Source organism: Eubalaena glacialis, chromosome 4, assembly GCF_028564815.1.
Source record: "Eubalaena glacialis isolate mEubGla1 chromosome 4, mEubGla1.1.hap2.+ XY, whole genome shotgun sequence".
Taxonomy (NCBI): Eukaryota; Metazoa; Chordata; class Mammalia; order Artiodactyla; family Balaenidae; genus Eubalaena; species Eubalaena glacialis.
The window spans coordinates 28,582,353-28,870,710 of NC_083719.1; the positions used below are offsets into that span (position 1 = coordinate 28,582,353).

Consider the following 288,358-nt stretch of genomic DNA (forward strand, 5'->3'; position numbering starts at 1 on the left):
ATTCCTCCAGCTCCATTTTTTGTTCTCAAGATTGTTTTGGCTATTCGGGGTCTTTTGTGTTTCCATACAAATTGTGAAATTTTTTGTTCTAGTTCTGTGAAAAATGCCAGTGGTAGTTTGATAGGGATTGCATTGAATCTGTAGATTGCTTTGGGTAGTAGAGTCATTTTCACAATGTTGATTCTTCCAATCCAAGAACATGGTATATCTCTCCATCTATTTGTATCATCTTTGATCTCTTTCATTCGTGTCTTATAATTTTCTGCATACAGGTCTTTTGTCTCCTTAGGTAGGTTTATTCCTAGATATTTTATTCTTTTTGTTGCAATGGTAAACGGGAGTGTTTTCTTAATTTCACTTTCAGATTTTTCATCATTAGTGTATAGGAATGCAAGAGATTTCTCTGCATTAATTTTGTATCCTGCTACTTTACCAAATTCATTGATTAGCTCTAGTAGTTTTCTGGTAGCATCTTTTGGATTCTCTATGTATTAGTATCATGTCATCTGCAAACAGTGACAGCTTTACTTCTTCTTTTCCGATTTGGATTCCTTTTATTTCTTTTTCTTCTCTGATTGCTGTGGCTAACACTTCCAAAACTATGTTGAATAATAGTGGTGAGAGTGGGCAACCTTGTCTTATTCCTGATCTCAGTGGAAATGGTTTCAGTTTTTCACCATTGAGGACAATGTTGGCTGTGGGTTTGTCATATATGGCCTTTATTATGTTGAGGAAAGTTCCCTCTATGCCTACTTTCTGCAGGGTTTTTATCATAAGTGGGTGTTGAATTTTGTCAAAAGCTTTCTCTGCATCTATTGAGATGATCATATGGTTTTTCTCCTTCAGTTTGTTAATATGATGTATCACGTTGATTGATTTGCGCATATTGAAGAATCCTTGCATTCCTGGAATAAACCCCACTTGATCATGGTGTATGATCCTTTTAATGTGCTGTTGGATTCTGTTTGCTAGTATTTTGTTGAGGATTTTTGCATCTATGTTCATCAGTGATATTGGCCTGTAGTTTTCTTTTTTTGTGTGACATCTTTGTTTGGTTTTGGTATCAGGGTGATGGTGGCCTCATAGAATGAGTTGGGGAGTGTTCCTCCCTCTGCAATATTTTGGAAGAGTTTGAGAAGGATAGGTGTTAGCTCTTCTCTAAATGTTTGATAGAATTCGCCTGTGAAGCCATCTGGTCCTGGGCTTTTGTTTGTTGGAAGATTTTTAATCACAGTTTCAATTTCAGTGCTTGTGATTGGTCTGTTCATATTTTCTATTTCTTCCTGGTTCAGTCTCGGCAGGTTGTGCATTTCTAAGAATCTGTCCATTTCTTCCAGGTTGTTCAGGCTCATTCTTAAAGGAAGTTGGTTTGGGTAAAAACACTAAGATAGAAGGACATGAGCAGAAGTAACTGCTTTTAGAGTTGCTGGAACAAAAAGTGGAACCCAGGCATGGTAGAAGATGAGGCTGAAGAGATGTACAAAGGCCAGGCGTGGGGGGCCTCATGTTTCATGTTAGGAGGGGGAGTTGGGGTTAGTTCTACACGTGGCAGGGTTTCAAAGTCCAAAAGTATCCAGCCTGGGAGACCTGAAGTCTAGACAGTCCTGTAGGCATACAGAGTCCTGAGTGGCATCCAGCTCGTTGGTGGGAAGAGTATCGACAAGGCAGTGGAAAGCTGGAGCTGTAGATGTGTCCATTGACTGACACCTTCCATAGCTTGGGCAAGTCACTCATCCTTCCAAAGCCTCCTTTTCTTTATCTACAAAGTAGATGAAGATAAATAAACCTACCCTCTGACTACCTCAAAGGGTTGTTGGGAAGGCAAATGATACAACTATATGAAAACCCTCTTAGGACTGTAAAACAAGGTCCAAGCATATGGTATTTACTCATCTGTAAAATGAGGGGGTTGGCCTAGATGGGATCTAATGTTCTACTTTTAAAGTTCTACAACTCTGTTATTATCTTTATTATCTGACGGTTATGCTAAAATTATAGGTTTTATGGACATGAAACACCCTTCTCTCATCTTGCCAAGAAAACTTAAGGCGAAGCTCTTAGGCTGAGAAATACCACTTCCTAGGTGGTTGTTTCCACAGAAACACCAATAACCATAAACTTATGCAGGAATGTGAACTGTTTGGGTTTAAATAGGAAGAGGAAATTGATTTATAAATAGAACCAAACCCCTAAAAAAGAATAGAGTTTCTTTCTGTACATTATATGTAATTTAATCCCCCATTTTTAAAACACTGCTTTTTAAATATCTGCTTTTTAAAATATTACATATTACGCTACTACTGAAATGCCAAATGATTTAAAAGTGGTTTTAGAAAACTGTGGATAAAACTTAGAGGCTTAAAATGATGAGGTCTGGAGATTTTTTTCATTCCTGAATAGCCCTTCAGCCACAGTGTTTAGTGTTCAATAACTCTCTTGTGTTCTAGAAAGGAAGGAGGAAACATCGTCTTCTTTCTAGAAATATATCACCAAAAGTGGTGCAGTTAATGACCGATAATAGATTAGAACCACTGCTGACACTCACAGAGGGTTTCCTATGTGTCAGGCACTGGGCTGAACGATTTACTTGCATCTTCTTATTGAATCCTCACAAAATCTCTAGTGAGGCAGAAGCTCTTTTTAGTCCCATTATACAGATGAGAAACCAAGGCACAGGGAGACAAATTGCCTTGCTCAGGGTCCCACAGCCAGCAAGTGGTGGCACTGGGGTTCAAAGTCACAGACCCTAGCTCCAGCCCTTATCCTTGCTATTACCTGTGCTAGCTTGCTTCTGACTATGTAATATGATTTTTTTTTAATGGTTTTCCCAAAGCAAAAGATAGCCTCATGACATATATTGAGGGGTGATTAGAAAGGATCTCATCTGAAATAGAGGCTTGGTGATACTTCATTTACAAGAGTTAAGAATGAGTAGTATGAGGTCATAAAAAAAAGAACAAAATTTTGCCATTTGCAGCAACATGGATGGACTTGGAGGACATTATGCTGAGTGAAATAAGTCAGACAGAGAAAGATAATTTACTGCATGATACCACTTACATGTGGAATCTAAAAAATACAACAAACTAGTGAATATAACATAAAAGAAGCAGACTCACAGGGCTTCCCTAGTGGTGCAGCGGCTGAGAATCTGCCTGCCAGTGCGGGGGACACGGGTTCGAGCCCTGGTCCGGGAAGATCCCACATGCCGCGGAGCAGCTAAGCCTGTGTGCCACAACTACTGAGCCTGCGCTCTAGAGCCCACAAGCCACAACTACTGAGCCCACGTGCCACAACTACTGAAGCCCGCATGCCTAGAGTCCGTGCTCCGCAGCAAGAGAAGCCACCGCAATGAGAAGCTAGTGCACCACAACGAAGAGTAGCCCCCGCTCGCCGCCACAACTAGAGAGAAAGCCCATGCATAGCAACGAAGACCCAACGCAGCCAGAAACAATAAATAAATTAAATTAAATAATAAAATAAATAAATTTATTTAAAAAAAAAAGAAAAAGCAGACTCACAGATATAGAAAACAAACTAGTGGTTACCAGTTGGGAGGGAGGGGCACTTTTGGTGGGAGGAATGGGAGGTTCAAACTATTGGGTGTAAGATAGTCTCAGAGATGTATTATACAACATGGGGACTATAGCCAATATTTTGTAATACCTGTAAATGGAAAGTAACCTTTAATAATGTTATTAAAATTTTTTAATTTTTTTTAAAAGAATGAGTAGTATGTTCAGTGTTCTCAGCACATACAAACAGTCCATGTTTTCCAGAATGGCCAGCCGAAAACATTAGAGGCATCATGTCTCAGGAAAGGCTCAGACTTTCAAAATGCCTTTTGTCCCATAAATAAATGGGAGGATTCCTTATCTCAACCAACAGGGATTTGGAGAGAAGGCAGGAATTCTTCATCCAAAACTTGGCCTCTCCTTAGCAGTTGACCGAATCATCAATTGCAGCTCTTTCTTCCTATAGTTCGGAATTGGTAAAACTTGTTGAAAGTGAAGGAGACCCTGTGGAAAAGATTCTGTCCCCATTTTCCAAGCAAAATTCTTCAATCAAATATCTTTCTGCACATGCATTCAGACTTTAAAAATCCACTTAGAGAAAACCAAAAAATTACATTCCATTCTCCTTTTCTTAGGTTAACCATAAATGTTTGTGAGGCACAAAAGTGCATAGTGGGGAGGAATATAATAATCCAGATCAGTAATAGACTTTTATTTCTAGAACATAATTACCAAGGAGAGCGATCAAGGGGCAGGCATTTATTGAGCATTTACTAAGTGCCTCCATGCGTGGGATCGAAAATAAGAGCAGTAAGATCTTAATTAAAAGATCCCTGGGAACTAAACATTGTAAAAACTAAAAGCACACAAAGTTTCTATATAAACTGTGCAAGCAAAGTTGCCTAAGGGAAGGAAAAGACATTAAAGGGTTGAGGAATCATGAAGCTGATCTTTTTTGCCAAGTCTTTGGGGGTCCTTTCTCCCTCAGGGGAGAAATATCTTCTCTCAAATCTCTTCACATTCTCTTCCACTCAACACACTGGTGGGCACCCTGCATCTCTGGCCAGAAGCTAGGGATACAAAGAGGAACTAGATCCCACGAAGAAGTTACAATTCTAGCCAGGATTTACACAAAGCTTCTCACTCTCCTCCTCTCCCCACCTCTCTAGACAAAACAGAGTATGATCATCACTCACACTGATACTTGGAATGGCCAATGACAGTTCAAACAAAGCTCATTCACACTGAACTGTGACCTCCATCATGCTTTTGCATTTTAAGTCTGTTTCTTCCAATTGTGGATAAGGAGTTTCAGATACGACTACAGAGGTTTTAAGAGGAAGAAGGGAAACTACTTAAATGTCCATCGACAGATGAATGGATAAAGAGGATATGGTATATTTATACAAAGGAAGACTTATGGCTGCATCTTAATTCATCAGGGTGAGGATGTATAACCCTCTCAATATTTGTGGGAACTTTATAATTAACTATAATTATTCTGTAAGTACTTGTGTTAAGAGGAAAAGTAGTGGATTAGGATCAGGGCCATGGGTACTAATCCCAAGGAGAATTGGATCCACAGGAAGTAAAGCCAGAATGAGGGGCCTCTTTCCTGAGTTCTACCCCCTGAGGTACCCTGGGAAATGACAGGCTCCAAGTACCATTGTTTTTAGAAAACCAATGGAATCTGAGATAGGCTGCAATATTCTATCAGATATGTAACTAACTTTAACATTTAAAACTCTATTGAGACCAAAATAATCTAGCAAATGATATCAAAACAATACTCAGGAATTTAGAACTTTTTGAGTGGCTTAACATGGGTCTGTAGCTCTCAAGGATAAAAAAGCTCTCCCCAGGTCCGGCTGCAGCGGGAGTGCTCTGCATTCCTTCCCGGATGGCAGCAGGCCTCTGGTGCAGAGCAGAAGAAATGTTTGTCTCCCGAAGTTTCCATATCTGGGGTGGGGAATTGTCTGGCCTGGGCTTTCAACGTCTTATTCATCTCACTTCTAGAAATCAACGCAAGCCCTAGAGCCAACAAACTGAGCATCTGGGGTATAGTTGGGGCAGGGAGCAGCGTCATGGCACAGCTGGGGAAAATCAGTCTTTTGCTCTTTGGGGGTCCTGGGTGAGAAAAAGAGCACAAGGAGGAATTCTATGGAAAGAGAGGAGGAAGATCTTTAAGGATCTCCCTCGGGCCCAGGACTGAACTACTTGCTGGTGCAGAGCAGCGCATGGGCATCCTAGGGGAGAAAGAAGGGAGTATACTTTCTGTCACTTATCCAGAAGACGAATTTTGACCCAGAAAAGTGAAAACTTCATGTCCAGTGACAAAAAGCAGAGCCTGTTGATGAGTGTTACCAACGGAGGGAAGGCATGCACTGAAAAGAAAAAAGTGGGTTGTCTTAGTTTGCTAGGGTTGTCATAACAAAATACCATAGGCTGAGTGACTTAAACAACAGAAATTTATTTTCTTGTAGTTCTGGAGGCTGGAAGCCCAAGTTCAAGGTGTTGGCAGGATTGGTTTCCTCTGAGGCCTCTCTCCTTAGCATTCAGTTAGTCACCACCTTCCTGCCTCTTCACATGGTTGTCATGAAGTGCATACACACCCCTACTGTTACTCTGTGATGAGGGCCCACCCTAATGTCCTCATTTCAACTTAATTACCCATTTAAAGTCCCTTTCTCCAAAAATAGTCACATTTTGAAGTACTGGGAGTTTAAGGCTTCAACATATGAATTTAGAGGAGACAGTTCAGCCCACAATGTGGACTCTTAGCAGGTATATTAAAAATACCTGAAACTTCTCACCCTGCTCAGATCGATAATGGATATTCAGTATGACTGCCCTGAACTTCCTGCCTTTCACTAAATCTCCTCTGGCAGAACCTCCCCAACACTGTGTGTGTGTACATATGTGTGTATGTGTGTATCTGTGTGCAACACAGATGTATTCTCAAAAACAAAACAAAAAAGAGGGGTGTGCAGAATGAATGGCTAGAATCTCAAGATAAGCACAGTGTCATCTAACATAAGGAACCTATCAGCCTGAATACTTTTTAAAATGTTACCAATGTGATAAAATGTAGGTGCAGCACTGTCCATACTTTTTATGACCATGGAGATTTGGATGATATAGAGACAGGCATAGAGAATCCCCTGAAGAGGCTTAAGAGTTCCCAGCGTATGAGGCTATCCTCCCACATTCTTCTGAAAATGTCTTTTTTTCCCCCATGTCCTAGATGATAGTTTAGCAGGGTATACAATTCTAGGGACAATTATTTTCTTTCTGCACTTTGAATTGTCCCGCTGGACTCTGAATTCTCTTGTTGCTGTTGAGAAGACTGGTATCTAATTATCTTTCCTTTTTGGGTAATCTCTTCTTTATCTCTGGTTCTTTTGTATGATTTTTTCCTTCCTTTTTTCATTTTGTTTTGTTTTTAGTTTTCTAAAGCTTCATTATGATGTTTGTAGTAATGGGTTCATTTTTATTTATCTTGCTTCAGATTTGATGTATTTCTCCAATCTAAGAATTCAGGTCTCTCACCAATTCAGGCTTTTCATTATTGTTTTGAATATTGCCTTTCTTCCATTTGTCTATTGTCTCCTTCTGGAACTCCAGCTAGATATATTTTGAACATCATTTTTTTTCCTCCACATCTCTTAGCCTCAATTTCATAGTTTCCGTGTCTTTCTCTCTCTGTACAGCATTATGAAGTGATTCTTCATTCCTCTCTTCCAGTTTAGTAATTCTCTTTAGCTGTGATATACCTGTCATTTAATCTACCCATTACATTTTAAATTTCAATCATTATATTTTACATTTCTAGAAATTCTATTTGGCTCTTTTCAAAACTGCCCATTTATCCTTTTTTTTTAAATTTTAAATTAACATTAATTTACTTTTTATAAGCATTTTATTTTTTTTAATTTTTATTGGAATATAGTGGCTTTACAATGTTGTGTGTTAGTTTCTCCTGTACATCAAAATGAATCAGCTATATGTATACATATATGCCCTCTTTTTTGGACTTCCTTCCCATTTAGGTCACCACAGTGCCCATTTATTCTTGATGGTCTTTTGTTCACTTCTTATGGTTACAATTCCCTCTGTTTCTTCATAAATATGTTAAGCACACCTATTTTACATTTAGTATTAGATAATCCTATGCCCAACGTTCTTGCAGTCTAATTGTGTTCTCCATTGATCCTGCTGAGCCCAGTTTGTGGTGGCTCTTTTCTCATGTGTCTCTTATTTTTGCTGTCAGTTCAAATAAGGCTCCTCTTAAATGTAAGAATACTGAAAACTCTGGGTTGAAGCTGCATCCCTCCTAATACCAGGTGCCTTGGGGTGTTATGAACTAGATGTATTTTTAAAATAATTTTTCTACCTGGAGTTTCCTGGACCATGCAAGTAGAGTAAATACTAAATCACCATGATGTCAGGCTTGGGATTATAAATTCACAGGCGAGACCTACTTTGTTTTCATTTTTCATGCCTTTTACCAAGGCTGAAATAAAGACATTTCCTTGTTGGCTTTCTTTTTGCTAGAGGATGGATTTTTTTTTTCCTAACCCAACTTTTGACTTGAGAACGTAGATGTGTGAGACCCCTAGCTTTCTCCAGGGTCTCAGTTCCCATCCCAACAGGCCTGTAGTCCCCGCACAGAGAACCAAGCTCCCTGCATCAGCAGATGCCCCAAGCAGCCCCATTCTTCAGGGTCTGCTAGCCACTCTGGTTTCAACTTTTTTTCTTGCTGCCTGTGAATCTCACTTTCTTACAAGTTTAACTGTGCTTTTAAAACCAAATGCTTGGTGTATAGTACCCGGTGTTTCTACGTGTTTGTAGGGAAATTTTTTCAGAATTTCCAGTCAGCCATGTTGCTGGAGGCAAAAGTCCATTCCCCAGCTCTGTAAGCTGGGGTTTCTGCAACCACTTAGGCCTTTCTCAGTTATGCCTGAAGAAACTGTGCTCTTGCTTCAGTTTAGAGGGACAGAGTGCCCCTCTCCTTTGGGTGTCTATGAGATTCCAATAATCCATGGAAATATTGTAGTGTAGCAAACAGATCCAGGGGCCAGGGCTCAGAAAACTGGGGCTCTAGATTTTTTTTTTTTTTTTTTTTACTCCAAGGAAGGTTCAGTTTAATGGGAAACTGAAACATGGACAACATAATGCCTTCATGTACATATGCTACAGCTTTGTTCTCTTGCAGTTTAAAAGGACAGTGTAATTATCTTAAATTTACACAAAACATTATGAAACATGGTAGTTGTTCATGATTAAAATAAAACAGCAATGTCAATTAAGTTAACAGTGTTAAATATATTCACATGATCACCACCGTGATTCAAAGTGGCCACGAGTGAAGTTACACAGCGATCTATGCACACAACATCTGCCACAACGGTGCTTGCCAGGTTGACTGTTTTGCAGACCAGGTAATTTTACGAGACAAATAATCTTGCATTGATTCTTTCATATGACGAAAGGAATTAAATGTTGTAAGTAGTTTCATTCCTCTGGGGGAGGGGAGGGGACGGCCTCTAAAAAGTCAGTGCAAACTGAAGAGAGGTCTCCCTTCTTGAATACTGGAACTTGTTGACCAAGATACGATTCCTATAAGCTGAGGATAAACAAATCTTAAGATATCAAAGAATCTCATAACATTGTCATCGGCATTTAGCAGATATTTACCACAAAGAGGAATCCCAGTCCTATAGCAGGGCCTTCTGAGAGTATGGCTGCTGGGGCGGAGGTGGCTGATAGCTGCCTCCGGGCTGGGGCAGCGCTGATGTTAAAGTATAGTTCGGCACCTGGGACAGGCTGGTCCCTGCGTTCTGGCATATCATGACGACGGGGGCGGCAGCAGCGGCAGGGGGAGGACAGTACACTGAAGCCTGGCTGGGCTACGTGCTTCCTTGAACACAACTGCCCATTGTGTTGAGGTAGGAAGCCTGAGCCTGCTGACTAGGAAGGGCTGGGCTCGCGGGCAGTGGCACTGTTGCTTGGCTGAGAGAAGACAGCTGCTCCGGGGGAAGGCTGTAGCTCTGGAGGTGGCTCATCTGTGCGTTCCCTGCGACTGGGTGAGCACCACGCTGAGGAGGGCCTGGGTACACCTGAGAGCCAGAAACACCGGATGACTGAATATAATACTGCTGATTCTGTAATTTTGCATACATGGAATACATTGGATCGTCATTCATTAACTTGGCATACAAGGACAGGGCCTCCATCACTTAACATCGAGTTCTGAATGTTCTCTATCAATATCTTCCAGCTTCTCATCCATGAGAGGTCCCATGCGGTGACACACGGCTTCAAGATGAAGTAACTCTGGAAGATCTGGTTGATCGTCACTGGGATCCGTACTTTGCAACATCTGTAGCAATCAGTCCATTTTATCTTCATCTATGTAGGCTTGTTCCGGCTCTGGTTCTATCGTTTCTACCTGAATATCATCACTAAATTGTACCATCTTCTTCTCCGTTTTAATCATTTCTGGTTCAGCAGTGAGATCTGCAGTCACAAAATTAGAGGTGAATAACCCCAGACCTTGATGGGTTTCACCTTTCCACCAGTTGGGGTCCCTGTCATCAAGAACTGTAATAATCTCTCCCGCTTTAAAAGTAAGTTCATTATCTTCAGCAGCTTCCAAGTCGTATACAGCACGAACTTTTCGGCCTTCGTGTTGGTGGTTAGTTAAGTGATTAGATGTGCTTGGATACAAACTGGAAAGGGTGGTTGACTGCTGCCTTTGTTCCTTCAGTGACGACTCAATGGCTTTCGCTAAATCTTCTTCTTTTTGGTTAGCCGCAGTACCAGGATCTTTGGCTACCAGAGCTGGGCTTGCTTTTGCTTGTTCTGCAGCCTCAATAACAAAGGGAAGGCAGGATCAGTGTAGTGGAAGGAACACTGGACTGAGAGTCAGGAGGCCTGTGTCCTAGTTCCAGCTCTGTTAACTACTAGCTGTGGCCCTGGGCAAGTCACTTAACCATTCTGGGTCTCAGCATCCTCATCTGGGAGCCAATAGCTCGAAACGTAACACCTCGTTCCTTAAGGTTCTTAACCACTGCTGATATTAGACTAAGCTATGGATGATTCTTAAATTCATCCGTCCATTCAACCATAAGAGCCTTTAATTTTTCACACACTTTAGGATGACCCTTGCTTAATACGTTGCTTACTTCACTAGCAAAATCTCTTGAACATACTTCTAAGTGAAAAATTTTGCCACAATTTGATACACATGCTCCTAGAAAAGTCAGAGCCTGCATAGCAACATGAGGACCTTTATGGTTCACCCTCCTCATAATAGACCGAAGACGATCTTTAGGTCTGCATGGTGTCCACTGAGGTCTGCTGCCCCCAAGGCTGGACAAAAAGTGACTGAGAGCTCTACGTTGAAGGATTCCCAAAGCTCACACAGCTGTCAGAGCTCATACCAAGGTGGACAGTCCTTGCAGCAGAGCGTTTAGGCCTTGGTGATGGGGCTACACGATCCCAAAAGACTATTCTAAATCCATCCAATAACCACCAGTGCGAGACTGACCGGCTTTATCACGGCTATCCAAAATGAGGCCCCAGTCCTCAGCAGTCCTCATCTCACTGGTTGCTTTCTCGACATCCTGATCGGAGGGATTGGTGGCAAAGAGAGGCATCTCCACTGCGTGTTGAGGTGTCTGCAGGGACTCCCCGTCGACACCACGGGAGTCAGGGTGCGACCGAGGAAGGAAGGGTCCTCAGGCAAAAACAGCGACCCAGACGGACTCTGCGGGCTCCGCGACTCCTCTCCCCGACCCCCAGCTACCGCGGCGACGGCAAGAGCGGAGGAGCCGGGGCTCTAGCTTTGAGTCTGCTCCTTAGACAAATCCCTAAAACTCTGCGTAACTTAGTTTTTTTTATTGCACAATAGGACAGCAATTACTGACTTATTTTTTATAATGGGGGGGTAAACAATGTGACAGGTGGGTGTAAAACTCCTTTGTTAACTCTAAAGAGTGGTATCGATGCCAGCCACTGTGTAGCTAAGGTATATAGTATCGGGCTGCGCTTTGCAAAGAGAATGCACTTTGCTCTATACGCCTCCCGGGGCGGGGCGGCGGGGGGATCTGCCTGAGGAAGGTATCCAGATTCATTTGCAAGGACTAAAAATGTACTTTTCTGGGGAACTAGCACATAGCGTATACTACCAGTATCTTCCTTCTGCGTATAAACAACATAAAACCACAGCAAAAAGCAAGGGTTGAAAAAAAAACCACACACACACACTCTTAAAACACAAATTGTGTATTTTTGCACCTTAGGAGATCAGCCTGTCTAAATATTTGTGTTCATTCAGTTCCATTGATTTTGCACCATCTGACTCTTCTGAGTTTCTTCAAGCTCTTTAACGATGGTCTGAACTCCTCAGGCCAGATTCATCAGAAAAACACCTTCATCACTCTATCCTGTTGCACTTGCCCATCAGCCTCACCTTGACTGGGGAGCCTGCCCTGGATATCTCTAAGCTCCCTCTTTTGCTACTGCGTCTGTGTCTTTTATCAGTGACCTGTCCCTTTGGAAAGGGCAGTGACCTTCTGTCTCTCCCACAGATGCGCCGAGGGTACCCCCACCTCCACTTCCACTGTGTTTGTCTGCCTTCCTATGTTACAACCCAAAAGGGTTTGTTTTGGTTTTTTCCCTCCAAGGTTTTTAAAGCTTGGCTACAAGGTGTGGGGCTTGGTTCTTCAGACCAGCATCAGGGCTGGGAACTTGTTAAAAAGGCAGAATTTCAAACCTTTCTTCAGACCTACTGAATCAGAACCTACTTTTTCAAGAGATCTCAGGGGATTCAGATGCACATTAAAGTTTGAAAACCAGGGCTTCCCTGGTGGTGCAGTGGTTGAGAATCCGCCTGCCAATGCAGGGGACACGGGTTCGAGCCCTGGTCCAGGAAGATCCCACATGCCACGGAGCAACCAAGCCCCTGCACCACAACGACTGAGCCTGTGCTCTAGAGCCTGTGAGCCACGACTACTGAGCCCATGTGCTGCAAGTACTGAAGCCCACGCGCCTAGAGCCCGTGCTCCTCAACAAGAGAAGCCACCGCAATGAGAAACCCACGCACCGCAACAAAGAGCAGCCCCGGCTCACCGCAACTAGAGAAGGCCCACATGCAGCAATGAAGACCCAATGCAGCCAAAAAAATAAAATAAAATAAAAGAAAGAAAGAAAATAAATAAAGTTTTTTAAAAGTTTGAAAGCACTGTTTTAAAAATCATCATACTGAAAGAACATTTTTAAACCAATAATTTGCAAATGTATTGTGTATAAGAGTCCCTTGGGATGCTCCTTAAACATGCAGATTTTCTGATCCACCCAATGGAGAACCTGAGTCAGTATTTCTGTGGACAGACTAGTGCAGAGGCCACACTTGGAGAAACTCACTTTCAAACAGAAAAAGTAGAGCATCTTCACTGTGCTTTTCATCAATGGAAGGTGTTTCTAGCATGTTAGGGTGATTCGCTTCTGACACACTTGTCGAGGTATAAGGGCAGGAAATTTTGGGTTTTTTTCCCTTTCAGAAACCTCCTAGATTCCTTCATTGAGGCTCCTAGTTGTTCAGACTTCTTCCTCAAGTTTTCCCAGGGGCAACTGTAGCCATCCCAACTTTACCTGGCTCGTGTGTGCTTTCACCTCTGCTTTCCGCAGTGTGTACTTGGGGAAGAGGGGCCCAGCGTGCATTAGACCACCTGCCCAGAAAGCAAGTGAGCATCTCCTCAGGACAGTCCTTCTGCCTTGACTCTGATGGGCAGGGATACGTCACTCTTCTCTCTGTACCTGCTACCGGAGAGGATGAAAGATAATGGTGTTTAAAACATGGGGGAAATCTCTCTTAAATGGCTGTCTTATTAGATCCCTGTCACTTGATTTCCTCCCATCTTCCTGCAGCCAGAATGTGCTCACAAACCCCTGTCCAGGCTGAATATTCAGACTGCGTTCAAATTCTAGCCCTGGTGTTTTCTTACTATGTGACCTTCAGCAACTTTCTTAAGCTTCCCTGATCTATTTCCTCATCTCTAAATGGAAATAATAAGAGCATATACCCCAGAAGGTTGTTGTGAGGATTTTCAGAGTTAATGCTTGCCAAGTATCGTTCTACGTTTGCTGCAAAATAAGCATTGATAAATTTTAACGTATTATCAAAAAAGATGCTTTGGCAGAGATAGCTAGATGCCTACCTATGGTGGACTGATACTTTGCTGGTCCCCTGTGAACCCTGCTTCCTGGATTTTACGCCTTTGTGTAATTGCTTCCCACTTTGACTTTGGATTCGGCCAGGCCATGAGCTTTGGCCAGTGGGACCATGGCAAGCATGGTATAAGTGGAGGCTTGATAAGCACTTGCACACTGAGGTGCGTGCCCTCAGAACGTTCCTTCTTGGAACCCAGCCACCAGTCCGTGAGGAAGCCCAAGACACCACGTGACGGAGAACCAGTATCTCAGCCAACAATCCCTAGCTGACCTCCAGCCAGGGACCAACACTAACCACCGACTCTAGGAGTGAGACCATTTCAGGTTATTTGGCCATTCCAGAACCATCTGGTCAACCCACAGAATCATGAGAAATAATAGATAATATTGTTGTTGCTGTTTGAAGCCACTAAGTTTTGAGGTTGTTTGTTTCACAGCAATACATAAACCCAATATCCATTCTCCCCGTTTCCACATTAGCAGAACCCCAATTTTATTTCATGTACAATGTACCCAGCAAAAAAGTCTGTATTTCCTTCCCTTCCTTTCAGAGGGGGCTGGCCATGTGATACAGTTTTGACCAATAAAATTAAGAAGTTGGGTGGGGCTTTCAGAAGATCTCCCTAAGAGGGGCGGGCCACACTGGCTGTCCACTCTTCCCCTTCTGCCTGCCTGGAACACAGAATGGATGCTGTAGGCAGGTAAGCTGTCTTCTGACAATGAGGGGAAAATCTAGAGAATCACAGAGACCTCAGACCTGACAACCTTGAGCCACTGATCTAAATAAAGCAACTTTTCAGAATATGAGAAAAACACGCCCCTATTTTGTTAAAGCCACTGTTACCTCATAACAGGCACCGTTATCACTGTAACAGGCAGCTGATTCCAATGCTCATGATGTTTCAATCACATTATTTACTAGCGCGGAAGCTGCGTAGTATAGTCGTTTTCAACCCAGGCTGCACTCTAGAATTGGAATCTCTGTGGGTGGAGGTGGGTTTACTTATATTTTGGTTCCCATAGCACACTGCTTCATAATAGTTCAGCAGAATAGTACGCCTCGCATTTTCAAGGGCACAGCTTGCCTGGCAACATGGCTTGGCAAAGCCACAGAATAGTGCTAAAGAGCTAGAAAGCAACATGAAGGCATTTGCTGTTTTCTTTTGATGACTCTTTGTCCATGTACGCCTAAGGTCATCTCTTCAAATAGCTTGGAGGCCAAGGACATCGCATATTTCTTTTTACTATGTGTGTTCAACGCTGTACCTTACATATTAGCCAATAATTTTCCATAAAGATTTAGCAAATTGTGCCCTAGAAGTGTTTAAACTATATCCTATGACCTTTTTTATGTTAATTATTGATATTATCTATTTAGCTCTTAATCTGTGCCAGGGAACTATTGTACAAGCTTCATATGTATTAATTATTTAATTTCCAAAATATCTGAAAAGGCAGCCACTAATATTATCCCCACTTTGCAGATGAGGAAACTGAGGCCAAGAGACATTAAGTGATCTGCCCCAAATTGCACTAGTAAATGGAGAAGCCAGGGCTCAACCCACAACCTGACAGTATTTCTTCTTTTTTGTTTTTTCAAAAAAACCTCTCTCATTTCTCATCTTTACTCCATGTTTGAAAACGAAGAGAAAAGAAGAGGTCAATCATGATTGCTGCCCAGTAGCTGACAAATGCTTTGGGCTGAGAAGCCCACTCTCCGGGCCACGCGGGGAGGGCTCCTGCCCAGATACAGCTTCTCTGTTCTCACTGGTCTTCTGCAGGTCTGGCCTCACACACAATATTCTAAAATTTCCCCAAGATGCCTCTCCAACCTCGAATTGCTTTCCATCCCTCTGAACCGAACATGCAAATAAGAATGCGCAGACTTGAAACAGAAGGCAGTGTGGTCAGGGAGGTGAACTGGGATGAGAGGGAACACACTGAATGTTCTCATGATTTACGTTTCTTTTTTGTTTTTTTTTTAAATGGAACTCAGCTCATTCTAACTTGTATTAGAGTTATTTATACTCCCCAAAGCTTGTAAGCTCCTTAAGGGCAAGATTCCACTTTTTTTTCTTTTAATTTTTATTTATTTATTTATTTATTTATTTATTTATTTATGGCTGTGTTGGGTCTTTGTTTCTGTGCGAGGGCTTTCTCTAGATGCGGCAAGCGAGGGCCACTCTTCATCGCGGTGCGCGGGCCTCTCACTATCGCGGCCTCTCCTGTTGCAGAGCACAGGCTCCAGACGCGCAGGCTCGGTAGTTGTGGCTCACGGGCCTAGTTGCTCCGCGGCATGTGGGATCTTCCCAGACCAGGGCTCGAACCCGTGTCCCCTGCATTGGCAGGCAGATTCTCAACCACTGTGCCATCAGGGAAGCCCCTGATTTACGTTTCTTAATATGAGCGTGTTATGTTGGATGTGAATGGAGAGTCCTCTTACGGCACACAGTTTAAATGCAATGTTTTAAAATACTTGCTGGAAGCCCACAAAGCAAATATGAGACCCACTCAGACCTCCACCTCTTTGTGTCAGAGACTTGGGTGTTTTGGTGGCAAATTTCCCAGACTAACTCTATGCTGACCTGGTTTTCCCAAACGGCCTCCAAACCTCCCTTCCCTGTTACATTATTCAAAAGGACAAACTCCCCTCTACCTGGCCAGTGGTGACCTCGATATCCTTAACACCAGAACCCGGCCCTCCTCCCTTTTATTGGTCTATTATTGTGAAGTCAGTTTGTCATCTTGGCATTTGTGTCCTGAGGGTTGTGGGAACCCATGGCAGGCAGTCACCATGGCCTCTTTCCCTGCTTCTGCTGGCTTCTGTGCGCCTTCCCCATCCCGCATCAGCTCTGGGGAAGGACTCTTCACAGCCATCTTTCTGGCTCCCCTCTGGTTGTGCCTTTCTCTTCTGGCATGACATAGGATAGTCAGGAACATTTTCATGGCTTTTATCTTCCTGTTCTGAAACTCAAACAGGAAATCTAGAACAAAAAGTTACAGGACTCTCTTTGAAGAAGGTGAAGGAAGAATGATAACTTGACCTTAGAAGAACCTCCACCTTGAATGTGAGAAACCTGCTTACGGCACATATTTAAATCACTGAGGAATTTGTATTAAGGCAAAGCAAACAAGGGGTTTGTGGAATTTTGTTAAATTATCTTCACTGTAGTGTAGTTGTATATCTTAAGCACGAACAGTCTGCCGTGGAAAGTGTCTCTTAAAAATGTGTTCTCTCACAAAGTCAAAAGACAAATTTTGAAAACAAGAAGCAAACTACTTCACGTCATCTTCTAAGGATTTTAAAGAAAGCAATAAAAATGGAAACATGAAAATGAATAACAGAAGCCAACTGGCTACCAAGCCTTTGAAAAACATAAACAAGAAGCCATAACAGATGCGAAATAACTCATCAGCCAAAGTAGGACATAGATGTATTATGGGTGCACTATTTGGATAAGGAAGAAACAGGAATTAAAATACCTCATAAGCAGAAGTTCATCTCAACAAAGAGGACAAAACTCTGAAGCTCAGGTTTAATGCCATGACAGAAAACAAGTGGACCAGGCCAACAAAAACAGTGGCTTGTTTTAGAATCACTCTATCAGGAGATCATACTGGAGCATCAACTTTTGTAAGGTCCCTTGCAAGAACCGCCCCACCCTCTTCACCTAATCTCACTTTGCTTGCGATGCTAAATCAAGATCCAGATGCTGCAGGCACGGCTGGGACACCCAAGACAGCCAAGGTCCCACTTTTTGATAATCTAAGGAGAGAGTATAAAATACCAGTGCCTGGGCCCCATACCAGACCACTTTAACCAGTATTCTAAGGCATGAGGCCAAGGCAATTGGTGATTCTTAATGGCAGGTGATCCTAAGGGGCTGCTAAGATTGTGACGCATGGCAGAGGAAGCCAGAAAAGCTGCTACTGGCACATTTGTGGAAGGACATGCCATGTTATTGCTTCTGACTGTGGAGCTTTGTGAAAGCCCCTGCTCTTAGCCTTTTTTTAAATTTTATTTATTTATTTATTTATTTATTTATTTATTTATTTATTTATTTATTTATGGCTGTGTTGGGTCTTCGTTTCTGTGCGAGGGCTTTTTCTAGTTGCGGCAAGCGGGGGCCACTCTTCATTGCGGTGCGCGGGCCTCTCACTATCGCGGCCTCTCTTGTTGCGGAGCACAGGCTCCAGATGCGCAGGCTCAGTAATTGTGGCTCAAGGGCCCAGTTGCTCCGCGGCATGTGGGATCTTCCCGGACCAGGGTTCGAACCTGTGTCCCCTGCATTGGCAGGCAGATTCTCAACCACTACGCCACCAGGGAAGCCCTACTCTTAGCCTTTTGATAATCAACTGCCTCCTTGATGTTTGTGAACTCCTCACAATGCCCTCCTCCACGGCCTCAATGGCAGATATTTTCTGGAATTTCTGACGTGCACAGCAGAACAACCAATGTGGCACATGGGTGGCTCTTTGGATTATCTTAAAATGCTCCTTCCAAGAAAGGAGAGGCCAAGAAGATTGAGTTTTTGGTATTTGTTCCAAGGTGATGACACCTGGGTTCTCATCTTCTCTTATCCAGTCCTCTGCCAGAACGGGGAGAAGTAGTGAGATCAATATGAGAGTCGTTTATAAACAGAGGTGGCCTGAAAGCAATACGACATGGCGGTTAAGAGGACCTCTCTGGAGTTGGGCATCCCAAACCTTGATTCTTGGCTCCATTCTTTCTGGTTCTAGGATTTGGACAAGTTGCTGGATCTATTTAAAGCTCAGTTTCTGCACTGTAAAAACAGGATAATACTCTGTCCAAGTTGCTGTGAGAATTAAGGAAAACGGCATCTACTAAATCCTCTATCCATATTTAGCTCTTGAGCAGACAGTGGTGCACAGCAGTTAAGAGTGAAGGCTCGAGAGCTGGACTGCCCTGGTTTGAATCCCAACACTACTACTTCCCAGCTGTGTGACTTTGGGCAAGTTACTTAATCTCTCTGTGCCCCAGTTCCCTCATGTGCCCAACGGGGATGATAATGGTACTTATAGGTTTGACGTAAGGATTAACTTGACCTAACATTAGGTGGGCCTGACATCTCAGTTTGCTCAGGACAGTTCCAGTTTATGCCTTTTGTCCGGTATCCTGGCTGGTTTAGCATTTGCCTGCCCTACTTCACTCTCAGAAGTGTCACAGATTGTATAATTAAGTATATGACCACCATAGTTAATGTATATATCACTTAGAAGAGTGCCTGGCACACTATAGATGCTAAATGTGTGTTAGCTGCTAATATTAGCCCCCATAGCAGTGCTATCCAATAGAAATACAATGTAAGCCAGATAGTAATTTTTAAATTTTCTACTTAGCTACATTTTAAAAAGCAAAAAGAAATAACTGAAATTAGTGTCTATAATATATTTAACCTAATATATCCAAAATATCAGCATTTCAATGTGTAATCAATATAAAAATTATTTGTGAGATATTTTTCTTTTTTAGTCTTTGAAATTTGGTGTGTATTTTGCATTTACTGCCCATCTCAATGTGGACTAGTGACATTTCACATGCTCAGTAGCCTAGTAGAGTAGTGACATTTCAGGTGTTCACACGTGGCTAGTGGCTGCCATACTGGACAGCACAGTTCTGCAGACTTTCCATTCCTCATTGGAGATGATGGGCCAGACAGTCTTAAGACCTTCTCAGGTCTGTAGTGTCAAGGTTCAGATGCTTAGCTTCTCTGCCATACTCCTGCAATTGGGGCTCTGATGCAGGGCTGAGGAATGTATTTTTACCAAACATCTTAGCCTCCCTTCCCCATCAGGTGCCCAAGGTCACTGAGAAGGAAAGGGTAGTAACCTACCCTTGGAGAAATTTCTGCTGGCTTCCTGGCAATTGGAGAAACCATGGTCTAATTAGTGTTTGCACGCTACTTTATTACTATGGTCTTACTAAATTATGAAAAGCAATGCCACACGTATTAATTTCTCCCATGTCACAGTTTCCTCCTATTTGGAAACATCGTCAAGAAAACACAAAAGGTGGTTTTGCTATGAATATTTGGCCTTTTCCCCGTAGATGATCTCTCTCCAACCTTCTGATTGTGTTTTTGTTCCATTCTCTGGACTGGGTCCAATATCACCACATTCCTCTAAATTATGCTGCCTCTAACTAGACCCAGAAATGCAGTCAGATCCTGACCAAACACCAAAGAGCGGAGGGGTACTTTTTGACTCTGGTACTTTTCGGCTATCTCTATCTCCTCCTTCAGGGACAGTTTCTTTTTATCCCAACAAGTCTTAGCTTTGGTTTCTCAAACTTAAGAAGTTTTTAATCTGGGGAGAACTGATATGGGTGAGAGATGGAGCAAGAAAGAAGGAATGTAATATTATTTAATTTCAAAAATGAAAATTGAACCCTACCAATTGATGAATTTCATTTATGGATCCTGCTAAGTACTGGCTAGCAACACTATTAGGACCTCTTAGAACAGACCCTTTGCCATAACATGTGGGGACAACGTTGCTTGTGAAGGCTCTTCAAACTAAGAGAATGGTCTTAGGATGTTAGAGGCCATGTAATTCAAGGTTCTCGTTTACTGATTGGGAAAGTGGGCCAGGCGAGATTCAAACACGTGGTACAGTTCAAATGGCAAGTTAGTCAAACACCGGGGTCGGAAAACCTGGTCCCCTGGCTCTTATTACTCCTAGTATTGCACATCACACCACAGTTGCTTTGACTTGGGGGTACTTCTCCTATTGAAATTCAACATGCTGTTCATCCCCAAAAGGTTCTACCAACTTTATGCAGTTTATGTGGTCATTTTATCCTTGCTTCCATCTCTCAAACCCTTTCACGTGGGTCAGCTCTCCATCCAAGGGTGGTGTTCAATGTATCCTGAACCCAATTAGCACTTTCTAAAAGGCCTGGGCAATAAAACCACTTGGTGGTCAAGTATGGGTGTTCAATCCCATACTTGACCACCAATCTCCCTGCAGGTGGCAGAATGTCAGCTGTGGTCTGAAGCAGGTGGCTTGAGTTTCAATGGAGGGTGGGAGCTGGTAAAGGGTCTTGGCACGTGGATTAACTGTGAGTCCTTCCGTCCACAACAATCTCTCACCCAGACTAATGTAGATGGTGGGATTATAAATTAAGGAGAATAGTGGCGGGGTGGTGGTGGTGGTGTGATGAATTGGGAGATTGGGATTGACATATATACACTAATATGTATAAAATGGATAACTAATAAGAACCTGCTGTATAAAAAAATAAATAAAATTCTAAAATTTAAAATAAATAAATAAATTAAGGAGAATAAGTACACAAGCCACCTATGGGAGCCACAGGGCTGACAGGGGCCTACCGGCCCTCAAGCAGGTAGCTGGGACAGGGCCTGGCCATGTAGAAGAGAAAAAAAAAAAAAAGAAGAGGGACAGGGCTCCTATGAATAAAAGGCTGATGACCCTGCCTTACACAGTTTTGTTTGATATTTTAACTCCTTCAGCTACAGAATACACACGTTAACTTTCCAAAGCAGCACTGTACACCCTGTACCCCGTTCCAATGCCCACCTTGCCAACTGCCACCACTTGAATGAGACTGACCTGCTGAAAGGGGAACAGAAAACTCACACGTGGCAGTATTGTTCCCGATAAATACCCTACGCTACACCATTCATATGAACTGCAATGAAAAACTGTATTGTGGAAATTGCCAGCACTAAACCAAAAAGAAATTTACCAGTTCACGTGTCTTTTAGAGGGTGATTTGAGAGGGATAAAAGACGGGAAGAGGAGTGTACATCTTGCTTTAAACGTGCTCTTCATCACTTCTCTAAGGAATCTCTGACCTATGATTTAGGAAGGGAAGACCATGCAACTAGTTACACAGCTTTTGCTCTCTGTTTGATAAGTCACCTGTTAAAGCTAAGACAGGCTGTTCCCTTGGCTTGGCCGTGGGTGGGGGAGACAGGGGTACAGACGAAGTCTGACCTGGGGTCATGGAGATCTGACCAAGACATTATAAACTGAACTCAGGTTAATTTCAGTTTTTGTTGGAATTAAAAAAAAAATCAATTGATTGAGTCGATCTCACCAAAAAAAGGACTCATACCACTTATTTATTCTAGAAAACTTCCTGCCCTGTGCAAAGGACGTAGAGTTAACAGGGGGAACACAGGGGCTTTGGTGAATAAAGACTTTTCTTTTTTTAACATCTTTACTGGAGTATAATTGCTTTACAATGTTGTGTTAGTTTCTGCTGTATAACAACATGAATCAGCTGTATGTATACGTGTATCCCCATATCCCCTCCCTCTTTAGTCTCCCTCCCACCATCCCTATCCCACCCCTCTAGGTTGTCACAAAGCACCGAGCTGATCTCCCTGTGCTATGCGGCTGTTTCCAACTAGCTATCTATTTTACACTTGGGAGTGTATATATGTCCATGCCACTCTCTCACTTCGTCCCAGCTTACCCTTCCCCCTCCCCATGTCCTCAAGTCCATTCTCTACATCTGCGTCTTTATTCCTGTCCTGCCCCTAGGTTCATCAGAAAACTTTTTAAGCCACAGCTGGTTAACATGATCAAAATGAGTGGCAAAGCCGTCCCAAATTTAATGGGAGGTGGAGAGCTTTGAAATCCTTGTAACTACAGGAGGAGCCCATCACGATTCAAACGCCGGGCTCAGCGGGCTGGGGAAGGGAGAGGGGCTGTCGGCGCCTCCTTTGCATCCCAGACCCTGCAGGGAGGGCGTTCCCCATGGTGCCTCTCAGTTCAGACAGTAGGTTTCTCCTTCCTAACTCTCCGAGCAATACTTAACGCTGGTAGTTTTCTCCTGCCACCTGATGAGCGTTACCGAACATATTCCAACCAACTGGTTCAGTCCAGAGACTACGAGCATGTTCTAGTTTACTTTCTGTTCAGGAATTTTGGAAAACATGACCGATTTGATTCTGGTTAGAAAGCGCTTGGATCAGCGACTTTAAAACACCCCACGACCGCAAACGACTTTGGACGTTAACCAGAAATGCATACTATTCAGGATCTCATCCGTCCTAAACCCTGGGGTCAGAGCACCGGTGGTTTCCATTAACTTCAGGTGATGATGATGAAAGATCCACGGGGGAGAATCCCACGATCCGTGGAAAACTAAAAGCAAGCCGCGGACGCCCAGGGCGCGCGGGCCGGGAGTACCTCCCGCAGGTCCGGATCACCTGACTCGCGGAATTTGGGGCCGCGCGGGGTGGAAGGGGAGGGGAATGGTTAGCACCTCCCTTCCCGCTCCCGCGGGATCCGGGTCGGCGGGGGCCGGCGCCGGGCGGCCACGTGGTGGTGCTGCCCCCGCCCCGCCCCGCCGGCCCAGCCCGGGAGCCGCGGCGCCCACTGACCCCCGCAGCGGGGGAGGAGGAGGGACCGAGGCGCAGGAAGCGGAGCAGGAAGCGAGCCCGGCGGCCGCGTTTTCCTGGGGAAGCGGCGGGCGGGGTGGCGCAGCCTGCGGGGCCCGGGAGCCGCCGCCGCCGCCTAGATGGGGTGAGTGCGCGGCGCCGAGAGTCGGGAGGCTCCCCGGAGCGGGCTCCCGGCCTCCGGTCCCCGCCTTTGTGTCTGGGGTTCGGACGAGGGAGGCGGCCAGGAGGCGCGGACGGCGCGCCGGCGGAGTGGCTTGGCGGGGTGGCAGCGAGGGTCCCGCCACCAGTCCCTTGTCCCCGCCGGCCGCCCACTGTCTGCAGAGGGCAGACTGAGAAACACAGGAAGAGGAGGATGGTGGGCGTCAGAGCAGAAAGGGAGGACGAGCCAAGTTAGGAGCGGGGTTTTCTCCTCCCGGCCCCCGCGACTCGCAGGCCGGCTGGCGCAGTGGTGGGTGCGGCGGGAGCGCGGGTGGGAATGAATGACCAGTCCCCGGCAGGGCGTTCTGGGTGCCCCGCGTCGGCTCCCTGTCCCACCTGCCAGGCCCGCCTGCGTCTGGCTCCCCGCGATCCCCGCTTCAGGGCTCGACCCGCCTCCGCGCTAAACTTGGAGGAGCTGGGGAGGAAGGCGCGAGCGGGAGACTCGGAGGGCTCGGCGACCGAGCGTCCGCTATTGTTCTTTCTCTGACTCCGGGAGCCCTCCGCTGGCCCAGGGGTGCTGGCAGGGCCACTCCGGGCCTGCGACTGACCCCGCTCCCCGTCCTGCCTTGTCCTTTTCCCCACCGCAGCTCCGAGGAGGGCCGGGAGGAGAGATGCTGGAGTTCGGGCAGCCTTCGGGCAGCTGGGACTTTGGGAGGAGGGAGGATGTGGAGCCGCGCGCGAGAGGGGCGCCCGCCCGCCATCTACCCCAACCTCTGCCCAGGAGGGTGGGTACCCTCCCTAACCCACCCTCCCTTCGCTGCTGGCTCGGGAAGGTTTTTGTGCCCGCGGTTTAGTTTCTGCAGTTTGCAGAGTACATCTGCTAACCCCGGGCTCACGCTCTCCCTTGCGTTTGGACCTCGTCCCCCGCTTTTGTGGAGGGGGGTGGGCCTCAGAGCCGGGAGAGACAGCAGACGCGGCAGACGCAGCCCAGGGGAAAGTGGAGGCGCTGCAAGTGATCTCCCAGCGCCTGGGCTCTATAGCCAGGCTTGGGCTTCTCCAAGGAGCCCAGCTCAGCGCAACTTTGTTTCCAGTGATTGGGGCACATCTGCGGACTCAAGGCCGCTCACCTGAACCAGCGGCTTCCCTTGGCCACAGGCTCACAGGTGACTTAGATGGGTTTCTTTTTTCCTTCCGCGGGAGGAGACTACCGAGCGCCCTGCCAGTTCTCTGGAGAATGTCATCTCAAGACCGTCAGGGCCTGGCAGAGGGAGGAATTGGTTTTACTGATCAGTGAGACTTAAAAGAAGCTCATCTTAGCGAGGAGAGTCTCACCTCCTTGAGGTCTGAACAAAGTTGGAAAAGAGAGAGTGTATCACAAGGAGGCTGGATTTTGATTGCTGTGTCCCCAGCCTGCAGAGTCGTTGTTTACAGTGTGGCTGGGAATTTTATTGCTGATGGATGTAATCAGATCATCCTTTCTTAATGATGCTTACTTAACCAGTGTCATATTTTTTCCCTTCCGCTTGTAAGATAATAGATTTTATGTGAGGAAATTTATCCAGTTCTTGTAATTTTTAACCAGTGCTTGCAGAACTTGGATTGGGAGAGGTGCTCCCATTCTGGGCTGTCTCCATTCATTGAAATGCTTCAGTAATGAATGTATTGTATCATTTACACTCCTTAGATGTGTTTTTAAGGCTTTCTGGGGGGAGGGAGGGAGGGTTATAACCCTGTTGAAAAATCTTATTACTATTGTCTGTGAAATTGAAATAAAGTAATGGATGCTGGGCCCTGGAGATTCAATGGGGACGTGATGTAGTGCCCCTGTCTGCTAGTAGCGTATCTGACAACGAAGCTCTGTCTCCAGACTGCCACTTCCATAGCATCTTTGAGGCAGGCACACCTAGTATCACTCACCTTTTAAAGGTGAAGAACCTGAGCTTTGCAAGTTAGGGGAACTCGGCCTTGGAGTCACTGAAATGTGATGAAGGAGCTTTGTCTGTCTCTCTGTTCCTTCTAGCCTTACTTTTTTTCCAAATAAAAGTAGGAAAAATTTCAAACGTACCTAAACAGAACATAGTAAGGCTTCCATTTTTCCACTACTTATGTCTGAGTTGCTAATCTTTCCATATTTGCTTCCTATCCCCCCCCCCACCACACACACCTGGCCCTTAAAAATAAACTGTAACTGAAATATTTTATCCATCCTTCCTCCTCTGCCTCCATCCTCAGGTAACCACTAATGTGAAGTCAGTCTACAGAGTGCGCAAAGGTGTTTGGTACTTTGGTTTTACATATCCGCAAACTGTATCCGCGAGCTTGTGTGTTTAACATTTTACTTAAACGGCATGATTCTATATACACACGGCTTGCATTTTTAAATTTGTCATTATGTGTTTGAGGTACATGTAGATCTTATTTACTTTAGCTGCTACAGAGAATTCTAGTGTATGAATAAATTATAGCATACTCTTTTCCTCACCAAGAGAAAATTTGAGTTTCCAGTTTTTCACTGTTACACTTTTTCTGCAGAGGGCAGTTGATCTTTCCCACTTTTTTACTGTAACAGTGCTGCAGTCAACATCTGAGACACGTTTCCTTGAGTAGTTTCTTTGTTACACACCTATACATTTGATTGCTGGGTAGTGAGATCTAGGTAATGATGCATTTATTATTTCTTCCTCAGCAATATGTAGGGTGTATGTAGGGTCTCGGTTATTTGCTGAATGAAAAGTGAAATTGATCAAGTTTTAGCTCTAAGAGTGTTAGTTGGCTGGATTCTTTAGTTTTTTCAATTAAAAAAAAATAAGAGTGCCTCTTAATTATAAAGTTGGAGCATGAGACAGAAGTGTGGGGCTGAGTTTGGGATACTTGTGCTGAAGCCTTTTCTTGGCTAGTCACTGGTGGTGTAACCCTGGATTACTCACTCTACCTTCTCTTCCTCGTTTCTTCAGACTTGGAAAGATTAAGGGGCTTGAGTATGCATTTACAAAGGCACATTCCTGCTCTAAGTGTGTATGAAAATATGGCTGTGTTCATGACATTTTGCCCCGAATTGTAACCTCTTAATCTGGAAGCAGTTCAAGGCATTTAAACCCATTGGTTTCCTCATTATTCCTTCAAATTGCCAGGCACACTCCTGTCTCAGAGCCATTGCATTTACTGTTCCCACTCTCTGGACTGCTCTTCCCCTAGATGTCTCCAGGGCTGTGCCCCTCAACCCTAAGGCTGGGCCATGAGTTCCTCACCCCAGGAACAACATTTCAGCTCTTCACTTAGACATCACCTTCTCAGCCCATCTTCCCTGGCCGCCCCCTTCCAGCATGTCCTGCTGCTGTTTTCTCCTTTATTTGTTTATTTATTTATTCAGCCATTTATTTATTTATTTATTTATTTATTTTTGACCAGGGGTCGAACCCGGGCCCCCAACAGTGAAAGCACCAGTTCCTAACCACTGGACACAGAGAATTCCCTTTTCTCCTTTATTTTCTTCCATGGCACTTAATTGCCTTCAAACTTGCCAGAAGTTTGTATTAGTTTGGTTCATATTAGTAGTATGTCTGTCCTTACTAGAATATGTGCTCCAGGAAGACAGGGGTTTTGTCTCTTTTTGTTTACTGTTGAATCCCTAGCGTCTAGAACATTGTTGACGTACTGTAAGTACTCACATGTTTGTTGAACGAAAGAATTTCATGCTTTTTTGTTGTGATTTTTCTACTTAGAATTTCTCCTAGCACATATTGGATATCCTAAATGGTGCTGGCTCTTCTCCCAGCTGTAATTGAGTGCCCCAGATGTCATATTTACAGGTTCTGTCAGGATAAAAACACAGGTTCTTATACACAAAGCACTTTATTTAAATCTGTGTGATCTATCCCACAAAGCACTTGTGTCTTCATATTTTTCTGCAGCATTTACCTAAACCTGAATTCAGAAGAAAACATAAGTAACACGATGCTCAGAAGCACACCCATCTTTCCTTTCCTTGGTACCTTAGCTTTCCCACATTTTAAATGTGGAAGATGTATAACCAAGTGATGTTCACTCTCCATTCCATACCGGATCCAAACAGACTAGAAATGGTCTCGAGTAACACCCACCACACTGAATTTCTAAGAATAGAAAGTGCATTTCTCAGAATTGTTGCAGAGGGTTTACTCATCATTGCTCTGATTTTGTGCATTCATCCTGAGGTGTTGTTTTCTTTTTTCTGTGGTTGGGGGGAACGGTGACCTTAATCTGAAGATGCAGGAGAAACCAGTATATATAGTAGTGTACCCAGAAATACTTAAAAAACTGTCACATCATAAAATCCTTAACTCATGGTACTGAAAACATTCACTGTTAGTGCCGTGCATTATTTGCTAAAAGCCAACTGGATTTCCTCTATGTAGGAGAAATGATGAATATAGGAGTTGACAAAACAAAGCTAAATATATCAAAGGCCTCCTGGGTATGTTTTAAATAGGTGATAGGGAAAAGGATTCTAGATTTTTTTCCCCCATTATTTATTTATATAGGTATATGATACTGATGGTATCCTTTGAAAAAAATCATTTAGATGCTGCATGATTTAGAGATTATTTCTTTTTGTTTTAGTGCTACCCACGAGCTGAAAAGTGTTGGTTTAATGAAAGAGAAATGTTGTTAATCAAACCTCAGTTTCCCAACTCTAGCCATCTACAATGAACAGACTGCTCTAGCCTTTGATATCAGACTCACTGGTTATTAGTCAATTTAGTCAATATTTTAATAAGTAACTGTAACTGTACAGACTTAGCCATGTGTTTTAAAACAAAACATTTTTCTCTTTGAAGTGTACCTCATTCTTCAATCTTACATTGTGTCCAGTAGAGTATCTGTCACATAGTAGGTGGTTAACATTGAACTACACCACACACACACACACACACACACACACACACACACACACACACACAACACACACACCCCCAGGGCCATAAAGTCCTTCAGGGTGGTCATCAGATATTGAGCTTTCAGAGTCTAGAAGAGAATTTAAACAGTAATCAAAAGGCCGAGGAGTAGAGGTAGTTAGCAAAATGCTAAGGTTGAAGTTCAGAAGATGTAGTTCTCCTTTCTCAGGCAAGTCACATCACCTCTCTAAGCCTTGGTTCTCTTACCTATAGTTAAGAAACCCCTTTCTGCCCTATTCACCCTTTGGAGCAGATACTGTGTCTTAACTGCTTCACCAGCTGGTTTTGTGTGATGGGTCTCACCTCATTTAAACTTACCTGGGACCTAGTCCAGTTCTTTCTGTAGTAAATGGCATTCACTGGAAATAGTGTCTTGCCTTATAAATTCCACAACCACTGGTCACCCCTGGGTGGGGGGCAACCTTTGGGAGTTCATGGCTTATCCATCCCTGCTTCTAAATGCAGGGAATCCAGTTGTGGGAAAAGTTGATTGCAGTCCAAGAAGTGTATTCTACAGCGGAAGAAAATATATACTTTTTTCCTTTATTTTTTTCTTAAATTGACATTTAGGGAACACCAAAGTTTATCATCAAGGAACCAAACATAAGCAATTCATCCTCTACTATATCAATTTCCCTCAAAATCAATTACTACTTTTAAACCTCAAATCAACTTTTCTTATCCCTGTTAAGTATTGCAGTTGGTAAGAGCAGTATCAGTCTTTGTTTTTTTTTTTTTCTTTGCTTACTAGATGAATTCAGTTTGCTGAATCCAGAATGTTTTCTTTTTTTTTTTATTTTTTATTATTATTTATTTTTATTTTTGGCTGTGTTGGGTCTTCGTTTCTGTGTGAGGACTTTCTCTAGTTGTGGCGAGCGGGGGCCACTCTTCACCGCAGTGCGCAGGCCTCTCACTGTCACGGCCTCTCTTGTTGCGGAGCACAGGCTCCAGACACGCAGGCTCAGTAGTTGTGGCTCACGGGCCCAGTTGCTCCGCGGCATGTGGGATCTTCCCAGACCAGGGCTCGAACCCGTGTCCCCTGCATTGGCAGGCAGATTCTCAACCACTGCGCCACCAGGGAAGCCCAGAATGTTTTCTTTTTAAAGAGCTAAATGACTCTAGAATTAACAGCCCAGCAGCATCTCTCTCTTTTCACTTTCACTACGTCTGTCCAGTTTCCTTTGCTGGCTGAAGTGACAGAAACCCAGCCAGGAAAAAAAAGCTCTGGCAGAGCTCACTGGTGGGGAGTAAAAGGCTGAGCAGCTTCCTTTGCTCTAGGGCAGCACAGAGTCAAGTGTTTTCCTCCAAGAGGAGTTCATTTTGCAAACCGAGGCAGGCCATCTAGCAGTGATTCTTAAATATTTTTGAGTCAAAGATGGACACTTTTGCAAATTGGATGCAGGTGTTGGACCACTTTTCCTAGGGGGAAATTCACTTATATGAAATGATGCTGTACATTTGTAATCTTTGTCAGTTTCAAGAGGTTCATGGAAGTCCCTGTGTGAAGCCCAGTTATGAACCTCTTTGGAATCCCCGGGTTAACCCAAGATCTATTGAATGTACCTAGAAAATCTTGTTGCCTTTGTCCTGTTTACCTTTAACAACGACCTCATAAGGGTCAGGAGTACAATGACAGGGGGTCTGTTTTCTATCATGTGCCACTGTTCCCCAGACCTGATAACCTATCATACACGAGTGAAAAGTAATAATTGTGGGTTTTATACCCTCAGTAGGAAAACCAGTCTCTAGTTGCTCTACTAACCAGTCTACATACCACTGACCATTTTTAGGAACTATTTCTATTGGATGCAGTAAGATGCTATTTAGAAGTAATAAAAAGCAAACCTGTCGTATGACTATTTCACAGAGATGTGATGGATTCTAAGGCTGGGTCATGAGTTCCTCACCCCAGGGACAACATTTCTTGGTCTAGCATTGGACCTCTACTGTTTTCTGCTTTCCAGGTGGCAGCAGTTTCCTCCCTTTGCTGTTGCAGGAGGGAACTGAGATGTCCCTGGGTCCAGCCCACGACACTTCTAAGCTCACGGGGGTCGATCTCTGACTGCTCAGCCAGGTGGGGGGAACATCCTGACTGGCTGTCTGTTCTGTGCTTCTCATCTTGGCCTCCTAGCCTATGGGGCTGCCTCCGAAGGGACTCGAGGAAGACAGGGCCACGTTTCCTAGTTGGGCAGCTGGCCCTCAGCTGGAAGCCTGCTCTTCCAGAGGAACTCGCCCTTCTGTGGGAGGCAGCAGGTGCTGGGAGAAGGTACTGCCATCGTCGACCACGCTCAGGAGCTTGTTCTGTCCCTCCATCTTAGGCGACATTCTCCATCTCTTCAGCCAATAATTGGGCCAAGAGGGATGCGGGCCTACCTGTTACAGGGTGAATGATGCAGGTTCTTTCAACGAGTTGGTTTAATTGAACTGAGCGCTGTCTTGGCTCCAGTCACTTTGCTCCTAGGCTGGCAGCTTCCGGAGGTGCGGGCCGTCTCACGCGGTGTCCGATCCCCCTTGAGCAGCATGTGCTGGTGGAGGCATTGGGCAGTAGACAGAAGATCCAGGGATGAGCAGCCTGCCTGCCTTCATGGAGCTTCGACTTTTAAAGAGGTTAACACATTCTCACTCCACTGGAGCACAGGGCTCCAGTGGTTGGAATGGGATGGTGGTGGGAACTCATTTTACAGCGGAGACTGAGGTCTAGGGAAGAGAAATGACCCCTTGGAAAGTGGCACAGTCAATAAGAGACAAAGCTAGATGTGAACCTTAGTTCTGGCTGCTCTTGGCACAGGGCTTCTAGATGTTGTCCATTTCTGTTTCTCTCGGATGTAGACAGTGACCTTGGGAGCCCCACGTGGAGCTAATGATAATTGTTGTCAGTGAAGAAGACTGGTATAGACTTGGACAAGCTGTGTTGGAGACTAGTGGGGAGTCCTGGGTGGCGCAGATGGCATTGAACAGTGACATGAAGATTGGAAAAGGAACTGGAACCCAGGCCCCTAGCATCCTGCTGGGCGAGAACCACATAAACAAATCTATTTGTCAAGCTTTGTCAGTGAGTTAACAAGTTCTGTGCTGAGCCTCCGAGTTTGATGAGAATGCTCACATGACTTGACCATCGCCTCCTACGAGAGTTGACCTGGTGGTGACTGATCGCTTTTCAAAAGTGAACGGGAGTGCTAACTTTCGGTGCATGTTTTGACCCACAGTCATTTCACTGGTGGGAGAAGCAGCCTGTTCACAGTAGCCTCCTCCCAGCTACCCCAGAGGACGTGGGAACTGGTGAGCCACAAGGCTCATGGACTGATGGGTTGCTTTTTCTTTCTTCCTTGCCAAAGGCAGCCAGAAGGAAAACACAGTTGACCCCTGAACGGTGAGGGGGGGTTAGGGGGATTCCCCCTCCCACCAAGTTGAAAATCCATGTATCACTTCTGACTCCCCCAGAACTTAACTTCTAATAGCCTGCTGTTGACCAGAAGCCTTACTGATGAGGTAAACAGTCGATTAGCACATATTTTGTATGTTATGTATATTATGTATTGTAGTCTTACAATAAAGTTAGCTAGAAAAAAGAAATGTTAAGGAAATAGTGTAAGGAAAATACACTTACAATACTGTACTGTATGTATTGATACTGTAAGTTTACGTTGTCTGTTTATATGATGAATTGTTTGTCAGTATCTACATCGGTATTGTCTTATGATACAAAACCCTGTAGATGTTATACGTATTACTAACACTAGACATCAAAAATGAAAAGATGTGAAAAAATTCATATTTATAGGAAGAAGCAGCAATGTGATTGCTTTATGGTAGCCTAGTGTAGTCGATACAATTGCTTCATGGTAGCGTAGCCTATACACTAATGAATGAATCTTGATAAAATTTTATGACATATGGTATTACAGTCATATTAATAATACAGTATTGGAAACATCGTTCCATTTTTTAAAAAACCACTTACCTGTGATGATAGGCTGATATGCAGATCCTCCAGTTATGAGAGACAGAGGCATACTCTACAGTAATATAATTCTTTGACAGCAAAGTTACAAAACAGTAAGAAAACTAACACATTTATTTTATATTAAATATCACTCACGTTATGCCTATGTAAGGATGGACTTTATGCATTCATGACATAGCATTTAAAATTTTTTTTGTATTTCTAGGCTACACGGTTCATTGGTGGGTTTTTTCAAATTGTCGCAAATCTCCCCCAATTTTTACAATCTATTTATTGAAAAAATGTCACATATAAGTGGACTTGCACAGTTCAGACCTGTGTTGTTCAAGGGCCACAAACATATGTAGGGCCCTGAGGTCCCACATTGAACCATGTCAGGAAGGCCTCACCCAGGGCTGGGTGGGGAGTAGTCTACCATTCTCTGTCAAGCTGAATCTTATTTCAGGCCCAATCCACATTCATCATGGATGCAAGCTGCTTCGAATACTCTCAGAACCTTCTTGAATCTTTGTTTAAAAAAAAAAAAATCCTTAATTTTCTTTGGGGCTGTATCATTTTTCTCTTTTGAGAAAAAAGTTTCACATTTCTTTCCTATGAGCTTTTTTTAAATCGGGAAGAACTTGAAAATATAGGCATGGAAACCAACCAATATCTGTGTACCATCTGGGATTTCCTAGGAGTTTTTTTTTTTTTAAAGAAAAAACTCATTTCTGCCACTAACCTTCTGTATGCATCCAGTCAGCAATCTTGATCATCTCCTCAGTAATTAGATTCTTTCTGTGCTATACAACTTCACACCATGCTGGTGTGCTGTTTGTTGACTTTTTCTATTGCTTTTCTCTGGAGTCTCTCAAAGCTAGAACAAGATTTCTTCAGAATGACTCCTGTCCCAGCCTGTCTCCTGGCCAATCTGTTGACGGCTGTTACTGTTTGTGCCTTGTTTGGCAACAAGCTTGCTTTCTTCTTCTCCTTTAAAACAACCCCTGATTATTTTAAGTGCATACTGCTAGGAACAAAGCGCGTTTGATTCTCATTACATTGCTAGCGGGTGTTTATATCCACGGTGGCAAAAGAAACAGAAAGAGTAGCTCACCCTATCCTGGTGATATCTGAGGTGGCAGCCTGCCTGCTGTGGGTGCTTCTATGTGTGGCTTCCAGAACAAATGTCACCTGCCCCCCCCCCCCCCGCCCCATTACTGTCTCGCTGGTGATTGTTTTAAGATACACTTTTATTATGATATTGGTGCTTTTAATTGTCGTAGAGCATTGTAGTATTTCATTGTTTTATAGCTTGGAGAGAGGTGTTGTACAGGACATTAGAATAATTTCTTAAGGAACAGAAATGTCCTAATGATGGGGAAGCATCTAAATATCTCGAAGTTCTGCTCTTCCATATTGTTGCTAAACTATGGAAACCTCCGCCGTAATCTGTAGTTTGCCAGCTCAGCTGAGTATAAAAATAGCCACTTCACTTGTCTGTAATTATCTTTACATTTTCCGTTATTGACTCGGTATCTTTAGCAAAGCTATGTGGAAAAGGATTTTTCTGACTGGTGAGTTCATTAGATTTATTCATTATGTGTATGCTCCACATGTTAAAATGACAAAGAAATAAAAATGCCACCTTTCCCTGGAATGTTGTGAGGACAAACAGCCAGAAGGAATGCCTTTTTTCGTATTGGTCCATTCAGACTTCCTAGGGGGAGCTCTGTATGTGCCAGCGGCCGATCTGAGGACTGTTCCACCTTTAAGGACAACTAAATTTTTTTGAAGTTGTAAAACGGTTGGTTTGTTGGCCAGACTTTTTTTTTTTAATTACTAGTGTTGTCTAATATGCAGCCCAGTGTTGTATTTTGGGCTTGGGAGCTGAATCTGAATCCAGCCTTCTCCATTTTTAAATTGTGCCACTTTGGCTAAGTAAACTTTCTTGGCTGCAATTTCCTAATCTTGAAACTGAGAATAAAAGCAATAGCATCTAATTTCAAAGTGGTGTGAGCATTAAATGAGATAATACTCACTTATAATCAAATAGTAAAAAAAAAAAATAAAATTTTGTAAAATAAAGTTTTGCAAAGTAATCATTTAAATAAATGATAGCTATTGTGGCTGTTATTACTATTGCTAATGTTATCATGTTCCTTATCATCCTACCTCTGAAGAACTGCTGATAGTTCTTTATATCCTTGGGTAATGTGGACAATGTAAAGACACATTTCCTTTAATCGTGACCAGTCCTCTTCCCAACTGTATTAACAAATTCCTCAGTCTCACCAGACAACTTGCCTTGTTTCAGTCATCATCTAGGCACAGAGCAGTAACATTGTGGTTAAGATGAAGATGGTGATACTTAGAATGAAGGAGAAGTTAAATTCCCTGTTGAATCCTTTGGAAAATTGTCCAACTGTTGATAGAGAAAAATAGATATGTTTTCTGAACCATATATAACAGAGTAATAGTTTGCATAGAAGTCTGTCAGTTTTGAAATAAAATTGTTGATTAACCATTCCTTCTTCATGTGGCAGAGTGAATCTTTTTTTTTTAATTAATTAATTTATTTTTATTTTTTGGCTGTGTTGGGTCTTCGTTTCTGTGCGAGGGCCCTCTCCATTTGTGGCGAGCGGGGGCCACTCTTCATCGCGGTGCGCGGGCCTCTCACTGTCGCGGCCTCTCCCGTTGCGGAGCACAGGCTCCAGACGCGCAGACTCAGCGGTTGTGGCTCACAGGCCCAGCTGCTCCGCGGCATGTGGGATCCTCCCAGACCAGGGCTCGAACCCGTGTCCCCTGCATTGGCAGGCAGATTCCTAACCACTGTGCCACCAGGGAAGCCCCAGAGTGAATCTTTTAAACTAACTTTCAACCATTATCAGCTTGCAGGATTTACTAGATCTAAGTTTTATGATTTGGTAGTAAGTGAATATTAAACATGATAACATGTACATTTTTTCTTAATTTTGTGCCTGCCTTATAAGTAATAAGAAAATGCTGTTATTGTTAATTGGATGCTGTCATCAGTCTTTGAAAGGAAAATCTAAATCATCACTGTCTAATAGAATATAAGCAAGCCACAAAAACAAGCCACCGTAAGTCATTTAAAAGTTTCTAGGGCTTCCCTGGTGGCACAGTGGTTAAGAATCCGCCTGCCAATGCAGGGGACACGGGTTTGAGCCCTGGTCGGGGAAGATCCCACATGCCGCGGAGCAACTAAGCCCGTGCGCCACAACTACTGAGCCTGCGCTCTGGATCCCTTGAGCCACAACTATTGAGCCCACGTGCCACGACTTCTGGAGCCTCGCGCCTAGAGCCAGTGCTCCTCAACAAGAGAAGCCACCGCAATGAGAAGCCCGCGCACTGCAACGAAGAGTAGCCCACGCTCACCACAACTAGAGAAAGCCCGCGCACAGCAACGAAGACCCAACACAGCCAAAAATAAATAAATAAAATAAATAAATTTATAAAAAAAAAAATTTCTGGTAGGCACAAAAAGGAAAGTGAAGCAAATGAAATTAATCGTAATAATTTATTTTATCTAGGCTATCCAAAATACTATCAACATATATTCAGTCAACCTATTAATGATATAGTTGACATTCTTTTTTCATAGTAAGTCTTTGAAATCCGTTGTGTATTTTCCACTTACAGTGCATGTCAGCTTGCAGTAGCCACGTTCTAAATGCTCAGTGGCCACGTGTGATTAATGACTACAGTATTAGACAGCACTGGTCTAAGTACTATGTCATTTTGTAGGTCCCGTAACCCCAGTAACCACCTGACACGTAGAATGCCCTCAGTAGATGCATGCTTGATTAAGTTTCCCTGCATCTCTACCCAGTTATCTGGAATTTTGCCCTTAGCTTTCAGTGTTTCCTTAGAGAAGTACAGTAGCTCAAAAGCTTCATCGCAAACTGATTACACATGGAATAATGGATATTTGTGTTCTTGGTTTACAAGTCTGTCTCTCTCTGCTTTCATGCAAATGCATTCATCTACATGGGCCTATTTTTCTTTCTTGTAGGCAGGGATTGTGTATGGGCCACATTTCTGCATCCCCTATGTACTTGGCCCAGAGTTGGTATTCAGTGTATATGAGTAAATAAAACAGTATAGGTTTCTTATTTTTCCTCTTAAATTGCAAGTTCTTGAGTAGGCACGATATTTGTACTCTGTAGACCCTCGTAGGATCACGTGCAAGCTATGTGAGTTTGTGGATATGCGTGGCGCCCAGGGTGGAGGGGAGAGTGTTTTAAATCTTTGTAGCAGTTGATAGAAGCATTCCCCATCCTTTATGCTAATGCTGTTTTCTTCTTATCCCTAAACACAACAAAGCGTTGAAAATTGAAAGGTAGAAGGTCCAGGGTATCAAATTCAGTCAACAGGAGTTCGTGTTCACTGGGCAGGCGGTTCTAGGCCCCTCACAGAGCACAGGCATGGAGCAGTCTGGAGCTTCTAATGGAAGGGATCTGGAAGGCTTTTCCATTTGCGCTGCCAGGACAGTAGTGTGGCAAATCCAGGTTGGCATAGCCCCTGGGGAGTGATGCCATGGTGACTGAGCCACTGTGTTGGGCTTCTCTTCCAGGTGTCTTGTTTAGAATAAATTAGGGTGAGTGAGAGGGATATTCAAGGATTAACTGCTCCAAGAATTATCCTTGGGCTGCGAGGTCTCCTGGTCCAGCTGAACCCCAGCGTTGCAACCCCCTACTCCAGGCCAGCTTCCCCGCTGTCTGCCCCTCTCTCCTTGTCCCTAGCTGTCCTGAAGTTTCCTTCTTCATCCTTAGCCACAGCACTGGGTCCCTCCAGGACCCAGCTGTTCGGATGGCTTTTTATTTCGTGAGGGTTTTTAAAAGTCTAATGCTATTCATTTCCAGTTACTCATGATTGTTTTCCTTGTTGGCTGGTTCCTGTAGGAGAGCCAAAGAGCTATTCATATTTTCAGGATGGAAGTAGCCCAGAAGGTGGGGCTTGCTGGCCAGGTCTTCTGTGGTGAAGAAAGAACGGAGTGCTTGGAGGTGGAAGTGGGTAAGGCGGTGCTGCCAGATCAAGGAGCACCTAACAGCCAAACAAATGAGTGATCAATATGCCCTCCCTAACCTGTGGGTTCCAAGGGGACCTCATAGGTCCCCCCATTGTATTCAGCCCAGTTAAACCCTGGAGAGTGTGTATTTCAGTTCCATAGGTTCATGAAGTGAATTGAGCTACTGACTTCAGAAATGAGCCGAACAGACAGAAATGCAAGCTGTAGCAGTGCTGCTGAGGTTCTAGGCTCCTCTTTTATGTTGGCATCTGAGGTGGCATCTCAGGCATTTTGTGCCTGAGCAAGATCGACTAGGTGACAAGGCACCAAAGGATTTGTCAGTACTCTTAGATTGCAAGTGACGGAAACTCAACTTGAACTAGCTTAGGAAAGAAGGGGGAGTGCCTTGGCTCATGTGATGCCAAATCCTGTGCTAAAGGGGTGTCAGGGCCTCTGGGATCCCTGGAATCAGGGGCCTTCCTGGTTCCCTCCCTCAACAGCTCTCTGTGCTGGGTTAGGATTGAGTCTTGGACAGCCGCCAGGCTTACATTTTTCCAGTTTCTCCGCCAGAGAGGAAGGTCTTGTCTTCCCTTTTTCTTCCCCCTTCCACTCCCTTCTCTTTTCCCTTCCTCTTCTACTTCCCCCTTCTCTTTCCCCCTCCTCTTCCCCGCCCCACCCCCAGAAATCCCAGGGAGGGTGTCTGAATAGCCTTGCTAAGGACACATTCCCATCTCTAGGGAACAGCTACAGTCAGAACATAACCTGGTTGGAGTGGTGATGGGGAGGCAGGGGTAGGAGGACAGTTTTCTAGAAGAGGAGTGCAGTTGTCAGAAGAAGGCGGGCACAGGATCACAGGTCAGACAGCGTGCATGGTAACACATTATGTTACAGAAAATGCGGAGACCTGCCTTCAAGTGAGCAGGGACCCCGTCCCTGTTGGACTGGAGATGAGACTATATGATTTATGAATACATGATGTTCGAATGACATCCAAACATGGTAGCTGGGGCAGCAGAAATAATCATTGTGCTCTCCATCTACTCCCCGACTCCTGCTCCTAGGGTATCAGAGTTCACAGAATCCATGCTATTAACTTATTTATCCCTCATTCTCAAAAGTATTTGAGGCACTGGATGACTGGGTGGGGATTCATCAGAACCATTGTGATCATCGTAAATGACATTTCCTACATTCTAGAATGTGGAGAGTCCAAGTTATCCCATTTTAAAACTGAGTCGAAGAACCGATGACGTCACGGTAAGCCAACATTTGGGAATCAAATATAACCATCCAGGGAGCTACCCTTTCACTCTAAAGATGTTTCTCACTACCTAACAACTTTGCATATGGACCTCCTTTTGACTTTTTGTATTTCATCTTTTCAAAAGCAGCTTCATTGAGGTATGATTTACATTCCACAAAATTCACCATTTTTAGTATACAGTACTGTTTAATTTTTAGTAAATTTATAGAGTTGTGGAATCATCACCACCATTGAGGTTTTTTTTTTCACACACACACACTGTATTTTATTCTTACAAGAGATAAATAAACTGACACCAAGCATTGTAAATGGATGACCACAACAAAAGCAACAATGATTGCAATTACCAAACACGAAACACACTCATACTGTGTCATAATATTGACATTCAGTCCAGTAGTCCTCCACTGTAACAGCTCCTTTGCTTTGCAGTGAAAATTGATTTGTATATTTTTTTGCCTCTGAGTCCTTGTGGGATTTTTTTTTTTTTTATTCAAACAGAAAGTCACAAAAATGATAATCATCCTCATCAGTTCACTCAGTCCCATGTAATTAATTTTTTTTTATCTTGATCTTTTGTTAGCACTTTTATGAATTCATCAGTTTTCCATTAGAGTTCTGAAAATGCTTATTCATTCAGTTCAGCAGTATAGTCAGTTACCAGAAACCTGTACTTGTCAGAGTCTTTTCCATGAAATCCTTGAAGATGAAACCCTTTTACAGGAATATTTTTGCAAAAGCATCAGAGTACACCCAGAACTCTCTGTAAATAACAAAAGACTTAAAAATGACCATGGTTAAAGATTTGATGAAAGTTCATAATAATGCAATTGACAAGGAAATTTAGTTATTTCTGAGATATACATTTTAAAGTAATAACTAGAATTATGACATAACATTATACAAAAACATATAAGATTTTTAGAAATTTCATGTAATGTCTGAAACATTTATATTAACATATTTCCATACAAATAACCCAAAGAAAGTTTAGTATTAGTTTTTTTTGTTTGTTTTTTTTGTACTGCAGGTTCTTATTAGTCATCAATTTTATACACATCAGTGTATACATATCAATCCCAATCGCCCAATTCAGCACACCACCATCCCCACCCCACTGCGGTTTTCCCCCCTTGGTGTCCATACGTTTGTTCTCCACATCTGTGTCTCAACTTCTGCCCTGCAAACCGGTTCATCTGTACCACTTTTCTAGGTTCCACATACGTGCGTTAATATACAATATTTGTTTTTCTCTTTCTGACTTACTACACTCTGTATGACAGTCTCTAGATCCATCCACGTCTCAACAAATGACTCAATTTCGTTCCTTTTCATGGCTGAGTAATATTCCATTGTATATATGTACCACATCTTCTTTATCCATTTGTCTGTCGATGGGCATTTAGGTTGCTTCCATGACCTGGCTATTGTAAATAGTGCTGCAATGAACATTGGGGTGCATGTGTCTTTTTGAATTATGGTTTTCTCAGGGTATATGCCCAGTAGTGGGATTGCTGGATCATATGGTAATTCTATTTTTAGTTTTTTAAGGAACCTCCATACTGTTCTCCATAGTGGCTGTATCACTTTACATTCCCACCAACAGTGCAAGAGGGTTCCCTTTTCTCCACACCCTCTCCAGCATTTGTTGTTTGTAGATTTTCTGATGATGCCCATTCTGACTGGTGTGAGGTGATACCTCATTGTAATTTTGATTTGCATTTCTCTAATAATTAGTGATGTTGAGCAGGTTTTCATGTGCTTTTTGGCCATCTGTATGTCTTCTTTGGAGAAATGTCTATTTAGGTCTTCTGCCCATTTTTGGATTGGGTTGTTTCTTTAATATTGACCTGCATGAGCTGTTTATATATTTTGGAGATTAATCCTTTGTCCGTTGATTCGTTTGCAAATATTTTCTCCCATTCTGAGGGCTGTCTTTTCATCTTGTTTATGGTTTCCTTTGCTGTGCAAAAGCTTTGAAGTTTCATTAGGTCCCATTTGTTTATTTTTTTTTATTTCCATTACTCTAGGAGGTGGATCAAAAAAGATCTTGCTGTGATTTATGTCAAAGAGTGGTCTTCCTATGTTTTCCTCTAAGAGTTTTATAGTGTCCGGTCTTACATTTAGGTCTCTAATCCATTTTGAGTTTATTTTTGTGTATGGTGTTAGGGAGTGTTCTAATTTCATTCTTTTACATGTAGCTGTCCAGTTTTCCCAGCACCACTTATTGAAGAGACTGTCTTTTCTCCATTGTATATCTTTGCCTCCTTTGTCATAGATTAGTTGACCATAGGTGCGTGGGTTTATCTCTGGGCTTTCTATCTTGTTCCATTGATCTATGTTTCTGTTTTTGTGCCAGTACCATATTGTCTTGATTACTGTAGCTTTGTAGTATAGTCTGAAGTCAGGGAGTCTGATTCCTCCAGCTCCATTTTTTTCCCTCAAGACTGCTTTGGCTATTCGGGGTCTTTTGTGTCTCCATACAAATTTTAAGATGATGTGATCTAGTTCTGTAAAAAATGCCATTGGTAATTTGATAGGGATTGCATTGAATCTGTAGATTGCTTTGGGTAGTATAGTCATTTTCACAATATTGATTCTTCCAATCCAAGAACATGGTATATCTCTCCGTCTGTTGGTGCCATCTTTAATTTCTTTCATCAGTGTCTTATAGTTTTCTGAATACAGGTCTTTTGTCTCCCTAGGTAGGTATTCCTAGGTATTTTATTCTTTTTGTTGCAATGGTAAATGGGAGTGTTTCCATAATTTCTCTTTCAGAATTTTCATCATTAGTGTATAGGAATGCAAGAGATTTCTGTGCATTAATTTTGTATCCTGCAACTTTACCAAATTCATTGATTAGCTCTAGTAGTTTTCTGGTGGCATTTTTAGGATTCTGTATGTATAGTATCATGTCATCTGCAAACAGTGACAGTTTTACTTCTTCTTTTCCAATTTGTATTCCTTTTATTTCTTTTTCTTCTCTGATTGCCATGGCTAGGACTTCCAAAACCATGTTGAATAATAGCGGTGAGACTGGACATCCTTGTCTCGTTCCTGATCTTAGAGGAAATGCTTTCAGTTTTTCACCATTGAGAATGATGTTTGCTGTGAGTTTGTTGTATATGGCCTTTATTATGTTGAGGTAGGTTCTCTCTATGCCCACTTTCTGGAGAGTTTTTATCATAAATGGGTGTTGAATTTTGTCAAAAGCTTTTTCTGCATCTCTTGAGATGATCATATGGTTTTTATTCTTCAGTTTGTTAATACGGTGTATCACATTGATTGATTTGCATATATTGAAGAATCCTTGCATCCCTGAGATAAATCCCACTTGATCATGGTGTATGATCCTTTTAATGTGTTGTTGGATTCTGTTTGCTAGTATTTTGTTGAGGATTTTTGCATCTGTATTCATCAGTGATATTAGTCTGTAATTTTCTTTTTTTGTAGTATCTTTGTCTGGCTTTGGTATCAGGGTGGTGATGGCCTCATAGAATGAGTTTGGGAGTGTTCCTTCCTCTGCAATTTTTTGGAAGAGTTTGAGAAGGATGGGTGTTAGCTCTTCTCTAAATGTTTGATAGAATTCACGTGTGAAGCCATCTGGTCCTGGACTTTTGTTTGTTGGAAGAGTTTTAATCACAGTTTCAATTTCATTACTGGTGATTGGTCTGTTCATATTTTCTATTCCTGGTTCAGTCTTGGAAGGTTATACCTTTCTAAGAATTTGTCCATTTCTTCCAGGTTGTCCATTTTATTGGCATAGAGTTGCTTGTAGTAGTCTCTTAGGATGGTTTGTATTTCTGCGGTGTCTGTTGTAACTTCTCCTTTTTCATTTCTAATTTTATTGATTTGAGTCCTCTCCCTCTTTTTCTTGATGAGTCTGGCTAATGGTTTATCAATTTTGTTTATCTTCTCAAAGAACCAGCTTTTAGTTTTATTGATCTCTGCTATTGTTTTCTTTGTTTCTATTTCATTTATTTCTGCTCTGATCTTTATGATTTCTTTCCTTCTGCTAACTTTGGGTTTTGTTTGTTCTTCTTTCTCTAGTTCCTTTAGATGTAAGGTTAGATTGTTTACTTGAGATTTTTCTTGTTTCTTGAGGTAAGCTCGTATAGCTATAAACTTCCCTCTTAGAACTGCTTTTGCTGCATTCCAACAGTTTTGGATCGTCGTCTTTTCATTGTCATTTTTCTCTAGGTATTTTCTGATTTCCTCTTTGATTTCTTCACTGATCTCTTGGTTATTTAGTAACGTATTGTTTAGCCTCCATGTGTTTGTGTTTTTTACGTTTTTTTCCCCTGTAATTCATTTCTAATCTCATAGCGTTGTGGTCAGAAAAGATTCTTGATATGATTTCAATTTTCTTAAATTTACTGAGGCTTGATTTGTGACCCAAGATGTGATCTATCCTGGAGAATGTTCCGTGCACACTTGAGAAGAAAGTGTAATCTGCTGTTTTTGGATGGAATGTCCTATAAATATCAATTAAATCTATCTGGTCTATTGTGTCATGTAAAGCTTCTGTTTCCTTATTTATTTTCATTTTGGATGATCTGTCCATTGGTGTAAGTGAGGTGTTAAAGTCCCCCACTATTATTGTGTTACTATCGATTTCCTCTTTTATAGCTGTTAGTAGTTGCCTTATGTATTGAGGTGCTCCTATGTTGGGTGCATATATATTTATAATTGTTATGTCTTCTTCTTGGATTGATCCCTTGATCATTATGTAGTGTCCTTCCTTGTCTCTTGTAACATTCTTTATTTTAAAGTCTATTTTATCTGATATGAGTGTAGCTACTCCAGCTTTCTTTTTCTTTTTTTTTAATAAATTTATTTATTTATTTATTTATTTATGGCTGTGTTGGGTCTTCGTTTCTGTGCAAGGGCTTTCTCCAGTTGCGGCGAGCGGGCGCCACTCTTCATCGCGGTGCACGGGCCTCTCACTGTCGCGGCCTCTCCTGTTGCGGAGCACAGGCTCCAGCCGCGCAGGCTCAGTAGTTGTGGCTCACAGGCCTAGCCACTCCGCGGCATGTGGGATCTTCCCAGACTGGGGCATGAACCCGTGTCCCCTGCATTGGCAGGCGGATTCCTAACCACTGCGCCACCAGGGAAGCCCCCCCAGCTTTCTTTTGATTTCCATTTGCATGGAATATCTTTTTCCATCCCCTCACTTTCAGTCTGTATGTGTCCCTAGGTCTGAAGTGGGTCTCTTGTAGGCAGCATAAATATGGGTCTTGTTTTTGTATCCATTCAGCAAGCCTGTGTCTTTTGGTTGGAACATTTAATCCACGTTAAAGTAATTATCGATATGTATGTTCCTATTGCCATTTTCTTAATTGTTTTGGGTTTGTTTTTGTAGGTCCTTTTCTTCTCTTGTGTTTCCCACTTAGAGAAGTTCCTTTAGCATTTGTTGTAGAGCTGGTTTGGTGGTGCTGAATTCTCTTAGCTTTTGCTTGTCTGTAAAGCTTTTGATTTCTCCATCGAATCTGAATGAGATCCTTGCTGGGTAGAGTAATCTTGGTTGTAGGTTCTTCCCTTTCATCACTTTAAGTATATCATGCCACTCCCTTCTGGCTTGTAGAGTTTCTGCTGAGAAATCAGCTGTTAACCTTATGGGAGTTCCCTTGTATGTTACTTGTCGTTCTTCCCTTGCTGCTTTCAATAATTTTTCTTTGTCTTTAATTTTTGCCAATTTGATTACTATGTGTCTCAGCATGTTTCTCCTTGGCTTTATCCTGTATGGGACTCACTGCACTTCCTGGACTTGGGTGGCTATTTCCTTTCCCATGTTAGGGAAGTTTTCGACTATAATCTCTTCAAATATTTTCTCTGGTCCTTTCTCTCTCTCTTCTCCTTCTGGGACCCCTGTAATGCGAATGTTGTTGCGTTTAATGTTGTCCCAGAGGTCTCTTAGGCTGTCTTCATTTCTTTTCATTCTTTTTTCTTTATTCTGTTCTGCATCAGTGAATTCCACCATTCTGTCTTCCAGGTCACTTATCCGTTCTTCTGCCTCAGTTATTCTGCTATTGATTCCTTCTAGTGTAGTTTTCATTTCAGTTATTGTATTGTTCATCTCTGTTTGTTCTTTAATTCTTCTAGGTCTTTGTTAAACATTTCTTGCATCGTCTCGATTTTTGCCTCCATTCTTTTTCCGAGGTCCTGGATCATCTTCCCTATCATTATTCTGAATTCTTTTTCTGGAAGGTTGCCTATCTCCACTTCATTTGGTTGTTTTTCTGGGGTTTTATCTTGTTCCTTCATCTGGTACATAGCCCTCTGCCTTTTCATCTTGTCTATCTTTCTGTGAATGTGGTTTTTGTTCCACAGGCTGCAGGATTGTAGTTTTTCTTGCTTCTGCTGTCTGCCCTCTGGTGGATGAGGCTATCTAAGAGGCTTGATGGGAGGGAGTGGTGGTGGGTATAGCTGACTGTTGCTCTGGTGGGCAGAGCTCAGTAAAACTTTAATCCACTTGACTGTTGATGGTTGGGGCTGGGTTCCCTCCCTGTTGGTTGTTTTGCCTGAGGCAACCCAACACTGGAGCCTACCTGGGCTCTTTGGTGGGGCTAATGACATACTCTCGGAGGGCTCACACCAAGGAGTACTTCCGAGAACTTCTGCTGCCAGTGTCCTTGTCCCCACGGTGAGCCACAGCCACCCCCGCCTCTGCAGGAAACCCTCCGACACTAGCAGGTAGGTCTGGTTCAGTCTCCCCCGGTGTCACTGCTCCTTCCCCTGGGTCCCGATGCACACACTACTTTGTGTGTGCCCTCCAAGAGTGGAGTCTCTGTTTCCCCCAGTCCTGTCGAAGTCCTGCAATCAATTCCCACTAGCCTTCAAAGTCTGATTCTCTAGGAATTCCTCCTCCCGTTGCCGGACCTCCAGGTTGGGAAGCCTCACGTGGGGCTCAGAACCTTCACTCCAGTGGGTGGACTTCTGTGGTATAAGTGTTCACCAGTCTGTGAGTCACCCACCCACCAGTTATGGGATTTGATTTTACTGTGATTGCGCCCCTCCTACCATCTCATTGTGGCTTCTCCTTTGTCTTTGGATGTGGGGTATCTTTTTTGGCGAGTTCCAGTGTCTTCCTGTCGATGATTGTCCAGCAGTTAGTTGTGATTCTGGTGTTCTCACAAGAGAGAGTGAGAGCACGTCCTTCTACTCTGCCGTCTTGGTTCCTCCTCTCCCACCATTGAATTTTAAAACACCTCTCTCACCCCCGAAAAGAGCCCTCATGCTCATTTGCAGTCCCTCCTTGTTACCATTCCCAGCCCTAGACAACTGCTAATCTACTTCCTGTCTATAAATTTGCCAGTTCCGGACATGTCACACAGATGGAATCTTACAGTATGTGGCCTCTGTGTCTGACCTTCACTTAGCACAATGGTTTTGCGCCGCATGTATAAACACTTTGTTCCTTTTTGGTGCTGGAAAGTACTGCATTCCACTGTGTGGAAATGCCACATTTTGTGTACCTAATTGATGGATATTTCAGTTGTTTCCACTTTTTCACGATTATGAATACTGCTGCTATACATTCATGTACAAATCTCTGTGTGGACACGTGTTTTCATTTCCCTTGGCAAGATACACAGGAGTGTAATTGCCAGGTTGAATGGTAAATTTATATTTAACTTAAGAAGCTGCCAAACTGCTTGCCACAGTAACTGTTTGCTTTCCACATTTTGTATTTTAACTAGTAACGTTTGCGGGGTGGCCCTGTCTTTTATTTTTTTAATGTAAATTTATTTATTCATTTTTGGCTGTGTTGTGTCTGCGTTGCTGTGCGTGGCTTTCTCTAGTTGCGGCGAGCGGGGGCTACTCTTCATTGCAGTGCACGGGCTTCTCGTTGCGGAGCACAGGCTCTAGGCGCACGGGCTTCAGTAGTTGTGGGTCGCAGGCTCAGTAGTTGTGGCTCGTGGGCTCAGAAGTTGTGGCCCACAGGCTCTAGAGAGCAGGCTCAGTAGTTGTGGCGCACGGGCTTAGGCTTCACGGCATGTGGGATCTTCCCGGACCAGGGCTCGAACCCATGTCCCCTGCATTGGCAGGCGGATTCTTAACCACTGTGCCACCAGGGAAGTCCCATACCCTGTCTTTTTAAACTTGATTGGTTCTTTTGGATCTTAAGATGGGGGAAAGCCAAGGAATGGACTTGAGATGAAGAAGGTAAGGTGCTTAGCACATATGCTTGCCGTTTCAGGTTGATTACTAGGTGTGTGCAGGGCAGCTTTTTTGCTTGAGAGATGGACACGTGGTGTGTTTCGACAGAGCTGTTGACACCAGCATTAAAGATTTGGAAACGTACACTAGAAATGGCATTTTAGAGATCATCTTAAAAAATAACCTCAGGGACTTTCCTGGTGGCACAGTGGTTAAGAATCTGCCTGCTAATGCAGGGGACACGGGTTCGAGCTCTGGTCCGGAAAGATCCCACATGCTATGGAGCAACTAAGCCCGTGCGCCACAACTACTGAAACTGCGCTCTAGAACCCGTGCTCTGTAACAAGAGAAGCCACTGCACCGAAGAGTAGTCCCCGCTCGCCACAACTAGAGAAAGCCCGCGCGCAGCAACGAAGACCCAATGCAGCCAAAAAACAAATAAATAAATGAATTAATTAAAAAAAAACCTCAACATGAGGGATAATCACATGGAATTTCTTAGTCCTAGAGTGATTTTTATATTCCAGAGGTAGCTTGTTTTGATTAAGCCCATGCTTTTTAAATTGGATGGATTTAGGGCACGAGGTAACCTTGGGGCTTTCCTTTGGTAGGCTTATCAGAGCATGTGAGCAGCAGATTTGACAGCCCAGATAGTAGTGTTACCAGAGCCCCGGCCAATTTCGTATCAGTGCTGGTGGCTCTGACTGATTCATGGACCAAGATCGGTCCTGGTTGATGGCAGGTTTTACTTTTAAAGAAGAATGATGTATTTGTTTCTCAAAAGAAATGTCATCCCCGGATAAAGGCAAGTTGTGAATATAGGGAGGGAGATGAATGTTCTTAAGAGTTTTACTTCATGATTATTATGATACAATATCTGAATGGCATTTACAGTTTTAAAAGAACGTGATCATTTTTTGGAGGGAGGAAGTAAGATATTGGAGTATTTTAGAAAAGATTCATTGCCAATGAAACAATTGCTTATGTCTTTTTTTCCCCTCTTACCTTTCCCTCTTCCTTATCATCTGGGCAATCTTTTAACACACCTGCACCTTAGTGAATTCATAAAAGAGATGACATATGTGAAAGCATCTAGCCCATAATTAATGCTTAGTAAAGTTTGCGTGTGTGTTGACTCATTCATTCATTTATTTATATGTGTCTTTACTGAATAAATAAGACACCTAAGATGTGATCATAAAGCAGCTTTGTTTGTGTCCCACTGACACTTTAGAATTTATTCAGTGAAGTGAGTCTATCTCTTGCTTCTCGATGAAATCTATAAGTTTTCTGATTAGATTTTTAAAAAATTCTACAGTCAGTTTCAATTGCTAAATACTCTTAGTTTAGAACTTGGAATACCCGATTTCAAATAAAAATTAAAATTTCAAGTTTAATTTAAAAGAAAATATTTTTCCTTTTCTCTCTTTCCCTGCTTTCTCCTGCTCTTCTACTGCCTTCATCTAACGGTCATGTTTTGTCCCCACCACGCCCCCCCAGGGTTGCAGTGGTAAACCGGGGGTTGGAGTGGGGAGATGCGAAGTAAGAGGGATAAGAAAGTTCTTACTTGACGGTACATAGCAAGATAGTGCTGTCCTCTCTGAACCTGATAGATGTTTTGAGCTGACTCTCGCTCTTGGGGTCTTTTGGGGGGAATTATGGTTTGGATTGTGTCCTCCTAAAATTCATATGTTGAAGCCTTAACCCCTAGTACTGCGGAACGTGACTGTATTTGGATATAGGGTCTTTAAAGATGTGATTAAGGCAAATAGGGGTATATGGGTGTGACTGGTGTCCTCATAAGAAGACAGTAGGACACAGACACACAAAAAGGGAAGGCCATGTGAAAACAATGGGAGAAGAAAACCATCTACAATGAGGGAGCGAGGCTTCAGAATAAAATCAAAATCAGCCTTGCTATTACCCTGATTTTGGACTTCTGGCCTCCAGAACTGTGAGGATATAGATTTCTGTTGTGGAAGCCACCAGATTGTGATACTTTGTTATGGCAGCCCTAGCAAACCAGTAGAGGAGGGCTTTGGAGATCCCTCTCCCCTTCCTTGTTCCACTCCTGGACCATCACTGGGGACCCCTCTGATTCCCTCGATGCAGGTGATGTACTCACCTCTGCTTTGTTGCTTCTCTATCTGGGAATCAGCTTCTCCCTGCTCTCTTCACCCTCTAATCCACTCTGTTAGACAGGATCCACGACAGCTTACTACCGTCTCTCATGAATTGTCTACATCTGGTCTACAGGAGGCGTACATCTGTGCTCAGATAAACTCCAGCGTTCAGGCTGATCACAGCCCAGCAGCCGCCGCTCCTTTTTTTCCCATCCTCACAGCTTAGGCCAGTTTCTCTCCCACCTTTTAGATTTTCCGGGCAAGGATCAGACACCCCTGTCCAGTCTCTCCAAGGGGTCCTGTAGGCCTTTCTCTTGAGGTTGAGTAGGCGTGATGGGAATCATTGCATAGTTCTCTGAAGAAAGATCCTCCCCCATTCTCCGCGTACTCCAATCCTTTTAAACCCCGGATGTGAGTGAAGGTTTGAGAGTCCTGTTACCAGTTTTCAGCTAAATCCTTTGAAAATATGTGTCCTGGACTGGCCGCTTACTTTGGAATGAAATGTCTGTTCGATCTTTGTGCTTCCAATTTGACACTCAGTGCTTGGTCACTCATCCTTTCTCTCAGCCTCGGAGAACTTCTGCTGAGTGTGGACCGCGCAGAGAGCCCTGCTGAGGTTAGTGGTGAAGACTTGGGCGTGGCCAGGATGGACTTTTTCCTCGTTGAGAAGCTCCCTGACTGGAAGTGGTAGAATCTCATGCAATAATAATACACCGGGCATGTAGATTTGGGGTAGTCCTTGGCCTGCTTTGTATCAGGCTGATAAAATCTCTATCCTAAGCGCTTGCCCCCAGGATTCTAGTGGATGGTCCTTGCTCTCTGTTGACTCTTACATTCCATTACTGAAATGGTCAGCTCCCTTGGCTGAGCTCAGCATGTGGTTATGGAGATGCTGCCGGAGGAGCACAGCCATGAGAGAGGAGAGGCAGGCAGGACGGGAAAAGGAGGGGCAACCCGGTAAGATTCATAGGCCAGATGAGTTGGTGGTTTTGGTTTGTTTGTTTTTTTTTAACTTCTTAATGTTTTCACATGTAGATGTGAAAACTGATCACGGAGTTTACTCAAACCCCAGTACAGCTAACCCAGTCCATTTGGGACCAAAGAGAGCCTTGCTGAGGTCAAAGGCAAAGTCTAAAGGCTATGTCAAAAATTGGTATTGGGACTCTTGAACCCCTCGCTCACATCCAAGGTCTAAAAGGGTCAGGGTGTGTGGAGATTGGGGGAGGATCTTTGGAGAGAACTTTGCAATGCTTCCCACCATACCTACACAGCCTTCTGAGAGAAGCTGCTAGGACTGCTGGCAGAGCTTGGACAGGTGTCTGACCCTTGCCTGGGAAACCTCAGATGGGTGTGCCCGATCTTGCGGGAAAGACCTGACAAGGTGCCCTTTTCTCATCAGCTTGCCCAAATCCTGAGTTTCCTTTATAGCCACTTAGACCCTACCCCTATGGTGAAGACTTCTCTGATGCTGTGAAAGGTCTCTCCAGATAAAGATGTCCCTGACGAGAGAGCCTGTCATGCCATCCAAACTGCTCCTTGGAGAGTTACCTTTTATAGGATTTGTCTTGCCAGATTGGGAGCATTGAGCGTTCATAGCTTTTGGTTCAAATTCCATGTTTGTGGGAGAGAGATGATTGTCTGAGAAAACAGGTACTTGAGGGAGAAGAGGTAGTAGATGCTAGCAAGGAGAGAAGTATTTTAATTTTAGTTTCTTGCATTGGTTCAATGTCCTCTTCAGTGCTTTGGATTTTAAGTCTGATGTTCTTTTCACTTGGAAGAAAAAATCCTGAAGCCTGTCTGGGGTACACGTTAGTGTTCTGGTGTTACTGACGATTCCGTGGAGTTATCTCCACAATTCCACGACTGACGGATGAGTTAGAGTGAGAACACTTATTCACTCTGATCCTCTAATTCTGTGGTGATTCACAGGGAATTGTTTTAAACCACTGCCCTTGAATCCTGGGGTATGGCATCTTGGATGCTAATACATTCCTGTGATTCAGGAAAATGTACATGTGTGTACCACTGCCATCTGCCTTTGCGAGTTCATATCGTTTCTTAGTGGCCATGGGTAACCTGCTAGTTTCTCTCCTAGATTTTAGTGTAGAGGGCTCCCCTCTCACCCCACACAATATTTTGAAAGGTTCAGTCAGTGCTCGAAAATGTTGGTCTATTGTATCTACTTATACAATGTCTCTAGATTATCTTTAATGAAGGTGTCAATTATAGGTATGGTATCACTGAGTCTAGAACAGTGGTTCCCAATCTAATTGAGCATCCAAATCACCCGGCAAGTTTAAAAAAAGAAAAATTACAGATTTCTGAGCCTCACCTCTGATTACAGAGTCCAAATACCTGGCTGGAGCTCCTAGAGGACCCTTATGTGCTGACATAATTGCCAGCGTTGTCTTATGAAATAATCTTTGCGTCATACGTCGGGGTGGAAGCGGGGGCGGGCGGGAGAAGGAGTGGTTGGAAGATAGAAGACAGGAGCGTTTTTTTCTAACCATTTCAGCTGGGGGTGGCTTACGGTAGAGAAATGGCTAAACAGAATCTAGGAGCAACCACATGTTAGCACTAAGGGCACTGCTTGTTAGCCTTTGTTCCTTCAAAGTTCATTTTCAGTCAGTCCAGACGTTTCTAACCTGGAATTTTTTTAACTCTAAGGATCGGATAGGTAATGGAGATTATTAAACTTTAAAAAAAACAACAGCTTTGTTCAGTTGCATCCTCCTCAACTTGCCCATTTGAATTATACAATTGAATGGCTTTTGGTACGTTCACAGGTTGTACAGCTATCATGGCAGTAAATGGAGAACATTTTCGTCACCCCAAAAGGAAACTCTGTATCTATTGTAAGCCATTTTTAATACTCAAAGAAGTCTAACTTATTAGTTCATACTGTAGCCCTATAGGCTAATATCAAGCTTTTTTGATTCAGGCTAGAATTATATCAGATAAGGTAGCTCATGTTAAGCTTTGATTGAGAGTTACATTATTTTTAAAGGGAAAATGGATTAACAAACCCCGTTTGTTGGATCTAGTATTTCAGATGAGAGGGCAGCACGTTTGTGCATCTCTGCCCTACTCCATCCTCCGTGATGGAGTGACATCACATGATGACGGGTGACGAAGCTGTGTTTCAGTGACTTATTCTGGGTTTGCGCAGGGAGCAAACTGACTAACATTTCTGCTCAGTGGGTAGACATGCTTGAAAGGGGAGAATGTGATTCAAACACCTTTTCCCATATACGTGAAACATTTCATCCTCTTTTTGAACCATTCAAATGAGACTCCCGTGCAATTAATTTGGCTTCACCGCAGCTCTTTTGATCTAAGCATCTTGATTAAGTGACTTTTCCAAGGACTGCTATTAGTGTAGCCTGGCTAAATTGATAGATGTCACTTTATCCAGTCTGGCCTTTGGAAGTTTGAATTTGGGAATTAGAGCTGTAAGATTCCAGCTGACCCAGGGAAGGCAAGTCGCTGATTGACTCGTGGGTCCTCTTGGGGAAGAGGAGGAGGTATCGAGGCAGAGGGAGCCCAGCATCATTTCAGGGGCAGGTGACTTCCCCCTAGTCCTGGCTTCCAGGGGTTAGGTTCTTTTACCAATACTGGGAAAGCTGTGATCTGTTACTAACTTGAATTACCCCCAGCTACAGTTCTTGTTTCTGAAGGTACTATTCTGTGGGTTTCCAGAACTTTACCCTTGACCCCTATCTCTGTCATCCTGGAGTTATACTCTTGGACCACCCAGCTCTCACACACCCAGAGCCTTGATTCCAGGAAATCATTCACTTCACAGCTAATACCTCCCCCTGGGAATTTTTGGAATTACTTGCTTTATTTACTTAATCCTCTTAATTGTTCGTTTGCATACTTCTCACTGCCATGCTGGGGGTGGGTTGGGGGACACAAAGACAAACACCCAAAAAAACTAGCACCACACCCATGAACACCCCCCCCTCCCCAACGTGACCTCAAACAAAAATCCGACCCAACTTCGCCTAAGACATTGTGTTCTTGCCTGAAGGAATGCTTTGGGTGGTTCCACCTTGGTGGGCTACACAGTTTGTGGATTATCTAAGCCTGGGTTTCTCTTTGCTTCTTTTCCTGCTGCATGGATTTGGCCTCTTTTCTTGGTTATTAGCACTTCACCCAGAGGGTGGAAGGAATTGAACTTAAAGGGCGATTTCCATTTTCTAGCTACTTTTGATGGAGAACCATGAGCCAATGACAGGTTGGGAACATCTGATTATCATTATTTCTACTTGGATTCATCAAAGGTGGTTTGCTTTGACATGAAGAAGGGCTGTTTTATAAACCAGCGCAACTTTGATAAGGAGAGTTCCTGTTTCATGTACCTTATTTCTAGGTTCTCAACCTTGTATGCCAAATAAATATTCAACCAAGGAGGTTCCTGGGCCCTGCTCCTGAGATTCAATTTCCATTGACTTTTGCATTTAGCAAACTGTCCCCAGGTCCTTCTGATTCAGATTAAGGAGGGGGCCAACCTCCAGAAACACTGTCTCGGAGTCTGTACTTTGCTGTTCAGGTACCAGCCCAGCCTTCTCTATGGTTAAATACGTGGCAGTTAACAAGGTGTAATTACAGTGTGTGTGGTTTCCAAGGCAACACACATTCTGTCACCCCTGCTGAGGCTGGGAAGATTGAAAGGGACCACAGGGAGGCCACCTAATGGTGTGGCCTCCAGATTAATGTCATTGAGGTGCTTTATGATGACCGGGTTTTCATACCATTCACCCAAGGGCCCTGCTTAAGGGTAGCAGAATGAAAGTAAACAAATTAGAAGCCAGGGAGCTGCTGGACCACTTCTGGAGGTGTCGATGAAGACCTGAGGAGGGATGAGTCCAGACTTTCAGTTGCTTGCATTTCCCCTGCTCTACTTCCTCAAATCGGTTTAGTCCAGAATGATAAGGATGGTGGAGAAACATGATGACCTTGAAAAGCTTTTGAAAAATAATGGTCGACTGTGGTCAACATCCGACCACCCTTCCTTAGTCCTCAAATGGACAGGACTGTTGATGGTCCCCTGTTCTCACTTTGTCAACTGAGGCTTGAAGTTACATTTCTGGAGCGCTTACTAGGTGATGGGAACTTGCACATAGATTTTTCTGGCCTTTTTGACCTAAACGTGAGGGTTCCACACTGCACATTTTCCAGGTTTAAAGATGGAAAAGATCAAGTTCGTACCATATTTTAGCACAGGAGTTTACTTTTGGGTTTTAGTTTTAAAGCTGTAGGGCAGCGGAAAAGGCATTCAACCATCAGTCTGACTTTGGGGTCTGGTTTTGAATTTTATCATACAGAGGTTTTGGGAGTGCAGATAGGTTTCTTCACTTCTCTGAGAAGGCTCTGTCTCGACCTCTGGAAAATGAGGGGCTTAGACTAGATCAATTGTCTTACCTTTTGAAGGGTGACAACCCCCTTGCAGAATCTGATGAAAATAGGAACTTTCTTCTCTTAAAAAAAGTACATATATACTGTCATTCCAAAAATTACCTTCACTTTCTAAAGGGACCACAGACCCCTCCTAAATGAGGTGGTTTCTTAAATCTTTTCCAGCTCTGGCTCTGAATCACTGGGTCCCACGACGACCTGGGGGGAGTCTTTCACAGTTTTGAGTGGCTTCCTGAGGAATGAGGTATTCAGTGAGGGAGGTTTTGTTGTTTCTTGCATTTTTCACTCATTACCCTGTGCATCTAGGAGGGGGAAGAAAAGAAGCCACACTGAGAAAAATAAATAGGGAATGAATGACATCTGGAATATGAGCTGTTTTCCTATCATGCTTCACTACTGTGGCCCTTCCAGAGGAGGTTGAGGGTGTAACTATAATGTGAAGGGTGTGGAGAGGAGTGAGTTAGGCACACGGATACAGTATTTTGTGCAGTGACAGGTCAGCAGTCACTTAAGCTTTTCCTACTTTGAATGGGAAGTTGGGATAAAATTTAAAGTTTCGGTTAACTTGAAAATGTCAGAAGGTTCCAGGTAGTATCACGAATGGGAATAACATATGTTCTTTACCACTTCCCAGCCGTTAACCCTGACCACCTTCCTGACTCAACCCAAGTCACCTACCCATGGCCCGAAGTCCTAATCCATTCAGGAGGGAGTATCTATAGTGCTTGTTTGGGAAACTAGATACTTAATTTCTTCTTTTCTTCCTCTGGTTAGGTGCTGAAAGTCTCCTCTAGAGCTCTGGAAGGCTGAATGGACTAAACATGAAGAGCTTGAAAGCCAAGTTCAGGAAGAGTGACGTAAGTGGTCTGGCTGTTCCCCCCACGTTTCTGGGGCTGCAGCAAGCAACACCCTCCCTCGTACCGTGATAAGGTGCTGGGTTAATCAACTACAGAAGCCAGAAGTGGTCTGGGGCCCAGCTCAGGGTGGCTTTTGTGAACGGCGTGTTCTAGGTTCCTTGCTCTTTGTGTGTATAGCTTCCGAAAATGACTTTTTTTTTTACTCCTGGCATCTGTGCCTTGGAGAGAAAGGAACAGTCAAATTAAACATCTTTTTTTCCCCCCCTTGATTCTCGATAAAGTGCCAGAGTATTCCTTTTAAAATTCTAATGAGACTACTGCTCAAACCCTGCCCCCTCCACCCGCCAGCTCTGCATCTCACTTGGAATAAAAGCTGAAGTCCTTAAAACAGCCAACCAGTCCTTATACCGGCTGAAATTAAACATCTTAACAAAAAGAATCAGTCAAATACCTCAGCGTCGTTAAAGTCCCCCCAGACCTGATTCAGAATGTCATTTTTAGAGGAAGCTAGTCTCATGAAAGTGGTTAGGAATTACGTGTTAGCAAGGTTCGTCTTGGCGTTTAGAAAACTTTTAAATTCTGTTAGGCTCTTGTGGTGAAACAGCAATATCTATTGCTGCCTGCACCTTTATTCCCCCAGCATTCCTGGGGTTCTTCCTCATTCGTTATTCATCATAAAAGACTGGATTGGAGGAACCAGTTATGATGTCAGAATTACGAGACAAAGTCTCCCAGAGGAGAAAATGGAGAAAGACAACATAGCAGCGGGATTATACGTGATGCTATTGTAACAAAAGGTCACCTCATAAACCCTGCCGAGGTTCCAGTCTTGTACTAGCTGCACTCCAGATGCTTGGAGCAGAATGGTTGAATGGGAGAAATTCATGGAAGGGTGTGAGATGGAAGCTCAGATGTGTCACCCTCCTACTGGGTTTGCTTGGCTGTCATTTTACATTAGGTAATTAAAGGTGAACCTGGATTTTATTTCTGTGCCATGAATTATATGACAGCTTGGTACAGCCGCATTTTTGCAATAAGTGGAGGCCATGCCTTTTATGGCTAACATCACACACACACACACACACGCACACACACGCACACCCACACGCACCTCCTTTTGGCTGAAGCTTATCTCCTGAGGCTGCATCATGACATGTAACTTACTGCCCTGATAAGGCCCAGACCAGATGAGATGCTTGTGGGATGATTGCAGAATCTTGTCGTGCTGAAAGGAAGTTAGAGCTAGAAAGGGATTTTAGGAAAAAGCGGGCCTCACCTTCTCATTCTTCAGGTAAGTTAACTACAACTCAGAGAATGTGAAGAGACTTGGCTGAAGTCGTCCACCTAGCCTTTGGCCGGAGTGAGAGCCTTGGTCATCTGACTTCCTTCACCCCTTGCGCCTGCCACTCCCCAGAGAAACTCCCTTCAACCTCCTCATTTGCTGGCCCAGTGATGCTACAACCTGCAGACCTCATTGGACTTTCAGTTAAGAAGGGAAAGGCACTTAAATGGAAAATGTTGCCCAGTCGAGCAGATACGGGTTTGTAAATTGTGTGACCAGGTTAACAAATACCTTTTCCATTCCAAGGGAATTTGGGCAGCTTCCATTTGCACAAGTTGAGATTGTTTTAGCAAAATTTAATCAGTCTCGAATTCCATGATATATGAACAGGGGCAGGGGGAAATGATAGGAGCGTACACTTTTGGTTTAAAAATTAAAAACTGGTGGCCTTAAGGAGGGTGTTGCTGGAATCTAGTTTTTTAAATAAAAACTGAAATATTTCCATGATTTAGGGAAAAAAGTCACAGTAGTAACACTATTAAAAGCGTCTGAGATTTGGCCGCAGAAAGGCTGTGGTTTTGGCAGTTAGTACAAAGGGAAAAAACGTTAGAGGAGCACGCTTGGGGGAGGAGGGCAAAAGAAATTGGTATTATGGGGCCAGACAGTATCAGATGGCTCCCCAATTTCATCCCAAATTGCTTCCCCGAGTGCCCTCACTGTACTGTGAGATGGAGGGAATAAAAGCAAAAAAGAAAACCGTTTCAAACCCCAGCTTGAAGAGCTAACCATTATGAAGTATTTACTATATGTCAGGCACTATGCCAGGCTCATTACGTGAACTTCATTTAATCTTGCCACAGACCTGATGTGGTAGGTATTATTGTCAGGCTCATTTTCCAGATGAAGAAACTGAGACCCAGGGAGCTCCAGTCCCTTGCCGGGGCCTGGGTTCTTCTAGCTCAAAGTTGTATAGCCAGTTTTTGTGCCAAAGTAGCCTGATTCCAGAGCCCAGGTTTCCTGAAAGAGGAAATTTGGATGGAGGTTTGATTTTATGAAACAGAACAGTCCAGGCAGTAGCTTGGAAAAGCGACTTTGGACCTAGGTCTGTGGCCTTGGGCAAGTCTCTTCCCTTCCCTGAACCCCCAGGTTTCTCACCTGAAAAGCAGAGAAAATAGTATTAGCCTCACGAAGTTGTTGTGAAGGTTAATATGCTGATGCCTGTAAGGCACACATCTTAGGCCTGGCACTCAGGAGATGCTTGGTAAATCTTTCTTCCTCTTAATCAGAAACCCACGCTATAGTTCAGAGGACTTCAGCGCTGTGGTTGGCAGACAGGTTCAGACTCACTACAAGCTTTCCTTGGGAGGGTTCCTGCCTCCTGCTTGGGTATCGTGAGGGGTCTTCAGAGCTCAAGCCTGGGCAGTGAGGGCCTCCTCTCTCTCTTACAACACGTATTTCTCCATTTAAGCAGTAGATTTGAGATGAAAACAATACCAGAGTGATTGTAACATGAAAGAAGCAACTAGAGTTCTCTCAATTCTGTTATTCTACGTGACCATTAGGAATTCTTATTTGTGTCTAAAATTTAAAATAGTCAAATAGGGCAAACTGCAAAGTAATATTTTTGTTGGTGCCGACTTTATTTCATGTGTGAAATATTTTAGTGACTTTGAATATTTTTAAAATTGAAAATTATTTAAAAATTGCTAATTTAATTGCTAATTAAAAGTAAACAATGAGTCAATAGTATAATTATGGTTTTAAAAAAAGAAATCCACGATGAAAAAAATAGGCTGAAAAGTGTATGTGGTCTGGAGGACAGAATAATCTGCTAACACTTGCTGCCTCTGAGGAGGGATACAGAGCTAGGAGTGGGTGCGGGAGGGAGTTTTGCTTTTCACTGGGTGCCTTGGGGTTTGCATTTTTTGGTATATGTGTATGCACCCACATGTACCACTTATTACAAGAAAAACAAGTTTTAAACGGTTTATATTCAGTTCAATGAGCCAAACTATAATCTTCTTTACCTGAAGTGAGTGGTCTCTCTCAAAGAACAACCCTAAACCCTCAGCCATCAAATTTTCCTGTTTGTCTTTGTGTGAGGCTGAAAGGAGAATGGGAAAGAAAGGGCCCTTTGTGTTTCTGGGGGTGTAGGAAGAACAGGGACAGCAGATCATGTTTGGGCTCTCATAAAGAGAAGGCAGGTGACCCGCGGGCATGATCATGTTTCAGCCAGCCTGTGTCTGGGAGGTCTGCAGCCAGATGAGTTTGTGGCCATTGAGAGCAAATCCCAGGAGTGAGAAAGGACAAATGTGGCCCAAAGGAGCCCCCCGTGGATGGCCTGAAGGTCATTGTGCTGCACCAAGACCATCAGGCGGGTAGAGATTTCCTCCGAGTGTCCTTTTCTGGAACACTTGATTCAGACAGCTGCTAAGTCAAGGGTGGGTTTATGTGTGTGACCTAGGGGAATGAGGCCGATTCCCTGGGCTGTGGTTAGATACTGTCCTTGTCTCCTTGCTTTAATCCCTAAACATAATTGTGAGCCTGCAGATAATCCACAGAGGCCAAAGAAATCCTAATGTGGATGACATTTTCCAGTTCCCATTTCTAATTTGATTTTGGGCATCCTTGAACTTGGGTTAGATACTGGAAAGGATACAGGAGAAATGTGAGGGATGGTTCTTGTCTTGAAGAAGCTCATAAGCCGAGGTGGGAGGAGAAAAACTACACACAGGAAATAACTAAGGCAAAATACAGATCATGTATAATATAGATATTAAAAGGATCTCCAGGATGATATAACCACTTGTTGAATTGTGAGACCTGGATGATAAATGCTGTAGATTTTCAGAGAGGGGTAAATCACTGGAAATGGGAAAATTGGAGGGAGCTTTATGGAGGTGAAGCTTCTTCCAGGCCTTGGGGATGCATAGGATTTGCAACGATGATTAGGAGAGGAGGAAAGGAAAGGGTAATGCAGGGGAGCCAGCCGTAAAGCACAGTGGGTAGACTCAGTTTCCAAAAATTGCCCTTCATATACAGAACAGTGAAGCTTCAAAAGCCCAGGAAAGTGCCCATGGCATGGCTCTGAGTCTTTTAGTAAGAACGCTATAAATTTTTCATTCTAGTTTTAAAAATGGATGTACTTGACTTTTTACGCTTATAAAGAAAGCACAGAGTACTAAATCATCATTATTTATTTCTTTTATGACTAGTTTGAAAGTAGCTTCTTTACCTCTTTAAATATTTGCAGCAACTAGTACGTGGTTCCACATGGAAAAATGAGCTGTCATCATGAGAAATGAGGCCAAGAAGGTTGGGATTTCCCTTTGCTAATAAAATGCTTAGGCTTCTGGAATTTCTTTGTAAATGCCAATTTTTAGTGCCTGGAGTGAAATGGGTGGAGGCTGAGGGATGGGAAAAAGGGTTGAAAGATCTTTGTAACAAATCTTGAGAACTGCCTCTCAAACATGATCCAGGCCTTCAGAGTTTACTTTGTGGGTGTGTGTTTAATTTTATGAAAGATTTGTTCCCAATTCTGTTTTCCATTATAATAGGGAAGCAGTGGACGTTCCATTTAGGGAAACAAACAACAAAAAAAGGCAGCCAGTTGAAAATGGCTGGCTCCATGAGAGATTAAATTGATGGTATTTCTTTCTGTAGCAGCTACTAACGATTGCAGCTTTCAGCCAAAGAATGCACATACCCCGTGAATCTTGAGGAACCAGATACATCCTGCTCAGACAGGAGTTTGAATTTGTTGCCTGTTGAGAGAATAGCTCTCATAAAGGTCAATAATCGACATCTCTGCCAAGGTATTTTTTCAAGGAGTTTTTCGTCATTTATAATAAGTTTTTACAGACGCCCAAGACTCCCTCCCCCACCATACATGCAAAAAAATGAGAGTATTTAAAATCCGAGCCTCTTGACGGAGGAGCCTTGGCCAAATCTATTGTAAAGCTAAGCCTCTTTGTTTTCGTCGACATAATTTAAAAATACATCAGAGGTGACCTTTTGGGATGGAGGTCTGAGACTCTTGTAAACTTCTGCAGAGAATTTGGTCAGGTTCATGTCGTGCTATGTAGTTTCTCCAGGTCTTGTCAGCCCGTCTTAAGTGAGGAATCTGCTTGCTGCCTGATTTCACCTTGTATACGGCTTAAGCAGCCTTAGTGTATTGTCTCACAGTTCTGGGAACTAGAAGTTTGAGATCAAGGTGTTGGCAGGGCTGCTTCCTCGTGAGGGCGGTGAAGGTGAATGGGATCCATGCCTCTCTCAGCTTTGTCTGGTGGTTTGCTGGCAGTCATTGGCTTGGAGATACGTCACCCTGATCTCTGCCTTCATCTTCACATGGTGATCTCTGGGTGTGTGTCTGTCTCTCTTCAAATTTCTCCTTTTTCTATAAGGACACCAGTCATATTGGATTAGGACCCACCCTGAGGACGTCATTTTGATTTGATTATCTTTGTAAAGATCCCATCTCCAGATCAGGCCATATTCTGAGGTACTTAAGACTCCAACTTATCAATTTTGCAGGGTGTGTGTCAGGATGGGGCACACAGTTCAACCCAAAACATACCTCCATCCTTTTCTATCTAGAGCAGTTTCTCAGGAGCCCTGGCACTCCCCCACTGAGCATGCGTGCTCATAAATGTTAACTCCACAGTTTCTTCATCTTTTGGACTATTTTCAGTGTCTAATAGAGTGAGGCTAGATTATCACATTTTTTTTGGTGGGTGTCAGTGCCTAATACATAATATTAATCACAAGGGTAAACACATAATATTAATCACAAGAGTAAACACGTATTGATCGCTGACCTACTGCAACAGAAATTAGGAGAAGAGTTCTCATTGATTGAATGCTTACTGTGTGCCAGGCACTGTAGCAAACCCTTTACGTGTAATGCTTACAAAATTGTATCCAGTAAAGACCATTACTATAATAGCAATTTACAGAGGGAGAAGTTAAGGTTGAGGGAAGTTAAGTAACTTGGACAAAGTCGCACATTCGATAAATGGCAGAGAGATCTGAACCCCGGTTTATCATGATGCCAGAGCTTGTACTGGCAACAGCTATACAGACTTGTTGGCACAGGGCATTCCCTTTCCTAAGTTCCAAAGCTGAAAATTGCAGGAAGTGAATTCTGCTCTATTGCCCTAAGCAATAAAGACCCATAGAATGACCTTATTATTATCAGTGCTCTCCACAGTGGCAAAGCTCCCCAACATTAGTGTCATTACCCTGGGCAGGGGAGGATCTGGGAAAATCTTGGGTTGCTTCCTGAGAGCCAAATGCACTTCAGGCTGAACTTTTAAAGCAAGAGAGGACAGATGCTGCTACTTTCTGCTCTTCTGCTGCAGTTAGGAAAACTAATTCTAATTCTAAATGGAGCCCTATTGCTGGCTAACTGGACCACAGCCTCATTCTATTGTGTTGGCCAAAAAATTCATTTGGGCTTTTCCATAAGATGTTATGGAAAAAACCCGAACAAACTTTTGGGCCAACCCAAATAGTTACCCCAGACCATAATTGCAGGAATTGTTGGTTAAACCTGATACCATTCCAGCTGCAGCTGGAGACCAATATGAAACTCAGAACCTGGCCTCTAAACTTGGGGAAATCTGATCGTCTACATAAGCAGTGAATCATCTAGGTTATTACCTATTATCTCTTTATTCTGAATTAATTATGTAATCATTTCGAACTATTGCTGACCTCGATGTTTTTTGCTTGATAAATTCTTGTATGTAACTTTTCCTCTGGAGTGAAATAGGAATTGCTTCTGAATTCATTCCGTGGAGATTTTCAGTTGTGTTTCTATCCACAGATCTTTGCTGTAAGAGGTGGTTATTTTCATTTCTATGGCAGCAGGTGTTAGCATGAGTCGAAGGCCCAGTATCTATAAAGATGACATTAGTGGGACTTCCCCAGTGGTCCAGTGGTTAAGAATCTGCCTTCCAATGCAAGGGACTCGGGTTCCATCCCTGGTCAGGGAACTAAGATCCCACGTGCCGCAACTAAGACCCGATGCAGCCAAAAACATAAATAAAAAAATAAAAATAAATATTAAAAAGAAAAGATGAGGGCTTCCCTGGTGGTGCAGTGGTTGAGAACCTGCCTGCCAATGCAGGGGACACGGGTTCGAGCCCTGGTCTGGGAAGATCCCACATGCCGCGGAGCAACTAGGCCCGTGAGCCACAACTACTGAGCCTGCGTGTCTGGAGCCTGTGCTCCGCAACAAGAGAGGCCGCGATAGTGAGAGGCCCGCGCACTGCGATGAAGAGGGGCCCCCACTTGCCGCAACTAGAGAAAGCCCTAGCACAGAAACGAAGACCCAACACAGCCATAAATAAATAAATAAATAAAATGTTAAAAAAAAAAAAAAAAGATGACATTAGTGACGAGCCTTGACTTTCCTTTTGAGTCCCCACCTCCTTTTAAACAAGGAAAGTCAGTGTGTTCTGATTGACTTGGTTATCCAATTATTAGGTGTTATCATGTGAAAATTTTTTCACTTTTTGAAAAAGCACTGCCTGAAGGATTTCATTTTTGGTTTTCTCAGGAGGCTGAATGGTACGGTCTCTCCCTCCCTCCTTCCTCCTGGGCTGTCCAGTGGGCTGACTGACCAGGAGGTGTAGAGATTTATAATGTGGGAAAAGAACAAAAAGTCTGAGGAACCACATGTTCTCCTGGGAGGGGTTTATTTTGAAATGTATTTCTCAAAGCTGAGCATGTTTCCTTGGTAATTTTTCAAACTTGGGCTACAGTTTTGGAGGGTTTTTTTTCCCCCATGGGAGTCGGTGTCCATTCTTTGAAGGGTTGTTTCATAACTGAGAAGCTGCAGGGTCCTTCAGTGAGACCCCAGAGAATGTATTTATTATGATATGGGGTGAGCTGTGGTAACAAAATACCCTGAAATCGAATAAGATAGAACTGTTTCCTTAAGTGAAGGTTTCAAGCACTCCAGAGCCAGCAGGACAGGTCTGCTCCGTGGGCTCATCCAGGGCCCCAGGTTCTTTTACGATGTCCTGCTGCTGCCCTCCAGAGCTGCACTGCATTGCAGTAGCCAGTTGGCACACGTGGCTCTTGAGCATTTGAAATGTGGCTAGTCCAAACGGAGATGTTCCCTAAGTGTGAAATACACACCCGTTTCAAACACTTAGTACCAAATAAAGAATGTAAAATACCTTATTAATAATTTTTTATAGTTACATATTGAAGTGCTAATATTCTGGACATGATGGACTAAATAAATTTAAAATTCACTCCACCCGTTCCTTCTTATTTAATGTGGCTACTAGAAACTTTTAACTGACTTTTAGGTCTTGCATTGTAATTCTGCTTTCAAGTCTTACGGAATCAGAAAGAGGGAGAATGAACCCCAAGCATCTTCCTTTTTTAAAGCATGTAACCCTAAAGGTGTACAAATCATTGTTCCCTTGCGTGGAACTGACTGGAGCTTAGTCACATGCCCCTACCTAGCTGTAAGGGAAGCGGGAAGACACTTTCTCTAGCTGGCAGCCACGAAACCAGCTAAACCTCAAGGGGCAGGAGGAATGGGTCCTGGAGAAGATTAACTCAGTGTTATGGGTTGAATTGCTACCCATTCCCCAAAAGATATATTGAAGTCCTAGCCCCTACTACCTCAGCATGTGACCTTATTTGGAAGTTGAGTCTTTATAGAGGTAATCAAGTTAGAATGAGGTCATTAGGGTGAGCCCTAATCCAATATGACTGGTGTCCTTACGAAAAGTGGAAACTTGGACACAGACCTGCGCAGAGGAAAGACTACGTGAAGAGACACAGGGAGAAGAACACCACGCGAAGATGAAGGCAGAGAACCGGGTGATGCACCTGTAAGCCAAGGAAACACCAAAGATTGTCTTCAAACCACCAGAAGTGAGGAGAGAGGTGTGGGGCAGATTCACCCTTACAGCCCTCAGAAGCAACCAACACTGCTAACACATTGATCTTGAGCATCTAGCTGCCAGAACTGTGAGACAATACATTTCTGTTGTTTTAAGCCAGTTAGTGGTACTTTAGGGTGGCAGCCCTGGGAAACAAATACACGTGGCCACAGGCAATTTCCACAGTGAGCCTCAGCTGAAAGAGTTAGGTGATAAAGGTGTGCCAGATGTTCTATGTTTTGATTACTTTTACCCCAGAAGTGAACACTGGTTGCCATTTGCCCGATTTCCCATTGTTCTGTTGGTGGACATGCTGTTCACGTGAAGTTAAATGCCTTTTCCGTGTTTGAAATGGAAACTGCTCCTGAGTGTTGCCAGCTGGTGATATTAGGTTATCAATCAAGCTTTTCCTTTTAGTCCAGTAATATGTTGGGTTTGATAAGAAGTGGGATTAACAGGGCCTGTGTTAAGTATAGCATTTACGGTCATCATTTTGGGATTGCTTACATAGATGGGAACTGTGGCGACCTGATCCCACACCTTCACAGAAAAGTTTGGGAGTGATGTCAGGCCTACAATTATACATTATAAACTTAGTTTTAGGTTAGGCTAAAGTGCATACATTCATTCGGTCAGCATGCAATCTATGAAACTGTGAAATATGAGGATTCTTAATTATATCAATTTCATTTGAACATATATACCAGTTTGACTTACTTTCAAATTGGGACTTAGAATTCTGAGCAAAACATTAGATTTGTTGCAAAAGAACTTGAAATAGTGGCATTTCCATTTCCCAGACGTAGCTTTATTACTATAACCTGACATAATATTAATTTTTTTTAACCCACATTCCCCTCTTCACTCATACTCAGTGTACTGGTTTTTTTTTTTTAAGTTATTTTATGTGTTTATTTATTTTTTGCTGCACTGGGTCTTCATTGCTGCACGTGGGCTTTCTCTAGTTGCGGCGAGCGGGGGCTACTCTTCGTTGCGGTGCGCGGGCTTCTCATTGCGGTGGCTTCTCTTGTTGCGGAGCACGGGCTCTAGGCGCGCGGTCTCCAGTAGTTGTAGCACGCGGGCTTCAGTAGTTGTGGCTCACGGGCTTTAGAGCGCAGGCTCAGTAGTTGTGGCTCACGGGCTTAGTTGCTCTGCGGCATGTGGGATCTTCCCCGACCAGGACTTGAACCCATATCCCCTGCATTGGCAGGCAGATTCTTAACCACTGCGCCACCAGGGAAGCCCCCATACTCAGTTTACTGTTGATTCTCTTCTACCACTGTTGCTTGCAAAGCCCTGTCATTCTCTTTGTGTGCTTGCACTGTTGGATATTTGAACCCAAATGCAGGACACTATGTTTATCCCAGTTAAATTTTATTTTCTTAGTTAAATTTGTTCAATAAATCTGTTGCTCTGATTTTTGCATTAAATTCTGACTCATCATAGTCACATTGAGTCATCCACAAACTTAGTAGGGGCATGCCTATTTAATCTAAGTCATTAATGAATGTAATGTACAGCTCTGTCTTCAGATACGGATATAAAACCAGACTCCAAAGACTGAATTAAGGCATTGCCCATTTGGAATGATGTCAATGGTTATTTCATATATATATACACACACACATACATATATGTATATATGGCATTGTCATATAATATATATATCATATACAGGCATACCTCGTTTTACTGTGCTTTGCAGATATTGCATTTTTTTAAAATTGAAGGTTTGTGGTAACCCTGCATCGAGCAAGTCTATTGGCACCATTTTTCCAACAGCATTTGCTCACTTTGTGTCTCTGTGTCACATTTTGGCAGTTCTCAGAATATTTCAGACTTTTTCATTATTGTTATATTTGTTGTCATGATCTGTGAACAGTGATCTTTTATGATACTATTGTAATTGTTTTTTTGTTTTATAATTTTTCATTGTTATATACATTTTTTTTAGACATAATGCTATCATATACTTAATAGACTACAGTATAGTGTAAACATGACTTTTATATGTACTGGGAAAGCAAAAAGTTCTTGACTTCGCTTTATTGCAATATTTGCTTTATTTGCAGGTCTGGAACTGAACCCATAATATCTCTGACGTATGCCTGTGTGTGATAATTATTGACATCCTTCCAAATGGGCAATGCCTTAATCCACATTCTTTGGGGTCTGGTTACAGCTGACCCATTATACTATTTCTCAGCCCTGTTTCTCTGTCTTGTCCCAGTTTTATCTATTACTATCTATGCAATCCTGGACAAGTTATATAATCTCTCATCTTTAGCTTTCTCATCTGTAAACCAGGGTGATGCCAGCACCTTCCAGCATCATCGTGAGGATTAGGATAAAATCTGGCACACAGTACATTCTTGATAAATGATAACTAATGATACCCATTACCCTGATGCCTTGCCCGGTGCCTCGCATTAGTAGGTCTTTAGTAGTGTGTGATGAATGAATGGACTCTAAGTTTACTGTCTAGTTGAGATATTGTGCTTGACATGCATGAAACAGGTACAGCAGCACAAGGCTTGTGTCATTCAAAACAAAATCAGGCGTCCAGGCGGTAAATACTATAGGAGTTTAGGGAGGGCTTCATTGAAAAGGTGAATTTGAGGCTGGGCCTTCTTGACTCGTAGGTTAGGATTAACAGAGGAAACCAGTATTGGCGAGGGAACGTCCAGAGTCAGGTGGGGGTGAGGAGAGACCAACGGAAGAGGGAGATGCACAGAGTAATCAAGTTAGGTGGGAGGGATGGACTTCTGCACAGCATCGGAAGCTGGGGGTGGGTGATGTGGGTAAAACGGAAGAATGAGGTTTGAAGATGATTGCGCTTGGTGCGCTAGGACGACTTGGGGGTTTTGAGAGACTAACTGGAGGAAAGGGCCAGGACTAGGGCCGAGGCTCAGGTGGTGGCCGCCGTGGGGAGGGAAAGAATGAGGTGCCTTGAGTGGGTGTGGGATGAAGAGCAGGGAGGAAATCGAGACTCCTGTTGCTCCACAAAGGCCACGCCCTGCCCTGGGCACGCCAGCCAAGCGAGAGTGCGCCTCATCTCCTGAGAAATGTGGCGTGGGCTGTTATCACACTCGCCTTTTACGAAGCAACTTGGTGGAAAGAGACATTAGGAAACTTAAAGAGGTTAAAAAAAAGAGTGAGAATCTTCTTGATTAAAAAAGAACGTTTGGAGAATATTAACATTCAAATGCACTTCTCTGCCAGGCATTATTCTAAACACCAAATTGTAATCTGTTTATTCTCTCTGTTAGAGGAGTACCCTTCTTATCCCCATCTTACAGATGAGAAAACTATGACATAGTAACTTGCTGTGTTAGTTTGCTAACAAAGTGGTCTAAGTGGAGTGGTTTAAACAACAGAAATTTATCCTTTCATATTCTGGAGTATGGGAGTCCGAGATCAACATGTCAGCAAGTTGGAGGGCTGGGAGGGAGAATCTGTTCCCTGCCCCACCTCCTCGCTTCTGGTGGTTTGCTGGCAGTCTTTGGCGTTTTCTTGGTTTATACATGCATCTCCCAGATTTCTGCCTTCATCTTCACACGTGTTCTCTGTGTGTGGGTCTCTGTTCAAGTTTCCCCTTTTTGTAAGGACAGCAGTATTATTGGATTAGGGGCCCACCTTTCTTCGGAATAACTTCATCTTAGCTAATCACATCTGCCACAACCCTATTTCTAAATAAGGTTCTGGGGGTTAGGACTTGAACGTATGAATTATGGGAGGACACAATTCAACATAACACTTGTCCAAATCACAGAGGCAAAGCAGGAACCTGGACTTGTGCCTGGGGACTCTGGCCCCTGAAGCCACGCCTCCCCCAGTCTGTGATGGCTGCTGTGCACGGGTGTTTGCTGTCAGAGATGCAAAATATGATTCCAGCCAGCCAAGTAAAGGCCTGGAATTGGATTTCAAATTCTTCTTTCCATTGTCCAGTGGCAACTGACTGATGATAATTGTGGATAAACTGTGACCAGAACATGTTTTGGTGAAGCCCACTAGCCAGATTCACACTGATCGGGTCTGAAAGCCTTTGGTGCCAGAGATAAGAGGGGGGTGGAGAATATGGAAAGCAAAGCAGCTAGACCTGTTTTCTGGAAGGATTGGGCAGTGGAAAGGAGGACCTAAAATGCGCATTGGGACCTGAGGCTTAAGGAATGTTTGTACAGTTTTCTGTTTTTAAAATAATGAAGGGCAGCACTTAGACTGGCCTGGCTGTGTTTGTGACTGTTTGGGACACAGTTGTCCCCTGAATGGTGGATGTGGCACTGGGACAGGTCTTAGGGCATCAGCCGTGCCCCGTGAATAGCTGGAAGATGGGTTGTTTGGTAAGTTCTGGTGAATGTTCGGCAAGTAAGTCTTGCAGTCAAGGGACTCTGGTACTGTAGACTCCTGCCTTTTCCAGTGCATTTGGAAAGCCACCTCTACCCTTCCCCCGCAGTGAACTGATGCATTTGGGTGACAGGAGGCAGCTGGGTCAAGGTAGGCAGGATGAGATCGTTTTCCTTGCTCTGTCTGCAGCATCCAGCCCAGCTTCCTGCTCCAGGGAGTGTGATGAATGAATGAATGACTGAGAGCAGCAGGGAAACACTGACAGTTCAGTGTCACCCCCTCATTCCTCCGGCCCTTCTTTGCTCAATATTTGCTACTCTCCCCATGTCATGGATGGAAACAAAAGGGCCGAGGGGTTTTCTGGGTGGGTTTCCTTTAGAGTGGTCTGAATGTCCTCTTGGCCACCTCTGGTTGTGTTATGTGACATTAACAAGCATCATCAGAGGGCCTGGCTTGTAATGTACAACCTACCTGGGTTTTGTATCCAGGCTGTGAAATTATTTGGTGTCTGTAGCTCATTAGCTGAAGTGGTTAGAGAACCACATCAACAAGAGCGGTCATGAACTTGGACCTGGTGTAGGCTAATTAGCTTGTGTCCTAGGGGCAAAAATTCTCTAAATTTAGACCCAGCTTACTGACTGTGTCTCTTTGGTCATGAGAGAGCCTGACTGCTATTGATTAAGAACATGGCCACTCGATACCAGAAACAAAACAGTGCTTAGGTCCTGGTTATGATGGGGCAGCTGTGCCAACCTCATTTAAAGGAAACCATAATATCATTGTTGTTCAATTTTTTTATACGTTTCTGAGTCATTTAGCCAAAGTTTGTCAGAAAGAGTCTGGACAACTTGCTCCTCGCTGGGGAGGAATTCTCTAGAATAGTCAAGTAAGCCCTCAAGACAGACACAGGTCTCAGTTCATGGCTCCGGGTATAATGTGGTGAATGCTACTTATCTTCGAGGCTCTGATACTTTCAAGCCCATTGTGAGCCCTGTTCCCACATTTCATTTCTCTACCATAAACCTGTTTTATGAATAATCTATTGGGTTAGCCACTGTTACAATTTTTGGCCCACTTAAGGGAAGCTATGTGAAAAAAAGAATCTAAAACATGGAGGGTTTTTTGTTGTATTATTTACATTAATAAAAAATGGAGAGTAAGCCATATTTTAGAGGAGTAGGCAAATAAATTATGTTACATCCACAGAGAGGAATGTTCTAGAGTTCTTAAAAATACTAAGCTTAAAAAATTATGTAGCAACTGGGAAAGTGCATTTAATAAATTAAGTGGAGAGAGATTCAAGCTACAAAATTATATTACATTATAATTACAACAAACGAAAAGCAAATGCATATGGTACATATCAACACTTAGAGTAATACTTAGGAAATAAGGATGGGCAAAAATATTTAGCCTTAAGGGTATTCACCATGCTGATACTCTTAAACTAGAAAACACTAAAGCATTATAGTAAAAAAAAAAAAGATTGGCCAAGTGTATTTTTGGGTACATATTACAAAGCCATTAAAACGTTGCAGAAATCTATTAATGAAAGCTGTTTTGTATATTATTATTGAGAGATAAAAGCAAGTTCTTAAACATATTTGTGATGTTTAAAAATTTTTAATGTTTTTCTATTCCTAGAATAAATCTGGAAGATATGAACAGGGTAAGAGGCCTCCAAGGACAGATCCAAGTTTTGTGGAGCCTGAGGTTTATACAAAAATATATGGGAGTCCTCCTTTTAAAAAATACCCAAAGATTTTACTTTACAAATTTTACAAAGACAACAAACAAACAAAAATATATGTACAGGGACTTCCCTGGTGGCACATTGGATAAGACTCTGTGCTCCCAATGCAGGGGGCCTGGGTTTGATCCCTGGTCAGGGAACTAGATCCCACATGCATGCTGCAACAAAGAAGCTGGCGAGCCGCAACTAAGGAGCCCTCCTGCCACAACTAAGACCTGGTGCAACCAAATAAATAAATAAATATTAAAAAAAAAATGTACATGCTCTGGGAGCATATTGCCAGGCCTTGCGAGGTACCCATACAAGTGAGGGGTCCCTGAGGTTTAAGCTTCAGTAGCTTCTGGATAAAGCAGCTCTGGGGCCTCGGTCTGCATTTTGGTATCTTCTGCCCTGAAAGTAGGAGGCTACAACCTGTGGCATCCAGCACATCCCAGATTCCAGCAGTGGTCTTCTAGGCCCTCCGCTGCTATGATCCCGAGCCTAGTAAATTGCCCTACAGAACAAGGTTCTTAAGAAAATTTGTGGTGGTTCTTTTCTTTACCTCATTTAAGTGCATTTGTCTTTCCTATAGTTCAGTCATTCTTTAAGTGCAATGCCTGGACCATCAGCATCAGCATTCCTGGGGAACTTGTTAGGGATGCAGATTTTGGGGCTACCTTACTAGAAATTCTGGGAGTGGAGACCAGCCAAGCCCCCGACCCCAGGCAATTCTGGTGCAAACTCAAGTTTGAGGTCCAATCGGGCTGTGTAGCTGTCAACCCTCACTGTACATGACAGCCACCTGGAAAGCTTTGCAACTGCTGATTACTAGGACTCACCCCCAGAGATTCTTTTGTCCTGTGAGAGAGAACGTTGCCTCACCACTGAAAGTGAAGGATTGATAGTTTACGGCACTTTGAACAAAAACAGAGAGCTGTGTAGACGAACACTTCAAAACACTTCATCAGCGTGCTTTGTCTTCCCTAAAATCTACAAGGGAATCAGTATCCAGAATTACTTGACTGGCTGGGCAGTGTTTTGTACACAGAATCCATAAAGTTATCTCCTAAGAGTTAATTTCATTCATTAGTTAAGCGCAGTTTCTGTGTGCTTCACTTACTAGCTCTAGCCTCTCTCAGCCTCTGATTCCTATTCGGTAAAAGGGGAATATGAGAAAAGTACCTCCCTCCTAGGATACTGTGAAGATTAAATAAGATTAAAAATGCTCAAGATATTCAGATCCCTTTTCCAAATACTTTCTAATTCTGTTCCCAGTAATAAACTCATCTATCAAATCTAATTTTTTTTTAATTTCTTGCATTTCTGTACTCCATAAGCTGAATTTCATGGCGGTTTTGGATAATGAAGGAATTATTTTTTTCTCCCTATGGACTGACATTTGCTTATTGCCCAGCTTTTATATTCCATGGGAAGTTGGAAAGAGAAATGATTCCTGTGAGGGTGGGACAGGGATGTTTGTATGAGACCTGTGTTGTCCCCTCCTGTAGCCACTTGAAACATGGCTAGGGTGACTAAGGAATGGAATTTAAAATTTTATTTTTAATTTAAATTTTAAAATGGTTACTCAGTTGAGATGTTGGAAACTTTTCGGTTTGGAACAACTTAAGTTTGTGAATTTACCTGTTCAAGAGTAAATTTCATGAAATCTAAATACATGTCAAGTATTTCTGATAAAAAAGTAGCATCGGAATTGAGATGTACTGTAAATGTACAGGATTTTGAAGACTTAGTATAAAAAAAAGAATGTAAAATATCCTGTTAATAGTTTTCATGTTGATTTCATGCTGAAATGATAATATTTTGGTTATATTGGGTTATATGAAACATTATTCATTTCGTCTATTTCTTTTTACATTTTTTAAAATTTGTTTGGTTTTTTTGGCTGCACCGTGCGGCATGTAGGATCCTAGTTCCCCGACCAGGGATCGAACCTGTGTCCCCTGCATCAGAAGCGCAGAGTCTTAACCACTGGACCACCAGGGAAGTCCCACTTTTTACGGTTTTAAATGTGGCTCTCAGAAAATATAAAATGTGGCTTGCATTATATTTCTCTTGGACAGCACTGTGTTAGACACTAACAAGAAACAACAGAATTGAAAAAGCAAGCCACACACCTGTAAGACAAGTAAAATGATAAAACTGGTCACCCAAGTCATTTCTTTACATTAGCACAATCAGCTCTGAGTCTTCACGCTTGGGAGCACCCCGCTCACTTAAATTTGCCTTTGTAGGACCGATTTACAGCCCCTCTCCTTTCTTCTTTTGATGTATGCTAACAACCTCTGTGTTTGAAAAGTCATAGCCTACCATTTGCCCTCCAAACTTAAGAGGAATTTGAGTTGTAGCTGCTGGTTTAGCCACACTAATTTCAATATGGAGCATCTCAATGAAATGCATTTTTTAAAATACTGTGATTTTGGCCTTTGTGTGTTTTTTCTGTTAAGTGTTCTGTTATCATAGGAATGTAATTGTTCTGCCCTAACGTTTTGCTCTGTCCATACAAGGGAGTTACCATTCTTGGAATTCAGATTTATAACCACTTCCTTATTTTTGTAATGCCTCCTAATATACTTTTTAAAAGGGACTTGACCTTCATATAATTCATATTTTTCCTTGAAACGCTAAATCACCCACTTCAGCAGCCTTGGCTTTATGACCCATGGAATGTGTGTATCTTCCTGTATTAAAAGCTGCTCATTAAACTGAGCACGATGAAGATTTCTTATAAAGTAAACGTAAATATAATGCCTCTTAAGGATTATTTTCTGCCTTTATATGGCTTTTGTCCTATTTGGAGGTCCCTTTTACTCAAAATATCTCTGGCTGAGTAATGGATTTGAGGCTGATCTTCAGACACCTACGTTGTCACTTTAAAGATGACACTTGAGCCGTGGAGTTCTGAACTCGTGGAAGAAATTTTTATTTCAGAACATCATTGCTTTGGTGTTTTGCTTGTTGTGTCGTCATGCCATAGCACTAGGTACTGCAAGCTTTTTCCCTGATCTGTGTGGTGTACTCTTTGTTGGTGTCTCAGCTTGAAACCCTAGGTTATCTGTGCCATCTTCTGGGCACAGAAGTAATGCTTGTGCCCCCTCTGGATATGCCACACATGGTTCTTTGACCTTGAATTTTTGTACTGTGAATTGCTTGTCATGAGAAATATCCTCTTTCCACTCCAGAAAAGCTTTTTATCTTCTTAACAAGAGACAGTAACTCAATCAAGACCTCCAGCTCTCACCACCCCTGCCATCAATTATAGCATATTAAGAGACGATAAATATGCAAAACATGAGGCCAGAGAGGCTAAAAGGTTGTTGGCTCAGCGTTTTACTGTTTCTTCTGAATGGCGTCAAGACTTGGCAGCCGATTTGGTGGACAGAGCTGAGGGTTACATTTCCTGATCTTAGCTCTGCCAATTCCATGTGTGAGACTCCTGCAAGGCAGTTCACCTCTCTGGCTTTCCACATGGGTAAAATAAGATGCTCTCAAAAGTCTCATTAAGCTTTAAAGTTCTGTATTTCCTGTTAAAGTCTCTTTCCAACCCCCTCTGCTCTCCCATTCATCTCTGCATCCACTGGTAATTGCTTCTGTAAGAGAGTTGGAAAGCAGTACATTTATTTTTACTGGAGTTGTGCAAAGTCCCACGGGCATCTGGAGAAAAAGAATACACATCTTAATTGAAGTGTGTTCAAGTCTCCCCCAGTACCTTGTCAGAATGTACGCTCTTCTTCCTCTTGCCCCTGGCGTTTCTTGTAACCTCTACTAATTAAGAACAGAGGGGAAAGAATGTGATCCTATTGTATATAGTGATTATAATGACCTTCTTTTGAAATATGCAGGTCTTTTTTCATGTTTCCTTAAGCACAAAGCAGAGCCTTAGACAGGAAATCTGTCTCTGACCTTGTCTCCAAGGGAAAAACCAAAGCTTTGAATAATGGCGAAAGAAGGAGATTGAGAAAGGAAGGAAAGGGCTCTTTATGTCTTAGATGTCTACTGTATTTATGAATTTGTGTTGTTTCTGAAGTAGAATAAGGAAAGGTTATCTTGTCCAGAAAAAGCTCAGGTCCTCCTAAGTTTTATCTACATGTAATTGAAGATATAATCTAATACGCTCTTTAGAACCATATTGAAAGTAATAAAGCAGCTAAGTAGAAAGAAATTTAACAGTTCTTAAGAAGTCTGTAGAGTTCTGATCAATCGAATAAACATGCCAGCTGCTAAACAGTTGTCAGCGAGTTACCTTGCCCTTTTCACCAAAACGAAAGAGAAAAAACTTTTCTTAAATGTATTCAGGACATATTTCATAAGTGCTGGGTAGCTTTGGATTTAGATATTTGGCTATTTTGCCAACTGGCAATAGTGAAAGTATCAGTAGCTTAAAGAATTAAGATAAAATTTTTACTTTCTGTTAAAACTATGGAGGGTGGGATTGAATATCAAAGACTCTTATGTGCCACAGATAAAATTGGATGCCTGAGAGCCTGCCTGGAGCCTTTTAGCCAATCAAACCGTGATGGAACAATTATTCATATGGAAATTGATCTCTAAAGTCAGCTTTCAGAGTCTGGCTATTGAGTGTGAATTTCCCACAGGATGGGTTTTCCTAATTATGTCTGAATTTTGGACGCCCACCCCAGCCGCTGATGGAAAGAAAGCATCACTCCTGTAATATTGGGGCGTTGTTCTTAACTCCCTCTGTACATTAAAATTACCTGGGGAGCTTAAAAACACCCAAGCCCCAAACTATTTCTGCTTCTCACCCCCTGCCCCTGAACCAACTGAATCAAAACTTCTGGAGAGGAGCCTGGGCTGGGTGAATGTCCCGAGCAGAAAGTGTTCAGAACCACTGATCCAGGATGGCAAGTGGTCACGTAGCAGGGAAGTAGTATGGTAGATATTCCTCATCTGAGAGGCATCACAGTGAATCCCCTCCATCTTCACCCACAACCTACCCCCCCCCCCGCAATGATAAGAAGTAGAAAAACCTGTTTGTTTTTCTGTAGAAAGCAAATGCAATTGAAAGCCAGCATTTAGATGCAATTTCAGTTATTTTCAAGTGGACTTTTGCAGGGGTTTTTTGTTCTGCTTTCAGACTGAGTTGTGCTGGCAGATAGCTTCAGTCTTACATCAGGGACATTGAATTTGACCTGGGTGAAGAAATACATTCTCACTAACCAATTCCATTTGTTTGCTAGGGCTGCCATAACAAAGCTCCATAATCGGAGGGACTTAGAACAACACAAATTTATTGTCTCACGGTGCTGGAGGCTAGATGTCTGAAAGCAAGGTTTACAAGGTTATGGTCCCTCTGAAACTTGTCCTCTCTGTTTCTTCCTGGTTTCTGGTAGTTTGCAGGCAATCTTTTGCATTCTTTGGTTTGTAGATGCATCGTTCCATTCCTCTGCCTTCCCTCCAGGTGTCCACATTTCCCTTTTTATAAGTCCATTGGATTAGGGCTCACTCTGTTGACCTCAGTTTAACTTAATTACCTCTGGAAAAACCCTATTTAAAAATATGGTGACATTCTGATGTACCAGAGGTTAAGACTTCAATAGGACTTTTTTTTTGGAGAACAAAATTCAAACTGTAACACCAAAACATGAAAAAGAATCTTCCTTTAACATGTTTATTTCATTCTTTTATTCATTCTAAAGGTATAATTCTTCACTCATAAAGAAACATCAGACTAAATGTAGGTTGGAATCATTTTCCTCTGTGGAGAGGTCATGGCAGATAGAAGCAGTTTCTGGTGTAATTTAGGCCCCTCCACCTCAGCAGATTTTTCTCACTATTAGCCTGGGTTAGATGGCAAATGAAATCAGAATCCCCCATCAGTCCCAGGGTTCATTCATGACAACATGTTTGTCCTTGGGTCCACCTTGGTTCCAGAGCTACTGGGATGGTAGAATACATGGTCCTTAGTACATTTGTTTGGAGGAAATAAATGTTGCAATGGACAGGGAAATAGGAGTACAAATCAGGAATAGTTGACTTCTAAATGTCAGAAGTAAGTGAGAGTGCACTCCACCTTTGATCTGTAGCTTTACTTTAATCCTCAAAGAGAAACCCATCCAGTCATAGGCTAAAGACCTTCAGCCAACTTCAGGCAACCTTGCTGGAGCTTCCTGATGCACCATAGGGCACCCCGGAGCCTGGGAGGCTTTGACACTTGTCGAACTTAGTCCCAGTTGGTAAAGTATGATTGAAAAAATTAGAGAACCATCATTCTAAAGCTTTCTGTAAGGAAATGGGCTGGGTTTGTATGATCATGTTAAGAAACTAAATTCAGCCAAGTAAATTTGAAGATCTAATTGGCTTTTTTCGGTGATTCATGAATGGGGTAGCGTCCCATCCAGTAGCCAGAAGGATGCTCCGAGGGATTGTACAAAATGGAAGCGTTTTATAGGAAGAAGGGGCAGGGGGCTATTAGCCAGGGAAAGAAAGGATGATTTTTTTAGGCCAGGACATCATCTTCTTAGGGAGGGAAAAGGGAAGGGCAGGCGTATTTATCATGCAGATTGCCACCCCTTCTTCCTCTGGGGGTGGGGGTGGTGGTGAGAGAGGGCCCAGGTGGCACAGATGACCTCGTTGGTGCTGATCAGAAAATTCCAGACTGGTTGATTAAGATTACATTTCTGGTGAAAGTCGAAACTGCTGTTAGGTTAGTATTAAATCTAGGTTTGGTATTATGGGCTTTAGCACAGGTGACACCATTTTTAGGCCTGTGGTTTTTCTCTTTAGCAATCATATTTGTTCCTGTGATAGAGCTGGTTGGTTAAGGCACTTGGTTGCCCAATTCATAATTACTTTGGTATAATTCCATAACGGTGAGGCCCCCTCGGGTTCTTCCTGTTAGGTTGGCTCTTTGATGGAAGTTGTGTCAGTAGGAGGAAAATGTCCATGTCTCTCGCTGCTCAAGGATGGACTGACTGCCTCTGGAGCCCCAAGGCTCAGGAATTTGCCGAGACTGAGAAGTTGGGTGGAAGATTAGATTTCAGTGGTTCCCAAACTTGCTTGATAAGAATCACGTAGAGTGCTTGTTGAAAACAGGGATCCCTAGGTCCTCTCCCTGGAGATTCTGGTTCAGTAGATCTGGGTGGAGCCTATCTACCCCTCCACCACCACCCCACACACGTGATTCTTATCAATGAACTTGAGAAACACCGGACTAAATAACTTCTGACCAGCATCCTAAGATAGTAAGATTCTAACATTGTATTCCTTCTTCTTGACAGAGATTGCTAGTGGACTACCCAATATCCATTTTCCCGTTCTTTCTTAGTAATAGAACTTCATTTTTAAAATTTGGGATTCAGTGTACTCAGCCCAAATACCACATTTCCCAGCCTTCTTTGCGCTAGTTTTGGCTGTGTGACCAATGAGAGTTTGACATGGGGGTCTGGGGAAAGTCTACATAGGGATCTGACCACTCTGCTGAAAGCTACATGTTTTTTGCCTATTCCATCATCATCTTTTATTTTTCTGCCTGGGATCAGGACTTGATGGCTAGCATTCCAGCTGCCATTTTGGGCCCTGCGGTGACCTTAAAGATGGAAGCCTTGTATTAAGTTGGTGGAACAGATAGAGGGAGCCCCAGTCTGAACTGTCTGTGGAGCTCTCTTGTCAGCTCTGGACTGACTCCTCTCAGACTCTGTTTATATGTAGAGACTTCTATCTTGTTTAAGCCACCGTTATTTTGGGTTTCCTTTCATATACAGTTGAACCTAATCCTTATTCATGTATCTCTAAATTTGGAACTTGGAGTCTCCTGTAAGCTAAAATCACATTACTGACCAAGTCACCTAATTTCTGTGTGTCTCTGAGGTAGATTTCCTGAAACTAAAACCTGCCTTTGTCCCCCACCAAGGGTAAAGGGAACAATTTGGAGTTTATATCTAAGGACCCTCTCAGTTCCAAGAGGTGGGAACAAGTCCCTTTATGGGAGAAATAAGTTGTCACATTGTATCCATAGTGACTCAGAGTCCTAAAGAAAAGGAGTTTTCAGTTGGTAGATGCATGAAGGAAGGAATGTGAGTGAAAAGTCAAGGGGGTTGGAGGAAAGGAAGACAGAGTTTCCCTTCTTTATAATTTCCTCCTATATAAGTCTGTCTATTGAGGGAGTTCAGTCATAATAATGTGTTGAAAGTGCCTTGTAAACTGTAAAATGTCTCACATATGTTACTTACTGAGCACTTTATATACAGAATGTTGTTTCAGATACTTTAGGACAGTTTCCCCAAGTGGCACTGCTGAATTTTAACAGGCACTATAAGCAAGAAAAGTTTCCTGTGTCAAATAAGTTTGGAGAATGTCCCGTTCAACAAAATAAATAGGTTTCTTTATTATAGGACTGCTTGGTGCCTTTAAGCTGTTAATGTACATTGTAAATGTCTAAGAAAGGGGAAGGTTGTATGTGGGGTGGGGGGAGTATGCCACATGGTAATATTCTGTACTTCACAACCCTTGGGGGTACAGCTTGAGGAACAGAACAGCCTTGGAGAAATGCAGCTTTGTAGGGGAAAGCACATAATATGTCACAACACACATTTAGTACCTGCCAGATGCAAGGTCCCGGATCCATACATAAATTGGGAGACATGGTTCTTGCCTTTGGGGAACCTGCACTTTTCACTGGGGGGACAAGACATTTACATGTAGAAGAAGAGTATTCAGAACAGAATCAAAGTGCTGCATGAGTGATGTAAAAAACTTCAAAAGTTCAGATGAAGGTACAATCTTTGTGAGGTGAATTTTAAGGTGAATATAACTATTTCAGAGCATCTTCAGTGAGTGCTCCAGAGGATGCTAAGGTGCTCTATTTGAATTTTATTTTCTTTTTGAGTAATGAGTCTTAGTTCTATTAAAACTGTTTAAATTCTTCAGGTAGATTTCTAAGTTTCAACTATGAAGGCTCCATTACCAGATTTCTATATCATTTTTTTTTTCTTTTCTTTTTTTTTTGGTTACGGCATGTAGGATCTTTAGTTGCAGCATGCGAACTCTTAGTTGCAGCATGGGGGCTCTAGTTCCCTAACCAGGGATCGAACCTGGGCCCCCTGCATTGGGAGCGCGGAGTCTTAGCCACTGGACCACCAGGGAAGTCCCTCTACCATTTTTAAAGCATCCATTAATAAATCATTTTAATCCTCTACTTGATGGTTTCTGTTCCTCAACCTGTGTTCTTTAGACTAGCTTTAAAAGTCACATTGAACACAATTGAGGTTTGCAAAATAATTTCAGATTTTTAGAGAGGCAACCTTGTGAATGTGGCATTGGGTTAATTGGGATGGGAAAGTGGAGGGAACCAAAATTAAGTATATGTACTTCCTAGTGGACATTCCAGCCGAGAAGCCAGAAAAATGATTTTCTGTTTGATTTTCAGGGCTGAGTGGTTTCACTCCTTCCTGGACTCAAGGTCATACAATTGTGATCACATGTTGCCATAAGTAAGAAATATTGACCTCTAGTTATTGGACAGGAAAGGAAGCAAGAACACCCAGCTTAAAAAATCTAATAACATATAATAATAATTAACCCTCTTTTGTTGAATACAAGAGCCAGTAGTGTTTAATATGCAATTAGCAATACTATGTCCAAATACCCTCCTGGCATTGTCAGAAATTCTCAGCCTTGGCATTCTGTTTTTCATTTACTATTTCTGTCCACCTCTCGGATAGGAGGCATGGATGGTGTTTGCTGATTCTATTAAGATTAGAACTGCAATAAACCAACCTTGAAAACAACACACATGTAATGAAAGTCAACTCCAGCCATCAAAGAAAAGGTGGGCCAAAGAAGGGGACCTTAAGGCCATGAAAATTCTCCTGGCGTCTCCCTACAAGAATGTTGTTGTATTGGGGGTCAGGGATATTTGGGTTAAAAAAAATCCTCTTTTATCTTTGGTTAAAAAAGGACCCCGGGATTGTAATAGGTGCTTATATATAGTGTTTCTACCTTTGCAGTGACGGTGGTATTATCCCCATTTTACAGAAGAAGCTGAGACTCAAAAATTAAAACTTTTCCCTGAGGTCACACAGCTAGAAGGTGGCAGAGCTGGAGTTTGACTCCAGGCCTGTCTAATGCAAATGCCCTCATCTCTGTGTCACATCAGCAGAGCGTAGTCGTTGTATCTTGAAAACAGGTCCACAGACTGACTGCCTCTCATCGTCCTGACTTAACAGAATTGGTCGCAAGTGATCCTTTTTGTCACTCTGTGCTCAGATCCTTTTGGTGGCTTCCCATCCCACTCAGTAAAAGCAGAGTCCTTTCTAGGTCTATAAGCCTCCCTTGCGTTTATTCTGCTCCAGGCTTGCTTGTAAGTTCCTGAGCCCACCCAGCCTTTCGCGTGCTGTTCCCACCCTGGAAGGCTTCTCCCCAGGCATCTGCAGGGATCCCTTCCTCCAGACCTATCTGCTCAAATGTCACCTAGAGACATCTTCCCTGACCCCTCCCCCCTCAAATCACACACTCCTGTCACTTCCTATCCTCACTTCCACTTTTTAAACATTTATCACCCTTGATGTGGTACCTGCATCTTTGTGTCGGGCCTGTCTCTTCCCCGAGCGCAGCAGCAGCGCTTTGAGGACGTAGGCTTCGGCTGGTTCGCTGCTGCGTCCCCAGCCTGGCACGTAAGAGGTGCTCAACACATCTCTGCTGAATGAATGAATAAGTGGCTGAGTGAATCACAGTTACCTCGGTTATCAATTAAGAATGTTATCATCCACCTTCCCATTAAAAAAAAAAGGATTTCCTGGCAGAAATTTATGTCTTTGTATGCAATATTTGGCTAATTGCAGTACAGTACAAGAAAAACAACCGTATTTCCTGTCCTCTAGGAATCTGTAATCTGTAAAGAACTCTGCCCTTGGAAATGCCTGATAGTACACATCTGGAGTTGTCTGTGGCAAGCGATGAGGCAAACAGACAAATATTCTGTATGTATAGGAAAGGCATAGGTTTTAAGGGATAAGTATGGGTGGATTCACGGGGACCACATCTTTTGAGATAATGGGAGTTTGGATGTGATAATCCAGGTGAAGCAGAAGCTCCTGGCTATGACCAGTTCCCCCGGGGGCCCTGCACCTCCTAGATCAGTGATCCTACCTCCATTCAGAAAATAAAGTGAAAGTCAGAAACGTCCGCAGCTTTTGTCATGTGGCTAGCTAATTATGAATTTGGGGTTAATTTCTTAACATATCTTCTCTCCCACTTCTTCTACCCTTCCACTTCCTCCTCTTGCTTTCTAGATTCTTTTCTAGGTTCTTTTAAAAGAAAAGGGAGAGAGCCTGGGTAGACCAGATACCTATCTGGGAGACTGTCTTTCCTTGCTGCCTTCTGCCAAGGTTGGGAGATTGATGAGGTTCTAGGAGAGAATGGAGGACCCTTCGGGCTAAAGCTTCTTCTCCGTGCTTGGGAGATATGTTCTCTGACTGTTGGTGACCAGTATGTGAATCTTAAAAGAGTGTGTGGGCTTCCCTGGTGGCGCAGTGGTTGAGAATCTGCCTGCTAATGCAGGGGACACGGGTTCGAGCCCTGGTCTGGGAAGATCCCACATGCCGCGGAGCAACTAGGCCCGTGAGCCACAGCTACTGAGCCTGCGCGTCTGGAGCCTGTGCTCTGCAACAAGAGAGGCCACGATAGTGAGAGGCCCGCGCACCGCGATGAAGAGTGGCCCCCGCTTGCTGCAACTAGAGAAAGCCCTTGCACAGAAACAAAGACCCAACACAGCCAAAAATAAAAAAAATAAAATAAATTAAAAACCAGTTGGTTTAAACAAAAAAAAGTGTGCGTGTGTGTGTAATGGATCCTAGTTGTGCACTTAAGATGAAAGACATACATTTCTTTCATTTATGAATTAAGCAGTGGTTAACTGGTAGTTCATTTTAAGACTGTTTAGTTTGAAGAGTTACCACCAAAAAAAATCCTTAAATTTGAATTTCACATACCTAAAGTTAATGATAATAAGAAATGTGTTTTCAAAAATCTTGAGTCTTATTTTCTTTTTTTCCCATTTGATCAGAGCTGAACAGCTCACAAGCAGAAATCACGGGTTTTGGTATATAGGCACATAGTCTTTAAAAAACAAATCAAAGTGCAGTTTTAATAAAATGTGGTTTTATGAATTGGAATTTCTTTGTTGTTTTGGCACCAACCAACTTCATTAGATATTGTAATTCCCCTCCTTTATCTCCCCCTTTTGGGGAAGAAAGAAATCCTTGTGGAATGCAGTGATTTAAGAGCTTAGGGCAGGGGAGAGTAGCCTGGGGGTGGTCACATGGTAGGACTTGCCTCCCAAAGCCAGGCCTTCTTGAGGGTATGAATGCTGATGACTGCAGCTAAAGAAAAGAGTCCTGGGAAGAGAGAGTGCATCCCACCCACCCCGTGCCTGCCCATTTTTCGAAGGCTGGAGGTGGCCCTGTGTGCCTTACTCAGCATTCCATGTGAATGTGACGGCAAAGGACTCTGGTGAAGTTGCCTTTCTTTTCTGAAAGAAGCCTTTCTATGGCACATTAAGTACCAGCATTCTTGCCTCTTTGGCACAGATCTGAATGGAGCGGGCTCCCATTTCTCAAGGAGGCAGTGAACTTGCCCTACATTCCTGATGGGTAATAAAGTTGTTCCCCCATCTATTACCACCACACCCTTCCCATCCCACGGGAAGCAGATGCCTGCTTAGGAGGACACCCTGAAGGACAGAGGCAAGGAGAGGCGAGGGCCCAGACAGGTCCATTCTTCTCTGCCCGCCATCCCTGTCACGTGCCTGTGTATGGAAAGTGGGAAGGCACATACATCATCATTAGCTAAAGATAGAATGCTGGCCAGCGCTCAGTGGGAGAACGGTTAGCAAATTTTTTTTTTTTAATAAATTTATTTATTTATTTTTGGCTGTGTTGGGTCTTTGTTGCTGCGCACGGGCTTTCTCTAGCTGTGGCGAGCAGGGGCTACTCTTTGATGTGGTGCGCGGGCTTCTTGTTGCGGTGGCTTCTCTTGTTGCGGAGCACGGGCTGTAGGCACGCGGGCTTCAGTAGTTGTGGCTTATGGGCTCAGTAGTTGTGGCTCGCAGGCTCTAGAGCGCAGGCTCCGTAGCTGTGGCGCACGGGCTTAGTTGCTCCGTGGCATGTGGGCTCTTCCCGGACCAGGGCTCGAACCCTTATCCCCTGCATTGGCAGGCGGGTTCTTAACCACTGCGCCACCAGGGAAGCTGCACGATTAGCAAATTAATGAATTGTGGCTGGGGGGACCCTCTCCTCTCAGTGCCCACTATTTAAGAACGATCCCTTGGTAACCACCTTCATTAAATCAACACAGATGGAATGTTGGTCATTCGCAACTCTTGAGTTTTCCCGTGGTAACGCAGTTGTCCAACTTACCAGGCATGAATGTGAATTCTGCGCATGGAGGTGTATGGTTCATGGTTCCCAATGTTTTTAAGTATGAAAACCCTGTCCTAATATATGTGTAAGAAGTTTACAGACCTTTAACTTCTAGTAGCTATTCTGTTATCATCTGTTAGTTGAGAAGATACGTAATCAGTACCAAAATCATAATCAAAACCAAGATCAGTAATGTGTGAAATGAATTTGAATTGTAGTTATTATGGAATTTACTGTATTTGAAAAGTGTGTGTTTGTGGTGGGGGTGTATGACATACAGTGACTGGTGCTCATGGATTAATGGAACTTTCTCATTGCCACTAAATTGAGGCTTCTTCCCCTACTGCCCCCCCCCAACCCCCCCATCCCCACCCAGGGTCAAGGCTTCCAGGTTGGGCTCCACTGGGAGAGCAAAAATATTGTGAGTTTTAGAGTCAGGCAGATATGGGATCAAACTGCAACTCTACCACTGCCTGTATGATCCTGGATAAGGTACTATACCTTTCTGTGCCTCAGCTTCCTCATCTTTAAATGGAGATCACACTTAAACCTCATGGGGATTTTGGAGCAGTTGAAGTTTTGAAGTTTTTTTGTACTTGACATGGTGCCTGGCACAGGGAAGGTAGCACTTAAATGCTTGTGTTTCTGCTTCCTACCTACACTTTCCTACCTACAAGAAGACCCAAAGCCAGACATGTATAAAATCATATTAATCAATGAATTCTGTCTGCCTCTGGGTATTAATGTACATTCCAGTTACTAGGGCTGTTTAACAAATGACTACTAAATTTAGTGGCGTAAAACAAACATTTATTATACTCACAATTCTCTGGACAGGGTACACTGGGGCAGCTCGTCCCTGATCCATGATGTGGGAATTAGCAGAGGAGACTCAAGGGCCGGGGGTGGGAATCACCTAGTGGCTCATTCACTCATCGTCTGATGGCTGATGTAGGCTAACACCGAAGACCTTCACTGAGACTTTCAGCCAGGACATTTCTGTCCCCTCCATGTGGCTAGGGCTTCCTCACAGTATGGTAGCTGGATTCCAGGAGAAGCATCTTGAGAGAGAGCCAGAGAGAAGGCACATCACCCTTTATGACACAGCCCTGGAAGTTACATGGTGTCACCTCTGCTGCATTCCATCAGTTGAGACCATCATGAAGTCTTGCCCAGATTCAAAGGGAGGAGAAATAGACTCTACCTATTGATGCGGGTGGCAAGGTTCTGGAAGAGTGTATGGGACCAGAAATCTTGCAGTGCCAGTTTTGGAAAATATAATTTGCCACAGTATACGAGCAGTTTATAAGCTTATAGGCAGAGGAGCTCCCAGAAGATTCTAGCACTGGTGTTCCTTGGGTTACTGCATTAGCACACCAGCACGTGCACTTACCAAAAGCCGAGACCTGAACATAAGAGCCTGGACTTTGAACTCTGTCCCAGGACAGGTATCACCTTCCAGCTTTGAACTTGAGCCTGGGTTTTCATGTAAAAGCCACTGAAATGTCTGGTTGTCAACAGCGTGTTGGTAACTGAACTCAAAGGTGTAAGACACACTCAGGAAGCCAGGGACTGACCCTTATCCTAGTGCCATAACCTTATTTTATTTCCAGCCAAGAGCTGGGTTACCTGTACCCTACCTCGTCCCCATTGATAACAGTTCATCAACTTTTTTTCCTGAGATTTATTTTAAACTCATTTAGATTTTTCTAGAAAAGTTGTAGTGTTTGGAACCTCTGGAGGGGGAGAGTTGACTTCTACTTTGGGATAAGAGTTCTTTCGAGTATTATCACTCTCATTTTCAATAATCACGTATCTATCACTTTTCTCTCAGAGCTTGTTTGCAAGAGAGATATCTTTAAAGCTAAACAAACCGAACTCTCAGGAGTATAAAGCCAAAAAAGAAATCTTGTAGAGAAAGCGTGAACAGAGAATTTAAAAAACACATATAAATCATGTAGTTTGATTATGTACAAACCCAAAGGCTTAAGGGAGGGATGGTGGGGTGAAAAAAAAAAATTGTAGTTCTTTATCATTTCTGTGGAGTAGCGTTAGTCTGTAAAATGTTCAATTGCTTCCAGTCTCTGCAAGTCACTTCAATGACTCTGTCTCAGATTTTTTAAAGTTTGTCAAATAAAAATAATAGTTCTGTCAACTGAAAAAAATTACGCAACCTAAAATTGAGAATTATGTTTTATTCGGCAGACATCTGAGGACTCCAAGCCCAGGAGACAGGAGCCTCAGCTAGCTCTGGGGGACCGCCGAAGAGGTCAGGGAGGAACCAGGATATACAGGGGTTTCCGCAGCAAAGACCAAGCAGTCGGGACATCAAAAGATAACTGTTCATTAAAGAAAACCAGATATCTGAAGTTAAGGAATTTAGCGTTTTCTATGTATGGGAAGATGCAAGAGTCTGGGCTCACTGAAATCATGCCTTTGATGTGCACCTTAGCTATCTCCGGCCGGGATCCTGTTCTTTCCCATCCTGAGTCCCCTCAGGGCTCACTGTAGGGGTTGGCTGTAGTGGCTTGATGGCTGGGACATCCTTTGTTTACTGATAAGGCAGGAAACATTTTTGATTCACAGTTCCATGAGGTCTCACTGGGCTGTTTGGGGTACGTGAGGAATAACAGAGGTGAAAATTCTTTGGAAATGTACACGTGCTATTCCTATGAGAAGCTCTGGCATTTTTTGTTATTAGTCAGAGGTGGGACCTGACATGGTACAGTGCTACTGAGAGAGAAGGGACAAAGCCCCACCTTCCCACACTGTTCCCTTCCCATTTCTTGTCTTTTCCCTGTTTCTTCCTTCCATCCCCTTTCTTACCTCTTTTCTTCTTTGTCTTCCTACTGCCAGTTTTTCTTCCTCTGTCTTCTCTAAGGCCTTCGGTCTCCACTGCTGCCTGCTGATGTTGTTAGATTAAGCACCGAACAACTTACGGTCAAAACTGTGTCTTTAATATCTATTTACAAAGATTTCACATCACGCCTACCACATCATTCCTGGCCCCAGGCTTAAGAGGGTTTGGTAACTGATTTTATAATTACTGTCTAGCCTGTGGGGAGACTCACTAGCCAGGCTCAAATAACTAAGTCCTTGCTGTTTTCTACACCTAAGCAAGATGTAATATATCATCAATGTGACAAATCAGTGCCTAAAATTCAGAGTGTCTGCCTTGATGCCTTGGATTTAGGGCTCTTCTTTAAAATCATCTCTTTATTTTCTCTGCCAACCAGTTTTGAAATATATTTGCATGTTTTTTCAATTGGACACTTCTGACTGATCTAGAGGAAGTCTATCCCTAAATTGCTTTCCCCCAAAAGTGAGTTTTATGTATGCCATGTAGCCTAATATTAAATCAGATTTTTTCAGATAGACCCTCTGTTATGGGCTGAATTGTTGAAGCCCTAGCCCCCAGAACTTCAAAATGTGACTGTATGTGGAGATACGGCCTTGAAAGAGGTGACTAAGTTAAAATGAGGCCTTTAGAAAGGTGGACCCTAACCGCATCTGACTGTTGTCAAAAATTTGGACCTATGAGGAGACACCAGGGATGCTCACACACAGAGGAAAGACCATGTGAGGGCAGTGCACGAAGGCGGCCACCTGCCAGCCTACGAGAGAGGCTTCAGAAGAAACCAAACCTGCTGGCACCTTGACCTCTGGCTTCCCAGCCTCCAGAATTGTGAGAAAATACATTTCTGTTGTGTTAGCCACCCAGCCTATGGCATTTTGTTACAGCAGCGCCAGCAAGCTAACAGGCTCTCTAACTGTAGTGAAAAATTTGTAAAACCAAGTTTGTATAACGTGGGAACAGCCAGATAAATATAAACTTAATTTCACTTTTATAGCTGTAGAGTGATGCTGATGGTGTGTATTAGTTAGGGTTCTCCAGAGAACCAGAATTGATAGGATCTCTCGCTCTCTGAGTATATATGTGTGTATATATGTCTGTGTGTATATAGATCTGTCCGTTTATCTTGAAACTCTAAGGAATGGGCTCACATAGTTGTGAGGACTGGCAAGTCTGAAATCTGCAGGTCAGGCTGGAGACCCAGGGAAGAGCCGATGCTGCAGTGCGAAGTCTGAAGGCAGTCGGAAGGCAGAATTCCTTTTTGGGGGATCTCAGTCTTTTTAATTTTATTGAAGTATAGTTGATTTACAATGTTGTATTAATTTCTTCTGTACAGCAAAGTGACTCAGTTATACATATATGTATATTCTTTTTCATATTCCTTTCCATTATGGTTTGTCACAGGATATTGAATATAGTTCCCTGTGCTCTACAGTAGGACCTTGTTGTTTTTCCATCCTTTACATAATAGTTTGCCTCTGCTAACCCCAAACTCCCAATCCTTCCCTCCCCCTACCCCACCTCTCCCTTGGCAACCACAAGTCTGTTCTCTATATCTGTGAGCCTGTTTTCGTTTCATAGATATGTTGATGTGTATTGTATTTTAGATTCCACATGTGATATCATATCGTATTTGTCTTTCTCTTTCCGACTTACTTTGCTTAGTATGATAATCTCTAGGTCCATCCATGTCGCTGCAAATGGCATTATATCATTCTTTTTGATGGCCGAGTAATATTCCATTGTATATAAGTCTTTTATGGTCTTCAACTGTTCGGATGAGGCTCCCTTACATTATGGAGGATAATCAACTTTACTCAGTATACTGATTTAAATGTTAATCACATCTAAAAAAAATACCTTCACAGCAACATCTAGACTGGTGTTTGACCAAACAACTGGGCACCAGAGCCTTGCAAGTTGACACATGAAGTTACCCATCACATGGCGGTAATGCAAAAGTGATACCCTGGGCTCACTGTATAAGAAAAGTGGGACTTCAGAAGCTAATTTAATAAAAGCTAAGTTTCAAATGGTATTATTATTAATGATGTGCTTTTGCCGCATTTGATCCTTTCAACCAAACTTTTTTTCCCCTTCCAGTTTTATTGAGATATAATTGACATACAGCAGTGTGTAAGTTTAAGGTGTACAGCATAATGATTTGATTTACATACATCATGAAATGATTACCACAGTAAGTTTAGTGAACATCCATCATCCGACCTCTTGATTTAATACACGTTCAGTCATAATGTACTCATTCCCCTAAACTTCTGTTGATGATTACAAGCATTAAGTGTGATATCAACTGTGGGCTGGTATTTACACAATGCTTCAGCATTTCAACACTCTTGCTACACTTGTTTTATAAATCACTTAGTCTACGCTTTTTTTTTTTCCTGCCTCGGTGTCTTAAGCAGAGTATAGAAAACTGGTGAGATGCGTAGCTTAATTTTCCTGGGGACTTTGCATCATAATCCGACTTTGCTACTACCGTGGGAATTCCTGCTTAAAAAAAAAAAATCTAAGCTGTAGTTGAGGTAATAACTTGAGTTTTACTTTTCTTCTGTTACTCCTACTGGCCATTCGATTGAGGCTTAGAAAAGTAGCCATCTATTAATTGAAGTTGCTTTTCTGAGAGGACAGGCTCTGGTAGAAAACAGAGATGGGGTCTCCTAGGTAACCAAACTTGTGCAGCATAAATGCCCTCCTTTTAAAAGGGCCTGGGTCTATTTAAAATGTGTTGGTAACTGTTAAAGAAGAAACCATTAACCCTACCCCACCCCCCAACTTCATTGTGATTTAAATTAATCCCTGCTTTTCATTCTTGCAAGGAACTAATTAACACCCTAATTAGTTAGAGTGCTTTAAAACCAGGCGACAGGGCTCCCCTTTCTCTAGAAGGGATTGGAAGTTTTCTCTGGGAGCAAGTGGAAATAAATCTATGGGTAGTTTACCAAGGGATTCAAATCATTTAGAAATATATCACTATTATAAAAACTCCATTCTCTTTCTGTGTCTGTGACATAGGGGTCATGGAGATAAATTCTGGGGTTTATACAACCTAAATAGCTTTCTGAGTATATGACCTGAATGTACTTAACAACGCAGATTACTTAGACAAGCCAGAAGAAAATAGTTTTGAATATTCATTATATCTTTGAAGGAAGGGAGGCATTCTGAGCTTAGAAGCAGTAGAAGGAGTCACAAAGTACACTTAAATTAGAAAGCTTAAGTTCACTGGGTAGTAGATGGACATGAGGGCAGACTGCCTCACTCGAGCTTCCATTAGTAGGTGAGTAACGGACTGAGAAAATATTTGTAACAAAAAACAGTCATCAGTCTTTATTATTGTCAACCCATCAATTTAATTCTAAACAAGCAGAGGACACCAGAAGGTAATTCACAGCCAGTAACCGAACACAGTAGAAATGTTCTCACTCACCAATAATCCAGTGCTGCAAATTAAAATCAAATGCCAAAAATATCTCATAATACTATGGAGGAAATGTGAATACTGATCAGATATTTGATACTAAAGAATTATTAAAAATCTTAGGTTTTATAGTGATATATTTTTTTTAAATCAGTGTCTTTTAGAGATATACACTAAAATATTGAGAGATGAAATTATATGATGTCTGGGATTTGCTTCAAGTTAGTCTAGGTTTGGAAGAGAGAGAAGTGAGTGAGGGTGTGGATAAAATAGAACAAGGGAGAGGGAAGCCAGTGAGTTGTTAAAGCTGGGTGACAGGTACATGGGGATTCTTTATATTCTTTTCTATCCCTTTGTTTGAATTAAAAAAAAATTTTTAATTGTTTATAATGTTTAAAAAAAAAAACCCAAAGACTCCACAAAAAGAGGAAACCAGACATTTTGTGCCTTCCGATGGAAGTACACAGCACCTTCTATGAGGTATTTACTGTTTCCAGAACATTGAACTTGAATCTGATCAAGCCTTTATATCCTCCTACTGATTTACAGGAAATAAGGAGATAGAGGAACATGTTATAAATGTCATTATGAGACGCAGTCAGTACAAACTCTGTAGGGCAGTTGACCTCATTTCTTCAAAAAGTACATTAAAGAAAAAGAGAGGTAGGGAGGGAGGGGAACCCACAGATGAAGAGACTGAAGAGGTGGAGCTGCCATTTACAACGTAAGGACATTATTTGTATCCTGATCCCAACAAACCAAGAAAAATTTACCAGCCAGTTGGGAAAATTTGGATTTTGTCTGGATATTTGATGTATTAAGGCATTAGTATAATTTTTTTTTTTAGGGCTCGAACCTGAATATTCAGCTTGGACAGGGGTTTGTGAGCACATTCTGGCTGCAGGAAGATGGGAGGAAATCAAGTGACAGGGATCTAATAAAACAGCCATTTAAGAGAGATTTCCCCCATGTTTTAAGTACCATTATCTTTCATCCTCTCCGGTAGCAGGTACAGAGAGAAGAGTGACGTATCCCTGCCCATCAGAGTCAAGGCAGAAGGACTGTCCTGAGGAGATGCTCACTTGCTTTCTGGGCAGGTGGTCTAATGCACGCTGGGCCCCTCTTCCCCAAGTACACATTGCGGAAAGCAGAGGTGAAAGCACACATGAACCAGGTAAAGCTGGGATGGCTACAGTTGCCCCTGGGAAAACTTGAGGAAGAAGTCTGAACAACTAGGAGCCTCGATGAAGGAATCTAGGAGGTTTCTGAAAGGGAAAAAACCCCGAAATTTACTGCCCTTATACCTTGACAAGTGTGTCAGAAGCGAATCACCCTAACATGCTAGAAACACCTTACATTGATGAAAAGCACAGTGAAGACACTACTTTTTCTGTTTGAAAGTGAGTTTCTCCAAGTGTGGCCTCTGCACTAGTCTGTCCACAGAAATACTGACTCAGGTTCTCCATTGGGTAGATCAGAAAATCTGCATGTTGGGACTTCCCTGGTGGCTCAGTGGTTAAGAATCCGCCTGCCAATGCAGGGGACACGGGTTCGAGCCCTGGTCCAGGAAGATCCCACATGCAACGGAACAGCTAAGCCCATGCGCCACAACTACTGAGCCCGCACACCACAACCTCTGAAGCCCGTGCGCCTAGAGCCCGTGCTCCGCAACAGGAGAAGCCACCGCAATGAGAAGCCCGCACACTGCAACGAAGAGTAGCCCCCACTCGCCACAACTAGAGAAAGCCCACACACAGCAACAAAGACCCAATGCAGCCAAAAATAAATAAATGAATTTATTAAAAAAACCCAAAAATTTGTTTTCCATAAGGGACACCAGCAAAGTATGAGGGCACTAGGTATCATCACTGTAGAAAATGTTTACAATTATATAACAATGAGCAAAAACTGGTATTTTTTTATGGAAATATTTAAACATATCCAAGAGTAGAGAAAATAATTTATACTCCTCTTCCATGACTATCAACTGGTGCCTGTCTCATTTCACTTATCCTCCCATTTTAAATACTTTCCTCCCCAGATCATCTGAAGTAAATCCCAGACTGCATAGCATAGCTTCAATAAATATTTCAGCATATGTCTCTAAATGATAAGAACTTTTTTTTTTAAGAACACAAGCACAATACCATATCACATCTAAAAAAAAATTACACTAATGCCTTAATACATCAAATATCCAGACAAAATCCAAATTTTGGTGACTGTGCCACCAGGGAAGTCCCTATGGAAAGCAGTTTTATCCGAGATATTTTTGAAAGCTGTATGCACAGTTACGTTTCTGGCTGTGTTCTTTATGTCACTTTCCTGAAAATATAACCTAAATACTAAACAACAGAGGAATGTTAAGTTAATTTTTTCAAAATAATTTAGGGAATTTTCTGTATCCTATAAAATCACAATGTATTGCCCTATAAATTTGCTTCTAATACATTAGTGTGAAAGAAAGCAGGGCAAAACAGGGCAAAAATCAGTTATGCTAGAAGGAGATGCTTAGGAAAATTGACTAAAATGAAATAAAGCTAAATGTTTGACCTTATTTTTAGCAGAGTATCAAATTATGGGCGTGGATGTACCTCTTGTGTGTCTCTTTATAATTTTCTCTTATGTGGTTAAATTTTGTTTTTAAAACCATAAGGTAAACAGATTAAAATGTGTAATGTTGTGAACTGAGAAAATATACTCCCATACATATATTTAAACTACACTATTTATGTTCACCTAAAACAAAGATACTGTATTTAAGAAAGTAATATCTTGGGGGTTTATTTTATATTTTAAGTGAATGGTAAATTATTTGGCAATTATATCCCCTAGAAAATGCTTCTATAAGATGTTTATTTATTTGCATGTTTGTACATTTACTTATTTATTTTAGAATGAGCAAGAGTGAGTAGCCTTGGTACTTTTGACCTGTGGGAGGTTTGTGCATTTTCTGACCCAGTACGTGGAAGCTGTTGGCAAAGTTGTCTTACACATTGCTTTTCCATTTTCTAGTTTCTTGGAGCCCAGCTACCCAAGTGCTTCCCTTTTGCAGGACCAAAAAGAAAAGAAAAAAAAAAGGGAAATAGCAAGTGGCATCTTGTAAATAGTTTGGGGGAAAAAAGAATTTAAGGAAATAACTAGTGAAGTTGCTGATAATCTGGCAACCTTTCTTTGTAAATGTTGTCATCTCGGCTCCTGTTTTGATAGAAGACAGTTGAAAGCATGGGATTGCACCGGCTGGGTGAAGTTTACATGGATTCAAAGCAGGAAAGTTGAGGATTAACCAGTGACAGATGGCCTGACGTTCCCCAAGTCCAGACACAGCCAGGGTGCATGTTGTACTAAAACACTAAGATTGGGGGGGATGGTGAAGCACTGCCTCACCTCTCCAGTGACCTGTTTTCTGCCTGTAAAGAAAGGAGTGAGGCAAGGAGTGAATCACAGGCCCCGGAGTGGAAGTGGCCCCTGGAAATGACTTAGTAAGAAAAAGCAGAGGCTGGGGCCCAGCCTGGGTGTGCTGAGGGGCCGCCAGCCCCCCAGGGATTGCCCAGGAGCCTGTGACCTGAAGGCGCAGCCTGCTGGGGCTGCCCCATGGCAGGAAGGTGGCGTTTGGCCATGTGGTGGGTTCTCGTCTGCTCTGCAGTGATGCTGAGCTACCGCCCATGGACCAGTGCCGAGGAGGGGCCTGACTCTCTTCAAGTACCCAAAAAAATCTGGCTCATGGATTTGATGGTATATATAGACACAGCCCTAGTACTAGATGTGTTGAATTACCATTGCTAATTTTACCAAGACAGTTCTTCTTAGTTTCTCCTACCTTATAAAAGTACTAGTGCTTACCATTAATTTCGCAAAATATATACCCTGCTGGGTAAAGTCATTCGTGTAGATTTTTTGGTACTTAGAGGACCTTTTCCTCCTTATATCTAGACACAGTGGTCATGAGGCTAGAATTGACCCACAGGAGGCGAGCTGTTACTGGCCTCCCCTGCAGCCTCTTGCCCTCCTCCACTTTGAGAGCCTGGAGTAACTTCTCTGTGTTTAGAAGCCTCTGTGTGACTTGCGCTTGGGTTTCTGAAACACAAGCTGTTCATCTCAGTTTAGCTGTCTAAAGTGTGTTGCTAAAATTAAAAAAAAAAACAACAAAAAAAAGATTGTTTTATTGTAGTTAATTTCCAGGATTCTTAGAAATTTATTAAGGAGGCAGGTGGAATAGTAGGAGAGCAAGGTTCTCTGAGGAATCTGAGGCCCAAGAAGGTTCAGAGAGTTTCCCAGAATCGCGTATTTTCCCGGAATTTAACTTCCCACAGCACAGGGCTCTTCTGTGGGTCTCGTTCACAGCTCTGTCCAGTGCACTGGAGGTGCTTAATAAGTATCTGCTCAATGAATGAATGGGCCAAGCCAGGATCTGAGCCCAGGCTTGGGTCAGTACTGACTGTAGTGCCCCTGTAGAACATGTGCGTTTTACCCTATTTGAGCTGTAATTGATCTATTGAACTGACTCAAGTCCGTGAGGTGTAAAATTGAAAGGGTCTTTATTTCTCTTCGGTCCTTGCCTTCAGCCATGCCCATGCCATCTCCCTTTCCTGTCCCTTCACAGCGTGCAACCTCCATACGCTTCCAGAGATGAGTCCAGTTTGAAAAATCAATTTCCAACATGATTTAAATCTTTTCTCTTTCCCCCAGTGCGGCTTGCCCCTGTCTCGAAGCACTGGAAGTGAGGGAGACGTGGAGTACTCTGCCCTTTCACTCTGGCCCCTTGCTCTTTGGGGATCGAGCCCCCATCCCCTGCCTCCCCCTGCGTGGGGCAGGGACAGGGAAGAAGCACGGGCGTGGCGGGGAAGGTGAACAGCTCTATACGTAGCTAGGGTATAGGGTGCAGCTGCCGCCCTCTTCTCACTGGTCAAGGCTGTTTCTCGCGAACAGCTCGCTCAGAGCATGGCCCAGGTCTCAGCACCCTGGCTCAGTCAGTGGGCTCTGCCTCCAGCTGGCCCTTTTCTATCCCCTCTCACTACCCTCTTGCTGCTGGCGTCCTCTTACCCAAGGACAGCCATCTCAGTCAGGGGACCAGCAAGATGGCTCAAGTAAGGCTTCATACCGTGGTGTCCACTTAAGTCCCAGGAAACTCACAGGTCCTTGCCTCTCCAAGCTGTGGGTGTGTCGGCTGCTTTCCTGGTGCTGCCTTCCTCCTCTTCTGCCTCGCCCCCCCTTCTCTTCATTTCTCTTCTCTCTTCTTCTGTTGCGAAATCAGCCAGTCCGCTGCCTAAATAGATGGGCAACCAGTGGGAGGGATGTTCTTTTCTTCTTGGAGGCACCCCCAATCTCTGCAGGATTCTCTTGATACCCCACCAGCTGTTAGGGATGGGGAGTGAGCTGGGCAGCTGGGGTGCCGGGAAACATGAGCACTGCCCTCCCCTCAAGGGACCCTTATTCTCCCCCCTCCCCTAGTTCTAATAGAGACTAGGAAGCTGATATTAACAGGGCTGGCTCTGTTACCTTTTTATTAACTTCTGGAGGAAGTATACAACCCCAATTTTTTTTTTTAGAAGTTTGGTCATTTAGTGGGTTTTTTAGTCCTCATCAGTGGGCTTTGTCTTTAATGCTGAGGCAATAGGGAAGATCATATCAAGATTTTAGGTGTCAAAGACATTTGGGTAAGAAAGAAGAGCACTTATGTTGAATGACACCATTAATGGTCTGAAGGGCTAAAAAAACCTGTAAACTTATGAACTGGGGCATTAACTGGCAGGCTGGGAAGATTCTAGCAGTATTTGTGCCTTATCTCATTTATTCTTGAAATCACACTACGCTATACAGACATGAATGTTCAAAGATGTTCAAGCCAGAGCTGTGTATAATCATGAGAACCTGGTAACAACCTAGATGTCATTACCATTTCGGCTGTAAAAACTGCTGTAGCTCGTTACTGATACGGGAAAATGTTTAGCATATATTACCTGGTGAGAAAAGCAGGTCATAGAACAAAATATTTGCTTTATGCATAGAAAAAATATGGACTGGTACAAAAATGTAACAGGTTTGTTATTCTTGAATGATAGGATTGAAAGTGATTCTATAAGTTTTATTCTTTTTAATTCTCTGTAGTTTTTGAACTTTTCTGCAGTGAATCTGTTTACATATATAAAAATGTTTTTTAAAGAGATTATAATATTAGCTTAATGAAAAGCTAGAATATATACTTGTCTCAGCTCTTTTGTCTTTTACATGTCCTACATCCTTAATTACTGAAGAATTTATATATTTCTTATAATATCTGAACTTTGAGGCTTTTAGTCAGTTTTTCTCTTACTTGGTCTAATAGCTATTACGTCATTCCACAGTCTGGCTTATATTTCAACAACTGAATGTCCTAAATATTATTTGGCATTTATAAAGGTACATGGTAATTTGGAAAAATGCCTTTATTACAATATAAATCTTCCAAGTAACTTTAAAAATGATGTTGTGGCCTTCATTTTGAAGACCAGAAAATGTGAACACTCTAACTTGTAGAAAGAGCCTCCAAATGCTATTTGTCTTATATCTTGACTATTCTGTAATTTATGCGAATCACTGAAGTGTTTCAGGGAAATTAATTCCACAGGGTTTACTTAAGTGCCTAGGGCTTAATAAATTAGAATGGAGTTTTAGCAGGCAGAGAAATGTTGCGTCATGGGTCTGCATCTCTTCAGTCTGTATGAGTCGAGTATCAGCCTGTAAGCTCTGTGGGTTAGGAACCTGGCTATGGGTCTGATTTCTTGTGGACCCCTCGGGCCTGGCAAAATGCATGGTACATGATACAGGTGGTCATGATAACAGCAAACATTCACTCAGCTCTTGATGTGTACAAACCACACCACTGTGTGGTCTTCATGCATTATCCTGTTTAGCCCCCAAAACAACTCTCTGAAGAAAGTGATTTTTAATCTTTTCTGAAGGGGGGGCAGGTGCAGAGCTCGAGTGTGTATAGAGTGATATATGAGAAAAATGCCAGTAGTTTGGATGCCAAGCTGGCCTCAAATTCCGTAGTTACAGACACACCTTGGAAAGCCTTTTGATTAAGTTAAAGTTCAGGTTAAATTAGACCGTTTTCATAAAAGTCTGTGTACAAAGTGGGTTTGCATAAATTGAGATAACAGAAGGCACAAAAATTCTTTAGTGTTACGAGAAAACGTCATAAGAATGGTCTTTTTAACGGTTGCCACATTTTACTTTATTATCTAGAAATCTGTAGAATCCCCCTCTATGTTCTGAGTACTGTAATTGGTATAGTTAGGATACTAAACAGAGCAATTCAGAGGTAAGATAATGTAGTGCAGGATATGTTGGGGGTAAAAGTGGTGGCATTTAAGCTGGTCTTGAAGGATTTTTGACAAGTTAAGGAAAGTAGTACTACCAGCATAAAATTTTGGAGGCAGATCTTGAGAATGGTTTGGTTTTTTAAAAACAATCTGGGGAATCGTGCAGTTATTTGAATGTATACCTGTCGTTCATTCCAAGAAGATCACCATCTCCCAGCGGGATGCTCTTTATGGAAGGAGAGTGTACTGGAGGAAAATATGCTGTCTTGAACTTTGAAATGTCAAGTCTAAATGTTTAGTTTCGAGTGATGGCAATCAACATTGCATTCTCATTTTCAAGTTCCAAGATTATCTACATCTTCATTGCTTTATAGCCATATTAACCCTTTTCTTCCTTTTGACACAAGATCTATGTCAACCAAATTTCCTAGATTTGGGGGTTCTTGTTTTGATTCATTCCTTGGTCAAGGGGACCATGGCTTTGAAAACTTTTAACGAGCATTTAGGTAAGGGCATACTCATGCTCTGGGTGTCTGAGAATGAGTTTCTGTTTTCCGTACGTCTGAAGGACAGTTTTGTCTGATAAAATTGCCACAGGATGCTCGGTTCCTCTCAGAACTCTGTTGGTGGTGGACCACTGCCTCCTGGTGTTTAGTGTTTTGGAGAAATCTGAGCCAGCCTGATTTGGGGAGCCTTTGAAAATAACCTGTTTTCTACCTGGATACCAGTAGCATTTTTTTCTTTATCCTTCAAATCAAAAAAAATGTCAACAGAATGTGTCTCAAGATACTGGTCTCTTTCCCTCTGCTCCCCTCTCACTAATCCTAGCCACAATTTGGAGAGTCATTTCATTTTATAGGCAAGCTTTCCTTTAGCTCAGGGTAGTTTTCTTTTATTAATTCTTTTTATTTCTTAACTTTGCTTAAATTTCTGCATCATATATTGCCTGGATCCTTTTTTCCTTTCCTTTGTATTGTCTTTTTTCTTTTCCTTGTTAAACTTGTCTCTTACTTTAGCTCCAACTTTCCTAGATTCCTCAGCCTGCTGTTCACTGTTTCCAACACATTTTAAATATGGCATCTTCATGTAGTCGTCATCGATTCCAGATTGTTCTATGGAGCAGTTTCTTAGACATATTTTTCTCCTGAATCTAGTTGAAAAAGCACATATTGGAAAACCTCTCTGGTTTCTTAAAGAGTAATTCTGTTTCACAGGAACAAATGTGCTCTGATTCCTCGAAGAAATTCGCCTCTTTTGGACTTGCTGGATCTGCTCTTAGGACGTGTGTTGTGCTGGCAGCTAATATTTATAGAAGGACGGCTATGCTCATCCAGAATTGTGGGAAGAGATGGGTTCTATCAGATACGATAAGATTCCTACTCAAATATTTCAATCCAAAAAACAAGTAGAAGGAGGTCTATGGTTGTCATTCTGTTCTTGGCCATTTCAGAAGCCTAGCAGCCTGAGGAGTGTGTGAATCTGAGGTGACCGTAGCAAGAAACTCTTGTCTGTGTTAGAGTTCAGTGTCAGGGGCAGCCTGGAATTCACTGGGGCAGCGCCCCTTTCTGGGCTAGCCACACGTGCCTGCACTGTTGGCCTCCCATGCTTTTCAGTGTCCTGTTGTCATGTGGTGCACTTTGGGGTAACACGGAGGGGTCACCCTCACCATCTCCCTTTATCCCTCTGAATTAGGCATCATGAATGGAGTTTGTCGGAGTCTCTTCCTGGCATCTTCCTGACAGGCAAGAGGGCAGCTGTCATCATTGGTCCAATTGGCCGTTCTTCAAACTTGTCCCATCTGACCCAAAACTGTAAGAAGTTCCCTGAAGTTTCTGGCCTGTGGCTGTCATCTTTCCATGGTTTCCTGTGCAGATACAAGTTTTCTCTTAATTTTATATTCTGCAGCTCATTTTAATGGGACACTGATAAATTGGTCAAGATATTTAAGACATTGTTGAATTTTCCCGAGGTCCCAGCCACTTTAGTAGCTTAGCTGAGAGTTGCAGCTGGAGCTTCGGGACTTGTAGACAGTCTCATATGTGCTGTAGCCATCAGTCAATCTGGGATTGGCCATGGGAGTGTATTGTGAATGTGGGCATCAGCCAATAATCCTAGAGGACGAGAACCACTGTTCAAAATAACAAAGGGCATTCCCTTGGGAGTGTGAATAAGAACCATATTAGCAAACTCATGCTGAATGCTTACTGTGTGCCAAACTATGTTCCAAATGTCTTGCAAATATTTGATTCATTTAATTCTCACAATTACTCTATGGTAGAAGCGACTCTTACTATCTCTTATTTTACAGCTGAGGCACACAGGAGTTAAGGAACTTGCCCAGGGTCACGGGGCTGGAACTGGGCTGTGACCCCAGGCAGTCTGGCTTCCGGGTCCATGCTTTAAAGCACTGTATTATACTGCGTCTCAGTAAGTGGCCATGAGATTGGGGATCTGATAGAGAGAAGAGTTTGGATTTGTTAGAATAGATAGAAGGGAGTCCGTTGATGGCCAGGAGTCTAGGGAGGTGTCAAGATGAAAATATCAAGATAATAACTTTTAAATAGTTGCAGTGAAGAGGAAAGACTATCTTAGGAGAATTGTGAGGGCTGGCTACTTCCTCAGTGATTTTAGTAGCAACACTATCTTTTAAAAGGCCCAGTGCTTTGCTGGAGTCTTTCACTCAGGCAAACATTCATTCACTTGATGAACATGTATTCATCACTGGCCACGTGTCAGCCCTGGTGCGAGGTGCCTGAGATGCAGATGTAAAAGCCCGAGCCCCTGTCCTTGAACTTCACGGTCTATGGGACTCCACTAGATGTACACCCAGCAACTTTCAGTAGAAATAGACCGTGAGTGACAATAAGTTGTGTGTAACGTGCCCTGGAAAATGGAGTTTCAGAATTTCAAAAGCATCTGCGTTGTCTATTTTTATTTCATTGTTATATCAATAGACTCATTCATTTCTAGTGTGTATGTCCAAACTGCAGATTCCTGACATCTATATTAGATGAAGGTCAAAACCCATAGCCCAAGACCACACATCAGAGTTCCAACATTGCTTGACTAGAATTTTCCCTCTTTTGGTGCCTTTTGTCTGTGTTTTTTTGGCACTCGACATCTAGCTGAATCATAAAACTCGAAGACAAGACATTTTTCTGGGAATCCCTTCTGGGCTCTAAAAGGATAATGAATGAGGCTTTACATATGGGGAACTTTGATGACTTTTCCAAAGTTCTTTGTATCTGTCAGTGTCCTTGGTTTTGGCTTGTCCGTTGCGCTTATTAGGAAATGTGCAGTTACGGGCTTCAGTCTTCTTGGGCTCTCCTCGGGGGCCCTTTGTCTTGGGGGACCGGGGAGACAGTGGTGCAGGAGGGCCATCTGTACACATGCTCATGGGAAGCCTCAGAAATATCAGACCGACGATAAACGTCATGGCCCCTCGTCTTGTGCTCTTAAAAGCTGCTGCCCTCTGCCTTCAGACGTCAGGCAGAAATAATTTCTTGGAACAAGATTTTTCCCCTGTGGGTGGATATTGGAGTTTATTTTGGGTTGGCTATTATCGGAGTGTAGAAAAGCTATAACAGATATGCCCTTTCTTGAGAACTACAAGAATTTTGTTGTAAATAAATCAGTGGTATCTCTTGCCTAAAATACATTAAAATATCCAGACTATTTAAAATTAACCTCTGATAACATTAGACAGTGCACTTATGTGTGTGTAATGTTTTGATTATTTAAGTCACCTTCTGGTTCTTGAGGCTTCCAAACCCAGTTGCAGCATAGATAGAAATTTGGAGTGGTAGTGATGAGGTGGAGCCCTGGAATGTTTCCTGCAAACTGGAGAAGGTTTATTTTAATGTATTGATTCATTAAAAAAATATCCAGATAACTACAGGGGCAGGGGGACTGTGGAAGAATACGAAATTTTCTGCCATCAAGTACAATCTGTTTGGGGAGTCAAATATTTTAAAATGTGCTGTTATCTTCCATTTTACAAATAAGGAAACTGAGACATAGGGAGTTAAATGACTTCTCCAGGGTACACAGCTAGTAAGAGGTAGAGCCAGGGTTTGGATCCAGGAGGCCAGAATCCAAGCTCTTAGCCCTGCACTCTATCCTCTCTCTGTGAGACATGAAATGGGAAAACCATATACTTCAAAGGCTAGTGTAAAACTTTGTTAAAATAGAAGGCAGGGAGCAGCTTTATGCCTCCTTGGCAGAGAGAGATGGCAAGATAAAAATGAGAGAGGAGAAATTACTTGAGTAATTTTCACATAGAAAGGGAAAGAATAAGTTGGATTCTGGAGCCCAAGAGCTTGGCTCAAGTGGAGCGTTTGTGTAGGGCCATGGCAGGGACCAGAGGGAGAGGTGGGCAGAGTGGAACTGAAGGTTTGAAACTGGATTAAGAGAAGGCTTCCATTGTATGTGTGTGTGGAGGGGCACTGAAGAGTATTGGGTCTCTTGCTGGCCATAGACAGCCATGGGTGATTTTGTATACGAAAGTGAGCCAGAGCAGGAGGCAAGAACATTTAACCCCCAGGGAAGTTGGCATGGGAAGAAGGAGGGCCGGGGTGGAGGTGGGTGGAGGGTGCGGGACTGGAGATAGAAAGGCCAGTTAAGAGGCTATTGAAACGTCCTAGGTAAACAATGGTCCGTGTCAGAACCTCTTCCCTGGTTCTCCAAGTATCTGTACCTGTCGGTGTGCCCAAAGAGGAGGGCCCCATCTGAAGCGTCTAGCATGATGCCTGACAAAAGCAGGTGTTTGTGGAACTGAACTGGATTAGTTAAAGGCATCGGCTGTAGGATGGAAAACAAGTCAACGCAAGGGAAACCAGAGAAGCAGTTGTCAACAGTTGTTGGTGAGTAATTGGCTGGGGAGTTGGAGGGAGAGAAGGGCCAGGGTCTTTGGTTTGACTGATAATATGATTCTAGTACCAATTACAGTAGGTGGGGTTTTCCACACACCTTCAAGCAATTCACTGACATCAGCTGGGTGTCCTACCCTTCAACCCAATTCTGACACTGTCTACCTGGAGATAACATCAGATTCCACAGGTTAGGGACTCAGTCCCACAAGACTGCCCCCACTTTAGACGCCAATCGCAAGTCCAGGTCTTCACCTGTACCTTTGACTGTCCGGCTATAAATCAGAGGTTCCCACAACCGCCTCTTTGGGTTTGATGAATTTACTAGAGCGGCTCATTGAACTCGAAGAAACATTCCATTTACTAGATCTCTAGTTTATTTATAGAAGGAGATGACTCAGAATCAGCCAGATGGAAGAGATGCACGGGCGAGGTATGGGAAACAGGCACGGAGCTCCCTTGCCCTCTCTGCACCTCCAGGTATTCACTAACCCGGAAGCTCTCTAAACCCTGTCCTTTGGGTTTTTATGGAGGCTTCCTTACCTAGGCATGACTGATGAAATCATTTGCCATTGGCAGCTGATTAAACTTCAGCCCCTCTCCCCTTCCCTGAGGCTAGGGGCGCAGAACTGAAAGTTCCAACCCTCTAATCCCATGGTTGTTTCTCCTGGCAACCAGCCCCCATCCTCAGTTGTGGTCCAAAAGTCACCTCATTAATATAACAAAAGACACTTTTTTTTTTTTTTTTTGCTTTCACCACCTAGAAAATTCCAAGGGTTTTAGGAGCTCTGTGCTGGAAATGGGGACGGAGATCAGATATATATATTTTTTTAATAAATCACAATATCTCAGATGAACTTACCACTAACCAAGGCACGGGCATCAGGACAAGGGACCTGTCGGAAGGAGGGTGCAGTGAGTTTGGTTTAGGTCCTTTTCTCTCTGTGGGGCATCTCGATTGCCTGTTGGGACTTATTCCATCTTTATGTGCAGAAAGGTAGGGAATGTTGAGATTCACCCTCTCGTCTAGTTAAGCATTTTAACAGAGACAAATGTTAATATCAGTCTAACGTGTCATCTTCATTGTTGCCCAGGGAATAGTTCTGGCTCACAATAGAATCACGTAGAGAATTTTTAAAAGTTAACACTCTTATTTTTTCCAAGAGACTTAGGTGATTCTATTATGTAGCCACTTAACCATGCTCTTTGAAAAACATTGGGTATAAACAGGTACATTATTTTTTTTTAATCATAAAAAGTTTTTCCCTCTAAAAATTTTGAAAAACTTAGAGAAGTCGATTTTTTTTTTTAATGCTATTCTTGTCTGCTTACATTCTTTTTATTTATGTATGTATGTATGGCTGTGTTGGGTCTTCGTTTCTGTGCGAGGGCTTTCTCTAGTTGTGGCAAGCGGGGGCCACTCTTCATCGCGGTGCGCGGGCCTCTCACTATCGCGGCCTCTCGTTGCGGAGCACAGGCTCCAGACGCGCAGGCTCAGTAATTGTGGCGCACGGGCCGAGTTGCTCCGCGGCATGTGGGATCTTCCCAGACCAGGGCTCGAACCCGCGTCCCCTGCATTGGCAGGCAGATTCTCAACCACTGTGCCACCAGGGAAGCCCGAGAAGTCGATTTTTAAAAATTTTAAAATTTGGCCATTCCACCAGCCTTGAGATAGACGCTAGGTACCGCCACCTTACTGTAGGTTCCCCATTTCTGTGTCTGTACCCTGCTGGCTGTGAACAAACAGGAACTGAATCAGTGTCATCTGTGGGTCCCCCAGAAGGTTTCTGTTGTCCCGCAGTCAGTGGGGATGGAGTCCTGTGTGGGCCGTTTTGTGCTGGTTAAACAACCCTCTTTCCATGGGTCACTGTCTTAGATTCCTAGGGTTACCACAAACTGGATGGCTTACAACAACAGAAATTTATTCTCTTACAGTCCAGGAGGCCAGAAATCCACAATCAAGGCCCAGGCAGGATGGGTTCCTCCTGGGGGACCTGATGGAGAAAATGCCCCATGCCTCTCTCCTACCTTCTGTTGACTGCTGGTATTCCTTGGCTTGTAGACACATCACTTTAATCTCTGCCACCATCTTCACATGGCCTTCTTCCCCGTGTCTCTGTCCTCACTTCTTATAAGGATACCAATCATTGGATTTGGGGCCCATTTTTATCTCAAAATCCTATTTTCAATTAAGGTCACATTCTGAGGTTCTAGGTGGTTATGAATGGGGGGCATTATTCGACTCACTGTAGTCACTTGTGACTTGCACATGGTTAGGGGACACTAAGTAGGGGCAGCTGCCTTGGTCTCCTACCCTAAACTTGAGGTTCTCAAATGTTGTTAGTCCCAAAACAAGAAAACGAGTCATTGGCAATGGAGATATCCTGGTCCTGGGTCGACACCTACCCCATTGAAGATCCCAGCTTTCACCTGCTGAACTGACTGGTTCCAGAAGGAAGAGTATGGGGTGGGGTACCAGTGCAGGGAGTGGAGAGGGGGAGCAGAAAATACAGAGCAGAGAACTCTCGTAGAATCTGTAACTTCAAGGACTGTTTCCACTGCTCGAAGATTTCTTTAGCTATCATTTTGTCCCTCGGTCATCATTTAACGTCTATAAAGGGCATGATGCCTGGGCATGATCAGGGCAAGGGACCACCCTGATCCTCTTCTCTGACCATTTAGGCACTTAAAGTGCACTCAAGCATTTGGCTTAAGACCTTATGGATGAAATCATTTCGTCTGGATACTTCATGTGAAATCTATATTGTGCCCCTTGGGTAAAGAGCAAAGCTCAGGGGTTGTGGCTGCCTATTATGCTCAAATGCATGCCAAAAATACTTGGCATGTGGCGTGTGCTTGGATTATAGCCAGACATGTCCACAGGTGTCCTGTCTGTGTGCAAGGAAAGCCTTGCTCAGGCCTTAAGATATTCATTGTTATACATGTATCTCCCTTTAAGTAATGAATATTCTTTGAGTAAATCAAGTCTCATTTACATATGATTCATAAATAAATATATATATGAGCTTACTATTCAAAGAGACCTTACTGTGAATATGCTTATAAATAACCATACTTTAAATGCTTTTGTATAACCGTAAAGTTCATGTCTCATATTGAGTTTGCTTTAGTGGGGTTCCTGCTTTTAAAAAGGATTTAGAGCTTAGAGTTTCCAGTCTTAGTACCACCAGACTGAGGTCTGTCCCTCTGCCTCACATGGCCCACCGTGCCATCATCTGTGTTCTACCCGGTCTTCCCCAGTGCAATGAACATATGTGAGGGGCAGGACTGTGCAGTGGAAAAGGTACAAAGGTCTGGGGTTTGAATCCTGATCCTCCTACTTTCTGACCTTGTAACTTTGGCCAAGATACTTATATTTTCTGATCTTCAGTTTCCTCATCAGTAAAATGAGGATAATAATAGGTATCTCACTGGATGGTGTATTAATTTCCTAGAGCTGCCATAATAAATACCATAAACCAAGTGGCTTAAAACAACAGAAATCTATTCTGTCACAGATCTGGAGGCTAGAAGCCCCAAATCAAGGCGTTGACAGGGCCATATTCCCTCCAAAGGCTCTAAGGAAGAATCCTTCCTTACCTCTTCTAGCTTCTGGTGGTTGCCAGCATTCCTTGGTTAATGGCAGCATAACTCCAGTCTCTGCCTCTGTCATCACGTGGCCTTCTTTCTGTTTCCTCTATGTCTTCACCTCTCTCTCCTTGCAGGGACACCAGACACTGGGCTTGGAGCCCACCCTAATCCAGAATGACCTGCTCTTAACTTGATTATATGTGCAAAAACCCTCTTTCAAAATAAGGTCACGTTCTGGGGTTTGTGGGGGGGGGACATGAATTTTGTAGTGATACTATTCAAGCCAGTACAGATGCTTAGACTGAAAAGAAGTCAATTCTTGAGGGCACCCGGAAGGGACTGGTACATAGTAGAAACTCAAGTAAGTCACAGGAAGCCATTTCTTTATAAGGCGTGTGCCATTTGCTCTGCAGCCTCATCACTCCTTTCTCTGTTGACAGTCACTCCTTTTGGTTATGCTGGGCCACCCTCATCTCACTTTCTTCATCATCTTTTGGGGGCTCTTTTTCTAGGAATTTAGCTGCCAGCTCCTACTTTTCCTTTCTGCTATCATCACGGGAATTCTAACATTCGTCTAAATGACCCATCTGACAACCTGCCTCTGGTCTATAGGACTATGTCCAGACCTTACCCTTCTCTCCCCTGATCCCATAGTCGTTTCAAATACCTGTTCCCTGGTACCTCCTGTCCTCTTGACCCTGGAATCTCTGCTTTATCTGTCTTCCCAGTCTCCAGACATGGATCAAGCTACCCACCCCTTGCTCCCGTCCTACCTAATGCTTCTAGTGAAAAATCACACACCACCACTAAGTGGTTTCTTTCTGGAGTTATAATTCCTGCTCTCAGCTGGACCTTCAGGGCTGCTTGAAAACTCCTTTACTCATTCCAAGTGGGTTTCCTTTCTCATTTCCCCCAGGAGCTATTGGGAACATTAGCTACTGGGAATATTTCTCGAGCTCCTTAGCCACCCCTGACCCTGCCTACTTTACCTCCTGTCTCCCCGAGAAAACAGAAGCTATAAAACACAGACTGACGTCCTCTCTACCACAGAGTCTCTGCTCACCCTTCTCTTCCTTCTTTCTGTCTCTGAGCCATAACATGAGTTAATTAGTCTCTAACTCACAGAGATCAGCCTTCTGCCTGGGTTGAATCCTCACTTCCTCCCCCCACTCCTTATATTTTGCCCTCCTCCTTTCTCCACTGACCCCCTTGCTTGCCTCAGTCTATAAATACGCTTAAATCTTGCTCATCCTAAAAAGTGTCTTCATTTTCTTTAAAGTGAACTGCTTTAGCGTTCTTCTCTTGAGAGAACCAAGAGTAGCTTTTCACGCTTCTTAACATCTCAGTGCCTGTTTTCTCATCTGTCGAATGAACTCATGATGGTACCTGCTTCATAGGGTTATTGTTAATATTACATTGTATTTATATTCTTATGTTGTTACATTTTTGTAATATTAATGAAATTGCAATTATGTAATATTAAGTAGGAACTGTAGTACAGTTCCTAGAACTATGCGATTTTAGCTGGTTTTGGTTGTAGTAGCATCCTCTCTGGGCTTCAGTAGGACTCAGTTCTCAACACTGGCTGAGCACTGACAGATGATGATGTAAGTAGTTATTGGGTGTGTTTCTGTCCTCAGAAGTACATGAACTTCTTCAGTGTCCACATTACTTCATATCCATCTTTTTATCCCTAGGACTTTCCATGGTACTGTGTGTGCGTGTGTGTGTGTGTGTGTGTGTGTGTATGTATGTGTGTATGTATATGTATATACACACATACCCCCCTGTTTCATATATGTATATAAAATAAACAAGTACTTGAGCCCAACTGAATTGGATGGAACCATTCTTCTCCCTGAAGGGTAAAGTTGGTTTGACCTATTCCCAGATTCATCTCTGTTCCCTTGAGACTGTTTTTACCTGATGTGACATGGTTTTAAGTGTAGAATAATGTTTTAAACTGGTTAGCATAGTCAAAGGAAGGAATTTGATAGGATTATGGAGCCTTTACATGCATTTGTGAACTGAGACAAAGGCATCAATGGAGAAGATTAATCAGTACTGGCTTCCAAGGTAGAAGGAAGGAGAACAAAGCTGTTGAAGGAACAGCTCTGAATTGAGCCCCTACCATCTGGCAGGCAGTGGGCCAGGGGCCAAGGCTTTATGATGAACAAGATAGATGCTGGCCATTGGCTGTGCCCTGGAAATCCCAGTCCGGTGAGAGGTTGACAGGCCGGTACTTTAGGAATACTGTGTGATTACAGCTGTGCCAAACGCCGTGGAAGAGAAGCACGGGAGAGCCTAGCCAGGGAAGTGACCGGTCCAGGTGACTAGCAGTGAGTGGGGGTCAGGCAGCAGTGAGTAGGGTGGTTTGTGAATTGGGTCGGGCAGAGGGACTAGCCTGTTTCTGGATGGAGGTGTTGATAATTATGTGTTAGGTCCTTGACGCAGCATTCAGCATTTATGTGGAATCACATAACACAGTCTGTTGAAGGGACGCTGACAGATTTCAGGGTGATTCACAGAGACACTGGAACCTGCATGTGTGAATAATCTGACATAAAAATGTGGGGAGAGGGAAACTCATTTTAGATGAACTTATGTTTTGGTCTGAAGTAACTGACATTATATGGAAAGTAACTGACATTGTATGAAGCTGCTGGGCTTGTTAAAGACAGGAGAATGGTCAGATTTTTAAGTCCTGGTCTATTGGTAATTTCCTGGGTTTTCCATGGATGCCAAAGAGGACAGTCTTGGAAGGCCTCATTTGGATCAGCTCACTATTTACACTCTTTTCTAAATATATCTTGCATTTTTCAATTGTTGTGTCTTCTTTCCATTAACCTAAATATTACTTATTGCAAGATCTAGTTCATCATCCAGTCAAAAAGCCTTCCCTTCCTGCCCAGCTGAAAGCCGTCCCTCCCTTTAATTGGACTGACTCCCCATTTCCCTCCTTTTACCACTCTGAGTCTTGTTTTGTATTGTTGGCATATTTCTCATATTGCTGTGTTTTGTCTCAACTGTATAGAAAATTCAGTAAAGACTATGCCAGTCATGTAAAAGGCACTGAGTTTGAATGAATGAAAGAACAAATACGTGAATGTTAACATCTGTAGAATTTCAAATGTTACTTTGTACCTAGTAGGTGGATATGTAATAAGTACTGGCTGGTGGAGTCAGCAGGGGAAAGTATCATCTGGCCCGAAGCTTGCCAGTTTCCTGTCCTCTGTCTTAAAATAGGAGGTGTGTGCTCTTTTTTTTTTTTTTTTTTCTGGATGGTATGAATCTGAAACCTTCCCAGTGGTGAAAACACTGTCTACTTTGTCTAATGTTCATTTTAGCTGAACTGATTATTTTGGCAAAACAGTCTACTCTCCGTAAACTAGAGAGAGAAAGGCAGTCTTTCCAAAGATAATCTCTCAAATAGACTCCTCCAGATGGCTGCTCAAGCTCCATCCAACAGGAGCTACATGAATTTTTGATCCTTAGGGTTTTTAGCATTTTTCCTAAAGGAAGTCAAAGAAACTTTCTCTTCCTGGATCGCTCTGTGCCTCTGGATTATTTTGGTTGGGTTGGTGTATTCCAAAACTCAAACCTGCCCACTAGCCAGATGTCTGCCACCACTGAGTTTCCACTGGTTTTTCAGTTCCCAGTGATTAAACCAAGAGAAAAGAAGGTGATGCCACGTCTGGCCAAGGGCAGACGTTGCCAGTTGCCAAAGCCCCAGCGTTCATCACGTGGTTGACAGGGTCTCTGCAACCCTCGCAGGAGGCAGGGAAGTCTTTCAAAAGGGCCAAACTTCAAGGAAAAGCTCTTAAGTAAGAGTGTCATTTGGAAATGATTTGACGAATAGGACACTTACCGACCAGCCATTGAAAATCCCATTTGTGATATATTAGCAGGAATGTTTGGAGCCCACATGGAAGGTAAGGTCTGCCTTTCCCACATGCTGCCCTTCACAGCTGACACATTACACATGTCTCCAGAGCGTAACATATGGCTTCCTGAACTTGCAAATGGGGCCCAATGTGCTCTGTTGAAACAGTGTCTGTTTAAACAGTCTCCTGGAGAAGTGAGCCATAGTCACTAAAATAGTTAATTTCATGTCTGTGAGTGTTGTCTCTAGAGCCCTTTAAAATGTGATTCTTAAGAAGCATAGTAGAAAATTTGCAGATTTAAGGCGTTATCTGCCTCTGAAAGGGTAGTGGACCATCCATCCTAATTTGTACATTTTGGAAGACTCAGAGCATAAACCAAAAAGGGAACCGTGCAGATCATCTAATTCAAGCCTAATCATAATCACCATTTTTTGGGTACCTAATATGTGGCAGGCCCTTTATGTACATTGCATTTAATTCCCAGGGTAATGTGCAAGTAGGTAGGATTTCTCCCATTTTACAGACAAGGAAATAGAGACTTAAATGTGGATGACCTACTCCAGAGCACCTGAATGCGAGGTGGTGGTGCTGGAATTTCAACTCAGAAGCACTTAAAATCTGAAGCCTCTTTCTTTCTCTATGCCAGGAATTCTTAATTTAGGCTTACAGATGGGCCTAGGGGTAGGGGTTTACGCTGGAGAACCCTCTTTGAATAATTGTTTTTTGGCCGAGGTGCGAGGCTTGCGGGATCGTGGTTTCCCGACCAGGGATTGAACCCGGGCCCCCTGCAGTAGAAGCACCCATTTCTTTTTTTTTTTTTTTTTTTTTTTTTTAAACATCTTTATTGAAGTATAATTGCTTTACAATGGTGTGCTAGCTTCTGCTTTACAACAAAGTGAATCAGTTACACATATACATATGTTGCCATATCTCTTCCCTCTTGCATCTCCCTCCCTCCCACCCTCCCTATCCCACCCCTCTAGGTGGTCACAAAGCACCGAGCTGATCTCCCTGTGCTATGCGGCTGAGAAGCACCCATTTCTGACCACTGGACCACCAGGGAATTCCCCGGAGAACCCTCTTTTGTATGCAAACGTTTGTGTGTTTGTGCATTATTCTGAGAAAAGTCCATACGTTAATCAGATTCTCCAGGGGATTTGTGAGGCCTCCTAAGAGCCACATTCTGGCAGCAGACGGCCTTTATTTTAGAGACGAGGAGACAGCAAGTGAGAATGCAGACTGTCCAAAGGCACTTGGTCTGGTGATGATTTGACCAGAAAATGAACCACAAGACTTCTTTCTAAATACTGTGTGTGTGTGTGTGTGTGAAATAAATCACATATAGAGAAGAGTGCACAAAACAAGAACGTAGACTTTAACAAGTGAACACCTGTAGAGGCACTAACCAGGTCAGGAAATTGAGCCGGACTCTAGAATGCGCCCGGGTGTCCCTTCGTGATCAGATGCCACACACACCCACCCCAACCAGTATCCTGACTTTTATGGTAAACTTGTTCTTTTCTTTATGGTTTTACCATCTATATATGCATCCCTAAACAATATGGATCCATTTTCTCTGTTTTCATCTTTATATATGTGCAGTCGTACTGTTGTGTTCTTTTGTGTCTTGCTACTTTCACCAATATTGTTTTAAATATTCATCCGTGTTCTTGCATGCAGTTGTGGTGTGTTCATTTTCACTGCTGTGTGATATTCTGTTGTTTGATTATATTGTAATTTATTTATCCATGTTCTGTCATTGGATGTGTGATTATTTGTCATTTTTGCCTACTATGAACAATGCTTTCATTGACATTTCATACATGTCTTATACATAGGTTGCACATGCAACTCCTAGAGAAAGCCTAATATTTATTAAGCTTTTGTAGGAAACAAAATACCTAGTTCCGTAAGGAAAAAGTGAAGAAGAATTCTCTTCTCCCACCCCTGTCCTCAATAACACCTTGTGGAGGAAGAAAATTCTTTCAAGTAAATTCTCTGCTTAGCATGGGTTCCCATTGTCCCCAAACTTGCAATCCAAATCAGAGCAGTCGTTGAACCTGGGTCAGTCCAGGGCCCTCTCCCCATCCTACTCCCCAGATCGCTGGGGCCAGAATCTCTCCGGGATGGGACCTGGGAGTCTGTGTATTTAACCAGTTCACATGCGGTTCCCCTGACTGGGGGACACCGGGTTCACTCTGATGGATTGATGAGGCGTGGATCCTTGGTTGGGAAGAGATTTGGAGAAAGTGTACCTATGATTCAAATCTCGGAAAAGTGGCCTCAGAAAAGTTAATGGAATAGAAAAGTTGAGGGAGCTGGATTTGTTTAGCTTGTTTAAAAATAAAATCTGAAACATGATTAAATAGTTGTTTGCAAAAGGATGAAAGAGTTTCAGAAATGAAGAAAGAAATATTTGCCAAGTCAGAGGTTGAAGCTGATCAAGAGGAAGAAACTCCTACTAAAATCAGACACTGAGCGTTTACTAGGCACCACGGGGCTAAGAAATAAAGGCTGTTGTCAGTGCCTTGAGGGAGCTGGAGACCAGGAGACAAAACTGAGCACCCGCTGAGCTGGCGCACAAAAGCCGGGACACAATATTTCATCAGGTCTAGACTGTGGGCTTCAGTGGAGGTGAGTGGGCGGGCCCTCGGGGACTGACAGGCGAGAAGCCCAGAGAGGTCACCTGGAAAGGCTTAAAGAGCCTGCAGGGTCCACTGGGCTTTAGAAGGCAGCCTTTCCAGAGGCGGATGGGATGACTGCATTCTGAAGCAGTGGCATCCATCGTTTTTTATTGTGATTCCCCAGTAAGAAATATATTTTATATCACCACCCACGACACACTTAGAAGTTTCATAGAACGTTTAACCTTATTAAATGTTATGCATCTGATGTTTAAAATTTTTTTTCTATTTTATTATTTTTTTTAATGTTGGATTAATCCACTAAGAGGTTAAAAATACTGTTCTAAGGGGACCAGGAGCCCAGTGTGGAGGCAGAGCTGAGCCTGCCCTGTGGAGGGAGAGCCAGTGAGGGGGAGGGGGTTTATTGATGTGATGGTGGTCTCCGGAAGCCTTCCTTGATTCCGGAGTATGAGTGAATTACTTTGGAATGTTATGGCAAAATTTCACACTTCATCTATCCTGTGATCTATTTCTTTTTTTTTTTTTAATCTTTATTGAATTTGTTACAATATTCTTTTTTTTTTTAATAGATTTATTTATTTTTGGCTGTGTTGGGTCTTTGTTGCTGCGCACGGGCTTTCTCTAGCTGCGGCGAGCGGGGCTACTCTTCGTTGCGGTGCGCAGGCTTCTCATTGCGGTGGCTTCTCTTGTTGCAGAGTACGGGCTCTAGGCACGCAGGCTTCAGTAGTTGTGGCATGCAGCCTCAGTAGTTGTGGCTCATGGGCTTAGTTGCTCCACGGCATGTGGGATCTTCCCGGACCAGGGCTCGAACCCGTTTCCCTTGCATTGGCAGGCAGATTCTTAACCACTGCGCCACCAGGGAAGCCCTGTGATCTATTTCTGACACTGTTACCCGAAAACCGGATCCACCTCTTGGTGGATGTGAGCCAGTAGACACAGCCAAGCCGAAGAGCAGGAAAAGGAAGGATTGATTACTTGCAGCCAGTGAGGAGAACCCCGGGGATCTCTCCCAAAGCAGCATCTCCCCTGAACAGCAAAGTGGGGGAAGTTTTATGCTAAGGACACGTGCATATTCATGAGGGGGCTTGAGCAGAGGAGAATTCAGCATAGAACTGGGGCACAGGTCAACTAGTCCAAGCTTTAGTTGATTGAAGTCAGGAGGGTCAACATCATCATTCCATCCTCCTCCTGGGTAGGGAGGGGCCTTAGTTCCTGCAGAACTCAAAGATATATTATTATGTATATCCCTTGAGGAGGAACTAGGACTCAGCTTTATCACTGCACTATTGTTTGACTGCCTTTTCTGTTTCCGAATTCCTTTGTTCCCTTGGGATCATTAATTACTGAGACCTGTTCAAGGGCAAGCATTATGGCCAGGCTTAGATCACTGAATGGCTTAGGCCAGAATGGCTTCTCTTATGTCAGGAAAGCCATTCCTGGTTCTCTTTCTCCGGGGACCCCCTAACCTGTCTGCTTATAGCGGATAATGGTATCTCCTACACATTTCCTGGGCTTTTCAGATGCTAAGAAACCACCATCAAATGGAAGAACTACTGGATGATCTTGAGCACATAGCCTCCAGACCTTCTGGTGCCTAAGCCGCCCATCAACCAATCAGAGAGAACTGTGCCCGAGCTGATCACATACCCTGGGACGCCCCTGGCCTTTAAAAATGCTTTGCTGAAACCCTTCAGGGCGTCCGGAGTTTTGGGGGGCACGAGCCACCCTTTCTCCTTGCACGGCCCTGCAATAAACCTTTCTCTGCTCCAAACTCCCGACATTTCGGTTTGTTTGGCCTCACTGTGCGTTGGGCACACGAACTTTTGTCCGGTAACAGATCCACGTGTAACTAATTTTAGGGACCCCCTGCAATCAGATTTTTCTCTGCCCAAGAGTTGAGTGCCTTAGCGGCACTGAGAAGGAAAATCCTATCATGTGGCCTTTCTTTGCTTAGGTACTTTCAATCACGTCCTCTGAAATATAATATCCTTTTGATCTGCCCAATCCAGTTTTAATTTGGTCAGTTTAAATTAGGGAAGGATTTTAAAAGACAACACTAATAATAATGCAGCATTTGGGATAATGTAGGTAGGAATAACTGGTCTGAAATGTGCTTCAGTAAACTTTTTTTGTTTTGTTGTGGCTAGTAAAATGCAGTGGGGGGGAAATAAGCTGATCTCTTTCTTGGTGTTTGCTACATTTTGTTGTTAAGCAAAGCTTGCTATTCCACTAACAAATGCTTGTGCCTTGGGCAGTATGTTTGTTCCATTCCCCTTCAATAGGAAGCCTGATTTGTAATTGAAGAGAAAACCTAATGTCTTCTTTGTGAGTAAATTGATTGTTGTAGGAGAATTGGGGATGATTTGGCCCAGACACATTCTTTCTTTGTTAAACAATATTTAGAGAGCCTTCATGTGAAGCTGTGCTGTTCTATATGATAGCCCCTAGCTACTGGCACTTGAAGTTTAAAATTAAAATTAAAAAATTCAGTTCCTCAGTCGCATTGGCTACATTTCCAGTGCTCAATAGCCACATGTGGCTAATTCGAGACTGGCGTTTGGGGCCAGATAATTCTTGGTTGGGGGGAGGGAGCCATCCCGTGCATTGTAGGGTGTTTAGCAGCACCCCAGGCTCTACATACTGGATGCCAGGAGCATTCTCTAGTCATGACAGTCAAAACTGTCTGTTGAGATAGCTAAATGTCCCTTGAGGGGCAAAGTCACCCCTGGTTGAGAATCACTGGCCGAGTGGCTACAGTTTTGGACAGTGCAGATATAGAACATTTCCATTATCACAGACAGTACTGTTCTAGAATCATTCCTAGCACTGTTTGGTGTGGGACATTTTATAGATTAAACCTTTTAAGCTTTAGAGGAATCACAGTGGTCATCCAGTTCAAAGCTTTGGGAAACTGAGGCAGAGAGGTTTTTTTCCAGGTGACTTAAGATCCATAGCATGTAAGTGTCCATCTAGAGTTCTGGACTTCACGCAGCCTAGAGGACAGACTTGTGATTTTCATTCAAACCTACCTCATGCTTGCTGTGTACTTGCACTCAGTGATGGCAAGAAGGAGGAGGACTTCCTCCTTCATGCGGGAAGGAGAGAGTCCTGAGAAATGGAAGACACCCCGCCCTGAGACTCTCAGAGAAGCAAATTCCTGACTTGAACCCTGGGTTATACCTGTTGTACTTCACGACCTGTGGCTTTCTCTAAAGCCCTGCCTCTAGGCTAGGGTTGGAGGGGTGCTGGGGACATCTGGTGGCCTCACCCTTGCTCTATGAGAGGGCACAGTCCTGTTGGGTTTCCCAGTTCCATGCGTACAGAGAGATGTGAACACACTTCTGGCCCATGGAAGACTGCGGTCCTTTAAAAGAGTCCCTCTCGTTAGCTTTTAAATCTCCAGAGTCTCCTTGCATCTTCCTGGAAGTGGTCCGTGGCAAAGCCTTTAATATGAATTACCTGGAGATTCTTATTTTGGGGTCACAGGGAAGCAGCCAGCCCTAGAGACCTGTCTATAGAAAGCGTTGGGGAGGGAAGAAGATTCTCTTTCAGGGTGGTGGTGTCCACAGCTGGAGAGGCCAGAAAGTGGGCTTAGGAGGGGCTGGGGTGGGGCTGTGTCTGGAGGGCAGGCTGAGCCTGCAAAGTTTCCCAGGGACTTTGATGTGTCCCAGGATCTCCTCCCCCTCGATGAACTCCCCATGCTTCACATACCTCCCATTGACTCTTCTTCCATCACCAAGTTTATTCTCTCCCCTGCTCTAAAATCTTCAGTGGCTCGCTGCTGCCTTTTCACGTTGGACGATTCTTAGTACTCAAGGCTCTTTTTGCTCTTGTATTATCTTCTTTCCCTTCTAAGAGTAGAAACTAGTCTTTGTGCAGCTGAAAGCTTTACTGTTACTGTGGTTTGCAGCATTATTCTCTTGGGGCTGAGGGTCCATGGTGGCGGACACTTTGCTCAGAGCTATTTGATGTATAATAGCTTGTTCAGGAGGAAGTTTTGTTTCTGGTGATACTCTGTTGAGTCGGAAGCCTAGACAACTACTTAAAATCAGCATACAACTCAAAATTCCAAGTCCAGTGAACAGGCCAGAAGGAGCAACAACAAAAGCAGATAGAGAATCGCATGTGTAAATCCCCAGGTGACCTTGGGCTGCTGGCTGGTTGGCCCTGTAACATCAGGAGCCCAGTGAGCTGCTGACCAGGTCCAAGGTCAGTGCTCTGCGGCGCCAGCTGTCAAGTTTAGCTGGAAATAAGCTAATGTGTAAACTGGCCTCTTGGTCTTTTTAAGTTGCTTCATCTTCCCCATTTCAGTTGAAAGAAGTTGCTTTTCTTTCAGAGTTTGGTGACTGGCCGCTCTTTCATCGAACTGTGGATGTTTTCTTTTGGGAAACCGGTCTTTTTGGGTGTCTTCATGGTGAAGGGAAAGGTATTTTTAAAGTCGTGCATTTGGGGGCAGGTTTGATTTGAGCGATGGGAGGCTTGGGGAGTGGGGAGGACCAAGGTCCCGCCGGCTGCGTGGCCGTGGCCGCTATTAATCACTGGCTCTGCGTCTCCCCTTTGCTCCACAGACCAACGAGTGGAACAAGAATGATGACCGGCTGCTGCAGGCCGTGGAGAACGGAGACGCGGAGAAGGTGGCCTCGCTGCTGGGCAAGAAGGGGGCCAGCGCCACCAAACATGACAGCGAGGGCAAGACCGCGTAAGCTAAAGAGACTGGCTTCTGACGGCCGCCTCTGGGTTCTCTACCTGTTCTCTGGAATTCCCGGGGTCCCTGGGGGAACTTTGCCAGTGCATCTATGGGGACTTCGTGAAATTACTGCCACCACTGCACCCCGCATGTTAAAATGTATAAGAGGATATTTTAATCCAGTTCCTTTCTCTTCAAGCTCCAAATTACATATTTGGGCTTTACCTTGAATGGCTACATTTGCTCCCAGGTATGACCGGAGATTTTGCCAGAGAAGACATAGCACCAGGCTTGCAGCCAGTTAACTGATAGGTGGGAAAAGAGTTCTGCCCCAGATTAGAAACAGCGTAAAAGAGAAAGTAATTTTTTCATAATCCTCAAATCTTATTATTTATAGTATTATTTCTTATAAAACCCCTTCCTTCACATAGACCTGTAATTTTGTATGAATTTTGCTTTATGATTTGCCATATGTGGTACTTTTGTCCACCGTAATTAAAACTATATATTTAAGTATTTGTGTGAGTGTGTGTGTGTGTGTTTGCTTGTTTGTTTGTTTGTTTGTATCCATCCTTCCTCTGGTCGTACCATAGAGAGATCTTTAGACTTCTCATCTGGACTCTTATCACTTAGGAGTTGTGTAGTCCTTGAGTTTCAGTTTCTTCATTGTACAGTGGAGATGACAGTATTCAACCGCTAGGGCAGTTATGAGAATAAAACAAGGTATTGACTTTGGTTGGGTGCCCCCAGAAGCAGGCTGTGAGGTGAGGATTTGAGTGTAAGTAGTTTTTATAGCCCGTGATCCCAGGAAGTAAGGGAATGAAGGCTCTGTAGCATGTTATTGACACGTTACTGCTCTGGGCAACTGAGACTCATTCCCACTAAGGACCTCTGGGAATCTGTTTAGATTTAGAGCAGGGTGTGGCCCACTGTCTTTGTAAATCAAGTTTTATTAGAATGCAGCCACACCCATTCATTCAGCATTGTCCTTGTCCGTGGCTGCTTCTGCACCGCAAAGGCAGATTTGAGTGGTAAGACGAGGACCGTATGGCCCACAAAGCCTGACATATTAACTAGTTTGCTCACCCCAGGCTTAAAGTATGCCTCAGAGTTATCCCACCCGAGGGGTAAGGAAACTGGGGTATCTATTCCTGATCTCCTGTCCCTCCCAAGGTTGAGTGCCTCTCCTAGGGGCCGTAATGCTCGTGGCCAGAACACTTCCAAGACGTTGAGGAAGGGGCAGCTACAGCCATAGACACCGTATGTAAAGAGCTGCACAGTGCCCAGCCCACAGTAGACACTTGATAAAGCCAGCTCCCTTCCTTTCTTGTCCTAGTTGAGTGGTTCTCAATCCTGGCAGCTCCTGCATTAGACTCTCCTGGGGTGCTTTTAAAACACGTTGATGCCATGCCCACCCTAGACGTTCTGAGTCATTTGGTCTAGGGAGAGGCCCAGGAATCAATATTTTTTAAAGTATCCCATGTAGGTTCAACCAGAGAGAACCATTCTCTGGAAACTAAACTAGATTGACTCTAGGTTGAAGGATAAGTATCAGGCATGACTGGCAAATTGACAGGAGAAAATTGTCACATTTTAGCATACTTTGCCAGTTAACCCTCTCCCCAGCACCCAGTGGATCCCGTAGTGTAGACACCGACCCTGTTGTTTTGGGAGCCGCAAGAGAGCTTAAGGGCCTGAGCTTTGTGTAGAGACCAGGCTAGTTGGTACACAAAGAGAAGAGGGACGCGTTCTCACGCGGGTCGGAGTCTGGTCCTCTAGGAGATGGGCTTGTCCTCTGTGCCAGTCACCCCAGGTTGAGCTCCACCTCACAGCCTCAGTTTGACTTCCTCCTTGGCCTGTCTCAGGTGTGGGGACAGGGCCATATCCCTGGGAGCTCTGACTCGTTAGGATGCCCAGTAGTAGGTGGGCTTTGGGTGTTGGCTAATATTTTGTTGCGTCAGTTGCCTGCTCGGCCTTATGTAACTTTTGGTTCTTATCTGTCTTGCACTCTAGATTGTAATTTCCTTGCTAGAAGGGACTGTGACCTTGTAGTTCACTGCTATAATTATATCATCTAGCCAGCGGCTTGGTTTGTGGTAGATATTCAGTAAATATTTGTTGGATGAGTCAGTTAACCTTTTCCTGTGATGCCACATTTGGAGTGCGTGCTCTCTGAGCTACAGTGGCAGAGGCCACACTCCTAAGCCTGTCCTGAGGCTTTTGGCTGTAGGCATGGTGCTTTTGTATTACTCTTTGTACCACTATACAGCTTCCCTGGCTCCTCGTCCTCCTCCCAGGCTGGCTCTGCAGGTGTCTGCACAAGACGAACTTTGTAGCCATCTGAGAGAAAGGGGAGGGAACTGCTGGTGATAGTTTTGTCCAAGACAGTACTCACTAAAAAAAGATTAAAAATTTAGATGAGTAGTTTCGCCACAATTGTGATCACCTTGATCAGTTTGTGTCTTTTGTTAATAAGACATTTATTATGTATAGAATAGATGGCCAGACTGTTATTTTCTCTTCTCTCTCTTTTTTAATTGTAAAATATACACATCATAAAATTTACCATTTTAACCATTTTAAAGTATACAGTTCAGTGACATTAAGTACCTTCATTATGTTGTACAACCATCATCATCTAGTTCCAGAAACTTTTCATCACCCCAGAAGGAAACCCATACCCATGAAACAGCGACACTCCTCAACTTCCCCTCCCGCTCTCCCTGGCAACCACTAATCCGCTTTCTGTCTTTATGAATTTGCCTATTCTGGATATTGCACATAAACGGAATCATACTATACATACGGGGCCCTTTGTCTCTGGCTTCTTTCACTTAGTGTAATGTTTTCAAGTTTTATCCTTATTGTAGCATGAATCAGTAGTTTATTCTATTTTTTTTCAACTGTAGAAATGCACACAGCAGTTATAAAAAATCACCACCTCCATTTGGAAGATGATAAAACTAAGGCCTACATGATACATCTCTCCCTGAATTAACCCTAGAACCAGTTCTAACATCTCTACCTTTGCACTTAAAAGCCACCATCTTTCCCTTCAGTGACACTTAGGTAGAAAACTAGAGGAACTCTATGGAAAAGGAAGAGAGGAGGTAATTAATTTTTCTGTGCAAGATTTTCCATAAGTCATCATCTGCTAACATTTAACTTTTCTACTTGGGCTGTTCCTTTTGATGATTAAAGTTATTAACTGATAACTATGAGAATTTAATTTTCAAAGGCACCATGGAATTAAATCTATCTGGCTTCATTTTTTTTTTTTTTTTAATTTTATTTATTAATTTATTTATGGCTGTGTTGGGTCTTCGTTTCTGTGCGAGGGCTTTCTCCAGTTGCGGCAAGTGGGGGCCACTCTTCATCGCGGTGCGCGGGCCTCTCACTATCGCGGCCTCTCCCATTGCGTAGCACAGGCTCCAGACGCGCAGGCTCAGTAATTGTGGCTCACGGGCCCAGTCGCTTACGCGGCATGTGGGATCTTCCCAGACCAGGGCTCGAACCCGTGTCCCCTGCATTGGCAGGCAGATTCTCAACCACTGCGCCACCAGGGAAGCCCTGGCTTCATATTTTCATTCACATCTAATGGCCCTAGTATTGAGAAGGAGGGGTGCGCTGTGGCATTGGAAACCATCTCTCCTGTCCCTTTTTTTTTTTAAAATAAATTTTATTTATTTATTATTATTCTTATTATTTGGCTGTGTTGGGTCTTCGTTTCTGTGCGAGGGCCTTCTCTAGTTGCTGCAAGCGGGGGCCACTCTTCATCTCGGTGCGCGGGCCTCTCACTGTCGCGGCCTCTCTTGTTGCGGAGCACAGGCTCCAGACGCGCAGGCTCAGTAGTTGTGGCTCACGGGCCCAGTTGCTCCGCGGCATGTGGGATCTTCCCAGACCAGGGCTCGAACCTGTGTCCCCTGCATTGGCAGGCAGATTCTCAACCACTGCACCACCAGGGAAGCCCTCTCCTGTCCCTTTTGTACCTCGTCATTCTGCACGGCCAAGCGTGCTGTTGTGAGCCCCAAGCAGCGTTGTTCCCTTGGCTTCAGCCTTCTCACCTTGGAAGTCTGCACTTCTGGATTTGGGTTAGTCCGATCTGTGCATTCCTGTTCGAGTGTACATGTGTCTCCCTCAAGCTGCGGAGACTTTGCAGTTCTTGCTCCTGTTCTTTCCCACGGGCATTTGGTTTGGTAGCAGGTGAACTGGGAACCTCCTAGGAGCAGCTCTGAATTCATGGCGGGCCAATGCAGTGTGTCCCTCCTGCCAGCGGTCTTGGCTTCACCAGCCCCGCGGAGCTCGCAGGGCCAGCATTCGTCAGTGGACGGACGTTTGTGTAATGCATTGCATTTGTCTCCAAAGGGTAAGACTAAATCACACACCTAAATTTAGGTCCTTGGCAGGACTTGGCCTCATTCTCTGCCTGCTCATTAGGGTTTACCCTTTGATTTATATACACCTCCGTATCAAAATTAATTTGGAGGCCTATTTTCTAGCTAGCTTTTGTGATAACCCGTTTTGTCATCTTGCTCAGTGATGCACCATGTTTTCCTATTGCCTGACAGCCTAGAGTCCTGATTTTGGCTTTCAAGGGCCTCCCAGTGGCCCTGCCCTTACTTAGCTAACTGTTTTCTCACACATTCCTTCTGCTGGAGGTGGCGCTGTCTGCCCCCTGCCATCCCCTCCTATAAGACCATCAAGGTGTTTGTCCCAAGTTCTCTGGTCCAGAATGCCTTCCTCCCTGATATTCTCAGTCCTTTTTTTTTTTTGATTCTTCTTCTCTTTGAAATACTAGAATCTTGCTTTAGAACTTGATGTTGTTACAACAGAAAAGTCTTTACAGCTTAAATAAGATCTGTGTTTTCTGAACGACTTGAATCCCTTGCAACAGGGGTCCCCAGCAGAGGACCCCCGGGCCGAGGACCAGTAGCGCTCCGTGAGCCTGTTAGGAACCGGGCGCACAGCAAGAGGTGAGCGGCGGGCCAGCCAGCGAAGCTTCATCTGCGGCTCCCCGGCGCTCGCATTACCGCCTGACCATCCCCACACCCTGTCCTGTGGAAAAATTGTCTTCCATGAGACCGGTCCCTGCTGCCAGAAAGGTTGGGGACCGCTTCCTTACAACACAGAAGCTCCCTGAGGACAGGGATCGTATGATTTTAGTGGTTGTGTTGGTCTCTCCCACTGTTCCAGGCATAGAGGAGGCATTTGGCTGGTGTTTGTGGATGTGAACTTTTCAGCATGGTTCTAATGGAGAAAACACTCTCTTTCTGCTGGTACTGTCTCACGGGTAAAGTTATTAGGGGTGAGTTAACTTGGGGGTTCAAGAGGCAAAAAGCTATCCTGGTGAACGTCACAACTTGACACTTGTCTCTCCCAGCTTCCAGTGAACTTTCAGTAGAGAAATACTCAGCTTTCCCTACCTAGAGAACCAGACGACCCAGAAAGTCCCAAGAATGAAGCAGCCATCTCGGCAGACATTCTCCAGAAGCCTCCATAACCCAAGGTCAATAACCAGATGGGTGGTTTGGTAATTCTTCAGACTTTTCAGTTCTTGCTGGAATATTTCCTTTAGGGAGAGATAAGAAACCTTGTCTGAAAATTTTCTCCCTCTAAAACTGATCAAAGAGGGGTTAAAAAAAAAAAAAAAGTGAAAGCAGTTGAATGACTGGAATTCACTTTGCAAAGAGTAAAAGCAGGGTGGTGTCTGGGGTCAGAAGAGAACAAAATAGAGCAGGGCAGAGAGCCACGGCTGCAGGCTGTGTTTGTGGAGTCAGGCTTGGCTTCCTGCATCCCCTCCATTCTCTTTCCACCATGGAGGTGAGGAAGGGGGAGACTGCCATTGCCCTAAAACCTCTCACCATAGAGCAGTCTAATTGTTTCAAGATGGTCTCCCCTACATTTGGATGTGCATTTCATTAAAGTTATGTGTGTTTGTTTTAGGAACAACCAGACTAAATAAAATCACTGCTGGGACTGTAGTATTTGAAGAAATACCACCCAGCCATGTGTGTATAGAGATAAATATATATATATATATATATGTATGCTGTCTGTATCCATAGCCTGCGTTTCAGAAACCTGATCTTTTTGGCTTTGAAAACAAGAACTTGTGCTAGTATTTTTAGATGACGCTGTGGAGCTTACATGTAAAATAGGGGAGGTCGTCCTTGAATTCTGCAAGTCAGGACAAGAAGGGGCTTCTCTGGCGGGTGGCTTGTTGTACTTGTGACTCTTCCTGTTTTCTCAGAATAGGGATGGATACAGGGTTTTCTCCGTTCAGTCTTGGAAATCAAGTCATACCACCTGGTCGCCTTCCTCCAGTTCTTCCCACACAGCTGCCAAATTCATTTACCTAAAACTGCTGGATATTTTATGTGTCATTGCAGCCTCCTTCCCAGCAAAATGACCTTCCAGGCAAAACCACCCTTTGTCTTATCTAAATCTTGTTAATGTTTGGCAGGGGGATGAACTGAATGCTATAATTTCTATATAGCATATCTACTCTGCTTTTGGTCAAGTAGATTTTCGAAGGCGACATAACGTCTGTTCCTGTCTTGCAAATGTGCCCAGATGTTTGCTTCTAGTTGGGAGGTACTAAAATGTTCCAAACTCTGTTGTCTAAAATGCTCCAAACTCTATCGTAAGCACGTACAAAAGAAGGAGAAAATATGGTCCTTGCCTACAAGATGCAGAGCATCTGGCCGAGAAGACAAGACCAGTGGATGTACTGGAGAATAATTAAGTGCTGAATCATAAAATACTAACTTGTAAGCGGTTCAAGGTAGGAAGAGGTGGTGAGATGCAGGAGTAGCGAAGGAATGCTTCCTGCCTGAGATGTGAGGTGTGATGCAAGGTGGGCCTGAGAGAATGGATTGGGAGGGTGTGGGTGGGGACAGAGGAAGTGGAGGACAGTGTGGGTGCTGGTAACAGCGTGATGGAGGCCATCCCAAGTTGAAAAGGAAAAACAACACCGTGTTCACTGTTTCCTTCCCTTCCTCCAGAGTTATCATAGCAGTTCAAGGTCAGGGACCCACTTGACACTAGATCAGTGGTTCTCAACTCCCATTAGAAGCACCTGGACAGCTTTGAAAAGTGCTGTGCTGTGTGTCACCCTCTAAGATACCTATGTAATTGGTGTGGGGTGCAGTCTGGGCGTGGGGTTGTTTAAAGCACCCAGGTTAGTTGAATGGTCAGTCCAAACTGAGAACCACAGCGCTGGACACTCCACAGTGAGACCCCAGGCTTCTTAGCCCAAGGCTTCTCAACAGGTTTTCCCCATGATAGGTTACAGGTAGACTGAGGAAGGCCCACGGAGCCCAGGTGGAATTTTTTCTAGCATACACACACATACGTATATGTATATATAATGCTTGTGCACAGAATAAAATTAAAATGAAAGGTAAATTTTGGCATAAAGTAAATTATGTTAAACTAATTCACAAGGGTTTTAAAGGGAAATGGTGTTGTAGGTTAAAGTTGAACAGATCATGTTGCAAAACTGTGCTTTGGAAGGAAGCCTTGTAACCAGGGAAGTGGTGCAAATTGATGAGAATAGATTTGGGGATTAAGAACGGCACTGATTAAAATATTGGAGGGATCACAGGATTTTTCATTTTAAAACTGTTTGCAAAGCAGGCTTAAGTATTTTGAGAAGGAAGGATTTTAAACACTCAGTTGGCTCATTGTTGCCCGGGGTTGCAGCAATCTGGCTTTTCCGTGCCCTTCGCCGGCCCGGACCTGCCCCCGCATGCGGAGGTCAGGAGAGCCTGGGAAACCCGAGTCGGCTGTGTTAGAGGGCGGAGCAGGGGCGGGTGGCCGGCAGCACAAGCAGGCAGTGACCTCCGCTCAGCCTAACCCCGCGAGAGGAGGGGGCACCTGGGGCGGGAGGTTCTCACGCTGGCAGCCACCAGACAGTTCAAGGGTGGAGGCGCATGAAATCACTCGACACGTGCCTGTCCTTTAGAAATACTGCTTCCCTGAAATTCACGCCTTCCAGAACGCCGCCGCCGCCGCTGCCCCGCCATGCTGCCGAGTCGTTCGAGGTCCAGTTTGCCGTCTCTTTCATGAAGCCTTTTCTAAATTCCAAAGGGGGTGAGCTCGATCTCAACCACTGCCTCTCTTAAAACACCTAGGATTTGATGGGTCTCGGTTACCTATGTACTTATCTTATCCCTGTTATTAGACTATCGGGGTTAGAGCCCAATCTTACCCAATTAATAAGAAAGGAATTGTTGTTAATCGTGTTAATATTTGAGTGCCCAACACTGGGCTAGGGGCTTTCATATGTGTCATTCATTCAACAGATAGTTGATTCTTTCACCCATTTTAAAGACCATGTCAGTTTCCCTCAGGTATTTCTTATCTGATGCTCTCAGTTACCCTGGAGTAATTTGTGAAGAGGAAAGCGTGGGTCAGAAAGGTTTGGAAATGGGTACAAATCACCCATTCAGGGTGGTAGAGTCTGGGGGTCTATCATGAGCACAAGAGACAAATCATTTGCCCTAAAGAGATTTCATACTGCCCAAGTGCTGTTTTCCTACTGCATTTGTGAAACCAAACAATCCCGAAGAAAAAGAGCTAACTCTCAGCTTAAGTGTCACGGGGTTTCTTAGCTCTGAGTATGTGATCTTTCATCTCAGCCTCTCCTCCTCCTGTCCCCAGGAGATCTCTGTCCCCAGAAGCACGGCTGATTCCATTAGCACATCGTGGGCACTTAAAGGACAGTAATCCTATTTTTACAGCCTTTATTTCTTTTATGCTAGTCACCATTTATTATATCTATCTGAAACGTTTAGCAGGAGAAGGCCACCAGTGTTCCCATTTCTCAAACTGCCTGCCACCTCAGTTTCTAATAGAGGCAGTGATCAAAGTCCCTGTTGCAGCTGCCTTTGAAATAGCTGAAAGCCTGGCAGCCCTATTACTTCTCTGCCAGAGGCGATTTCTCTTAGGCCCATAGGGTTGATCCCTACTAGTAGAGTAGAATTCGTTTTTCAACACCTTTTTGACTATAAGCTATTAGACAGTGATGCCTTCCTTACCCTTGGATTATAATCTGAAATGGGAATCCAGGTCTTTTAGGATTAAGTTTTGTTCCGCTGAAATACTCAGGTGTGTGCTAAGCCTCTTTTGAGCTCAGTGACCTCATTAGAATTTAGATGTTGCAGCAAGTAAGTGCCAGGAAACAATTGGTAGGCTGGGTTGGAATCATAGACTTTAGAGCTGAACAAGGCTTCAGTGGTCATGTGGACCAGATGAATAAACTGAGGCCAGTGAATGTGAGCGACTTTATCGTTCCATACTTGGGGATGGCAGAACTGAGACCAAAACCAAAGAATACTGACTTTTAGTTCATGCTTCTGCCTCCTATGCCAGTGGTCCTAAAAATGGGACATGTATGAGAATCACCTAGGGGGCTTGTTAAAACACAGATTGCTGGGCCCCTCCCCTGTGTCTGGGCAGGATCCTCAGAATCTGCATTTCTAACAAGCTCCCCGTGACACTGATGCTGCTGGCCCAAGGGCCACACTTTGAAAACCACCATATGACATGATGTTGGGAAGCAAAATAAAGCTTGTAATAACGACATAAAGGACACAGCCTCTCTCTCAAGAACTTATAGTACAACCTGAAGAAAACATGGTCATGCCAGTTTATGGGTGTGCCTTGGTTTAAGGAAATGCAAAATAGAAACTTCAGATGGAAAAGGCAAATTCAAAACTGAAGACTTGCATTCTCCACCCCCACCCCCCTACCCCAAATCACTTCTCTGTGCCAGGAAAATTGCAATAGGCAAGACAAAATCTCTGCCCTCATGGAACGTATGGAAGGTATAGTCTAACGGGGCACTCAGACAAGAACCACATGCCTCTTTAATGTAATATCAGGTGCATTGAAGAAAAAGCAGCAGCCAGGGGCCACTTTGAATAAACCTGGGCAAGAACCTCTCTGAGCAGACACCTTCATTTGAGCAGATTCCTGAATTGGAATGAGGTGCCAAGCCTGCTCTTTCCTAGAACTGCTGTCCTGGTGGAGGGAACAGCAAGGCGAATGCTCTGAGGTGGGAGGGTACTTGATGTGCCCTCAGCGAACAGGGAAAGAGCTAGACGGTGAGATCACAGTGGGAGCCGTGGCCTGCTTAAATAGAGCCTGGTGGGCCACACGAAGGATTTTGGATTAAATCCTAGTTCCAAATACTTCATTTCTCTGATTCATTTTTATATGATTTAATATCATTTTTCCCCCTCCAGAAAGATGTCTTACAAAAGCAATGCAACTAAAGTATAGGCGATTATAGGTATTTGGGAAACGCTGAAGCTCTCAGGGGATTATGAAAAGTTGGTTATTACCGTGAAGTATTTCTGAGTCTCACCAACCATGGTGATCCCTCTTGTAAATAAAGGGCTTTAAAAGGAAAGAAGGAAGATGTGGGTTTCGCAGGGAGGAACTGCTCCTAGAGTCAGGGCAGTGAGCTCAAGTCCTGATCTTTTGCATGTTTCCTAACCTCTCTGAGCCTCAGTGTCTTCATCTGTGAAGTGAGGATGTTGGGCCAGTTTATCCTTCTGGAACCTTCTAACACGCTGGGATTCTGGGTGTGTCTTGTGCTGGTAGGGTTTGGTGTATGGGCGTTTCTTTGTGGCTTGATTGACTTGGGGAGTGAAAAATCGGTTGCCGAGGCAGTGGACAGGACTGGAGAGTCGCTGGCGGTGGCCAGCCTGTTGCGTTCCCGACCTCACTCGGCTGGCCAGCTCTTTTGGTATCGGGAGCTGGGGTGCTCGTAAAGGGCGCAAGAAAGAGTTTGGTTTGAGTGAAATCTTCTGTGAATGAATATGCCTAAAAAATCCAAGTCTTCTGAAAGTAGCCTTGTGAGTTTGTGTTTCCTCCAAGTATGTGCTTCAGCTGGCAATCAGAAACCAGAAGAACTGTTTGTTGTTACTCTGAAAGATGGAAGGAACTTTCCCAGCCATCAGTCACGGGCTTTTAAATAGTAATAGTTCAAATCCCCTTCGGGTTAAGGACCTTGAGAAACATCCCGGCCTTGTCCCAAGGCATTGAAGGCTTGTACAACTTGCTGAGCGGTTTTGTAGGAAACGAAGCCTGTCTCAGGCTCTGTTTGCTGCAGCTCTTGGATTACACTCCTTTCCATTTGAGGCCACTGGCGACCCTAATCAGCCCCAATGAGAATCCTGTGTTTGCTTTTTGGCCAAATACTTAGTTTTTTTTAGTTTAAACTTTGTTTCTTAAAGAGCGGTACAGCTGGTAAGTTATATTATGTCGTGTTTCACAATTTGCAGAGTGATCTAACAAATAGTGCAGTTTCTCAGCATGGTGTTGAAGGGCCAACTCTGCAGGCAGAATGCTGAAGTCAAATCCAGGCTCCCCTACTCACTGGTTCTGGGACTTTGGGCAAGCTTACTGGACTCCTCTGTGTCTCATTTTCCTCCTCTGTAAAATGGGGATGATGATAATTACCCCTCCCAAGGCTGGTTGGGGGATGTAATGAGTTAAAACGTAACTAGTGCATTGTATTTCAACAGATAAGCTGCTGTTATTATTGATGCTGATGTTTTTTAGTTGCCCAAACATGGTTTAGAGGTGAGGGAACTGAAGTTAGGTACCTCAGCCAGGATGACACAACAACAACGCAAATCCAGCCGTGGTATCCCAGCCTGGTATCCTGGGCTCCTCACTGTGTCTCTGCTGGTTTTTCCTCTGCACCTTCAGGATGCCATCCAGCTGCTGTCCTGGGGCTCTCGAGGTCATCTTGGTCCTCTCTTGGGAGTGGGAGGGAGGGAGGAGGAAGAAGAAGGGGAGTGGTTGGTGGGGGAGAGATCGGGAGCCGCAAAACTCTTAAGCACAGAAACCTTGGGAACTTTCCAAGTGACAAAAACAGAGAAATTCCAAATATCAATAAGCAGCAGAGGGATCAAAGGATCATGATGTAAATCTTCAGGCCATTCTGCCTTTTAGTTACCCCTCTGTGAAAGGGCCCAGCTGCGTTTTATAAGCAAAGCTAAGCATTGCCTATTATAATGAAACTTAAAACAGCATCGATTCCTTTTTTGTGGGACATATCCACAAGATTGCTTTCAAGGCTTAAGGGGATTATGTTTTCAGAAGCGGTTTGAAACAATAGGTACCTTGGTAAAAAGGATGCTGCGAGGTTCTTAACTTGTCCTCCATTTAGAGCAGCGCTTTGCAGACAGTTGTGAGCACGGGAATCAGCTGGGAAACTTGTAAAACACAGCTTTTGGGTCAGTGATGGGGGGTAGGGTCTGAGAGCCTCCATTTCTAACAGCTTCTGGTCTGTGGTTCACTCTGTGAGTATCCAAGACTTTTAGGCTATTGAAGTGCTGTCACTTCGGCTGCACTAGAATCTGGACAGCCACCCTGCTGTATCCCTAGGCAGTGACGAGTGTCCTTGTCACTGGGCCTGGAGTTAGAGGAGTGGATAAAGGTTTTTATACCCCTCCCTCCTCCACTGAATTCTGAGACCTGTCCAAATGAAGAGGTAAACAAGCCAATAGGACCTCTCATAAAATTGCTATTGACTCTTGAATGACATTTCTTGTCTTTAAGAGGAAAGGCCACACTTTTTAATTAGGTGTAAAAGCCTACAGAGACAAAGCCAAAGGATGTTCTGAATTTGTTTTGCATTCACTGTTCTATTCCTCTAAGGGGAAATTTCAGCTGATAATTAGCTGAAATAACTACCTCAAAGCGTTCATTAAGAAAGACTTAAATGTTTCTTCTGTGGAAAATTTAGGTGTAATTAAAATTCTCATCGCTTAAAATTTGCCAGACAGTAACAAGTCCTGGCTAGGATGTGGACAGATTGGAGCCCTCATGTTCTTGATGGGGATGTAAAATGGTGCAGCAACTTTAGAAAATAGTCTAACATTTCCTTAAAGACGTCAACATGGTTACCATATGGTTCAGCAATTCCACTCCTAGGTCTATACCCACTAGAATTGAAAACAGGTGTCCACGCAAACACTTGTACACAAATGTTTTAGCAGCATTATTTGCAATAACTAAAAAGTAGAAACAACCCAAGTGTCCGTAACCAATGAATGGATAAACAAAATGTGATATATCCACCCAATGGAAGGAATAACGTACTGGTACGTGCTACAACGTGGATGAACCTTGAAAACAGGCCAAATGAAAGAAGCCAAGCACAAAAGACCACATATTGTATGATTCGATCTTGATGACATGTCCAGAATAGGCAAATCCATAGTTACAGAAAGTAGATTAATGATGGCCAAGGGTAGGCATGGGAATGGAGAGTGAATACTAATGGGTACAAGGATTTTTTTTAAGCTGGTGAAAATGTTCTGGAATTAGATAGTGATGTTGGTTGCACAACTTTGTGAATATACTAAAAACAACTGAATTGTGCATTTTAAAATGGTGAATTTACATACCATAAAATATATCTCAATAAAAAGATTGAGATCTGCTCATGCTGTTTTTTCAGTCTTTGTTTAATTTGTCTTAATAGAATTATATCGCAGCATCATGCATTTGTATTAAATGGTTTATCACAGAGTTTCTCAACCTGGGCACTATTGACATTTTGATATGTTGATATTATTGACATTTTAGACTAGTCAGATAATTGTTTGTTGTGGGGCCTGTGCATTGTAGGATGTTTAGCAGCATCTCTGGTCTTTACACATTAGACACCAGGAGAATCTGCCCACTCCCTACCCTGTGAATAATCAAAAATGTCTCTGGATGTTGCCAAATGTCCCCTGGGTGGGGCAGAAATCACCCCCAGTTGAGAACCACTGGTTTATCTTTAGTCTTCCTACTAAAAGCTTAGATCCATGAGGGGTTTTTGTTATTCACCATGTGTTTCTCAGTGCTTAGAACAGTGTCTGGCACATAAATACCCTAGTATAGTAAGTATATGAGTGAATTAATATATTTAGCTATAGCAATTTATAAAAATATGCAACTATAGAAATATCAAAATTATGCCATGCTTGGGTTAGGTCAAATGCCCTAGAATTAACATTGTCAAGAACAGTCTCTGTTTGGGGGCGAGGGGGGCCTGTTAATCAGCCTCCTACTTTGCCTGCCCGCCTCACCCCAATCTGCAAACTGTCTTTATCTAGAGGTGTGTTGTTACCAGCTATCCAGGGCACGGGCCATTAAAGGCCACCAGCCATGCTCTTCATTAGTGATATGCTGACCTGGGGCCCCATCTGCTCCCTGAGCCTGAGGTCACCCCACAGATGCCCATCTGCAGTCCAGACCAGCACCCACCAGTCACGGGGACTGCTGCCTTGAGGGGACTGCCGCCCTGAGGGGACCGCATTTATCAGTCCCTGCAGAGGAAGGGAAACCTACTCGCTGTCATTTACAAACCCAGGTTCTGTCAGTGACTAATCATGTTTTCCCACCCAACTGAACCCAACTTTCCACTTGAGTATCTTATTAAAAGTTGGCTCTGCTTCTCGTTCACATTCAGAGGCTAAATGCTAATGACTTGTTGCTGCCAAACCCTGCTTTGGGGATTATCACTTCTATGGAAGGCGCCAGAATGGTAGCAGCTCAAGTGTGAGCATTAGACAAGGCTGGTCTCAGATGGCTTTTTTTTTGGTCATCTGTGACTGTCTACAACTCTCTCTTTCTTGCTTTCCTCTTCCTCCTTTCTTTCCTTCTTTCTTCATTTCTTAAGCAATGATGGTTCTGACCTAATTTCTGCTAACCTGTCTTTTCTGAACACTGAGACAAATCCTTTTATTAAGCAACATGTCTCAGACTCTGTGCCTTGTCTTGTGTTGATGAGGCTCTGATAATTGGTGGTATTTTCTTGGGTGTTTACTACATGCTTCACATTTTGCTAGTGCTTTTACCTGTACCTCATTGACTCCTCACAGCCCATTTTACAGGTGTGATGATGGTACTGTTATCACATTTTTGTAAAGAGCTATTTTATTTTAGAAATACATATTGAAATATTTATGAATGAAATGACATGACATGAGATTTGCTTCAAAATAATAATGGTAAGGGTGTAGATGAAACAAGTTTGTTTCGCATTCAAGTCAGACATGGTATTGGATACAAAGGATTTCATTGCGTTATTATTTCTCCTTTGTAAAGTGCGTATCTTTTAAGTATATGTGTAGAAAAGTTCAGAGACGAAAAGATATAAGTGAGATTTGCCTCACAATAATCCAGTTGTGGCAGGGGAGGAGGTAGGGTGGGTGAGTTTATAGATAAAGTAAGATCTGTGACTTTGAGTTATTGTTGTTGGTTTTCTATTTGTTTTCTTTTTGTTTTAGCTTAAAAAAGGTACTGTTTAATTCTTATCCTCTACTCATAAATAGTTCTTTTGCCTTGGCCAATATTTTAATAAACTTCTTTGTGATGTTGTTATGCATGGCCTGAATTAAATAAAAAATTCATAGGAATAAAGCAACTAAGAAGTAAAAATATCTAGTTGTCACTTTTTTAATACATTTTTTAAAAACTGGATGTTTGTACCTTTTGACTGCCTTCATCTAGTTCCCCTTTTCCCAATCTCCTCACCTCTGGTAACCATAAATCTGATCTCTTTTTCTATGAGTTGGTTGGTTGGTTGGTTTGTTTTAGAAGTATAGTTGACCTACAACACTGTTAGTTCCTATTACACGACATAGTGATTTGATATTTCTGTACATTCCAAAATGATCACAATGATAAGTCTAGTTACCATCTGTGACCATACAAAGGTATTACATAGTTATTGACCATATTCCCCATGGTGTACACTTCATACCCCTGACTCATTTATTTTGCCACTGGAAGTTTGTACCTCTTAATCTCCCTCACTTATTTCTTTCCTCCCTCCACCCCCCTCCCCTCTGGCAACCACCTGTATCTATAACTGTTTCTATTTTGTTATGTTTGTTCATTTGTTTTTTAGATTCCACATATAAGTGAAATCCTACAGTATTTGTCTCTGCCTGACTTATTTCACTTAGTGTAATACCCTCTAGGTTCGTCCATGTTGAAGCAAATGGCAAGATTTCATTCTTTTTTATGGCTGAGTAATAGTCCATAATATATATACATACCACATCTTTATCCATTCATCTATTGATGGATAGTTACGATGCTTTCATATCTTGGCTATTGTATATAATGCTGCAGTGAACACTGGGGTGCATATATCTTTTCTAATTAGTGTTTTCATTTTCTTCAGATAAATATCCAGGAGTGGAATTGCTAGGTCATATGGTAGTTCTATTTTTAATTTTCTGAGGAATCTCCATACTGTTTTCCATAGTCTGCACCAATTAATATTCCCGCCAAAGGTGTGCTAAGGTTCCTTTCCTTTACATCCTTGCCAGCACTTGTTATCTTTTTGATAATAACCATTCTGACAGGTGTGACGTGATATCTCATTGTGGTTTTGATTTCCATTTCCCTGATGAGTGATGTTGAGCATCTTTTCATGTGCATGTTGACCATCTGTATATCTTCTTTGGAAAAATGTCTATTCAGATCCTCTGCCCATTTTTTAATTGGTTTTTTTTTTTTTTTTGATGTTGAGTTGTATGAGTTCTTTGGATATTAACCCCTCATCAGATATACTGTTTGCAAATATCTTCCGTTCAGTAGATGGCTTTTTGTTTTGCTGATAGTTCTCTTTGCTGCGCAAAAGTTTTTTAGTTTGATTAGGTCCCATGTGTTTATTTTTGCTTTTGTTTCCCTTGCCTGAAGAGACATAGCCAAAAAAAACATTGGTAAGATTGACATCAAAGAGCATACTGCCTGTTTTCTTCTGGAAGTTTTATAGTTTCAGGTCTTACATTTAAGTCTGTAATCCATATTGAGTTGATTTTTGTATATGGTGTGAGAAAGTAGCCTAAATTGATTGTTTTGTGTGTAACTGTCCAGTTTTCCCAACACCATTTGTTGAAGAGACTGTCTTTTCCCCGTTGTATATTCTTGCCTCCTTTGTCATAGATTAATTGCCCGTATAAGTGTGGGCACATATGGCTGTCACCAGTGTCTGTGTCCCCAGGGTGAGCTCCAGCTGCCTCCTGCCTCTCCAGGATCAGTAGCTGGGTCTGACCCAAGCTCCTTTCAAATTACTACTTCTGCCCTGGGTTCCAGAGCATGTGAGATTTTGTGTGAGCCTTTTAAGAGTGGAGTCTCTATTTCCCACAGCCCTCTGGCTCTCCCGAAAGTAAGCCCCGCTGACTTCAAAGCCAAACATTCTAGGGGTCGTCTTCCTGGTGCAGGGCCACTGGGCCAGGGAACCCAGTGTGGGGCTTGGACCCCTCACTCCTTGGGGAGAAACTTTGCAATTGTAGTTATCCTCCTCTTTGTGGGTTACCCACCCAGGGTATGGGTCTTGACTATAGCACATCTCCGCCCCTCCTACCTGTCTCGTTTTGGTTCCTTCTTTATATCTTTGGTTGTAGAAGATCTTTTCTACTAGTCTTCTGATCTTTCATTAATAGTTGCTCTGTAAATAGCTGTAATTTTGGTGTGCCCATGGAGGGAAGGGTCTTTCTACTCTGACATCTTCTCTAATCAAAACATTTTTTAAGGCTGAATTTGCCCTTATAAATATTTAATCCGATAATGTGCACAGAAACCTAATAGTTCTTCCTGTGGATGATCACACACAAAATACCTAACACTGGGATCATTCAAGGTCCCAGTAGGAAACAGGTAGCACTCACATAGGATAATTGATGAGTGGTTAAGAAAGGAACTGTTTATACACATGTGGTCAGATTAAACCAGCAAGGCTGGAAAAGCAGCCCTGGCTAGTAACAGTGGGAAATATTTCACCACCACCACTACCCACACCTGAAGAGGCAAGGAGAGAAATCAGTTACCAAAACCCAGAAAGAGCTGCAGCTGTAGCTTTGGAAGAGCTGGCCCACAGAGCTGTGAACTTCACAGAGGAGGTAGAGGAAGGCAGCCAAGTCATCCATAGAACAGCATGTCGTGTTCATCAGAGCACATTTATCAACATGCAGTAGTGGCCTACAGTAATGCTTCATTGTCACATGTGTCTGCAATTTCAATCCCCTATTAATATAGTGTGCAATCCAGAGGTAATCCAGGAAGCCTCGGAGTAGAAAAAATAGAAATATTACAGGGGGAAGAGGGTTAGTAACTCAAAGGGGCACGTGAAGAGCTTCTGGGTTGCTAGCAGGAGATACGAGGAGGGATTTTGGGTCTCTGGCCAAGTTCTGTTTCTTCAGTATCAGAGTAAAAGGGGCATGTTCCATTTGTGAGGTTTTAGCAGGCTATACAATTACGGTATGTGTAGCTTTCTTTATATATGTTAAACTTCAATCAAAACTTCTGTATCTATACATACTTTTATGTTGTGTGTGTGTGTGTGTGTGTGTGTGTGTGTGTGCTAATTACTAATCCTGGTACTTTTATCTTTAGCAAAAGATATGGCTGTCCAGATTATTTTGATTGAGTTCTCCCCGGTCATAGGAGATAGCAGAATGAATAGCTTAGAAGCAAACACATAGATATTAAGAAAAGAAGATAAATATTAATAAATATCAGGGCTTAATAATACGGGGCATTTAGATTCATAGCCTTGAAAGCGGAGTTCAATAATTGAGGCTCTTAATGGTGATATCATGTCCTCAAGAGCAATTTAATTATGTAACATATACTGTTACTAAAACTGGGGAGATTTTAGAAACCTTCCACTATGATTGAACAATTCACTGCTTAAAGATGAACTTTACTTATTGTCAAGTTAAGTTACCCCAACAATGCTGAAAATAGAGGTATTATTGTAGTGCCTTTTAGGGAGGTTCTTCGGGTTAAGCCGTATTTAATCAGGAATTCCATTTAAACGAGTCACCACGTTCCCAAGTCATTCCAGATGATCAGAGTTTCACCGTAATGTGTAATCACCTACAGAGTGGATTTTGACTGTAAAGAAACATTACACATAAACTGCTGCACAAATGCAGAAATAGTTGGTATGACCAGAGCCAGGTAAGCTTTAATTTATCATTTTAAAATGTTAGAGCCAGATGGACCATCAGATATCATCTGAGTCAATCCCCACATTTTACTGTGGAGGAAATTTAGGCTCAGAGAGGTTAAACTGACTTCTCAAAGACACATAGCTGACGTATGGCCGATTTGCAACCAGGACTGACCTATCCCCAGTTGCTGACCTGCCCACCTTTACTCAGCCTAGTTCTCCAGAGCAGAGGTGCTGGGTCAAGCTGACTTGGGTTTGAATCGGTTTAGCTCTTGGATTTGCTAGTTGAGTGTGACCCTGGGCCCCAGTGACAGGTCCTGTCCTATGAAAAAATATTGCCTGGCTATTAATTCAGAGGTACAGACACCAAGGTGCCGCATGGCAAGTATCTTGAGAAGTTAAGTCCCTAAGACAGAACTGAGGGAGGAGGAGAGCTGGGAGGCTCCTTAACCTCCTTCTATAGGAAGGAGGCTGTGAAGAGGGAAGACCTCTGCAGTGGAGACCTTCCTGGGGTTTTTGCCTTCTCAGCCTCTGGGCCTGAATGCCCAGTGGAACTGTGCTTTCCTTCTGCCTGCAGAAGTGCACTTTACTCCGGGATCTGCGGAGATAATGGGTATGGCATTTGGATGTTATCCCTTTCTACTGGCAAGTCTAAACATGCTGGGCTTGGTTTGTACTACCAAGTGTCATTGAATTCTGATGCCTAATTGTGGGCTTTCTTTAATGCTGTTTGCACCTGACTGAGTGTAGACATCTGCCGTCTAATGGAGACGGTGTTAGGACTCACCTCAAAAGGCTTTTATGAGAATGAAAAGAGATAATATATTAAAGTGAGTCGTTGGCACACATTAGCCACTTAAAAGTTGTGTACAACTATTGTTATTCAGCTAGAACACAGCAATGGATTTGACCTTGATGCTGTTCAAGAACCTTGACCATTGTTTGACTTAGACAAATTTCCCTTCATAGAGTGTATTACTTAAAAAGAATGGCTTTGGTGAAAACACTAGACAGCAGAAAAAAGTTGATAAATTACTTCTTATTTAGGAATCCGATCTAGTTGGGACTCTGGCTATTCTTTCCTAAAGAACAAGGAATGTAGTTGTGTCTTACTTTTTCCAAGCTTTGTCTTTACATTGGCAGAGCTAAGATCTAGCTCCTAATCCATTACTTAATAAAAAGTGTCAATGAGCAAATTATCAGACCGCTTTGAGCCTCCGTTTCCTCCTCTTTAAAATGAGGTTGATAATAATACCTACTCACAAGATGGTTGTGGAGCTTAAGTGAGAGAAAGTGTACACAAAGAGGCAAAAACATGGTCAGAGATGAACTCTGAAGAGTGGAAATCTTCAGGAGATTATGTTACCTCTTTTCCAGTTTTCATCTTGCTGCTACAAAAGGACACGTGGAATGCCTCAGGGTCATGGTTACACATGGCGTGGATGTGACAGCCCAAGATACTGCCGGTATGTAGTCTTTTTCTCTTAAGTCAACAGGCCAGCAGGAAAGTAGGTATCACAAAGGTGATACATATTCATTGTGGAAAATTTACAATCTATACAGATAAGCCAAAAGAAGAACATAGAGTCTACTCCATTGACCAGGCTCTGACATGGTTTCGTTATTCGTGCCTTTGCAGGTGTTTTCATCTTATATGTGGTTAGTCAACTAGAGACTGTATGCTTTTTATCCCCCATTTAAAAATTATATTTTCTAAGATTACATGTATGGACCAAGCACCTTTCCCTAATTTTTGTTTTTATGAATCATGGTATGAAGTGCTGAATGGAGTGAATTGTGTAGGCGCTCATTTTGTCAACTAGCTGAGTTGAGCTCTGTGGACAGAAGCCAGGATCCTAATGTGGACCAGCTGCCCATGGTCGGCACCTCTTACTGTGGTTTAGTGCATCTGAATCACCTGGGAACTGGAAGGGAGGAAGGGAGGGAGAGAAAGGGGGAAAGGAGAGGAAAGGAAAGAATAAACAGTGCACGCACACACACACACACACACACACACACACACAAAACCCCACACATATATACCCAAGCTCTACCTTCTGAAATTCAGATTCCATTGTCTGAACGTTTCCAGCCAATTGGTATTTTTTGTAAAGCTCCCAGGTGATTCTAATGTGAAGCCAGTGTTGTTAAATGATGATCAAGGCAAACAGAAGAGGAAGTGTAGTCTTGTCTTTTATGAACGTTGTTTTACAGGAAGGAGCCCCTGGGGTCTCCAGCCTGGGATTCTGCCCCTGTTGGCCACACCAAAAGATCAAAGCAGCTACTGATGGCTTTTCATTTCTATATTGTACTTGAAAATCTGTCTTCTAATAGGCTTTTGGTGGTTTTTACTGGAATATAAAATCAGTCTATTTCATAGTCTTTATTTAGGCTTTTCATTAATCCGTAATGGATCACTTTCCCTTCCCCAAAACACTGACCCCTCAGAGTAGTCATCTTGGGGGCAGATTAGTCAATCAGGTATTGTGAAAATATAATTATTTCAAAATATGGCTGGAACACTTGTGTTTTGGAATTGTTTTCATAAAGGCTGTGGCATTAAAAAGAAATAATCTCAGTGTTTGGGGACCTTTATTCTTTGAGAATAGATTTGTTTTTTTAGGACAGGCCAAGAGCCACTTGAAGTCAAGTCAGGTGAATGAGGTGTCAACCTGGTAAAACCATTTTTGGTCAAAAATAGTAAGTGATTGAAGTAACCGAATGATTTTCCTGAGCAGTGCCACAGAAAGCTCCAGAAAAATATTTTGAGAAATGGCAATACCAATAGAAGAAAGAATGGTTTCCCTAAGTGACCACCTTGAAGGAAACACTAATTTATGTTGCTAATTAAAATCATCTTTAATCCCAAGACCCAGTTATTTTTTTTTAAGGTTTATTGTTACTACTTTTAAAGTTGTACCACATACACTTAGAGCAGTATGAGTGGCTAGAGTCCCCTTGATGAAACGTATGTCCTCTTAAGTAGACAGGGTTTCTTCTCTAAGAAAATCATAATCTAGAAGAATTTTCTTAGAGTGAATATATTTGAGCTGTAATACAGTTTTGTTTAACTGCATTTGATGTTAAAAAATAGATTAGACAGGAATCTGGTTATTTCCATCATAACCAAACATCTCTCCCCCATATTTTTATTAAAGGGAAAAAATGTTTCTTTAATACATACTCATTGTAGAAAATTTGGGACATACAGAAAACTACCAAGAAGTTAACCGGTGCTTCTACTCCAAGAAGAAAAAAATTTTACTGTTTAGCTATATTTCCTACCAGATTTTTCTGGCACATTTTTACATAGTTGAGATCACATTATATAATAAACTCTAAATCCTGCCTTTAAAAAAAAACAAAAAGATTACCATGATCATTTTCTGCACTAAAAGCTTTTAAGAAGCGTAGTTTTTTTGGCCATCTAACACCATGTGGGTAGAGTTTGTATTTACTACCACAGCCCTCACTCAGTTTCTGAGAGCCTGGGGAGTCGGGCAGTGAGACCTGGACACCCCAGCGCAGTTCCCTCTTCCTTGCCAGCTGAGATGACAGTGCCCTCCAAGAAGCTGGAGGGGAGGACTTCCCTGGCGGTCCAGTGGTTAAGACTGTGCTTCCACTACAGGGAGCATGGGTTCAACCCCTGGTCGGGGAACTAAGATCCCACGTGCTGCAAGGCGTGGCCAAAAAAAAAAGAAGCTGGAGGGGACACTGCAGACCCATCCTGTGGGAACTGCCACAGCCCATTTCTTTCAACTCTGATTGAAACTGGTATAATCCACAGCACTTTGTAGCCCCAGAACATCGTCCAAACATCCCATGAGTTGGAAATGTCTCCGAGCTGCCGGTCACTTCCCTGCTGCCTGACGTTTTTAACAATGAGGTCAGCACTCTGGTCCTTGGGCTTATTGTTTTACTTTAGTCTGAGTGAGGCACTGACTTCTTGTGATTTCTTGAAAACATGCAGAGGGAACACAGGAACAAAAGAAGGAAAAGCGGCATGGATAAAAGTGCATAGAGAGTCTGTTGTGTTATGTAGAACAACACTTCTCAAACTTTTTTCTGTTACAATGAACCAGGTAAACGTGATGGCCTTTACTGCTCACATCCTTCCTGTCGGCTATATCACCCAGTTCCATCTCTCCCTCTCAAGAACACGTATCAGAATCCAAGGGAAGGACAAGGACATAAGTCACTGTGCTTTAGTGGTCGTCATTTGCCCAAAGCATTTGACGAATGAATGAGTTAAATGGCTCCGCTCTCATAGGTGCTGTCTTTTCAGTAAACCTACCTGAAGTATTGCCATATTATTACTAAGATATAGTCGTCTTCAATCCCAACAGCCACTGAGAACTCGTATGAAAATCTGTTACCATAAATCCGACTGTCCTATAGTTTCTGAAAAAAAACCTGCTTTCAAAATATATCATTACACTGACCCTTTTAATTTTTTTTATCCACAAAGTCTGCAGGATGATTTTAAACTGGTGATTGGATTTAAGTTCAGAAGCAAAGGGTTTTTAGCACCTATTTCTTTATCAACTATCCTTCCACATAAAATGCTTGGAAGTCCGACCAGAGAATTTTTTTTTAATTTATTTTATTTTATTTTTATTTTTAGCTGCAGTGGGTCTTCGTTGCTGTGCGCGGGCTTTCTCTAGTTGTGGAGAGCGGGGGCTACTCTTCGTTGTGGTGCGCGGGCTTCTCATGGCGGTGGCTTCTCCCATTGCGGAGCACGGGCTCTAGAGCGCGGGCTTAGTAGTTGTGGCGCACGGGCTTAGCTGCTCCGCGGCATGTGGGATCCTCCCAGACCAGGGCTCGAACCTGTGTCCCCTGCACTGGCAGGCGGATTCTTAACCACTGCGCCACCAGGGAAATCCCTGACCAGAGACTTTTCATAAATGCTTTACAAACAATCTTAGGAGCAGAACACTGTCAGAAGATAAGGCCTTGGGTATAGTACAGTACATCTCAATAATCATTTTAGATGGCCTTTGAGGCTTAGGTGAGATGATACGTGTGGGCATCTTAGCGCCCAGCACACAGTGAGTGCTCACTGCATTTGGCTCCTATTTTATGATGATTATTGCTACTTCATCCACATCAGGTGGATGTACCTTTATTCTCTTTTACACATCAGGCTTTTGCAGAGGTTTCACATCTTAAAAAAGAAAAAAAATTGTGATCATCACCAAGCCAAATACTCTCATAGTACAAATCAGAAAAGAAATTCCAAAACTGGCAGAAGCTCATGACTCATGTTTTTGGTTTGGGGGGTTCCCCCCATTCCTTATTGCCTGTTTGCCAAACAACGCCATAGGCATATATATAGCAATCAGCTGGCAGAGTCCACACCTAAACCCATAGCGCTGACTCTGAACAGGGCCTGCGTAATTGTCCAGCACCTCTCGTTGCTTTGTTTGCTCTTGTTCTTCACTGATGTAGGAAGTGACATTTCTGTCTGTTTCTTTAGAAATCACTTCTCCCAGGTTTCTAGGCTTTTTTTTTTTTTTTTTTTTAATGGCTGCAGTTAGCACCTGGGAGGATGAGATTGGATTAAACAGAAGTATTTACAGAAGATTGAAGAAGACCAAAGAATCTTCTGTTTGTTATCAGTGCTCATCTGAAGCATGAGCTTTCAGACTCCATTTATTAGCAAGCGTATGCATTTGACACAGTATGATCCAGTGGCTTAAACAAGGTAGACTTTTCTGTCTCTCAGTTGAAAGTCCCAAATTGGTATGGCAGCTTGGCTCCACACCAAGGGACCCAGACTCCTGTTGCTCCACCATCCAGGGTGTTGCCTTGGTCCTAATGGCCCAGGATGACTCCCCCTGAGTCTGCATCGCAGTCACAGTGGGCAGAAGGGCAAGCCCAGCCCACAGAGTGATCTGTGGCCACACCTGGCTTTAAGGGAAGCTGGGAATTCTGGGCAGCAAATTATCCAATTAAAAATATAGAAGGTTTTGCTGTAGAAAGAGGTGGAAACAGATTGAAGGATGATGTGCAATTTCCGTCACACTCCCATATCTTAAATTTTCCCTGATTACTTTGCACACAAAACTTCTTTTCTCATAGAAGAAGAGAGGCTTAGGAAAGCGAGAACTGAAGTATGGAAATACCATAATGCACAGAGGTCTCAGGAGGGGGACACTTGAGAACCCTTACTCTTTTCTAGGGTTTCAGGTGCTGGTTTAGCTTTTGTTTGGATTTCTGGGTGGCCCTCCATTCCATTATGCCTCTAATGCCACTCACATATGGCACCATGTGAAGACACAGACGGTAATATTCATCTTAAAATTCAGGCACTTGAGAGAATGGGTCATTTAAAATGTTAATTGCAAATTATAGCCCACTAAGTGTATTTCGTATTTTCATTTGGATTAAAGGCAAACCAAAAAACGATTGTATGATTTATAGTCCTTTATTTGCTGTTCACGCACGTGTATGGGATGTCAGGAGGGCCAACCGTATACAGCTGATCAGCATAACCTGGCCATGAAAATATTTCAGATGATACACCCACACACAAAAAAATCTTTTGATTCTATATAAAACAATATGCACATCTACTTTGTGGAGATTAAGGGATAATTCAAAACTCTATTTAATAGTAAGAATGGTTATTAGAAATCTCCTCTATATATGTATGTGTGTTTGTGTGAAACTGAATCACTTTGCTGTACACCAGAAGCTAACACAACATTGCAAATCAACTATACTTCAATAAAAAAAAGACAAAAATTTTTAATGATTTTTTATTGAAATATAGTTGATTTACAATATTGTGGGGTTTTCTTTTTTTAACTTTTATTTTATATTGGGGTGTAGTTGATTAACCATGTTGTGTTAGTTTCAGGCGTACAGCAAAGTGATTCAGTTATACTGTACATGTATCTATTCTTTTTAATAAATAAAATTTAAAAAAGGAAATACATCTTTTATACCCTGATGATCTCTCCCCTGGAACTATAACTAGGTGAATAGACTTCTGCTTCAATGATTAAAAACTTGATGTAAAAATAAGCATTTCTAAGAACAGTGTTGTTTAAATATATTTGAAGTTGTAAATAGGAAGCAAATTAATTTATGCTTTTATTGTTTATATTCAGCATTCTGAAACTCTGGTTCTTAAATAGATATTTTAAACCTTATCTAGTCGAGTATCATTTAATTCTCTTTCTTTTTCTAAATGTCTCCATATTATAATCTGAAACTATAATTTCTCAAACTTCAGCTTTTTGGTGCTTGTTCGTCATGTCTTTGTGTCTTATGACCTCATCGGTTTAAAAATTTGTCACCTACACTTGAAGACTGTGTTCTCAGTCCCATCAGTAGTTCCTCCACTCTATGAGTGAGTTCTTCTCTGTTTCAGCAGCAATCTTAAATCACTGAATAAATGGTTGTTGTCTGAGGTAGGTTGGAGGATGGTGTTCATGGCTACAATGGCTAGGTCATCCTTCTTAGACTCTTTCAATAACAGGATTCTTAAACCACCTGGAATAGCCCACGACTCTTGACTTATAAATAGCCCTGGTCTTTTCGCTTACAGAGTTCTGCTGAGATGCACTTGAATTAGGGTTGCCCTGTTATTTTCCTATAGGGAAGTTGCTTCCTGATATTCCAGACAGATCCACAGCTGAGTGGGGGCCAGACTTATGCACTGGCTCGTTTCAGTGAGGTTCTGGCACTAATATAATATATTCTCTCCAGAAAATGTTGCATTTGGAAAGAGAATTTTGTTTTTTGTTTTTTTTTTTAAACATCTTTATTGGAGTATAATTGCCTTACAATGGTGTGTTAGTTTCTGCTTTATAACAAAGTGAATCAGTTATACATATACATATGTTCCCATATCTCTTCCCTCGAGAATTTTGTTTTAATGGTAGCAGTGAGAGACATCTCACTCCAGTGTCATGTTGTCCAAGGAATGATGCATCATTTGAATTTTGAGACTTTTAAGTGAAAAATGCTTTTGTGCTCCTGCTTAGGAAAACACATCACAGGGCCAAGGAATAAGACAATTTTGTTTCTCTAGAAACACAGCGCTTACTTCCAGGTATGACTAGAACACTTGGAGTGAAAAATAAAAGCCTGTTATTTATTTTATGATGAATTGTTTAAATCTCCCTACCCTCTTGTCTTTGGAGAACTGTGCCTTTTTCCAGTGGGTGCTATTTATGTAGAAGAGCTTTTGTCCACAGGGTAGACAAAAGTTAAGGCATTGCATACACGACATCAACAGTCTTCTACTTACAATCAGGATGGGTTCCAAAAGTTCATCTGTAAGGCATTAGTTTAAAACACAGAATGTGCTTGTCCTTAGAAACACTGGAATAAATGATGGTTGAGGGCCAGGCTAACCCACCAAAACCTATTTAACGCATAATGTAACTGAACTCACTATTGTGTGTTATACATCCTGAAAGGAGGGGGTCTCCTGCGGTAAAAGGAGGAAGGGGAAGAGAAGATCTTTGTCTTCCTGCTTCCAAGGGTCTCAGTCCTTCATCTCCTGACCTTCCTCATCCTCATCCATTTGGGAGGAGGTCAAAGGATTCCTTGCTTCAGTGTTCTACCCCCATCAATTAACTCCCCTCACACATACCCTGAAAATCTCTGTGCAGCTACTCAGAAAAGAAGGAATCTGATCTTTTGACCTCACACATGCTTTTGTGCAGCTCACTGTGGTCCTAAAACCCTCTAATTTTAAATATGGTATTTCCTAGCCATATGATAACCTAATAATTAGTGGATTTCTGGTCAGTGTTATTATAAAGACTAATTCAGAAAGGAGAAATGGTATTTGGAGACGGGACCACCATATAAAAGAAGCTGTTCCTCTAAGCCAGGGGTTCTCAACCGGGGGTGATTCCCACCCATCCAGGGGATATTTGGCAATGTCTGGGGACATTTCTGATTGTCCCAACTGGACATCCAGTGGGTAGAGGCCAGAGATGCTACTCACCATCCTATAGTACATAGGACCACCTGACCAGCTTCAAATGTCAAGAGCAGTAAGGCTGAAAAACATGCTTTAAGCCTGTTATGGCTTAAAGTATGGGTTGCTTACAGGTGTTACATTGGGGGTCTCTTGGTCAAACAGTTTACAAATGCAGGATTTAGGAGTTTCCTAGGTGTATTGGGTTGGCTGGCAGTGGTAACTTTGGTTCCCTCCCTCCAAATCCCCCTCCGCAGACATCTGTAGTGGACATACCCTCTAATTCAAATTAACAAATGTGTATCGAGAGCCTATTATGTGCCAGCAGTGCTGTAGGCTCTTGGGATATAGAGTTTATATTCTAGTGGGGAAAGAAGAGCAGTTAGACATAAGAGTGTGTGTGTGTGTGTGTGTGTGTGTGTGTAGGGAGAGAGGAGTGGGGTGGAAAGGGAGAGTTGAAGGTGCTGGGTGCTATGAAGGATAAAAGAATGAAGCAGGAAGTAGGGATAAAAGGGGTGGGGGAGGAACTGGAATTTTAAGTGGTGAGGTCAGGAAAGGTCTCATCCAGAAGACCGTGTTTCAGTGGCATCCGAGGGAGGTAAGAGGGCAAGCTGGGTGGTTATCTTAGAGGAGGAGGGTCCAGGCCAAGCAAAGAGTAATTTGCCAGGGCCCTGGGGTGGGAACCTGCAGGTCTGGTAGGGCTGCCTCTAAGCCCCTCTTCCATAGAAACTCTATAGGCCCATTCGGTGGTAGCGGGGAGGGACCTGGGTATAGCATTAAAATTTCCTAAAGTAATCTGGCCACAGAAACATCAGAGAGTCTCATGTTGTTGTAATGTTCTGTGAAGGGAGCGTGAAGAGATGCTACTTTGCTAGTGTGTTGTTTTTATAACCCTTTTCCTTCTTCCATGTAAGAACTTGGGACATCTGAACTCCAGGTAATTTCCATACAGAGCTGGAGCACATTTGGGGGAGGGAGAAACGAGAGGTGGAAGTGGGGTGTCGTGCGGGTGTTTGGTGTGCTCCCTGCTGGCTCGCTGGCTGCCTTTGCTGGGTTCCTGGGCCAGTGGCAGTCGTGGCCTGGTGTGACTGTTATGGACACGGGGCGTCTGGCACCCGTGCTGACAGCTGAAAGCAGAGCTTCCAAGGTGCATACCAGGAGTCCACCGCAAGCTTCTAGCCCAGAGCTTGATTGTACCCCAAGAGGACAGCAGCTGGCATGGACTCTGAACGTTATCCAGGGGACAGGATGCTCTGTGTTCTCCCCACTTCTGTCACACTGAACTTTGCAGAGAAGAAGTTGAGGCCTCATTCTCAAGAGTAACAATTCCGTCTTTGTTGGAGAACAATTTATTTCCTCATAGTTGTCTTCATTACAGAGATAAGTGATTAAAAAAAAAATTTTTTTTAATCCATTTAGGACACAGTGCTTTGCACCTTGCAGCCAAGAACAGCCACCATGAATGCATCAAGAAGCTCCTTCAGGTAAAGTGGAACAACAGAAAATTATAAATACATCATTTTTAAAATTTGAAAGTAACCTTGTGTGTGAAAGAACAAACACATACACACATACTCCTTCAAATATTATCCCAGAACCTGGGTTTCCTAAGAAGCTTCATTATAGCCAAGGAGAAGATTATTTCCATAGCAGTTGCGCTGGTAGAGAAGAGGATCCTAATAAAAATTTGGAGTGTCTTTCTGGGATCCAGCCCTTTTCTCTGCTTTATTCAGCTCCTTTTTTCTTATTGGAAGGACTTGTACCCTTTACATAGTCAGCTTGAAAAAAAATTTTCATGCTGTTGGAGATCCTTATAATACAGGATCTCCAGTATCCTAGTATTTATTCTCTCTCAGTCATTAGTAGAATGCAGCTTTTCTTGATAAGCAAAATTTCAACCACTGTTTCCTTGTATGTAACTTGATGAGCCTTTAGTTCTTAGCTTTTGTTCAAGTTCTTGGTTTTATTCTTCTTTATAATTTTAGGTCAACTCCCTGGTTTGATAACCTTGCCAGGAAGTTTATAATGATTGCTTAGGGTGACTTCCGTATATCTTTAAAGATGAATAGTTCGTGAAATCCCAATAGCAGTTTGCACAGTAACTTCCAGCTGTTGCCAGTCAAAATGCAAGCTGGCTGTTTTCAGGAACAGCACAGAGCAATAAAATATGTGTTTGGAGTAATGTCTGTTCTCTTGAGCTGTTGTCCTGGCCTTCCTGAGCATCATTTGGGACCCAGCATCTTGCATTAATTTGGCTTTGCAATTCTAATGCAGCAATATGGGCACATTCTTCAACTTGTCCTGGTCTGTTGATCACACAGCTTCTTGTCTTGCATGACCTGATGCAAGCTACCACCAATGCCAGCAATGCTTAACCTTAACAGGTCTTTGAAGTGAAATTCAAGAAACATAGATCAACATCTGTGATGATGATGATGATGATTTTTTTTTTTTTAAAGATTTATTTATTTATTGATTGATTGATTGCTATGTTGGGTCTTCGTTTCTGTGCTAGGGCTTTCTCTAGTTGCGGCAAGTGGGGGCCACTCTTCATCACGGTGCGCGGGCCTCTCACTATTGTGGCCTCTCTTGTTGCGGAGCACAGGCTCCAGACGCGCAGGCTCAGTAGTTGTGGCGCACGGGCCTAGTTGCTCTGCGGCATGTGGGATCCTCCCAGACCAGGGCTCGAACCCGTGTCCCCTGCATTAGCAGGCAGATTCTCAACCACTGCGCCACCAGGGAAGCCCGATGATGATTTTTATTCTGAGGCTCCTCTCTAAAGACAGTTACAATAGAACTTTTCTTCCCTGCCTCCACACCCATGGTCTTAACCTTAAATTTTTGTTTAACTTATTTGTATTTTAAATCTCCATTCCCATCCTGGCTTGGCTATCCAGACTTTGCATCTGGCTCTGATTTGAAGGAAGAATGAACTTGACAAGCTGGAAATCCTCATGGGCAAGGACCAGATATTCTAGCCTCTAATGTAATTTTATATCTGGTTATGCAAATGGATTGGTTTTTCCCTGGAATCTTTGAAGCCTTTAAACAGTTCCTTGTGCTGTTCTAAAATTAGGCCAAAACATGGTAAGCTGTAACGTGATCTCTATTCTTCTTACCACTGAAGGGCAGACAAACATTTCCAACATTGCCTGCTCTCCGCAAATTGTCTGAATTCTGTTCCTCTTTCTGGATAGTTGTTAAAACTGGAGGCTTTGACGGCCTCCTAATGGGCTGCTTACCTTGGGTCCTGCACCCCTCTGGTAACTGCTTCACTCCTCGTCTGGGCGACCCACGCCCTCCGTGATGGGGCTGCTGCCATCTCGTGCGCCCCTCACCCTGCGCCCTCTCTCTCCGGCCTTTTGCTCTTACTGTCTGTCTGCTGGAGAGACTTCCCTTCTCCAGTGGCTACCATTTCAAAGTTCCACCTCCTTAAGGCAATGGGCACAAAGAGAGCCTTGTGAGAGTCTTCAAATGAACTCTCCCCCTCCCCCGAGAGCCCACCACTCCCCCCCACTCTCTCTTGCAGCAAATGGTCCCTGGGCACCATGCACCTTGTCAAGCAGTGAGTATTTACTCACAGAGCAGCCCCTATCCTGCTGGAGCTTGCCATCTGGTAAATGAAGACAGAAATACACATGACCGATTGCACAGCGCTGAGAAGAAAACTAACAAGAGTATTGTGAGAGGGGAGTGAGGGGGGATGTTCAGGAAGGCCCCGGGGAGGAGGTGATATTTAAGCTGAGAACTCAGCGGGGCAGAGAGCCAAGGGGAGAGCATTCCAAGCAGACAGAACAGCAAGTACAAGAGGCCTGAGGTAGGAAAGTCACTAACTAACCGGGGAGGAAAGCAAGCCAGTGGGTGGGCTGGGGGCAAAGCGAATGAGGAGCAGAAAGAAGGGCCCAGGGGACTTCCCTGGCGGTCCAGTGGTTGAGACCCTGTGCTTCCACTGCAGGGGGCGTGGGTAATCTCTGGTCAGGGATTCCGCATGCCATGCAAGGAGGCCACCAAAAAAAAAAAAAAAAAGATGAAGAGCCCAGGCTGCAGCCTTGTGTGTCACAATGGGCAGACAGTGATTCCTCAAAATACAGTGTGGAACTGTGGAGGACTTTGAAGTAAAGAACAACACTGACAGTTTGGAAGTTCACTCGATTTGTGTAGAGAATTGACTAAAGAACTGAGGACAGCCAGGTGGCTGTCAAGGCTGTCCAGGTGAGCAGGTGTTGGCTCAGACCAGGTGGTGACAGTGGAGAAAGAGAGGAGAGTAGATCGAGGTGTGTTTTGGGGACAGAATTGACAGGACGTGGTGGTAGGTTAGACGTGGCAAGAGGAAGAGGAGAAGAAATCAAGGATGACTCAGTGGTTTTTGGCTTAGTGACTAGACCGATGATAGCGCCGTTGACAGAGGCAGGGACGGCTCAGGAGGATCCGGCTGCGTGTCGGGGAGGGGAAACCAGAAGTGTTGGCTGTGCTGCGTTTCAGACATCAGGCGGAAATGTGAAATAGGCTGTGGGTTGTCAAGCCGGGGGCTCAGAGGTGCCATCTGAGTGTACAGGTATGAGCACTGGCTGTAGCCCAGCCTGTCTGGCTTTGAATCCTGGCTCTGCCACTTACTGTGACCCGAGCAAATTACTAACTTCTTTGTACCTCAGTTTCCTCATCTGTAAATGGGGGTAATAACAGTATCTAACTAGGATTGTCAAGAGCCTTAAAACAATTCTTTGAACAGTGTCCGGCACATACTAATAGCCAGTACTTACTCACTAGTGTTGTCACTGTTAAGATACACACTCGGGAGGCAGTAGCTTCTAGATGGGATTTCGAGCCATGGGTGTGGATGAGATCACCGAGGGAGAGAGCTTAGAGAAAGAACACCCAGGAGCCCCACAGTTTTATGTTTGGCTAAAGGGGCAGGCGTGGCCAGAGCAGTGGGAGGGAAAGCAAGATCCGATGGGCCAGGCAGGGCTCTAGGGGCTGAGAGGAGAGAGTGTTTGGAGAAGAGGGAGGGGATTGCCGGGGAGAGGTTGGTACGAGGAGGGCAAGCATGTTTGCCATCTTTGGAAACACGAAGGTGGCTGGCCACTTGGATCAGGGCCATCCCTGTGGAGTCTTGAGGGCAGACGCCCAACTGCAGTGAGTCCAGGAATAAATGGGAGATGAGGAAACATGGCTTGTGTGGGACAGTTCTTAACAGGAAGTTGGTTTTGTGATGTAGGATAGAGAATTAGGGCAGGAAATGGGGGGAAAGGTGGGATCAAGATGAGAAATCCTAGAGCATGTTTGTTAGCTGGTGGGGATGATCTGTTGGCGACAGAGTTGCTGGAAGAGAGAGGGGACGGTCAAAGCAGCCAAGCAGCGACGGTTCACCTGTGTCTTGATTACTTGGAGATGAGTCTTCCTCCCCATGAGACCCTAGGCCCCTGGAGCACAACAGTTGGTACTTATTCATGTTTATTATACTTTTCTTAGGAAGTTGCATCATACCTTGCAGGAAAAGGATGAACTGAATAGAACTGAATTTTATTATACGTATTTATTGATTTTTGTCTTACAGTCTAAATGCCCAGCCGAAAGTATCGACAGCTCTGGGAAAACAGCTTTACATTATGCAGGTAATTTTCATTCTCTTATTTGTCTTCTTCTGCCGTGAGAAACAGTTAAGTGTTCGTTTTCCTTATTTAAGCCATTAACCTTACCACTGTTATTCCTGATGCCATTTTCTGTCATCCTTCCTAGACATCATTCCCATTTTCCTCAGTTTGCAAATTGTGTAGGGTTTTACGGAGGAAATACAGCTAGAATTCGTCAATCGCCTGCCAAACAACTAGTAAAAATTGTCCTGGTTATTATATTTTAATTAACGTGAGGTTCTTGTTTAAGAGATATTCATGAGCATTTGTAGATTTCAGGTAATGTGTGATACAGATTTTTTTTACTTGGGGATCAAAAGGAACATCAATCAGTTTTATTTATCAACATTTGGTTTTACTATCTGTCACACAGTTTCAAGTGACGAAAACATTGGTACTGAAGTCCAGGATGATGAGATTTGCGAATTTCTTTTAGTGCTAGTTGTGGAAAAGCTAAGTCCCACGAGAAGCTAAACCAAAGGTTTGCCTAAAGGCAACAACTGGCAAGCACTGCCTTTAGGTCTGGATGACACTGAAATTAAACAGTAATTTAAAACACCACTTACTTAACCATTCTGACATCATTTCTCTTCAATGCAACGTATGCAAACTGGGTGGAAGGTGAACTTTTCCTTCATAGAAGTGTTTGATGCCCCTGGCTGTGAGAGTAGCTTTGTGATTGGCTGTGGTTTCTGTGTCTTCCTTCTTTCAGCTGCACAGGGCTGCCTTCAAGCTGTGCAGGTTCTTTGCGAGCACAAAAGCCCCATAAACCTCAAGGATTTGGTAAGTACCAGGTGACCACTAGAGGTGCAGATGGACACTGGTTTCTAGAGCACCATGGGCTACTTCTGGGAGTCACGAAGACCTTAGAGACCCAAGCATTTGGTAAAAGTCTGTTGCCTTCCGACCTAGATCCTCTTGTGCAAAACAGATTTAAGTATTATCCCCGTTGGTCCTTAAACCGTTAATAAAACGTTTTGCAGCATGCACTTCCTGTGTTTGTTTCTAAGGATAGACACGTGGCTTACCATCAACTTAAGTACTAATAAGGCTTAATTTCTTGATTTTTATAAATAAAAAATAAGTCTAAATAGAAGTTCTATTTCTTTTTGCACCCCATATATTACCTTTGGTACTAGGGTTTTCCAATTTTAAAGACCACTTGTAGCCTATTTTGACCTTGCTGGGCTATTCTGAGAATAAACTGACATGCCTATTGCTCCTGATTATAGGGTTAAATTTCCTGCTGTAGCATGGGACTTGGCATGTATAAGTTATACCTGATGGGGACATTGCGAAGTGAGCATTTAGAATCTGTAAATAAATTCACGCTCCCTGAATCTCGGTACTTTATAACCAGAAAGTATTATAACTTCACAGAGATAATTTTCTAGAAATTCTGAAGTTCGACTTTGAGTGGATACTTAATCTTTAAGCAGCAATTGTATTTTTAAATATCCCCATGTTAAAATAATTGGATATATTGTAACTTTTCTTTTCCTTTGCCTATTTGAATACGTCCACCTTAAAATTACTGTCAACCCCATTTGTGGGGTATGTTCAAGGCAAGAGCAGAATAAAAGCCTCTCTTTATGGTTTTCATAATTTGAGTCAGACCCTACTTCAAACTAAGATTCTGGAAATTGTCACCTATAAATTCTTCTAGTATTTTTTTTTCATTCGTTTCATACTGTAATGTTGAGGTTCTTAATCCATTTTACATAGTTTGTATGAGTTGGGATCTAATTCTTTTTTCTAAAGGAATTGCCAATTGTTATAACATATTAAACAAATCATTCTTTCCATCAGTCCCTTTATCTAGTCATGTGTCAGTAATGAACAAATAAACTCTTAACATATGTTTCGATACCTAGTAAGATTATGAAAGGGTTTGCTTTCTGAGAAGACAGTGGTGGCATGGCGGGATACTAGGATATGTGTAGTTCACTCAGAAGAAACTACTTGGAGAGTAGTGGGACCTACTAATGCCATATGGAAACAACCCCTCATTTCTCCAGAACCACGGAGAACCATTTCTCAATAAACATGGTATACTTGCCTCGAGCCTTTACATACTTTGCGTTCCACTCTCTCTCACATCATAGTCGAGACAAGAAGCAGCTCGAGAGACTGACTCCTGAGGAAAAGCCCACAGTCAGTGGGATTCCATAACAAGGGTAGTGTTAGGGTGTGACGTTGGCCTATTAGGGGGCAGACTACTTTGGTGGGTCAAATGTAAGACCAGCAGGACAAGTCAGGAATAAATGTAGAAGGAATAAGGACCTTTGCAGTTCCGGCATTTGGCATCTAAATTAAAATCTTAATCTGAATTTGTCTCCTAGGATGGGAATATACCACTGCTTCTTGCAGTACAAAATGGCCACAGTGAGGTCTGTCGCTTTCTCCTGGATCACGGAGCAGATGTAAATTCCAGAGACAAAAATGGAAGGTACCGCAGAATTAGAAAGCATGTTATTTCAGTGATATCCACATTCTGAGAAGCTTTCAAAATATCACAGCTGTATTTTGGATCATTTGTTTTAAAGCAGTTTTAATTTCTTTCTTTTACTGATTTCTGCTTTTTTGGATAATTAAGAATCTGTTTTGACCTAAAAAATATTTTCCCCAGACCTCTGGGAGCATCATTGCTGACTGTGTCTGTGATGAGATTATTAAATGCTAAAATGAATAGGCCGTTTCCTTTGCCTTTTCATGCAAAATAAAAGTAAATATATTGGTTGTTTTTTAAAAACAGTCTTAATAATGTTATGGGTTCTTTAAAAAACTTGATTTGAAAAAAAGGCAAGATTTGTGCCAATCATATTAAATTCCATCATATTTAGAAGATTATGTCTATGTTATTTGACCTAATATTTAATGTTCTGATTTAATCTGAAGTTTTATAAAACAGCAACCCAATTTTATTTTGATAGCATTCCATTTTGAATTTCCTAGAAAATTAAGTGTAGTACAGGTTTAACTGCACTTAGTCTTCTTTCCTCTGTTTTTAAGACAAATGAAATGATTTCCTAGCAAAAAGTTTTCACATTTTGTGTACTAATTTTTTGTCTCCTCATTCCTTAGAACTGCTCTCATGCTGGCTTGTGAGATTGGCAGCTCTAACACTGTGGAAGCCTTAACTAAAAAGGGTGCAAACCTAAACCTTGTAGATTCTCTTGGACACAATGCCTTACATTATTCCAAACTCTCAGAAAATGCAGGAATTCAAAGCCTTCTATTATCAAAAATGTCTCAGGATGCTGGTATGTGAAAGAAAATAGCCAGTGTTGTTTTAAATTTATCCACTCCATTTTCCCCAAAGGTTAAAGGAATTTGTGCAATATATTTTATTATTCTTTTAAATATATTTCTGGAGAAAAATAGTGTTGAATATTGTGTATGTTGTGTGTATGGGTGTGTGTGTGTGTGTGTGTGTGTGTGTGTGTGTGTGTGTGTGTGTTTATATACCCCGCCACCCAAAGTGGATATGAGTCATTATGGTTCTTATAGTTTTTTTTTTTCCCTCACTTTTCTTCTATAGATTTAAAGACACCAACAAAACCAAAGCAGGTATTTATCTTTGGGGATGGAGATTCTTTTTCATCATTGCCTGTGTGAGTTTGAACATGTTCTAATTAAACCACTCTGTGGTCCATTAGGAAAGTGATAAAGACTATGCTGAAACTACTTAAGGAGTAAAATATCTTTGGAATAAATGATTCATTGTAAGGTGGTAAATATTTTCTTAACGATTTACCCTATTTCCAAAGCATGTAACTTTAAACTTGCTACTTATATATTCATCTTTTTCTGAAATATACTAATATTTCCTACTGGTGTGAAAAGGTTTGATGTGATTTTAACTCTGAGAAGAACAGTATTTTAACTACTTGTAATATCACAGGAATTATAGAACTCTGTCCATAGCCATGTTAGATAGTTAATGAAAGTAAGAGATTTAGCATTCTCTTTCATTTTAATTAGAGCTTTTCTAAAATGTCATTCATTTTACACAGATAGAAATTGAGACGTTTACCCTGTTACTTTGGAGTTTTTCCTAAAAACATAGTCACTACTGTTTATTAATGAGATATATATTTGGCTGTTTTATTTATTTATACATCAAGGTTCTTGAAAAAATTATCATAATCGGCAAATACTTGATACTGAATTTATTTTGTACCAATTGTGTTATATTTATCCATAACCTTCAGAGATGAGGTTCCCCCTTTTTTCCCATATTTATGGTCATTCCTTGGTATCTGCAGGGAATAACAAAATCTGCAGAAGCTCAAGTCCCTTATATAAAATAGTGTGGTACAGTTGGCTCTCTGTATCTGCAGTTCTGGGATATGCAGATGGTGGAATCTGGATGTGAAACCTGTGGATATGGAGGGTCAACTGTATATTCTTTAAGAAAAGGACTGGAAGTAATGAAAAGGTCGGGGAAATACCACTGCTTTGCATTAAGATGGAAGCTAGACTATGAATGTATTCTGGGTTCTAAGTTGTGGTAAACAACCCCTTATTTTCTACTTTCCCAGTTCTCCATACCACCTTAATCTGATTTTGTCTTGTGTTTTTTATTTTCTTGCTTTAAAGCATGGGCTGCTAGAAGAAAACTTGGAGCATGCATATTACTTATTTTTATGTTGGTAGCAGATTTCAGATCTTGATAAAGTAAGAAATGCATGAACTGTTGAGGTTTTTCTCATTTGTTTGATGAAGCTATTTACTCAGACTTTACTAACCTAACTAACCCACCTCCATTCTTTGGACTGTGATAACTTTCAGCATGATCAAGTCTCTAAAATAAGCTCAGAGAGAAGTGGAACTCCAAAAAAACGCAAAGCTCCACCACCTCCTATCAGTCCTACCCAGGTAAAAATAAAAGAAAACCAACAATGAACAAACATATAACAACAAAGCCATAATTTTGTCATTTTGTGTTTAGGCCAAAAAGAACTGTTTTAAAATTGACCCTTAAATGCACATTTGAAATTTTCTGTAGTGGTTTTAAATTACAAATAGTGGTATGAAGAATTTCGATTATTAGTATGGAAATAATGTTGATTCTTATTTCAAAACTGAAGAATTGAACAGTATCTTTTTTAAAAACCTCAGAATTCTTAAAATCTATGACAGGAACTTTTTCCTCAAGATAATGAGCTCAGTCTATTTTCAGAGCTCGTATTAACAGCTCTAGTAAAGTGGGGGAGAATGTGTAGCTGGTGAGGTGTTAGTTGAAAATGAATTTTAGTTGGTTTATTAAACGTTGTTAAGATACATTTGCCTTTCCTATTACACTTAAGGTTGACTAATATTAAAAAACAGCTTTCATTTCTGAGCTTATAGTGATGACTGAATAGAGGAGGAAGCTTGAATATCTATGAAATGGTAAATAAAAACAGGCCAGGGTTTGTTATTAAAAGAATCATAGGCCATAAAAAGAATAATCCATATCAAATATTTGAGCAGAATATCTCATCCAATAAGTATGAGCGTTAAATACGTTAGCATATTCATTAATAATATTCTCAATCTGCAATAGAAGTTTTATAAATTTTTAACGTTAATTCTAGTGAATAAAGGAGTGAAGTTCCGTAGTTAATTCTACTGGGCAAACTTTCAAAAAGTATTTGAGGTAGCTGAATTACACTGAAAATATGTTACCCTTGAATTAATTGAAACTAAGGATAATTATTGTTAGATTTATTTGCATTGGTTAAATAGGCTAATTCTTTGGCACTGTAGAAGACTTTGAAAAAGGACTCTTTATTGATGGTTTTCATTTTGTTTTTTTAGTTGAGTGATGTGTCTTCCCCAAGATCAATAACTTCAACACCACTTTCAGGAAAGGAATCAGTATTTTTTGCTGAACCACCCTTCAAGGTATTTCCTTTCTGTGTCTAACTTATTATTGAATTTTAAGATACATAATAGATTTGATTTAAGTTACACAACACTGGGCAAAACAGAATATATTTCTCAGTCATTGGTTCAAACCTTTTCATCATAAAGCACTCTTTGATTATTTTCCCTAGCATGGGCTCCATACAAAAAGAGTAGCATGAATCAATTATATTTGTTAGCTAATATTTAATTTTCTTCATTAAAAAGGGACAAAGATAAGACTTTAAGATCACCAGTCATCTTACCAAATTGAGTTGCTATAATACTAATCAAAAAGAAAGAAATGGTTATTCTCTGATGTCTTACTAAGAAGTAATTGTATATTTTTAATTAAACTTTTTACTGACTATAAAAGTAATATGTATTTATTTTAGAATTTTAGAAAATCCATTAGGTCTTATTCCACCTGATTCTCTAGACTTGTGGTTGGAAAGTATTTTAAGGAATGGGAGGGTATTTCAATTTAATATCTGTTTACCTAACAATCACTAGGAAATTGTACTTGGAAAGAAAGTAAAATTTATAATTGTTAAAATGAAATTTCAATGGCATAATTGTTTATTCTTTTCTCCCTTCTAAGAATTACTAAAAATGAATTTTCTTTTAACTTGGATGCATATTGATGTGGAAAAGATTCTATCAACCTATCATTTCCCTTGCTTTAACTAGATTTTATTAAAATACAAGGCAAGGAAAGGAAGTTATGCTCTTATAATTACTACCCTAGTATCTTCTAATATGATTATGGCTCAAAGGAGGCAATGCGTTCCAAAGAATAATATCACAAATTATGTTTTTCAGAAATAGAGTGTAAAAAGACTTTTATTTCTTTAAAAAAAATCACAAAAATATAAAAAGGACACAATTTAGAATAGCTAAAGTTTAAAAAGATTAAAAATACAAATTGTTGGTGATGATGTGGAAGAGTTAGAACTTTCATACTCTGTTGGTAGGATGCAAAATGGTACAACTACTTTGGAAAACCATTTGACAGTTTCTTGAAAAGTTCAACATACCTAACATATGATCTAGCCATTCACTCATAGACGTTAACCCAAGAGAAATCAAAATATATGTCTCAAAAAATCATATACACAAATGTTTATAGCATCTTTATTCAAATATCCCCAAACTAGAAACGATCCAAATGTCCTCCAACAAATGAATGGATAAAGATAATGAGATACATGCATATAATTAAATATTACTCAGCCATAAAAGAGAATGAAGTGCTGGCCAAGCAGCATGATGGATGCACCTGAAAACCATCATGCTGAATGAAAGAAGCCAGGCTCAAAGAAATTCATCCCCTATGACATTCCATTTATAGGAATTCTAGAAAATGCAAAAAGGAGAGTAGTGGTTGCCTGGGAATGGCAGGGATTGGCTGTGATGAGGCATAAGGAAACTTTTAGAGGTGATGGGAATATTCTGAATCTTGATTATAGTGGTGGTTCCTTGGGTGTGTATCTGCCAAAACTCCTCAAATTGTAAGCTTCCGATGGATGTAGTTTATTGTACCTTAATAGAGTTGAAAAATAAAAATAAGCATTTAGTTTTTTAAGTGAAAAACTTTTTTTATGATAAGCACTTGCCAAAAATGAGCCACTTCATTTTTAGCATTTGAGCCTTTACAAAAGTTCCTTTGCTGAACAATTCTCTCTCTTATCATGGTCTGCGGCTCATCTAGATAAAACATGGCAATTTCTGGCAAGTGACTGTATTTTGTTTTGGAATGAGAATCTGGCTTTGAAGGTAAAGAATTTTTCCAATATATTAATGGACAGAGATATTCAGGGATACAGGTTTAGAGGAAATCTTTAGGGGATTGTCAGTCCACAGCCATAAGAATTTTTATTCCCTTATAAAATTACCTTTATTTTCTGTGACAGGTCTCATTTACTACCATTTCCCTTAAAAATAATTAATAATAATATATTAATAGTTAATTTATGAAATGATAAAGCTGAAAAGTGCTTCTAATGTATTTTAATGTATTACCCAGATAAGTAAAACTTCTATTTGACTCTGTTATGAAAGTAGTATTCACCATCTCAAGCTTTAGCACGTAGCCCACTAAATTAGCTATTATGTAATTTTATTATACTCTTCAAAGATATTTGTAATATACTTACTGAAATTTCTGAAAAATATTTTGAGAATATACCCTCTGGAACCTCTAGGTAAAAATTGTACCTCAGGAGATAACTGTCATTTTTATTGTATTTTAAAATATCTTCTTTCCTGGAGATTATCTGTTTTTCTAGTAGGATAGCACCAACTTGTATAAACTCAAGGAGGAAAATTTGCTTGATTCTTTTGTAGAGTGTTCCATTCAGGAATATTCTTTTAAGTCATTTTTGTGTTCCAGCAGGCTGAGATCAGTTCTATACGGGAAAACAAAGACAGACTAAGTGACAGTACTACGGGTAAGATGAAGGGGCATTTTTGTTCCCTTGACCGATCTCTATTTCATGTTCCTCTAAGAGAGCAAAGGCCAACTAAGCAGGGGTACCCTGTCTGGGGAAGTCGGAGAACCCAGGGTGCCACCCTAAGGCTGCCAACACTGCACAGCCTGGTACTCTCTACTTCAGGGGGCTTTCACCTAGATTAAGGAGTCCCTGAGCTTGGGTGTGCAATATATCTCTGTTTTCATCTGTTCCTAATTTAGCATTAGCACTTCCTTCAATTATGAATATAGGCAATAAGCCCCAGTGGTATTAGCAGATCAGTGATTCTGACACCAAGAAAATTCACAGATAATATCATATTCCCTCACTGTTATTACAGATACCTTGAAAGATCATTTACAGTATCTCTGCTAGAAATTATGGCAGTTATTAGACCTGCTTCCAGATCTTGTTATTTGGTGTGTTACAAAGAAGGTCGCCAATTACTGTAACCTGTACATTCTATTTTTTTTTTTAACATCTTTATTGGAGTATAATTGCTTTACAATGCTGTGTTAGTTTCTGCTGTATAACAAAGTGAATCAGCTATACATATACATATATCCCCATATCCCCTCCCTCTTGCGTCTCCCTCCCTCCCACCCTCCCTATCCCCCTCTGCTAGGTGGTCACAAAGCATCAGCTGATCTCCCTGTGCTATGTGGCTGCTTCCCACTAGCTATCTATTTTACATTTGGTAGTGTATATATGTCAGTGCCACTCTCTCTCTTCGTCCCAGCTTATTTGATGCATTTTAAAACATCGTTTTGAGATGAGGTCCATAGGCTGTAAGCTGCCAGCTAGCAGCCCTCCTTACAACTGAGCGGCAGGTTATTTCTTGAAGGGAGAGCCAACTGAGCACCTCCACGGCTGCCACAATCTAACTTTTCTACTTTTGATTTTTAAAAGACACATACAAAGAGTGTTAATGAAATCACACACTATCATATTGTCCTTCACCAAGACAGGGTTTAATTCATTGTATCGAGTCCATCCTGTTGCTTTATCCTCTAAGAATGTAGGATGGTATATGCAGAATCAATTTGAAATGTAGAGTAGATTACTTCAAAGGCCCCTTTTTGCTCCAGCATTCAGTTTCTTATTCTGTTATGTATTTCATATGTGTTTGGAGCCCTTAACTTACAGAATTTAGAAATACTAAGAAATATTCCTGGCAGAGAACAATGTTAATATAACTGAACAGTTGTTACATTGTATACTTTAAAAGCCATCTATCGTGGCTTAGAAGTAATTTTTGTTGCTCAGAATTACCCTCATGCTCCCAATCCCCTGGTTCATTCCAAGCTGACCAGACTCTTTGTCAAGAACACTCATAAAGCTGTGGTTTAGGCACCAGACATGATTAGTAAGCATTTCTATGAAGAAATGTCATTTTGTATCCTTCCAAATTAAGATTAAAGTTTTCATCCTTGCATTAAATGGCTTGAGAAAATTTTTAAATAACAGTAGAAATTTGGATCAGTGCTATTCAGAGTGTGGTCTCTAAACTGTTGCCAGTCTAAAATAACTAAGGAGTTTAGAGCAGAAAGTCATCCAGCCAAGCACACTGTTTCGTCCACCTGACAATTTTTTTTCCATAGGCAGACTTTCTGGATGAAGGAAGCAGTACATTGAGTGACATTGTGGAGGACGTTTCTTGTCTTGTCTCAATGAGAACTTTGAGTAGCATAGCTTTAAATGTTACTTCAGCATGATAATCAGTAGAATCTCAAATAGTTCTGGTTTACCAACAGTGTATACTGTGGGATTCAGAGAAGGCTGTTTCATGCTGGGCTGGTCAGAGAATGCTTTAAGGAAGAGGCAGAGTTTGCCATGAGTCTTAAAGGATGCCTAAGAGTTATCTAGCCAAAGACATGCTACAAGGGCAGTCGTATGGATGAAGAATTAAAGAAGCAGCCTTGTGTTGAGAATATAGAGGGTGTGATAGAAGCCTTGAATCTGATGAAAATGGGATACTAGAGAAAAACATCAGGAGTTATAAACCTGAAAAAAAGTAGATTGGAGCCAGATCCTAGAGGCCTTAATCCAGATAAAGGAATTTGGAGGTTATTTTTAGAGGGAGCGCAATTAAAGCACTTGAACCAAAGGAATGACCCTATCAAAGTATGTTTTAGGAAGATTAGTCTGACAGTGTTGTTGGTACAGGCTGCATTTTCACTAGAGGAGAGAGAGAGAGATTTGTTAGGAAGCCATTTGTAGAGTTACCAAGTATGGTGATGAAGTTTGAACTAGAGTGATGGATGTGGGAATAAGAAGTGAACCAGATTCCAGAGATCTTTCTAAAAGGATTCACAGAATGGGATGTATTAGGCATGGGAGGAACAAAAAACAACCAAGGTGTGGCACTTGATTAAGTGAACGGAAAATGTGTGACCAAATCCATCAGTTTTCAGATGTGCTTATTTGTATCCAGGCACCTAGTATTGTGCTAGGGAAACGCCAGTAAGGAAAACCCAGTAACCTGAAAATTGCTATTCATCTATCCAGCTGGAGCGGGCTTTCCTTCATAGTCTGGACTAGGAAGAAGAACTGGATTGGGTAGAAAGTGAGTTTGTTAGAGGTCAGAGAAATAACAGTTTAATTTTTTAAATATTATTTTAAATTGCCTGTCTCTTTTCCAAGGTGCTGATAGCTTATTGGATATAAGTTCTGAAGCTGACCAACAAGATCTTCTTGTCCTACTGCAAGCAAAAGTTGCTTCTCTTACCTTACACAATAAGGAATTACAAGATAAATTACAGGTAGGTAAATAGATTGCTAACACAGTCTATTCTGTAGGGTCAAGCTATTGGGTTTTTCAGGGTTAGTCAGGTGATATTTTGTTTTAGACATCGACATTAGTTTCTTCTTTTTAAAATATAATTAGCCTTAAGCATTTTATAGTTTCAAATTATTTGTTTCTTGAGAGTTTATTCATTAACTATTTTTGTAAGTTGGTAAATTATATATAATTATATACATAGTATGATATATATGACAATATATATACATATATGTACACACACATATATATGATTAGTCAGTTATTTACTTAGTAAAGTTGATCATTTAGCAGATTTAAGAACTTGATAAGAAGTAGCTGTACTAAGCCCATTGTCCCTCTTGGCAACTACAATAATATGAGAAACAAAGGAAAAATTTGAGTCAGAGGCGCTTCAGCCAAAACAAATCTCACATTTTTAAAGTGGCACACATAATCTGTCCTAAGAGAGCACAGAATAAGCTTAGAGTCATTAGTCCGACTCTCGTGTCCCAGACCATATTTTTTCATGGGGCAAGAGGACGCATGCAGAGCGATCCTGCAGCTCTCCCAAATGTAAGGTTTGGAATCGCTCTCTCATTGCAGTTGCTTGCTCATCTAACCACACCTTTGGTGCCATTTCATTCTTGCCTTTTTTTCCAGGCCAAAACACCCAGGGAGGCAGAAGCAGACCTGAGCTTTGACTTTTACCATTCTGCTGAAACTGACTTGGCCCCATCCCTGGGCAAACCTAGTGAAACCCTTGCCCCAGACTCCAAACCATCTCCATCTGTCTTAACACATTCCTTGAGTCAATCCACTATCGACAGCGATGTCAGAATCCAGCAACTACAGGAGATTTTACACGACTTGCAGAAGAAATTGGAGAGCTCTGAAGTAGAGAGGAAACAGCTGCAGGCCGAGCTCCAGGCCAGAAGGACAGAGTCGGTGTGCTTAAGCAACTCGGAGATTTCAGAGAACGGCTCTGACCTCAGCCAGAAACTTAAGGAAACTCAGAGCAAGTACGAGGAAGCTATGAAAGAAGTCCTGAGTGTGCAGAAGCAGATGAAACTAGGCCTGGTCTCACCGGAAGGCATGGATACTGACTCGGGCCTCCGCGAGCTGAGGCTCACCGAGGAGGAAATAGACGTGCTAAAGCGGGATCTCCAGAACGCACTGGAAGAAAGTGAACGAAATAAAGAGAAAGTGAGAGAGTTGGAGGAAAAGCTTGTAGAGAGGGAGCAAGGGGTGGTTATTAAGCCACCTGGGGAAGAGTACGAGGAAATGAAAAGCTCATATTGCTCGGTGATTGAGAATATGAATAAGGAGAAGGCATTTTTGTTTGAGAAATACCAAGAGGCCCAAGAAGAAATCATGAAATTAAAAGATACACTGAAAAATCAGATGACCCAGGAGGCGGGTGATGAAGCTGGGGACATGAAAGAGGCCATGAACAGGATGATAGATGAACTCAACAAGCAGGTGAGTGAGCTGTCCCAGCTATACAAAGAGGCCCAGGCCGAGCTGGAGGATTACAGGAAGAGGAAATCTCTAGAAGACGTCACAGCTGAATATATCCATAAAGCAGAGCACGAGAAGCTGATGCAAGTGACCAACATATCCAGAGCGAAGGCTGAAGAGGCACTGTCTGAAATGAAGTCGCAGTATTCCAAAGTGCTGAATGAGCTGACCCAGCTCAAGCAGTTGGTAGATGCACAGAAAGAGAACTCTGTCTCCATGACGGAGCATCTGCAAGTGATAACCACGCTGCGGACCACTGCCAAAGAGATGGAGGAAAAACTAGGCAGTCTTAAAGAGCGCCTTGCGAGCAAGGAAGGGGAGGTGGCAAAGCTGGAGAAGCAACTCCTAGAGGAGAAGGCGGCCGTGACCGACGCGATGGTGCCCAGGTCTGCCTATGAGAAGCTCCAGTCGTCTTTGGAAAGCGAAGTGAGTGTGTTGGCCTCAAAATTAAAGGATTCCATGAAAGAGAAAGAGAAGGCCCATTCAGAGGTTGCCCAGATTAGAAGTGAGGTCTCACAAATGAAAAGGGAAAGGGAAAACATTCAGACTCTCTTGAAATCCAAAGAGCAGGAAGTAAATGAACTTCTGCAAAAATGCCAGCACGCTCAGGAAGAGCTTGCAGAAATGAAGAGAGATTCTGAAAGCTCTTCAAAACTGGAAGAGGATAAAGACAAGAAGGTTGGTGAGACCGTATTGCTGTTGAATTTCTAGCTAGTATACGCTAGGACTTTCAACCTTCATTTACTGTGGTTAACATTTTTACCATTTGTAAGCACTAACCTATCGTGAATGGTCAGAGGCTCCACACATGATTCCTTCTGTCCCCAAAGCCACATTAAGAATAGTAGGGTGGACATTCATTAAAAAAAAAAAAAGAAAATACTCATCTTCTACCCTCATACCAAAGCATTTTCACATGTGTGGTACATGTTTTCCCTTTAAAAATTATTTTACAGAAGCCCTGCCAAGTGTCAGGGATCAGAAGTGAACCCACCAACTGAGAAGCATTTGTGACCCATCTTGAACTTCTACTCTGTTGGAATCCAGACAGATTCCTCTGTCATATGAAAACCCAATTACTCCCAGACTTGATACTGCTTCCCTAAACCCCACGAGCTTTCCTCTGAGTCAGTATAAAAACCCTCCCTGGCCCCCATTTTCAAAGGTGTACAGGAGAATAAGGCAGGAAATGTGAGGGGCAGGCGATTTGAGATGGGCTGGGCAGGGAGGAAGGAGGAAAGTAAAGGGAAAAGTGGATGATGCTTCCGTGCCTGGATCTGCTCTGCATCCCCGGTCTCCTGGGTCAGATGTTCTGAATGGCATTCATTAGAGCATTTTTAATCTTTTTTTATTCCTTCATTATAATGAATGTTTCAAAAAGAGCTCCTGAAGCCAAGGAGACAGGGGGTGGAGGTGGGGGATTGTCTTCACTACGAGGCGAGATGCCCGAGATACCAGGGTTTCTAAAACTTATTCCTGACTGCCTATGTCAGCAATATGGAGCAAGACCTAGCTGTCTCCAAAAAAGGAACACCTGAAATCCTGTCTCTGATTTATTTTTTCAACCGTCCCCCTTTTAAGGGTGAACGAAGGAAATCCATGTCACAGCTTTTGTTACCTTCAGGCCCCAAAACACAGTCTGACATTCAGGGGCTCTTGTCTGCATGGAATGGCCGTAGAGGGCTTTGTTTGATTTGCCTGATTTTATCTGATTTTATGTTTCATTTTATGGCTTTTCTTTTAAAAATAAAAAAGGGATTGCTGCAGTCCCAGAGGCCAGGAGAGGGTATGTTCCAGGTTGAGAAATAACGTGGAGTTTTGCTTCTGCGTCACCTTCTTGCCTACTGATAGAGCTTCCCTTTCTCGCCAGATAAACGAGATGTCGAAGGAAGTCGCCAAGTTGAAGGAGGCCCTGAACAGCCTCTCGCAGCTCTCCTACTCCACGAGCTCGTCCAAGAGGCAGAGCCAGCAGCTGGAGGCGCTGCAGCAGCAGGTCAAGCAGCTGCAGCACCAGCTGGCCGTGAGTGGGCGTGTTTCTGAGTGGGCGTGTTTCTGAATGGGCGTGTTTCTGCGGCCTGGCTGGGGGTGTGGGGAGGCAGACGGCACACCGGGGGGAGCGGGGAGCCAGCGGGCAGATGACCAGCCTGAAGGCGTGTTGTGCTTCAGTGAGCAGCTGACTGCAGACTTCTTTGATGAAGGCCAGAGAGGGAGCGGACGGATTTCTCAGTCATTGCCTGCAATGCGATGGGTAACATGTATCAGTGGGAAGGAAGGGAGGAGTCCACAGGACAGTGGGAGGAGGCTTCTTGTTCGCTCTTCCACTCGCTTTTTACCCTTTCTCCATTTTTCTGCCATGGTAGTCACTGTCTCTGGCAGCGGCGAGAGCTGTTTCTTATTAGGGGCCAGGATCTCTGGTAGTTGTATGTCTACATGTCTGAAGCCGCTTCTTGGCCTCTCTCCTGATTTCACCCAGGAAAGCCCTTTCATGTCTGTATTCGTTTCCGATGGCTATTGTAATAGAGCAACACAAACTTGGTTTAAAACAACACGAACTTATTACTACAGTTCTCGAGATCCATACGTCCGAAGAAACCAGTTTCACAAAAGTAAAGTCAAGGTGTCAGCAGGGCTGGTTCCTTCTCGAGGCTCTAGGGGAGAATCCATTTCCTTGCCTTTTCCAGCTCCTAGAGTTTGCCTGAATTCTTTGGCTCGTGGTCCCTTTCTCCATCCCCAAAGCATATCACTTCAGCCTCTGATTCTGTCCTCCCATCTCCTCCTTCCACCTTTGACCTTCTTGCCTCCCTCTTATAGGACCCTGGTGGTTACATTTTAGATCCACCCAGATAATCAGGATAATCTTCCTTTCTATCTCAAGATCCTTAATCTCCAAGTCCCTTTTGCCTTATAGGTCACACTCCCAGGTTCTACGGATTAGGACGTGGGCATCTTTGGAGGGCTATTAGTCAGTCTATCACAATGTCTGTAAAGTTTTAGTCATTGAGGGTATGTTACATTTTGCACGTGAAGGTTAGTCTATCCTGGACTGTCTCTAGCTTCCATTTACAAACAGGACGTGGATTTTGTGATTTCTTCAGTACAGACTCGATACTGGTGAATTCAGGTTTCTACAGTCCTTACTCCGGCTGGCCACAAAGTACAAAACCAGCTTTTTTTTTTGTGTTGCCAGCTCTACTCGAGCAGTGGAGGAGTAGTCAGAGAAGGAGAAGTTGCTCTTGACTGTGTTTTGCAGGTCATTTTTCTGATCAAGTGATTATCACAGACTTGTAGATAAAGTACTAATGATGTATACAGTCATTCTTACAGTTATTCAATATGCGTTTAATGAGCTTTTATGTATCAGTAATATACAAGGTGCTGATGATATAAAAATGAATAAGACACAGTCCCTGCCTTCATGGAACGTATACTCAATATAATGGCTTACCATATACTCAGTGTAGTAAGCGTCCATTGATAGGTGCCCAGCGTGCTGTGGGCATAGAGAGGCAATGTGCTCACCCAATCTGGGTGAGTCTCTGAAGGCTTCCTGCAGGAGGCGATGCTTGTGCTGAATCTCAAAGAGATGAGTAGGAGGCAGCAGGGACTGGGATGTGGCATTTAGATGGCCTGTGGTAGCCATGGCAACCACAGTTCCAGTGGAGGGGTGGAGTATGGATGGCCGAGGCTGGCTGCTGGAGAAGTGACTAAGGAGCTAGGCGTCTGCCGGGGCTGAAGAGCCACAGCAGGAGGCAGGGGAAGCCTAAAGCAGGTTTGCTGCAAAGATGGGAGATGGTGGTGAGGGAGTGGGATGCTTTCAACTGCGATCTCAGAAGTAATGACTGAGGCAGGGCTCTGACCATAAGAGCGGGTGGCTGGAAGGAGGGACAGGTCATGAAGCTTGAGGTCGAGGGACTGAGAGGCCAGGGTGGTGGGTGGCTCATCCACGAGGATACTGAAGTCAACCAAGTGATGACAGAAGCAGGACTGGAAAGGAAGACAGTGATCAGAAGACAAAGCTATAAATGATGGAGTGGAGGCAACCAAGAGATGGGAGGAAACAGCACAGAGAGAGCTACCAAGTGTACCTTCTACTTCAAAGACTGAGGTTTCAAAGGGTTTCCTTGAATAGGAAGGACGCTTCATATTTGACACTGTTGGGGAGGAGGTGAGACTGGCTACTGATAGACTTTAGATTTTTAAAGTGATCCATATATGATAGTCTCAATTTCCATCATGACGTAGGCAGAAAGTCCTCTTCTTAGGAATAGTTAAGAGCTGAGTTGAGATCCTTGAAATAGTCACTAGGAGGAATTGGAATTATAGCTCAACAAGGAGAAATAAAATCATTAACAGCTGTGCTGAGGGACCATTTGAGGTTGGTGCCGTCACCCTGTTCACCTCCTTGGTACGCTGACAGCTAAATCATTGAATTCCCCAGGGATTATACACCACTGGCTATATAGAAGGTGATTGATAACTCTCTTTAAAAGAATAATTTTTTTAATTAATAAATATTTGGTCATTGTATACGATAGAAAAGTTGGAAGATACAGAAAACTCTGGAGAAGCTACTATAAATTAAAACTGCCTATAATCCAACCACTCAGAGACAATAACTTTTTGCATTTGACAAAGTAAATAGTTCCTTGCACTGTTTACTTTGTGCGAATATATCTGTATTCTTTGCCTGAGTATGTATATATATTTTTAAACAAATTCGGGATTATCCTATCTACTTTTTACATGAATTTTCTTCTAGGGTTGACATACCAAGATATGAAACAGGTAGTTTTTTTCCCTAAGAATACTGGCAAGCATTCCAAACTACACAATTCTCTGAGTCCACAGCAATTTTAAAAGCTTCCTATGCTAGTTGGTGGAAGGAATCACTAGGGTAGCATTTGGCCGCAGCTTTCTCCTAGTTTTTTTGTTTTTTTTTAAAAGGTCTCCTAAGCTCTTGAACAATGTCAAATTGTCTCTTTCTAGGAGTGCAAGAAACACCACCAGGAAGTGATATCAGTTTACAGAATGCACCTTCTGTACGCTGTGCAGGTATGGTGTCTGGGGATCCTAAAGAGATACCACAGCAGGTCTCGCCCAAATGCCCATCACGAAACTAGTAGAGCAGATGAGAATTTGAGAAGACAACTCTTCATTGGAAAGCTTTTTAAAACACCTTCTGCTTTGCTTTGGATTTTGTGTTGGGAGCCCCATACCGTTAACCAGGAGCAGCCTCCTTTGTTGAGAGTTGAAGGAGGGTGTGAGGGCAGCTCCCCATCAGGAGGAGAAGTCTAGGTGTTATTTTCTGGGTTTGATGATATTCTCAGAGCTATCCGTACCATCTCACTATTGCAACTGTTGGTGCTTTGGCTGGCTGGGCTCACATTTGCTACTGAGATGCCAGAAACCCTTTGCTGAGGACTCTGGTAGGAGACCCAGCCTCCTCATTCTCCGGAGGAAAAAGAGCAGGGTCGTGTCTTTGACTCAGTTCCTCCTAGAAATGTGGGAATGGGTAGGGCTAACATTTCCTTTAAGATCGGGGTGGGAGGTCAGTGGGGAACCAAGGGCTCATCCCAGCCAGCCATCTCATTCCCCAGGTGAGGCAGATTTAGGTTCTGAGTGTTGTTTTGTTTTGTTTTGTTTTAAACCTTTTTGATGTTATTTTTCTAACAAGTGTTTTAGTTTTTCAGTGTTCAGCCTCCCCTCTACCTCTGTTGTATTCTGCATTTTGAAGTTCCTGTGGGGCAACAGCCTCTGCCCTTTATTCACCTCCTTCCTCGCTCCCCCATGGTCCTGTATGATTTGTGTCCAAGTCATGATATCATAGGTTATTCTAATGAGTGTCTTTTGTTGGAATTTCCTAGGGCCAGATGGATGAAGATGTCCAAAAAGTACTGAAGCAAATCCTCACCATGTGTAAGAACCAGTCCCAGAAGAAGTAAAGTGGATTCCTTGGCAGGACACTGGCCCCTTGTTGTCCGCCTCATGTTAGATCCGGAGTTGCTGGCAACCACTGCCATTGTTCTCATTCGTGGCATCACTGTGACCCTTGTAATAGAGCTTCTTCCCTTTCCAGAGGCTTCTTTCTGAGGATGGGTCCCAGGAGAAGACTGTCCTCCTCAGAACCGCTTAGAAACTTCAAAGCAGCAGAGGTGAAAGATGCTGTCATCCCTTCTGATTCCAGAGCTGGGATCGTCCACGCTCAGGAGTCAGGTCCCTATGCTGGTGGCCGGCATCCTCCTTGGTACCTGCCCAGCTGAGGGACTTCATCACTGAGTGACACATGGATGCTCCACGCAGCCGTGCTTCCGTTCTTACACTCAGGCCGTGCCGTTCAGCACAGCAGTGTTCTTTTTGCCTTTGGTTTCCTATGCCCAAAACATGACTTAATTTCTAACCAAATTAGTATGGCACTAGTTATGAGCTGCATGCTTTAGACCCTTTATCGTGATATCTTGTGGATTTAAAAACGCTAATTCCATCTTTTTTTTTCCCTATCTGCCTTATATTTCTCACCGCCCTGCTTATCAATCTTATAGTTTGATGAGCGCTGTTAACTTAAATATGAAGTTTTAAAACAAAAGCAAATTGTCCTTAAAAGTTCTTTTTAAGTAAATCGCTGACATATTGCAAATTTTCTATGCAAACTTGCCTCCTGCTGTTTGTTATGCACGAAGCTCAGGAAATCCAAACATTTGTGTTCAACAGGGGATAGTAAATTGCGTGTTTACAGCCAAAAGAAATGCCTCATAGTTTTTAACCTCAATTTTTAAAAAGTGTTCTTTTTCCTCTACAATATTTTTATTGGCTCTTTAAGATGTTTTCATATCTAAATCCCTAAGTAAGTGAAATTTACATTAGACTATATCAGCAAAATATTTTTTAGGTAATCATGTTTAAGACTAAAAAGTATATAACTTTTTCCTCCAGGTTTTCAGCTACAGCAGGAGGTGGTTCTGTATTCCAAACTCAAAATGAGCTGCCACCAACACCCCTAGACTTCCTGCCATCGTGTTCTCAGAACTGTAGCACGTCTCTGAATATAGTAAATCCTCTTTTACCCATTGAATATTTTTGACTGCCCCAACTCTACCAGCACCTGTAAATTATCTCTGGAAGGGCTGTTAGTACCAACGAGTTTTTCAACTTTGAAGCAAAAAATTCTGGTAAACATTATGGTGCCTAGCTGAGGTCTTGGGAGAAAACATTCCTGTTCACTTTACTTTCAGGTTAACTTGCTTGCAGCTTCCCTTACAGCCTTGATCTTATTGAGAGATGTAAACTGAATACGGAAATCTCTAAAGTATAGAACTGAAAGCATAGGCCAGCTCCGACAGGGCCGCCTGGGCTCAGAGGTCACTTGGTAGCACTGTGTTGGATGAGGACCAGCGACAGCGAAGCAACACCGGCTTTCGAGCCTGGTGTTACCTTTCTTAAGTTGTTTATAGTTCGGCAATTTCGAACACGCTCCAAAGAAAAATGTGAAAGGACTTTCTGTCACAGCACTTAAGAAAACACAAGACCACCCCCCTCCCACCTCCACACAGAAATGCTGCAGAGTGTAAAACTTGAGAAATTTTGTAGGACGCCGGACAAAGTGTAGCCTTTTATCTTGTTTCAGGATGCATATTTATTACAAGTACTCTGGTTAAATATTGAAAAGTTACATGCTGTAGTTTAGCATTTTGCCTTTGTAATTTACAGAAAGTATTGCAGAAAATAAACTTTTGTTTCATTTTGCATCTCTGTTGTTGATTTGGGGCACCTTCGTAAGCATGCCTGTATAGCTTCTGAAGTTCAGCTAATTAGCATTTCGGGGCAAAGGTTTTTATACCCTGTGTTGTGCTCCACCGGTGGCCGTTGTCCACAGTCTCTCACACAGTGTGTCATATCATTTCGTCCCCTAGCTCCTGGGAACTCTACCCCAAGCAACACCCACTTTTGGGCACTTGCATCACAGTTCTTTCATTTAAAATTGGCTCTCAGTTGATCTGTAGTCTTTTTTTTTTTTTTTTCAACTATTTAAAAATAGGGCTTTTTATTTGTGGTTGAGGGTCTGCCTGCCGATGCAGGGGACACGGGTTCGAGCCCTGGTCTGGGAGGATCCCACATGCCTTGGAGCAACTGGGCCCGTGAGCCACAACTACTGAGCCTGCACGTCTGGAGCCTGTGCTCCGCAATGAGAGAGGCTGCGACAGTGAGAGGCCCGCGCACCGCGATGAAGAGTGGCCCCCACTCGCCGCAACTAGAGAAAGCCCTTGCACAGAAGCGAAGACCCAACACAGCCAAAAATAAATAAAAATTAAAAAAAAAAAAAGCTTCCATTAGATTTTTTTTTCTCTTTTTTTTCTTTGCTTTTTTGAAAAAGTAATACATACACATGGTTTTTCTTACATTATCCTATCACATTGGAAGGTTAATTCATTCCTGAAAAAAACTCCTGTAGGGTGAATTCTTCCAGGTTGAAAGCATAATTAAAACACCAGATGACAATGAAATGGGTGCAATTATTTAAGTAGCTAACATGGTTCTTCATAACACAGCATAACAAGGCCATCTCCCTTCATTAAGGCCATTTCCCTTGCTAACAATACGATTCTACTGCCTCTCTTTCAGCTCCTGTTGCCAAGGCATACCATACATACTCAACTGAACCCTTCCTCACGCCCCACCTCTGGGAAGAAAAAGGACAAAAGATATCAATGAAAATAATGCAAATAGTGTCTGAGGTTATTACTATTTTAAATTATCGAGTGTGCACCCTGAAAGGAGAACTTACCTCAAGAGAGGCCAACCATTCAACTCAGAAGATGATTTCTTTTTTTTTTTTTTTTTTTTTTTTTGCCATGCCTCCCAGTGTGCGGGATCTTAATTCCCATACCAGGGATCGAACCTGCGCCCCCTGCAGTGGAAGTGTGGAGTCTTAACCACTGGGCCACCAGGGAAGTCCCAGAAGATGATTTCTTGGTGAAACTCAAATGAGCACTTAACCTAGATAAATCCAAACCAGACTTCTTAAATGGAAAGAACTGCCTCATACGCCAAAGGCAGGGTCTGAAAAGAAACTGTCATCCTGCAGCAATGGTTATATATCACGGGATATAATTGTAGGATAAATGAGAGAAACTGAAAATAAATCTTTCCTCCTGATTCTTAGTTTACCACCCCAGAAGCAACAGCTATTAAGTTTCTTGAATGACCTATGTCTATATGTACATGCAGGCATGTATTTTATTTTCCCCTTTAAATATAGAAACTTCTGGACCATACTTTTTCCACTTAAAACATCCTGGAGATTGTTCTTTGTCAGCACACACATCCTTTTTAACTGCTGCATAATGTTTCATAGTACGTGCTTTTTTTTTTTGTTTTAAACTCCTCATTGATGGGCATTTAATCTGCTTCCAGTATTTTACAGCCCTAAAAATGATGTGATGACTATGCTATGTATGCATATGTGTGAGGATCATTTGGATAATTTTCAAATTGCCCATTTTCACACTAGCTTCCATCATGTGATACAGGAATGCAGAGGAAAAGAAGTAGAATAGCATATGGGTCATCACAGTGAGTGAGCAAGAATGGCCTTTTTCTTCACATTGGTTACATAAGAGTCATCAACTTGTTTTTCTTACATAAACTTTCAGACTGACTCCAAAGCCTTTAATAATTAAACCCACCAATCTTAAGATAAACACATGATATGCCATGTGGGGAAAATGCTCCCAGAACATGTTGATGCACAACCTTTTGCCATGTGGCATAACTGTGGAATGCTGGGTGCTGACAGCAGTAGAAACACCATCCAGCAAAGATGGGGGTGATGCAAGGTTTAAAAGGCAGACTGCAAGGCAAAGAGTGAGCTGGAGAAAGTAACAGACGGAGGCATTCACAGGAGCAATTTCTGTTCACCTGTTCAGGGCAGAGAACTGTCCAGCATGCGGGGAGTGTGTGGCATATTTGTGAAACAAAGGACAAAACCTCAACTATGACGGTCGCCATAATTGGGCCATAGGAGCTGGTTGAGGGAGCAATCGAAGTGGGTTCCAGGAGATGGAAAGGCTCCCTTGAGGAGTAAAGCCCCAAGAGATGGAGGTGAATAGAAGAGAAGGAAAGAGACATTTCTGTACATTCAGTATAAACCAAGCCCTAAAAATGGGAAGAAACAGTATTTCAAGAACGGTGACTGGATGTACCAGATGATTAGTGAAGGATGTGGAGGGGGGAGAGAGGAGAGGACACAGCCAAATAATGTAAGCTTTTAACAAAAGAGTTACCTATGTGTCACCTTCAGATGTTTTTAAACCTATACTTTTATTTTTTTTTTTCAAAAAAAACCTTCTTGAGGAAACGTTATTGAGATCAATACTTCAGTTTCAAAATCACAGTAAAAATGGAGAGTTTGTTTCAGTTTTGAATCTTTCAAATTTTAGGAAAATTTTTAAACAAAATTTGAAAAGATTTTACACTGAACATCATGTGGTCATCACCCAGAGTGAAGCGTTAACATTTTACTAGACTTGCTTTGTATGCGTGTCTATCCACTTATCTATCCCAATTTCCATCCATTAGTCTATGTTTCTTTTTGAGACATTTTAAAATAAGTACAGAACATCCACACAGGCTACCCTGAAAATTTCAGTATACATATCATCAACTAGGTTTTAGTATTTGTTTGAAATTATTTCTAGGTAAAATTTACATACAATGAAATGCATACATATTAAGTGTACCATTTGATAAGTTTTGACAAGTAAATATGTCTGGGCAACAAACCCTATCAAGGTGTAGAACGTTACCATGAGCCCAGAACACCCTGTCATCCTCCTTCCTTAAAATTAGCAAAGCCTGAAGGTATATGGGACAAAATCCAGGAGAAACAAGGCACACACTTCCAGGTGCCCTCTTCCAGTGGAGTTACATGGATATAGCTAATTGTCCCAGCAGTGATGTGTGACAACACTTCGGAAGTCTGGCCAGTCAGATTAGCCCACCCAAGCCTTGGTATCCAGGACTTTATTGGGGATCTATCATGAAGGCTGAAGTACCTGCATAACAATTTCAGCTATTCAGATTCCAGACCCCCCAGAGCAAAGACATGCATTCATCATACATCACATTTTAAGAATGAACTATTTAATCGGATTTGTACCACTTGGCCCAAAATGTCAAGCATACAAAAATGTTCTTCTCAGACAGAATATTCTAATGGATCAGAACTCATTTCCCAGGAGCCAGTCTGAGGCCATTCCTGAAGACAGGCATTTGTAATGAATATGCAGGTTTTGAGCAACCCAGATGTAAATTAATCCTTGAAACCTATACATTTAAATCAAGTTAAACACTCTGGTAGGCAGAATAACACTCCCCCAAAGAGGCTCGTGTCCTAATTCCCCGGAATTTAAATAGTTTATGTTATACGGCAAAAGGAGAATAAAGTTCGCAGATAGAATTAAAGTTGTTATTCAGCCGACCTTAAAACAAGGAGATTACCCTGGGTTACCCTGGTAAGGCCTGATGTAATAAAAAGGGTCTTTTAAAGCAGGAGAAGGAGTCAGTTAGAGATTTAAAGATGCTACACTGCTGGCTCTGAAGATGGAAGAAGAGCCGTGCCAAGGAAGGCAGGTGGTTTCTAGAAGCTGGAAAAGGCAAGAAAACAATTCTCCCCGAGAGCCTCTAGAAAGAACCGGTCTTGCTGATACCTGATCTCTAGGCCAGTGATGGTCATTGCAGACTTCTGACCTCCAGAACGAAGAGATAATAAATTCTTGTTGTTTTAAGCTGCTAAGTTTGTGACGACTTGTTACAGCAGCAATAGGAAACCAATATACACAGAGAGGCCAGAATCTCTACTAATGGAGAGTTCCTGAAGATTACTCAGTTTATTAAGTGTTATTGAACACTAGTAATAAGCCAGGCACTGTGCTGAACGCTAAAGGCTCAGTGGTGGATATAAAGCTCCTGCTCACAAGAACCTCACATCTGGTCAAACAGGGCCTGCCACCTAGCAGATATTCAGTATTCACTGGGTGGGTGGGTAGGCGGAGATTTAGATGGGTGGATTGCCCATAAGGCCCTGCATGACCTCCTCTTCTGCTGACCCACTCTCCTGTCTCTCTTTTCATTCTTTTTTTTTTTTTTCTTTTCATTCTTAATTGAAACTTTTTCTGTTCTTGAACCCATTAAATTTGCTCCTGCCTCAGGGCTTTTGCACTTGCTATTAACATCTTACAATGCTCTTCTCGACATTTGTGTCATTTGCTCCCTTATTCCCTTGTGGTCTCTGCTCAATGCCACCTTGTCAGAGAAGCCCTTCGTAACTACACTGTATAAGCCAGTATACCCCTCCCCACATCCACATCACTTTCTAGATCCCTTGCCTGACTTTATTTTTCTCCATATAATTTGTTACTTCCATGTCAGGTGGTTCATCCCTTTCCCAAAGCTGGACCCCTTAGCAGGGGCCTGAGACTGGCTGGAGGAAGAGGCTTTTTCCTAATTCACACAAAGTTGCTGCCTATTCCCTAAGCCACCTGCCTTTTTCTAACTTGCAGAGATGTCATATTGTTTACTAGCAGCCCTGGTAGAATAGAAGCTCTAGGAGAGTGACATCTGTCGCTTTGTTCGCTGTTGCTTTCCCTAATGCTTAGAAAAAACAGTGTCGGGCACATAGCAGGTATTCAATAGGTATTTTTCCTTGGATGGATGGACAGATGCATGGAAAAACTCAAAAGTAAATGGAGTGCCAACAGACTTGTGAGTGTCACTATGAGACTGTGGATGGGATACCGTGGGAGCTCAGAAAGAAGGTATCTAACCCTGCCTTGAGAGGCTGGAAAATGTGTTTTAAGAAATTACACAGTCCAGGGGCTTCCCTGGTGGTGCAGTGGTTAAGAATCCTCCTGCCAATGCAGGGACACGGGTTCAAGCCCTGGTCCGGGAAGATCCCACATGCCGCAGAGCAACTAAGCCCGTGCGCCACAACTACTGAGCCTGCACGCCTAGAGCCCGTGCTCCGCAACAAGAGAAGCCACTGCAATGAGAAGCCCACGCACCACAAGGAAGAGTAGCCCTTGCTCACCACAACTAGAGAAAGCTCGTGCGAAGCAACAAAGACCCAACGTAGCCAAAAAAAAAAAAAAAAAGAAATCACACAGTCCAAGAGAAAGTTTATTTGGATTTCCTTGTTCTTAGGTTTCACAGTCCTTGCGTTTGGAATCATTTGGAGCTAATCACATTTGATTGGGGGTTGGAAGAGTCTAGAAGTACCCTATACACATGGTTCCTCTGTGTGATTTCTGCAATAGCAAAGCTTACGGTAATCAGGATCAAAGGAGGGTACGTGAACCCGCTGTAAAAGCACTATCCCCAGATTACTAGCATTCCATTCCAGAGTTAGTGAACAGAACTAAAGCACACTTACCATTGAGACAGGAGAGAAAGGAGCAGAATACAAATGCTAGATAATGAAGAAAGGGGGCAGCTGTTGGGACGTGATAAAGACTGGCTGGAACCAGCTGAAACCAAGGTGGCTTCGAGAACAGTCCAGTCATTGACCTTTAGCTCATTATACCTTCATTGTAATTCTAAAAATCACTCTTCGTTATGCCATGACAGTTCCGAGGTAGACCATAAGAGGCCAAATAGTGGGCAGTGATGCAATTCCTGGGAAATCCCCACCCTACCCCAAAATAGCGAGAATATTCCTCCCACTCATTAGCCTATGAAATTACTTAATCCATAAAAACCTAGGACCCCAGGCCTCAGAACCACTCTCACTTTCCAGGATGACCCCATGCCCTAGGGCTGCTCTCACTTTCTGAAGCAGTCTGCATTCTGCCTATTGAATGTGTGTCTCTCTAAATAAATACCCATTGCTTTCCCTTTACTCTGGCTTACTCTTGAATTCTTTCCTGCATGAAGCCAAGAATCCTCCCTTGGCGATTGGTCCTAAGGACACCTGCAGGTCCCAGGATGTGACATTTCCCCCCCTGCAACTCTATAACTAACTTTACATTTGCAGCCAGGGTTAAGATGTAAGGAAAGAAAAAGTATCACAGAGGTTTAGAACTCTAAAAGTCTTTAAAGTTCTTTTCATTTGATTTCTAATTTTACAGATGAGCTAATTAAATGGAGGCAGAGCCAGAGTGTTGGCTTTAGGAATGGGAACTCAGTGACTGTTCTGGTACCACACATCCCCCTCACAAAGATCAGCAGAGCAAGTGTTCAGGAAAGAGAAGTTATATTTAATACACTTAGAAACAACTTCATAGCCATTTCCTAGAATGACAGAACATTAAAACTTTCCATTTCATTGAAGACCAACGTGTAACAAGGATAAGGGAAATAAGTGTTAGAGAACAGGAAACCAGTTCTGCCCTTTTATCCCCATACATGTTAAATATTCATATTAAATATTCAATATTATGTTCATAGAATCATAAAAATCTGTGTTTTATCCTCACAGAATCCTGGAACTGGAAGGGGTTTTAGAAAGCAAGTGGTACAAATACTCTCAATGTACTGGCAAGAAAATTCAGTCCCCTAGGCTGTGACTTGCCCCAGGGCACACAGTCCAAAGCAGAACCCTGACATCCTGAAGCCCAGCTCAATGCTCTCAACATCCTTTCATGCTGAGGGTTCTTTTAGAAAACAGAGAATAAAAGGGGTGGGGTCTTTCTAAAATTTTGGCTCAGGAGCTTGAGGGTACAGATTTAAACTTTAATAGGCCATCCAGGTTTTAGTTAAGAGATATTAAAGCAAACTCACTTAAATAGCTCCTCCAACCTAACTTCAGAAAGGCTGTCTTGGCAGTCTTGGATCAACAGCAATTAAACTTCAGCCTCAGAACTGGAAAGAACAAACACTGAATGTAAACACCACCTGTCAAGTTCTTGGTAAATATTTTCCTTCTCTTTCTACTGAGCCTGCTCTTGTTTGAAAAGGAGAGGGACATACCAGTTCCAACTTGACTTGTCACAGCCCCTAATTCATTGTGGGGTTCATGACAACACCCTGAAACCCGAGGCTGTTTGAGCCAGTGATGTTCATCTGGTTTCTAACCGCAATTGCCCCTGTACCTGTCAGATCTGAGTTACTGGTACCACTGTGGGTATTTCAGGCCACTGAAGATGGGTAGGATAAGGATACATGGTGCATAACTTAGGGCTATGTGGTGTTTGCCAAATGTGCCCTCTACCCTCGAAAATATTCTCTGAACTGCTAATCATTAGCAGAACTAGTGGTCCATATCTTAAGCTACTTACTTCCTGCACTCCGCTCCCTTACTCATGCGTAGCTCTAATCTTACCGGGAGAGGCAACACAGACGGTGCCAGCACCGTCAATAGTTCTATCTGAGCCTTTCCTCGCGGGCCCGGAGGACCCGAACACCTGGGCAACTGTGAGGGTGCAGGGCGCGCGGAGGGGCACGCGGGGGGCGAAGGGTGTAGCCGAATACAGCCCGGTACGTCGTCGCAGCTTTAAATTGGTAAGGTCGTGGAGCCGGACGCCCCTTTCCATCCTTCGATGGGATTTACCTCCTCTTCCGGCGTCGTTATCTCCGAGAGGTAAAGTCCCTTTAAGAAAAACAGTAGTGGACCGTTCAGCCGCAGCAGAGGGGAGTGTGGGGACGAAGCTAAGGTCGCCCGAGTCTCGCCCGCGGGGACCGTTAAGGCAAGGGTGCCGTGGCAGCTATGGTTTGCGGGGGTGGCCTGGGATTCCGCTGGGCCGGAAGTGCCCCTCGTCGCCATGGCTACTGGCGCGGGCGCCGCCCGCAACATTCAGTTCCCATGGTAACCCTATGGTCTCCGTAGCCAAAACCCGTGCGGCGGGCGGGAAAGGTAAAGCTAGGTGAGCGTCTCTTTTCCGCAAAGCAACCCAGCGGCGCCTTGAATGAGGTCCGAAGAGGCCAGTACACTGAAGCCGCCGGCGGAAGCCGAGCTGCCAGGCTGAGGGAGCCGGGAAGCCTAGTTCTGGGCCGTGGCTCCTCTGCCCTCGGCCAGGTACGCCGCGCCACGCTTGCCTCTCGGCCTCCCTCGCCCGCTTTTCGCGCTAGAGCCTCTGCAGCCGGGGAACCGCCCACAGGAAAGAAGCCAGGGGAAGCTCGGACGTTGCTCGGAATGTGGTGTTAAGGTTTACAAAGTTAAGGCGAGACGACTGCAGAAAATAAGGAAGCGATTTGCACTTGAGAGAGGGGGGCGATAGTGGTGTCACAATTCAGGGCCATGTGAAACCGCGCAGGAACAGAATTTAGGAGGTTGAGACGTCAGAACCCCTCGCCCTGGCCACAGTTTTGAAAGTAGAGATTAGAAGGACACATTAGTGAATCTTCCCTTCTGGTCTTTGGATTGTGAATGTTGTGGAGTCTGAGTCAGAGAGCTACTCAGGGCTCAGGTGGGAATGAGTGACATTCTGCAGGGTGAAATGAGGAAGGACTTGGTGGGTACCAATGTTCAATAAATAACTGCATTCGAGTTGGATTTGATTTAAGCGACAGGGATAGCCATGAGGGTTCAATTTAGCAAATAATTACAAATCAGATTTTTTGCCATGAGTTTCAGCCATTTCCCCCATCAGCTAATGACAGCAACCAAAGTAGACGCATGTGTTTTAGCTCCTTAACTAGGATCACCTATTAAATAGTGAGATGACCCAAGGGACACAGAGAAGAATTAACCAACAAATACACTGTTAGTAGTGAGAGCTGGTTACCTGCAAAAACAGTATCTGACTTGAGTAGGAGATCATAGTTTTGTTGATTCAGTAGCTGTTAATGTATTGGCTTAAGGGGTAAAAAAGGTAGGGGATTTTGGGGGTAATGTGTAGTAAAAATTAGAGGAAGGAAATTTAATTCAGGGATTTAATTTGGCAAATGTCTTTAATTTCTGCTTTCCACGGTCTCCATACATGAATGTGTGTGTATAATCTATTTGTGGATTTAGGATGGGTTATATATTTGGGCAGTTTCATTTTAATGCTAATAGCATCCAACAAAGGGAAAACAGAACAAGACTTCTAAGCGTTTTCTTTCAAAGCTGACCTCACGTGTGATTCTTGGTAGGAAGAAGATGCGAGCCAGCCCCATCCGCATCCCGACTGTCAGCAATGACACCGACTGGGACTTCTGCTTCCATCTGTAAGTATCACACTCACTCAGTGGCCTGAAACGTTGGGACCTCCACTTAAGGCAAACCTTGGTGAACTTTGCATGCATATTATATAGTAGAGAAGATTGAGCTTCTGTGTTGTATTCTAATAATGGTTCTGCTCTAATGTCCATTTGTACTTGTGCAACCTATGCAAGATGGAAAACAAATGTTTTTTCCTAACTTAAGGGAAATTTCAATTTTTTTTATAAAAATAGGTCACTTATAGCAAGATTGGTAAAGTCATGGAGAATTAAATATAGAAAAGTTAATGAGAAATTGAAACTGTTTCATGAAATAAAGAGACAATAAGTAAATTAAAAATTTCACATCATAACAGCTAATACTTATTGAACAAATACTATGTGCCGGGCACTGTTCTAAGTACTTATGCATATTAACGCAACTAATTCCCCCAAAACCCTGTGAGGGAGGTACTGTAATTACCCCGTTTTTTAGATAAGGAACATGAATTAAAGAGAGGTTAGGCAATTTGCTGGAAGTCACACAGCTAGTAAATGCTATTCAAACTGGGCAGTCTGACTCCAGAGTCCATTCTTTAACCACTCCTCTATACCAGGGTTTCTCAACCTCGACGCTATTGACATTTTGCATCAGATAATTCTTTGTTGTGAGGGCTGTCCTGTGCATTGTAGCATCCCTGGTCTCTACCTACGAGATGTCAGTAGCACTGTCCCAGTTGTGACAAGCCAAGTTATCTCCAGACATTGCCAAATGTCCCCTGGGAGCAATATCACCCTTGGTTGAGAACCATTGCTCTATACCAATGCTATCAAGTAGAACTATAACGTAAGCCACAAATGTAATATTAAATTTTTAAGTAGCCATATTAAAAAATAAAAAGAAACAGGTAAATTTAATTTTAACACCGTATTTATTTATCTCAATATATCTAAAATATTTCATAACGTAATTCATGAAATATTTTTTCTTCCATTAAGTCTTTGAAATTCGGTGTGTGTTTTACACCTGCAGCAGATCTCAGTTCAGACCAGCCACATTTCATGCGCTTAATAGCCACATGAGACTAGTAGTTAACGTATTAGTGCAATTCTAGACCATCTCATAAAATATCTTAAGGTTAAGGGTTATACAAATATAAAATTGAAGTTAAAAATGTAGAGTTTACTTCAATAAAGATGTTTAAAAAAATGTAGAGTTTACAGTAGAGTATCTTGGAGATAATCAGATAATTCACATTTAATTTTACTAGTCAGAATTCACATTTATGATGGCAACATGTAGAATAAGTTAGAAACCTAGCAGATCTTTCATTTAACTGGCCTAATGTTTTTATTCTGACTATCCTTCCAGATATCTAACTGGTCAGTATTCTCCAGGCATGTTTCTTACCTTTCGTAGCAAAATGTTCAAAGCTAGTTCAGGGCTTTGCAGTCTCAAGTCATTTGTCAAGACCTCAATGTTTCTACTTCCTTTGAGGCCCTGCTGTTGAAGCTTGCTCCCTTTGGTCTCAGCTTAATTTCATTCAAGGCTGAAATTTAAATATTTAGGGCTTATAATTTAAAAAAAAAAATTATTTATTTAAATTTATTTATTTATTTGTTTGCTTATTTATTTATTTTTGGCTGCATTGGATCTTTGTTGCAGCGCACGGGTTTTCTCTAGTTGCGGTGAGCGGGGGCTACTCTTTTTTTTTTTTTTTTTAATTTATTTATTTTATTTTATTTTATTTTTGGCTGCATTGGGTCTTCATTGCTGCGCACAGGCTTTCTGTAGTTGCATCGAGCGGGGGCTACTCTTCATTGTGGTGCGCGGGCTTCTCATTGCGGTGGCTTCTCTTGTTGTGGAGCACAGGCTCTAGAGCGCAGGCTCAGTAGTTGTGGCACATGGGCTTAATTGCTCCATGGCATGTGGGATCTTCCTGGACCAGGGATCGAACCCGTGTCCCCTGCATTGGCAGGCGGATTCTTAACCACTGCGCCACCAGGGAAGTCCGGGGGGGCTGCTCTTCGTTGCGGTGCGCCGGCTTCTCGTTGCAGTGGCTTCTCTTGTTGTGGAACACGGGCTCTAGGCGCGTGGGCTTCAGTAATTGTGGGTCGTGGGCTCTAGAGCGCAGGCTCAGTAGTTGTGGCTCACGGGCTTAGTTGCTCCGCTGCATGTGGGATCTTCCCGGACCAGGGCTCGAACCCTTATCCCCTGCATTGGCAGGCGGATTCTTAACCACTGCGCCACCAGGGAAGCCCCTGGGGCTTATAATTTTTAATATCCAAAATTAGTAATCTCTTTGGTGACCCCAGTAGATTGAACTTCTGCTTCAGGTGGGTGAAATATGCAGCCTACGCAAAGCCTTCTATTGAGGGACTAAGCTTTCTTTCTGTGAGTTTTCTTGAGTTATGATCTCTTGTCACAGATTTCCTCCACTTTCAGTCTTTTTCAGGTATCCTAAAGACCTTACACTTTCTTTTTTCATTCATTTGTTCATTATTTAACCAGCCATTATTTGTTTTTACTGTGAGCCAGGTATCAGGGTTTCTTAGAAACAAATGAGACTCAGCCCCAGCCCTGGTGGAGTTTACTGGCTAGGAAGCAAAGAAGACTCAGAAACAAAAACAGATTTTGAAAATGAGACTATTGCGTGATTCGCACTATAGTAGAAGTTGGAGAAGACTTTTGCAAGCCCTGGAGAGGGTGTTTCTACTGCTACGCCAGTGCTAGACTTCCAGCAGAGGTGACATTCGAGTTGGAGGAGGAGGAGTACGGAATCCACTAGGCAGAGGACAGGCAAGTTTAGCACCTGTCTCCTGATCACAGGGCCGCGCCAGCCTTCCCTGGCGTTTCCGTTGAATTTGCACACTTCTGTTTGTGGGCAGAAGGCAGTCCTGCTGGGGCCTGGGCTTGGGCCTGAAGAAATTTTGCTCTCCTGTCCATATAACCTGGTTTGCCCACAAACCCCATAGACCGTGTGTCTCTTCCCAAAGAGAAACTGGCCCAATCCCAGAAGAAAGTAGCTCAGCTGATTAAGGGAAAAATGATAATAAAACAAAAAACTCACTGGGTTTTCCATTTAAAAATACGTCCATGACTAGAGAAGTTCTTCCTTAATTGCAGATCGAAGGGCATTGCAGATCGAAGTAGAGGAAGGTGTTATATTTCTTTATCAGTGGAAGAAAACAAAGCAGAGCATAGTTGGTAGCCAGCCGCCTTCGGGCTCCACACGTGGGTCACCGTGCCTGCCTCCTTGGAGCGTTTGTGCTCCTGGCTTTAAACTAAAAATTAATGTTTGGTTCTTCCTGTTGCTGTTTGATTACGTTAATTAAAAAATCATCTTCTGATTTCTCCTGAAAGGTTTCAGAATAATATCTTTTGGGTAAGAAGAAGGCCAGGATAGTGAGGCAGGAGGCTGAGAACAAGGGTAGCCCGGCAGAGTCTAGGCTCAGGCCTGGCAAGGATACGGTAAGATGCCTGTGGTTACAGTGGAATCATAAGCAAACCAAAGGACCGGAAGTGGGCGGTAGCAGCAGGGGTCAGAGAGTGTAGGTATCCATTTTCAAGAGCAAAGCAAGGACTTGGGAACTAGGACCTCAGAGCAAGCGTTTAGCAAGAGTGTTCGAAACGCGGGAACCCGAGAAAGCACGTCAGGGACCCTCACAATTAACACACAGGCACCAGCCTGCTCCCAGAGCATTATTTATCAACAAAGGAGTTCATGTGCTGACTTACTGACTTCCTGGCCATTCCTGGCTAAAGGAAAAAATGATCTTAAAGTACATGTGTGAAAAAAAAACTCTGCAGATGGCTCAGGAAAGGCTGAGAGGCACTTCAGAGGGAGATGATAGAAGCTGATACTTCCCTAGATGGATGTATTTATAATATAAAGTTATAATATAAAGTATTTATAATATAAAGGGTAATTTACGTCTGTAAATTACCCAGAAACTTGCAAAGGACCATCATCCTGACCTGGATCCAATAGTATTTCATGAACCCAGGCTAGAATGATCACTTCTGGAAAGACAAGTACCAACTGCCATAGAATGCAAGTGTGGGCTTTTAAGACTTGACAGCTCCTCGGGACTTCCCTGGTGGCGCAGTGGTTAAGACTCTGTGCTCCCAATGCAGGGGGTCCGGGTTTAATCCCTGGTCTGGGAACTAGATCCCACATGCATGCCGCAACTAAGAGTTCAGAAGCCACAACTAAGGAGCCCGCCTGCCGCAACTAAGACCCAGCACAACCAAATAAATAAATATTAAAAAAAAAAAAAAAATAAGACTTGACAGCTCCTTGACCAGTTTGGATAATGACAAAGATTTAGATTTAGGAGTTATATCTAGCCCAGCTCCGTGCTCACAGCCCTGAAGGGCAGGGAGATTGGTGGCAGGAGCAGCAGCCCTAGATTGACCTATAGAGCCCATACTGGTTGTCTCAGTTTCCCCAGGGCAGGAAGTGTGGGGATGAATGAATACAGAATGTCCAGAGCCAGGACAGAACTCAAGCCTTCGGACTCTCATTCCAGTGATTTTTCATGATGTTATGCTTCTCCCTCAGAATAGAACTTAGTATTTACTGTGCGGTCAGCCCGTGCAGAACTCTCCAAAATTCTGACTGCATGGATGTTTTTAAAACACGAGGGGAAATGTCCCTCTAACACTGTTTGCGTCTGTGTGTTTGAGCTGGGAGGGGTGAAGCATCAGGTTAGGAAGGAGATGGGGTGGGGAGACGGGGGTCACGGGGATCAGAAGGGAGCAGTCCTTGGACCACTCTGTCTGTGTGTTACTCTGTAAATGGGTACATTCAGATAACACGTAACAGATTTGGATCACTTTGATGTTGACTCACTTTCCCTACAGTAACTCCATGAGGTAGATGGTATAGATTTCCAAATAGAAAAGGAAGCTGGGACTCAGGGTGATCTTGCCCCAAACATCACAATCAGTAAACATTAGAACGAGGGTTGAAACTCCAGGCTTGTGAGTCCTTGAAGTGCCGTTTTCACCTCACCAGGAAATAAATGCCTGACTTTGTCAATTAACGCAGCCAGTTGACGACTGTGTTTGTAAAGTTACTGACATCTGTGACCTGAACGTGCAATTCTCTGATTTCTTAGGGAGCTCTGCCTATCAGTTCTACAGAGCCAGGGGCTCTCTCCTTGCCTCATCCTCATCTTTGCCAATAGAGAGATGATTTATTCAGCAAATACTGAATGAGCGCCTCCTCTCTGCATGGAGCATACAGCAGTGAACATGAGAAATAAACTGTTCTTTTATTTATTTATTAAATTTATTATATTTATTTATTTATTTTTGGCTGTGTTGGGTCTTCATTGCTGTGGCGAGCGGGGGCTACTCTTTGTTGCAGTGCGCAGGCTTCTCATTGCGGTGGCTTCTCTTGTTGCGGAGCACGGGCTCTAGGCATGTGGGCTTCAGTAGTTGTGGCACGTGGGCTTCAGTAGTTGTGGCACGCAGGCTCTAGAGCACAGGCTCAGTAGCTGTGGTGCACGGGCCCAGTTGCTCCGCGGCATGTGGGATCTTCCCGGACGGGGCTCGAACCTGTGTCCCCTGCATTGGCGGGCAGATTCTTAACCACTGCACCACCAGGGAAGCCCCAGGAATAAAGTGTTCTTGAGGAACTTATTTTCTATTTGGGGAGACAGATCATAGACAAACAAAATAATAGTTACAGCAATATCAGAGAGAGGTAAATGCCATGAAGAAAAAAATCAAATAGGTAATGGGATAGTAAATGATGGGGTGAGAGTCTGTTTTAGATAAGGTGGCCAAGGAAGGCCTCTCTGAGGTGAACGCAATGAAAATGACACAAGAGGGTAACGATGTGTGAGAGTGTCCCAAGCTGGGGGAACAACAGGTGTACAAGCCCCAAGTTAGAAATTAGTTTGCTATGTTCAGGAACATCAGATATGTTTAAAAATCCAGATATGTTTATTATAATAATAAGAAGAAGAAGAGGAAGAAGAAGAATGATAAATAACTAGCTATTTGGTCACCATTGGAGGATGCTAGTGAATGAACTCATTATTTGGAAAGCTGATAAATAAAGAGAATGATTAAATCATGTATCCTGTCCTTCTGATATGAACTGTACTATTGGGTAACTAAGAAGGAGATGAGAGGAGATTTCTTTTTATAAAGTTATTCCACCTAACATATGAAGAGGGAATGATAAAATTAGGATATCAAAGTTTTATAATCTTTTATAGATTAATTCATGTAGTTGTGCTTTTATCAGAAAGAGACAACCCAAGGTTAGGTGTCTTCTGATGGTAGAACAAATGAAGTAGTTTTGCTTAAAAAAAAAAAAAGCTAAAGGTAACCAAACTTCTAAATCAACCACCAATATAAAGGCAGAATGGAGACTGGAAGGACATGTTGAGTGACACCATAAAGATTCAACCAAATTTCCATTTTTGGGAAACACTATAAACCAAATAACTCAGTTTCTTCAATAAATAATTTACAATGAAAAGAATTAGAAATGGAGGTGGAACCCATTGATGAAAAGAGACTCAGGAGACTGATCTCAGTGTATGGACAATTAAACTGTAAAAGAAATATTAGATTTATGAGGTAATTATTAGGTTTATGAGACTAGGTATTTGATAGTAAGGAATCATTATTAATATTTTGGTGAGATAATGATTTTTGTGGTTATATTTCTAAGTCTATATCTTTTGGAGATACTTATGAAATATGAAATGATTTAATATCTTTGATTTGCTTCAAAATCATAGAGGGAGAGGGTGGATGCATGAGGAGCATAGATATGAAACCAGATTGACTGTGAGTGATGAAGCTGACTCATTCTCCATGCTGTTTTTGTATGCTGTTAAAGTTTTTCACAATAAGAGGTTAAAAGAAGTCACTCTGGCTATGATGTAGAAAGTAGACTATGGGGGGCAAGAGTGGAGGCAATTAGGAGGGGCTGTGGTCACCCAGGTCAAAGATGAGGGTGGCTTGGACTAGGTACACATGGCAGAAATGAGAAGTGCTTAGCTTTAGGACTTAGGAATAGGGTGGAGCCAAGAGAACTTGATGGATTGGCTGTGGGATGGGAAGGGGGGAGGAGAGAAAAAGATGACAGTGGATGCAGTGCTGCAATCCAGTGATAAGATACAGGCTGGAGATTTTCCTCCTTTCCAAAAAGTGTAATGACTTGTTTGCTCTCTGCAGAATACCCAAGCAAATAAAGAGCTGATTCGCTGTGTCATCCTTTCTCGGATTATTTTTGGGGAAGAACCCTGGAAATGTGCACAGGCTTTGGCCACCCTGGCTTATGGCTACCTGACCCTGACAGGTACTCGATTTCCCCGGCTGGGTCTGGGGGGGCCAGCCACAGTGAGCCCACACAGAACCACAGTTGGGGTGGGGATGCCCAGGGGAGGGTCCATCCTGTCCCCAACTCACACCTTGTCAGGAGGAGGGGACGTCCATGGATGAGGCGGGCAGTGTGACAGGGATCGCAGAGGTAAAGGTAATAACGAGGGAAGGAAAGCAGAGGACAGAAGCCTGGAGGACAAGAGCGTTAGGATTGGGTAGCGGAAGCGGAGCCAGCAAGGAGATAGGAAGAGGAGGGGCTGAGTCATGGAAGCCAAGGGCGGAGAAGGGGTTTCAGAAAGAAGTGCAATGTGGTTTCAGCAGGGTCAGATGGCAGAGAGAGGTCAAATGAGGTGAAGGCTGAAGACAGACCCATGGATTTGTCAGTTGGCAAGTCATTGACACTTGGTTTGGCACCAACAAGTATACTCCTTGGGCCCTGGGAGAGCCCAGATTCAGGGAGACAACTAGGTAACTATTTTTGAAATCCTGACTTGAGGTGTTGGCAGCTTGAACATGAGAGGAAAGTACCAGAAGCGTGTGAGAGGGATGTTTGTCTGAACCGAGGGCAGGCAGACACGGCCTCCCTTTCTTTAGAGAGATTACTATGGTAGGTCTGTGGAAGGAGGTTGGCCTTCATCTTCTGAAATCAACGCTTTCTATGAATAGCCACAGTAGACTTTGAGTTTTGCTTTTCCAGTTACATTCCAGACTAACTCAAGACAGGTAAACAGGTTATATTACAAAAGATGGTGGGAACACCACCCTCTTTTCCCTAATTCACAGTTCTTCCTGCCACATGAATGGAGAACCACATTTGAGTAGTAGGTTGGAGGGGAAAAAGTTTTCCTGTAAAGGAAGGTCTTTTTGTGTGTTTGTTTTTTCTAGATGGGAAAAACAACTTCCTGATTAGCTGAAGTGCCCACATAATATAACAGCACTCAGTCTTGAACCCAGACTTTCTGAGACCTAGCCTAGAGTTTTTCTAGAATAGGTTTTGATTATGACCGTACCTTGAGAATAGCCTAGGGTCTCTTATTTCAGGTATAGGCCTTACCCAGTTTCTTCACTTTAACTTTTTTTGAAGTCTGTGCTCCTTCAAATAAAACAAAGAAAGCTTTGAAAAATCACAGACCTTCAAGAGGGATGAAGTGCTTGCTGAATTCCACTTAGTTTTGTTGTCATTAATCCTGCAACTGCTGTAAAATGGACAGAATTTATGAGCCAGGCTCCCGTGTAGGCGGGACGTATGCGTCTGTGTGTGCTCACGCCTCGCTGCACATGTGCATGCTTTATGGCCAGCGGTCTGCCTGCCTCATTTCCCTGGGAGCCTTTTCCAGCACTGGGGGAAGGGCGTCAAGCCAGAAGGCTGATTTCTCTCGATAAATGGTCTTCCAGTAAGTATTTAATGAGACACTTGTATATGTGAAATTCTTTGACGAGGGCTCTGGGAACTATAAGGGACAGAAGGCACAGTCGTTGCCTTCAGAGAACTTACAACCTCGTGTGGAAGGTGAGCTACCCACGGACAACTACGATAGAAGGCACCAGAAGGCACCAGAAGGCCATGTGACTGGTTTAAATACAGGGCTTTGGGGGCGCTGCGTGAAATCATTTCTGACTGAAGGTAGTAAGTGATAGATTCAGGAAGAGGTGCCATTCAAGAAGGCCCTTTAAAAATGAGTAGGGTTGGGTAGGCAGAAGAAGGGGTGGGCATTTCTGATGAAGAACAAGGCCTGGCAGACGCATGGAGGTGGGAAAGTGCAGCGTGTGTTTGGAAAGTAATCAGCAGCGCTGGCTGGATACGGTGAGGACCGCTCAGATGAACCTGGAAAGGAGGGCACTTGGGGCAGGCTGAGGAATTAGTCATTTATTTGGTAGACAAGGAGGACTATTAGAGATTTTCCAGCAGGGGGATGAGTAAATCAAAGTGTGCTTTTGGAAAGGTCAGTCTAGCGATGATAGCTAGAATGGAAGCTATCTCATCTAGCTGTTTACATCTAGGTGTAAAACCAGGCTGGTGACAGGGGGCACGAGTGAGAAGGTAAGGATTTAAGAGTCTATGAAGGACAGATACCTTTACCTTTTAAGCCAGAAATCCCACTTTTGGGACTCTCCTGAATACACACTTAAATGGATGATATTATTCTTTGCAGCATTGTTTATGATAGTAGAAGATTGGAAACAACCAAGTATACTCGTCACTGAAGGACTCATACACACTATGTGGTATATACAGCCTTAGAAAGGGCATGAGGAAGCTTATCTACCACGAGGGAAAGATCTCCTGGATACATCTTTAGGCAACAGAGAACGCACAACGCAGGACCGTATTTGTAACATACCTCTTTTCAGGTAAGAAGGAGGGGAGAGAAATGAGAATATGTGCTTATATTCACATCAAGAAACACTGAAGGAAACACAAGAAAGAAACCAAAGTTACCTGGAGGCTGCTTGTGAAAGGGGATAGAATTCGAAGTGAGACCTCTCAACATTTACCTTTTCATATAATTTTAACTTTTGAACCATGGGAATGTATTACCTATTCAAAAACGATAGTTAAAAAAAGGCTGTGAAGGAAGAATTGGCAGGACAGGGCATTGGATTTGGGGTTGAGGAAAAGTGAGGCCCCAAAACGACCATGAAGTTTCAGGCCCCTCAAGGTGCCACCGGTCAGGAAAGGAAGCAAAGTGGGAGAGGAGTGGTGGGTCTGGTTTTTGATATATTGATTTTGAATTACAACAGAGAAATCCACAAGTGTATTTTTACTAGGTGCTGGAAAGTTGGGACTAGAACTTGGGAGGAGAGAAGGGGAATCATAAGCATGGAAGAATATTTGAGACCAGAACTAGGGAGGGGAAATGGAAAATTATAAGCATGAAGGCCAAGGTTGAAGTTATAGGAGTTGATAAAACTTCTGAGAGGAGAGAAGAAAAGGAAGAAATGGAAAGACAGACCCTTGGAGAATGGACATATTAATGGAAGGGAACGGAGGACCCTGGTAGAGTGAGCAAAGAGTCAATTAGAGAAGGTTTATCAAGGAGAACTGAGTTAGAGCGGTGCCTTGGGAGCCAAGAGGAGAAGCCAAGCAGCTAAGGTGTCTGATGCTGCCATGAGATGGGGATACAAGAAACTGCGACTGCACTTAACTCAGTAAGAGGCCCTTGGGGACCTCACGAGAACCATTTCTGCAGAAGGGTTGGAGCAGAAGCCAGATCCCAGGGATGAGGGGAAGGCATGGGCTGGTAGCCTAGGCTATGTATGCTACGTCCTGCATAGTGAAAGGGATGAGGGGAAATAGGAGGGTAGCTAGGGAAGGCAGAAAAGTCATTTGAAGCTAATTTTATAAGAGGAGGAGAACTGGGAACATTTTAGGCAGTGAAGAAGGAGCCAGATAGAGAGTTTGAAGGTTTTAAAAAATGGAGCAATCGATGCAGTGGGGTTCAGGAGTCAATAACAAAAAAACGCGAGGCCTTTTGCGAAGCAGAGAGTGTAAAAGGCTGATGGTTGGTGAAACAGAGTAAGGGACACTAGAAGTGGAACTCTGTCACCAGCTGACCTGGCGAGAACCCTCCCGAGCCTAGGGCTTTAGTGGTTGAGAAAAGGGCAGGTGGAGGTGGCTGGTCACCTTGTGACCACTGTTTCCATGTGTTCAGGAAGGAGAAGACAGTAACATGGGCAAACAGTTTCCTGATGTTTTGCCTATTATTAATGAAGCAATGAATTAATTTGTTAGCCTGTTATTACTGGGAACCTTCCAGGTATCTGGGGCTCTAAGTGTTGCAAAAATCTCGAAAAAGAAGCATAAGTCATGAACCCTACCTTCTCTGTCTAGTTGGTAAAAAAGCTGGTACAGGAACAACAGGGAATGATAAAAAGCAGTTGATCTGACCTGCAGGAAGCCTGGTACCTATCTGAAGTGAGTGTGTATTTGAGAAGGCAGCCTTTTATAGAGATTCTCTAAGCAGCTTTATGAAGAATGTCCAGAGTACATAAGGACAAGTGTAATAAATTGCTTAAGTGGAATGGACCCTGGTAGTAATGATAATGATAACGGCTAATATTTATTTAAACTCATTTCATTCCTGTGTGCCAGGCACTATTTAATCCTTTTTCATAAATTAATTAAATTAATCCTTGCAACAACCGTACAAGGTGGGAGGTATTTTCATTGCCATCTTATAGGTGAATAAACTGAAGTACAGATAGATTAAGTAACTCATTCAAGTAGTAAGTGGCTAAGCCAGCTTCTGTACTTGGAAGTCTGGCCCTAGACCCTGCTGTCTTAATCACTGTACCACGAGAACTTCTTAAATATAGGTGATGGTCAAAGGTGACAGCAGCAGCCTCCAGAGACTGAGTAGCTCCTAGAAGATTCTCTGTGGTCTGAGTCAGAGTAACAGAAATCAGTGGTGAAATCTTACCCCAAACTAAAGCAAAATGATCGATACATTTGGTGGACAATCTCTGGACCGCTTTTCCAGTTCATTAATATGCCCTTGTGATTTCTGAATCTCAGGCTCCAGAAGCAGGTCTTGCTGCCACCCTGATTTTTACTTCTATAGTTGCTGCCCTGTTGGTGCAGGGAGAAGGCTGGTGTCCCTGGCTGGGGAGGGCAAGTAAAGGAAAATGACGTGGTCTTGGAACAGACATCGGATTCAGGGAGGTGGGACTTGGAGTTAGGGAACAAGGTCACCCATCTGTGAGCATCCTCTAGAGAGAGAGGAAATGAGTCTTACACAGACGCATATATGCAGAGTATTATTTTTACATAAAAGAGGGTCTTCTTGCAATTAGTAAAAAGCAAATTCATTTCAAAATATTAGATTCTGACTCATCATACTTTGTCATCCTGAATTTTCTCATGTAGGAAATGCTATAAAAATATCACAGATTTTTTTTTTTTTTAATGAAAAAGGAGCTTTTTCATACTTGAAAACTTTAGAAAACATTTGTCTAGAGCAGTGGTCTCTAAACTCTTGAGAATTAGCTCTCTTTTCACAAAAAATGTTTTGAGCACTCTCCATAAATATGTATTTATTATGAACTATGTACAATAGTATTAAATATTATGTAATATTATATTCATAAAAATAGAAAACAAAAAAGATTGTTTTTAAAAGCAGAGAAATTTTTATTTTTTCCCCACACCCTTATGGCATCTTGCATACCCATAGGGGTACACGCACCCCACTTAGGAGACCAGAGTGGATTCTGGGAAGAGTAAAGGAGTCATTTTTTTCCTTAGGGCTGATTTTAAAGTTGAATGAGCTGTTTTAAATCAAGATCCTAGTTCAGTTTACTTAAGTCCCATTGGTTACCAGCTCAGCTTTTTCATCAGAAGGACCACAATGCAGGGCATGGTGAAGGGGAGACAGGGAACTATATAATTAAGTAGCTGCTGAGTTTAGAGGAAAAGGGTTCCTCTTGGGGATTTCACAGCCAGCACTGGGCCCCTAGGGCTGGGGTGTGGAGCTGAGGGGGCAGCCTTGCAAAGCCTCAGAACAACTTTAGGATTTGTTTTCTCTTTAGGAGCCCAGAAGCAATGTTGTGCTGATTTGGGGGTGGTTTTCAATAGCTCATCCAGTTTCACTTTTCTCCTTCCCGTGGACCCAGGGAAGCATCTAAATGTGGTTCCTGCACTCCTTATTGACACACTCCCAAGGGCCCAGATGGTTGTGGAAAGTAACCTATTTGATAAAAAAGACTCTTGGTTTCCTACTTTGGTGTCTTGGTCTGATTCCCTGGCAGAGTTTTCTGTTGCTGCTGCCTTCTCAAGACCTATGAAGACTCCCTATTACCTAGCAGATCAGGTCCAGCTTCCTCAGCTTGGCACCCAGGACTCCATTTTCTCCATCCAATTCATACGTTATGTGTCTTTCAACTTAAACCTCCCTTCAGGCAGACTGGTCTTCTTACAGCCTTCCAGCACCCCCCAACCCCACCCCACCAGTGCACATCTGCACGAGTGTGCTCGTGCGTGCACACACACACACACACACACACACACGCTTATTCTGTCTTTACGACCTCAGGCTGTTTACTCCAAGTGGAAACCCGTTCTCATTCTTCTCCATCAGTCAAAACCCTACCTACTGTTCAGGAAAGAGATGAGTCCCACTTCCTGTATAAAGGCTTTACTAACTCACTGTTTCTCCAAATGTGGTCCTCAGGCAGCCTACATCAGTACCACCTAAGATAGTTGTTATAAATCTGAATCCTTGGCTCTCACCTTAGAACTTGTGAACCGTAACTACTGGAGGCCCAGGAATCTGCATTTCAACAGGGTGCCTGTGACGCTCCATGCAGTTTGAGGACCACTGTCATCTGGTAACTTGAGATGCAGCCCTGTCTTTCACCACAGAGCCCAGTCTTCTCTTCAGTTGAGACCTACAGAACAGGCATCTCCGAGTGTTCCACAAAGACTTCTCGGCTTCTGGGTCACTTTTAGGGCTCTTGCAGAGAAACTGTGTTCCCATTGCTGCAATTCACTAAGGACCTGCACATCTGGAACATATGAGGGCTGCAGGCATCAAATGCAAGTCCTTTCAAATTATCTCTGTTGCCACTGACTGCACCCGTACTGTGAAAGCGGGCTCCAAGGGCCAAAGGGAGAGCAAACTGAGGGCCGAGGTGTGAGCGGGGCATCAGAGGCACAGGGGGCCTCCCCACAGTGGCAGGGGTGAATGTGTTTCTCAGACCCTGGGGGCTGGCGAGAGGAGAGCTGAAGCAGCCATGGCGGTCCTCAGTAGGGTGGAGGAGAACCCCTATGTGTTCTCTGCTGGCTTTTCTCTTTTCTCCAGAGTTTCTCTTTCCCATCAGGGATCACTAGACATGAGCTAGGCTAGAAGATGAGGAAATAGTTCTGTAAACTGAATACTCCCAAGTCTCCCTCTGTTAACTGGACTAGTAGTAGTTCAAGTTAAGTGCCAGGAATACCAGCCTTTAGTTAGAAAATGAGGGGAAACATGCCCCATGTTCTGTCTAGCAGAGGTTTGGTATCCCCTTTGTCTTCTTTCTCTAGAGAGGGGCCTCACTGCATTTAGAAATTAGATCTTTTGTGCATGTGTGTGTGTGTGTGTGTGTGTGTGTGACCAATTAGTATCACCAGCTTCATCTTGGATTGAAAAAAATCCCCAGATGGAAGTAATCGTATTCATAAGCCCTTTGACTTTATAGAATGCCTTTTCCAGAAAGCTCGAATGAAGCATAGCACTCTGTGGCATAACCTAGTTCATTCCTGGACTATCTCCATGTGTTTGGTAAAAGGGCAGCTTCTATAATTTTGTTGTCATTTTACATTTGGAGGATGGAGAAGCTTTGTGGATTGAAAAGGTCACATGGCATTAGCAGTGGATTGGGAATGGGATACTCAGCTTCCACTCCTGACTCCATCAGTGATTTCCAAACCGAGTCCATAGACGAATGCCAGGATGGCTGCATAAGAAACATTTGGGGAGTTATTTCAAAATACAGAGTCCTGGACACTATTCCTCTAGAGATTCCAACTCAATACGTCTGGGGTGAGGGGCAGGATGGGGAGAGCCAGGAACTTATATTCTTTACAAGCATTCCAGATAATTCTAACGCACTGCCTATTTGGAGAACCAATACTAAAGACCAAATGACAACCACACTGCCCTCCTTCCCCCTCCCAGGAATGTCTTTGACTGAAAAACCTTTTTAATGTTTCTCATCTTGCCATCCACCCTCAAACTTCCCCAGGCCTCCCACCTCAGGCCAAGAAACATGCTGAGTCCGCCAAGAACACACCGCTGACCTGGAAGGGAAACACGACCTCAGACGAGGAGAAAAAGGAAATCCTGGAGACGCTGGTCATGCTCTACTACACTCTGGGGGTGGCCTGGCTCCTACAGAACTGATATCCTTCCCTTCCCAGCGGGGTCTGGAGATCAGGGCCAGGGGCCACCCATGCCACATGGGTCGCCTCACACAGGGTGAGAGGTGAGACCAAGGGCTCGTAGCTCCATTCTGACATCCAGGTCTTCCGCAAGCCTCTGCTGTCCATCTAGAAAGTACGAATGTTCCTCCTGTGTCTATTCATATGAGCTCTGAGTTAAGCCATGGGAGGGTTCTCACTGGGGACACAGCCCCTGGCCAGCTGGAAGTTTTTGGAGCCTGTCCTGCTCCTCGTAGAGCGCTCAAGACAGTGTTAGCAATGAGGACGCAGGTGATAGCGGTGGTGGCCATGTAGGAAGACGGAAAATGAATGGTAATTTAAAGCACTGTTTGTCAGAGTAGGCTGCACATTGTAATCCCCTGGGGGAGCTCTCAGAATTATTGCTATTTGGGTCCCACCCCAGAGAGTTTGATTTAGTAGGTCTGGGGTGCATCTGTTCACTGAGATTTTTAAAAGCCCCAGGTGATTGTAACATACAGCCAAAAACCTCTGATTTAATGTACACGTGATCATTTTAGTTTTTCTGAAATGCCGTTGAGAACACTGCCCATGAAACCAGAGGCCAAGGAAAATAGACAAAAGAAATAGTTCTCCATATTTCCGGAGGGGAACTGTTATATATGCCTCTCCTCAAAAAGCTTGTGATTTTGACAGCTCCTTTTGGTACCATCTCCACTTGAAAACTGTTCAGGGTCTTTCATGTTCATGAATAATCATAAGCCCTCTTTGAGCCCATGTGTCCCCAGTCTCTCCTCTCTACACATCCCCCTCTCTACTTTCTTGGTCCTGATGCTCAACTTGCAAAATCTGATATGTTTCCTTCCTCTCTTATGCCCTTAGTAGAGGGCTATTGAAAATGTGGGATAGAAGGATATTTGGGAATTAAGGGGATTTTCTTTCCTACTATTTGCCTCTCGCCAAAAACCTGCTTTGCTTGGACTTTCTAAATGACCCAGAAAGTCCCTTTCAGCAGAATTAGTTCCTCTCTTTTACCATTCACAGAAACGCACTTGGGAAAAATGAATAATTGTTGTCACACAGGAGATGCCTCTGAGGAAATCCAGTGTAATTTACGGTTTCCGTTCGCTCCAAACGCTCACCACCCATCCTAGCCCTGGATTGCTGCAATACCACAGGACACCCAGGGCCCTGTTCCTTTTCTGAAGCATTCTCCCTTCTTGACAACATATATAGATGGAAAATAGAGAACATAGGGAAGGGTGCATTTTCAAATACTGCTTCATTTTCCTAAGGGCCCCTTTTGTTTGCTTACTAACTGCTGCCCCTGGTCAGTGGGGGGAGGGGGCGGTTTGTGTTCCTGGCATTCTCCTTGACTGTTTCACTGGCAGAGAGGCTTATTTCAACCTGCAGGAGTCAGAGAGAAACATGAAGGAGCTGAAAAAATATAAGGGAGGTGCTTGTGGATTACAGGTCTCAGAGAAAGACCTAACAATTGCTTTGGGCAGGTAAGATCTGGGCTTAGACAAGCTTGGACTTTTATGGCTAAGGCCTGGAATTACATGATTGTCTTGTACTCTCTATATAAAGGGAGAAAAATATTCAGAGCAAAAGACTCAGAGACTCAAATGATAGTAAAAGAGGCTCATATTTGCCAAACGCATACACCACGGTCTAAGCTTCGTGTGCTCTGTCCCATTTAATTCTCACAGCCACCACTGAGGTAGTTGCTGCAATAATTATGTCATTAGAGAGAGGGCAAAGAAACTGAGCTGAGGTTAAACAAACTGTCCAAGGTGAAGCTTTTTTTTTTTAATATATAAATTTTATTTATTTATTTTTGGCTGCTTTGGGTCTTCATTGCTGCGCGCGGGCTTTCTCTAGTTGCGGCGAGCGGGGGCTACGCTTCGTTGTGGTGCGCGGCTTCTCATCGTGGTGGCTTCTCTTGTTGGTGGAGCACGGACTCTAAGTGCGCGGACTTCAGTAGTTGTAGCACGTGGGCTCAGTAGTTGTGGCTCGTGGGCTCTAGAGCTCAGGCTCAGTAGTTGTGGCGCACGGGCTTAGTTGCTCTGCGGCATGTGGGATCTTCCCAGACCAGGGATCGAACCCGTGTCCCCTGCATTGGCAGGCAGATTCTTAACCACTGCGCCACCAGGGAAGCCCCAAGGTGATAAGCTTTAAGTGTTGGATCTGAACTTGATCTGAACTTACAGACTGTTAGCCCTTCCTTGTGCTGCCTCTCATACTTACTGTAAAATTATATATTTTTTCTGAATTGCCACCTACTTTTGTCATCAAGTATGACAACTTAAAAGATGAGGAAGGAACAGTTAATGAAGACAATTTATTGGCGGTCCATGAGTTATGCATAGCGCGTGCATTTTAAGGGAAAGTTGTATTCCATATGGAAACAAAGTTCATGGAATTTGTTCAAGCCAGAATGAGACTTAACTGTTTCACAGTTGAGTTAGGGATCCTCTGAGAATCAGAATATTTAGATACGAGAGTGGGCCCATCAGATTATCAGAAGAAAAAAAGAATAATAAAAGGTTTACTATCCCCTAGAGTTTTCAAATATCTTCACATACTTAAAAGCAATCTGTTTCCAAAACTGTAAGCACTTGGCATGGTAGGGTAGGTGACGGAATGGTAAGGAAATGACATGAGTCATGCCTGCCTCCTCTAAAAAGCCATGAATCTAGAAGTCAAATGGGAAATGGCAGGGAGATGTCCGAACGTCCAGAGTTAAATATTGAATTAAGTCCACAGGCCCATAAATTAGAGTCTAGTGAATGTCTACTGCTGTCACATGGGGCAGTGACTAAGGTTTTTGTGCTTATGTGAAAGATAGCCTTGTTCCTCTTTCAGAATAAATTTGAGTGCATATTTCATTCATCCATTCCACACTGTTGACCTGTTTTGTACATGCATTGTTCTAAGTGTTGGAACGTTTACTAAAGTATAACTACATCCTAGACACTGTTCTGAGAGCTTTACATAATTTATTTCACTCAGTCTTATACCACAAGCCTATGAGGTAGGTATTTTTCTTTTTAATTTACAGATAAGAAAATTAAGGCATGGAAAAATTAAGTAGCTCAGGGTGACGGAACTAATAGGTAGGAGAGCTAGCACTGGGTCGTCTGAATCCCTAGCTCACCTTCTATGACACACTGAGTTATGTCTGATACCCACCAAATATCTAGGAAGGGCAAATCCTTTTTCCCACTTGAAGGGTGGGGAAAATGAGGCCAGATTGTTCAGGCAGGTCAGACAACTTGGCTGATTATCTCCCTACAAGCTCTTGATGAAAGGCATTATCATTCTATAACTTCTGCTCTTATGGTCAAGGGGAATAGTGGTCTGACTGACAAAAAAAAAATTTGTGTGTGTGTGAAGAATTATCAGATAACATGCCTTATATATTCTTTTGACTGAAAATTCTAATCTTCAGAGGAGGGAGAAACCTTCCAGCTTAAAATAAATTGTAACCATTGCAGAATGCCTTATATAAAATAATTTTATACACACACTTATATTTTTAATTCAACTTGGGAATACAAAAATGGGGGCATGGGGTGAGGGAGAAGAAATATTGATTGTGTATCTACTATATGTTAGGCAATTTTACATATTATTTTTAATCTAATCTTCATAACAACCTTGTAATTTAGGTATTCTTAACCTTCTTTTATTTGGAAGGAAATAAAGACTCCTGGAGTTTGCCCATAAAGCTAGTAACTGTGAGAAGCAGCTTTGAACTACTCATGTTCTTCTCTTTGTGTCTTGCTAACTCTAGAAAGATAAACCTAAATGAATGCTATTTTATTATCATTAAAAAATTATATTCCCCATTGTTTTGGAAATTTGAAAGAACAGACATATATGAAGAAAATAAAAGTCAATTGTAATGTCACCACCCAAACATAACTTCTATGAACATTTCAGTTATCTCTCTCTCTCTCTTTCTCTCTCTCTATATATTTAAATATAAATATATGTGTATATACACACATATATAAACACACACACATATATACATGTCAGAATTATATATATATATATATATATATATATATATATATATATATTTAACATCTTTATTGGAGTATAATTGCCTTACAATGGTGTGTTAGTTTCTGCTTGATAACAAAGTGAATCAGCTATACATATACATATATCCCCATATCCCCTCCCTGTTGCGTCTCCCTCCCACCCTCCCTATCCCACCCCTCTAGGTGGTCACAAAGCACCAAGCTGCTCTCCCTGTGCTATGTGGCTGCTTCCCACTAGCTATCCATTTTACATTTGGTAGTATATATAAGTCCATGCCACTCTCTCACTTCGTCCCACCTTACCCTTCCCCCTCCCCGTATCCTCAAGTCAATTCTCTATGTCTGCGTCTTTATTCCTGTCCTGCCCCTAGGTTCTTCAGAACCATTTTTTTTTTTTTTTTTTAGATTCCATATATATGTGTTAGCATACAGTATTTGTTTTTCTCTTTCTGACTTACTTCACTCTGTATGACAGACTCTAGGTCCATCCACCTCACTACAAATAACTCAATTTCGTTTCTTTTTATGGCGAGTAATATTCCACTGTATATATGTGCCACATCTTCTTTATCCATTCATCTGTCAGTGTACACTTAGGTTGCTTCCATGTCCTGGCTATTGTAAATAGAGCTGCAATGAACACTGTGGTACATGACTTTTTTTTTTTTAATTTTGAATTTTATTTTATTTATTTTTTATACAGCAGGCTCTTATTAGTTATCCATTGTATACATATTAGTGTATATATGTCAATCCCAATCTCCCAATTCATCACACCACCACCACCCTCCTGCCACTTTCCCCCCTTGGTGTCCATACATTTGCTCTCTACATCTGTGTCTCAATTTCTGCCCTGCAAACCGGTTCATCTGTACCATTGTTCTAGGTTCCACATATATGCATTAATATACGATATTTGTTTTTCTCTTTCTGGCTTACTTCACTCTGTATGACAGTCTCTAGATCCATCCACGTCTCTACAAATGACCCAATTTCGTTCCTTTTTATGGCTAGGTAATATTCCATTGTAAATGTGTACCACATCTTCTTTATCCATTCGTCTGTCGATGGGCATTTAGGTTGCTTCCATGTCCTGGCTATTGTAAATAGTGCTGCAATGAACATTGGGGTGCATGTGTCTTTTTGAATTACGGTTTTCTCTGTGTATATGCCCCGTAGTGGGATTGCTGGGTCATATGGTAATTCTATTTTTAGTTTTTTAAGGAACCTCCATACTGTTCTCCATAGTGGCTGTATCAATTTGCATTCCCACCAACAGTGCAAGAGGGTTCCCTTTTCTCCACACCCTCTCCAGCATTTGTTGTTCGTAGATTTTCTGATGATGCCCATTCTGACTGGTGTGAGGTGACACCTCATTGTAATTTTGATTTACGTTTCTCTCATACTTACTGATGTTGAGCAGCTTTTCATGTGCTTCTTGGCCATCTGTATGTCTTCTTTGGAGAAATGTCTATTTAAGTCTTCTGCCCATTTTTGCATTGGGGTGTTTGTTTTTTTAATATTGAGCTGCATGAGCTGTTTATATATTTTGGAGATTAATCCTTTGTCCGTTGATTCACTTGCAAATATTTTCTCCCATTCTGAGGGTTGTCTTTTCGTCTTGTTTGTAGTTTCCTTTGCTTTGCAAAAGCTTTTAAGTTTCATTAGGTCCCATTTGTTTATTTTTGTTTTTACTTCCATTACTCTAGGAGGTGGATCAAAAAAGATCTTGCTGTGATTTATGTCAAAGAGTGTTCTTCCTATGTTTTCCTCTAAGAGTTTTATAGTGTCTGGCCTTACATTTAGGTCTCTAATCCATTGTGAGTTTATTTTTGTGTATGGTGTTGAGGGTGTTCTAATTTCATTCTTTTACATGTAGCTGTCCAGTTTTCCCAGCACCACTTATTGAAGAGACTGTCTTTTCTCCATTGTATATCTTTGCCTCCTTTGTCATAGATTAGTTGACCATAGGTGCGTGGGTTTATCTCTGGGCTTTCTATCTTGTTCCATTGATCTATATTTCTGTTTTTGTGCCAGTACCATATTGTCTTGATTACTGTAGCTTTGTAGTATAGTCTGAAGTCAGGGAGTCTGATTCCTCCAGCTCCGTTTTTCTTTCTCAAGATTGCTTTGGCTATTCGGGGTCTTTTGTGTCTCCATACAAATTTTAAGATGATTCGTTCTAGCTCCGTAAAAAATGCCATTGGTAATTTGATAGGGATTGCATTGAATCTGTAGATTGCTTTGGGTAGTAGAGTCATTTTCACAATGTTGATTCTTCCAATCCAAGAACATGGTATATCTCTCCATCTGTTGGTATCATCTTTAATTTCTTTCATCAGTGTCTTATAGTTTTCTGCATACAGGTCTTTTGTCTCCCTAGGTAGGTTTATTCCTAGGTATTTTATTCTTTTTGTTGCAATGGTAAATGGGAGTGTTTCCATAATTTCTCTTTCAGATTTTTCATCATTAGTGTATAGGAATGCAAGAGATTTCTGTGCATTAATTTTGTATCCTGCAACTTTACCATATTCATTAATTAGCTCTAGCAGTTTTCTGGTGGCAGTTTTAGGATTCTCTATGTATAGTATCATGTCATCTGCAAACAGTGACAGTTTTACTTCTTCTTTTCCAATTTGTATTCCTTTTATTTCTTTTTCTTCTCTGATTGCCGTGGCTAGGACTTCCAGAACTATGTTGAATAATAGTGGTGACAGTGGACATCCTTGTCTCGTTCCTGATCTTAGAGGAAATGCTTTCAGTTTTTCACCGTTGAGAATGATGTTTGCTGTGGGTTTGTCATATATGGCCTTTATTATGTTGAGGTAGGTTCCCTCTATGCCCACTTTCTGGAGAGTTTTTATCATAAATGGGTGTTGAATTTTGTCAAAAGCTTTTTCTGCATCTATTGAGATGATCATATGGTTTTTATTCTTCAATTTGTTAATATGGTGTATCACATTGATTGATTTGCGTATATTGAAGAATCCTTGCATCCCTGGGATAAATCCCACTTGATCGTGGTGTATGATCCTTTTAATGTGTTGTTGGATTCTGTTTGCTAGTATTTTGTTGAGGATTTTTGCATCTATATTCATCAGTGATATTGGTCTGTAATTTTCTTTTTTTGTAGTGTCTTTGTCTGGTTTTGGTATCAGGGTGATGGTGGCCTCATAGAATGAGTTTGGGAGTGTTCCTTCCTCTGCAATTTTTTGGAAGAGTTTGAGAAGGATAGGTGTTAGCTCTTCTCTAAATGTTTCATAGAATTCACCTGTGAAGCCATCTGGTCCTGGACTTTTGTTTGTTGGAAGATTTTTAATCACAGTTTCAATTTCATTACTTGTGATTGTTCTGTTCATATTTTCTGCTTCTTCCTGGTTCAGTCTTGGAAGGTTATACCTTTCTAAGAATTTGTCCATTTCTTCCAGGTTGTCCATTTTATTGGCATAAAGTTGCTTGTAGTAGTCTCTTAGGATGCTTTGTATTTCTGCGGTGTCTGTTGTAACTTCTCCTTTTTCATTTCTGATTTTATTGATTTGAGTCCTCTCCCTCTTTTTCTTGATGAGTCTGGCTAATGGCTTATCAATTTTGTTTATCTTCTCAAAGAACCAGCTTTTAGTTTTATTGATCTTTGCTATTGTTTTCTTTGTTTCTATTTCATTTATTTCCACTCTGATCTTTATGATTTCTTTCCTTCTGCTAACTTTGGGTTTTGTTTGTTCTTCTTTCTCTAGTTTCTTTAGGTGTAAGGTTAGATTGTTTACTTGAGATTTTTCTTGTTTCTTTAGGTAGGCTTGTATAGCTATAAACTTCCCTCTTAGAACTGCTTTTGCTGCATCCCATAGGTTTTGGGTTGTCGTGTTTTCATTGTCATTTGTCTCTAGGTATTTTTTGATTTCCTCTTTGATTTCTTCAGTGATCTCTTGGTTATTTAGTAACGTATTGTTTAGCCTCCATGTGTTTGTGTTTTTTACGTTTTTTCCCCTGTAATTCATTTCTAATCTCATAGCGTTGTGGTCAGAAAAGATGCTTGATATGATTTCAATGTTCTTAAATTTACTGAGGCTTGATTTGTGACCCAAGATGTGATCTATCCTGGAGAATGTTCCGTGCGCACTTGAGAAGAACGTGTAATCTGCTGTTTTTGGATGGAATGTCCTATAAATATCAATTAAATCTATCTGGTCTATTGTGTCATTTAAAGCTTCTGTTTCCTTATTTATTTTCATTTTGGATGATCTGTCCATTGGTGTAAGTGAGGTGTTAAAGTCCCCCACTATTATTGTGTTACTGTCAATTTCCTCTTTTATAGCTGTTAGCAGTTGCCTTATGTAATGAGGTGCTCCTATGTTGGGTGCATATATATTTATAATTGTTATATCTTCTTCTTGGATTGATCCCTTGATCATTATGTATGTCCTTCCTTGTCTCTTGTAACATTCTTTATTTTAAAGTCTATTTTATCTGATATGAGTATAGCTACTCCAGCTTTCTTTTGATTTCCATTTGCATGGAATATCTCTTTCCATCCCCTCACTTTCAGTCTGTATGTGTCCCTAGGTCTGAAGTGGGTCTCTTGTAGACAGCATATATATGGGTCTTGTTTTTGTATCCATTCAGCAAGCCTGTGTCTTTTGGCTGGAGCATTTAATCCATTCACGTTTAAGGTAATTATCGATATGTATGTTTCTATGACCATTTTCTTAATTGTTTTGGGTTTGTTTTTGTAGGTCCTTTTCTTCTCTTGTGTTTCCCACTTAGAGAAGTTCCTTTAACATTTGTTGTAGAGCTGGTTTGGTGGTGCTGAATTCTCTTAGCTTTTGCTTGTCTGTAAAGCTTTTGATTTCTCCATCAAATCTAAATGAGATCCTTGCCGGGTAGAGTAATCTTGGTTGTAGGTTCTTCCCTTTCATCACTTTAAGTATATCATGCCACTCCCTTCTGGCTTGTAGAGTTTCTGCTGAGAAATCAGCTGTTAACCTTATGGGAGTTCCCTTGTATGTTATTTGTCATTTTTCCCTTGCTGCTTTCAATAATTTTTCTTTGTCTTTAATTTTTGCCACTTTGATTACTATGTGTCTCGGCGTGCTTCTCCTTGGGTTTATCCTGTATGGGACTCTCTGCACTTCCTGGACTTGGGTGGCTATTTCCTTTCCCATGTTAGGGAAGTTTTCAACTATAATCTCTTCAAATATTTTCTCTGGTCCTTTCTCTCTCTCTTCTCCTTCTGGGACCCCTATAATGCGAATGTTGTTGCGTTTAATGTTGTCCCAGAGGTCTCTTAGGCTGTCTTCATTTCTTTTCATTCTTTTTTCTTTAGTCTGTTCCGCAGCAGTGAATTCCACCATTCTGTCTTCCAGGTCACTTGTCCGTTCTTCTGCCTCAGTTATTCTGCTATTGATTCCTTCTAGTGTAGTTTTCATTTCAGTTATTGTATTGGTCATCTCTGTTTGTTTGTTCTTTAATTCTTCTAGGTCTTTGTTAATCATTTCTTGCATCTTCTCAATCTTTGCCTCCATTCTTATTCCAAGGTCCTGGATCATCTTCACTATCATTATTCTGAATTCTTTTTCTGGAAGGTTGCCTATCTCCACTTCATTTAGTTGTTTTTCTGGGGTTTTTTCTTGTTCCTTCATCTGGTATATAGCCTTCTGCCTTTTCATCTTGTCTATCTTTCTGTAAATGTGGTTTCTGTTCCACAGGCTGCAGGACTGTAGTTTTTCTTGCTTCTGCTGTCTGCCCTCTGGTGGTTGAGGCTATCTAAGAGGCTTGATGGGAGGCTCTGGAGGTGGGTAGAGCTGACTGTTGCTGTGGCGGTCAGAGCTCCGTAAAACTTTAATCCACTTGACTGTTGATGGGTGGGTCTGGGTTCCCTCCCTGTTGGTTGTTTTGCCTGAGGCAACCCAACACTGGAGCCTACCCGGGCTCTTTGGTGGGGCTAATGGCAGACTCTGGGAGGGCTCACGCCAAGGAGTACTTCCCAGAACCTCCGCTGCCAGTGTCCTTGTCCCCACGGTGAAACAGAGCCAGCCGCCGCCTCTGCAGGAGACCCCCCAACACCAGCAGTTATGTCTGCTTCAGTCTCCCCCAGGGTCACTGCTCCTTCCCCTGGGTCCCGATGTACACACTATTTTGTGTGCGCCCTCCAAGAGTGGGGTCTCTGTTTCCCCCAGTCCTGTCGAAATCCTGCAATCAATTCCCACTAGGCTTCAAAGTCTGATTCTCTATGAATTCCTCCTCCCGTTGCCGGACCCCCAGGTTGGGAAGCCTGACGTGGGGCTCAGAACGTTCACTCCAGTGGGTGGACTTCTGTGGTATAAGTGCTCGCCAGTCTGTGAGTCACCCACCCAGCAGTTATGGGATTTGATTTTACTCTGATAGCGCCCCTCCTACCGTCTCACTGTGGCTTCTCCTCTGTCCTTGGACGTGGGGTATCCTCCTTGGTGAAGTCCAGTGTCTTCCTGTCGATGATTGTCCAGCAGCCAGTTGTGATTCTGGTGCTCTCGCAAGAGGGAGTGAGAGCACGTCCTTCTACTCCGCCATCTTGGTTCAAACCTCCATGTGTTTGTATTTTTTTACAGACTTTTTCCTGTAATTGATATCTAGTCTCATAGTGTTGTGGTCAGAAAAGATACCTGATACGATTTCAATTTTCTTAAATTGACCAAGGCTTGATTTGTGACCCAATATATGATCTATCCTGGAGAATGTTCAATGAGCACTTGAGACGAAAGTGTATTCTGTTGTTTTTGGATGCAGTGTCCTATAAATATCAATTAAGTCCATCTTGTTTAATATATTATTTAAAGCTTGTGTTTCCTTGTTTATTTTCATTTTGGATCATCTGTCCATTGGTGAAAGTGGGGTGTTAAAGTCCCCTACTATGATTGTGTTACTGTTGATTTCCCCTTTTATGGCTATTAGCATTTGCCTTATGTACTGAGGTGCTCCAATGTTGGGTGCATAAATATTGACAATTGTTATATCTTCTTCTTGGATTGATCCCTTGATCATTATGTAGTGTCCTTCTTTGTCTCTTGTAATAGTGTTTATTTTAAAGTCTGTTTCGTCTGATATGAGAATTGCTACTCCAGGTTTCTTTTGATTTCCATTTGCATGGAATATCTTTTTCCATCCCCTCACTTTCAGTCTGTATGTGTCCCTACATCTGAAGTGGGTCTCGTGTAGACAGCATATATATGGGTCTTGTTTTTGTATCCATTCAGCCAGTCTATGTATTTTGGTGGGAGCATTTAATCTATTTACATTTAAGGTAATTATCGATATGTATGTTCCTATTACCATTTTCTTAATTGTTTTGGGTTTGTTATTGTAAGTCTTTTCCTTCTCTTGTGTTTCCTGCCTAGAGAAGTTCCTTTAGCATTTGTTGTAGAGCTGGTTTGGTGGTGCTGAGTTCTCTTAGCTTTTGCTTACCTGTAAAGGTTTTAATTTCTCCATCAAATCTGAATGAGATCCTTGCTTGGTAGAGTAATCTTGGTTGTAGGTTTTTCCCTTTCATCACTTTAAATATGTCCTGCCACTCCCTTCTGCCTTGCAGAGTTTCTTCTGAAAGATCAGCTGTTAACCTTATGGGGATCCCCTTGTATATTATTTGTTGTTTTTCCCTTGCTGCTTTTCATATTTTTTCTTTGTGTTTAATTTTTGAAAGTTTGATTAATATGTGTCTTGGCATGCTTCTCCTTGGATTTATCCTGTATGGGACTCTCTGCATTCCTGGATTTGATTGACTGTTTCCTTTCCCATAATAGGGAAGTTTTCAACTATCATCTCTTCAAATATTTTCTCAGTCTCTTTCTTTTTCTCTTCTTCTTCTGGGACCCCTATAATTCGAATGTTGGTGAGTTTAATGTTTTCCCAGAGGTCTCTAAGACTGTCCTCAATTATTTTCATTCTTTTTTCTTCATTCTGCTCTGCAGTAATTATTTCCACTATTTTATCTTCCAGGTCACTTATCATTCTTCTGCCTCAGTTATTCTGCTATTGATTCCTTCTAGAGAATTTTTAATTTCATTTATTGTGTTGTTCATCATTGTTTGTGTACTCTTTAGTTCTTCTAGGTCCTTGTTAAATGTTTCTTGTATTTTCTCCATTCTATTTTCAAGATTTTGCATCATCTTTAGTATCATTACTCTGAATTCTTTTTCAGGTAGACTGCCTATTTCCTCTTCATTTGTTTGGTCTGTTGGGTTTTTGCCTTGCTCCTTCATCTGCTCTGTGTTTCTCTGTCTTCTCATTTTGCTCAACTTACTGTGTTTGGGGTCTCCTTTACGCAGGCTGCAGGTTTGTAGTTCCCGTTGTTTTTGGTGTCTGCCCCCAGTGGCTAAGGTTGGTTCAGTGGGTTGTGTAGGCTTCCTGGTGGAGGGAACTGGTGCCTGTGTTCTGGTGGATGAGGCTGGATGATGTCTTTCTGGTGGGCAGGACCGCGTCCGGTGGTGTGTTTTGGGGTGTCTGTGACCTTATTATGATTTTAGGCAGCCTCTCTGCTAGTGGGTGGGGTTGTGTTCCTGTCTTGCTAGTTGTTTGGCATAGGGTGTCCAGCACTGTAGCTTGCTGGTAGTTGAGTGGAGGTGGGTCTTAGCATTGAGATGGAGATCTCTGGGAGAGCTTTTGCCATTTAATATTATGTGGAGCCAGGAGGTCTCTGGTGGACCAATATCCTGAACGTGGCTCTCCCACCTCAGAGGCACAGGCCTGACACCCGGCCGGTGCACCAAGACCCTGTCAGCCACACAGCTCAGAGGGAAAGGGAGAAAAAAAGAAAGAAAGAGAAAAATAGAATAAAAAGAAATAAAGTTATTAAAATAAAAAATAAAAAAAAAATTAAAAATAAAAAGAATTAAAAAGTAATAAAAAAAAGAAGAAAGAAAGAAAGAGAGCAGCCAAACCAAAAAACAAATCTACCAATGATAACAACCGAAAAAAACAAAAAACATGACAGACAGAACCCTAGGGCAAATGGTAAAAGCAAAGCTATCCAGACAAAATCACACAAAGAAGCATACCTATACACACTCACAAAAAGAGAAAAAGGAAAAAAAAAATATCTATATACAAAAAAAAGGAAGAGAGCAACCAAATCAATAAACAAATCTACCAATGATAATAAACTCTAAATACTAAACTAAGATAAACATGAAACCAGAAACCAATCAGTCGCATACAGCAAATCCTAAGTCTGCAGTTGCTCCCAAAGTCCACTGCCTCAATTTTGGGATGGTTTGTTGTCTATTCAGGTATTCCACAGATGCAGGGTGCATCAAGTTGACTGTAGAGATTTAATCCGCTGCTCCTGAGGCTGCTGGGAGAGATTTCCCTTTCTCTTCTTTGTTCACACAGCTCCTGGGGTTCAGCTTTGGATTTGGCCCCGCCTCTGCGTGTAGGTCGCCTGAGGGCGTCTGTTCCCACCCAGACAAGATTCGGGCGCTCTGGCTCACTCAGGCCGGGGGGAGGGAGGGGTACGGATGTGGGGCGAGCCTGCGGTGGCAGAGGCCAGCGTGACGTTGCACCAGCCTGAGGCGCGCCGTGTGTTCTCCTGGGGAAGTTGTCCCTGGATCACGGGACCCCAGCAGTGGCGGGATGCACAGGCTCCCGGGAAGGGAGCTGTGGAGAGTGACCTGTGCTTGCACACTGGATTCTTGGTGGCTGCAGCAGCAGCCTTAGCGTCTCACGCTCATCTCTGGGGTCCGCGCTGATAGCCGCGGCTCGCGCCCGTCTCTGGAGCTTGTTTAAGCGGTGCTCTGAATCCCCTCTCCTCGCGCACCTTGAAACAATGGTCTCTTGCCTCTTTGGCAGCTCCAGACCTTTTCCCGGACTCCCTGCCGGCTAGCTGTGGCGCACTAACCCCTTCAGGCTATGTTCACGCAGCCAACCCCAGTCCTCTCCCTGCGATCCGACCGAAGGCCGAGCCTCAGCTCCCAGCCCCCGCCCGCCCCAGCGGGTGAGCAGACAAGCCTCTCGGGCTGGTGAGTGTGGGTCGGCACCGGTCCTCCATGCGAGAATTTCTCCGCTTTGCCCTGCACACCCCCGTTGCTGCGCTCTCCTCCGTGGCTCCGAAGCTTCCCCCCTCCGCCACCCGCAGTCTCCGCCAGTGAAGGGGCTTCCTAGTGTGTGGAGACCCTTCCTCCTTCACAGCTCCCTCCCACTGGTGCAGGTCCCGTCCCTATTCTTTTGTGTCTGTTTTTCCCTTTTTCTTTTGCCCTACCCAGGTACGTGGGGAGTTTGTTGTCTTTTGGGAGGTCTGAGGTCTTCTGCCAGCATTCAGTAGGTGTCCTGTAGGAGTTGTTCCACATGTAGATATATTTCTGATGTATTTGTGGGGAGGAAGGTGATCTCCGCATCTTACTCCTCCGCCATATTGAAGGTCTTATCAGGATTATATTTTAAGTATAGTTTTATAACTGTATTTTGAACTTAGCACATTTAAAATTTTTCTCCATATTAGTCTAAAAAGAAAACATGATTAATGTCTGAAGTATTTTATTGTATGATGTGCCATAATTTATTTAACCGTCCCCTTTTGGTGGGGGGATATTTACATTGTTTTCTCTATCCTCTCTCATTTTTAACTGAGGAGGAATAAACTAAACCAAATCAAGCAAAGGAAAACCTCTGCTTTGGCCTAAAAGAGAGGGAGCCAGAGGTAATAAAGTTTTATTTTGATTTTAGAAAGTCTTTGTTTATGGGTCAATTATCCCATGTTATGAACTGCCGGAAGCCATTTTTTCCAGTTGCTTTTTTATAAAATTAGACTATAGCATGATATATTAATGGGTTTGATGAATGGTAGTCAGTGGAATCTGGTGGGTAAAATGCAGGTTAGTAGGAGTTTGTTTACAACAAGGCTAGGTTTTGAGCCAGCCACTCAGATGATTGGCCTATGAAGGCCAAATCGTTTAGTTCTTAGAATTGGTTCCTTTTGCATCTGCAAAGCAAGTGGCCTCTCTGTGACTTTCCATTCTTGTCCCTTTTCTTATAGAGCCTCCTTGGCCAACCGCAGGTTAAACCTAGCTCTGGCATACTTTGAAAAGGCAATTGACAATGTTATTGCTGCTAAGGGTGATAGGACATCAGATCTGGTTGGTCTTTATGAGGAAATTGCTCAGATCGAGCGGCCGAGGAGGAACCATGACCAGGCCGTCCAGTACTTGCAGCAGGTAGGTGGGTTGGCTGAAGCCCCGGCCAGGTGGGCTTGTTTGGCCCCAGGCCCAGTTCCCAGGGCCAGGGACGCTTGGGCTTCTCAGAACGGGGGATGGGATCGATTTTCCTCCAGATCCACACAAGAGACCTTCCTCAACTTTAAATGACCTGGACAGAGAACAACGACTCACAGTGGGCCTATCTGCTGTGTGACCTGATTTAAGACAGCATTTCCCCTACCAGGCTTCCCTCACCTCTGTTTGTGCTGGGAAGAGGGAGCTGAGAAAGTCTACTCCAGGGAAAAAAGCCATAGGGGCAACTGAACTTAAGTCTTTAGCAAATGCAAAGGACTTTTTAAATGAAAATTTATGATATTTTGGTGCAATGCCGTCATTTGTCCGTTAAACTAGTCTAGGTGGTTGTATCTCAAAGTTTATGATTAAACCACCATAAGTGTGTTTTGCTTGTAGGTAAGTAAGTTGTCAAATGCAGAGGGGAAAACAAAACTAAACATACAAAGGAATGTTGAGTTTATCATAATGGAAACAGAGTAGGACACTATATGTATCATGTACTTGAAACTTCCCTTGAAACTGCTAGTTAAATTCACCTTTTCTCTCCTCAAATGAGAACCATGCTCATGGCCTCAGGTATCTCTCATAACCAAAAACAGATCACAGTACTGGATTTCCTGTATCACAGAAAAGGTGTAATGCCATCCAACAGTGTATGTGAAAACAGTCTGCTACCGAAGAAAAGGCATTGCAGACAATCCAAAAATCCAAGGTTATTAACATCACACAATGGAGAGATGTTAGGGAATGCTGCCCTGAAAGCAGGGAGTCCACTGCTTATAGAGAAAGCCAATCTGGTGTGTCCAAGACTCTCTTAAGGCAGTGGTCAGATCAGAATGGATAAAACAATAAATAATCAGTGTTTCCTAATGACAACAAAAATAATAGTTCAAATTTATGGAATGCTTTTACCATGTGCACTTGAGGATATATTAATTCATTTAATCCATGAAATAAGCATATGAAGTAAGTGCCATTTTTTTTTTTTATCTTAAGGATGAGGAAACTGAAGCCCAAAGAACTATAGCTAATTCAATTGAAGTTGTGTAGCTAACAAGTGGGGGGGTAGGGATTTGAACTCAGAAAATTTGACTCCAGAGCCTGTACTCATAACAACTCCGCACTGTGTCTTAGCTCTAAAGTGTTGTCTGATAATCTCTGGAGTTCCTTGAAACATCTCACGGTGTTTGGCCTGTGACAAATGAAGTACAGGTGGCTCTTCTCTTGCTAGTGCGTGTGGACTGGATGTTTTCTGTCTTCTTTCTCTTTCCAGATTGTTACTCCTTCCATTTTAGTTCAGATAATAATAATAATAAAATCTGTACTTCTCTAGTGCTTACTACATTCTAGGTGATATTCTAAACACCTTACATGTATTCATTTAATCTTTACAACTGTTTGTGATAAATACTATTTTTGTCACCCCTGTTTTATAGTCAGAGAAATTAGTGACTTGCCTTATGTTACAGTAAATGGCTGAGCTAAGATGGGAACCCAGGAAGTACGGCTCTAGGATTCATGCTTCACTAGATTTTTTTTTGATACTGAACCTTTGAGAGGCTGAGCTAAAGTTATGATTTTATTTCTGCTATGAAATGTAATACAAATAATCATAGCTAACATTTACTGAGAACTTACCATGTGAAGGGTACTGTACCCAGTGCTTTGCGTGCACCATCTCATTTAATCTTTCCCAAACCCTAGTCAATGGAAACTAAATATTCCTTCTACATATGAGGGTAAAATTACTTGCTCAAGACTCACAGCTAGGAAGTAGCAGAGCTGGGACTCAAACTCATCTCTCGCGTAACTCTATGATTATATACATATCAGCTTTCAGTCAACTAGTACCGCGAGCGCGGTACTAGCCAAGGCTTATGCCACGTCTGGAGAGGCCCAACACAGGGGTAGGTAGAAGAGGTGGTTTTGCAGATATTAACATTTCCCGGTCATAGGAGGGAAGCACATTGGCAAATGGAATGGTCTATCTATCAATATGGACAGATTATAAGTAGCTATTCATGTCTGTGATGGAAAGATAAGACTGGCTACCATTTTGTAGGAAGTCATTTATGCATGAATTTAGGCACAATCCTATCTCCCCAGATTAGTTGGAACATCAAAACCAGTAAGATCAACTGATTTCCATTTCCTTTATTCCCTTAGAGTCTCAGCAAAACTCACCTGCATAAAGAGTAGAATCCTACACGCTATGACTGTGACCCGAGATGTATCAGTTAGTGAGGAGATCCAGTGATAAAAGAGAAAAACATTGGCTCCTCCCCTCATCTTCCTCCACTCTCAGTCTCCTTGACTCTTCCTCTGGCTTATATGAGAGAATGTTTGTAGCAGCTAGAATTTTCTTGATTTATATTCAAAAGTGAGGTACTGGGGGTTCTAGAGGAAAGCCAAGTCATGAACTCATGAAACAGTAGTCCTTCCTTAGGCAGAGTCATCCTTTTCAAAGTGGGCAGCTTTGGGAGAGACGCAAAGGAACTGGTAAGGGAGGACACTGTCCCATGCTCACCCGGCTTGATCCAATTAATGGACACGAATGTATTCAGTGGTTTATCGGGAGGAGTTGGGGATTTGTAAAGAATGTAACTTAAATATTTTTTAAATGTTGATTTTCTCTGCTTATAAAAGTAATCCATTTTGGTGGACATTATTTTCCAGTCATATATGAGAAAAAGAGAGAGAGAGGAAAAGTGTGTGTGTGAGTGTGTGTGTGTGTGTGTGTGTGTGAGAGAGAGAGAGAGAGAGAGAGAGGGAGGGAGGGAGGGAGGGAGGGAGGGAAGATATTATAGGGAAAGTTTTGTGTCCTACTTTTTTCCACTCTTGTATTCCCCCATGTTATTAAATAAACTTTTTTTTTTTAGTTTTCAGAAGTTATTTGGATATTTTGAATATTGTTTTCTTTAGCATGAATGTTAATTGAAGCTTCTTATTCTGTGTTTTCTAGCTAATCATCTTGCTCATTTAAAAAATGTCCTTGTGTATACTCACAGTATTTGTGGTCCATCTATATACTTGATTTTTTAAAAATTGGTGGGAATGTAAATTGATACCACCACTATGGAGAACAGTATGGAGGTTCCTTAAAAAACTAAAAATAGAACTACCGTATGACCCAGCAATTCCACTACTGGGCATATACCCTGAGAAAACCATAATTCAAAAAGAGACATGTACCACAGTGTTCACTGCAGCACTATTTACAATAGCCAGGACATGGAACCAACTTAAATGTCCATCGACAGATGAATGGATAAAGAAGGTATGGCACATATATGCAGTGGAATATTAGCCATAAAAAGAAATTGAGTTATTTGTAGTGAGGTGGATGGACCTAGCATCTGTTATACAGGGTGAAGTAAGTCAAAGAGAAAAACAAATACCGTATGCTAACACATATATATGGAATCTAAAAAAATTCCATGAATGAATTTTTGGATTCATTCTGATGAACCTAGTGGCAGGGCAGGAATAAAGACGTAGACATAATAGAGAGTGGACTTAAGGACATGGCGGGGAGGGGGAAGCTGGAGTGAAGTGAGAATAGCATCGACACATGTACACTACCAAATGTAAAATAGTTAGCTAGTGGGAAGCAGCAGCATAGCACAGGGAGATCAGCTCGGTGCTTTGCTATACCTAGAGAGGTGGGATGGGGAGTGTGGGAGGGAGGCTCAGGGGGGAGGGGATGTGAGGATGTGTGTGTGCATGTGGCTGATTCACTTTGTTGTATGACAGAGACTAACACAGTATTGTGAAGCAGTTACACTCCAATAAAGATCTATTACAAAAAATACAAAAAAAAATTAGTTATGGTTATTAAGAAATTTAATCTATTTGTGAATATGTAAAATTTGTTTTTTATGAGAAAAAGTTTATGATTATAGAGTTCGGAGATTCCAAGGCCACCTTATTCTTTTCTTGGACACTAATTTTTAACTTTAAGGAAAATCTGGATCGTCACCTCCTAGCATTCACTAAATTCCAGATGGATTAATATTTTTTACATCAAAACTAAAAAATATAAATTAGCCAGAAGAAAGTACAGTACTGGAATAAAATGTACTGAAGTTAAAAATTGGAGGAAAGAACTCTCTGAGCACACAAAGATATACCAGAAAAGAAGAGATTGATAGGTTTAATTATAAAAAGACCTAAGACTTGTGCCTGTCATGAAATACCATAAATAAAATAAAAAACAAACTCAACCAAGATGAACAGATAACCCAAATAGACCCTAATTATTAAAAAAAAAAAAAAGGATTTGTAGTTAACTTTCTGAGAAGGAAATCTCCAAGCCCAGATGATTTCACTGGGTAATTCTACTTAACATTTAAAGAAGAAATAACACCCATCCTACATAATCTTTTCATAAAATTGAGGAAGAGGGATTACTTCCCAACTCATCTTATGAGGCCAGCATCACCCTGATAACAAAATCAGGCAAAGACATTGGAAGAAAAAACAAAACCAAAACAAAAAAACCAACTATAGACCAATACCTTTCATGCACATAGATGTAAAAAATCCTCAACAAAATATATAGCAATATATAAAGAAAGAATAATACACCATGATCAAGTGAGGTTTTTTCCTTGAGAATGTCAGGCTGGTTCAGTATTCAAACCTGAATCTTGTCAGTTGATGCAGAAAAAGCATGTGACAAAATTTAACATCCTTTCATGATGGAAGGGGAACTTCCTCAATCTGATAAAAGGCCTGTACAAAAAACCTACAGCTAACATCATGTTTAACAGTAAGACTGAATGCTTTCCTCTTAAGATTAAGAACAAAGGGAAGATGTTCACTCGCTACTCTTACTCAACATAGTACTGGAAGTCTTAGCCAGTGTAATAGGCGAGAAAAAGACATACAGCTTAGAAGAAATAAAATGGTCTCTATCTGTAGATAACATGACTGGCCAAGGAATCTAGAATTCCAAGGAATCTACAAATCTCCTAGATCTAGTAAGTGAGTTTAAGCTTCGCAAGGTCATAGGGTACAAGATCAACACACAAAAACCAGTCATATTTCTATATTAGCAAGGTACAACTGGAAACCAAAATTTTTAAAGATATCGTTTACAGTGGTCCCCTCCTCCCAAGTGAAACACTTAGGTATAAATCTAACAAAATATATACAGGATCTATGTCCTGAAAACTACAAAATCCTGATCAAAGAGGTCAGAGATGACCTAAATAAATGGAGACACACTGTGTTCTTGGATTGGAAGACTCAATATAGTAAAGAGGTCAGTTCTTCACAAATCAGTCTATGGATTTAATGCAAGTATGATCAAAATCCCAGCAGCAATTTTTGTAAATATAGACAAGCCGACTCTAAAATTTATATGGAAAAGCAAAGAAACCAAGAAGCTAAAGCAATTTTTAAAAATAGTACAGTTGGAGAGAATCACACCACTTGATTTTAAGACTTCCTCTAAAGCAACAGTTAGCAAGAGTGGTATCGGTGAAGAGATAGACAGAAATCAGAATCATTGGAACACAAGGAGAGTCTAGAAATAGACTTAATTAATTAATGGCCAATTAATTTTTGACAAAGGTGCAAAAGCAATTCAATGTGTAAATGATAGTCTTTTCAGCAGATAGTATTGGAACAACTGGTATCCACACGCCAAAAAAACCCCCAAAACACTCTCATATTGTACATAAACATTAACTCAAAATGAATCATTGTCTTAAATGTAAGAGCTAAAATTTACATTTACTTTACAATAATCAAGAAATAATATAAAACAGCAAAGATGCCAATTTTCTTCTATCAAATTGTCAACATTTTAAAAAGGGTAACATTTGTGATTGATGAGAACAATTTGATTACAAACTCCCTGAAGGGCAATTTGGCAGGATGTCACACATCTTACAACTATATATATTTTAAAACTGTAATGAGATCAAGCTTTCACCCATCCTATGTGAAAATTTTAAAAATTTGAAAATATCTAGCTTTTGCCAGACAGTGGGTAAACAGGTCTGCTCATTCATAGCTGTTGGGAGTGATAGTGTAAATTGATATGAAATTGGGGGACCAATTTGATATATCTAGTAAAATTGAAAAGGAAACATGTATAAGGATGTTCACTGTGGCAGTATTTGTAATTGTGAAAAATTAGAAACAACCTTATCAATAAATGAAAGGAAAATTTGGTATATTAACTAGATAGAATTTTGTAGTGTTTAAAAGGGCTAGATTTTGGGAGTTCCCTGGTGGCCTAGTGGTTAGGATTCCGGGCTTTACTGCCATGGCCCAGGTTCAATCCCTGGTCGGGGAACTGAGATCTCGCAAGCCGCGCAGCGTGGCTAAAATAAAATAAAATAAATAAAAGGACCAGATTTTATAAGTAAAGAGAAGGTTAATTTTAAAAAACAGCATTAAGGAAAAAATAACTTGCATTTTTAGGACACAGAAAATACTACTGTTTATAGTTACTTATATGTAAACATGAAAAATGAACTGCAAAGTAAGTAGAACTGCATCAAAATGTACATCAAAATGTAAACAGAGGCAGAGACTTCTGGCTGTGGCTTTGTAAAGAGGTCTGCGTACACTCTCAACATACACAGCAAACGCACACACACACACACACACACAAACTAAATAAAATGATCAAAAACACCCATTTCAGGGCACTGGAAATAGATAAGCAGCAAACAGATTGCAAATCATTCTTAAAAAACTGTTAGAGCTTTAGATAAAGAGAGAGTCTTTCTGGCATCTTGCCTGGGGCTGCTCCTATCCATCCACTATGGAGCTAGCCAAGAGAACCAGCAGCTTTGCTGGCAGAGGAGGCTGCTGACTCAGTTTAGAGCAAGGGGCAAAAACCTACATATTTATCAGATAAAAGTGGCCAACTTCGTAGGAAATGAATTGGGGATCGCCTGATATTTGTTAGCCTGAATTTGCTTTACTGGTTGGTGTCAGTCGCAGGCCAATCAAATTTTAACCAGAGGAACCTTGAAATGAGAGAGCCATAGAAAGGCTAGATGAGCTTTCCAACATCCCTGGCCAACTGGGAAACCACATACACTTGCAGGGGACATTGGAGAGTCCAGCAGAAAGTAACAAGCAAAGGAGACTTGAAATGTGGCAGAGCTTTAAATGTACCCCCCAGTCTACATACAGATCACTCAACAGAGGATGAAAGACATAGACCACAGTGGCCATAACCAGGCTGGCCTTGGTGAGTGGGAGTCCAAGTTGTTGAGCCCACTCCTGGTACCAAAATCTGTGTTAGAGTTCTCCAGAGAAACATAACCAACAGTATATATAGATAGAGATATAAAAGAGGAGCTTTATTATAGAAATTGGCTCATACGTGGTTATGGAGAATGAGAAGTACCACAATCTTCCATCTGCAAGCTGAAGAACCAGGAATGCTGGTGGTATAATTTAGTCTGAGTCTGAAGGCCTGAGAACCAGGGGAGCTGATGGTATAAATCCCAGTCTGAGGCCAAAGGCCTGAGAACTGGGGGACGTGGGGGCCACTGACGTAAGTCTTGGCGCCCAAAGGCCCAAAGGGCAGGAGTAGATGGATTTCTCAGCTCAAGAAAAGAAAGAGACAAATCGCTCTTCCTTTGCCCTTTTTTGATTCTATTCAGACCCTTAATGGATTGGATCATTCCTGCCTATGTTAGTAAGGGTAGATCTTCTTTACTCAGTATACTAATTTAAATGCTAATATCTTCCAGAAATATCTTCACAGACACACCAGAAATTATTCTTTACCAGCCTATCTGGGATCCCTTAGCACAGTCAAGTTGACACACAAAATTAACCATTGTAAGTACATATTTGGGGGCAGGGTTATATTGGAAATCTCTGTATTTTCCACTCAATTTTGCTGTGAATGTAAAACTGCTCTAAAAAGTCTATTAATCAAAAACAAAAACAAAAAACAAACGCACACAAAAATAGCACCAGAGCAAAGACATTAGCCTCCAAGCTCCAGGGGGGAGACAGATTCTGTAGTTTAAAAACAAAACAAAACAAAATCCCACAAAGATGTATCAGAATCTGTGATTGCTCCTATATATTATCTAAAATGTACAGTTGTCAGCAAAAAAGAGACAAGAATACAAGGAGGCAGGAACCTGTGACTCAGAAAAATTGACTCTAGGGAATTCCCTGGCGGTCCAGTGGTTAGGACCCCGTGCTTTCACTGCTGAGGGCCTGGGTTCAATTCCTGGTCAGGGAACTAAAATCCCGCAAGCCGAGCAGCACAGCCAAAAAAAATAAAGAAATAAAAATAAAGAAAAGAAAAGAAAAAGAAAAAGAACTTGACTGTAAGTGGGCTGGATGTTGGATTTAGCAAAGGCTTCAAAGCAGCTATCATAAATATGTTCAAAGAATTAAAGGAAACTGTTCAAAGAATTAAAAGAAAATATTATGAAAATTACTTAGTAAATAGGAAATCTCAATAGAGAAATATAAACTACTTTTAAAAACCAGCTAAAATGGAAATTCTAGAGTTTTAAAATATAGTAACTGAATGAAAAATATGTTAATGATCACATCAGATTTGAGATGGCAGAAAAGATAGAGATAGCTCAAAAGTAGGTCACTAGAGATGATCCAATCCAAATAACAGAGATAGGAGATATTGAAGAGAAACGAGCAGAGCGTAAGAGATCTGTGGGACAATAGCAGATGTACCAACACTCACGTAATGAGAGCTGCATAAGGAGAGGAGAAAGAATGAGGCAGAAAAGCATCTAAAGAAATAATGACCCCAGAGTTCCCAAATTTGATAAAAATGTTATCCACAGATTCAAAAGTCTCAGTGCCAAGTAAGGTAAGCACAAAGAAAACCATAATTAGACACAAAGTCAAATTGCTGAATGACAAAGAGAAAATCTTAAAAGCAGCAGTGGAAAAACAACTGTACAGGGGAACAACAATAGGATTAATGGTTTATTTTTCATCAGATAAATGAAGGCTAGAAGGCAGTGGAATAATATGTTCAAAATACTGCAATAAAATTCAGCCAAGAATTGTACATCCAGCAGAACTATCCTTCAAAAATGAAGGCGAGATAAAGATATTTCCTGATTAACAAAAACAGGGTTTGTTGGTAGCAGTCGTGCCCTAAAAGAAATACTAAAGGAAGCCATTAGGCTGAAAGAAAATGACAGCAGATGGTAACTCAAATCCACAGAAAGGAATGGAATTGGAACTGATAAGTATGTGGATAAACATACTAGACTGTATACACATACACAAATATTCACCAACTTGTGAATGTGTAAACAAAATGTGATATATCCATATGATAGAAAACTACTCATCAATAAAAAGGAGTAAAGTACTAATTCATGCAACAACATGGATGAACCTCAAAAACAGTATGCTACATGAAAGAATCCAGCCTGAAAAGACTATATATTGTGTGATCACATCATGTATCATGATTATATAACTATATAAATTTACTAAAACCTTAGACTGTATAATTACAATGGGTGAATGTGTGGTATACAAATTATACCTTAATACAGTGGTTAAAAAAAATGTTAGTGCCTGTTCCTGAATGATGTGTATGGAGATAATGTTCATTTTCTTTTTGCTTCTCTGCATTTTCTAGATTGATTACATAAACATCTATTATGTTTGGAATAAAAGACAACATTAGAAGTAAATTTTTAAACAATAACAACTGTACATTTAAAGTTCTTTGAAAATCAAAACTCACCCTCTCTCTCCACACACACATACACTGAACAGAAACCCCAGTAAGCAGTAATCTCCATCAGATTTTAATTTAGCTAAAAACATAGTCTTGCGTTGCACTTGGGAGTTTAATATGATGGTTATTTTAGGTCTCAGGATAAGACTGTTCAGACATAAGCTTTCTTTTCCTACAGAAAATCCATGCATTTCATCAAGAGAATAAAATCAGAACATCATCTGATATGCCATCAAATTATATCTCAGACTTTTTGAGGCTTTTATGAGTGCTGGAAAGAGGACAGGCATGGGCTTTAAGCATGCAATTGTCTATAATTAATTTAGCTAAAGCTGAAATTAGACACTTGTAAAGGCTAGCATATTGCCTTAAATAATTGTTTCCCTTTCTTGCAGATGCTGTTGAGATATATTTTATAAAAAGCATCACTGCATATCAAACAACATTGGGCCCAGAGGATTATGAAACACTGACGACCATTGAAGAATTTTGCAAATGGCTTGTGCAAAATGGGGAAAAACAGGTAAATGTTATCAACTCATAAATGTAATTGCTAGATTGTTTATTAGATTGGGACAGCCTTTTTCATCTCATAATTCAGAAAGTGGAGCTCAGAGAAGGCTCAGGTAAAGCCAGCAATAAAAATAGGGCTGGTGCAGCTTGCAATATTAGTAAAGAAAAAAAAGTATTTTTCTTGTATCTTGAAACATGAGGTCCTTCAAATCCTGGACACATATAATCTCTGGTCCTGTAAATTTAATATTTTAAATCAAAATTGGCTTTTATCTTTGGATATAGCTGATAGTTTCTTTTTCTCTTGATATATTATTTCCTTCTCAGTTTCCGGTCTTCAATTCTTTATTAATCAAACTTTTGTTTTCACATTAAAAAAACAGTTACAGAAAATGCTTTTGATTGCTGACCTTTTACTTAGAAGTCCCATGAGTCTAAACTGTTACTCAAAAACTCAAAAACTTTATGTACTGAGTTCAGCATGAAGGCAGTGAAGACCTTTATTCGTCATGAGATCCCATGTGACTTTGACCTGACCAAGCCAACTTTATTCTTCCTCAGGCATGTGAGAAACAGGTGTGGATCTGACATGGTCTTGTTGGCCATGTGACAACCAGTTTAAGAGTAAGTTTCTAGGCACTTAATAAGTATGAATTTTTTTTCAAGGAATGAAGAAAAAACTTTTTTTATTCCACATTTGAACATTTTTATAAATGATGACATTTTCTTTAGTTCTATTTTAATTGCCACTTGTAGAGGCAAAAAACCTTGTGGTGGTTTGTGACTTTTTTTTTTTTACAGTGGCTGCAATATTTTCTGTTGGTTCCAAAGATTAATGTAAAGCCACAGATTGACCTAATATTTTAATTTAGTTTCCAAGAAAGTACTTGGCCAGAATCTCATAGCTTATCCTTGTTATGTTCTGATACAGTGAACATCTTGACTTTGTGATAAGACACCAGTACCAATGCCTGACAGCTGTCTGCTTCTAACCAAGTGTACCAAGCTCCTAGACAGAGATGCAGAAGTGTCTTGAGTGCCAGGTGGCTCTGAATCTAAACCACAAGCAGGACTGTGGACAGGTCACCTTTACTACTAGGAAACAAGCTCCATGAGGACAAGGGTTTTGTCTGTTTTGTTCACTGCAGTGTCCCTAGTGCCTGAAACAGTAACTGGCACATAGTAGGTACTCAATAACTATTGAGTTACTTTGCTGAATTTTATAACACATTTCCTGTGGGATAATTCCATTTTAAAAGGAGCTTTTTCTCCCAACCTCAAGCCTGAGATGAGACTCTCAGCCTGTTCTAGAGGACCATAACAGAAACTCAGATGATTTGGGAATTGTGTTCCCATGAAATATAACATTTTTTTTCAAACAGAGGTTTAATCTGCCACTGATAAAAAATAAACAGGATCCATTGGCCAGAACTGCCATCTTCCAGTAATTCCTTAAAACGATGAACACAAAGGGAAAGAGGAGAGGCATCCACTATATGTTCTCTAGGCCTTTTAGAAAACATGGAGTTATTTCTTTGGCCACATCCTTGGGGATCTACAGGAAAGGTGACCTTGTATACAGTAAGGGAATGGGCATTGTTCAAAAAGGAATGCCCAGAAATGTTACCATGGTAAAATTGGAAGGGTCTACAATGTTACCCAGCTTGCTGTTGGCATTGTTATAAACAAACAAGGGTAATCCTCTTGCCAAGAGGATTAATGTACATATTGAGCATATTAAGCACTCTAAGGGCCAGGATAAATTCCTGAAATGCATGAAAGAAATGCATGAAAGATCAGAAAAAGAAGGAAGCCAAAGAGAAAGTTACACGGGTTCAACTGAAGAGCCAGCCTGCTCTACCCAGAGAAGCACACTTTGTGAGAACCAGGAGCCTGAGCTACTGGAATCAATCCCAATGAATAGCTAGACTAAATAAGAACAACAGAGAGAAGACTCAAATAAATAAAATCAGAAATGAAAGAAGAAACATTACAACTGATGCCACAGAAATTAAAAGGATTATAAGAGACTACTATGAACAATTACATTCCAACAACTTGGATAACCTAGAAGAAATGGGTAAATTCCTAGAAACATACAACCTGCTAAGACTGAACCATGAAGAAATAGAAAATCTGAATAGAACTTTAACTAGTAAGGAGTTCAAATGTGCCAACAAGAAAAGCCCAAGATCAAATGGCTTCACTGGTGAATTCTATGAAACATTTAAAGAAAAATTAACTCCAGTCCTCCTCAAACTCTTCCCAAAAAATTAAAGAGGAAGGAATGCTTCCAAACTCATTTCATGAGGCCAGCATTACCTCGATACCAAAGCTAGGAAAAGACTACAAGAAAAGAAAACTACAGAACAATATCCTTGATGAATATAGATGCAAAAATTTCAACAAAATACTAGCAAACTGAATTCACCAGCATATTATAATGACCACACACCATGACCAAGTGGAATTTATCCCTAGGATGCAAGAATGGTTCAACACATGAAATACAATCAATGTGATACACTACATTATCAGAATGAAGGATAAAAATCACATGATCATTGCAAGAATACAGAAAAAATGTTTGACAAAATTCAACATCTTTTTATGATAAAAACATTCAACAAACTAGGAATAACAAAGGTCATATATGAAAAGCTCACAGGTAACATCATAATCAGTGATGAAAAATTGAAAGCATTTTTTTCTAAGATCAATAATAGGACAAGGATGCCTACTCTTGCCCACTTCTATTCAATATAGTCCTGGAAGTACTAGCCGGAGCAATTAGGCCAGCAAAAGAAATAAAAGTCATCCAAATTGGAAAGAAAGAAGTGAATTATTTCTATTTGCAGATTATATGATCTTATATTCTTATGTGTAGAAAACCCTAAGGATTTCACACACACACACACACACACACACACACACAGGAACTTTTAGAACTAATAAATCGCAGGATATAAAAAAATTTCAGGATACAAAATCAACATACAAAAATCTGCTGCGTTTATATACACCAACAATGAACAATCTGAAAAAGAAATTAAGAAAACACTCCCATCTACAAAAGTATCAAAAAGAATAAAATACTTAGGAATAAACTTAACCAAGGAGGTGAAAGACTTGTACACTGAAAAAATAGGAAAATCTACTTATATGCATGTCTTCCTATTCTGAAAAATGCAAAGATAATATAGAGTCTTGAGACTCCTAAATTATTGGCAATGTTTCCTGGAAAGCAACAACTGACATCCTTTTTATGTTTGTTCTGACATGCCATATATGAGGATGTTGATTACATGTTCAACCCAGTTCCAAAGAAATGTTCTATTTATAAATGTCAACATAGTTAACACAGGCAGAGGGTGATGTGCCATTCTTGAGGGTGCCAGCAATAACTATACCTCTTCACTCCCTCTAAAGAAAGCACATTGGGAAATCCAATGAGTACAAGCAATGTTGTTCTATAAATAACTTCCAGTGTATACCTAATTTGTCTCTAAATCATATGCTGTATAGTAAGTAGTTAAGAGTGAGAGTTGAGCTGAAAGACAACTGGCCTGGACTTTAAAAAAAAAAATGCCAATATTATGAATGGGCAGAACTGCTACAGATTAAAGAAGACTAAAGGATTGTGAAAACTAAATGCAATATGTGATTCTTCATTGGATATTAGATTTTTAAAGTTATAAAGAACATTATTGGACAATTGGGAAATTTGAATACAGAGCATATATTAATATTATATCAATGTAAAAAATTTTGAGAGTGATAATGTTATTGTAGTTATGTAGGAAAATGTTCTTGTTCTAAGAAGATACATGCTTAAGTATTTAGGGGTAAAGTATCTTAAGCACAACTTATTTTCAACAAAAATATATATGTGTATGTATTTATGTATGTATATAAAAATGTTATCTATTACATATACATATAATTTTTTAAAGAGAAAGCAAATGTTGCAAAATGATAGCCAATTGGTGAATCTAGGTTAAAATATTATGTGTATTCATTCTACTATTCTTTCAGTTTTTCTGAAGGTTTGAAAAGCTCATGGAATACAACCAGCGTGCTCCTTCAGAATTACCAGGTGAATTAAAAATATGTACATATTTTTTTATCCCCTAGGAGGCTTACAGACTGCTAAAGGCTTTATGGAAGTCTCAGTTCATCAGCTATGGTGACTGTAGTAAAAAAGTGGCTGGAACTTTTTATAACATGGGCAGGATCTGCTTTGCCAAAGGAGAGCTCGGAAAGGCAATTCAGCTGGTTTTTTACATTTGCTCCCAGGCCTGTAAGCAAAATGTGAGGGGAGATGTGTGTGTGTGTGTGGTGTGTGTGTGTTTTCCCTTCCCTTCCCTCTCTCTCTCCTTCCTTTTTTTTCTTCCTTCTCTTTTTCTTTTCTTTCTTTTTTTTTTTTTTAAAGTAAAGTGTTCTCTTTTGAAAATTCTTCACATTCTTAGATGTGCTAAGGGAGAATATGACTACAGAAACTTTTGTTGTGTCTGTGCCTGGACCAGAGTTTTAGAAGAGTAATACCCTAATCCTGGAAACTTGGTATGGCATTAGCAGAATCTTGTGAAAGTACCAAAGATTGTGTTGGAATAAGTAACACCTTGTCTAGCCATCATTACCCGAGCACTGATTCCCCTTCCAGGGAGCTCAGACAACCCTAGAAGTTCATTGCCTAGTAGTAGGATGTGGCAAGAGGTGTGACTAACCAGCCAGTTCAGCCAGTCAGTATACTAACAGCCCAAGCTAAAGACTAGGTAAGATCGGTAGTGATGTCTCTACATAAAACCCAAATTAGTTCAATGTCAGACGAAAAGTTGGTAAAGATCAACTGATATTCAAGAGGGCAGAGTCAAAAGCAATCCACACATGGGAATTCCCTGGTGGTCCAGTGGTTAGGACTCTGCGACTTCACTCCAGGGGCCCCAGGTTCAGTCCCTGGTTAGGGAACTATGATCCCGCAAGCTTTGCAATGTGGCAAAAAAAAAAAAAAAAAAGCAATACACACACACACACATATCGGCAGGTGTGGAGATATTTTATATCATTTCAGGTTAACTTAATGTAATAAGTATGAAAATAGTAAATAACAGAAGAAAGGGGACTTCATTTTGAAGATTCAGAGAAAAAGAAAACCTTACGAAAATAAGTTATAAGGATCAGAATAGCTTCTTCAAGGGGAGCATAAACACATGGATGGCAGCTATGTAATGGGATTATAAACCTGTAAGGAGAGAAAACTTTAAAATAAAAGGATGACAATTTGAGGCCAAAAGATGAGATGAGATTAAAATGCTAAGGCTGAATTAAGAAGGAATTTCAGGGAAACAGGGAATTCCCTTGTGGTCCAATGGTTAGGACTCCATGCTTTGACTGTTGGGGCCTGGGTTTGATCCCTGGTCAGGGAACTAAGGTCTCACAAGCCACACAGCATGGCCAAAAAAAAAAAGAAAGAAAGAAAAAGAAAAAAAAGAAGGAATTTATTTCAGGGAAACAAGAAATTTAAAAAATTCAAATCCACATTGAAAATAGGGAAGAGCATCTTAACATGCTGTAATGATGTTGAACAATATTTCCTCAATCTAGAATTGCAAGAGTCAGTAAAAAACAAAACAAAAATGAAACAGAAAACAGAATCCTGAGTCCCACCTCAGACCATCAAATCAGATGTTCTTAGTGTCCAGACGACACTAAGTGTCCAGAATCTGCATTTTTAATACTTCTAGAGGTGTAATATCCTGTCAGTTTTAAGAATCAGTGATTTATATGACAAATTTGAAAAGCTTTCCTATAATGCAGAGGACAAGGAAGAATGTATATAATGAGAAAGTAGCTGATGTGGAGGACAAAGTAGAGATTCAGCCAAAGAATTCTATGTTTTTCTGAAGAGGAACTATAATACTTGGAATAGAAACAGTAATCAAAGAAATCATTGGAGATAACTCTCCTGAAATGAAAAAAGACCCCAGCATATACATTGTAAGGGCTTACCATGTTCCATACAAAGTCAATGAAAGAGGGCCCCATCTGGATTTTACCAGCAATGAATGTTTTTTGTTTTTTTTTTTTTGTTTTTTTTTTTTATTTTTGGCTGTGTTGGGTCTGCGTTTCTGTGCGAGGGCTTTTCTCTAGTTGCGGCAAGTGGGGGCCACTCTTCATCGCAGTGCGCGGGCCTCTCACTATTGCGGCCTCTCTTGTTGCGGAGCACAGGCTCAGTAGTTGTGGCTCACGGGCCTAGTTGCTCCGCGGCATGTGGGATCTTCCCAGACCAGGGCTTGAACCCGTGTGCCTGCATTGGCAGGCAGATTCTCAACCACTGCGCCACCAGGGAAGCCCAACCAGCAATGAATGTTTGATGGCATGTCTACATCCTCCATCTGGAGTAGGGATTCAACATGAATCTTTGTTTGGATGCTGGACATTGTGTATTTTACCTTGTTGGGTGTTGGATATTTTTGTATTTCTGTAAGTATTCTTGAACTTTGTTCTGGAAATCAGTTAAATTACTTTGCTGTAGAATTCAGCTAAATTACATTTTGGTCCTTTTAGGTCCTGCTTTTAAGATTTGTTAGACGGGACTAGGGCTGCATTTAGTCAAGGGCTAATTAATCCCCATTACTGAAGCAAAAGCCTCAGTACCTCTGAGTAGCCCACCCAATGCTCCATGACAATGAGGCTTTCCAGTTTGGCTGATGTGAAGAGGCCACTATACCTGGCCCTGTATAAACACAGGGCACTGTTCCCTCTAGTACGTTCAGATGATTCTTTTCTCAAGCCTTGGGCAGTCTTTACACCTCTGTGTTAATCAGTACTCTGCTGAATACAGTTGTCCCTCGGTATCTGTGGGGGATTGGTTCTAGGACTTCCCACCTGCCCCCCTCACCAACACCAAAGTCTGCAGATGCTCAAGTCCCTAGTATAAAATGTTGTAGTACGGTCGGCTCTCTGTATCTGCAGGTTCCCAGACTGAGGGCCAACTGCACTTGAAGGGGACACACTGCAGATACAGATATTCTTATTCTCTTTCTATGCAGCTGTCTCTCCTGTTACTCTGCCCTGAGAGTCTCCTGAGACTCTCAGCTCCATATCCTCAATTCAGGGCATCTGCTGAGCTCCACTTCCCTGCATCACAGCCTGGAGATGGTCTCAAAGCAGTAATCCGGGGCAATCATAGAGTTTATTTCACTTGCTTTCCCTCTCTCAGGGAGCACTGTCCTTTGTTGCCTAATGTTCATTGTCTTGAAGATCGTTCCAAATATATTTCGTCTACTTTTTCTTTTCTGGTTGTTTCACGTGGAGGGCAAATCTGGTGCCTATAATTCCATCTTGATTGGATAGACAGGTCAGCAATAAAATTTACAATGGAAAACTGCCTAAGAGTAAAGTTATGTAGCATGAGAATGCAATGCAAGTTTGGGACACGTACACTGATTTCATTTATATCTACCCGTTTGATTACAGCTATTTGGAAAATCCTGGTGGAAACCACTGCGGGTTTTAGGTAGGCATGCTGTCAATTTTCAGGCCTGTTACTTTGGTTTTCCACAGCCACATATGGTAGTGGAAGCTTCAGTGAAGTGGAATGATACAGGTACAGCACTAGGGGGACAGAGCCTTCGATTCAGACTCCTTCCTCCTTGGAAGGGAACCTGGAGGAAGTGTAGTAGAGGCATCTGAAATGTAAACCTGTGACATCTCAGTTCCACTGGTGCTCTCCTGAGTCTGGTTTATAATGAAAGTGCTTGTTATTTGACTCTCTTTAAACTGTTATGCTTCTCACCTCGCCTACAGTGTCTGATGATTCAAATCCTCATATATGGACATGAGCACTGTAAAAGCAGAGACACAAAAAACCTCCTTACCCTAATGCAGAGGTAAGTTCTGACCCTGATCATCAACCAGGTCTTCAATGTGGATATATGGATAGCATGGCCTCACCCAGATTCATTCATGTAGGGGTGATTCACCTGTTATTCTTGTTAGTAAGGCAAAATGCCAACCTGTACTATGGATCTGGCCAAACCCTAAACTGGAGGTACCTAGTCAATTTCTAGTAGTCTCTCAGAACCCAATGTTACAGGGGTCAGCTGCAATATTATTTAGTATTTATGTCTCTTTCAATGCTGAGCATTATAACCAAGTCCTACAAGACTGTTTCAGCTAACAGCTTGTGAGAGATACAAATTGGGTTTATAACAAAGCAAGTGAAGGAATTCCCTGGCGGTCCAGTGGTTAGGACTCCATGCTTTCACTGGTGAGAGCCTGGGTTCCATCCCTGGTGGGGGAACTAAGATCCCACAAGCTGGGGGCACAGCCAGAAAAAAAAGTAAGTGAATACATTAAACTTATTTTTCTTGCTAAACATACAAACTCTAAGTCCCCAAACATAAGGCAACTTTTGGGGGGAAACAGTTGTCTCCAAAGTTAAAAATAAAAGAGCCTCTTCAGATTCTTCTTTAAAAATGTTTAGAATTTCAGCCAAAGAAGAGTGTTTTGTGTAGACCTGCCCCCTTCTTGACCCTTGGCATACCATTGCTGTTTGTTCATCTCAGAATGATATTGATCCTGAACTGTTCTCTTTTGTTGAGTGTATACTAAATCCCTAAAACTGAGCTAGATCCTATTCATAAAGTATTTAATTTTTACAAATACCCTACATGATAGCTCTCGTTTGACAGAAGGGGGCCTGATGTTCTATAAAAGAACATGCCTAAATTCACTTAAGTCTTGGAGGTTTGGACCCAAGCAAGTGTGATTCTAAAGGCCATGTGCTTTCCCCTTAGAGCCCTCTGACAAAGAGGGGTGTCATTACGGGGTGAGAGTTAGGACTCTGATTGCATTTCATTGGAGGTGGCTCACAGTTAGTACTTTCTCACTACGCTGGCCGGGGGGCGACAAGATGAGCACAGAGAATACATCAGCCCATCGTGTCCCCATCCACCTCAGTCAGAGCCACACCTACAGGAGGCCCAACAGCAGACTGTCTCCTGTTTGATCTTACCCAGGAGAGAATGTTCTCTAGCCTCTCTCAGTGATGCCCACGGTAGGAGGGTATATGGGGAACTTTGCCCTCTGCCTGCTGGTGTATATGAAAGTATGTTTTCTTAGTCAGTAACCATAACAGTATTAATAATAACTATAAGGTAGAACTTCTTCCAATCCCCTGATATTGTAACATACATATATTATTTCTGATTCGTAAATAACCCTATTCAGTAGGTATTTTTATCTTACATGTTCAGGTAATGAAACTGAGACTCAGAAAGTTTGAATATCTTGTTTAAAATCATCTAGCTGGTGTGGTAAGATTTGAACCCAGGTCTGTCATAGTTCAAAAATACACTGCCTTTCACTACATAATAGGGATTCTGACTTTTGAGGAATTTGAGACTGCATATGGGGACACCTGATCAGCAGGCAAGTCCCCAGAACCTCGTTTTACATATGGGGGAACTGAGGACAGATATGTTCAAGTTGAATTACCCAGGAGGAGGCAGAGCTGGGATGTGAACCCAGGTCTCTCTAACTCCAGAATGTGCTCTCCGTGGGCAATGTAGCTTACTCTCTGAAGGCAGGCTGTCTGGATTTTAAATCAGGCTCTCTGACCTAGGTGAACTTACTTAACCTCTCTCAGCACCTTTATTCATCAGTGAAATAACAGTACCTTCCTCAAAAAGTGGATTTTCTGAGAAATAATAAGATCACATATAATACAGCACTTAAATCAGGGCCTGACAGGTCTTAAGTACTCAATAAATGTTGGCATAAGAATAAAATAATAATAATAAGAATTATCTTTCTGAGATGCTGGAGATAATAGGTCAGAATGTTTCGATAAGAAGCTTCTATATATCACGCTATTACTATTTTATATTAAGAGTGATGGGTAAAGAGTATATATTACTGGAGTCAGCCCTGTCATCTTAAACCTGCCTCTGCCACTTAATAAGTATATGACCTTGGAAAAATCACTTAACCTCTGAGCCTTGGTTTCTCCATCACTAAAATGCAAATAATAGCATATGACATAGAGTTGTTTTGAGTTTTCAATAAAATAACATATATAACATGCATAGGCCAGTGCCTGGCAGAATATGTACTCAATGAATGTCAGCAAAACACATTTCCTTCCCCCTTCTTCTGCAGTACATGCCTTTTGCTTCCAGGGTAATAGGTCAGAATATTTGAAATCCTAATTGTGATTGATCATTGGGCAGTATTACGATATGTTTGTATGTTTGAGAATTAGATTGAGAATTTGAATCTTTGAACATATCTAAAGTACATTTTGTACACTGAAGGTAATAATAATGAAACTAAAAGTACAAAACATGTAACTTCAAACAAGAAATGCATGTGTCCTCAAAACGAACAAAAGTTCTACTCAGCTTGTATTTAAAAAGAGAGACTTCAGAATAGCTGGAGTGAATCCATTTCCTCAGTAGCTTGAGGTTGCTTTTCCCTCGAGTTTTTTTTTTTACTGTTCCTGGTTCCTTGTCCATGATTTGAAAAGAATGATAGGAGGAGGAGAAATTAGGAAGCATTGGTATAACCCAATTCAGACCCCAGGTAGTATGAGTTTCTTTTGGTTCTCGGAGGCTAATTCTTCTCTCTGTAAATGACAATGAGACCTAGACCTACCAAGAAAGCACATGTAAGGGGAAAAGAAGAGTCTTTTGAAGGACTCTGCTGTAGAAGTCCAGTCAGTAAGATGTGAGTCCTGAAACAAGCTCATATCTCATTCCTCAAGAATTGCTGAGCAAAGCCATAGGCGTGGCTGCCAAAGCCCAGATGTCAAACAACACCACCACCACCACCAAACAAAAAACCCCACAAAAAACCCAGTACAGGAATTGTTCTCTTGGCTTGAGCATCTCGCTGGAATAATCAATCCCAGATGTCCTGGAACTCTGCTAGTTTCCTGATGTGCTCTTGTGCTTTCTACCCCACCTCCTCTGGAAACCCAGTGACAACATTCACCGAACTTTCATTGCCAAGAGCCCAAATTCTTGGCTTTTGAAACCTCTGCAAAGAAGTGAAAGCAGAACTGGCCCCATGAAATAGGAGTTGGTTTCCAAGGTTAAATGTTAGTTGCAAGGGCCTCAAATAAGATTTCAGTGTAAAGAAAAGGCACAGAAAATCTCAGAGTTGGAAGTAAACTTTGAGATTTAGTCTGACTTATACCTAAATCACAAATGGACTTCAGTTTTAATCATTTACATATCAACCTCCCTCTAAGCTCTAGAAATACTAAGATGTTTAAGATACAGTCCTTTCAAGAAAACAGACACACATGACCAGATTACAAGTTAGTCTGTAGTAAAGCTTTAATAGAAATATAAACAGAGGACAAGTAATAAATTGTAGGGCTGGAAATGTAGGTGGAGACAGTGTGTACGCAGCAGGCAGGTGGCTGGGTCTTCAAAGAAAAGTAAAACATCAACAGGTAGAAAAGCCAGAGGAGGGCATTTCAAGTAGCACAGACAACAGCATAGTGGCCTGGAGAGACTTGATATTTCTGAGGAGAAGCAAGTGGGCTTGAGTTGTTGTAGCTGGAGGTACCTGAGTAGGAACGTGCTGGAGATGAGTTTGGAAAGATAAATTGGGGTCAGATTATGGAATGTTTTATGTGCTATGCTGATGAGTTTAGAATTTATTCAGTAGACAGAAGGTAACTATCAAAGGGTTTTGAGCAGGATGTGCCATGATCAATTACTGGCTTTGAAACATTAACTGTCAGCCATGGGAAGGATAGATGGGACCTGAGGAGACCATAGAAGTAGGGAGACCACTTAGGAGGCAGATGCAATAGTGCAAGGGAGAGATGTTGAGAGCCTTAATTATCTAAAACCATAGTAGAAGGCACATGGAGGATGGATTGAGAACAATTTGGAGTCTCAAATTGGCAAGAGCTTAGAGCTGATTAGATGTGAGGTGTAATGGAGGCAGGGGCCCATTCAAAGGTGGCTTTGAAGTTTCTAGCTTGAGCAACTGAGTGAATGGCAGTGCTATATTAAGTGAGAGCATATTGGCAAGAGGAGCTCATCTTGGAGGATGGCTAGGAGGGCTGAGGAAGATAACATTTTGGATGTGTTAAATTTGAGGTACCCACAATACATCCACTTGGCAATGTCTAATAGGCTGTATGGACCAGAAACTCGAGATATATTAGAAGTTAAAGAAATGGATAAGAAATCCATGGAATATGTGTATGTTAAACAAGAAGACTTAGGAAAGAACTTTGGAGAACGTTTACACTTATTTTGGAGAGAACATATATGGTGTTTTTGAATCAAAATAGAGCAGGCTCAAGTGTGAGCTTTTCCACTTACAGTGAGACTGTATCTTCCTTTCTTCATCTAATGAAATATAAATAATATGACTCTATTTTAAAGGCTTTATTTAATGTATGGCACATACTAAGCATCTGTGAAATGTTAATTATTGTAATTATTATTATTGTATTATCTAGGGGTCACTCAGAAGGAGGACTGGGAAGGAGACTCAGGAGGAGTCTTTAGAGAATTGGAAGAGTCAGGAAAAAATAGAAAGGAACTCATAGGAGGAGAAAGTTTCAGAGAAGGGAATGGTCATTATCAATGTCACAAAAGACATGAAGGGGCAGTTCAAAGAGGGAATGCAAATGTCCAATAAACACAAAACAGGATTTCCAATCTCATACAGAATTTACAAATTCAAAAAATGAAATACCATTTTCAACCTACTGTATTTGTGTTAATGAAAAATACAGGTCATATAAACCCAGCTCTGTCAAAGGTATGGGGAGATCAGCCCTCTCAGGACTCTAGTATGGAACTGTTGGTTGATATATATATCCACAGGTAACCAGCTAGAGTTTTACATATCTCTATATACATATCTATATCTATATCTATATCTATGTATCTTCCTTGTAGATTTGTCTATTGTAGGAAAACTGGTACATGTTAATGGCCCATATAATATGGTCATTCAAAAGCATGAAGTAGAGCTTTGAAGAGTCATGGAAAAATATCCCAGATATATTGTTAGAGGTAAAAACACACACATAAATAGATATTAGTATTATATATAGTATAACCCATAAATATACATAACTATATAATTAAGGAGGGTAACAGTAATCTCTGGGGTATGGAATTATGGGGGACTTTCAACTTGTGTTGAAATAATGTATATTATTTGACTTTTTTTTTAAACAACAAATATGTATTATACCTCTGATAATAAAAAAGAATAAAATTTTAAAAAGAGTATCACATACATGTCAAATATTGAGACAATATAATGTAGTGTTAAGAGAATGGACTAGAGCCAGATGCCTGAGTTACAATCAGTTTATTTATTAGCTGGGTGAGCTTGTCACAAGTCACTTTATTTCTCAGTTTTCTCACCTATAAAATGGGGATAATAATACCTACTTCATAAATGAGTTAATGAGTTAATGTAAGTACAACTCCTCAGAAAGATGCCTGACACATAGTATGTACTAATTAGAGTTGATGATGATAATGATGACTAATAAGCAGCCATACAGGCAAACGGGAAATCATCGCTGACATTAGAGTGAGCTGTACTGGTAGAACAGATTTTTAAGATTACCGTTTGTCCAGTACCTGTTTAAACACCTCCTCAAATCAGGAACTCACTCATTACCTGTCCAGGTGGCCCTTTCCATTACTGGACAGTTCTGTTAGAATACAGTAGGCAAGGTCATGGACTTCAGGGTCAGACAGACCTGTGTCTGAATCCAGGCTCCTCTACTTTCTGTGTGCCGTAGGGCAAGTTATCCTAAGCCTCAGTTTTCTCTAATGAGGATTAGAATAGCATCTATAATATGGAGAGGTAATATAGAGTAAATGAGATTTTTCACATAAAGCACTTCGCATGGTGTTTGGTATATGGTAAGTGCTCTATAAATATTTAGCTATTGTTGCAGCTGTAGCCAGCCACCCAGACTTACCGGAAGTGTGACGGCACGGAGCATGAGCTTCATCTTTGTCCTTGTTAGACACCTCTAGGACAGCTGCATGCTGAAAACTTATTTTGGTATAACTTTTGATAGGTCTTAAGCTGTAGGAGACAATAGAAGGAGCAAGGAAAACCATCCTTTTCTCTTTATAGGAGGGGGAAGAGGGAAGGTGCCTCAATGCCCATTAACCTATTAGTGATCTACTGTCTTCTTGGTCATGTGAACAAAAATAGCCTTTTCTGGGCTGAGGGGCTGGGGAGAGAAAGCCAAAGAAAAGCAGGGTGGAAAAGGAGGATTTGGGGTGATTATTTCCAGAGAGAACTGCAGTTAAGTAGGAGAACAGGTGATACACTCAGTAAATTTTGTGTCAGCCAAACCAGTCTTGGGCAAGACCTTAGTGATGAAATTATGACCCATAAACTAGATTGTTTCCAGGCTGCTGCATTCATATTCTTTCCTATCACTAGTAAATATTCTAACACTGCCTCTACAAAATTAAAAGAGAAAATATTTGCCAAACCTTGGTGTATGAGTGGGTGGGGAGCAAAATCTGCTCTAACATCCAGGTGCCAAGGGGCAGTGGCTTTTCCAAATCAGGATTCTAGGAATGGCTGGCAACACCAGGGCAGATAGAGAAGTGAACATTTAGGAGCATTTAGCTCCCCCCCGCCCAGGGTCTCCCTGAAGGGGAACAGAGGCTGCTAAGCCACAAAGAGCCAGCTCAGGGTACCTGGTCTCTAGCAGAGCACTGGGGGAACTCTACAATCAACAGCCACTCCGCCATGCCCACAAAAACAGATTGACAGGAGGTATAGCATGGAATAGGGCAAGGAGAACAAGTATATTTTACCTCCTGGGCCCACTCTGGTAGTGGTTTCCTAGAGTGATGCTTGAAGTTCCAGAGCAAAAGGCTGGGTTTGGTGGAGCTTGGTTTATTATTGTCTGTCATGGGGCATGGGTGGGGGAAGAGCTAAACTTCTGCCACAAATTTGCTATTCATGCCCAGTGAAACAGCAGTATACCTTGAGTCAAGGCGCCTTGTGTGTGAGTCCCAACTCTGCTATGAAATAGCAATGTAACCTTAAGTTGCTTAAACATTCTGAGCCTCACTTTCCTCAACAGTCCTTCAACAAATTTATCTGGTGAGCTCCTACTAAGTGCCAAGTGCAGTTAGAGCTGCAGGTGGTAATAAAATAAAATAAGATAAATAAAACACGGCCATTACTCTTAAGGAGACAACAATCTAGTGCAAGAGACAAACATGAAAAATAATGAAAATGTGAAATATAGATTCTCTAGAAGTCTCAGTGCACTAAGAGCAGCAAGGAGAGACAGTCTAAGAAGGCTGGAGAAGACTTCATAGAGAGGGTTGCATTTGAGTTGTTCTTGAAGGGCGAGTAACAGTTCATCCAGAAGGAGAAGACATTACAGGAAGAAGGTACTCTATATGCAAAAGCACAGAGGCATGACAGAGGGCACTGTATGAAAGGATGGTAAGTTCTGCAAGGCTGCTGTACCGGGCAGCACTTCCTAAAGGGTATTTCAATGTTGATTCCAAGGGATGGAGGAAGAAAGGCTCTGTGAAAGAACTCAGTTTAGGAAGAAACCAAACTGAATTAAACAAAGTGACACAGGTTTACTTCCTGAAGGACTTCTCAGAACTTTTGACATACTAAACTTCCCTACTGGCATGTTGGGAACAAATTAATTTTTAAAAAGCCACTGTATTTATATTTACCTGAATTCTTTTTAAAATGGTCAGTGATTTAAATTTTGGCAAATAAAACCTTATTTAGAGCCATAGAGAAAATATCTTAGGTCTGGTTTTATTTAAAGCAAAAGGTATGTAGAGCACTGTTTGAACTGAGGGTACAAGAATACTAGTGGAGTTTGGGAAAGGATTTGGGCCCCACTTTAGGACATAAGTTCTTTCTGAACAATGACTATCTCACCAATGAACTATTTTATCTGATCATAGAAACATGACTTCAACACATCCCTATGAACTAATTTTTCTTTATGATTCATGGTGGTTAAGAGCTCTAGCTCTGGAGACAGACAAGCCTGCTCAAATCCCAGAACCACCACTTTCTGGCTGTGTGTAATCCTGGTTTTCTCATCCATAGGATGGGGATGAGAATAGTACCTATCTCTTGGTGATGCTGCAAAAATGAGATAAGGTATGTAAAGTGGTTATCATGTAATAAATAAGTTGTTTTCATATTAACTGAAACCTGGGCTTTGACTTCATTACCTTCTAGCTACACCATTGGCAATGAAGGAAAATGAGATAGGGGCTAGTAACTGTGAAAAGCTACCACTACGCTGGTGTGGAAAACATTTTGCTGCTTAATGTCTCAAAAGTGAGCTAGCGCTTAGCCCCTGGAAACATAATATCATAGACGAGGCAGTCCGATATAATTACTTATATGCAAAGACGATGATATGGAAGTCAGTGTTCTTTCAGTAACCAAAGATTTCAGGCAAGGGGAATTGTGCCACCTTGTGGTGGGAGAGCACTAGGCCCAAGGCTGATTTCTAGTTGCTGTGCCTAGCAGAGATCCCTCTCTGACCTTTGCCGACCCTTGATTTTATGAGACCCCTGGGCAATTGACTTAATTGGTGCCTATTTCTTCTTCAAATTTGGAATCACAGTATCTCTTGGTTTACTGACAAGGAAGTTAAAGTGCCAGATAGCTTTCTGTATTTTATATGGTCTAGTAGTAGAGAATGAATCAGTCTTCAGTGCGACTTGCATGTAAAAAAACCTCAAGTTGCTCATAAAATTTTGTAGCTCATATTTCTGTGGAACAAATTTTTTTTTTTTTTTTTTCAAACAGGGGCTATGCAAACCACACTTGTTGCAGGCTTGTGGTCTAAATAGGAGGTAACTGAAGAACACTTAATAGAAACCGGGTTTCTGGATCAGTCTTTTGGACCAGATTATTTCTAACTCTTGCCCAACTTCTCCAGTATTAAGAAAACGGAGTATGTAAATCTTAATGGCTGGAAATGGGGATGAAAGATCCTCTTTTTAGCATTTAAGCGCCTCTGGGCTGTAAACCTCTGTGCTTAGGAGAAGAAATCACCTGAAAATCATGAACACTATAAAAGGCCCTACATTAGATAAAATTTTTCAGCTGTGATTAAAAGCAATCCACATATCCTAGATATCCTTGACCTGCCATCTGAATCAAGCAAAGGGTTGCCTGTTCTTTAGGGAGAAAACCCAAGACTCTAGTACCATTTTGGAGGCCTATTAGCAGAGTCAGCATTTTAGGGGGATGGTCACATGGTGAAATAGTTGCCTCAGACTGAGGTCAGCCTTCTAGGTCAATAAGGCAGTGATTGGTGCTAGCAGGAGGGAGAGAAGGCAAGAACCAAGAAAAATGCACAAATGGTTTTCTCCTTTCCTTTAGGTCTTCTGTTAACAGTAAAGAGAAAACCTCTACACAAGATAGCCAACAATAAAGCCAACCTTAATAAAAAAAATTCTGGACCACAAAATATATTTACCAACACTGATAGCAGTGGCAGATCAAAAGCAGAACAAAGGACTCTGGAAAAAAAAAGGTCCACTTAGCAGCATTAGAGGTGAAGTACCCAAGAGCCATTAGAAACCAGGATCCTGTAACTTGGGAGAAGAAATCTTTAGACACATGCTTTAAGTTAGTTTTTCATGTCACTAGGACTCATATCACCTTCCATTTCCCTTTTTCTAACTCTACTTTCATTCTTTTCAGTTCTTTTTTAAGAAAATTCTGCAATACCTAAGTATTATAGTTTATTGGCAAACATTTAAATATACTATTTGTAAGAATTTTTAGCCATAACCTGTTTGAGGTCATTAAAACTGCTTTGTGAGGAAATATTTGATCTTCTGAAACACTGGCCTGATCTGGTTTACTGAAGTCAGAAAGGCCATTTTGATTCTTATAAATGAAAAAACGAGGGATATGAAAAATTGATTTGTTCAAGGTCAATCTGATGATTATAAAGCAGACATCCTGAATCACAGATGATTACTCTTTCCATCCCACTATGCTGCCCCCATCAAACTGGATTAAAAAGGCTCGTTTTAGGAAAGGAATGCTCACCAAGGTTGTTCAAAAAAATCCTGAGCCCCTGAACAAGTGTATATCTAGGAAACAGGCAATCTTGAATCATATTCCTTTGTCTACCCAGGGACAAAGGAGAAGTCAGATTCAAGTTTATAAGAAGCTTTTATTTTTCCCTTTTCATCGCTCCTCAGTTACCTGAGCTAATAGAGCTCAAACGCCTGTGTCTTTGGGGATCCGAATTTGTCTCTGACAACATCTCTATCATCATTCACTCAGTGCTTCTACAGCCACATCTTGGTTCTTCATTTAAGAAAGTATTTTTTCATTTCAGTCATTTGTCCAGTGTGTAAATCCTAATAATCAGCCAGTACCCAAGGTATCAGCAGTGAGCAGTGTTCTGCTGTGGCAGGAGTACACATACACAAGTTAGTTAATCCAGTGGCTTGTCCTTGGACTGCTAGGCTTCCTCCTTCCTGGCTGCTGCCGCTCTCCCTCAGCTGATTCCCAGAATACTTTAAGCTTCGCACTCAGGACTGAGGTCTCAGGTTGCGGCCCTGGCTGAAGGCACCTATATTCCATTGACCTTCCCTGCAGTGCCTATGAACTGGTCACCCAGTCGGTCACTGCAGATTTTAGCCCTGTCTGGAGATGGAACTGCTGCTGTTCTTGCCCAGAATACTCTGAATTGACTAAGGCAGCCTCAGAAGAGTTGCTTCCATTTTCACATATCCAGCTGAAAATGGATTTTCAACATTAACTGTGATAAAAACGAAGTATCAGAAAGAAGTGGCCATTCAGACTCCATTTTTGGGTGGCACTAAAATTTTTTAAATTTTACTATTTTGTGAGACCCCAAAGTCTTAACATCTCCAAACTGACAAACCTATATCCAGAAAACAAGAGCACAAAGTATAGCACTGTAAAATAAAATGTTATGGTGTAACCCTCGTTTCATTTGAAATTATTTTTAATATTTCCAGTTTTTCTTTATTGACAGTATAAAATTGCTAACTGTCCACTCTCTGAGATTTTGACTTTAAAATGTTTTATGAAATGGTAGTAATAATGAATGGTAGTTATAGTTTTAATATCCTTATATCTGACAAAATAGAAAGTTGTCACCTATTTTGGTTCCAAAAGTTTTAAAATTTTACTATTTTGTGAAATCCCTAAGTTTTAAGAAACTACATTGGAAATGTTCAGCACAACACAACTTACTACAAAGTTTCACTCTTGGCAGACTGTAGATGAGAACTAAACTACTTTCTAAACTCATTCAGTGGGAAGCAGCTATCTGGATAACAGTCCGATCAAACACCTGATGTTTCTAGCTGACCTAGTCAATAAGGTCATATACAACTTTTACATTCTTTTAAGTTAGCTACTGGCCACTGAAATTTGAGGTAGATAAGGTAGGAAAAAAACAATCAAGCCCAGATCAACTGTCCCACATACAAATTTTAATAAACGTTCATTAGCAAGCATGCAAAGAGTTTATGCAACCTGTTTCATAAGCTCAGTGAAGCCTTACTTCTCTGTTTCGGCAGTTTACCCACCACTTTCCATGAAAGGTCCACTTAAGGCAAACCTGACAATATTCCAGAGAAGGGATTGTCCTAATCCATTCAGCAACAAGCAACCGGAAATCTTTGGACAAAATGGCAGGAAGTAAGACCATTTAGGGGGGTCAAGCCGTATACACCAGGCCTAAGGGTACAGGCTACAGGCCTCACTAGATTCTTGTATCCTTTCCATGCAAGGATGGGGAACTACTCTGAAATAATTTAGTTCACATATCCTGAATACTTCTAGTTTTACCAATGAGAGCCACTACTATTAGCTATTATACTGATCAATGAGCTATTAATTTCCAAAAGAAAACCTACTTCAAACATTTACTCTGCTAATTACCGAAACTTCTGGCCGTGACTAAGATATGGATGCCAGAAACACCTGTAACAGCCGCCTGTGGCATTTCTGATTAGAGCACGAGCTGTCCACTGCTGGAGTGAGAAATCCACAGTAGAGCTGCCAACTGCCTGCCGCAGGGGTGCACGTAACCTGACACGTGTATAAAAACACTACTAATACATACTTGGGAAAAGAGAAAATACTATACAATCTCCCTAATTTCTCAGGACCCAACAGCTTTTGTTTCACGTGGGGACAAGGGCCAGCAGTGTGAAGACAGGAAGGGGAGAAGGGAGTCTACACTGTTCTGAAAACCCCTCACCCTAAGCTATAGGGAATGCCAAATGCTGCCCTTCCAGCAACTGTAACTAATTCTTAGCAGGACTACTCGATGGCACCACAGAAATTCTGTGGCTTCTTGTAAAAATGATTATGTTACAAGACTTATTTTTATTAGAACAATAGAATTTAACAAATCATTTTATTTTTGTTGTTTTGAATCATTCATTCTAGGTGGAAACACATCATCAAGTAGGGAATAAAGGAATTAAAAAATGGAAAAAATATTACCTACCTATTCCTGGTAAGCACAATTTTACTGGAAAGAATATGAGATAAACTTCAAAAAGGCAAAGATAATCTTAAAAATAAGATCATAGTCTTCTATATGTGACACATGAACTGAATTTGTAGACACCAAAGCATCCTGCTCTGCCTGAGGAAGTGCTCCCCCTAGTGGTCTTTCATAGGAACGTGAACAAAGTTAAACTAGACAAATAAGAGTGCGCATAAAAAGAAAATTCTTTATTAAGTCACACCTTGATGTCAGGGTGATTTAGAAAGAATTAAATTCATTAGTTTCTGAATTCTAAATAACTCAAGATACGTGCGGCTAAAATAATAGTTTTAAATGTGCAAAAAAGTCTTATTAAGTCGATACATGTTTTAAATTCTTTATAGGTTCAACTTGAAAAAAAATACATTAGGTCAAAATAAATTCAAACCTAAATAATGGAATTAAATAGTGACTAATAATCTGAAAGTGGAGGTTCTTTCACCTAACAAATATTATTGTATCCTAGGTACTGTTCTAGGTACTAGACATGCCACTGAAAAAAAAAAACAACCGCCCTATTTTAAATTTAAAGGAAAACTGTAGTCCTTGAAATGTTTACTGATTAAATATTTTCATAATTATGTTTTAGACTTGTGTTTATCCAGACAAAAAAATATTTGGACATTTAGTAGATTTAATCATTTCCTTCTCAAACATGTACTATACTTTACAAAACTCCAACTTCTTTTGTACCAGCTGGGCACCCTGAGATTGCCTGGAAGATTTATTAGTTATCAGGTACTCACCCTGAACTAGACACCCAGAATTGCACAAATTGTACACGTGCCTGGGAGCAGTGCCTACATAATGTTCTAGAGGAGCTTTTCCCTGAAGTGCTTTGCTGAAATACTCTCCGAAGGCCGAAAGTGCCTGGCCACTGAGAGACACTGAGCTGTTGTCACATGGTGCAGAAACTTCATTTTAGTTATATACTTTTTCTAATAGAAAACAAGTTAGATAATTTAGTGTTATATTTTCTTAACCTACATACCACAAAAATTATTTCATTGAAAACTACCTAAGAAAGTATAAAATCACTTAATACATGGTTTTGTACACCATGGTTTGATTGAGAAACTCTTATAGGCAAATAGAAGGTATCTAATAAGTACTTACTACACTGAACAGTTTTCAGAACAAGATGAAAATCTGTAACTCTGAAGACTGTTTTATAGCCTGTTCACAGATGTCTTCAAAATGTACACTTGAAAAATAAATCATATAATTATTCAGACTTGTTTGACGAAGCCTAAACTTCAGAACATTTGTGAAGAAATCAGTTAAAAGCAGTCACTTCAATGCAATTAAAGACTATTTTAAAAAAAGTATCCTTTAAAACAGTGGTTCTCAAACTTGAGCACTTATCAGAATCTCCTGGGGGGCAGCTTTTTAAACTACAGATTGCTGGCCCACCCCCAGAGTTACTGACAAGTTTCCAGGTGATCTAGGCACAACACTCTGAGAACCACTGCTCTAAGACAGATTCTCCAGAATTCCAATTAGGGAGCGATGCCCGTATGCCACTGCTTTTTCTAACAGTAAATAAATAAAAGAACATTTCAGATATGCTTCATCAAACTTTAAATTTTTAGACTCTTGGAATGTCCTGCTTAAGTAGAATAAAACATAAAACTTACTCATCTTGGCTCATAACGATTCCCATGAGTTCAAAAGACAGAACCGCAGGCTAGTCCAGTACTGGATAATCTGTGACTACGTGAAAACATTACTTATAAAATATACAGCAACTATTAGAGGGCAGGGACTTCGCTCCTATCTCTTCCATGCTTCTTCCCCTTAGAAAATCCAATAAGAAATCACAAAGAGTGCTGCACTCAGAATGAGGACATGACCAATCATGACTGTGCACATAAATAGCACAGTGGCTTGCCATACTTAATACTAAGATTCAGGAACTTCTTCATCAGGACAGCAGTAATATTCCACAAAACATATTTGTCCATCTTCATTTCTAATCATATACTGTAATGAGAGGAATCCTCGGTTATCTGTTCGAATAGATACCTTACAAGATAGGACTAATGCCTTTGTAGAGGGTTTCAGTAAAGAAATCTTGTATCTGTAGAAAAATAAATAAAAAGCTGTTATTTGGACACACTTAAAGCAGTGCTCATAATTCCAAGTAAAGGACAAAAATTAGCCAAGAACTACCAAGTAGCAAATATAAGAATAAAATCAAATCCTTGTCCAATTTGCTAGTATTTTCTCTTCATTTTAAAAATTTCATCCACTATTGCAATCCAAAATACCCAAGTAAACCCAGCAACCTACTATTTGTTTTTCTTAATGCTATACTTTTATCTACACATTGAAATTTTTAAAAAATTTATTTAATAGGAATGTGGTATTTAACCTCACCTTCATCTCCAATGGCAACCTCTATATTAAGAACTGACCTGTTGACCTGGGTCTGATTACAGTGAAATGATTCCATCAAATCAGAATCTTTGGGATAGTCAAGGTGGGAGCTTCCTGCATTCCCAAAAGTAGATAACCTATAGTAGAAAATGAGCAACTCATTTATTCATTGGTCCAACAATAAGCCACATTAGGATCCAAATAAGAAAACACTTCCTTAAGAAGCTCATTCTGGTGAGTGAAACAGGTATGTAAACACCTGTTGACAAGACACTATAACAATTACATAATGAAGATTCCTGTAGGATGCTGTGGGAGTACAGGAGAGCTAGCAACTAATAAATGGCTTTGAAAAAAGCCAGTCACAAAAGGAATCCATAGGGGTTTGCCTCAATTTCATTACCTGAATTCTACTCTGATATTGTCCTTTCGTCCTCCTGAAATCAGAACCATATAACAGGAAAGAGCTGAGGAGTGACCGAAGACCCTGATCTTCATCAACTGCAAGCCTGGGGTCCTGTTCCCTGTCTCTACTGCCCCACCAAGCAATTAGGGCTTTTCTGAATCCCAGACTGTTCTTCAGGCTGTTTTATGGTTTTCTTTGCTTGGTAATATCAGCAGTTTGTAGACAATTTATGAATGTTTATATGTTTACTTAATCTGCATGAACTTACTGATCATTTGCTTTGGGGTTAACATGTGGCTGAGCACTATATGAGCACAGTGATAAAGACCTAGGTGCTGACTCTCCCCAGGATCCATCTTTCCTCTCTTCTAACATCACCTCTTTCTCTCAGCTATGTTGTCCATGCCCAGCCATGCTGATGGCTCCCAAATCTAAATTTCCAGTCTAGACTGATCTCCTGAGCTCTAGATCTGTATATCCAACTACTCCCTAGTGTCACAGGCTCCTCAAGTTTAATGTATCCAAAAAAAATATTTCAACTTCCAGTTCCCCACCATCAAGTAATTTCCTATATGGGCGATGAAAGATATCATGATCCATCTAGTTACTCATGCTGAGAGATCATTTAGATGGGGAGCCTCTGGAATACTCTGTTTAAGTGCCTGGAATTTTAATTCATATCACTGCTTAAGTAGGGTTCCACTGATTTCCATTTTGATTAACATTTTAACCAATCTTGAGCCAAATTTTTAACTGCCTAACCTATGAGAAAGGCCTGCAGCTCTTCTAAAGTAGATACAAAAAGAACAGTTACACCTCTCATACTATATGTATTTAACTCCTTTACTCTTTAATATTCTGAAATATTTCAAAAGAGAAGACATTTAAATTCTCTCTCTAAATTGATTCTAATCATGAAAAGAGTTTTGCCATTTCATAATTTGTTGGGTCAAAACGTGAGAAGCAGCTAGATAGTTTTTGACACTGTATTCCTGATGAAAATTGCCCTCTCTTAGGAAGCTCCCCTTGACCATTCCTGCCTAAGTGCTGTTTCCCTAAGTATTTATGTATATTATTTTGGAACTTAATGGAATGTAATTTTGTTCCCTCTGAGCTGTTTCACATATATCCTTGTCACCTTGATTTGAAGCTGTTCATTCCTGTAGTGCTTAATAAGGCAAATATGCACACAGTAGGTGATCAATAGATACTTAGTGAATGAACCATGTATAGAAAACAGCTATTTCCTTTTGCATCCTGTACTAACTTGAAAGGAAAGAAAAAGAGATACCGTACACTACAAACACCTTTTCCAAAAGTTTAAGCCCAATTTTCCTCACGATGCAACCTATCTACAACAGTAAGTAGTACAACAATGCAAAGACCACTAGGTTATGAACTAGGAGACTGGGCTACTTTTCTAGAAACCAACACTACCTATGAAGCTTTAAATAGTGAGTTAATCTTCCTGGGTCTTCCTAGTGTCCTGACCTAAAAAAGTATGAAGTAAGAGTAAAAGTTCTCTAAAGTTCTGAAAATTCTAGTAACCTGGATAATAAAAATTCTGCATCCTAAGCAAATGTGTAAGTAGGGAGATGGAGTAAACTACATTAACTATAACTGTACTGCTTTCAGGTACCTGAAATAAGGTTTATCTGGAGACATGGTGATCTGTAGGACCTCACTTGTCATATCCAATTCGGAAAATGCTTCACGGAGTCCCTCTGACTGCAGAATAATTTTATTAATGACATTGGTGCTGCAGAAATCGAAATCCAGAGTCTCCTCGGGCTCCTGAGTATTGATTTTACAGACTGTCACCACTCCTCCTTCTTCCAGAAATAGCATCAAAGGGTAACCGTAACCTTGGTAACACATCCTAAGTGCAGTTAAAGTCCCTGCAATGGAAGCAGATCATACTCGGGGCTTAGCTTATAGCTCTGGGTTCAGCTTCTCCTCACATGATGCCTAAAACTCCTCAAGAATATTTTATCCTGTCCATTTCTAGCATATATGTATGTATATCCTTATAAGAAGGGATCACATCTTCCCTGATGATAGCTGTCTGTAGACAATTCCAAAAATAACTGTAAAAAATTGGGAACAAAATGTAATGTAACTCTTTGAAATCGTTTTCCAGGTTGCCAAAAACCACCTCAGAAACAGTTGATTATATATATACAACTTCAGGATGGAGAATCTATACGGTCCAATACTGCATGTAATAACTCTTGTGGAATAGGCTATGCTATTCGTGAAGGTTCAATTTGTGCAACGATGGATTGCTTTGATATATTGTCTTACTATAACATCAGTGTATTCACTGTGATAAGGACCCTTCCAACCTTTTCTATTGGGAGAGAGTCTTTACATTTCCTCAAATTTTAAGGTCTAATTGGGAGAAAAAGGATGGTTACTGGTGGTTAGGGTTTTACCTCTGCAAACCACTAGAGAGGAGGAGGAATATGACAGGACACTCAAGTTCCTCTTCCTTACTGGGTGGAGAACCACAGTGAGGAATGGGGGAAGGCAGATGCTTTTATGGAAAACCAGCTGGGGAACACTGCATTAGAAAATATAATTTTAACCAATTCCAATAATAATGGAATTGTCATTACAAAATTAAAATATGTTTTCTAGAAGACCATAACTGAATTTTCCCTAGCAAATATCCAGATTCCTTTCCTATGAAATAAAAAATCATTCTTCTAGGGATTCCTTGTTGTTTTATATCTAGAGCAACCAAATTCACTATTCCTAAAAATATATAAATATTTTAAAGGAAAGCATTTAAGAAAATAAACATAATTTATAAACAGGGATTAAAGAAAAAAAGCAAACAAATTTCGAACACAGTAAACTGGGAGTCAGGACAATTGGTATCTTATTTTTTCTGCCACTAACTGTAATTCTAGACAAGTTAGAAAAAAGAAGCAATTAAAACATATTTCTCAATGTTAAAGATATTTAAGACATGTTCAAAGTCTTCTTTTGATTAGTTCAAATTTAAAATCCTAAAAGCTTCATAAATTTAAAAAAAGATGAATGTAAATACTTTTGCAAATATGAAAAGAACCGTAAGCACACTTTCTATTAACACTGTGAAAAATCAGAATCCATGATTGTGGCAAATGAAAAATGAATTGGCAATTAATTTTCTAAACAAATGTTTATATTACTTATATTCTAATAACTTTGCCTGTATTTTTCTGACCATTCTGTATAATGCTTTTATGTTGTTATAATGATAATAAAATAGTTCACCTGGCATAGGGTTTGATCCAAAAATAGATAAACAGTCTAAAAGGACGGTTAAATTAATTCGAAAAGTAACAGACTCTTCTTGAACTCGAAACTCTTGAAATATTCCAGCCTATGAAAAAAAGTAAATGTGAAAATGTATATATATTAAAGAATGAAAACTCACAGATAAGGTTCTAGATTTCACTTTATATGTTTTTAAAATAACAATATTGTGCTAACCCCATGAAAATAATTTCTGATTATCAATCAGAACATCTTAAACTTTTTCAATTGTGATCCATTAGAATACTGCTACTCAACAGTTGAAGGTGTAACTGATTTCAGTCCCGTGCAAAACTTTATGAAAGGTCCTTCATCTAGCTTCTTGGAGCTAAACTATCCTCCACGTGACTCTCCCTTATCTCCATTTTGTGCCCATCAGTTCGGCGAAGGTCATTTGGAAAACAGCCAAACAATTAGACACCGCATGAGTCATACTGGTTTTCAATTTCTTTTGAGGACAGGAACCATGCCTTATTTATCCCTCTGTACCTGAGGTCACACTGTGCACTGAGGTGTGCTAAAAAAATGCTGAATTAAATCTGAAATCCTATCTGAACCATACAAATATTACTTTGTAAGAACAAATAGATTATAACCAATACAAGGAAAAAAATTAATAATAGGAAGGTAGTGCAAAAGAGCACATACTATGGAAACAAGTGTTCTGGGTTCTCATCCCAACTATGCCACTTGCCAGCTGCAGGACTGTTGGCAACATATAAAACACTCAAAAAAGTGCTCGCCTATAGTTTAGCTTAATATATTTTAGACATTATTATTATTAACCATTATCTCTGTAAAACACGATAGGGAAAGAATTTGTTACCAGAAGAGAAAAATAATTCAAATAATGATATTTTGTTCTCTAACTTAAATGATGTCTAGTAAGACCCTCGGAATTCATTGAGCTTGGTGAAGAATATCATATGTCACAGGCTTAAAGGTGCCTACTTCCATACCTGAATAAAAGCATTTGCTTGCACACACTTTGCGTTTTCCACTGTAACCTTGATTCCATTTTTAGTAGCGAAACACGTGGCATGTTCTCGGAAATGAATGGCCTTCAAGATAGTGGAGAGATTCCTGACGTTGTCAAGGCTGGCCACTAAGCTGTAATCATTCTCATCTGGGATCTGCTGGGTTAGGAGGGGCATGGTCCACGGCGCATTCGGCCCCGAGGGATGCTCCAGGTGCCAACACCCGCTCCCGCGGGGTCACGAAACACCTGATGAGATGCGACAGATAAAACTCCGCGTCAGTGCTGACGAGGCCCGCGATTTCAACCGGCGTTGAGCCGAGTGCAAGAGGCCTAGACGTTGAACACGGCGGAGCAGGGATTGAACCCCACCTCTGCCACTTAACTGTCTCTAACTTGGGGGGAAATTACTGTCTGTAAGCTACGGTTTCGTCGTCTTTACTAAGGAGACAGTAACACACGAAAAGTTACGAAGGATAAAAATAGGCCAACTAACACGGTCATTCGGGGCCAGCTTCAACCAAACTGGGGCTACGTATCCCCCGGGTCGGTTTTGAGGTGTCCGCGCCTCCAACCTTACTCCTAACAGAACAGGCGATAGAGGGGCGGGCTTGAGTCCTCGGAAGGTCCTCGAAGAGTCCTAGACAGCGCGGCTCACCAGCCCACGGCACCCGCTTACTAGTCTCGGGATCCCGAGCACCCAAACCTTACCTTTGCGCCGGGCCAGGACGCAGCTCCCGGAAAACTGGGGAAGAAGTGGAGCAACTCCCGCCACTCTTTTCAGATGGCCCGGCCAGCTCGGCCACCGTCACCACAGAGATAGACGAGGCCTAGAGAGCCGAGCGAGCCGTACCACAGAGACGGGAAAGAGGCACCATAGAGCAGGAGGAGGACTGCCGAGCCGAGCCCCGGGACCATAGAGATGGGAAAGCGGAGCGAGCGGCCGAGCCGGAAGGAAGGCCCAGAGTGAAGGCGGGGAGCAAGATGGCGGTGACGAAGAGGAAACGGCGTGGAGGCCCGGCGTTTCAGGCGAAAAAGCTAAAAAGAAACGAAAAAGATGCTAAGCCGCCTGCTAAGCCGAGCGACGTAGCAGAGGAGGCGGAGGAGGAAGAGAGAGATCGTATCCCAGGCCCGGTTTGCAAGGTAGAGGAGGCTCTGCGGCCGTGGCTTCACGCGCCTTTGTTGGGGCTGCTTACCACATGATGGCTCTGCGGGTTTCCGAGTTGCAGGGGTGTTTCGGGAGCTCGGTCCCATGTCTCCCGGCGGGATCCGCTACCGCGTTTACATTTAACGCTCGTTCACGTGGCCGCAGTCTTGGAGGCTGCGGGCTGAGCGACAGGGCGGACTTCTGAGCTCTTACCCGGCTCACAGGAAGCGACTTACGGGGGCTCAGTTACAGGGTTTGGTCTTCCAGTTACTCCATTTTTTGTTGTCGTTGGAGGATAGTAGTTTTTCCCTCCAGTTGTTTCTCGCTCTCGAGTATATCCCTTCCAGTGATGAATTCCAGTGAATCCCTTCCAGAATTCCACATTCTGCCATAATGAGCTGCGGTCAGTTAGGGATCCTGAAGCTTGTTATGCGGTCGTTTAAAAGTTGCTCTCCTTTGGGACTATGATTTTGACTTGTTTGATCTTTAACTCTCAAGGGGTAACGAAAACTGGAGTAGATAGTATGACCTTTACGTATATTCGACAAAGTTTTAACGTGCCAGGCACTTAAGAAATTAGGTTTCCCCTGCTTTGGGATTGCAAAACTAGAACATGACCACTTCCTCCTAACATGTTGGAGTTTAGAAGAAAACTAAGAACTCATATGAGTTGATGGTTTTTATTCAAAAGGAGGTGAGCAGAAGTTGTTGGACTTAACTTTCATTCAACTGAGAGCTCTGTAAGCTAGATCAGATACTGTGGAGACAAGAATTGTGTTTGATTGCTTAATTTCTGTCTCCCCCCGCTCCCAAACTTAGCATAGACCTCTGTCTACCACGTAGTGAGTGATAGATAAATGACCCTTTGTGGCGGAGTGGCAAGCACTGGGAAAGGAGTTAGCTTTTAGTATGCAAGATGAGCTTGAATTCTAGCCCTGATATTAATTATCAGGGACGTTTTGAACTCTTTGCTCACCTGCAAATTAAGAGCAAGAAAATGTGATTTACTTTTTGTGAAAAATAAGCTGGACTTCTTGTAGATTTTCTGTAAATGTTAGTGTTCTCACTCTTCCCTTTAAGAGCTAGAAAGAAATATGATAGTAGCTATGATCTGAGTCACAATATAAAAAATACTACTGAAGTGCAAGAGATAAAGATTACTTTAGGATAACCAGGTAAGGGATCATGAAGGATTTAGCCTTTGAGCTGGATCCCAAGGTAAGGGCAAAATTCTGATATTCAAAAATGAGAGGGAACAATATAAGAGGGAGAGAGCAAGAGAGAGAAAAAAAACTAATCAAAGGTGTTGAAGTGGACGAAATGCTGACAATTTAAAAAGTACAGCCAAATTGGCTAAAGTGTAGGGTGTATTTGGGGCAATAGGTAGAAATATAGATGTATTTTAGAATCCAGTGTTAAAGCTGTGTCATTTTGGACTTTGTTTAGAAAACCCTGGAAGGTAAAGATGTGATTGGAGCATGTAGGTGGTAGTCTGCCTTGTCTGTTGGAGGAGCTTCTGGCTGGAAAGACCAGCATTTAGAAGATTTGCAGTTGATAAGAGATTAAGAATCTGAAGCTTGAAGGCAGTATCACTAGGAGAGGACTAAGTTGCTGCAAAGAGAGATTGATAGAATTTACTAGTGCTTATGATATGAGAGAACAAGGGCAAACAGAAGAGTCAAAGCATGGGGGACTGAAATGATGGTGACATCATCAGAAAAATAAATAGCAAGGAAATTTACCAGATTTTAAGGGTTGGTATTCTAGAGTTGAATTTGAGGTAAGCCAGATACTTGGATTATTAGGGCTAGAAAGAGTTCCTTACCTTTCTGTAGAGTTAGTTGACAATCAAAGCTGTGAGAGTGATTATGAGAACTCTGTCCTGGAGAGATCAGAAATAAAAAAGAGGGCTAAGAAAGAATCTTTAGAGTCAGGAGGAGGAATTGGAGAGATTGAAGAAAAAAAAAACAAAAAGAAGGGAAGCCAAGGAGATTTCTGGGTAGCAGCTGGGGTCAGTGAGTGCTACAGAGATATTGAATTAAAGATTAAGGTCAGGATTGTTTGGCTTGCTACTTGGAAGCTTTATCTGTAAACAAACAAACAAGATAGATTCACTATGAAATGTTAAAATTCATCTCACTTTTTTTTTCTTTAGGGCAAGTGGAAAAATAAGGAACGGATTCTCATCTTTTCTTCTAGAGGAATAAATTTCAGAACAAGACATTTAATGCAAGACTTGAGAATGTTGATGCCTCATTCTAAAGCAGGTACCTTTATATCATATACTTTAAAATTTTGTATTTGTAAACTTGCCTGTTTATATGTTTTCACTTTGAGTCACACTTTGTTCGTTCAGCATATCAGGTAAAGAACCATGACTTCTCAGAAGTGTATCTGTTCAGTGCCAAGATTTTTCCAATTAATATTTTGTTAGAAATTCTTTGCAAAATTCATTAAACATTCTCTTCACTTTCTTAAACAGATATCCCAACTAGCAAAACATTTCTTAAAGGTCCAGGAATGCCTTCAATGTAATGTTCTCAGAGGTCATGAGCTGGTTTGTCCTTCTAAATGATTCGGGACTGCCATGTATTGCTTTCTGCATTTAAAAAAACTTTTTATTAAAAAACTTAATGGGCCAGGAGTAGGATTTCAAGCACCTTCAAGTTGGGACTCAGTCTACTCCTAAGTGCCAAGCTTTTCTTTTTAGTAATGGGGTATCTTACAGGCAAGTGAAGAACATCTAGTTTGGGGTTTATAACTGTGACAGCGCCCTCATGCAGGTGTTTTTGTGCCTGTGTTGGGAGGTGCTTTTGGTTTTAATTCTAGGTAATAACTTAGTTCTTTAGACCAATGTTTCTCAAACTGAGGTCTGCTGTTACATCTTCAGGTCTCTGAAAATAATGAGAGAATTTTAATTTATGAGCTCTAAATGTGGTTTGTGAGAATTTTCCCATGTTTGAAAGGGATTCATAGAATTCAGGCATACCTCTTTTTATTGTGCTTCGCTTTATTGCATTTTTCCCCCATTTGAAGGTTTGTGGCAACCCTGCGTCAAACGAGTTTCTTGGTGCCGTTTTTTCAGTGGCATTTATTTGCTCACTTTGTGTCTGTGTCACATTTTGGTAATTCTTGCGATATTTCAAACTCTTTCATTGTTAGCATCTTTTAGCACTAAAATATTTTTAAATTAAGGTATGTACGTTGTTTTTTTAGACATAATGCTACTGTACACTTAACAGACTACAGTATAGTATAAACATAACATTTATATGCACTGGGAAACCAAAAAAATTTGTGTGACTCGCTTTGTTGCGATATTCGCTTTGTTATGGTAGTCTGGAACTGAACCGGCAGCATCTCTGAGGTATGTCTGTACACAAGTAAGAGACACTGCTTAGAGCTTTATAATTCTTGAGGACTATGTTTAATCACTCATTTTTACATTTCAAAAGAACAAGATTTTTAAAGAGGTCATGTGTTTTCAGGTCTAATCATTTTGAAGATTAATAAAATCTCATTTAAACTGAAGATTATAAAAACACTTAATATTTAATTTTCTAGAAAGTATGTGTGATTTGATTGAAGTAGCTTCGAAATTTTTTGTTTACTTACCTTTTTTTGTTTTTATAGATACTAAAATGGATCGTAAAGATAAGTTATTTGTGATTAACGAGGTAATTTTAGAAATTAATTAAAGTAAAATATTCTAGCAACATTGTATTTAGGAACACAATATTTGGAACACTAGAAATAGTTCATTTAAAAAATAAGTCAGTTACTCAGTGACTTTTAAGTTGTTTTGTATAAGATATGCAAATTTTATGAACTTTAATTATCTGCCTTTTAAATTTTTATAGTACTCATTGTCTATTTCACAAAGTTTAGTGCTTCAGTATATATTATTTCTTGATCATTCTTATATTTGTCTTCTCTCAACAAGCATACTGAAATTTCTTGAGGACAAGGATTATCTCATTCTTTTTTTTTCTCATGTCTAGTACAGTGCTAAATTCATAGTAGGTACTCATAAAAATTATCAACGTAAATAAAATAAAAAGCCCATTAAATATTTTTAAAAACTCATTGAAAAGTATTTTGCCAGTTTTAAAAGCGGTGCATGTGATATTTGCTCTTAAGATATTACAAACTAGTAATATGTTAAATTTTCAAAGTATTGTTGAAGACTAAACTTGCGTTTTCAGAGCAGATTTTCTTTTAAAACTTAGAAGAATTGTTTTAAGATAATTCTCTTTAGCTATTAGAAAGGCCTCTGTAATTCATTTAGCACAAATTTTGGAAGTGCTGCTCTATCATGGCATTATTCTATAGAAACTGTGTTTAAAAAAACGCCCCTGTCATCATGGAGCTTCCATTCTAATGGGGGAGACAGGCCCTAAACAAGTAGTATATTTTCAAGTGAAGATAGGAGAAATAAACAGGATGTGGGTTGCCAGCAACTAAAGCTCACAACTTAGTGTGTAGTTGTGTTTATTGTAAGACCAGTAAGGAACAAAAGCATTGGACTGAAGAATTCTTTAAGCCTCAGGAAGTGTATATGTATTAGTTTATGAACACTACAATAATATAGGACTTCATTCCTTTTATTGTTTTTGTATATTTCTCAATTGTGACTTTGTAAATCTTTAAGATGTTGAAGTTTAATTCAACTTGAAATAGGTTTTGTATACTTGCCTTTCACCAACTCCTTAGTGATTTTACAGAACCAAATCACAGAAATGGTAGTACAGATGAGGAAGAAAAAACAAATTTCTTGAGCTTAAAATCGAAAAGCTAAAGAGTTAAAAATCAAAGTAACCATTATAAAGGATGTTTTTGGTTCTATAAGTACTGTATTTTTCTACAGTTGGTGAGGCTAATTGTAATGTGCTTTATCCCTGGGGCATTTGTTTTAAATCTTCGTAGTTTGTACACAGGACCATGGTCAGAAGAAGAGGTTCCCCAAGGGAGGCCAGTAAAAATGCTAGGCCAGAAAGAGTAGCTGCTTCCACCAAAGAGGTGGGCAGAGCACAGTTTACCTTGGACAGAACACCTAAGAGGAACTTTAAACGTTTCCATGAATAAATTTACCTTGATTTAGACCTTTGTAGCCTAGTAACCTGCTTAAGCATTTTTGGAGGCATCTAAATATTCATTGCATTGAATTGCTTTAGATCTTATTTTTATTATCCACTTCATTTTTCTATACTTTGCTCCATTTAGGTTTGTGAAATAAAAAACTGCAATAAATGTATCTATTTTGAAGCTAAGAAAAAACAAGATCTCTATATGTGGTAAGAGAATGTATTAAATAAGATTAGAGAATATGTGAATATTATTAGCACATTATGGTGTCTTTTAAACTGAATTGGTAGTAAGCTTTTACTATGTTCTAAATTTTAATTAGTTGAAAAAGCTTTTATATTTTTTAGGCTTTCAAATTCACCTCATGGACCATCTGCTAAATTCCTTGTTCAAAATAGTAAGTTGACTCAATTTAAAAGTTTTTGTGAGAAAATTGAAAATAATCTTTTGGGATAATCGTGCCAAAGTTATAACTATTTTTGTTGCTGTTATAATTTTTTTAGTTCATACTCTAGCTGAGCTAAAGATGACTGGAAACTGTTTGAAAGGTTCTCGGCCCCTCTTGTCTTTTGATCCTGTAAGTTTCTCATTTAGTGTATGAGGTCTAATTTTCTTACTGTGCATGGTTGGTTTTTGGTGGATATAGTTGTATAATTCAATTTAGTTAATATAAAAACACAAACAATTATAAACAAAACTAATGTTGTCAAGTAATATGTTCACTCTATTTTTATAGGCTTTTGATGAATTACCACATTTTGCTTTGTTAAAAGAACTCTTAATTCAGGTAAATATCTTTACTAGAAACTATTTTTAGTAAAATATTATAAATGAGTGTCTTCCTTTGAACTTAGCTATCTAAAGCACACATGTCATAGAATACAGAACTAATGTGTCCTTTTTCCCACTAGATCTTTAGTACACCACGGTATCATCCCAAAAGTCAACCATTTGTGGACCATGTGTTTACGTTCGCTATTTTGGATAATAGGATATGGTTTCGGAACTTTCAGGTTAGCTTTAATTAACTTTTAATTATACTTTGAAATAAATTGGGATATATTGTTTTTATAGATATGGAAAATGCAAATGATAAATTCTTTTCTTTTCTTTTACATCGCTTTCTTTTCCCCACAGACTTGTAGTAAATAACCTTTATCTCATAACTTAGGTTCATGGCTGTCAGCTAATATGGTGTATGGATTTTCTAACAAGCCACTATATATTGAGTAAAATATAAGTTTCTCTCCCAAGAGGTTAGAATCTACCAGGGGTGAGGTGGGGTTTAAGACTTTGAAAAACATAACCCCTGTAGAAAGCATTCAATGAGAACTATTAGATGAGTCATACAGTGATTCATCCAGGAGGAGAGGTAATTCTGGAAATCTGTGGAGAGGTAGAAGAGAGCAGCAACGCAAAATTTCAGACAGCTTATGAAGTAAACTGGGCTCTTTTCTGCATGTTGTTGTTATATTGGTTACTTTGCAATGTGAGTTAAACATATCCCCTTCTTAACCCCTGAGGGCAGGCATACCTTAACAAACTATAGTAATATTTGTAGTTCAGAAGTTGCCTCTTAATTCCACAGTCAGTAACTATTCAAAAAGAAATTTTGCCAATGTCTTTTTATCTACCTTTTAATCTAATTTGAATTAAATTTATAAAAACAATTTAGGGGTTGATTTAAATTTTGAAAGGGTGCCCCATAGAGTGCTTTCATACGTTTTGTTATCATGGTTGCAGTTTTAAATATTCATTTAACCACAATTTTTCAAGAAGACGCGCATTGTGAGAAGCAAGATACAGACCAAATTGAAGTGACTCAATTTTAAATACACACTGAAAAAGCATTTATATTTTCCTATGACAACTACCTGTAACCAGTAATGTATTTCAGAAAGTATTGATGATTTGGCACTTGCCAAGTTTCACTTCCACCTTAACTTCATTGGTTGTCAGTTATTTTAGGTACATTTGTAATGAGGATATAGCCTGTATACATTTTAGGAGTAGTATATCCAAACCAAAATGAAATGTTTCCTTTTTATTAAAGATCATAGAAGAAGATGCTGCTCTTGTAGAAATAGGACCCCGTTTTGTCTTAAATCTCATAAAGATTTTCCAGGGAAGTTTTGGAGGACCAACTTTGTATGAAAATCCTCACTACCAGTCACCAAACATGGTAAGCTGTTTTTGTTCAGTGGTCCTCGATGTCCCAGAACTCTTGGGCCAAAATAATTCTGTCAAGTAACTGTTCTGTTAACTGTGAAACTGAATTTGGTTTTTGCTGCATACAGTCGTACAAATTGCTTTTTTTTTGATGAGGCAGGGTGAAGGGAAGTAGGGTTCATAAGTGAATGTCCTTGCCATATATAAAATGTTTATTTTTATTTCAAAAGCACCTTTAATATTTTTTTGTTTCTAGCATCGGCGTGTCATAAGATCCATCACAGCTGCAAAATACAGAGAGAAACAGCAAGTGAAAGACGTGCAGAAGCTGAGAAAGAAACAACCAAAGACTATTCTTCCCCATGATCCCACTGCAGATGTTTTTGTTACACCAGCTGAGGAAAAGCCGATAGAAATACAGTGGGTAAAACCAGAGCCAAAAGTAGATTTGAAAGCAAGAAAGAAAAGGATTTATAAAAGGCAAAGGAAAATGAAACAGAAGATGAACCGTGGGAATGCAAAATGAATCAATGGATAACTAATTTGTTCTCAGTTGTTTTATATTTATTTTATGTTCAAGGTGTACATACATTTATTATTCGGGACGACCTTATATCTAACTAGTGTGACATTTAAAAGAGAAAAATTAAGATTTTGTGGCTTCGGGGGGGGGGGTCCTATGTTTTTCTAAATAAAATATCATCAGAACTCAGCACTTAATTTCTGTTTTCCTTTTCAAAGCTTGTTTGTATTATTAAAAACTTAGCACACTTAAGGTTTAGGCCTGCTCTCTTGGATTAAAATTTTGAGTTTAGCAAAGCTGAAATTCAAACAGATTTATTGGATCATTATTACACGTAAAGCAGCATTAGGCACTTTGAGAGCATAGTTTCAGATGGTAAAGTTGGGGTAGACTGCTAGAAGGGAAAGCATCTTACTGAGGTTTGAGTCCCTGAGTCACAAATCAGTGAGGCCCCAGAAAAGCCAACCTCTCATCTTGTTTTCTTACCTTGAAAATGTATGCTAAAAATACTTAGGTTTTGCAAATCAAATGAGTTAATATATGTGTTGAAAGCTTTTTGTAGATTACAAATTTAATTTAGAAGCAGTGCCTGTAAATTATCAAATTAACAGTAAAAGGAAGAAAAACAGGACAGTTGTTAAGAGGGCACCAGGAGATTTGAATTTCTCCTGTTATGAAAGAACTTTACTTGAAGTAAAGAGAGCACTGGGCTTACCACCCTGGAAGTCGATTAGTAATGGAAAGACAAGATTCTGGGTGCAAGTGGCCAGGGATAGGGGTCATGCATGTGGTGTTTTGTCACCCACTAATTTCATGCTAATCATTTTCTCCTGTCTTTTTCTGCAATGTGATTAGTAATTCCATACTATTGCACTCTGTCATAGCTATCTAAGCAGTCGCTTGTTGGATATATGAGTATTTCAGTTTTATCTTTTTCTGGTATAGGTGCTTGCAGCAAACTTTCTGTAGATATTTTGTACAATATTTGTGGTTTCCTATAAGTAGAACTCTGGTCAAAAATTATGAACTTGTTCCCCTAAATATTGTACCTCACCAGAGGTTAGTGTTTATTTCCTTACACCCTTGCTGAGATAATCTTTGTCAATTTGATAGGTAAAAAAATGAATACTGTTTTTTGGCTACATACTGGGTTTTCTTTTGTGTAGTAGTTACATGAATTTGTAAGGGCTGTTTTATATAGTGAGGTTTTTCTAGGCATCTTTCTTAGTTTGTCACTTGGGTTTTAATTTTGTCTTTATTTTCGATCTGTCTGTAGGCAGAATGGTCAGTTTTTCCATTTCACTTTTTCCTAATTTTCTGCTAAGAAAGGCCTTGAGTGTATAATTAGGCTACTTTATCTTGAAATAGTCTAAGTTAAGCTACTTACCTTGAAATTTAAGTAATTCAAGTCAGAGGTTCACTTGAAATATTCAATACTTGTATGTGGCTAATGAAAGGCAAATCTGGTTAAGTGCAGGGGAAAAAAGGCCATTATTTAAGCGATAGAATATAGGATGAAAATTAGCTGTATATTTCCCTTTCGTAATCATTTATATGGATAACTCATTTGAATGAGAATTCCTCATCTCCCAAGTCCATGTTCATTTAGAAGTCAGCTTGTTTAGTGAAGATCTTTAGACTGAAATTTATATGCAGTGTAATTGTCTTTAAATTTTGATACAATGTTATAAATAAAAATAGATCCCTTTTTCCCTCAGGAGGAAAAAAAGAGGTAGCAAAACCAGATGGAGTTGGAGGAAGAAAAAAGTACTTTGTTTTTTCACTTTTTGTCCAACCACCCCTCCCCTAATTCCATTCTCAGATGGGGAAAGGTCCTGTTTTACATTGAACTCAAACTTCTCAATCCCTACCTATTACCAATTTACAATCCAAGACCATATAGTATCTTCCTTCTTTGGAAAAGAGGCAAGTATGAATTTTGAGTAGTGAGTTGGTTGGACAGTGTTGTGCCTAGAAACTTGAGGTTTAGAGTTGGTTGGTTTTGACTGTGCAGGATGTAGGGTATTAGGGAAGAAAGGGACAGCTTCCTAAACTTTGGATACCAAACCCTGTACAATAGATATTTGTTAGCAACAGAGCCAGCCCTTCTCTCTAACTGTACATGGTTGACAAAGACAGCCTACATTTAACAACTGATATATGTAAACATTCCACATTACAGTGAAATATTCTGGTGTACTGAGGCATTTTTTTTTTAATTTTATTCATTTTTGGCTGTGTTGGGTCTTTGTTGCTGTGTGCGGGCTTTCTCTAGTTCCAATGAGTGGGGGCTACTCTTTGTTGTGGTGTGTGGCCTTCTCATTGCGGTGGCTTCTCGTTGTGGAGCACGGGCTCTGGAGCGCAGGCTCAGTAGTTGTGGCGCACGGGCTTAGTTGCTCCGCGGCATGTGGGATCTTCCCAGATCAGGGCTCGAACCCGTGTCCCCTGCATTGGCAGGAGGACTCTTAACCACTGTGCCACCAGGGAAGTCCTATACTGAGGAATCTTAACAATTAGGATACTATTTTGACACCTTATCAAATTGCTTGGAACAGTTGTTCAGATCTTATTACATCCCATAATACAGTTTATCAATTAGATCAACCAAAACCTATTGGTTAAATACTATCTCTTAACTGCATTTTTTTTTTTTTTTTCTTTTTTTTGGCCGCCCGCTGGTCTTGTGGGATCTTAGTTCCCCTGACCAGGATGGAACCCGGGCCCTTGGCAGTGAAAGCGCCATGTCCTAACCACTGGACTGTCAGGGAATTCCCTTAACTTCATTCTTAAAGTAAACCAATCTTGGAAATGTAGGTTTAGAGGCCAGAAGGTTAGGATTAAAGAGTGATGGATGGGTGGATCAGCACAATTTCGTTCACATTGGTGGTAAAACATTTAGTACTATGTTACTTCAAAACGTGTTGATGCTTCGCTCTTAAATTGTTTCAGTTTAAGTCATTTACTCTTATTTCTCATGCACATTGGTCAGGACAAGCAATATTAGAGATCTCATTAAGTGGTAACCGAAGATAACTGAAAAGAGTTAAAAAACCTGGATTCGATCCAACCGAATCCTGCTACTGATTGGTTGGGGAGGCTTGAGCAAACCACTTGCCTGAGTGTCCTCATCTGTAAAAGCAGGGCTCACATTAAAGAACCACAAGATGTTTTCCAGAATCTCATCCCATGAGACTCCTATCTCAGCTCTCAGGTCGGCTGTCAAGTTGGTGTCACTCTGACTGCTCTCTGTGTCCCTCACAATGACACCCACCGTGGCCCCGCCTCCCGTGGCCCCGCCTCCGTTCTCCTAAGGCCCCGCCTCCTTCCCGCCGCGGCTCCTCCTCCCTCCTGCGCGGCTATTTCCGGAACAGGGTCCTCCCCCAGCCCATGCGGAGCCGCGGCCTCCGGCAACGCCCCCTCCGCGCTCCCGCGTGCCGCAGCCGGCGCCGCCTTTCGCCGCCGCGCGCCGCCGTCGCCCCGTGCCGCCGTCGCTGCCGCCGCGCTCGCTGGCTGGCCCGGTGCGGGCGCCGGGCTCCTGCCACAGGAGAGAACCACCGGCGCCACCACCACCACTTCGACCCGGGCCCGGGCACCGGCCCCGCCCCGGGCCCCGGCCTGAGCCCCCCGCCCGGCCGGGCGATGAAGTGTCACTACGAGGCGCTGGGGGTGCGGCGCGACGCCAGCGAGGAGGAGCTCAAGAAGGCCTATCGGAAGCTGGCCCTGAAATGGCACCCGGGTAACTACTCCGCAGCCGCCGTGGCCCCTCGCAGAAGTCTCGGCCCTCGCGACCTTTCTCACCCCTCTCCCTAGGGTAACTCCAGGGACCTGGCTGTGTCCCGAGCTGCCCGCTCGGTAACTCCGCTCGCCCTGGAAATCGGGCCGGCGCCCGGCCAGGTGGCCCCTGCGCAGTTCTGGCGATGAGCGTCCTCGGCTCCCCGGTGGACGCAGCCCTCCACCCCCAGGCTTCACTCGAGCCCCGAGCACCTCATCCCTTCCTAGACGCCCCCCGCCCCGGTTCCCGCGTGGCCACTGCATGGGGAAAGATTAACATCCTAGAGACTTCCCTGCTCCTCCCACTCCTTCGCAGACGGCCCCGAGCGGGGAGGAGTCGCGAGCTCTTAACCCAGTCCTGCCTCAGGCTTGTCCCTTGCTGGACTCCCCTGCAGCTCGGCTTCCCCGGGCTTCTCCTCCGCTGCCCTTAACTTCATCAAGGAATCCCAGCTACTTAAGACAAAGGAGCTAGTGACATGTCTTTTAAATAGCTATGCTTTTTTTTTCTCTTTTGGTAAGCTGAATGACCCTGTACTTCACTTCGGATGTTCTGCAGGTTAAGAATTTTGAGTGTCTTCCCTAGTGAAGTTCATGTGTTTACTTAGAAGTATGCTTCCTTTGGATGTTTTATTGGGTTGTACTCCAGGCCTTTGTGACTGTCGTGAAGTAATTTGATCTTCTAGACTGGGGAACTAAGACAGTATTTGAATCTCAGCTCTTTGAGGTTTATAAGAGGCTTTCGTATTAGTACTAGTCCATAAGCATGTTTCTAGAGTCTCTGAAATGCTAAGATGGAGACCTCAGAGTCTTGTTTGGAAAACATGCCTTACACACACGAAAAGTTAAATACAAATGCAAACAAAATAGCATAGCATATATAATTGGTAGTTGTGTTGATGGAACAACTAATAACTGCCCCAGGAATTCAGGGCAGGGAGTTTTCACTATGTACTGAGAGGCAGTGAGGTTCCCCCTTGGCAGAGGAGTCTAGCCATTAGCTGGATCCTGGAGGAATGGGATTGAGAGAAGTGAATATAACAGTATGGGGAAGAGCGTCGTGTGGCCCAAAGATGGCCTAGGGGACAGTTCGACCGAAGGCAGTGTTTATCGGAAGTCTGAAAATATGGGTTGAGAGAAGAGCTGAAGGGAGGGCTCGGGACCCAAAGTCAGAAGGTAATGGTTATGGTTGATGGAACAGGACATAAAGGTATGGGTTTGTTGCTTAAAGTTGTAATGATGACCAACAGAGGAACTAAAAAAAATCTGATGTATATTGGAAGGGAAGAGGTAAATGAGCTAAATGTTCATTAAGAAGTCACTAGCTATATCCAAAATTAATAGGTCCAAAGTTAGTATAGAAGCATATTCTTAGAGTAATAGGGGTTACCGTTAGAAATCAAGTTAAGAATTTGTTGACTCTGGGTGGGAAAGGGTGGGAAAGAAGATTAATGCTTGTCACCAAGTGCATATATAATTTTGATGACAGTATTTAAAACGTTTTTGAGTAGTAGTTTGAGATTAGATTGTAAAGGGCTTTGAATGTTAGGCGAAGGACTGTGAAATTTGTTTATCCAATAATGGAGAGTTGAGGCTGGTTTTATTAAGATGTCTTGGGAAGGTGCTATGAAGGCAGCTTAGTAGTGTGAGGAGGGGTGGAGTCAGAAGTCAGGTAGAGTCCGCCTTGGGCACCGATGGGCCAAAACTAGGCTTGGGGTCAGTGGGAGGGGTAAGGCCTGGGATGAAGAGAAGTTGCAAAAGAAAAATTACCAGATTTGGTGACTAGTTGGAAATCAGTGCAAAGAAGAAGGCAAATGTTACTAAAATATCAGTTAACTACTTTGAAACCAAACGTGTTAGGAACTAAATGTGAATAGCTTCTTTGAATGTCATCAGAATTCGTAACATCCTAAATATCTTGGTTTGAAAATGCCTATATGTATAAGGGATAAATACTGTCCCAGGAGACACATGATTTTAATATGCTTTGCTTTGCTGGCTCATTAATTTAAGTCTGACACTCAGCAAATGTTTAATTTCATTCTGTGTGTAAGGTACTGTGTTAGATGTTAGATGACATATGGGCTGTGCTTCAAAGACTAATATGTACCTCATATAGAAAAGCTGCCCATTTTCATTGTTAAAAAAGAAAGAGATTACCTTTATTTCTGCTATTGAGGAACTGAGAATAATTTCCAGTAGGGTCAATAGCACTGCGTAGTGAGGTCACTCCTTGTGAAAGCCAGGCTTTCAGTAATTCATCTGATGACTGTTCCCTGAACACCTTACTGTGGAACGAGACAGGAGTGGTCCCTGCCCTGCTGGCCCTACTGTCTTCTGGGAGACACAGAGGAAAGCAGTCACTTTTCATCCCGTGAGATAAGGGCAGTGTGAGGGCAAATACAAGGTGCTTATGAGCACATGTACCAATCTGGACTGGGTTTTCTAGTGGGTGGGATAGATGTGCATCCCTGAAGAAGTGACATCTAGGTCGAGACCTAAAGCGGGAACACAGGGAATACGGGAGGTGGAAGGGAAGAGGGGGCACGGCAGAGTCTAGGAAGGGAAAGAGGTGAGCCTGCCCAGGTGAGCAGGGGCCGGGTCTTGAAGGTTGTGGTAAACTGCATTAGGCAGATTGGGTTTTAACCTAAGGGCGTTGGGAAGCATTGAAGGGTTGGAAGCAGGGGAAATGATAGGTTTGTATTTTTCTAGTGTCTCTCTGGCTGTAGTGGGGAGAATGGATTGGAGAGGGCAAGGCTGGAGGTAGGGAGACCAGTAGGTCCAGGGACACTGACATGACTAGGATGACGATAGGACCTGGGGGGTGGAGACTGAGTCACGTGCTAAAATCCTCAGCGAGTAGGGGGAGCAGTTGGGAGGCGAGTGGACAGTGAGAAGGACGGGAAGATGGAGAGATGGCCAGGTGGTCCGAATCTCGACGGAGTGCTGGTTTGTCCTCAGGGGTGAATAGAGAATCAGTGACCAGGAGGGCGTCAGCTTTACCACCAGACCTGCTGTATGACAGCTGTGCTGGAGCCCGAGAGGCCTGTAGGGAAGTGGTGTTCTCAGGGAACCTGGCTTCAGTCAAGGCAGGACTTAAAAGGCACAGTCCATGAAATGTTCTAGAAGGTAGTGTAAAAACATTTGGAACAAAGTGGAAGACGTGTGAATGGATCAAGGGAAAAGCACAGAGGATAGTATGAGAATGCCTTTTAAACTTTAATGACTGGATTTGCAATACCTGTGGCTTTTGCATTTGGCTAATAATTAAGGTGGACTTTCCATTTTTTATGATTGCTTGTCAACTACACTCATGTTCAACCTCCTAGTCAACCAGTTACAAGTATATTTAAGTGAAATAAAAAGCCATACGACAGATTGAAAAAACTTGTTAAAAAAGAAGCTCCAGTAAGTGATTAGATCTTACTTTCAGATGGTACATTGTTGGGTTTTTTATGTTTAAAAGCTTTAGCTCTTACCAGACTTCTTTGAGGGAGGGAAGAAGGGAGTGGGAAGAAACAGGACAACAAAGTACAGTACAGATTAAAAGGTGAAGAAGAACCACCCACGTACCACCCCAAACAGTCACCTTTTTTGTCTCATGTCAGGAGATTTAGTTGCTGGCTTTTTCTGCCTTTCTGCTTTAATTTTTTTTTTTTAATTTAACATCTTTATTGGAGTATAATTGCTTTACAATGTTGTGTTAGTTTCTGCCGTATAACAAAGTGAATCAGCTATATGTATACACATATCCCCATATCTCCTCCCTCTTGCGTCTCCCTCCCACCCTCCCTATCCCACCCCTCTAGGTGGTCACAAAGCACCGAGCTGATCTCCCTGTGCTATGCAGCTGCTTCCTACTAGCTAGCTGTTTGAACTATGCTTTTTTGTTTATCTGTCCAAAATGTTATTCATGATTTGATGAAGACGTAGAAATCGTGAGCTGGACTGTCACCGTGGAGGCATATCAGGATTGTGTTCATCTGCACGTGACAGGAAACTGGCAATTGTGGTCAAAACAAAGAGTCATTTTATTTTCTTCATGTAGCAAGAAATCCAGAGGTGGCCCATCTTGGTAGCTCCAGCTGCTTGATGAAGCCATCGAAGACCTGCTCCATCATCCTGACCATAAGACTTGAGTCCTTGCATCAAGTGTAAGCAGTTAAGCCTCAGAGAAGTTCATTACTCTCATGTGGAGGTGCAGAGAGAGGCAGGTGAGCCCCAGTGTAGCAGGTCTCCTCCGTGAGGTCCTTGGACTCTGCTCAGCAGCTGTCAGATGAGGCCTCACTCAGCATCTGAAACGGCAGCAGGGGATCCCAGGCAGCAGTGTGGAGGAGGAAAGGATAAAGCAGGGACAGAGTGTGTGCTGGTTGCCTTTCAAGGAAGTCTTAAAAGCCACCATAGAATACTTTTATAGATTTTATTGACTGGAGCTTAGTCACATGGTCAGGCCAAGCTTCAAGGGAGACCGGAAATGGAGTCTTTCTTTGGGGGATCAGGTGCCCCCATAAAATCAGGATTCAGTTGCTACCGGAAGAAGGGGATGAACTAGCAGTCTCTACCTCAGTCCTCATAATCTGCCTGCAGGCAGTGTACCCGGGCTGTGGGCAGGACACGGGATGAGTTAAGGGCATAAGGTGAGTGCCACCCAGGCCCATCCCTTTCATCAGGAGAAACAATCTTCTCCTAGAGGCTTCACTTAGTAGATTTGTGTCTGTATCTGATTGGCTAAAACTGGGTCACCTGACAACCCCAACTTCAAGAAAGTCTGGGGAGGTGAATTTTTTAAGTGTGTGTATTACCGCTGTGATCAAAATCAGGTTTTGTTAGGAGGAAGAGGAGAATGGATATCGAGTATTTGCCGCAGAGTAGTAATAAAAATCTAAAATAATTAAATCTAAAATTATCAAAACAGGATACTGGGTGTCCTGTGTTTAGAATCCAATTGCAGCAGGGCCACAACAAGATGGAATTTGATAGTATGCATTGGAAATAATGGAAAACCTAGCCACAGTGGCTTAGTAAGTTAAGAATTTATTTTTCTCACCACAGGGAGGCTTGGAGGTAGGTGCCTGCTGGCATTGTTTCAGTGGCTAAGTAATGTCACTGTGAATCTCTTGACTTTTCCTTCATGGTCTCAAGATGGCTGCTGAAGCTCCAGCTCTCATGTCCATGTACAAGACAAAAAGAGGAAGGAAAGAAAATACACTAGTAGACTTCTGCTTTCATCTCACTGGTCAGAACTGTGTCACGACCCTTCCTAGCAGCAAGGGAGGCTGGATAAGCTAAAATACTTGCTTATTTTTTAGCTTATCCAGCCTCCACAGTAAAGGCTGCAAGAGAGAAGGGAGGGGGAGGTGTTGGATGATCTAACCTTTAGTATCTGCCACAGAATGGATTGAGTACTATATTTGAGTTAAAAAAATATTTGTTATACAGTTATATTGGCTTGTCAGGAATATTTTAAAAAATTATTTATTTAGTTGCGTCGGGTCTTAGTTGTGGCAGGAAACTCTTAGTTGTGGCACGCATGTGGGATCTAGGTCCCTGACCGGGGATTGAACCCTGGCTTCCTGCATTGGGAGCGTGGAGTCTTAACCACTGTGCCACCAAGGAAGTGCCTCTTGTCAGTAATTAATATGAAAAATACTTGAAACTTTGTCACCTATAAATTCAATATGACTTACTGTGATATTGTTGCTAAAAGCTAATATAATTAGCTATAGTGATTAGAAGTAGAATGTTAAGGAATTAATGAATGGCTCCTTGATGATCACTGTCTTTGACTGCATTTGAAGTAGAGGGTATTATAGTGTGCATAAGAAATGGGAGATTTAGTCCAGAGAAGAGGTAGGCTAGGAGATGACCCATGGGCTGCTCTGTGGAAGGGGAGTTAGACCTGCGTTGTATTACTTACACAGCTAGGCTCCTGTGATGGAGTTTTTTTTGTTTCTGTTTCTTACTTTTTTTTTTAATTCCGAGGGAGCATGATTCTATATCTAAAGCTTTTTGTGTTAAAGCATCTTGGTAAAAAGAGCTATGGCAAATTGCTGCACTTGAGAAAGTGCTGTCCGTGTCAGTTGCTGAGCAGAAGCCCGCTTGAAGGACTTGGGACTGTGTAATGGTGTCTGAAAAGAGGAGGTAGGACACCCTTGAGGGCCTTGTTTTAAGACTGCTTCTGTCATATTTTTTTTCTTAGAGGCAAATATTGAGTTGTAGCTTAAAGAACATTGATGTACTCCATAGTAGGTTCAAAATATTTTGCTTTCTGAGTGTATTAGTTATCTATTGCTGTGTAACAAATTACCGAAAACTTAGGGCTTAAAACAACAAACAGCAAATATTTTCTTTTTTTTTTAGCAAATATTTTCATAATACGGACTCAGTTTCTGGGGATCAGAATCAGAATGGTGTAGCTGGGTGGCTTGGCTCAAGCTTTCTCACCAGGTTGAATCACCACTGTCTGGGAAAACCCACTTTCAAGCTCACCCCCATAGTAATGGCGGGCCTCCTTGTTGGCTGTGGGCTGGAGGCCTCCATTCTTCACCACGTGGGCTTCTCATGGACCACTGGAGTGTCATGCTGTGGCAGCTGGCTACTCCCAGTGATCCAAGAGAGAGCGAGCGCCCAAGATGCAAACTACAGTCTTTCGTGATCTAATCTTGGAAGTAATGTCCTGTACCGTCACCACTCCTGCCACCTGCTTTCGGTCACAGAGACCAACCCCGGTGCCATGGGAGGGGACCACACAGGGTGTGAATGCCAGGAGGTGGGAGTCCTTGGGGGCCATCTTGGAAGATGGCTACCACACTGAGGCAGAGATGCTTTCTGAATTCCACGGTTAAGGAAGCACAACTAAGGGGAAAGTAATTAGTTAGTACATAGTTTTTAAACTTTATGAGATTTATTTTGGTATATGCTGATAAGAAAGAAAACCTTAAGGACGGTGGTAAAGATGGATTAAACATAATCTAGCACTGAATAGTAACAGCCTTTCTATAAATGATTGATTTATATATTTTACTCTTTCTAAAAATAAAATGTGTACTACTCAGCATTTTCTATTTGTGGATATCCAGGTTGAGTGCTCAGTGACGCACTGAGATTTAGAGAAAAGCATGAAATTTCTACTCAAGTTGATACTTATAACAGATCCTGATTATCAGCTGTCATCCGTTTTCTCTGTTTTTCCTTAGTTGTTTTTCTTCGTTTTTGTACACTCATCTATTTATGGCATTTCTTTTTTCTTTTTTTTTAAAATTATTTATTTATTTTTGGCTGTGCTGGGTCCTCGTTTCTGTGCGAGGGCCTTCTCTAGTTGCGGCAAGCGGGGTCCACTCCTCATCGCGGTGCGCGGGCCCCTCACTATCGCGGCCTCTCCTGCTGTGGAGCACAGGCTCCAGACGCGCAGGCTCAGCAGTTGTGGCTCACGGGCCCAGTCGCCCCGCGGCATGTGGGATCTTCCCAGACCAGGGCTCGAACCCGTGTTCCCTGCATTGGCAGGCAGACTCTCAACCACTGCGCCACCAGGGAAGCCCTATTTATGGCATTTCTGATGGAAGAGGTCCCTTTTAGCATCTGTCCTTTACTTTTTTGATGACTGAATTTCTGTGCCTTTATTTTAACAGATAAAAATCTGGATAATGCCGCAGAAGCAGCTGAACAATTTAAACTAATCCAAGCAGCGTATGATGTGTTGAGCGACCCTCAGGAAAGAGCATGGTGAGCATCACGCTGTCCCTCCTTGTGGATCTTGTTGGGAAGAATGGTCAACAGAGGGTTTTTAAAACATTTAATATGTTAAATGGTTTGGGGTGTGTTCTGAAGCACCAGTCACATATTCATTATATAAAATGCAGTGTGTTGGTAGGAAGGAACCTTAGAGATGATTACTCCAACTCTGGTATTATAGACGATGAAACACAAAGCTTGGCAATCGTAGATAGTTTTAATTTTGATACTTATGAAGTGCCTTCTCTTTGAATAAGGTCTTTTTGATGTCTGACAAATTTACTGATGTCAGAAAAGGAAGAATGTTGACTTTTCCTTAAAAAACAGATACAATGTTTTCATCAAGAATTGTAATATTTTCCCAAGAACTACTGTATATAAGAAATTTAGTTAAGCTTCTACATCTATGACAGATTCTTTAACTCAGGATGACCTGATCATTTAATGCCATTTCCAAACAAAAATTTCTACATTTGAAGTTCTGGGTTTCCAGATTCTTAGTGAACTTTTTGCTACAAAGCCCTGACATAACTGTGCAAGATCCCGCAGAGCAGGTGGGTGTTCAGTTCACCCGTGCAAGTCTTCTGTGTGGTAGCATACAAGCACGGCCAGCTGTCAAGAGAGAAAGGCTGTAAAGAAAATTCTTTTTTTTTTTTCACTTGGTCAAGATTTATTTCAAGGCCTGAAAACACTGACTAATCGAAAATGGTCCTACTGCAATTTCTTATAATATATAAATAATATAAAACTTAAAAAAATGTAGACACTATTAACTAACTCCTAAACCACACACTATAGGCTTTTCAAAAGCAATAGTTATTTAACAAATGTAAGGTGACAATATCAAAGAATTTTCACACTTACTGAGGACACAATCTGTCGCAAGCTACTCACACAAACACAAATCGTTTTTACACTTTCCATGTTTGTTTTTAACTTTGTTTCATAGAACCACTGATAATTGAGGCTTCTTTCAAGTATAGGATTTCTAACATTAAATTACATTTTCTAAGTATTTCTGTAAAGAAGAAATGAAAAAGACACATACTACATTGTTTGCCATAAATTCATACACCAAAAAGTCAAACAATCCAACTGAATTTTTTCCTGCTTCCCCCTTCTCCAACATTAGCTTTAGATGTTCTTGTAAATATTATATAAACAGTTTTGTTAAAATCAGTTCTCTCATTTATGCAGATTAGGGGAAAATGGTTTTATAATGAGTTATCTTTAAAATTATCTTCTAGGTAGCACTCTTTAGCCTTAAATTACATTGTGCACACACAACTACAACAGTTTGCATTTGCTCAGGAACATATAATCACATTAAAAACAAATAACTTTGTAGTTCATAGTTCAGTTGGCTCTTAAATAGTTTCCCTGGGAGGGAAACAAGTATTTTGTGTTGTTTAAGAAACTGATATAGATAAATGAACTGCTAGGTGTTCGTTTAAACTTTGAGGAAACCTACAGACGAACTTTTGGGTGTTTTTTCTAAAATGCAAGAGATATGCGCTTAATCACTGTTCATATAGTGAAGGGATGGGATGGCAGATACAGACGCAGATGAAACTCTACATTTTGTAAATGTAGAGTTGGATATTCTAAATGGAAGAACTGACACTGACAATTGTTTACAGGAAACAAAGGTTAAGAAAAATGTTGAAGAATATCTACTCTTAAAAAGAGAGAAGTGTTTTACAACACAAAAATGAGAACTAGAGATTCGAAAGACACTCATTTTACTGTTTTAAAAGAAAAACAAAAAAATAATAGGGAGAGAGTCTAGACCAATTAGAACTGAGGCAGCTGTAACAAAAATGGAACACAGTACAGTGATTTGAGCCCTTAAAGGAAATGACTAACTAAAATGAAATTTCACAAGTCCTCCTGTCTATAATAATAAATAAATGTGCAAAATATCAAAAATACAAAGTCTGGATTTTTCCCCTTAGGTTTGTAATAAACTGTCAAACCTCTGCTTAATATAGTTACTTTTATAAGCCTTCTGACTAGCAGAGCATGCTATCCAGGTACATGCATGCTAGAATTTTACCATGAGAATTATAGTTCTCATCTCAAACTAGTGACTTGCCTGTTACCCATATTTATATATATTTCATTCCCATTATAGAACACTTAAGGCCTTTCTAGTGGTACATTTTAATCAACATATTACATAAAAAAGAATCTTGATTTTTAAAATGAACCTTTTTAGTACTGTAACGTGATGGGTTTAATTGAACAGCTGGAACATAATATGGTAACTACCTTGTACTGTTTAATTCACAGCTGTAGGAAAATGTCTGATTTTTAAAATATAACCAAGATGAGACTGTAGAGTTATGAGCAGTAAAATATTAGAAAACAGTGAATGAATAAATAAGATGCTTTTCCATCAGTGGCCATTCATTATTTTGCTTTTAGGAACCTGGAAGAAATGTCTTCTTTGAGTTTCAAATGTTTTGGTAAATCTAGTCGTTTCTTAGCTTCCTCAATATCACCTTGAATTGCTGAAATAAGTGACTCTAAAGAATCACAGTTCTTTTCTGGTCTGAGGTAGCGAGAATTTCCCCATAGAAGTCCTCTTTGAAAGTATGCATGATATGAGCTTCCATGGACTTTTTTGTATTCTTGTAGTATGGGTTCCATCCTATGCTCACCACTATCTTACGGACGTCTCCACTTCCAACACTGGCCCAACCATGATGTATGCCAGTGGATGCATCAGCCGGAAGATTATCTACTACTTGTTCAGGAAAGTTAGCTGTAGGGATGCCCAGGTGCTTGGGGCCGCGACCGAAGCCCCGCACCACCTGGCCGCGGCAGAAGTACGGCAGGTGCCTCATGACGCTGTCCGCTCGGGGTGCGGGCTGCGGTCCAGTCCGCGCGTCCGGCCGAGCCGCCGTCGAGGTGGTGCCCGGACGCCCCGGACCAGCCGGGGGACACGGGCGGGAGCTCCGCAGGCCGGCCGGGCGGGCGAGTGCATGGGCGTACAACGGGCCGAGCGGCGCGGACCACACGCCTCGGCGAGACCCTCACGCTGCTGACCGAACAGAAGGTGCCAGGCGACTCAGAGGCTGTGTCTGGAGGAAAATTCTTATTAAATTATCTTTTATATAAAAATCAGAGAATCCTAAATTTTTCTCCTCCTGAGGAATTTGGAAATCTGGCCTTAGAAATGCTTTTGCCTTCCTTTGGAAACTTTGAAATTCTTTCCTGCCTTCCTTTTGCTCTAGCTCTTCTCTAGATCTTAGGTTGTTTTCTTGTCCCGAGGATTCCCTTGTCTTTTTGTTTAAAGGCCCTGCCTATTAACTCTCCTGTCATCTGGAGGCAGTACTGCACAGTGGCGAGGAGCATGGGCCTTCTGGTGCAGGACACGTGGTTTTGAATTCTAGCTCTGCTGCTTATTGGCTTTATGACTGTGGACAATGTTATGTAATATTGCTGAGCTTCAATTTCCTGTTATATCAAACGAGAGTAATAACTAACTTTACAGAGTGAGGGGCAGTTGTATGTGTGTGAAGCTCCTAGATTGTTTACATAAACATTAGAAGAGTTTTATTCTGGTCCATGTTGGTAAATTCCCAGATCCCAAATGTGTAATTAGTCTGTGGACCAGATGATGTCCACTACTGTCTTATTTAGTAAGGTCTCTTTCGTGTGAAAGTGCAGCTACCTTTCTGGGAGAGTCATGGACATTCCCTGGCTTATTACATTCTCTTCATATTGGCTAGTACCATATACTGCCTGTAACGTACTGGGAGTTTCAGTAGTTTTAATCAGCACTTCTGTGAAAGATTATTAAGTCTTTGCCTGTTGATATTTTTCTTCAGATTTTTTGGTTGTGGGTTGACCATGTTAAAATGTACAATAATTATATTTTGACTGTTTCAGAGTAAGGAATCCTTTTGAATTCTTATTTATTCAGCCTTCACTGATGTTGCTAATTTTTTTTGTTTAGGTATGATAATCATAGAGAGGCTCTGCTTAAAGGAGGGCTTGATGGAGAGTATCAAGATGACAGCTTAGATTTGCTTCACTATTTCACTGTGACCTGTTACTCTGGTTATGGAGATGATGAAAAGGTAAGAAATGAACTCACTGATAATTTCTTATCAAGCACTTAAGTAAGACTCTCAAATGCAAAGAGAATTCTTAAAATTATTCTACAATAGAAGATGAAAGAATGTTCATTTTGGAAACTGAAAAACAGAGCCTTCGTATTTAAACTGTCAGCTTATAAAGACCTTCAGTTGAAAGCTAAATGTACTTGAAGTGACGGAGCTTGGGATTGTAATTCTGTAACATTAAAGTTTTTCATGTTGCATTTTAAAATCTTATTCTATAATTAAACTACAAAAGTGTTAAGAATTTGTGTTTCTGTTACTGTTTTTTAGGGCTTTTATACAGTGTATCGTAATGTTTTTGAAATGATTGCCAAGGAAGAACTAGAATCTTCTTTAGAAGAGGATGTTGAGGATTTCCCAACTTTTGGAGACTCCCAGAGTGACTATGATACGGTAGAAGAAAAATTCATTGCCATTTTGTAATTAGCATTTGTCAGTGTATCTTTTCCCCATTTCTTTATTTTAAAAAAAAGGGTTCTAGTTCTCGGTCTTTTACCGTGACTCTCTTCCTCTCTTTTTTTTCCTGATCACCTCCCCTCTTTTCACTATTTAGTGATCATGGTCCCATTCCATTAATTTCCTCATCACATTCATTCTGAAGAGTTATTTTGTAAAGCCTTCAAAAGACTGTCTTCTCTGTTGATTAATAGTAAAGTTGTATATATGAAAAAAGGAGATTAGATGTTTTGCAGCAGCAATATTTGCTGCCGTACTAAAAAAGAAATCCAAATAAAAATCTAGCATTTTACCTATTTTCTTTGTCACTAGGTAGTCCATCCTTTCTACGCTTATTGGCAGAGCTTCTGCACTCAGAAGAACTTTGCTTGGAAAGAAGAATATGATACACGACAGGCTTCAAACCGCTGGGAGAAACGAGCCATGGAAAAAGAGAACAAAAAGATTCGAGACAAAGCAAGGAAAGAGAAGAATGAGCTTGTCCGTCAGCTGGTAGCTTTCATCCGTAAAAGAGATAGAAGAGTGCAGGCTCATCGAAAACTTGTGGAAGAACAGAACGCAGAGAAGGCGAGGAAAGCCGAAGCAATGAGGCGGCAGCAGAAGCTAAAGCAGGCCAAGTATGTGGTGCTGGCTGGACCCTGTCTATCAGTAGGTGCCGGTCACAGGAGGCATCAGTGGATACCTGAGGTGGTGCTTTCATGGCGGGTTTAATCCGCATTCTGCCTTCATCCTTTTCTTTTACATCCTGGCATTGGACGATGTCTTTTCATCGACTGTGAAAAAATTTTTCTTTTGAGTTGGATGTTTTCCTTCAGAGGCCCTTTATACTTGAGATTCTTTTCAGACTCTTGTAACGTTTAATAATAACTAACGTTAATCGAATTCTCATTCTGTACAAGGCCCTGTTGTAAGTGCTTTTTTTGCAACAATTCTGTGAAGTAAGTTCTGGTTTTTATCCTTTCTTTTGAGGAAATGAGGCCCAAGCTCACATAGCTAATAAATTGCAGAGGTGGGAATTGGACCCTAGAAGTCAGTCCAGTGCCCTGCTTTTAAGTACCGCACAATACTCTACTCTGTCAGTATACTCTTAGATATTTAGTTCATCTCAGTGCCTTTAAAGTCTTGTTGTTTTGAGTCACTGTAAAGGCATTGTGTCCAGAGCATTATAGCATTCTTTAAAAAACTATTCACTTCTTGAAAGTTCTACCCACCTCATCTTTGAAAAATTAGCACTTTACATGACACGGTTTAAAACCACCTGAAGACTTTTTTTTTTTTTTAATAAATTTATTTTATTTATTTTATTTTTGGCTGCGTTGGGTCTTCGTTGCTGCGCGCGGGCTTTCTCTAGTTGCGGTGAGCGGGGGCTACTCTTCGTTTCGGTGCGCGGACTTCTCATTGTGGTGGCTTCTCTTGTTGCGGAGCACGGGCTCTAGGCCCACGGGCTTCAGTAGTTGTGGCTCACGGGCTCTAGAGCGCAGGCTCAGTAGTTGTGGTGCACGGGCTTAGTTGCTCCGCAGCATGTGGGATCTTCCTGGACCAGGGCTTGAACCCATGTCCCCTGCGTTGGCAGGCAGATTCTTAACCACTGCACCACCAGGGAAGTCCCCACCTGAAGACTTTTAGTAAGTTGCAGAGTTATATGTTTCAAAACCCATTATCTAGTGGAGCAATTAAAATCAACCACATAACAGATAACAGATTTAAGTGACTTTGCCTGTTTCAGCCAAGCACAGGTTTTAAGTTTGTAGGCATTGACAATTTGGGAGGAAGAAGCTCTCCAGGGGATGGGTTTTAAGCCCCCAAAATAAATAAAACCAATGCAGAGACTGTGCTGTGTGTGTCTAGACTGGCAGAGCAGTACCAAGAGCAGAGCTGGATGACGGTGGCCGATTTGGAGAAGGAGCTCAGGGAGATGGAGGCGCAGTATGAAAAGGAGTTTGGAGACGGATCAGGTGAAGATGAAGTGGAAGAGCAGGAACTCCAAGATGGACAGGATGGTAACTTCCTCCATTCATTAAGAAACTGTAGGAAATAAATGTTTTTGTGCTCAGGGGTTGTGCACTCAGGATGCTCACAGGTGTCCGTAAAGGGCTCAGGTGTGAGACAACAAGGAATGGGAGGGCAGATGAAAATCTGGAGAACACCTGGGTTCCAGCCGATTGTTGCCAGTTTCATGTTTGTTTGGTTTGTTTGTTTTTAAAGTGAGGCTGGAAAACTGGATTTTTATGTGCCATCTCCCGATTTTTAAATATGGCAGATAATTGAAATGAAAAATGATTTGGCATAGCCAAGTGAAGGTAGTCTATGGAAGTAGTATAATTGCAGTAATTTCATTAACGAACTCTTTTCTGACCATGTTTTGAACCATTTGGCTGCGTAAATATATTGAGAAGTGGGCATATTGTCAGGTGTAACTGGTTATTTTTAAAAAATGCAGTTAAGCAGTAGGTCAAGTTTTAATAGTGACTCTTTCCAGAAAAGCCGATACTGTGCAGGAGTCTATCTGGTATATATAAATTGTCTCATTTCTGACTTGTAGAGGGGCTTCCCTTGGTGTCCTGAAATGTGTCTTTTCTCTTCCTCTATCATTAGAGCACAGGCATGTGACTACCTTAAAAGGAGAGGATTGGGCATTGTTGAGAATAGTGATTGATATACCTGACTTGCTCCACTGTCTCTGGCTGTTCCATGAGAAATAAAAGTAAATGATCTAAACGTAGTTTACTTAATTTTACCTTACTTACAAATGTTGGTTTTCAGACTAATAGCTCAAATGATAAAATGACAGACTTTTATTTATTCCACATGATTAGGAAATGAAATGTTTTCTTAATTAATTGCAAGTAGTATGTGTGAAAGTACCATGAGAGTTATGAAGCACTGTGTAAATGTGAGGTAGCATAATTATGTAGTTTTTTTTACAGTTTATAAGGTGCTTTCACGTATAAGATCTTGCTTGATCCTCACACTATGTCCTTTAAATGTAGGTTTTGCTCATAGAGTTGTATCTTTGTTACTGAGAAGCTCTGGCATATGTCTGAGAACATATGAGAACATTCTTTGATCCAGATTTTGACTTCAAATCCAGCATTCTTATTAACTATTTGAATAATCAAACTATTTGAAAGTGTACACATAATTAGAAAGTATCTTATACGAAACATTGGAGGTATTTTGATCATTTATGATTTCAGTGAGAATGTCCTTCAGAATCATATTACCATTACTTATTATTTTAAAAAAATGTAGACTATAGAAGAGATACCTTGGGATCTTTATTGATCCCATAGTAAATCCAAAATGGCAATCAGTTTACTTGTTTATTTCTTATAAAGATAGAATATGGGATTGTGCAAAGACTTTCAACTGAGCTTAGATTTTGTGGTCTATATTGATAATAATTATTCCATTGTAATAAAGCTTCAAGTTTATAAAAGTCCGTAAAGATAATGTTAAACTTTACATGTAATATGCTATTTTATGACCTATCTTTCTAATAATGATGGAATGTCATAAACTAAGCTTATTTAAGCATTGAAGAGTAGATTACAATTATACATGTGTTCACACCAAATCTTGCTCAAGAGATAAACTAAAACACCTTTGTTGAAAAAACTGCTTTGTGGTAGAACTATGAAAGTGACATTTGATTTTCTGAACTTAGCTCACACCTAGGACTCTGAGAATTTTTTGAATTTTCTTCTAAGTAGGCTTATGAAAAGAACTTGAAAGGTAAAGTGATCTGTTTGGAAGCCTTCCCTTATAATTCAGTGCTGCTTTTAAAAGGCCAACTCAGATCCCAGTAACATTGTTTTTTCTTGGTGAGGAAGCAACAAATTTTAGTTTCTGATATGTGTGCAACTCTAGATACTTACTGAAGAGATGTTACTTGTTAACATGTTTTAGATTTATGTTCTAATCAAACAGGATTCTTACAGTAGGTGTCCCTCTCGTAGGTAAAGATAGTGATGAGGCTGAGGATGCAGAACTTTATGATGGCCTTTACTGCCCAGCATGTGACAAATCTTTCAAGACGGAAAAGGCGTAAGTTTAATATCTTTGAAGTCACCTCCTCTTTTGAGGTGAAGTGTAACACTTTGAAAGTCCTAAAAAAAATGCTTGTAGCAGTTGGTCACTAGCCCTCACCTGTCATCTTGGGGGATATCTTCCCAGCAGGGGAGGAAGAAGGATTTGTACCAGCAGTTAAGCCTGTTGTACTGATTCTCATTCATGCGATGTTCCTGTGTAATAGCTGCTTTTTAAACGTGTACGCTATCTCCAGAAAGAAACGTTGCTTGCTTTGGTGAGGAAGGCAGAGTCACACAGGCAAGGGGGCTAAACTGAGGCTAGTCATCTTTCTCCACAGTTGGTGCAAACTCACTTCCAGCTGTCATGCTCCCGTGCAGACCGTTGCCGCCAGCCCGAGAACTTCAGATGTGTCCTGCCTGTAGTATAGTTGCTGAAGTCGAAGGATTTTATCTTAGGGGAACAGTCACGAAGGGAGAAGTATTAAAAAGGATACTATCATAAGGCAGGCGGGGAGGGGCCGGCTAGAATATGGGAAAAAATGAGAGTAGAATTAGCAAGGGGAAAAGAAGCAAAACACGTCAGTAAAGAAGGAGGAGGCCAAAGGATGGAAATGGAGCTTGGGAGTCCTAAGTGGTATCACTGTGTAACCCCAGGGAAGAGCGATAGCGTAGCCAGAGGAGTCGCGCAAGGCGGGCAGAAACAAGCAAGGAAACAAAAGCAACGATGAAGGAGGCTTTAAAAATAATTTTTGTATTTGGAAAGGACGTCAAACTTACTGGCAAGTTGCATGAATAGAATATAGAGCGCCCGATTCACCTGTTGCTCACATTTTGCCCCGTTTGCATGTGCTTGTTCTCTCTCCACACACACAGACAAGGTTTTTTCTGAATAATCTGAGAGTAAGTTACGTACATAGTGCTTGCTCCTTTACCTCTGAACACTTCAGTATATATTCCTTAAGAATAAGGACATTCTTCTCCATAATCACAGCCGTCAACTTCAGGAAATTTATAATGTTGATGTAGTACTTTTATTCCATTTACTGCCTATATTTCGCTTTTGTCAGTTGATCCTGTATTAATGTCCTATGTAGCATTTTCCCAACTTCAATACAGGATCTAGTCTAGGATCATGTATTGCATTTATTTATTTAGTCTCATTTAATCTGGACCAGTTCCCTTTTCTGTGCCATTGACATTTTGGAAGAGAACTGACCTTTAAAATGTTTTTTAAAAATAGAATATTTCTCATTTGGGTGTGTCCATTTCCTCATGATTAGATTCAGGTTGTGCATTCCTAGCTGGAGTACTGTGTAAACATGTGTTGCTCTCAGGGTTTCTATCTGGAAGGACAGAAGTCTGTCTGCCCCTCATTGGTGGTGATCATTTTGATCATCCAATCAAGGTGTTGTCTTGTTTTTCCACTGTATGGTTAGTATTTTTTCCCTTGCAGCATGTTTAATATGTGGGGAGACACTTTAAAGCCATGCAAATATCTTTCTCTTCATCAAAATTTCCTTCCTAGATTTAGCACCCACTGATGATTTCAGCTTGTACCAATCTTCACTAAAATCGTCTCAGAATGAGGCTTTTCCAGTGCCAGTGCTCCTACGTCATAAGTCATCATTTGACCTTCTGCTGTACAAAAGAACATTTATCTGTCTGTTGTCAGTATGAATTTATGAACTTCTTTTCAGTGTTTTAAAATTCATTGCTGCCCTTCTCATGCTCAAATTTCCCAGATGTGGTTAGTGAGAATTCCTTCAACGTGGCTTCTGTGTCCTTTTGACATGTCCCAGCCATATTTTTGAGCACTTACTTTCTGGCACAAGATGTTCCAATTTCTCTAAGGCGCCTTGGTCTTAAGGAGAGAATTATAGTGGGAACGAAAAGTAGGCAACCCCAACTAGAAAAATCCAGATCCAAACAGGATGAGACAAAGTAGTGACACAAGTTTTCTACTTTTTAGTTTATCTAACTCTCATAGCTTAAGTGTTGTCAGTTCTGTTTTGTGAAGTGTTATTTAGTTGCCCATGGGGGCACTGAACTAGACATTGCTTATGGAGTTTCACACAGAAGGGTAGAGATGTGTCTTAGTTTACATTTAGGGTAGTGGCAGTGAGAAGGGAGACCCCTCTTGAAAAAAGCAAAAGGAGGTAAACTACTCTTGTGAATTAATCCCATTGCATTCACTCATACCAGCTTGTTCTTTCAGCATGAGGAATCATGAAAAATCAAAGAAGCATCGGGAAATGGTTGCCTTGTTAAAACAACAGTTGGAGGAGGAGGAAGCAAATTTTTCAGGACCTCAAACTGATGAAAACAGTCTGAATGCCAATTCTGAGGAAGAAATGGAGGATGCACCAAAACAAAAGTACTTCTAAAAATGTCACTACACCTACTTAGCACATTAGAGATTGCATTTAAATGCTGTTTTATCTCAAAGAAGTTATTCTGTTACGCTAATATTTTCTGCGTTTCTTCTACTTAAGAGAACTTTATAGTATTGAAATGGTTAAAGACATGATGTCGGATGTAATTTTTATAGACTATATTATGACTGTATTAAAAGCAGTTTTATAACTGGGTAGTTGATATGCTAATTACTATCAATTGAACCACTGTTAAATTTTTCTAAAATGATAATGTGGATATTTTTCTTTTAATGCTTTATGATATTAAATATGTTTTAATATTTTATTTCTATTTGTATCACTAGTATTTCAGTATTTTTTCTTTTCACTTAGTCACGTATTTGACATTTTGATTTATATTTGTTCTTAGGCTTTCTAAAAAACAGAAGAAAAAGAAACAGAAACCAGCACAGGTATGTTGAAAAAGTTTTATTAACATTTAATATCAAATGTAAAGTTGGAGTGCTCTTGTTTATTCAGTATAATCTGTATTTAGGAGAGGGACTGTCACTCCCTAATTTCATGTTGATTGTAAAACAGATTAAAAGGAGTTGAAAATATTTTGGTTTTTCAGTGCTTTACCTCATCATATATATGTGGTCAATTTACCTAGTTATTGTTGTGTGTGTGTTTAAAAATTTTGCATGTGGAATTCCCATAATACAGGTTAGCTGAGGGGACCATATTAAAAAAATATTTGGACACATGTGATGACAACATTTTTAAATCAGTATAACAGTTGAACTCAGAAATATATGAAAATCTGGGGATTGATCATTGTAATAACGTACATGAAATTTCAGAAAGGGAACATTTCCTTACCTACTCCTGGGCATGCATCTGGAGAAAACTCTAATTTGAAAAGATACATACACCCCAATGTTCATAGAAGCACTGTTTACAGTAGCCAAGACATGGAAGCAGCCTAATTATCCATCAACAGATGAATGGATAGAGAAGGTGCAGTATATATACACAATGAAATATTACTCAGCCATAAAAAAGAATGAAATAATGCCATTTGCAGCAACATGAATGGACCTAGAGATTATCATATTAAGTGAAGTAAGTCAGACAAAGACAAATATTGTAAAATATCACCTATATGTGGAATCGAAAAAATGATACAAATAAACTTACTTACAAAACAGAAACAGAGTCACAGACATAGAGAACAAACTTACGGTTACCAAAGGGGATAGCGGTGGGGGGGTGAGGCAAATTAGGAGTTTGGGATTAACATGTACACACTACTATATTATAAAACAGATAGCCAACAGGGACCTACTGTGTAGCACAGGGAACTATATTCAGTATCTTGTAATAACATATAATGGAAAAGAATCTGAAAAATAATATATGTATATGTATAACTGAATCACTTTACTGCATACCTGAAACTAATACAACATAGTAAATTAACTATACTTCATTTAAAAAAAGTGGTTAAAAAAGAACATTTGCTTAGAAACTTGTAATGATTGTGATTCTTGAAAAAAAATGTTTTTTCAAGTTTAAATATTTCACACTGGGGGTCCAAACTTAACCTCTTATCTTAAGAATTATTATTAAATAAAAGGGTATTATGTTGTTACATGTATAATACAGTCTTGTGGATTTTTTGAATCTATAAAAACAAAATGAACTTGCCCATTTTACTAAGGGTATTTGGTGGTTCTACAGGGAATGGAATTGATTTCTGTGCTATTTTAATATAATCTAATTATATTTGCTTATATTAAGTATTAAATGTTAAATGTAGCTCTTTTTAAAAATTGGAAATGTTTTTAAGAAAACTTAGGTAACACTAATAATTTTTCATAAATCTTTAGATTTGGCTTATCCAAATGGCTATAGTATGTTTGATAATTTTGTCTGTTTCATATTCCAAAATGATACATGACACATGAGTTAATCACTATTAAAATTGTGGCTTGGAACTTTTTGCCTCAGTTACAAAACCACATAGCAAATTATATGTTCCTTTTATAAAATGACTCATATCATCTTCCACCCAAAGACTCTGTAGTCGTTAGTTTAGAATACTTTCTTCTTGTGTGGCAGAACCACTGGAGTAAGGCAAAATACAGTGGAGAGGGACTTATACCTGATAGGTCCTAAAGATTGCAACAATAAGCACATGTATTTGTATTCTCTTAGCAAGGAAAATGCTTCTGTTTACCAGCCCATTTTTTCCCTCCAAAGCTATATGTATTCCTTGATGATACCTCTTGTTTATGGTTTCTAATTATATCAGGGAGAAAGCCCCAATTCAGATCAAGTTTTATGCAGCACTTTCCCTGGATATTTTCTAAGCTCTTTTTGAAGGGGAAGGTAGTGTGGAGACACGTACGGGTAGATAAAAGAGCAGGAAGCAGCAGATACTGAGCCTCATGAAACTTCAGACTGGGAGTTTTCTGTATTGTCAGAAACATTTGTATAAGCCAGCAAGGATTGTAAAAGAAAACCCCCAAAACTGAAATTGAATGTAAACAAACAAAACCCCCTTGTTGACAGCAAGGAAGAATTAATGCAAGAAAGTTTTGAATGCGGTACTCTGAACACCATCCTTGGGACATGCTCTAAAGACAGAATTAACTCTAAAAGAAGAAATCTTGAGCTTTACTTAGGAGATATTTTGGTGGTATTGGTGTGGTGTTTCTGAAACTATTTTATGTGTATTGTAGGATAGAGCAAATGAGTAAATATACTAATTCTTGGGAACCAGATTCTCTTGTGGGAGAAGGGAAATACAGGTATCAATTGAGGGAAAGAGAGAGGAAGAACACTAATGTTGGACTGGAATTGGGGGTATCAGTATGAGCTCATGATATAAAAAATATAAATAATACATGCACGAGCAGTATACACTGAGGGCCCAGAAGCAGTGATACCCAGTAGCAATGAGCATATGTAGTTCACACATCTTTGTTTCTAAATCCCCTTCCCCAGTAAAAGGAGTCAGGGTTTGGTCCTTGGAGAAATGGCTGATTCTAGGGCTGAGACAGGGAAAGTACAAGGTGAGCCTGCATTATCTATGCTAGAAATATAAGGGGTATTCAAAAATTGACAGGGATAAGTCAGAAGTACCCAGAAGTCAGCTTAAGGGCTTGCCGAATATGGGAAAATTTGAGTCATCAAAAAGAATAGTGGTCATAGATTTTTAGACGTTGATTTTATTAAAAAAAAAAAAAATCATGTATCTATATTGAGCCTAAAAAAAGAGAGAGTTGGAGAAAGGAAGCAGATGGGAATGCTTCATTCCAAGAATATGAATTAACACAAATGCAAATGGCAGGACTAATAGAAGCAGAAAAAATCACTGTTCTGTATCCACCAATGTAATAAATGGTTCACATAAGAATCATCAGTAGATGCCAGATCCATTGGGTAAATAGTTATTAGGGAACAGGATATTGACACAATCTCAAAGTAACACTCTGCACATATTAAGAAAAGAAAAAGGTACTTAACAGTAGAAAAATCTGGCAATACCATCTTAATCAAATGATGAAACTTTAATCAGTGAAAAATGGGAGCTGACATTTTCTTCCTGATATAATGTATTGAGGACACAGAATTATCTTTATAATATTCCTGCTAGAAATGTTTAACCTGAATCTAATCATGAGGAAATAATTAGACAAAGTCAAACTATGGGACATGCTACAAAACAGCCATCAAATTGTCAATATCATGAAAGACCAAAAAATGGAGGGGGGGGTACTGTTCTGGAATAAAGGTGATTAAAGAGATATGACAACTAAATGCAACATTGGTCCTGGATTATATCTACTATAATCCAGGGGTTACAAAAAAAGACATTACTGGAATGTGAATATGGATTGTGTAACAGATAATGTCAGTGTTAAATTCTTGAGTGTGAAGAGGGAATTGTGGATATGTAGGAGAGTGTTTCTGTTCTTAGGAGATACATGAGATCTACCTGCAGCTTGCTTTCATAGTTGGAGGGTGGGTGCAGAGAGAAGGAACATGGGAAGAAGAGAGGGAGAAAGCAGACATGGCAAAACGTTACCTGAGACAAAAACAAACCAGTTGTATTTAGCGAAGATATGTTAGTCAGGTGTTTTTTCTTTTATCATGCCTGTTTTGTTGTTGTTTTCTTTTTTCCTGATTGTAAAATAGTTGCTCATTGCAGATCATTTGGAAAATACGAAGAGTATAAATATCATCCCTAATTCTGCCTATAAATATTACTTAATGTTGAATTGAGTTGTAATCAGAGGTTATATATAATTTTCTCTCTACCATTTTTGCTAATATGTTCTATTTTTTCACATAATTGAATCAATATCTTTGGAAACATGATTTTGAAGAGCTCTATAATTTTCTTTCATATATTCAACCATTCACTTATTGAATATTTGGATTGTTTCCAATTTTCCCTAATTTAATATTTCTGTAATGGGCATTCATGTTCTTAAGTTATTGTCTGCCTCTCCTTTTTATTTCCTGAAGATATCCTCCTACCAGAGTGCACAGCACATTACCGTTGTTTATTATAGCTATTTGGCAACATAACATAAAAAACCAGTAGTATTATAGTATTTATTTTGTAATGGCACACATGTTTTCTTACCTAGAATTATGATGATAATTTCAATGAAAATGGAACTGGAGAAGGAGTAAAGGTTGATCCAGAAGATAACAGCCTAAATCAAGACAGTGCCAAAGAATTGGAAGATAGTCCCCAAGAAAATGTCGGTGTTACAGAGACTGTGGAACTGTGTGATGACCCCAAAAGTGAAGCTAAAAGGTAAGTAAGTCAGAGTTGCTTGTTGTTTTCTAATTACTTAATGCTGGTGGTGAGGATGGCTTTTCATCTATCAATTGAAACCCCCTTTCCCATGACGGACGCCATGAGTCAGATGTATCTGTGATGTACACCTACACACATACGTTTACAGAGGCCGGCGTTGGAGGGAGAATGCCAGACAGTGTGCTCAGACGTTGCAGCAACATGGCCCGAAGCAGAAAGGAGTCACGTGGACCCAGTTTTTGTTCCCCTTATCCTGCTGAGGTTCTTATTTTGCCCAGGGTCAGTAATCCTTGGCACTTGCTTGAGAACAAGACTACAGACAAGACTGTGCCCCATTCGCCTGAGTATCACTGACCAAACCTCCATGCTCGGGCCAGTCGTCCTGCGTTCAGCCCCAGTGCAGGTCGTCAGGGCATATATGCACAGCTTGGGGCCCTCGTGCTCTAGAGGCCCAGGAGTCCTGGTGCTGCACAGGCCACAGTGGTTGGCCAGGGGAAGGTCTCGCTCAGGGCAGGTGGCATTCCTTTCCCCCTCCTTCCTCTCCTTGTCTGACTTTCTCGCTCCCATCCTCCTCCGTTCCTCTAGAGCGGAATAATTTCTTCTTCCTTGAGGAAAGATCTGAACAGTAGGCAGCCTCAGGTTCCTGTCACAGGACCGTGAAAAAAGTTCAAATGACAGAGTGAGGTGGAAGCCTGAGTTGAAAATGCTCAACGCTGGAGTAACAGTGAGGGGCGTGGGATTTAGGTGCCATAAATGAGGGGAGAAATGCCATGGAAGCCTAGAGTAGGCCTGGAGCTGTAGGAAAAGGAGGACAGGGAGCTACGTAAACGGGTAAGTGGATGCCTGCCTTTGAAGACTTCGGACAGTGGAAAGCTGGCAGGGGAGGTTACACACTACTCTGATGCTTGGTGTGTGTTCCCGTGCTAAACAGGAGGAAACTGAGTCTGGGTTAAATGACTTGCCCCAGGACAAAAGCTGGTAAGTGGAGAAGCCAGCATTTAATCCCATCTGCCTGACTACTTGAAGGACCCAGTTCAGCTAGCTCCACGGGGCCCAAGCATCCTGTGAAGGTCCCTTGGGGGCTGCTTGGGTGTATGAGGGATGGGCCAGAAGGTGGGCTCCAGGCCCCTGAGCACCTCCGTCATCTAGAGCTGAAGTATTTTCATTCATTTTCCGTAGTACCTCCACGTGGGATTCATTTGGGGGAGGACAAAGGGTTCTCATTGCTCAAACTCAGACTTTCGCAACTACTAGTGAAGTAGTGAAGTTCAGCTTTCTCACTTAATGATGTGAGAAAAAGAGTCAGAGAATTCAAATGACCTCTTCACTGCTGAGGAGTGGCGGGGCTGAGATAGCTAGCCCGCCCCCGCCGGCAGGTGTCCAGACCCCCTTTCTGCGGGACCCCTCTGCTGCCGCTCTGCAGTGCGTGGATGCCAGCCACCTACAACACGTGTGTGTATCTAGGGCACGTTTTTATTTTCATTTTTTTTTCCTTTTTTATTGTTTTATTGAAATATAGTTAGCATACAATGTTATTTTAGTTTCAGGTATACAGCATAGTGATTTGACATTTATATACATTACATTACGCATTGATCACCACAACAAGTCTAGGAACCGTCTATCGCCGTACAAAGTTATGGCAGTATTACTGAGTATATTCATATGCTGCACATTATATCCTCTCTAGAGTACTTTTTAAAGATAAGGTCTTCGATAATAGCTTCAGAGATGTAGCTGCTACCTTTCATAATGTAAATTGTTCTTTGGGAATATTATCCTGAATTTTCTTGGACATATTTGTGGCCTATCTGTGATGGTATTTTGTAAATTAGTAAATGTTAATCTGTTGCCTTTTATGTCATTGTGTCTTTTTCTTGATGCTTTCAAACCTGGCTGAATACTGCATAATGCTGTGCTGTACTCCTAATCAGCATCGTTTAAATGTGTAGGCCATTTAACTTAATACAGACTCCTGGGTTCTGCTAGAAGAATGGAATACTCAAGAAGTGCTTGGCAGCATTATAACTCATTGGTTATAACCCATTCCCTCTGTTCTGTAAATTCGGTTGTGCTCAGATTTTACCCTAAGAATTTGGTCAGCACAAATGAGGGAAAAAGTATGAGAGGACTAAGGAAAATGAAAATTCATATAGAAGATTAAACAGAGGGATGTTCTGGAGTTAAAGCAGAACAGGAGGAAACTGACTATGCTGGCTGGCAATTTCTGGGTTATAGAATACAGGGGAGAAAAACCCACAGATCAGCAGAAAGGACATAATCTTAATAAAAGAAAATTCTTTACATTTAACAAATGTAATTCTATAAAAAATGCATTACAGTGTTTTTCTCATTTCACTGTGGAACTGATGAAGTGTTTGTCATGAACTGGATCAGGTTTAACAAGTTGTGTCTTTGGGGAAACACACTTAATGTCATAGATTATTTGTGAGTACTACTGGTTGGCTGTGAAGATGGTTTGCTTCAGTAAATGGAGTATTAATTAGCTTTTTTACAAAAATACACCATATAAAAGTTCGGAGCTATTTTAGCATTCTTGTTTTAGCTTGTGTTTCAACTTTTAAGTAAATTCCTTCGTTTTTGTGTCAGATTTGATATCTGATGATCTCTAAAGTTGTTTTTTAAAGCTGTTCATTTGAGATGTGAAAATTAATTTACTTGGCCATTAAAATGAATGAATTAGCCTTTAAAATGCATGTCACTCTTTTGAGTCTTCTTGGGAGCAAGGTGGCAGTTAAAAGGGGTACATTATTATTGGATTATACTGAATTCTTTCATTTATTTTCCAGCGTTTCTAAACCCAAAGGAAAGAAAGCCAAAGATACTAAAAAATCTGTCAGAGTACCTGCTGAACCACAGACAGTGGTAGGTCAAAATGATATTGACAACTCTTCGGTGGACCTTGTTGTTTAAGCAGTATAATCTAAATTCTTAATTCTAATTCTGAAGACGTAAGTGTGTATTTGGTGAGCCCTTCTGCACCTGCTGCGTAGATGTGGCTCCATCAACAGTTTTCCTTGACGAACGTAGAATTTATGTATGTGCCACTGACACTTTTTTCTTTAAAGTAAGCAGAAGCACACTGGACATGTCAGATTGTACCAGAACAGTTACTGTTCTGTTTTCCATTACTCTGAAATCCAAAGCCTTATCCATGTGGTACGTCCTGTTGAATGTCTCAGGACCCTTAAAGTTGATGGTGTTGGTTAATGGAACTCAACTTCCAAGAACAACTGCCTCTGTTGAGCCTGTCTTAGTAGCTGTCCATTGTGTTAAAAGGTCTTTATTTTGCAATTGTTTGATATTTAATCTCAACGTGAAAACACTGCTCTCAGATAATAATACTTGCTTTTATTTATGGTTTTTTTTTTTTTTTTTTTCCCTTCTCAGAGTGATGTTCTTATCAGCTGTACAACCTGCCATAGTGAATTTCCATCCCGGAATAAACTTTTTGACCA

General features: G+C 41.7%; 5 protein-coding genes, 1 non-coding gene and 2 pseudogenes across 13 annotated transcripts in view; 4 read left to right on the forward strand and 4 right to left on the reverse strand.

The window, feature by feature from the left end:
- Window positions 1–9,232: 9,232 nt before the first annotated feature.
- On the reverse strand, window positions 9,233–11,176 carry LOC133089618 (signal transducing adapter molecule 1-like; annotated as a pseudogene).
- Window positions 11,177–22,888: 11,712 nt separating this feature from the next.
- On the forward strand, window positions 22,889–170,887 carry RAI14 (retinoic acid induced 14). 7 transcript variants are annotated; one of them, XM_061189178.1, is made up of 18 exons: window positions 22,889–22,946; window positions 54,936–55,018; window positions 116,831–116,961; window positions 137,309–137,397; window positions 146,292–146,356; window positions 150,427–150,484; window positions 151,215–151,285; window positions 152,845–152,951; window positions 153,587–153,765; window positions 154,044–154,072; window positions 155,297–155,383; window positions 156,308–156,394; window positions 158,787–158,844; window positions 161,509–161,627; window positions 162,290–163,825; window positions 165,018–165,167; window positions 168,134–168,199; window positions 169,012–170,887. In XM_061189178.1, exons 2-18 carry the CDS (start codon window positions 54,983–54,985, stop codon window positions 169,087–169,089), a joined length of 2,946 nt encoding a protein of 981 aa, XP_061045161.1. In that variant the 5' UTR covers window positions 22,889–22,946; window positions 54,936–54,982; the 3' UTR covers window positions 169,090–170,887. The 7 variants fall into 7 exon arrangements, with proteins under 7 accessions (XP_061045161.1, XP_061045159.1, XP_061045162.1 ...); XM_061189176.1 differs by lacking the exon at window positions 22,889–22,946 and adding an exon at window positions 23,119–23,273; XM_061189179.1 differs by lacking the exon at window positions 22,889–22,946 and adding an exon at window positions 23,119–23,273 and having other exon boundaries at window positions 158,790–158,844.
- Window positions 72,215–72,287, reverse strand: TRNAR-UCU (transfer RNA arginine (anticodon UCU)). The gene has a single exon. It is a non-coding gene; the product is annotated as a tRNA-Arg (tRNA).
- A 7,563-nt stretch (window positions 170,888–178,450) lies between the features above and the next one.
- Window positions 178,451–246,462, forward strand: TTC23L (tetratricopeptide repeat domain 23 like). Its single transcript, XM_061189186.1, is given in 12 exon segments — window positions 178,451–178,715; window positions 180,209–180,283; window positions 187,461–187,479; window positions 187,482–187,584; window positions 195,330–195,486; window positions 196,869–196,991; window positions 210,535–210,712; window positions 220,883–221,010; window positions 225,036–225,096; window positions 228,810–228,892; window positions 237,117–237,170; window positions 245,999–246,462. Coding segments are annotated over 8 exon segments (720 nt in total). The 5' UTR covers window positions 178,451–178,674; the 3' UTR covers window positions 220,907–221,010; window positions 225,036–225,096; window positions 228,810–228,892; window positions 237,117–237,170; window positions 245,999–246,462.
- On the reverse strand, window positions 242,759–249,495 carry RAD1 (RAD1 checkpoint DNA exonuclease). Its single transcript, XM_061189185.1, has 6 exons — window positions 249,357–249,495; window positions 248,629–248,894; window positions 247,628–247,736; window positions 246,003–246,261; window positions 243,996–244,094; window positions 242,759–243,658 (listed from the first exon to the last, which is right to left on the reverse strand). Exons 2-6 carry the CDS (start codon window positions 248,821–248,823, stop codon window positions 243,481–243,483), a joined length of 840 nt encoding a protein of 279 aa, XP_061045168.1. The 5' UTR covers window positions 248,824–248,894; window positions 249,357–249,495; the 3' UTR covers window positions 242,759–243,480.
- Window positions 249,491–257,710, forward strand: BRIX1 (biogenesis of ribosomes BRX1). The gene is made up of 10 exons (XM_061189184.1): window positions 249,491–249,788; window positions 251,948–252,059; window positions 253,426–253,469; window positions 255,016–255,086; window positions 255,225–255,274; window positions 255,381–255,454; window positions 255,614–255,664; window positions 255,789–255,890; window positions 256,931–257,059; window positions 257,303–257,710. Exons 1-10 carry the CDS (start codon window positions 249,630–249,632, stop codon window positions 257,570–257,572), a joined length of 1,062 nt encoding a protein of 353 aa, XP_061045167.1. The 5' UTR covers window positions 249,491–249,629; the 3' UTR covers window positions 257,573–257,710.
- Window positions 257,711–261,050: 3,340 nt separating this feature from the next.
- DNAJC21 (DnaJ heat shock protein family (Hsp40) member C21) overlaps window positions 261,051–288,358 on the forward strand; it is a 27,486-nt gene continuing 178 nt past the window's right edge. The window contains exons 1-12 of one of the 2 annotated variants that reach the window (XM_061187692.1): window positions 261,051–261,305; window positions 268,966–269,059; window positions 273,033–273,156; window positions 273,469–273,591; window positions 273,967–274,271; window positions 275,503–275,654; window positions 277,614–277,701; window positions 279,901–280,059; window positions 280,470–280,512; window positions 284,704–284,876; window positions 287,690–287,765; window positions 288,291–288,358. The exon at window positions 288,291–288,358 is cut by the window's right edge and continues 178 nt beyond it. In XM_061187692.1, the coding sequence (XP_061043675.1) occupies window positions 261,209–261,305; window positions 268,966–269,059; window positions 273,033–273,156; window positions 273,469–273,591; window positions 273,967–274,271; window positions 275,503–275,654; window positions 277,614–277,701; window positions 279,901–280,059; window positions 280,470–280,512; window positions 284,704–284,876; window positions 287,690–287,765; window positions 288,291–288,358 (1,502 nt within the window). In that variant the 5' untranslated portion in view covers window positions 261,051–261,208. The remainder of the gene's footprint in view (window positions 261,306–268,965; window positions 269,060–273,032; window positions 273,157–273,468; window positions 273,592–273,966; window positions 274,272–275,502; window positions 275,655–277,613; window positions 277,702–279,900; window positions 280,060–280,469; window positions 280,513–284,703; window positions 284,877–287,689; window positions 287,766–288,290) is intronic. The other variant, XM_061187693.1, reaches the window with a different exon arrangement.
- Window positions 271,467–272,428, reverse strand: LOC133089496 (riboflavin kinase-like; annotated as a pseudogene).

Excerpts from the sequence above, each read along its gene's own strand:
- RAI14 (XM_061189178.1), top strand. The coding sequence starts at position 54,983 with ATGAAGAGCTTGAAAGCCAAGTTCAGGAAGAGTGAC. Across the intron at positions 154,073-155,296 it reads CACCAACAAAACCAAAGCAG|CATGATCAAGTCTCTAAAAT; the intron begins GTATTTATCTTT and ends GATAACTTTCAG. Across the intron at positions 156,395-158,786 it reads TTGCTGAACCACCCTTCAAG|CAGGCTGAGATCAGTTCTAT; the intron begins GTATTTCCTTTC and ends TTTGTGTTCCAG.
- RAD1 (XM_061189185.1), bottom strand. The coding sequence starts at position 248,823 with ATGCCCCTCCTAACCCAGCAGATCCCAGATGAGAATGATTACAGCTTA. Across the intron at positions 247,737-248,628 it reads AAGCAAATGCTTTTATTCAG|GCTGGAATATTTCAAGAGTT; the intron begins GTATGGAAGTAG and ends TTTTTTTCATAG. Across the intron at positions 244,095-246,002 it reads CCAGATAAACCTTATTTCAG|GTTATCTACTTTTGGGAATG; the intron begins GTACCTGAAAGC and ends TTTCTACTATAG.
- BRIX1 (XM_061189184.1), top strand. The coding sequence starts at position 249,630 with ATGGCGGTGACGAAGAGGAAACGGCGTGGAGGCCCGGCGTTTCAGGCG. Across the intron at positions 253,470-255,015 it reads AGTTATTTGTGATTAACGAG|GTTTGTGAAATAAAAAACTG; the intron begins GTAATTTTAGAA and ends TGCTCCATTTAG. Across the intron at positions 255,455-255,613 it reads CCCTCTTGTCTTTTGATCCT|GCTTTTGATGAATTACCACA; the intron begins GTAAGTTTCTCA and ends CTATTTTTATAG.